This window comes from Watersipora subatra, chromosome 11, assembly GCF_963576615.1.
Source record: "Watersipora subatra chromosome 11, tzWatSuba1.1, whole genome shotgun sequence".
Classification (NCBI taxonomy): domain Eukaryota; kingdom Metazoa; phylum Bryozoa; class Gymnolaemata; order Cheilostomatida; family Watersiporidae; genus Watersipora; species Watersipora subatra.
The window spans coordinates 163,361-434,929 of record NC_088718.1 but is presented as its reverse complement, the minus strand read 5'-3'; the positions used below and the strand labels follow the sequence as shown (position 1 = coordinate 434,929).

General features: G+C 36.0%; 9 protein-coding genes and 1 long non-coding RNA gene across 18 annotated transcripts; 3 read left to right on the top strand and 7 right to left on the bottom strand.

Moving 5' to 3' along the window:
- Window positions 1-8,915: 8,915 nt before the first annotated feature.
- LOC137408388 (cdc42 homolog) lies at window positions 8,916-17,204 on the bottom strand. The gene is made up of 5 exons (XM_068094901.1): window positions 17,053-17,204; window positions 13,890-14,010; window positions 13,413-13,595; window positions 9,768-9,965; window positions 8,916-9,499 (listed from the first exon to the last, which is right to left on the bottom strand). Exons 2-5 carry the CDS (start codon window positions 13,992-13,994, stop codon window positions 9,407-9,409), a joined length of 579 nt encoding a protein of 192 aa, XP_067951002.1. The 5' UTR covers window positions 13,995-14,010; window positions 17,053-17,204; the 3' UTR covers window positions 8,916-9,406.
- Window positions 17,205-17,637: 433 nt separating this feature from the next.
- Window positions 17,638-25,540, bottom strand: LOC137408161 (toll-interacting protein-like). The gene is made up of 7 exons (XM_068094561.1): window positions 25,309-25,540; window positions 24,835-25,023; window positions 22,340-22,473; window positions 20,744-20,792; window positions 19,844-19,996; window positions 19,346-19,489; window positions 17,638-18,192 (listed from the first exon to the last, which is right to left on the bottom strand). Exons 1-7 carry the CDS (start codon window positions 25,342-25,344, stop codon window positions 18,004-18,006), a joined length of 894 nt encoding a protein of 297 aa, XP_067950662.1. The 5' UTR covers window positions 25,345-25,540; the 3' UTR covers window positions 17,638-18,003.
- An 11,036-nt stretch (window positions 25,541-36,576) lies between these two features.
- LOC137408425 (ras-related and estrogen-regulated growth inhibitor-like) lies at window positions 36,577-41,152 on the bottom strand. The gene is made up of 4 exons (XM_068094951.1): window positions 40,920-41,152; window positions 40,235-40,291; window positions 37,629-37,720; window positions 36,577-37,249 (listed from the first exon to the last, which is right to left on the bottom strand). Exons 1-4 carry the CDS (start codon window positions 41,086-41,088, stop codon window positions 36,806-36,808), a joined length of 762 nt encoding a protein of 253 aa, XP_067951052.1. The 5' UTR covers window positions 41,089-41,152; the 3' UTR covers window positions 36,577-36,805.
- Window positions 41,153-52,153: 11,001 nt separating this feature from the next.
- On the bottom strand, window positions 52,154-100,029 carry LOC137408217 (hsp90 co-chaperone Cdc37-like). The gene is made up of 11 exons (XM_068094632.1): window positions 99,894-100,029; window positions 81,236-81,369; window positions 81,079-81,127; window positions 74,400-74,498; window positions 73,628-73,744; window positions 67,949-68,107; window positions 64,895-65,010; window positions 60,053-60,242; window positions 55,503-55,611; window positions 54,018-54,083; window positions 52,154-52,540 (listed from the first exon to the last, which is right to left on the bottom strand). The coding sequence occupies exons 1-11, from the start codon at window positions 99,927-99,929 to the stop codon at window positions 52,488-52,490; spliced, it is 1,128 nt and encodes a 375-aa protein (XP_067950733.1). The 5' UTR covers window positions 99,930-100,029; the 3' UTR covers window positions 52,154-52,487.
- Window positions 100,030-109,443: 9,414 nt separating this feature from the next.
- LOC137408532 (uncharacterized) lies at window positions 109,444-132,258 on the bottom strand. Of its 2 annotated transcripts, none has more exons than XM_068095090.1 (10): window positions 132,111-132,258; window positions 127,089-127,266; window positions 125,815-125,957; window positions 122,642-122,757; window positions 122,270-122,327; window positions 121,518-121,667; window positions 121,120-121,181; window positions 115,254-115,359; window positions 112,723-112,856; window positions 109,444-109,700 (listed from the first exon to the last, which is right to left on the bottom strand). In XM_068095090.1, exons 2-10 carry the CDS (start codon window positions 127,242-127,244, stop codon window positions 109,552-109,554), a joined length of 1,074 nt encoding a protein of 357 aa, XP_067951191.1. In that variant the 5' UTR covers window positions 127,245-127,266; window positions 132,111-132,258; the 3' UTR covers window positions 109,444-109,551. The 2 variants fall into 2 exon arrangements, with proteins under 2 accessions (XP_067951191.1, XP_067951193.1); XM_068095092.1 differs by lacking the exon at window positions 132,111-132,258 and adding an exon at window positions 131,934-132,063.
- A 5,092-nt stretch (window positions 132,259-137,350) lies between these two features.
- On the bottom strand, window positions 137,351-178,770 carry LOC137408211 (transient receptor potential cation channel subfamily A member 1 homolog). 2 transcript variants are annotated; one of them, XM_068094622.1, is made up of 17 exons: window positions 178,685-178,764; window positions 177,205-177,300; window positions 174,388-174,519; window positions 173,971-174,110; window positions 171,656-171,931; window positions 169,480-169,595; window positions 161,707-161,787; window positions 157,453-157,508; window positions 155,382-155,551; window positions 155,096-155,234; window positions 154,607-154,729; window positions 153,935-154,135; window positions 146,261-146,437; window positions 144,148-144,216; window positions 140,013-140,141; window positions 138,399-138,492; window positions 137,351-137,454 (listed from the first exon to the last, which is right to left on the bottom strand). In XM_068094622.1, the coding sequence occupies exons 1-17, from the start codon at window positions 178,754-178,756 to the stop codon at window positions 137,435-137,437; spliced, it is 2,091 nt and encodes a 696-aa protein (XP_067950723.1). In that variant the 5' UTR covers window positions 178,757-178,764; the 3' UTR covers window positions 137,351-137,434. The 2 variants fall into 2 exon arrangements, with proteins under 2 accessions (XP_067950723.1, XP_067950725.1); XM_068094624.1 differs by lacking the exons at window positions 173,971-174,110; window positions 174,388-174,519 and having other exon boundaries at window positions 178,685-178,770.
- LOC137408213 (uncharacterized) lies at window positions 147,207-149,477 on the top strand. Its single transcript, XR_010980053.1, has 2 exons — window positions 147,207-148,675; window positions 149,201-149,477. It is a non-coding gene; the product is annotated as an uncharacterized lncRNA (long non-coding RNA).
- Window positions 178,771-188,362: 9,592 nt separating the features above from the next.
- On the top strand, window positions 188,363-200,226 carry LOC137408382 (coiled-coil domain-containing protein 115-like). Of its 6 annotated transcripts, none has more exons than XM_068094891.1 (5): window positions 188,378-188,432; window positions 189,086-189,158; window positions 191,677-191,785; window positions 198,842-199,801; window positions 199,850-200,226. In XM_068094891.1, exons 3-4 carry the CDS (start codon window positions 191,687-191,689, stop codon window positions 199,310-199,312), a joined length of 570 nt encoding a protein of 189 aa, XP_067950992.1. In that variant the 5' UTR covers window positions 188,378-188,432; window positions 189,086-189,158; window positions 191,677-191,686; the 3' UTR covers window positions 199,313-199,801; window positions 199,850-200,226. The 6 variants fall into 6 exon arrangements, with proteins under 6 accessions (XP_067950991.1, XP_067950992.1, XP_067950994.1 ...); XM_068094893.1 differs by lacking the exon at window positions 188,378-188,432 and adding an exon at window positions 188,463-188,505; XM_068094892.1 differs by lacking the exon at window positions 188,378-188,432 and adding an exon at window positions 188,509-188,649.
- Window positions 200,227-200,679: 453 nt separating this feature from the next.
- On the top strand, window positions 200,680-214,462 carry LOC137408660 (peptidyl-prolyl cis-trans isomerase G-like). The gene is made up of 7 exons (XM_068095242.1): window positions 200,680-200,896; window positions 204,245-204,535; window positions 206,760-206,940; window positions 208,215-208,376; window positions 209,875-210,022; window positions 211,954-212,116; window positions 212,912-214,462. Exons 2-7 carry the CDS (start codon window positions 204,272-204,274, stop codon window positions 214,181-214,183), a joined length of 2,190 nt encoding a protein of 729 aa, XP_067951343.1. The 5' UTR covers window positions 200,680-200,896; window positions 204,245-204,271; the 3' UTR covers window positions 214,184-214,462.
- A 9,048-nt stretch (window positions 214,463-223,510) lies between these two features.
- On the bottom strand, window positions 223,511-233,216 carry LOC137408761 (uncharacterized). 2 transcript variants are annotated; one of them, XR_010980127.1, is made up of 4 exons: window positions 233,107-233,216; window positions 229,985-230,089; window positions 228,361-228,494; window positions 223,511-224,098 (listed from the first exon to the last, which is right to left on the bottom strand). XR_010980127.1 is itself a non-coding variant. In XM_068095345.1 (3 exons), the coding sequence occupies exons 1-3, from the start codon at window positions 233,190-233,192 to the stop codon at window positions 223,950-223,952; spliced, it is 369 nt and encodes a 122-aa protein (XP_067951446.1). In that variant the 5' UTR covers window positions 233,193-233,210; the 3' UTR covers window positions 223,511-223,949. The 2 variants fall into 2 exon arrangements, 1 of the variants encoding a protein (XP_067951446.1); XM_068095345.1 differs by lacking the exon at window positions 229,985-230,089 and having other exon boundaries at window positions 233,107-233,210.
- Between the last annotated feature and the right edge of the window lie 38,353 nt (window positions 233,217-271,569).

The following is a 271,569-nucleotide window of genomic DNA, read 5'->3' as shown; positions in this document are numbered from 1 at the left end:
AAAACTCATCTTATTTGTTATTCACAATTTAAGGTCAACCTGTGCTGAGAAGTTTGAATGAAATCGCATGCAGTTATCATTTTACACTTTTAGTGGAGAAGCAACCTACCATAAAGTGCTCAAAAACGTGATTTATTTTATATTAGGATCGATAATATGCTGAAATAATGTTCTAGACCAGAATGTTATGCTGATTCTGAGTATCTAGTTTCTACACCTCTAAACTAGCCACCAGACTAATTATAATGTATTACGTAATACAATAAACTAATAATATAACTTTTATAATTTACAAGTTCGACCAGTACAGAGCGGGACTGTGATACACCAAACTAGATTAAAATTTGTAGCTGATTTCAAATATCGTATTATGAGATTTCAAAAATGCATAGATTTGAATTTATATTACATAATAATATTATTATGTAAGTTATATGCGTAACTTGAAATATGTATTAAATATGATTGTCAATACCACCCAATTCCATTTGTTTTTGGACCAGACTTTGGAGCTTGTTCTGAGTATGTAATTGACAATTCTCTCAACTGGCCACAACATTTTTATAATGTGTTATGTAATACATGAATTTAATGATATAACTTTAAATTTTGCCAGTTTATCGTTTGGGGCAAACAAAGAGGTTGCAACACATCAATCAAGATCAGAATTTGTAGTATATTTCACATTTCATAATTATATCTTTCCAAGTTGCATAGATTTGAGCTTATACATGATATTATATAATATAATGGATTACATAATTTGTCTTTCGGTCTGATGTAGCACCGTGACTGTGTGTTATCTCCTACACATCTACAAAAAGAAAAAATGAATCAAAAACTGTCACAGCTTTTAGAATCTTTTTTTCTGTCTGGTATCAGGGAAAGGTATCATGAGTGGAAATATTCTGCAAACTTTTAAAGACATAACCTGATACTTGGTGTATAATAATCTACCTTCACCAGCATTCTCCTCAGAATCTGTATTCTCTTCTTCAGCACCAGTTTTGTTTCCACAGTCCTTGCACTGACGCATATCTGCACATTTGAGTCCAGCCTTCTGGCACTGGCATCTATTGGATCAACATCCTGTCTTACATCGACACAACATGTCTTTCATCACATCAGAAGGCGCTGGGTTCTGTGTCATCCATGTGATTTTGAGATTGCCATTCGACAAAGTCCAGCCATGATTAGTGGGTAGGGGAGGATCAATTGTTGGCTGCGCAGCTCTACGCCATATGGCTGCTTGGTAACCAGCTCTCATTACATGCAGCCTCAGTTAATCTTGGGTTGGAGGAAGGTTAGCTTGGGAAATCCTTGAGGGAGAGCAATAAACCAAATATCTTGCTTCATTGACCTTTTCGGTTGTGTCAATATTATAAAGCCTGCATATGAGTTTCTCTATAGAGCGCTGAGTATCATCATCTACCTCAAAATCCAAGCCCAAGGAGCTTAATACGTTGATGAACTCAGGGTTATGCTTGAGCAAATTCAGAAAGGATTTCTTTCCCTCTGAATGAAATGCGCTGATACTATCACAGCCGCTGAGTGCATATAGACCCAGAACTGCCTGGCAGTAGAGCGGTGTTAAAATACCTGATACATTTTCAATGTGTATGTATCGCATTCGTTCTTTCTCCCCACAGAAAGAGTACAATTGATCTGATGGAGGCTCATGTACCAAAGATATACAAATCATAAGCACATCTGTATCTTGACACTTTATCATCACCGTACAGTCTGATCCTTTGTCTTCCATGATGGACATTATATGTGCTATCATTCTTGTGTCAGCTTCCTTATGATCTGATGCTAGACTCACTATATTTTTATTACTAGTTTTCCCATCCATTTGAAAACTGATCTTGTTGCACTTGGAAGAAAATGCTATGTATACATCAATATTCTGTTTGATCTGTGCACTGCTCCACTCCTTACTCAAGAAAACCACCAAAGCTTCTTTGTTAGCACCCTCTGCCAGGAGGTCTGACCATTTTGGTACCATTTGATTTGGTACAAAAATTGTCACCTTTTAACTACCTTTCAATCCACAATGCATTCATTCTGTTGATTTGATGCTCGCCTCAGGATAGCTATCACAGACAAAATCCACCCAAAAAGAACCATATGATGTAGCGATTGATGCTAGCCTTTTCAATAAGACACTAGCAACCATTCTGAATGTTGCTGAGGGTTTCAAAGCTTGAATCTTAGCCATTCCATCAATGACCACAGTATAAAATTTTGGAAGGTTTTCAAATTTTATTTAGCATGTTGGATGTGGCTCTAGACTTTTCTCCAATGCTGTCATAAGGGTAGACTTAGCTGTCTTCATTATCAATCCATCTGCATTTGCTAGGCTCCAGCTTACATTGCCAGGGAATAAGAAAGTACTTTTCTAAGATCGATGTTCCTCTGCTGGCTGATTACAAGAAGACGATCAAAGATTTGTTCTGTACACTGTAGACTTTTCTTACTAGAAGTTTTCTTAGCACTTTGACTCAAAGCAAAACCTTTCAGTTTGTTTGCCTTTATTGGCGCATTAAATTCTACTTCTTGAGTTGTCATCCGTTTGGTGACGAAAGCTTGAAACTGCTTTCTGTAAATCATAGGCAATGTCAATTGAAGCCTCCACTCCAATGACGATAGAGACAAGGTCTTTACCTTTGTGCTTGAATGGGTTGATTCGAGCTGATATGATTTCTTTGATGAGACATATTGTGTCTTCATCAGCTTCCCATGCTGATTTTGACAAGCCGTGCTTGTCTGAGCTAGTGGAGACCAGTTCTAGAAGCTTCTTTATTTTTGTGTGCACAGCTGTCTTTTGTGGATGGGCCATGGTCCATCTCTGTGAGACAGGTTGGGTTTTTGTGAATCCAATGAGACCTCCCTGTGATTTAGAACCACGATTGACGGTCTGTTCTATCGCCATATCACAGGCAACGCTGGATAATGGGCAGTGATGTTCATATTGAAAGGTAGAATAACCATGGTGATCTGCCATTGCTTGGTAAACTAGAAGGTGAGTCTTTGCCAGCTGCGTCATCTCCATATAGTAAAGTGTGCCATACCTTGCATAGTTGGAGTGGTCGTATGCAAAAAACCATGGCAAGAGTCGTTGTAGTACTAGAGGATTCAAGACTTTCAGTGAATTCATACAACAATAGGTCATACAGCGCTTCCATGCAGAGTTTGTGTGCCATGATGGACCTATTGTAACTATGACCATTGATCACCCCTTTCAGGCTTCCTTCAGCGATACATAGCGATTCTGTGATTATTTTGGCCCACCCAGCATCCCCATACCTTTTGCTTATCACACCAAGGAAAGCCATTACTGTGTGAAGATCTCGTAATGTAGTAGCAAGTCTTGACATCAGAATGGGATTGAGGAAGCAAATAGTTTGTGCTTTACAATATATAGCTTGGTCAAACACTACTACTGCAGTTTCTATAGCAAACTTGTCAGCTTCATCGATACTTTACTGAAGAACCCAAAACCAAGGTTTCCCCACAATTTTCCACACAATAAAAACACGCTCCGCATCATTCATGCTTTTATAACTCTAAAATATGAAAACTTGACTCATAGCAGTAATTCCAAGCAGGAAAATGGAGATTTTCCGAAGTTTTAGGAGTTGTTGTCCCTCGAAATAAAATCGTCTTAGAATTTCTAAATGTGACCAGTTATAGGTGTAAAAACTATATCATTAAACTCAGCATAGAATTCTGGCCAAGAATCTGGTCTTACTTTATTTTCCATATTTATATAAATAAGAGTGAAAGATAGCTCTGGGCTGCTTCTCCACTACTTTTAAAGATTATTTCTTAGTCATAACAGATTTCTGTTAGCTCTTTAAAATAAGTATAAAACAAAAATTTCAAAAGCTTGAGCAGCAATAACTTGATGTAATTCATGACTAGGGCATATGTACTACATTTAGAGGTGCCTTTTAATCTGCCTAATATGCAATGTTATGCCTCAATACTGAGAAAAGCACATTTTCACTATCATCCACATAATATTTTACGTGTTAATATGCAACATAATATTTACAATTTGCAATAAAAATATTTGATTCACTATAAAAGCAGCGATGATAGTTTTGGATTGGTTCCTTTTTTGACTGAGTTTACTTGCAAAAGACAAAATTAAAGTTTTAAATTGAGTAATAATAAACTGCCGGTTTCAACATGTTGAAACAGCAATATAATATGATATAATATGAATCAGAGTCAAAAGAAATTAGCAGATTATGTCACTATAGAATTTAGTTTTAATAAAAATAGTCGGCCTGTATACTGACAGTAAGAATTGTTTGTTTGACAGGTATTTCATAAACAAGACTCAACACATTCATAGAAATGATCAATGTGCATTGATTAGGGAAAACTTAGCACTGGCATCACTACTGATCACTACTGTTAATATGAGGTAGGGATTATGTTCGATTTGATTGATTATGATAGCATAATATTTAAATTCTAAGTTCAGTGCACTCTCAGAATACGATTTTGATCCATTTTAGGGCTGGCATCGTATGGTGAGAAAATTGTATGTAGGTATATAGAGACCATGATAATTATATAATGCAAACATCCCCTGATAAAAGTCCTCCAAATTTTATATAAATACTGTACATATTAAAAACTAGTAATAAAATAGTATGTTAACCTTAGTAACTATAGTTACCTACAGTAACTTTGTTATATTTAGTGAATTTATTGGTTATGATCTGCATTAAAATGTAACATTGCAATGTGCTATGAACAGTACTACATACTGTAGAAAGTGCTTACCTTCAAGACAGACGCACATATAACAAAAACTTTGAATTCACTTCAAATAAATTTAGCTTACTAAACACACACACACGCACACACACGCTAAGTATTAGTCTGTGTTTGTAGTTATTTAACTCAATTTTAACTTTTTACCACTAATTTTTTATCGCTTACCAGTTTTGTCTTCGCATTCACTATAACTTATCACTATAACTTATCACTATAACTTATCACTATAACTTACAGCCTGTTTGGAACATTTTCCAACCTAGGATGGCAAGAAAACCTGAACTATGCTGCTTTCGTAATGAAGTGGATTTGTTTTAGCAGCTATGAGAAGTTGTCTGACCACTGGAGCATAAAAATACCACATGTGAGCAAATTTGATAGCAATTGCTCTCCTAATTTATCACAAATTTATTACAAGCCTCTACCAGAAAAATCTCGTACATTTGCAACAAATATGATATGCAATGTATAATAGATACAGTAAATACGTCGCTGCGTTTTTCAGATTGCTTCACTTTTCACAAAGAGGTGCATGATAGCGAAAAGCAGCTCTAGTGTTTTAGGGGTTGTACAATTAGCTGAAGTGGCAATTATAACTATTAATAGTAGACAACTTCATACTGTTTGAACGTTAAAAACAGGTCTTTGCACTTCGCGTTGTAAAGTGTACTACTGCTTTTTTAGTTTGGCAGCTATTGCCTCTCTGAGATTTCTATCTGAGCGTGAGCGATTCCAAAATAACTGGTGAGGCTCGTCAAAAATATTGCATTTTTGCTGGGTTTGACAGGAGGAAGTAACTCCAGGTTGTAAGAACAATGAAAGCCTTTATACTATGAATAGCCTAGCAGTCTGATGGTGCAGCTGGCTAAACTACTGGTGCAAATGACTCGCTGGTACACAATAGAATGGAGTTTTTACTGGGGCAATATGATTTGTTATGAGGCCCAGGCTGTATGTATTTGAATGGTCCTGCTGATGCACTTGCAGTGTAGTTACAGTAGATACTTGTAAGAAAAGAGAGTCGCAGTTCTTAAGCTTGTATTGACATTGCAGAAAATCACAAAGTGTCCTCTCTAGAGCTTGACAATTTCGTTTACGCAAAGCACATATAGGTTAATATATGAGCGAAACATAGACAAATAAAATCATCTACAGCTGCAATAACAATAACTATTGCGACAGCAGTAACAATCGGTACCTCTATGGTGAAATGCTTAGCAGGTTTGTAGATGAGGGTACTCAACAGGTTGTGTAAGAGCTTAACTGGCTTGAGCACGATTGTTTGTTTGGCACGATTGCTTTGTTTGGCATATACGGTAAAACCTCTATTTGAACGCCACCTTTATTTGAATGCCACCTCTATTTGACCGCCATTATAGAAGGGTTGAAAAATAGAGCACCAGTGTGTTCAAATAGATGTTTCACAGTAAATGGTCAAACACTTTCCTTTTACTTTATTTGCATAAATGCCACAAAGACATTTTATCAACATTTGTATTTAGTTTTTAGATAAAGGAGATCTGTAGAAAAGATGTTGCAATGCTGCTGTGTGATCAACTTTTTGTGCTAAGTGTGGACTGGCTGGTCATTTTAGCGTCTCGAACAGTCATTCTAGATTCAGACATCAGCAGATGCCATCACCAACTTCGAGCTTCTCCAACTGTTCTGTTCTCATTTCGTGTGGATCCTTTTAGACACCACTCTTGAACATGATAAGCTTACTATTTGATGCGCTCCCTATGAAGAAACTTGTCTGTGTACGCCTCTCATCACTGTTTACTTCTACAGATGATAATGTCAGAAGCCACAATCATAACCCATTCAGGGCGAACAATAGATTTGCCAGTTTGCACCGATGGTCAGTCCAGAACTGTCCAAGTCTTGGACAGTCCAAGTCTTGGACAATTCTGGACAGCGGTCCATATAGCATGCTAAACCAATTGTACCAAGAGTTCCTCAGAGTGTCATCAGACCATCTATTCAGACATAAAAAGAGCATATTTTGCCCCAGAAAGAGAAAAGACCGTAGTATCATTTAGTTGCTGTAGTACCATATTGAAGGTAGGCATAAAGAGTGTGACTTCGGCAGATTACCTTGTTTTGATTTGCTCAATCATAAATGACTAAAAGACTTATACAGATATCACTTTTATAACACAGATTACGACTACAACATTCAACATTGGATCATCAGGATTTCTTCAGAGATATCTTTATGTAACACTAAATTAAAATCATAATTATCTTGATGCAGTAAGAACCATCATTGCTTATTCCTACTTGTCCCTTGAACTTTCTCTGGATTTTCGCAGAGTGCGTGTACTTTAATATCAATTTGTCAAGTATTAATATATTTAATACTTTAATATCATAAGTCCTCCACAATACTATTAGATTACCAACTTTCAAAACGCGTTTGTTTAAATCACTTGATATTTTTTGATTACTGCCTGTTCATTTTGGCATGTAAATGAAAACATTTTGTTAATGATTATCAATCCCAATAATAAGTAATACATACGTAAACTAAATATAAACTATATAGGTATTGTACAACACAATCTCATCTGTAACATATTAGGTAAGGTTGTCTCCAATGTAAGTCTCAAACATTACAATTGCCCAACTTTTCTTTGTAAGCCAAAATCATTGTATGTTGAAACGAATACTCTTGTAAGAATACACTAAAATTTGTTTTATCAGTTGCTTTGCCTAAAAAACCTACAATTACACTTTAATAAATACTATAGGTAAGTTCACATAAAATATGAAACCAATGAATTACATAGATATATGTTTCAACGTATGTATAAAAGTAAAAATGTATAAAAAATAATAATGAACAAAGATTTTTTTCCTTGATACTTTTCGTCGTTACTTTACCTCAGAGTGGAATAGTAGGCTTGAGAACATGTAAGTTGGAGATAGAGGTAATGGTAAAATTAGATAATGCAACTTACTTCGACTTGGATTAAATGAAATTCCGATTAACATAGTACTTTCACTAACAAAACTAATATTTTAAAAATATTGTGGTGGAAAGTGAAATATTTGATCAAACTTTTACATCGTACACTGGGAACATTGTATGATGATAGTAAGTGAATGTTTAATTTAAGAGAGCCAAATCTATAGGCTGTTGAATTACTTGTTCCAAAAGCACTACAAGTTGACAACTGAAAGGCTGTAGAACAGTGACTGAGATGTTATATTTGAAAAAAAAAACAAAAAAACAAGTCATACTGTTACAAGTCAAATGGGTAGTTTAATATTAGTACAGAATGGTGAAAAAGCTAATTAGATTATTACAATACATACAGATAGTAATCTCATAGCTCAACTCAAATATTAGACTAGCTAAATGTATATTGATTGGAACGGTTCACCTGTGAGTCATTGCGCGTGTCTTATAACCATGAGTCATTGCGTGTGTCTCATAACCATGAGTCATTGTGCGTATTTCATAACCATGAGTCATTGCGCGTATCTCATAACCATGAGTCATTGCGCGTATCTCATAACCATGAGTCATTGCGCGTATTTCATAACCATGAGTCATTGCGCGTATCTTATAACCATGAGTCATTGTGTGCATCTCATAACCATGAGTCATTGCGCGTACTTCATAACCATGAGTCATTGCGCGTATCTTATAACCATGAGTCATTGCGCGTATTTCATAACCATGAGTCATTGCGCGTATCTTATAACCATGAGTCATTGCGCGTATCTTATAACCATGAGTCATTGCGAATATCTCATAGCCATGAGTCATTGCACGTGTCTTATAACCATGAGTCATTGCGCGTATCTCATAACCATGAGTCATTGCGCGTACTTCATAACCATGAGTCATTGCGCGTACTTCATAACCATGAGTCATTGCGCGTATCTTATAACCATGAGTCATTGTGCGTATCTCCACATACATGGAAAGCGTGTAATTTTATGAATGATGAGAAATCTGGAAGCATCTACTCATTTAATTTTGTCCATAATGACCTAAACTATAATTTTGAAAGGAGTTGTTATCCTTCTTATATGCAACAACTACATAGGAAGACAACTCATAGAAATTACGCTCCTGGCTGTTAAAGCCACTAGTAGAATCCTGGGTATCACATAATACAGAAACTTTATTTATGATATACAAGGACGTTACATTAAAAACTGCAGACAAAATTAATAAGAAATTTCTGATAATTCACCATACCTCCTAACTGATTAGTGTTATGAAAATTGTAAAGACACGTTTATCAAAGCTTATCTGACATAATGTGATCACTAGCGGCAAAAATTAAAATACCTCTCAAGTGATAGAAAATACATGTATCTCGAATTAATTTACGAAAGATAGCAAAAAGTCTGGCAAAAGAAAATGCAAATTGATCTATTAGAAAGCACAATATTCCTAAGTTGCAGTCTTGGGAGAGTTTGTCCTATTAGTTGAGTGACTAAAAAGAAAGTAGGAGCAAAGGCTATTGAAAGATGATACTGTCATGCATAGTGGATTTCGAGTAACAAAAAAAGGCTTGAGCCAGATGGCCCGACGACTGCAGAAGTGTACTTGGAGCAACTCAACTTATCATGTTGAACTAAAGTGCTGAATCTAAAGCATGACACAACCCTTCTTCCTCTTTGGAGGCTCTGGTGGTTCCAAGGCTGCAAGTATCGCCTCATCAAACACGTTCTTTAATCCCTTCTGCAAAAATAAAATGCAGTCCACTGTTAGTAAACTATTTCAAATTATGAAAACTAGCTCGACCCGTGAAAATTTCACGGTTGTATATTTTGTTCAGTTCCGACTTACGGCCGGAACCAAATGCGGTCGTAAGTCGACGACTACCTGTATACCAAATGTTTAGATGGTAGCGAGATTTCCTACTTGCAACATTAATATAGAGGAAAAGAGTGCACCACACAGGAGTCGAGGTGCTTGAATAGGGCATGTGTTAGAGGCTTTACAGTACCTGAGTAAGAGCGGAACACTCCACAAATTTAACAGCTCTCAACTCCTTAGCCAGCTTCTCTCCAAGCTCAGAGCTTATTGGTTTCTGGCGGTTTTTTTGGAGTTTTTCAATGACAGCATTATCATCTCGAAGGTCACATTGGGTGCCGACCAATAAAAATGGAGTCTTCTGACAGTGATGTGCAATCTCAGGAACCCACTGAAACCAGAGAAATGTGCTCAAGTTGAATGCATGCTTATGAGAACTTTATTGCTGAATGGCAAACACTTCACTCATAAATTCTCATCTAAAAGGCAAAAATAACCAGAATAACTTCCTTAATACCTTCCAAAATCTGTAAGCGATAAGTCATGCATTTTGAATTATTTTCTTATGGTATAAGTTGCAATTCATACAGTCAACAACCGAGCAGGCGCTAACCACTGCAGCAAACTACAAAAGCTGAATGTAAATTGTGAGAAAATGCAATAACGTAAGGTGTGGATATTATACATCTACATGTATATATATATTTCTCAAAGTTTGTCCGTCATTCCAGCTATAGATACAGTCAAACATGGATAACTCGAACTTCACGGGACCGAGCGAAAGTGTTCGAATTATCAGAGCGTTCAAGTTATCAGAGCACTGTCACAAGTCCATGTATTTACTTATTTATTAGTAGATACATGTACATATACAAACTATAATATAAATCAAAAGCACAAATGGCTTGTTTCAAATTAAATGCTTCTAATGTAAAGTTTAAAACGTTTTTATCAAAAAGTATAGAGATTTTTCTATCACTTGAGATTGGTTTGTTGTTTGAGGTGATGTTATTGCCAGGACGTTTTTTTAGACTGACATTGGAAAAACTTGATCGTTGTTGAAATGCTCAAAAGAAAAGACATCTTTTTCTTTTGAGCGTTTTACCCACGATCAATTTTGCCAATTTTTCTTGAAGTTTATGCAACTTCAAGAAAAAGTTACCAAAGAAAAATCCCTTACTTTACCTGGGATTCGTTAAGAGCAACACTCCGAGGCAGTTCAATTAAAAGTTTTACGAGGTTTAACGGTACATTGTATATCACTCACGCTTTTTGAATGGATACTTATTGAATGTACACACGTATTCTGTGTTTAGGTCAAACGATGAATAGTTTTTTTAGCTAAGACACTGTATACGTTTAATAAAAACAATTTTTAAGACGTTTTAAACATTCAACATTCCGACGTTGATTCAACACGGAATCAACGTCGGAAAACTATTCGTCACGGGCTAGCCGGGTCACGCACTCAAGGATTTTCGCCACGCACATACAAAACAACATTCTGTTTTTGTTTTGTATGTGCGTGGCGAAAATCCTTGTGCGCGTGACCCGGCAAGCCCGTGCTATTAATCGTATAGCAGTATAAATCAAATTTGACCAAACCTTTAGAAAAGTCGTTGACAAAATTATTTTGCCGATGGTGGTAATAACAACGGTTATGAATTACGAAAAGATGAGGTTTACCTCTATGGCTTTGAATAAAGTGATTTTCTAAAGCGATAACAACCATTTCGGTAGCCGTTGGGCAAAAAAACAGTTCGAATTAACAGTGTTGAGTTCGAGTTATCTATAGCAATTTATCATTACGTGGGAACGGACCAAAGAAACTGTTCGAATTAACCATGTGTTCGAGCTATCCGTGGACGAGTTATCCATGTTTGACTGTATATCTATAGCGCACGCTGATTATTTCACTGATGCGGCCATGTGTTACGACGCCCCTGTTATGAAATATTTTTCGTAAGATTCAATTACTATATCTGGGGTCAAGGCCAATTCTTCTCGCACAAACAAATACATTGTCTCCGTGGGAAAAGTCTCCGCAGAGTGAGCGTGTCTCCGCAGAGTGAGAGTGTCTCCGTATTCAAAGTTTTGATGGATAGCTTCTGGTGAACCAGTAACCTTTTATTTACACACACACACACTTCTATGCAATAATTGTTATTATTAATTCTACATAATCAGGATTTTTATTTTGTTTTCTTAATTCGTATTAATTGTATCATTACCGAACTACCAAATCATATTTTATTGTGATTGTAGAAAAACCGATTTAATTTAGCTATTACTTGCTATACTAGCTAATTATTTCACATTTACATCTAAACCTTTTTATAGTCGTTTTATTTTTTTTAATTTATTCGACCTGCAAGAAACATTTTCCTCGTGATATGAGGAAATATGAGTTTAAAAGTTGTTTGACAAAGTTTGAAAACCTTTACAGTTGTTTTTATTTTCTATTAAATTATTTTAACTACACAAAACACTTTTCTCATGATATGTTATTTGAAAGTTAGAATGGCAAATGTTGTTATATGTTGAATACAAATCAATTTTCTGACCAAAGACTTTTTATTACCCGGGCAACGCCGGGTAGCACAGCTAGTATATATATAAATCTCAATTTTCAAAGTTGGTATATGTATTCGTCGGTTTGATTGTCCAGCTACAGCGATTAAAATCTTGGAATTAAAAATTCACATTATGCTGGATTTGAACTCACGTAGAGCACAATCGCAAGTTTGCAATCCAACTCTCACCGGCAACGCCGGGCATTCATATAGTAAGAGAATATAATAACATGAGGTATGGATATTATAAGAGAATATAATAACATGATGTATGGACATTATAAGAGAATATAATAACATGAGGTATGGAGATTATAAGAGAATATAATAACATGATGTATGGATATTATAAGAGAATATAATAACATGAGGTATAGATACTATAAGAGAATATAATAACATGATGTATGGATATTATAAGAGAATATAACAACATGATGTATGGATATTACAAGAGAATATAATAACATGAGGTATGGATATTATAAGAGAATATAATAACATGAGGTATAGATACTATAAGAGAATATAATAACACGATGTATGGATATTATAAGAGCATATAATAACATGATGTATGGATATTATAAGAGAATATAATAACATGAGGTATAGATACTATAAGAGAATATAATAACATGATGTATGGATATTATAAGAGAATATAACAACATGATGTATGGATATTATAAGAGAATATAATGACATGAGGTATGGATATTATAAGAGAATATAATAACATGAGGTATGGATATTATAAGAGAATATAATAACATGAGGTATGGATATTATAAGAGAATATAATAACATGAGGTATGGATATTATAAGAGAATATAATAACATGAGGTATGGATTATAAGATCATATAATAATTTACAGGCTTTTGTTGAAATAAAATAAATAAACAATGACACGCATAGAATGAGATAGAATTAGTTGTTTAACTCCAAAATTGAACTTTTATCAGATTCGCATCTCGCCGATCTTTTCTGAAGCCATGTCAGTTTTTAAAATAAGAAATTCTGACATAGTTGAGTTCAAGTTCATATACATAGTTGAACAACAAAGAAACAGTGGGCTATTAGACATTGTTGAAAACATCAACCAAATCACACTTCTCATTGTTTTTATCAATTATTCTTATTTGCTTGAACGTTCCAATATTTTCTTTAAATTCTGCAGTTCTATATGAAAATGCACAGAAAAAACGAGAAACTTATCCATCTTTTTAGCCATAACATTTCATTTATATAGTTTACCCTACCTTTTCTTTGACATTCTCGAATGATGAAGGAGAAACTACACTGAAGCAAACCAGAAATACATCTGTTTGAGGATACGAAAGTGGGCGGAGTCTATCATAGTCTTCCTGTCCAGCAGTATCAAAAAGTCCCAATGTGTAGGGTTCTCCACCAATCATAACAGTCACCGCATAATTGTCGAACACCTAAAACAAAGTGTAAATACAGACTACAGCCGAAGGCAACATAAACATGCTCCAGACAAATAGCACTGAGGTTTAACGCGTAATCGATTGTTATAAATATTATTCGAACTTGGATCTAATACAATACACAATGCGAGCAAAGCATTGCCAATTTTCAACAATTTGAAATGACTGCATATCCTAAGAATATCATGAGAAGTCAACAAGAGGTTAATCTTCAAACTTGAATATCTAGAAACCTATCTATGAATATATCTACGAATTATGACAATGTACGCATGATTAATTACTTACTGTAGGTACATATTCAGAAGGAAACTTATTGGTCGTGTAAGATATAAGGAGACAAGTCTTCCCCACTGCTCCATCTCCAACAACTACACATTTGATTGTTTGCATTTTGCTTCCTTAATTTCTGTCAATCACACAAGGTAAAGCTAAAAAAGCTGTGAGCAAGTAGCCTGGATTTGTGGCATACCTGGCTACACCTGCCCTCCACATTATTAGCGACACGAGGTGTCACCTGAAGGCATCAACCGAATGATCTGTTTGTAAAGCAGTTGAGTAATATGTTATCGTTGGCAGACTGAAGATCAATCCAAATGGACCACCTGATATAAAACCAATTTTGAAAATCTCAACTTTTACATCTGCCTTTTTTGCGAAATTAAACCTACAGCATTTTACAATCCATCCGTTAAGATAATGCAAAATAGAGAAATGAAAATAATCAAGCTGTACCCAAAAAAGATGACTTTCCCCTGAGATGTCACTGATGATCATGCAGTTACAACAACTTCTGAAAACATTCCACACTTTCCAAAATTGTGCAGTATCAAAACAAGCAATGGGCAATATTGTCAACATACTTGTCAACATACACTTAAAAGAATATTACAACAAGTACAAAGAAACAAGCAACATCTTACGCCGCGTTTATTGTTACCGGGGGTAAACTGGCAGAAATTAGAAATAACTTACTACGTCAGCAAAAGATTTTGCAAAACCACAAAATTTTACTCAACGTCATAACCCAGCTCACTTGCAAGTCCTACATCAGCACAAGAATCTACTTTCACCATGCAGCTGCAGTTTACAGCAGCCCATGCATCTATCCTAGATCTACTGCTAATGGTACAAATGACCCAAATAGATATTTGACAAAATTAGAAATTGTTATTTTAATATCATGCTATCAATTGAATAATACGTGCTCTATTTACAGGAAAAGTATTGGGCAAACTTCAGATATATTTCAAGTTTGTACAGTTTATTACAACACGTGCACAAAAGGCAAAAGCCAAGCCCGCTGGCTCAAGTGTACTAATCATATTGTTTATATATCTGCCCATATTGTAGCCCTTCCAACTGTCTTCATTGATGAAAACGTCACATAAAAGGCATTTTTGTGTAAGGTATTTGTGTGACGTTTAAAACTTATGCATTGAGCTCGATTGTGTTATTTTGAAAATAGCCTCACCAACATATAAACTCTTATTTCAGAAGCTGTGGAATATCTCACTTAAATATTTATAAAAGCTATATACAAGTGCACAGTTTTTTTCACTTTTTGAAAATGCCCCACAGAAAATTTCATTTGAAATTGACGCAATTAAAATGAGCGAACAATTTAGTTTAAAGGTTGACTTGCAACAAAATTCACATTACAGTTATTTAGTATCAAAAGATTCACCATGTCTTACTCTGTTGTGTTGTAGGGGCCAAATATGTGGAAATGTGATTACAAGCCCTTAAAAGCTCAAAAACGAAAAGCCGCCGTAGATTGGAATCTCTTTATTTTGATGACGTAACCACGAAATTTGGTTATCGTCTTGTCACGTGATATTCTCACGTGAATTGAAAGGCCAATAAAAAGCTCAATATCAAACTTATCGTAGCACTAGTTTATGACAAACACTTCGGGTTTTACCAAAGACCCTTTATCAAATATAGATGCTCGCTACTTTACAGTTTTGTTTCGGCATTATTCAATCGTCAAGTTGTAATCTGATCATGTGACCCAATACTTCGCAAATAATTTCTGCAGCATTTTCTGATTATCACAGGTGACCAACAGGCTCGTCATGATTATCAGACAATGATATGTACTCCTTCGAGGTGAGGCTAAAAAATTAAACAAATTTTTACAGTAAGTTATATGATATCACTGCTAAAAGTGACAGCATTACAATGACGATAAAACAGATGCGTAAGAACAATAGACATGGTTTTATTGAATGCGTGAAGTATATTTTTGAAAATATTTCGACGAATAAGGTTGCATGAAAGTGTAAACAGAAACCATCTACCACAGCTACGTCACATTTGAGCCGTTTTGGAAAGAGAATCCAAACTACGGCGGTCTCGTGTGGCTGCGATTAACTATTCGTTTTTGAGCTTTTAAGAGCTTGCAATCACATTCCCACATATTTTGCACCTACAACACAACAGAGTAAGACATGGTGAATCTTTTCATATCAAATAACTGTAATGTGAATTTTGTTGCAAGTCAACCTTAAGACTCCAACATATTTGTGTCTTTTCGGGAAACAGTCCCAACATCGACAGGTATGAACCTAGAGAAGTCCCAATCTCGACAGAGGTTAGTCCGAATTTAGACAAAGGTTGGTCTGAATATCGACAAATTTCGACAATTTATGCTGTACTGTACACTACCAATATCACGGTGATAGAAGAAAGTTCACACCCACAACTAGAAATAGCCTCCAGTGGTTGTCTGATGAAGTATATAGGCCTACGCTAAACAAGCTTTAAATTGATAGAATGCCTTTGCATAATCATAATACCAAAATTGTAAATGAACTGCTCAAGAGAGGAAATTGAGAAAATCAATGAACACAAGAAAATAAAAAGACTATAAACTATAAGACTATAAATTTCCACACATAAAATAACAATGCAAAACTATAATAACTATAAAATTAATAAATTTACTTATTATTATAATAAGATTGGGACCGACTGCTGTTGAGATTGGACCAACGTTGTCGATATACAAACTCGTCGAGGTTCGGACTATAATCGTCTTTTCTAATCTGTGTGTTGTTTTCTTAGTTGAAGACTTCTTTAATGTTTTTCAGAATTTATATTTTCAAACTAAGCAATAAGCCTTGTCATACTGATAAAATGAAAGTATAGTAAGCTATATTTTTATTTTCATAATGTTCTCCACTATACCAAACGTTTCATGAATTACAACGCTTAAAAATCACACAAAAACGCGAGTACCAGAGGCGCTCAGCAAACATCTGAATGTTGAAGGTTGCCTAACACAATCTGCAAACAAGCACTAATGTCATTTAAATGTTGGTCTAAATTGAATCAAACAATCATGGCTTTAGCATCTCACTCCGACCAAGATCGCTAATGATAAAAACGCACAATGCCACAGGGGCAGCTAGTTTCAAGTTTAATTTAAAAAGTTTAAGTGACTCACAATAACTTGAATATGAAATCGAATAGAAAATATATGAAGTTTATACCACAATGTTCGTAACCACCAGCTACACAGTCGCTGTTTTGGCTACATATAAACTAGATTAGTATAGCTTGCCTAAGCAAATTCCGCGTACTAAAATAAATAGGTTCACTTCCTGCGTTACTTTGGAACGGCTTAGCCAATCACTGCGGTATAGTTGCCGATTTAATTGGTTGATATTTATAGCAATGTTCTCTCTATGATTTCTGTGCGCAATCTATTTCGATACGCAATGTTTGAAACCGTCGGTTAAGCCGTCGTTATTATACGTTGAGCAATTATGCCCAGTTATACGTAAACAATTTCATTCCCGGTTGGCTAAACAATTTTAGACAGAGCAAAGACATCTATCTATTGTGTTAGGTTACCACGAAAATGAAAGTTTATACCTTTAACGTTCTAGCGATAATATGTTACAATTAATATTGCACATTTGTGACATTTTGACAAATGTCTTACAAAATCATTTTTGGCCAGTTAGCACAGAATGCTTGACAGCTCTTCCTTGACACAAACTAATGTCTTGCAGTCATTGACAGACACAACGCTAGTACATCACCTTTATCTAAAATACCATATAATATGACACCTTCCCACCAACACAGTGAATGAATAAAAATTGACAGACAAGAGGAGTCTAAACATTTGACAGTTTTTATGACCATCAAAATGCCATGCATTAGTATATAAAAAAATAGGAGCACAAATATTATACGCTATGCCTGATAAATAAGCTACACGATGTTAAATAAATGAGTTACTTCATAATAGACAATCGTATAAAATCATGAATGAAGAGTGTGTTATTAATTGAGAGTGTGTGAATTAATAGTTAATTCTGAGCCTTGAACACATAGCCCACGATCCTATAATAGCTTTGACCTTAGTGAGGCTAGAACAAAACAGGTTTTAGGCATTCATGGTGAGTAAAGCATTAATAGTAGAGTCTTTGTTGCCTCTTTGGGCCTCCGCTACAGACTTGATGACTTCCATCTCTGTGTTAGGGAACATATCTTTTATCTGATTCAGGTCATCTTCTGAAAGCTGTGCTGCTGGCCTTGGTTGACTAGCCTGGGCCTGTGCCGGGAAAGCGGCGGGCTATGTGTAAAACATAAAACCAGATTAGACAAGTTTAGAATCTGAGTCTACAAAAAAGGTTTAGCTTAAGAATATAGAAACGAGAATAGTTGAGAGAAACTGCTGAATTTAGAGCAAAGAAGTAGCAACCAAACAGCCTGAAGAAAATAGAATGACCACTATAGGTGCAGTAAGTACTAAAACAGTAAGGTGTTCAAAGAGGTTGGTGTAATGGTACATTGATGATAAAGCTTATTGAAATGAGCACCATCAACTTTTGACAAGTTACACAACTTCATCCTCCCTGTACTGACCAGTCAAACCTCCTTTATAAAGCTTACGGGCTAATACAGCTATACATATGTATAGCCTATGAGGTCTTTGAAGGTGCCTCACATCAATGTCTTGTAAAACCAATATGCAAAAACTCTCCATGACCACCTTCATGAGCTCATTCTCTAATGACTTCAACAATGTAGCAGTTTTACTTATTCCACATTGTACAACTGAATGTATTATCGCATGCCAATGATAATTTCCAACATGGCTAAGAACAACACAAATCACACACACAACATTCTATGAAACTTTGAATATGGGTAGTAAAAAATAACCTTCAAGTACGGGTCCACATATGATCAGTGTCATGAATCCTAGAAGTTATAAAAGGCATAGCATGGCAGCAGATGTGGGCTCGAACTTACCTTGAGAGGATGACCTGTAGTCAGATTGTGCTTATTATGAGAACTGACCAATGTAAGCTCGGTGTAAGACCGATGTGAGACTGATATAAGGCCGATATAAAACTGATGTAAGACCAATGTAAGACTGATGAAAGGTCAATGTAAGTCCAGTGTAAGACCGATGTAAGTCCAGTGTAAGACCGATGTAAGACCGATATAAGACCGATGTAAGTCCAGTGAAAGACCGATGTAAGTCCGATATAAGTCCAGTGAAAGACCGATATAAGACCGATGTAAGTCCAGTGAAAGACCGATGTAAGTCCAGTGTAAGACCGATATAAGATCAAATAATCAAGCAACGAAAAGCTTGTGACAATGCAGTTGCAACTGGCTGGTCAGATTCCATTACTGATTTTTATACCGCAATATCCTACTTTCATACTGATGTATTCCAATCGGGCATGTACTAGTCATATAGAATGAGAGCTTACCACAACCATTGGTTGCATCATTGGTTGGGTGGCTATAACAGGCTGATAGCCAGGCTGAAACGTTGGGTACATGGCAGGGGCACCCGGAATCATAACAACCTGAGGATTCATCTGCGGCTGGACTGCTGGGGCTGCTTGAATTACCTAAAGCGCAACAACATTGCCTACAGAAAAATTTAAAGAGGTCCGCATTGACGTATTAAAAAGTAGATTCAAATCAAAGGTTACCACCAATAGACATTTGCCAAAATGAGATCCAGTCATAAAAATATGAAAAATGCAAAGATGATCTTTAAAGACTAACCAACTGACATATCTTACAAAAACATTTGGGACTCACTTATGATCTCAACTCAAGTTAGTAGATATACAATGACAGAGAAACTCAGATTTATATGCCAACAATGAAACGACAGGACAGAACAATAGATGAAGAGTAAACATGTAAATAAAACCATCAAATTAGGCTATGGAAGAGAATTCATGTTGCGGACGTACATTGAAGGAAAACACCAAGTTAACCATTCCTTCCTTGCCCTCACCAAGCTTGCCTGAGAGGGGGTACCAGTCATCAACAACCTCTCCATTCAGCGCTATTTCTGGTATAGTAATGTGGGCCCATGCCACCCGGTCATCTCCTTGGAATGTTTTCTATCGAACCAACAATAAGTAACCAGCAGAAAGTGAAAATGCGTTGATTGCAGTTATGGTGATTGCGGTTAAAGTGGACTGGCCATCGAAAAATGTATGATATGAAGAAAGGATAATTGATGATTATATTTGAGTAAAGTGAAGCCTTTCCTTTACAATTAATTAATCTCTGAGCGAGAGGCCATCGAGGAGAGCAAGATTTAGAAACACCTTAAAATTAATTGATGGATGATTGGCTGACAGAAAAGGCACGTAACTAAATGCTAATTGAAGAGTGCCGTGGAAAAAGAAAAGTTCACATAAAAATAATCCTATTTCAAAATCAAAACTAGACACGATTGCAATAATGAAATTTGCCAAAAAATAACAAATAACTGCTTAGTTGAAAGTAAATGGAAACACGCTTTTGCAGTGTGTGTGGAGATACTGCAAATGGTTTAGATGGGGGCTTATTCCAGAGAAATGAATAAACAAAGAACAGGTTAATAAGAAACAAAACGAGGGTTCATAAGAAACAAAGCGCAAGTTCATAAAAAGAGGTAATATCTTAGATTAAGCACACCATTGCTCAGAGAGTTTGCAATTCATAATATATCAGATGTAATGAGAGCATCGTATCAAAAACTGGTTCATGTCAAAATGTAATCTGGTGAAGAGAGGCACTTGATGCCTCCAAAGTTACCAGTAAGTAGAAACAACAAGCTTTACCAAACAATAACAATATTATGTATACAAAAGTGCGCGTACCTCATCAAATATTTCAATGTACGCTGAATCCACACCCTTGGGTAGATAACTACAAACAACCAGAAGAAAAGTTGATGTTAAATAAATATAGAATATACACTTTTTGTTAAGAGAAGACAATAACAGAACATGTTTGAATGATATTCACATAAACAAGCCAACCATAGTGATAGTTCATGACTGTGAGTCAATTTTTACCCTTCTCAGACTTTGCTTGCTGACTAAAAATGGTCTCTGGGTACCATATATGTGCTGACTACACTAGTTTCTAGATACCATATATGTGCTGACTACACTAGTTTCTGGATGCCATATATGTGCTGACTACACTAGTTTCTAGATACCATATATGTGCTGACTACACTAGTTTCTGGATACTATATATGTGCTGACTAAACTAGTTTCTGGATACTATATATGTGCTGACTACACTAGTTTCTGTATACCATATATATGCTGACTACGCTAGTCTCTGGATACCATATATATGCTGACTACTGCTGACTAGCCCGTGATGAATAGTTTTCCGACGTTGATTCCGTGTTGAATCAACGTCGGAATGTAGAATGTTTAAAACGTCTTAAAAATTGTTGTAAGTAATTAAACGTATACGTTGTCTTAGCTAAAAAAACTATTCATCGTTTGACCTAAACACAGAATACGTGTGTACATTCAATAAGTATCCATTCAAAAAGCGTGAGTGATATACAATGTACCGTAAAACCTCGTAAAACTTTTAATTGAACTGCCTCGGAGTGTTGCTCTTAACGAATCCCAGGTAAAGTAAGGTAATCTTTGCATAAAATTCAAGAAAAATCGGCAAAATTGATCGTGGGTAAAACGCTCAAAAGAAAAAGATGTCTTTTCTTTTGAGCATTTCAGCAACGATCAAGTTTTGCCAATGTCAATCTAAAAAAACGTCCTGGCGATAACATCACCTCAAACAACAAACCAATCTCAAGTGATAGAAAAATCTCTATACTTTTTGATAAAAACGTTTTAAGCTTCACATTAGAAGCATTAAATTTGAAACAAGTCATTTGTGCTTTTGATTTATATTATAGTTTGTATATGTACATGTATCTACTAATAAGTAAATACATGGACTTGTGACAGTGCTCTGATAACTTGAACGCTCTGATAATTCGAACACTTTTGCTCGGTCCCTTGAAGTTTGAGTTATCCGAGTTTCACTGTATATGCTGACTACACTAGTTTCTGGATACCATATACGACAAAGAATAAGTAGTAGAGAGTGAACTATACATAACTCAAAACAATGTATGTAATTTATGAGTAAAGTTGCAAGTTGTTAAATGTTATGAAAAGCTAATTTAGAGCCTACTAGTGTATCTTCCATTATCTACAGTTTTAGTGGCAAATAAATAATGTTTTACCTGCGGCGTAGTTGGCAGTAAACTTTCAATGACTCATGGAAATACCTGATACAGAAACCTTGATAGTTTATTTATTATCAGTTCCATAAAAATTTTAAAAAGCCTTTTTTGAGCAAATTTCAGACGTCTGGTTTTCTCAAGAGGTAAAAGAAAATAGACAGGAATACATTGATAACAACAGATGAGAGATGAGTCTCACCATTGAACTGTTTTATTCCAGCGAGGATTCTTTGCGCCATTAGACGCGGTTGGGGTCTCAAAGACAGCATGACCAATCCTTATGCGAAGGTATGGATCCATCTTAGTCAGGCCATAGTTCTTGTTCAGCTTTGCCTGAAGCGACAGGTACATGTAGACAGACAATGGCTCAGTGATGAAAGGTGGAAAGTAAAAGATCTTGTAGGTAAATGGAAATGAGGTTAAATGTGTGTGCATCTATTCAACTAGTTAACTTGGCAAGGAGAACAGGGATGCATCAGATAATGAGCATTGACATGGCTATAACTGATGTACTCACTAAACCTGAAAAACTGGAAACAGCAATACTCCAAGGTCAATGTAAACATTGTGCAGATAGTTACAACAAGCTAGTCTACGATAGGCCATATCATTTATCTTTCTTTGCAGTTTATCATACCCGCAAGACAGTACCACAGTAACTACATAATTTTGCAAGGCAATATCTAAGCAAGGCAGCAGAAATTATAAGGAAGCAGTTAGGAAGTCATCAGTGATATCCAGATAGCTTTTGTCAATGCTTGCCCTGATATATTTTTTTGATCTTTGTTCTAGGATAGCAAATATGATAATACAGCAATCCAACTACCTGTCGGTCTTTCATAGCGTGTAGGGCACTACTGCTACATTCCTGTCAAGCAAATGTCAAGTCTGTGACGTCAAACTTTAAATATTCTATATACTATACGTACATGGGCAGTCCCATGGGAGGTCATCATGCGTAGTAATTATTCCGAGATGTGACAAAGTGGCTGAGTATTGCAGTGGTTAGCGCATTGGTCCACCAAGTCAAATATAAGATGTGAACATAAATTTTGTGTAGGTTATTGTTGCACAAAAAAATACAGCAAAAAAATAAGTGCACTACAGCTGGATGAAAACACAGTCTATGACATTGAATACATTTTAGCTGTTTCAAAAAATGGAGCTATAGTTTTGGATAAGATAACATAGCTGTGCTGATTAGATGTTGACAAATTGTGTACTTGCACAGTGGTACACTGCATGACCAGACATTAGTTTGCCTGGTTTATTTATTTCTAATACTATTTATTGTTTACGCTATGAAATTTAACCCTGACTTGTAACACTCTCAAATACTATTGTACCATTCGTACAGTGACCTTTGGGTATAGTAGAATATAACCACGCTTGAAAACTTGGATAGGCTACAATTGGCACTTTTTACTAATACATTAGAAATGTACATAAATTAAAATCATCTAGACCTGACCAATATTATTCTTAACACTTTGAAGCCTAACCTTGTAGACACAAGCAGGTCTCTAATCCTAAACTGTATTATCAACATTCAATCGACTGTGAAAGCACATAGGATAGCGTGATTCCTTTTGAATACCATCTTGAATTCCAAGCTTGTAAAATGGACAAAAAAAACATTCACACGAATTGAACCTTTTTTCACCTTTTTTTGTCATAAAGATGTGATGCTTTAGAGGTAACCGGAGAAATACCGTCAAATACGATGGTTCCGGAGTCAAATACGATGGTTGACGTAAACCGAGCCTGATAAAATGTGCATATTTTTTGGAATGGAAAAAGAAATAGTTTTAGTGTGAGGCTCTTGTTGCTGAAGAGAAGCTTTCTAGTTTTTTCTAATTTTATCTTCATTACTAAGAATTTCAATCAGTGTGTCATTCGAAACTGCTCTGATGACAGCCACTTTTCCTTTCTCGGTTGGTTAGAAGTTGCCTCGGTATTTCAGCAATATCTCAAGAACTAATCAATGTTCCATGCCCTTGAAACTTCAGAAATATACTGAAAATATATACTGCACTTCACAATTTCATAATCCTATATAAACTGGAAATAAATAAAAAACAAAGTAAAACTATGACGAAGAGTCTCCTTAAGAGTAGGAAGGTAGGAACAGGATTTCTCAAGGTGAAAAAACAATTCCTTAAATTATCTCTGGCTCAGACATTAAAGCGTTAAAATTAGTTTAAGACTGGAATTAATTAGTTTTATTTAGTATAGTTTTATCGAACGACTCAATTCAAACATAATGGAATATATAAACAATCAAATCACAAAACGTTTGATGTTATTTTGTATTCCTTCACATTCACCTTTAATTGATTACCAAGGATAAAGTTTGAACTCAAGTGCATTGTTGAACGCTAGAATATCATGAACACAGTTGTATATTTAATTTTTGTGTAGCCAATAAGTTTTAACATCATTAGAATATGCTATGTTTGATGCACACTTGTGACTATGCCTAATAGTACTATAGCCAATCCAGTATGAACATACAGGACCTGAGAAGTGAACCCTCAACAACCATAATGGATAGAGGCAATATAAAATTAATGTTACTAGAATATTTGACAAATGAATCAAGCTGTTAGTTACAATCAGGCACAGCCTAATTCCACAATTACATTTATCCCGGTCTAACACGGTCACACGGCTTGGTTTAATGGCAGAACCTACTTGAGCGAGGGTAACGCTCAGTCGACCTGTGACATTGGTCGGCATTCCTTGCATACCACCATATGCCATTTGTTGTGACTGCAACATCCTAGCAGTCATTTCATCATTGTTGATCTGTTGTTGCTCGGGAGACTGGGCAGGAGAAGTCACTCTTAGAAAATCCTGGGGGAGATCACCTACTACCACTTGCTAAAAATGAACATGAAATGTTTGATTGGGCTAACAGTGGTTGCAAATTGTGATCTTCGATTAATAGCATTATCAATAGACCTGCATGAAGTATTGGCTGGACAAACGACGAAGTCCGGAGATCGGTTTAAATGTATCAATTGCAAAGACATTGTTATTAAATATAGCTATAACACGCGCTTTACATAAATATAACAACGAAATTATGTATGTGTTCGAATTTAAACAAAATACAGCCACTGATTATCAACTATTTAGAAATGTTTTGCTAAATAAGATACTCACCTGACCAGTAGCAGTTTGCTTAGTGATTAAAGACATATTTTTTAATTTGTACAAATCATATGCCAAGTCGGACGACTTCTACGGAAGAGCAACAAAGGCTAGAAGAACTTGTCTATGAAATATAAGAAAACGAATATCAGTTCACTAGCAGTTTTATGAGCGTATAGTTGCAAACTTATTAATTTAATGATGGCCTGCCAATAAAACTACTTTTTCCTAGACCTTCGCTACCTATACGTTACAAAAAACTAGCAAGCCGTTGGTTGGTAGCCTGATGATAGGTAATTTAGCATAGACTTTGTACCTGCAGCGATAAAATAGTTTTAACATTGATCTCTCAACGTTATTTTCAGTCTATCATATAAACAAAATATTGATGTCAATGGATGACACATGATTATGAGTCACTCAAGCTGAAATTGCTCGGTGGCCAGGAGCAGATGCAGCTGTCCCATATTTGAACCTTATCATCGGCTCGCACACGCGAAGGCGATATAGATGAGTTGATAATCGAATGCTTATTACCAATATTGCGATGTTTTGCTAAATTATAATATGTAACAATTTAGAAATAATGTAGAAATTTTGAATTTAATTACGCAATGGCTTTGTTTTTAATTTATTCTTACTAACCGTAGTCTTAAAGTATTAAGGCACAATTGACTAAGGAGCACCCCTTGCACTTGCTTTAGAGTCTAGTTTGCATGAAAGATAAAAATTCTACATCATTCAATGGTAGCATTTTCTTGTTAAAGTTTTTTTTATAGTGGTCACTATTTACTGACCACTCTCTGCTACATGTATCCCTAAAACTGCCTTGCAATGTCAGTCAAGACCAGAATGATAGAGTTGAACATCAATACAGTCAAGCATACCTAACAAAAGGTTTTAATAGCTATACATATTGAGACTTAGATATTCAGCATTTCATTAGAAAAAAGATCTATTGATTACGTGTAAGTCTACAATATTTTTGTACAATCACTGTTTTACTTACTTTACACCTGAAGAAACAACTAAAAAAACTGGGGACCCTTATGGATCACTAACATACCTGCCAACTCTCACGCATTGGGCGTGAGACTCAAGCAGTTACCCCAAAGAAAAAATGAAAATGCATGAGAAATGCGTGAGATTTTTGCCCCAATTTCCACAATTTTATATATGCTATCATTGATACATCAATTGCCCCAAAACCAAATCTCACGCATTGCCCCACTCTTGGGTTGGCAGGTCTGATCACTAACCTCTCAAAAAGCATTACAGAGACAGAAAAAACTTTACAATGAAATAAAAAGATGTCCATCAGCTTATAAACCAAAGGTATAAAGGTATTAAAGTCTCTGCAAAAAATAAGTAGGCCTATTTAGTTAGAAAAATCAAAAAAATTAACCTCAATCAGAAATTATACAAACCACTTTTAAATGGCACTTCCAAAGCATTTTACAGTTACCTTCACCGATGCAACCGTAATGGCTCATACCTTATTCCAATACCAGTATGAAGCATGCTAATCTAACGCTAAATACACTAAAAGCTAAGGCGAATCACTTGATGCAGTTTTTGAATTGGTTTTCACAGTACATAACGGAACATACTGCCATAATTATGATAGAGCAAAAGTATCAGATGAAACTACACTAAATATTAATTTAATATTAGAGCAGAAGTTCTTCAATTGCTCACTAACCTAGACACTAGCAAGTCTTGCCGACCTGGCAACGTAACTCGTATTATGCTAAAAACATTTGCGTCGGTGGTGTATAAAACTATTGCTTCTATTTTACATACTTTCTATAAATAGCAAAACTTTCCTCAGTGTGAAAGTTTGGCAGAGCCAAGAAGGGAAGTATATAAGAAATAAAATAAACAGCAACAGAGTAATTACAGACCCATTTTTACCAGTATTGTTTGCAAACTGCTGGAGCATATATCTTTACATATACATGTGCATAACATTTTTAAAGAACGTAATATTTAGATAGACGTCCAACATGGTTGTCGACCTCACAGATCCTGCAAAACACAAATGGCGCATGTTATTCGTCACCTTTCACACTGATTTTTACCAGTATTGTTTGCAAACTTCTGGAGCATATATCTTTGCATATACATGTACATAACATTTTTAAAGAAGGTAATATTTGTGTGGACAACCAACATAGTTTTCGACCTCATAGATTTTGCGAAACACAAATAGCGCATGCTATTCGTCACCTTTCACATCGATGTCATAATATTAGATTTTTCTAAAGCGTTTGATGCTTAACTATTTTAAAGTTTTTTTTTAACTTTCAAATACAGTACGAGCTCCTACAACATAAATAATCTGTTCCAGGAACGTTTACATTTTAGGGATTTACGTTATAAAAACAGTAAAATACATGTAAATTGCCTAATTCGCATGTCGTTTTTTGTTTCGCAAGCGCGACGAGATAGATTAACATTCAAATCGAATTTAAGAACTCGCCTGACTTGGCACTTTACATTATATGGAATTTTTTACGTAGTAGGAAGCAAAAACTTCACATAATTTTTTACATTGTTTGGAATTTATGTTATATGAGGTATGCGTTATAGGAGTGTCTACTGTATTGGAATTAGCAGTGTCTTGCTTTCTTGGATATCCAACCTTTTCAGTAATAGGCACCAATTTGTAGAAATGAAAGGTCTCTAGCATGAATCCAGTGAGTTCAAGTGTTTTGCAGAGCTCAGCGCTTAGGCCTATTTTTTTATATTCATAAATAACTTCCAGTTTCCCGTCAATCACCATGTCGCTTGTTCGCAGGTGACGCTATTTTATATATTACTAGTGACAAGGCTATTCTAAAACAAGACCTATCTGCATTGGAAATCTGGTCTAATTGACAAATGAAAATTAATGTTGACAAGTGCACTTGTTTACAAGTTAGTAAACGTACAAAGTGCACTTCCATCCTGACCATCTTGGATATATTTTTTGTGGAAAAGAATTTACTATTGTGTCTTTCCATCCTCATCTAGGTATGCTATTACAGTCAATTCTAAAATGAATTGAACGCTTGAGTAGCTTTTGTTATTTTGTCAAATTTAGCAATTATTAGAAGGGTTTTTAAATCAGCTGACATACCTACTAAAATATTGCTTATCATTTTTTGGTCAAACCCCTGCTTAAGTATGCTTCTCAGATTTGGGATTCTGATCAGAAAAAATACATTGAATAGCTTGAAAAGCTACAAAATAAAGCATTATGCTTTATTTTAAACATCAAAAGACAAATATGCTTTACAAAACTGAAAATATATGCTGGTATTGAGTCCCTGAGAAAGAGAGAAAAAAGCAGGGAAGGCATAGACAAAGGTTAGGTGTGCGGCTGAAGGTATTGATTTGTCGGTCAAGTATGATAGCATAGATTATATGCGATATAATTTATAAGAACCAATCTGTTTTATCAGTCTTTATCTCAAGCACTAAAATAATTAAAATGTTGAGAAGTATTTAACACTTACAGATAAAGCAAGTGACAATGAAAGAACAAACATATCTAAACAAAGTTTTTATTTAAAACCGTTTTCTTAATTACATGTATTAAGATGTTGTGCTCCTACACTCTTTTGCGCACTCGGTAAGTGCAGTTTTAGAGGGAAAATCCAATAATATATAGTGAGGATTAGGCTCTGTGTAATCTTTAAAACCAGGGCATCAAGTAAACATATGGAAAACAAATAAAGACATTATAACAGATTAACATCTAATGTCGCAAGGTTTTGATTAGTCTTAAGTAAAAAACTTTCAACACTTCACTAATTTAAAAAACGTCGTTATGTTGTATAACGTCGTTACTTAATATACAGTGGACCCTGCCATATGGCATTAATTTGTTCTGGCATTGTAAGGCGAAAATGTCGTATAGAGGAGTATAAGCACATATAGTAATTATCTAATGCAAACACTGCCCCTCCCTCTCTCCAGTAAAAAGCCATCAAAATTTTGTATGCGTACTGCACATATTAGAGATTAGTAACAAAATAGTATATTAGTCTTAGTAACTATAGTTACCTATTTGGTGGTTAGAATTTGGAATAAAATGTAACATTATCATGTATATGTCATCTTCTTACTTCTCCCATGAACATCATTATCATTCTTAGGACCTGTGGTTAACAAATTAAAGTTATATATAATGAATTAAAGTGTATAGTAAATATTATAATAAAACTAAAATGCACAACAAGTTCGATATCATTTCATTCATACAAGATCAAACCTTTACAACACACCAAGAATGCTGAACTGAGACAAAACATCATATATTTTTCAGGCGTTGTAGAAAGAATTTTGGCAAATAGCATATCGGCATCTTTGTGACTCCGATGTATGCAGCGCATCGAGCATCAAATGTTAATTTGAAAACCATTTCTGTTCATGTGGTATGATGAGAAAAATGGCATAACAATGGGCTGGAAAAACTTTGTGTTTTACACACCGTAAGGCAAAAAAAGAGACAAGCATGTCGTAACCCAGAGATTCACTGTACAAGACGTCCCACAATTGGAAAACCTTAAATGTGTATTAACTATGCTCATGAAAAGGTATATCCTTTTCCGGACCAGAAAACTAAACTTGACTCACATGTACGATAATAACACTATAACCACAACTTGCAATTTTATAATCTCAACTTATTTGGTATCTGTATCAGCAATTATACACAATTGTCATGGTGCAGATCTATTCCCTGTCTGTTTAATTGATATATACCTAATAAATATGTCCCAGGAGTTTTTGTGTCATCATTACTTGTAATACATTTTTAAGTTCATAAATAGACTATGTATGAAGGCCATTCAATAATTTAGGTGAATTGTTTATGAAAAACAGTTCTATTATAAGTAGACGCTTACATTTCTTTTTTTTGACACATTCTCTATGCCATGACACGCTTTTGCCATTGAGGTACCAGCTGTCAAATGCCTTCAGCATAAAAATCTTTACATTGACTTTTTAAAACCACTGCAATCCTTATTTACTTTCGCCATCACTATAGAAATGAGTTCCTCTCAGAAACTCATTAACAGGCCCAAACGGGTAGAAGTCAGATGTGCAAGATCAGGACTGAAGGGAGAGTACGGTAGCGATTCGCAATGAAATTTGCTGATTGTTTCTGCTGTTTGGACTGCTGTATGGTCTAGCTTTGTCTTGGTGAAAGATCATTATAAACCTCTACATTTATTTTTTAAATATTTAGCCTGCTTTAAAAGTTCACAGTAGGTAATACTGTTGGCAATGGTTCCTTTGTCAATATAAGAAATAATGATAGGGCCTTGCATGCCTTAAAAACAGGAAGCATGACTTTGTGGGTAGACCATTGTGACATTAACTTGTTTTTGAAAGGAAATCCGCTAGGCTTCCACTGCATGGGCTGCCACTGCGATTTTGGTTCATATTGCCAAATCCAGGTCTCCTCACAAGTGACAATCCTTTCAAGGAACTCATCACCTCCTTTGCATCAAAAAGGGATTTTTTGACACAGCCCAACTCTCTTTTCGGTCTGTGCTGTTGGTTCAGCTGTTTTGGACCCAGCGCAGCTAACTTTAGAGTAAACCAGGTCCTAATGAATAATTTTGTGGGCTGTAGAAACTGACACCAAGTTTTTTGCAAAATCTTCCACTGTTTTCCTTCACTCAGACTGAACAAGCTGTTCACCTACTTCAAGCATATAACAGGTTCTCACATCAAGAGGTCGGCCTGATCTCTCTTCATCTACGATACTTGTTCTGCCTTCTCTGAACAATTTTGCCCATTTGTAAACATTTTTTTGTCTAAATCTGTCTTCTGCATTGACTTTGTTTTAAATCACTGCCATCCTTATTCACCAATTTGTGGTAAATCTCACTGGGCTTACACCGTTCAGCTACCAAAAATTTTAAAACTGTTTTCTGTTTAATTCTGGTACATTTGTCTTGGTCAACCATTTTGGAAGACCTCAAAAACAGGATCACATGGCTGCATATTCTTGAACAAAATTACGTAAGTTAGTTATCAGTATAGATCAATAAACTTTAAAAAAATAGATTTCTACTTTTAACAGAACTCTTTTTATAATTAAATTTGCCTTATTTATTGAATGGCCCTCGTAATGAAAAGTCGTTGCAAACAATGAGATTATAGTACTAGTATTACTATAATACTAGTAATACTAGCACTAGTAATACTAACTGAGGACTATTATAAGCTACAAGTCTATAGTCGAGGGCATAATGATTAGTTTACTACCTCCTGCGACCAATCTTCTGCACGGAGCAAGGTCAATCCATTTTGCACCATTACTGAAAAAAGTCTGTGTGGTATTTATATGTCCTGCATTAGTTCTCGCGTAAAAGTTATAGATTACACGTTGTAATAACATATTATAATTATATTATAATGTAATTAAATATTGTAATTACATTATGTATTAGAACTGGCTTGTGTGTCTCATTTTCTAAAGAGTTCTTCTTTACACCAACAAAAAACTTAAAAAATTGTCTAAAAAGTAGCCGTTCTCTTTTTTTCTTAGTTTTTTCTTCTGTTTTCTTTTTCTTTCTAAGTCTTTTTCAAAAAGCCATTAATGTATGTTCTATTTTTATGAGTCAGAGTTTTTATCAGAAAATGTTTAAAAACTGTGGCAAAATCACAAATCTTTTTATTCATTTTGTGATGTGAAATGTTAGTAGTATTTAATCGAAAGCACACAAAATTAGTTACACTCCAATCTACAATCTGTGACTTTTAATACAATAATGTTTCAAGTTGTTCATTAACCTTTAAATGGTGAATTAAATTTGATTCCCTATCATGTAATTGTAAAATGTGTCAATCGACTCTGCTATACAGAAATGGTTTATGAATCGTTTGTTGTATTGACTACCGGTCTATTCTAGAAGTATAAGTGTTTCTGCTATTTGATCACATTTTATGACAGGATTTTTTTTTGTTGGAAAACTGTTTCTGGTATTCTTCGGCTGTTGATTACTTTCGCTTTTTCAAGTTCGTCTGAATAACATGCGTCATATTTTTATCCTGAAAATCATCCACAACTCGTGGACAAATGCTCTCAGTCTGCAAGATTACCTAAATAAATCAGCGCTTAGATTTGATACATTTTTAGAAATCTTTACACATCAAAATTTCCTGAATTTTAAAAAGATTAAAATATTGCATAAAAAGCTAAAATCTAGAGTTTCCACTCGGGAGCATGGTAGTTTGAAGTGTGAGTTTTTATTTTAGTGTTGGTCGAGGTTATACCATCCAATTAGAATGGCATATTTTTCATGTCGTTTTAAAGTATTCACATTCTTTGAAATGCTCAATAAGGTATTGGAAAATTCTGATACCAAAGCTAAAAAAGCAGGAATGGCTACCGAACATTTAGTCAACCAACTCTTGAATGTCAATGTCAGGTTCTGGATGTGCACCAGAAAGTTGACCTAGAAAAGCTTGGCTCAAACAATTATTTATTGCTTAAGCACTAAATCTAGTTTAGAAACCGCTTAATAAAATAATTATTTTGTGATTTTTAGAATGAAAGAAAAGAATGACCATGTAAAAATGAAAGCGGGCCATGTTATCCCTTACGTTGGCAGCATATGATTAAGCATACGAATATGAGCCGGTTGACAAAAAATCTTATTTGTTTCGTTTAACTCACTTAGAAATAAACAATTAAGACAGGAGATGATTACATATAATATTAAAAAAAATCAATTTTATGAAAGTATGTCAAATCTCAAAGTAGACAATAAATCATAAGTAATAAATTATATGAATGAACTAATGAGCTATGACTAGTTAAGCTCTAGATGTGTTTCAGGCTGTAGGATAACAAGTATAGTTTAGGTAGTGGTAAAAAGGCTACTGCATCAAATGTTCAAAAATGTTTAAAAGACTGCTGCATAAAGTTTGTTAACTGGTTGCTTCAACCCCACATATAGCTTAGTAAGAATAGCGGTCCCTTAACATTTATACGCACAATTTTTCAAATTGACTGTTTTTTTGAGTGTGAAACGTTTTTCTGGGTGTGAAACGTTTTTCTACTTTATATGTGCATCACTTTATTTATCACTTGGAGGCTTTGGCTCGAGATCATTTGAGGAGTTGTTTGTCTACTTTATTTTACACCTGAGTAAATGCGGCTGCGTAATTTCACCTTGTTTTTCCGCACTTACCATTTACGCAGCATTGCAGAGTTTTTGTTGCTTTGTTTGGAATGTTTTCTGTATAATTCTAAAATCTCAAGTTGTTTGGATGATTAATTCTTGATGGCATTTCTAACCCACCAAGAAATGAAAAATGGTGACTGACAGAATATTAGTTTCAAATGACACACTGATTGAAATTCTCGGGAATGAATGATTAAAAATGTACAGTGCTTGAAAGCTTTTCCACAGCAACAAGTGCTTAACACTTAAACTTTGTTTTTCCATTCATAACAAATATACACTCTATCAGACTCGGTGTACTGCAATCATTTTTTTATTTTTTATCGCTTCTCAAACATCATTTTTGAGGGAGAGTGTAAAATAAAAACTAATCACTCTATTTGATTTATGTTTGTTTCATTGCATTGTGATACGCAGTTCAGAGGGACTCGGGCTACTGTAAGTCATTCACAGCTGATGGAAAGTTGTTAATACAGTTTAGGATAAGAGAATCTCCTCGTAGTTGACGTTTGTTTGTAGAATAACTCTCGTTCAGTCAAACCTTTGCCTACATATTTAACTCTCCCTATAGCTTGCTTACTGTGTTAAAACTGTCGCGTGTTGGATTAAATCTTCTCATGAAATTGTAACATAATTTGTTTAATTCGTTCCACATCTAAAAATCTACTTTAATTCCTTAATAATTAATAAATAGATATTTTGATTGATAAATAATTACATAATAAATATATGTTTTTCCTTCTACTTTGCTGTAGCTAGAGGTGAATCAAAGCGTAGGTCAAGCCAGCCATGCAGTCAGATAGTGCAGAGGTAGAGGTGATGATACCCTGACTCTAACAATGTATCATTTAATTAAAACTTTTCGAAAAATGATTTTTATTTTGAAACATTTTTAATTTTTTAAATATTTATCTTCAGTCTTTATACAGTTACACTTTTACACTTATACAAAACTGCTAGGTTTCACTTTTGAAACTTTAAGTATAGAATGAAGCATTTGCCCTAATTTTGCATTGCATTTGGGAAATTCATATGTTAATGTAATTATGTTTATAAGTTTTAATGTATTTGTAGAGAGAAATATTTATGTTAATAGGATTCAATGACTTTTGAAATTTTTAGGTAATAAATATTTTAAAATGGAATATATTTTACCATGAAGAACATGGTTATGAAAACAAAAAATAAAATGATGCCTAACACTTATCATGGCATAATTGCATACCAAGTATTTCACAATTTGAAATAAAAGAATATGTATTTGATTTTAGGTAGATAATATTTTGAGTTCTGATAAATTTATCCAAATCCCTCACATAGTATTAGTTCAAAAAAGATATGGTTAGAGTAACTATAAAACCCCGTGGGTTTGTGAACAGACAGAGCCATTTATATTTTATGTTCGATCTGACCAAACCCAGTATAATTCTCTGATTGTCTGTCTATAGCTGTGAGAGAGCAGGAAAGAGCGGCTCCATGCTAGATGTCATAGTTTTGTACCACAATTTTTCTAAAGAAAGAAGTATCTTTCGTATGTAGGTGAAGTCAAAATGTTGATAGTAGCCATAGTTTATACAATGACGATCACATATGACAAAGTGGTCATTGTCCTGTTGATTTCATACCATCTTTATTAGTTACTACTTTTTCAATTTGGCTCGGAGTTGTCATATTCATGAAGAAACTTGTCTTATTAGTATGTACGATAATAACACTATAACCACAATTTGCAATTTTATATTCTCAACTTATTTGGTATCTGTATCAGTAATTATACACAATTGTCATGGTGTAGATCTATTCCCTGTCAAGTATTATTATTCCCTTGGACAGTCATGGTGTAGTCTATTCCCTGATCTATTATTGTCAAGTAGTAATCAAGGGACAACAACTCCAAAATTAAACAGCTGCTCATAGTGTCAAATAATTAGTGTGCAATATAAACTTGGTGGAATCATCAGAATGTTGGCATCAGTAGTTTCAATTTAAATACAAAAGGTGAGAGCATTTAATGATAGCATTCTCCAATCTGCCTAACCATCCATTACATCCCTGCTTCTTCAAAAAACCTCTCTCGCTGTTGCGGTCGGTCGAGGTGACTATGACTGTCTATGGTTGTGACTTACGTATGACAAAACATGTCCAATCAGCTCGATTACAAGCAGTTATTTGCTATGAGTTGGTATTGATCTGCCTCCATTTTAAATTCTTAATTACATTTTAATAGTAGAGTCTAGGCCTTCCTTGATCACCAAGAAAACCACTACATCTGACTCCAGATCCCAACTCCTTGCTAATCCATATTATAGAACAATGTTATGCAAAAATAGCTTTTTTCCAATACACATAATTAACTTTACTAATTTTTTTTAGTTTTCTCACGGTCTAGTTTGCTTTAAATGAAGTAAATTTAGTTAATAATTAGGTGTGTAAATAAAGTGATTATCTATTTATAGAAATAGCAATCAGCTATTAGTAGGGCAAAACGAGTAGCTGTGGACTCTGATTAAAATGTTTTATGAACCTTGGTTAATTTATATATCCTTTGTGATTTTGTGCTTGGTTACGCTGATAGCCTGCAATTCTAAGAGGCACAAGGCACCCCCACATGTATATGAATGCAATTTACACTGAATCACTTGAAACAAGTTGCTACAATTGACCACAATTAACAAGAATGTACTTGCTGCCAGGCTCGGTGAGAATGTTTATTTTAGGTTTTCACTGTTTTTCTTGCCCATTGTTAGCAACTCGTGAATTATTTTTTCATAAAAACCAACATCATCTTTCATATATCTTTGGATTTTGTAGTCAAAAGTGACTTAAGATAGTTAAAAGCATTAAAAAAGTTTATAAAGCTGTTAAACCATAATTGTTGCACAAATGATGCTAAATTAAGTATGATACCATTTTTAGTTTATTTGTATTGTAAAATAGAATTGTATGCTTTTTGCTCCAAATTTTTGCTGCATTTTCAGCATTGGTATGACCGAGTTTATGGCATGTAACAGCAACAAAACTTTGCTTACTTCGCAAATATGTATATTTTATTTTATAGTATTTGCAGCATCCTGTAAAAGATAAAAACATTGTACAAAAATACATGAATATAGTATTGGTTTATAGCTTATTCCATAAGCATACACTTTGTAGAAATATATATATTATGCTCACTCTATTATCAGAGACTTGTGCCCTCTTTGTGAGACAAAGTACTCTGACAGAGCCTCTTGTCAGTAAAATAAGCTCATGCATATTTGCACTATAATATATCAAATATATAGTTTTTAGTGGCTTTGGCTTAGTTCATGAAGCGATCATGAAGCCGCTTTTGTCTCTGAGTGTTTCGTGGAGCCAGACCTAAGTAAAGTGCTGAAGGCCTTGGCCATATCGACAATGGAACGGCGTCTTTTCACTGCTGGCTTTGGCACAACAGTTTTGCAGAGAGTAAACAGTGGTTGAAAAGTAGCCGAAATCTCAGTATGGTCACTTGAAGCAGCACTGATCTCTGCTGAGAGACAGTTTGCGTAGGTGTTGCCCAGATCAGCTGCACTCGAGTTGGTCACTTCTCTCTCATGCGATAAGTCAGTTTTGTTTCCCAGTAAAAGACAAATATGGTTTGGCTTTTCGCGTTTTATGTCCTTGAGCAGGTCAGCTGCATAAGAGAAAGATCTAGAACTTGTAACATCATAGACTATGACTATAGCTGAGCTCCAATACAGATGGTCTATAGCCGGGCTTGAACCATCGTCATCTGAAACCTGTAAAAATATGTGTGATGCTAAGTCCCAGCAAAAATAGATACATTGTACCATGAAAACTCTACGTGAATGTATGGAGTTGTATTTGTCAACTCTTTTGGTATAGTGGCGTTCTATTAGAGGCGGCGTTCAAATAATGGCTTTATGATGTGTTGTTTTTGTCACTTAAAAGATTGATATAGAAATTTTGCATTTTTGCGTGTTCAGTTAATATGTTCGCTCCAGCATCACCCTGACAAAAATCCTCTATGAAAGCCTAGAACCACCAAACTGTCAATCACTAAACCAGCCCCAGCCTATAATGCTATATTTTCGTTACAGAATGGGAGTATCAGTCAACCAGCATGTCACATTACATGCACATAAGCGGATAACTTACATTGGTACTTGTTGTGTCTAAGACCTCCAGTTTCAAAGGTTTATTTGAGTCATCACTGTTAGTGACGATTTGGCTGCTTTCATAAAGCATATCTGCAATAAAGAACAGCAATGCACACGGTGAGGTCCAAAAGGACTAATTAAATTTAATTCCTTGACTCAACATCTACAGAACAACAAAGTAGCCCTGCAGTTCAAATGCGTATCATTAGATGCTAAGTATCCGTACAGTGATAACGTAGCGGTACCCTACATGGAAACAGTTGTGTCGCTCTCATTCTGTCGTGATTCAGTGTCGCTCTCATTCTGTCGTGATTCAGTGTCGCTGTTTGCAAGTGAAACATTCGTGTGATACGCCATCTTTGTGCCATGGAAACAGCCTTTGCGACCAATGGCTTCGCAACTGTGAGTACACATAGATCTTGCTTTCCTGTTGCTCATATGCAAACATATGCTTTGGCATAAGACGTTGCACAACCATCGCTCTACTAGTTAGCATCCTATAAAAACATGATCTACTTGTCAGCGTAGCGCTTCAGCACTGGCGCACTCAGGTATCGCTACACTATCACTGTATGGAAACTTAGTAAAAGGGGTGTTGGGTCCCTGATGAAAAGGCACAACTTTTAGCTACAGGTGCCCTACAGGTGGGCTAATGAACATTTTTCTGGATAGGAGTCATCCTGCCTTGGCTATAAATACACCATTCTATTTATTTGAAACAGCATTCAGTGCTCATTTTTAAAAGTTGCTTGTATTAACAGGAAAAGATAATATGTTGTATATCAGCAGCTGCAGGTGTGTTTGCAGTGTACTCATTGATACGACTAAGTGCTCTCCCGCAGAGAAAGGTGCCAAAATTTCATAACTTGTTTGTAATAGTAATCTAGGAAACTAGTGATACGGAGTGGTGGATGGATGCGCAGGTGGGGGCTGGCAGCATGAGGAACAAAGTGATGAAGGAAATAAGTGCTTTCACATGTACCATAAAAACTGGAGAAAAATAAATAACACTATGATTAGGATACATGCTAAATTTTTTGAACTACACAAGGTTAGTTTGGGCTGTCTCAATTGTAACTGTTCTATAACTGCAGCAAAAGTCTGAGAAACAACAGTTAAACTATTTACTAGGATATGTTAAACAGGTGCACACTTTAACTTGTAGATGAGGTGCAAGTGGACTGCTGACTAAATTCTGTTCTCAATTACACACAGAAACCAATAATGGATTTCTGCATGGTTTTAGAAGGGATCAAAGAAATATGGCAGATTGGAGGTAATAAATTGTGAACATAAAAAGGTTGGTCTAAGAGCTTCAGTTTAAATATCTCTAAAATGTAACTGTAAGCTCTTCGATCTCCCCCTTCCTCCAGTGGTAAAATATCAACCCTCAGTTATTAGAATTTGATGCCCGTCACCCTCTAAAGGTCTCAAGACTTTTTCTTTACGAGTTATTATTAGCAGTTCTTGGTTAGCCCTCTCCTCAAATACCAAACTACGCCTCCATCTGTCTCGCTTGTGAGGCTCTGAATCAATGTTTTTGAATATTAAAGGGCTGTATAGTGTTGACACAAATGCCTTGAATAAATTACCGTCAAAATGAATTACTTCTCTCCAAATGTTGTGCATTGCACTAAGTATGACGTCAATAAAAGAGCCGCATCAAGCTTATTGACAAAAACATGATAGCCAGAGCATACCTAGTCGGCAGAGTTGTCTTGTGATTATTGATTATTTGCGAGTTATTTTTAAAAAACAGAATAATTATTGGAGAGAGCATCTCTAGCCTTGACCTTATAAGCGCTAGCTATATTTCCACTTTCCAGTGATAAATATATCAATCAACCTAATTATTAATACCCTGTTCGTGTTCACACAGCCAACATCTGTTCAGTTTCATGCAATACAACAGATAAGTTGTAGGTCAAAGGTCAAATGAGCAGCGAACTTGCACAGCAGACTCTTATAAACTCTTGTATTAGGAATTTATGCTACAGGCTTTGTCTTGCACCCTGGGTAATCTTCGGGCGGCACCTTTGACGTGTCTTACATTTACTGTGGATATTAATCACTCGGCAAGTAGAAAGATGGAATGCGGCTGATTGCATGCAAAGAAATTAACTTTTTACATTTTTATGTTGGTGATTTATGTTGCAGCCTCGATGGTATCTCGAGGCAAGAATCAAAGGATTAGCATTGCTGCCTGATTTATAGACATCCAGCAAAATGGCTACCATCAGACTTAACCAAGTTTATGGCATTCCATTAAAGGTAATTTACTAGAGATGTAGAATGAATAATGACATTTGATTTATCCTATTAGGGAGTCGGCCACCCTGAATACATTGCGATATAATATTGTGTTTATGTTCTGTAATGACGTGTATGAAAGCCTTGCCGATACTTCTTACACTAAAGGTTAGATGATAACGGGTCTGTGCTGGGGGTTCAGATAAGCTACAGGAAGTTGATGAGGTAAGACAGGGTCGGATTGATGGATGGCGAACAAGGGGAGCCTATTTGATTCTACCCACCTCATGCAGCTTGAAAATACAAAAAAAGTGATAAGTAATAAGACTATAATGCAAGGAATCGATATCTCACCTTTATCATTCTGGTATGTTCCAATAAATCGTCGTGTAAGCAACTTCACCGCAATTGCTATAAAAAGAAAAATGTTGTTGGTACTTCTGATACTAAATTGTATAGTAGAATATATAGAGGGAAAAATTTATTTCATGTTGGTTGGTTGTCTGTATATAGTCAAAGTTCTGGTTCGTTTGGATAGGTCGGAGTTGGCCACTGGATACAATTGTTATTCAGTTTTATACAGAAGGATGTAAGAATCGTTTGGTAAAAAATCTTGTGGTCTTGTAATGGTTTTCCTCGAGCTTTGGCTGTTTCTAAAACTAGCTGAAGACTAGGGCAGTGTTTAATTGATCAAATTAGTACAAAGCGCAGTTCTCGATGTTACCAGTCCTAATAAGTTAACAATACATATTACTATGGTAATCATATACACAAGTCCTTACTAAGTTGCCAGCCCATGTGCTACTCAAGTCAACTACTCGCACGTTTTTACCATAGTCATCATAACTGTTAGTAGATTCCTAATTTGTTAGAAATGTTTAACTATTCGACGTAACTCAATGCTTCAAAAGACATGCTTGTGTATTTTTAGTTTCTGTCGGAGCCTTTGCCCATTTCTTCACATTTAAGCCATTATGAAGAGGTCATTAACAAACAGGCTGTATTATGTGTTCATAGGCTAGAATGTAATTGCGCTTACCAGATTTTCCAACTTGGTGGTCTCCGACAAGGAGAAGCTTTAGACACTCCTTAGTATTTGTCTTCTTGGATGATTTTAAGGAAGTTGGTACAGAAGATGAGCGAGCTCTGCTGTATCGTGGAGATGAGGCTGTGCTGTCTGAACTTGAAGAGCTACTTGTCCTTCGCATCCTTGCAATGGTGTTTGTAGCTAATATTTTTTGTCTCAGCTTTGATTGCAGACGTCTGCTACAGTTGATAGGTCAGGCATGAATAATTACTAGGTGTCGGCCTCGTAGCTTATAGCGATAAAATAATGCTTTACTACTAGAAGAAATGGTCACACGATTTTATAGCAGCCACGGATGTTTTTATAAACATGTTTCTCCCAGAGATTTATCACTGCTGTCATTTTGTAAATAGGCTCTATTGACACTCCTGAGCAGGTGCTACTTTAAAAGGGTTATTTATTTGCAGCCGATAAAATCATGCAATTTGAAGAAAGTATTCCAATATCGCATGTTTCGCCTTACCGCTCATATTTAAATACTAAGTGAATGTCCAGTGTTGCACAGGTAATAAAAAAGTTTTTGTGCAGACAATTTACATTCAGTCAACATTATAACATCAACATTTACCATTCTAACTTTTAAATGAAGATGTTTGTTTATTTCTGTGTAATTCATACCGTAATACTGACTAATAGTCCTGTTGGCTACATGAGTTTAAGCATTTTTTTACTTGCGGGCATGCATTTTTCTTCTGGTGAGGCTTCGCAGATTTTTCTTCTGGTATGGCTTTGCAGATGAAGAAAAAAAACTGTAAAGGTTTTAAACTTTGTCAAACGACTGTAACTTTCAAACTTCATAATATGAGGAAAATGTTTTGTGCAGGTCAAATAGATTTAAAAATAATAAAACAACTATAAAAGGGTTTAAATGCAAATGTGAAATAATTAGCAAGTAATAGCTGAATTAAGTCTGTTTTGCTATGATTACAATGAAAGATGATTTGGTAATGATACAATTAATACGAACTGAGAAAACAAGATAAAATTCCTGAATATGTTGAATTAATAATAACAGGTTACTGTAAAGGTTACAAGTAACCAGTACAGGTTACCTAAGGCTACTGCTCCACCAGTAGCTATCCATCAAAACTTTGAATAAGGCTATTAATACTGGTACCTCTCGATACTGGTACAAATATAAAACTGAGATATCGTGTTGTCTTTTTTGACCGAACGAAGAGAAAACGTCGAGGCTCTTAATGGGAGATAATACAATTGTCCGCGTGAAAAGAATTGGCCTTGATCACGAATATAGCAATTGAACCTTACAAAAAACCGAAAATAGAAGTTCAAGAAAACACAAAAAAGCATCGTGTTTCATAGAGTTAATAGAATTCATCGAGGTTTAAATAAAATGTCATTTAGTGTGTGATTGGTATATGTGGTATATCATACCCTATACGCGTATATGATAATGTTCATGATCAAGAAGCCTTCTATAGCTCAGTGTTAGAGTGTGTGTATTAAAACTAGCGGTCGCAATATCTGCGAGTTAAAAGTCCATCAGAATGCGGAATTTTAAATTCTAAGATTTTAATAGCTATAGCTGGACATACACAGACAGATACGCAAAAAAAGACAAACTTTGAGATATATATACAATGTATATAGATAGATTAATAATGTTGCTGTCGCAAATCTTTCATGATTTGTGTGAAATAATAAATATCCTGGCAATACTCAAATCAATAATCTATCTGTCAACACAATGCATTATTTAGTAGCGTTGGTATGTGTGAAGCCACAAAAAATATCTACAATAAGTCTGTCTGCGATGTATTTCGGTGTTGTTATGCGTAACCAGGCCTTTGCTGTGACAATGCTCATTTGAGCATTTTAAAAGTTTGGAGCGTAAAACTGGAGTGTCTAGGCTAACAAATAATATATCCAATCAGTGCGGTGATTGTGATGAAGACGCTGGCTTCAAGAACATAATTAAGGTGGTCAACTTTTTTACCTGAATGATTCTACCAGTACAATGGCTGTGGTCAACTTTGCTAGAGGGCTAACCTAAGATTTATGCAAATTCAAACAGAGCTTTGCAAATTGAACAGCGATGCAAGTGTTTTAAAATTGCAGCTTTTCCTTTTATTCTGCATATAAAAGGGAGGTCTGTCAGCCATTGATATGTCAATTGTTTTAATTGGTGATGGCGGTTTAAAAAAACTGCTGTTAGCTTCTCCCTGGGCGATAAGGTTACCTGGAGGCAGAAGTTATGCAACAGTCGTTGTTTTCTAAGAACACGTAATCAGGGAGATTAGAGGTCTCAGAAACCAAACATGTATTTATAAAGTGTTGTTTACAGGAGTTATTTCTATCAATTGGCATCCAAACATCAAATAAAGGTTTAGCGATTATGTTGAATTATTGGCAAACTGCCAAAATGATTACAACAGCTTTTTCTAAGCACACATTCACTGTGTTTTCATGTATCAAATGAGTTTGAACTTGCATCCACACCAAATCTTATACATGATTAAATCAAAATGGTTTGGATGCCATTTCGCTTCGATAAATTTGTGTGAAGCCAATCGCTGTCAGAGCACTGTTCGACATCATAAAACGCTTTTTGCTGATGAATTCAAATCAATGATATTCGGCTAAGATCTCTCCAGCTATCAAGCATCCAGACTTAATCCTGGATCTTGGGAGTCGTAATCCTGGATATAAAAGTAACTGTGACCTGAAAGCGAGTCAATTTTAACAAGTTTTGATTTGTGGGAATTCGATACATCGGGAATCTTAGAAAGATCTATATAGTGCAACTTCGAATCGTTGAAACGGTAGGGTGCAAAATCATCGGCAGTGGGCAACTCCCAACCTACTCAACACATGGAAACACAGTGATAGTCGTAGTATCGTAGTAATGGCTTACTATTTTTAATAACAATCTACTTTTTTAAACTCAGTTCATCTCAATGTAGGTCAGCTGGTCACAAAATGGTCACTTTACCATGGGACTCCTTCAAGAACAGTGACTACCACCTCTGATCAGTGTGACGAAATGTTTACGGAAACAAAAATGGTAAGTGTTCAGTAGACAGCTTCTGTGGTAATAGATGTTTGACAACTGTAAATGCGTAGATCAATGTTGGGCCATACAGTGATCTTCAGGAACAGGCCAACACATCGTTTTAAGGGTCGGTCTGGCCTTCAACTTTAGAGTTAACCATACCTTTCCTAGAAGGCTACAACCTTACTCCTAAAGTTCACCCATCCTCTTGTTGTTAATCGTCGGTCAGATGTACTTGTTATATATATAGTACTTTATTGAGACTCGACCACACTCATTCCTAATAGTTGGAAGGATTCTCGATCTCAAAAGTTACCCCCAGACTAATTTTTATTTTTAAAAGTCAGCTATTCATGAATATCTTGTGTCAAGTAATTGTCTCTCCTTCAACAAGGCGATTCCTCATTGGCTAACCTATTAACCTGCTCGTACTATCGTGAACTATAACAATACAGTGATAAAATAAAGTTAGTAAAATGATGTATAACTGATTACCTTAATTTAAAATTTAGTCCAAGTTAAGACTAGCTCCTTACCTTTATCACAACCCTACCATTACTCCGCCTGTCTCCTGTATTTCTAATTCTAAGGCTTCAACTCAATTAGCCTGTCACTAGTGCCAAGGTCATGTGCCAATCAAAAATTGACTTATCGTTATTTTTACTTCAATAATTAAGTTTCCTTTAAATACTGCTTTCATTGCAATGCATTTATTTTAAAAGTTTTTTGGGCTGTAGAACTAAATAAGACAGAAAATATTTGTATAGAATGTTTTCTCCAACTAATGACAGTCTTGACATACTAAGGAAATATCAGAACAGATTGAGTTCATATGGCAGGGTTCAAAGGTTAACTGGTTGAAGATTAAATTTTTATTGCATTTCTAGCAGCGGATAACATTGCATATTGGCGTTTCAATAATAGCTCTGTGTGGTTTTAACCAAATACCAGGTTTTATCAACATTTTCAAGTCATGAAAATATACAAAAAGATTCGCGATCTTTGTAAAATATTGATCGAGAACAGTTGCAACGCTATATAATTGTTTTCAAATTGCTCATTTTTTAAACCAAATTATTTAAAAACTGTTCATTCAAAATCATTATTCATGAAAGTGGAGCATTGATAGGCTTTTAACAGATGACTTCTAAGAATAGCTAATTTTACGAACAGTTTTTTAAATTTCCTAACTGTATGAAGGAAGAACTTCTTCCAAGTGCACTTGACAAAATATATGCGCAAGCTGAAACCACTCTCCAGATTATACCACCCTTGTTAGAACATGTATGTGTTTAGCCAAGACATGACTAACAAGTGATAAGTCGCAAAATAATTCGCTATCTGCTATTGGCTATTGCTATTGTTTCGCTATCTGCTATTGGCTATTGGCTATTGCTATTGTTTCTATATCTGCTATTGGCTGTATCAAATTTTTTTAGCAATGTTTCATGGACAATTCAACGTGAAACCTGTTCACGTATCTACTGCTCTTGAGAATGTATTTTTCCAAATGTAAGGAGTTTTGTGAAACCCAAATAGCAACTATTAGACGATATCAACTTGTACTGGAAAAATGTAATGGAATTAGGATTATGTTCACTGGGAATCATCTCTTGGCCAATCACAGATTGATCTGTTTCATCTCTGCCAATGTAGCGCAACACATTGTTTAGACCTGGCACGCTGTCTAAAACGACTCATTTCATCCTTGAGTAGCCAAGGTTTAAGGCTAACAAATGAAAAATAGCTGATTGCAAGTAACTATTGGCTGTATGAAATCGTTGGAGTGCGGCAAAGGTAGCAGATAAATGGCAGTTAGTGAGGATGACACGCAATCTTCTGTTTATAAAAGCAATTCTTCTTACAATTTATAACTGCAAAATTTATCACAAAATGGTTTACACCAGTTGCACCTTTTGGGTTGGCAAGTGCTAGCAAGTTTTCTATGAGTTAAATGCAAGTGTCGTGACGGAGCAGGCTTTATCGGTAGCTGTTAGATTGTTGACTTAACTTCATGATTAAAAACATGTCACATCAAACTGCAAACACGTTTTGAACTCATTGATTTCTGATGATTTCTTTTGATAATAATTGCTTGTTTGAATAGTTGTTTGGTAGGCTGTTTGATAGCAGTAGATACATCCAAGTTCAATTCTTATGTTGAACTGTTGAACGTACCCTCTACACAGTTGATGGCCAGCAAATGGACTATTATTTAGTTTATGACCACAAATGCTGCCAACGAGGTGAGCAAAAGCAAAACTTGTTATTCAAGTACTTGCCTATGATTTGCCTCAGACTAGCTTTCACCCACACAATCGGGAGATGTTGACACAATTCGCAAATGCAAACGCTGTATTGGTTGCATATTTCATGAGTTTTAGCGATATTTTAGGTGCTTCGTTGCTTAGCAACTTGGTCGACATAAATAACCATCAACCAATTGAGTCAAGTTTTATTGATTATCAAATGTTAAATTTATTACTAACCTAGATAGACACCTCGCAGTTGATCGATCACCCGATCAATCACAGATCAGTAAACTCTTGTTACAGTGTTAGTGACCTATCCATGATGCTATGACACAAGCTATGGCACCTAGTTCACCTAATTCCTTCAACAACTATTGACCCACAATAATAACAGGGATTGGTTCAGCCACCCGTTACACTTCAATGTTTCTTCTATATTGGTCAGAGTGTATTTTCAAGAGCTGGCAACCAAAATGTTCATAGACGTACAGCTATTGCGAAATTCTGCTGTATGAATAAGTGTTTTCAGGCTGAAAATAGTAAACATTTGTTAGCAATTCCCATTTATCTGATTATTTTTCGACCACAATTTGAGCTGGAAAAACCTCAATAACTTTTGCAATGAAACATCTTCATGGACGTAACTGCTTCTACATAACTTTTACGTAACTTGCTACGAAGCAATGATTATCAACACCTAATGCTAGCAACACATCTCTTTTACTTGTGAGGTAATATAGTATCATCCTCATCATTAGATTAAAGGTGAAGGTTATGTACAATACAACTTGCAGACAAGGCATAGGTTTACTTACTTTACTACCAAAAGCACTGAAACAAATGACCAAATGTTTGCAAACTTTCTACTCTCCAAGATAATGTATAGAATCATTTTAAAATGATTAAAAGAATCTGCATCAATTCTAAGGAAAATTTTGGTACTTGTTTTCATGCAGTATTGCTTCTTATTTCTCACACATATGGAAGTAGATGCCAATTCTAGTACTTAAACCAGAATGGGGATAAGTATTATTTGGAGCTATTTTATTTCCAACTACAATGTACTTCTATTTATTTATTTTGCATTCATTACTTTTAGTCACGGTGACTCTGTCGCTGTCGGCAATCAGAGAGACGAAAATGATGTCATGGCTCACAGCGGTGGAGGTTAGAATACCACAGCTCTGATAGTGAAAGATGCCAGTATGCTCAAACCCTCTTAACAAGACCTAGGAAAAGTCCTGGTTTAATCAGCAATAGCCTATGGTAAACGCTCCAACAACTTGATTAATCCCTTCCGAAAAAATTTACATTATAGGGCTATATTATACGAAGTAAGAACAAAATATATGTTAATGGCCTAATCTGTTCCAAGATCTTCCCAAATTACCCCCCTTGGCCTTTCAAAAATGAAAATGCTAAACTGAATTTTTTATTTAATGACTACAGCAACTGTGGTACTATTGGTTTGTATTGACAACTTTCTCTTTCGTACCACTTTTACATGGTTTATGGTCCATGATATGGCAATTTTATATTAGGCTAATAAAGAGAGCGCACGCTTTCATCGTCACTTCAAATAGATTTTTTCCCGTTTGTCTAGGCAGCAAGATTCAAATATATAAAAAAGAGAAAACATTGTTTAACAATGAGGTTCTCACTGTTGAAATTAAATTTGAGAGTTTGCACCATCTTCACACTGCAAGCTATATGAAAATTTTTATGGAATATGAAGCAAAAACTGTACATAAATTCCTTTTGTTAGGTGGAATATACTTTATAGGAGCATCTACCGTATAATTATAGCTCGACTTATCAATTAACAATTATTAGATATCTTATTAATTCCAAGATTTTCTGTGAATATTCTAATAGTAACTAATACACTGTATTTTACTAAATATATTATCGTGGTCAAAACGCCACAATATATACATGTAATTTAGGTAATAACATAAAGCATTAAAGCAAATTCGTTCTATAATACAATTCTGAAAACTCTAAATGTAAAACTTAATTATCTGCTAAGAAAGCGGCTAATAAATGTTTGTATAATATCCTCTATGTTGAAGACAGGCAAATGTAAGGTGTAGGTGATACAGAAGACGGACTGCGTCTAGGTAAAGATACTACTGTAGTATAACTTGGATTATAAAAAGCTTAAGTTAATATAATATGTATTTTCGTATATTTGTTATATTTTGTTTTTGTCATGGCCAGCCTCTGTACTTTCACTCATTCCCGGCTCTTTTTTGGCAAGACTTACTTGCGGTCTCACTACAACTACTGGAAGGTTTTAATAAATTGATCCAAAGGTTTTTTGCGCATGTTTGTTTATAGGAATTTACTTTTAAAGAACACCATTAAGTATTCCTTTTTTCACTACAACTATCACTTGCACCAGTCTTCTTGGGATCCAAGAATTTAAAACTTTCATAGAAAGGTGTGAATTACTGCTTAATATTATTCGAACAGCATAGAAATGAACTTTCTAAAGGAGAACTGCTAAGATATGCACTGATTTACAGAACTGCAATGTTTTGAGACACTTCGGGACGTCATATGTTGGAAATTAGTTTGTATCTAGAACCAAATATTCGATGACATTTTATGTTGCGTTCAGAAATATAAATGTGAAGGTGAATGTAGATCGAGGATTTGTTGTACAGCCAAACATCTTCATATAAATTTAATTCATTCTGCAATCTGTCTCTCGTGTTAGAGCTGTCTATGTAGGAGCAAACATTATAATACACGATCATTTTTTAATGCATTCCACAGTTCAACAATGCACAATTACTCATTAATTAATAAATGCTGTAAATAATTAAACAGATTAAAAAGTATTAAGAGAGATGTAAAAAATAAATTGTAACTTCACCTCAAAGTTACACAGATCATTTGTTAATTTTTTTGTTTCCAATTTCAGCTTTTATTTTATTATTTTCAGCTCCAATTTACAATACTGATGCTTCAAAAAAGTTTTAAAATGTATCCTGAAAACTTGTATGCGAAGGCAATTATAAGTTGAGGCTGGACTTTTACTAAGTTTCTATATGGTGATAGGGTAACAACATCCCCATATGGCGCTGCAATTCTATCATGGAAACACCAGTGTCACTCTCATTCTGTCGTGCTTCAGTGTCGCTGTTTGGAAGCGAGATACCTGTGCAATGCTCCATCTTTGTGCCATGTAAATGGCTTTAGCGACCAATGGCATCACACTGTGCATGCTCATAGGTCTTGCTTTCCTGTTGCTTTATATGCAGATATTTTTGTTGTTGAAACACTCTAAACTATCTGTTCTTACTTGAAACTGAAAATGGCAGAACAAAAGGCTGTATAGACCAACCTATCAGTGAAACCTGAATGAGTCTGAGGCTTACAGAATCTTAGATGGTAAAACGCAAAAAAAATTTAAATTTCTATGTAAAGATGTCGAAATTTCTAGCCAACAATGATTTTACTAAAACTGAAGTGATGCAGGACTCAGTTACAAACGTACAACCTTGACATAGGCATGCCACAACCATCCCTCTACTATAGCAACCTATTAAACATGGTTTGCTTGCCGACCCAGCGTGGCACTTTGGCACCGGCACACTCGAGTGTCGCTACACTATCGCTGCATGGAAACTAATAGCTGGAACAGTGACAATGGCTACACAAGAGGTGGCACTAAGTTGAACCAATGACACTTAGACCTGGCTACACAGTGTGTAGCCAGTTGCTGTTACTCACACAAGGGCTACTAAACAATGCTTCATGTTGACAAATATTATATTGACCGATGAGATTTGGCCTCAGTCATATGAAGGCCATAAGGTCCTTGCTAGATTTTTCAGTACTGTTATTCAAGTATCTCCAGACAATTTATCATTAACAATAGGTGACAACAGCAGACCCTGTCATATGAAATTAATTTGTTCTGGCGTTGGCATCGTAAGGCAAAAATGTCGTATAGAAAAGCCTACAGTAATTATCTAATGCATACAGCCCTTGGTAAAAAACATCAAAATCTTATATGCGTATTGTGCTTGTTAAAAATTAGTAACAAAATAGTATATTAGCCTTAGTAACTTTGGTTAATTTATAGTTAACCTAATAACTCTAGCTTTTTTTGCAATGATAATCATTTTCTCACTTCTTCATTTAGCGTCGTTATCAAACTTAGGACCCATGGCTAACGAATTAAAGTTACATATGTAGTTAAATTTTTCATCAATTTTTGTTTCACTCACTCCATACCAAGCATTTACAAAACGAGAACAATGCTGAGCTGAGAGGAGTGAGCATGATATCTCTTTCATGCATTATGAGTGCATTATGAGAGGGATTTCGATGACTGGCATATTGGTATCATCATTATTCCTACGTGATTAGAACACCGACTGCCAAATTTGAATTTTGAGAGAAATTTTTGTTCATATCGTATGGTGAAAAAAATGTTGTATGGCGGGGGTGAAAAAACATTGTTTCACATCACAAGGTAAAAAATCATATAACAGGGACATCGTAACTTGGAGATGCGCTATAATTGGCTCAAAGAAAAAAACAATACAGGTTAATAATGATGAAACAACTAAGTGAAAATACTTTTAGCATACAGTGTAACTTAAACCATAGAAAACTGCTTTAAAGGTTGACTTGCAACAAAATTCACATTACAGTTGTTTGATATGAAAAGATTCACCATGTCTTACTCTGTTGTGTTGTAGGTGCAAAATATGTGGAAATGTGATCACAAGCTCCTAAAAGCTCAAAAACGAACAGAAAATCGCAGCAACACGAGACCGCCGTAGTTTGGATTCTCTTTCCAAAACAGCTCAAATGTGACGTAGCTGTGTTAGATGGTTTCTGTTTACACTTTCAAGCAACCTTATTCGTCGAAATATTTTCACAAATATACTTCACGCATTCGATAAAACCATGTCTATTGTTCTTACGCATCTGTTTTATCGTCATTTTAATGCTGTCACCTTTAGCAGTGATATCTTATAACTTACCGTAAAAATTCGTTTAATTTTTTAGCCTAGCTTGAAGGAGTACATATCATTGTCTGATAATCATGACTCGTCTGTTGGTCATTTGTGATAATCGAAGAGTTTTGCAGAAATTATTTGCGAAGTATTGGGTCACATGATCAGATTATGACTTGCCGATTAGACCAAACCGAAACAAAACTGTAAAGGAGCAAGTATCTATATTTGATACGGGGTCTTTGGTAAAACCCAAAGTGTTTGTCATAAACCAGTGCTACAATAAGCTTTATATTGAGCTTTTTATTGGCCTTTTAATTCATGGGAGAACATCATGTAACAAGACGATAACCAAATTTCATGACTACGTCAGAGAAATAAAGAGATTCCAATCTACAGCGGCTTTTCGTTTTTGAGCTTTTAAGAGCTTGTAATCGTATTCCCACATATTTTGTACCTACAACACAACAGAGTAAGACATGGTGAATCTTTTGATACCAAATCACTGTAATGTGAATTTTGTTGCAAGTCAACCTTTAACATATTCGATTACGGAGAAAAATCTGAAATGTTTTATGAACGGTTTCAAAATACTAATAACTCTTGTGTATATATGTCATAAGCGAGCATATCTTTGTTCATATACAAATATATATATATAGCTGTTGTCATTGTTATTTGAAAATCAATCTTGAACACAACTACCATAAATTGAAAATAAGATGGAGTTGAGATAGCTATAATAAACTATTTCAGCCAATCATAGATGGATAAGTTCAATCTTTAGCGATGTAGAGCGGTATGCTCGTTTCAAAATAACGCCTAAAGACCCAACCCTAAAGACGCATTTCATCAGCGTGTGTTTGAGCATGCATTGTCAGGGTGTTAAACTCTACCTTGAAGCAAATAGGATGTGCATAGAGCCTCTTTGGTCCATTCATTTACATGTAAATGTATTTTATAAACCCGACATTATTTTTAAAAGCTGAAAAAAAAGTTATAGAAGCTAATAGCAACTTTCAATTGGCATTTAAGACAGCTGAAACCTGCCAAATAACTGTAAAACAAACAGCATTATTATATGAGAGTATTTTAATATATTTGGTATGAAATAATGAGGCACCAATTGCAGCAAGGCTATTTGTAAACACAGTGACAATTTAATGGCTTGAAAAACATAGAATGAGAATATGTACATCACACAATCCACTTGGGTAGCTCAATTGATGAGTCATTAGCGAGTGTGTATACAGCTGTGTCCATTAATCATGCAGGTCTAATCCGTCAATGTAGCGTAAGGATCCTCACCTTCTTCAGCCTCAGCACCACCTGGAACAGAGACACTGCCAACTGACCTGTTGTTACTAGATAACAAATGTGGTTACAAATGAAGTGTATGTACGTGAACAAAAGGAGACTACCAAACCAGACTTGGGCTTAGTTACCCTAGCCACCAGTCCCTATCAAGGCATGCTACCAATATTAAATTTGCTGTTTGACAGTTTGTTCTGGTGCTGGGCACGGGTAATAAAACTCGTTGAACTCGCGGGTTTTATCTTTTCTCGAGTATCGGGTAATAGATATTTTGAGCATTTCGATCTTGCTGGTTCGGGTTTTGATTTGCGAGTTCGGGTTTTGTTACACGGATCTGTCGAGTGTACAAAAACTCGGTGTATTGCGCCCTGCGCTCTAAACAGTGTTTAATAATCCGCCTGTTAACCCTTTGAACCCTGGCCTTTTTTGTCAATGCGTGTCAGTAACCCTGGGGAATGTGTCCAACGATCCCGAAGTTTTTAAACTTTTATTATATATTTCCGAACGTGCTCATAATACAATTATATTTGGTAAAACGCTAGTAAAAAAAGTCGGGCAACCCACAGCAAATGTCATCAAATAAAGAAAAACAGTACATTACCATTATTCAGGCTAAAACTATAAAAGTTTGTACGATTTAAAAAAACTCGTTATAAATTTACAATAGTATCGTATCCATTGAGCACAATTTCATTATTATTTTATGACTCAAAATATACTAAAAAGTTGTAATTAGTATTATAAAGTTCTTCATTTGCATCACAATCATTCATGACTTACCAACAAATTTTTTTCGCGATATCGTTCAAAATTTGTTATCAAAAGGAAGTAGGTTAAAAACTGATGTGAAAAAGTAGATGTTTGAAAACTGTTACAAATGGAAGTGAAATTTCTGGTCTAATATCTTGTGCAAAAATTAATTTGATTGGTTTACGCCATTAGTTAAAAACAGCTTTTGTAAACAAACCCATGTGATTGCTGGAATTCCGGCCGATAGAGATTCTGACACACCCTACGCAATGCCTGAAAACTGACAGTTGCTGTTCAAACTTCAAAGGGTTATGGCTGTGAGCACGAATATTGGTCGTTAGAATATAGTAAAAAACAATAAATAAATTGAATAAAATTATAATTGCATTGTAAAATTTAAAACATGTCTGATGTTTACAAATAAAACCCGTATCAACAAACCCGATACCAAAAACCCGGTGACCAAGAAGTACTCGTGCCAAGCACTAGTTTGTTCCTTGTACATGTTAGCAGAGTACTTTAAGGAAAGTACGCCGCTACAAGGAAATAATGTACTACATGTTTAAGGAAATCTGTTACATGTTTTATACAATTCCTGCGCTAATCCATTGTAGTCAGTTTTTTACATCAATGATTGGTGATGGTTCAATTCTAGGGAATTATGGGAAATTATTCTTTTTGATTTTGTTGCCATCCATATTCTAGAAAAAGAATGGTAATAGCAATAAGCAAGATGTCTCACCAGCTGCCTCTTCAACTTTTCCCTCTTCATCATCATCATCAACTCCACCACCTGGTACCCACATACCTGCATGAAATCAACCATTTGCCTACTTGAAGATTAACTGCTTACAATAACTATTATATAGCCTAATGTCAGTCCAAAGTGTGATTTGATGAATAAAGGTTTACCACCGTTTGCTTAATTTAGTTTTCAGAAAGCTTTGAGAGTTAAAAATTGATCATAAGATTTATTTCTGAAGGCTCCAAATCAGCCGCTAGGTAAACGGAAGAACAGCTGTGCACAATGAACCAGACAAATGGTTTGATAAAGAGCAAACTAGAACTCCAAAGTTCACTATTATCTTGTATAATCTCCAGTACATAAGAATAGATTGGCTTTAATCATGAACACTCCCACATCCAAGCTCACCTATTCATATCCATATCATCGGTAGGAATTTTAGCTATCAATGATAGTAAAATTGGCCTTGTACCAGAAACGCGGCCCTCTGAGGTACTTACAAGAAGTTGCAACTCTGCGTCTACTTGTAGACCAGACTGAGGATGACAGATATAAACACAATAATTCCTTCCAACGATAGCAAAATACAATCCTAATATGTGGTAATTATCCCCAAAATCTATACAGTAATACCTCGACATACGGGCATACGTTCCAGGACCGAGCTTGCATATCGATTCACTCATATCTCAAATCAATTGTTCCTATATAAAAAACTAAATACAAGTTAATCGATTTCATCACCTGAACAAACAATGTAAGACGGTATTATTCTAATTCACTAATCTAGTTGTTATGATCTGCAATAAAATATAACATTATTATGTACCCTACTGTATGGAGCTTTTACCTTTGAGACAGATATTAGCGACTAACGGCGATGTGAGAGAGACTTGACAGCAACGCATTCGGTACACTAGACTTTTTGTGACAGTATTTAACATAGCATAAACATTAAATTTAACTTAAATGAAGTTACCTTACTATACACACTTAAAAATAAGCTATAATCTCATGCTGCACTTAATTTAATTCTAACTTGGGTTTCATTTTTAATTTTCTTTTTCCAGTTTGGCTCTTTTTGACTCACTTTCACCCCTTACAACCTCTTAACACCTTCAAACCTCTTAACACCTTCAAACCTCTTAACACCTTCAAACTGATTCGACAAAAAATACCCATTGATGCTGTTCTCATAAACGACTTCTTGTATCTCAAATTTGTCTCATATCTCGATGCAAAACCTTTCATGGAATTTTCCTTGTATCTCAAATTTCTTGTATGTTGCGACACTCGTATGTCAACATACGACTGTTTTGAATTTACCTATAAATGCAAATTTTTTGCTTGTCGACACCAATACAGCAACAGACACATTTGGTTTGTAAAAAACTATTTAAAACACAATGAATCGCCTGACATAGTAAGAGCACCCGTAAGGCTGCGGTGAGGTCAGAGTTTGCTGTTGGTAATAGTACTTACCCGAGTCTACGCAACGCTTGATATGGTACTCAGCCTCCTTGGGATCCATTTCACTGACTACTTTTTGCAACAAGCCGATGTCCTTGGCTTCAAAGCATTCCTGCATTTCCTGCAAATAAACGGATAACATAGAGTCCAGCGTAGAGTTACAATCACTTCAACATATGACTGAAAATTTGAGCGTTTATATCTCTCAAGACATAGAGCCTCTTCAACAATAGTATGTCTAAAATTTCTCAAAATGCTACAAGAGTCGTTTATAGTAAATTACATAGCTCTATCATTTAGTCTTCCGCCAAATCCTGCAGAGGTTACACATTCGTTTACTTGTCTTCAAGGTAGAGCAACACAACCTCTTTGTGCTGATTATGACTTCATTTAGTTGTAATTTAGGGCTCCAACTTTAGTTTTTATAGTTTTATGCATTTGTTTTATGCTATATGCAAGTACTTGAAGCATTTATAGCCTTTTCTCAAGAACGAATCAAACATATACAATGTTTTTAATGAAAATATTGATTCCAATACATGATGATTTCAACAAACAAAGCAATTATTTGAACGAACTAGTTTTGTATGTCACATATGACTGAATTTTTAGTCTAATTTGATTCAACAAATAGACCTGATTGACAGCCTTCCAGCAGTGGCTACAATTATGCTTGGTTCTAGAGACTCAGTTACCGTATTGCTACAAATCTGTGAAGTGAGCCAGTCTAGAGACATGATGACATAGAATACTAACACTTAATTTGGAAGTTGGTTCAAAAGGCATATGGCTTGGTAGTATAGAAGATAACTGCTAGGCAACTGCTAGACTCATTCCATACTTATATATGAATAGCTACAATCGTAACTAGAAGAACTCGTAGGAACTAAACTGTCAATTCTTTGAGTTTCTGCATTGTTATAAACGACACAAACATCAAATGTTGGCAATCATTTACTGAGCTAATGAGCTGTCCAGACTAAAACAGGCACCTCTAGCGTATATCACAGGACTGACCTACACAAGATAACTGGCAAGAATGGTGTAGCTCAACACAGAAACAATAGAGCAGATTCGTGCACTTGACAACTGGGCGGAGGTAAGAAAGGAGAGGAAGTAGACAGGTAATTGCTGTGCAGTAGATTGATAGAGGGGCAAGCGTATCATATTTCCTGCTGTCTGAACTTGAAGGCTCATTGCACCCTCTAGCTGGCTATCCCCAGACATTACGCAAGAGTAAATATATTCCAGCCAGCCATAGGTAATCAAGAAATTGATGTTCAACAGTATGTACATTTTTTATTCCGAAATGAGAAACAATTATTGGAGCTGGGCAATGGGCTGACGAGGCATCAAGCTGGACCGGAGTCAAAGAACGAGCTTTGGTTAATTAGACAGCTGGTGAACAAATATCAGTAATACTGATTTACTCTCAAATATATACCAGAGTAAAACTAACCAAATTGGTAACTCACGTCAGCCTACTCGAAGCTATAATAAAAACCAAGCAACAAAAAGGAGCATCTACATAAAGCTGAGAGTTGTTCCATTGGAACTTACAACCGTTCCTAGGCTGTATCCCCAGGGAGCTCACTCTCTTCTATTCATCCCCAAAGGCTAGTCTGAGATGTCATAAATTGCACCCTTTCCACTGACTTACACATTAATAAAAAAACTACCCTTTACCACTTCATCACTACAGACTAATGGCCCCAATTTTTGCTCATGAATACCCCTTTCCACTGTGTGGAAGGGGTATTCATGTACCAAGCTACAAAAACAGACCCTTTTATGAAAACAGTCTAGAGTGTCAGGCCACCAAAAAACACCTCTAAAATGTGCTATCTTTTGTCGAGCCTTTGGGGATGAAAGTTGAGAGTAACCCCCTGGGGTTGTATCCTACAGTATTCATCAAGCTGGCAACTAGCAGTAGACAGAGCCGTATAGCTTCACCGAGTCCCGCATCAAAAATGGAAACAAAAACGCTTGTTTCCAAACAAGCCCGATCGACATACTGATCTCTAATGGAATATTCTTACCTCGCTCTCAACCTCTCACTTTTTTGCATTTACGTTACGTTTTTATAAAAGAGTTATTAGTAGCCTTTAGTAGAGAATTTTGTTCTCTTTTAAACGGTGTATGATACAATGATCAATTTTAAAGCGACTGCCAATGGGAGTAATTCTTGTTAGTTATTGTTGTGGCCTCTCCATTATAACTTTTAGTACCTTCCATTAGACTTACAAAAAGCAAAATTTATAGTTTTTGTAGTCCCAAAACAATTAATAATTTGTCACATATGCTGTAAACATGTGGCTAAACATTTTTTTTTAATGAGCCATATAATTGTTAAGTTACATTTGCCATATGTCGTTTCAAGGTATCGAAGTATTTATCTGTTAAGTTGGAATAAAAACCAAATACCACATACAAACATAGCCTACTCATAACAATATAAATTGTAGTGTTTTAATACTTTAGCAACGCTTGGCATAAATTTTTTTATCAAACTTGGTGAAAAACATTAAATATTTCAATCAATTTGAGAGTCAATAGAATCAATATAAAATTGTGCGGACCAATAAAATTAGATAACTCATCCGACTACGACTTAGAGGTTTCTTCTTTGCTGCTACACTAGGCATGAAACACTGAAAACATTTAGCCCCAACGAGGACCAACTTATAAATATAGACTGAAACACTATATGTCAATGCCATTTCATTTCAGTTATTTCAATAATTTAATCTTTTTAGCATGTACTGAAGGCGTTTATGATGAGACAAGCAATCGGTAGTAGTCAATAAATTTGTATAGTACTATAAACTGTACAAACGTGTATTTACATCTACACTGTAGAAGCATGTACTTACATCTACACTGTACGAGCATGTACTTACATCTACGTTGCACGAGCATGTACTTACACTTACACTGTACGAGCATGTACTTACATCTACACTGTATGAGCATGTACTTACATTTACAGTATGAGTATGTACTTTCATCTACACGGTACAAGCCTGTACTTTCATCTACACTGTACGAGCATGTACTTACATTTACACATTACAAGCATGTACTTACATCTACACTGTATGAGCATGTACTTACATTTACAGTATGAGTATGTACTTACAGCTACAGTATGAGCATATACTCACAGCTACGCTGCGTGAACATATACTTACAGTTACAATGTACAAGCATATATTTACATCTACTCTATACAAGCATGTACTCACATCGAATGTAACATTAAACTACCACTAGTGTACAAAATTGAACACAAAAACTATTTCAAAAAGCGAATGAATGATTCAACGGCAGTAATAACTAGAGTAGCTGGACACAGTTAATCTAGATACAAAGCAACCAATTGTGAAGGGTTATCCTCTTTTTACTTTTCATAATGAGACTACAACTAAGACCTTGATTCAATGAGAAACATCGACATGGCTAGATCTACACACCCCGACTTGTAGCGTATCTGCTGTCGCAGCACACAATGATGCTGATAAACGGAGTAGCCTGTAGGAAATATTTCAACCAACAAGGATCGGTCCACACAGAAAGAAAGTCAAGTCGTCCTTGCTGGATCGTTAATTATTATTTACATGTAGTTATGTTCAAGTATCGACAGCATATCAATTATATAGTATGTATCATCGTCCATTATTTGGGATAGCCTTAGAATCGGTACAGTTGTTTGTGGGTCATTTTTGATGATAGGAGAAAAACTGCTGCCCTTTGATGATAAAAATCAGGCACATAAAAACAATTTGGATTAATGAGAAGAGTCGGACTCGAAGAAAAGTTTGCGTTTACAAGGAAACAAAATTAAAAATGTTTTATGGAGAGTTCCAGTAGCCTTTACATTTCTATCACAAGTGGGTATATATTTTGTCATAAATAAATAGTTGTTCCCCTAGAGCACTATCATCGTCATTCAAAATAAAATCGATGTTATGCTTGCTAGGAATCCCAGATGTACAGTTTGGCCTTAAACGATATAGATCGACACGTTGGCTTCAGCGTAACATCTCAGCAACGCGTTTTCGACGTGTTTCTACTAAATCTTTGTAGCAGAGACATGCATGGTTACATGCTTAAATTTTTTTTGCTTCCGCTGGAGAGAGCTTAGCCGAGTTTTATCGATTCGGATCCATCAGCAGTGAGCAATTCCATGAAATCAAAGTACTCTTACATCGAATTCCTTCACATATTCTGTACACAAAGAATGCATTTTGTCAGTTTGTGAAGCTAACCTTTAGAGCTGTTTCATGTGTGAAGTTGTGGGGCTGTTGGTTCATTTCAAAATGTCTAAGAAGCTACAGTAGATGGAAGGTAGGAATCAGATGGGAGTGTCCAATGATATGTTTAGGTACCTACTTCGAGACACCTAATCTATACATACATTGCTGCATGTAAAATTACAACAACATGAATTCATCTGCAAAGTTGCCACCATGTTACATACCATTTCCATATAGACTTGAAGTCATCAATTGTTTAAAACAGACAAACTGTTTCTGGTCAATAAAGAAACGAAGAGAAATCACCTTAGGCAATGACTCCATTACTTCTATGGGGTCGAGACCTCCAGGTCCGAGTCTTGCATTTCTCTCTTCTTCCTCGAGCTCCTTCCGAGCATTTTCCAGCCGAATTTCTGCCCTCTCCTTTACCCTCAGTTTGAAAGAACTCAGTTCATCATTAAAGGCCGTCAGATATTGCTTCTCAGCTTGTCGTATTCTGCAAAGATGAGCAAAATTGAAAAAAAATTATAGCAAAACATTAAAGGAAATTATTGAAGAGGTATCCATGGTATTCCATGCTTCGAATGGGTTCGGAGTTACTCGCAGCATTCTAGCATTTCAAAGATTCGAAGTTGCACTATAGATTTTTCTAAGATTTGTGATATATCCTCAAAACCAAAGTTGTTAAAGTAAACTCGATTCCGGATCACGATCACTTTCCAACTCATGCTAGTTGTAATCATTTATGCTACTTGTCTAGTCATTGTTGACTAGTCAACTAGTTGCGTAAAAAAGTAATAATGTTGTCATCTTCATACAAGCAACCCATCCTGGAAACGTTACTGTAAAGGCAAAAAGTCAAGCAGAAACAGTAGTGAGCAACAGTACAAAATTTTCATAGCAGTGACCCTCGTGGTTGTGTTCTGAACTTTTTTGACGGGAACGAGCTGAGACGAGTTTTACCAATTCAGAGTTTTACTAATACCATCAACGGTGAGCGTTTAGAACTAGGAAGTTGAATAATACTCTCACAGTGAATGTCTTTGCACAAATTAGTGAAGCAAAATGGCGTCGAGTGTTGTCGGATTTTATCATTGCTAAGATTTGGAGTGGAAGCAACTCCAAACTCATTCAAAGCATGGAAACTCGGTGATTGCTTATAAAAACAACTTTTTTAGTGTGAGGTATGTCTGGAAAAAATCAAATGGCTGGAATAAATAAGATATTTACCAACAAGTCTATACAAACTACAAGATACAAACTTGTAACTGCTACAGAAAACTGTGAGTAATACGTCAACAGCACTAGGTCAATCAACTTCAATTTCATCCACTTTAAGAAAGCGACAATTTTTGAATTTATTGAATTTCAATAAAAATCTACTATATCATTTTCAAAGAGATTTTCGGCTACAAACTGTCTGGTCACAAGATAAGAAAAAAGACTTAACCTGAGAATATCAATCTTTTTGCTTTGAAAAAAGACAAGGCCCAGCTGAAATATCATGTATTTGTCTAGAATCAATTTACTTGTTTTTTTTCAACAGCTCCTACTGCCATTACAAACGGTTTCCGTTTATCAAAAGGCATCAAAAATTTATCACAGATGGGTAAGATTTTTATGGAAATGTTTGGTGAAGTCTGGTGTATTTTTCATCTTTTCAAACTTTCTCAAATTTTGGTATGTCATAATATAACATATTAGTTATCTTAAACTCTAAATAATTCTTAAATCAGTCTATTGGTCTATGATATATTGACGATTGTGTGACAATTGTGTGACGTCTCATCGGGAGGCAAGTGCTTGCGATTAAAGGACAGCATGATAGTCATAAGACACCAATGAACTTAGTAGCACAGCATGATGTGACACCCTATGTTTACTGACTTGCAGGAGTATAGTACACTGTTTACTGACTTACAGGAATATAGTACACTGTTTACTGACTTACAGGAATATAGTACTGTTTACTGACTTACAGGAATATAGTACACTGTTTACTGACTTACAGGAATATAGTACACTGTTTACTGACTTACAGGAATATAGTACACTGTTTACTGACTTACAGGAATATAGTACACTGTTTACTGACTTACAGGAATATAGTACACTGTTTACTGACTTACAGGAATATAGTACACTGTTTACTGACTTACAGGAATATAGTATACTGTTTTAGTGCTTTGTATACCTCATCCTAATTACGAAACCTAGGTACAAGCGAGACAACTTCTGAACAAAGTTATTGGTTAATTGATGTATAGAATTTAATAACATATCCCTTATGAAATTAAGAGAGCTTTAATTTAAATGAAATTGTATCAGTAAACAGATGTTGTAGTCAATAAATTATCTTTATTTATTGAATGATTTAAAATTTATTTTCTTATCAATTTCACTAATTGAAATTTAGGAACTTTTCTGGTGACTCGATAATTTCTTAATAACTAACAATTGAAACAATAATAATAAATAATTTATAGCACATAAACAATAAATATTTACTAGTAGCAGTTGTAATCTGAGACTAGGAGGTGATATTTTCAAGTAGTATTGTACTATTTATAATAAAAATAATATACATGTAACTATTATTAATATTATTATATCACATCTATGAACAATATAATGATTATTATTTAGACAATAAATGTAAATGGTGAATTAAAATCAAATAACTAATGAATATAACATAATACATGTAAATGTATTAAAAATAGCTATGAAATACTGGTTAGATATTATATTTAGAAAAATACTAATCAGTTTTATGTAAAATAAAAAAATTATAACTTACAAATGATATAATATTCATAGCCATATATATATTTATTAAAAATGAAATTATTAAGTTTTTTAATGTGTGCTTTGCTATATTATTAATTACCATGAAAATAACAAGTCATAAGAATATATCAAAAGCGTATTAATTTACTTATTAGTGTAAGTATGTAATAAACAGTATATTATATAAAAATTTATTTTAACTGAAAATTTACTACCAGTCTTGGTATTTGTTCACATCACAAATTATTCACAGAAATGCAGTTATACACTGAACACCTGTGTCTGTGACGGCCAACACTGCTCATACATACCTTCAACCAATCTATGTTGCAATAACCAATAGAAGGCTATTTGCAATGACCTCTTCCGCAATGTTCTATATATTTACTTTGCCAATGAACTATATAACTATTGTTCATTGTTGAAGATGGAGACAGGGATAATTTTTAATTAGTGAGGCTAGCGTGATAATCATAGTGGAATGAGAGTGCAATGTTCACAATTTGAAATTTTTGTGCTACTCTGGTGTTTCGCGTCCAATTGTTATTGTAAAAGATTGCAACAAGTGTCAAACTTCCTATTTTACCAAAAGTTTGTCTGGATGCAATAGCGAGGCAATTATAACCATTTTCATAAGTGAGCCATATCTGGCAGTAAATTAAAATGATCAGCATGACACTGTGTAGGTATTAATCGATGTAAAGCTGGTGTTTGTAGATTAAAATACTCGTGAACTGTAATTAAATTGTAATAAAAGCTGATTCACTTTACTTTGAGAACATTTTGGAATTTATATGTTATCTTTATACAGAGAACAACAATGGTAAAAACTGAATGATACTTCCATATACATTGCCATCGCTACCTCAATGTCAATAAAACATTTTAATTTTATTTTTATATTACAACTAGCCAAATGCCCGGCGTTGCATAGGTATTAAAACAGTGGCAGGTAATGTAGTTGCCAATGGCTAGTTTGAGTAAGCTAATATTGCTAAACTTACTAATAAGAGCAGTGAGAGCAAGCTTTAGTGACATTGCCTAAGCGCAAATCACTAAAGCTTGCTCTCACGGCTCTTGTGTCGCTAGAGTCGCTATTCGTAGTTGTAGCCAGATTATGACGCATATCACACAATAAATCAATTTCATCCCTTGTAGATTAATGGGTTAGCTTATTGCCTTGCAAATGAGTGGTTCCGAGATCAAATCTTCTGCGATATGGATTCTTCACAGCTGGACAGGTAAACGACACACTTTGAGATTTATATATACAGATTTATAATATAATACAGTTTATGATAGAATGAAGTGTGAGGATTAGGAAAAAAAAGAAAACTTTTGGTAAAATTGAAGGTTAAAGTATATTTTTTGTCAAATTTTAATAGTACATGAAGGTTCTGAAATCTAAAGGTTGTCATAACAAAAAGTTTTAACCACATTCAAGTCTGAAACATGTTTATAACAAACGCAATTACAGTAAAATCATGCTTAGACAGTTTCAGAGTCATTCGTAATGGAATAACAATGCATTCTTTTGTGTTCAGTATAATAAGTGGGGTTGAAGCCATCTTGATAAATTTCTTAGAATGATGAAATACCCTTTGTAATCCCATTATTAGTGTGTTATTTGAGACCCATGACATTAATGTAGCTATATTTGTTGTATATAAACATGTTGGAATCTTACAGCATCAACTACGTAAACCTTTAAAATGAGTATTTTGTGTCATTAGTCCAACAAAACTGCTGTTAATTGACCTCTTAGCGGACAAATCGGAGAAAATTCCGAAGATGTGTTTTTAAAATATTGGATAGCTCGGCAATTCCTACTGCTAAACTAAACCTACCCTGAGAGATCTGAAACTAAAACAAAACTAATTCCATATTACTCACAAATAGCAGAACGTTTCGTTCACTTGGAATGCTCATCTAGTTTTCCACTACAATTCATTACACGTAAAAACTACTCAATCAAGTAAAACTGAGTAAATTGGATTCCTTTCAAAATGCTTCATGAAAAGAGGGGCTTTGGGCCTTTAAAGGGTTAAGCACTGATATTGTCACAGATTAGCAACACTAAGTAACACTCTAGTGACTCATCCACTAGCATTAGATGGTAAGTTATGAAGAAAGAGTCATTTGTCAAAAGTTATTTGTCTGAGTGTAAATTAATTTCTCTAGCATAAATAATGCAGAACTCTCGAGTAGTTGTGGGGAGAACTCGTGGAGAGAATATACCATGAATTTGAAATGTTTGATGCAAATATCACGCAACAACAAATCTCCCGATAACCAACAGACATCTTTGAGTTGTAATGGCGCAACAGTTGTAAGTACAGTATGAGATACGAGACTCACCTGGTGAAGAAAGCTTTTACACAGGCCCTTGGGTCCACTTTGAGATTTTTGGCTAACTCAAGGATGAACTGCATGACAATAGTCTGATGGGAGACATGAGCCATCAGGTCCTCTTTCTACAAGCGGGTTACAGAACTCGGACTACTTCTCAGTAAATCTTCATAACTGAATAAAACTCTATTTAAGTAAAATCAAATATGTTTATTTACTTGGTGCTAAGGAGCCCAACATAAAAACTAGACCTGGTCAATAAGCTTGTACATACTTCCTTATGAGCGTGTAACATTCACTCGGGCTCATAACCAGCCATGGATGTAAAACATATACCGGGTAAGCCTTTGCAGACAAAGATCATTGTCATTGGTTTTGCTTTACGCTTCGTGAAGACAAAATTTTTGGAGACAAAAGTGGAGACAAAACTCTTATATGAACTATTTCATCTGCTTTGTTTCGCAACTTAAAAACCTACGTAACTCCATAATAGCTACTGAAGTTAATTGTTCCCATTTGGTGTTAAAATAGATGCACTATATAAAGCTTTGTAAAAACTTTAGTAGGCAGTAGACTCCCCTAAACATAATTAATTCGTTCAGAGAATGTTTACATTATAGGGATTTTACGATATACGAACAGTAGAATACAGGTTGTATATCAGCTATATAATTTAGCAGAACTTGAGCACATTGTATTACCTATTTTAAAATTAAGATGTTATGCAACTGTTAAACTGTGATGAGCTGGAGTTGTAAGCACTCTGTTCAAACTTGTGCAGCCTCATTAAGGACTAATAGCAGGCTGAAGGTGAAGTTAGCATGAAAATGACAGATCATTTTCAGTAGTAACATAACTATCTTTAAGCAGCCTCATGGTTTACAGCCTACAGTCATCTTTTAAAAGATAAGACAACTCTAAAAGCTTGACTACACACCCCCAAAAAGCCACTTATATACTCACGAAATGCATCGTCGATGCATAGTGTAAATTTAGCTGTGGCTATACATCGAAACTACCGAGTTGTGCCATGTTGCTGACTAATTGATCACAGAGAATTGGCCATGATGCCAATGCTGGATAGCCAGTACAAGTACTAAAGCACCATCAAGATATTTGTATTGTAACATGTATAAACAACGACATTTGAATGCTATAGCATTTGTTGAGCTATTTTGCATAATGCTATAATTTGCAACCGAGTAAAGAATTACAAAAATAAATTACAAGTGAGAATATCTATGTCCACATATAAATAGTTGTTATGTGTAAAGCCTGAGTGCCATCAGCATTTAAAAGCCAACCTTACACGCTACTAGCATGCATCAAAAATGAATAAAATTGAATTGAGGTTGTCATAATCAACATTTCAGCCAATCATTAATTCGTTGGCTTACATCTACAGACACAAACCAACAAATTGAGATTGAACATGACACGTAAACAATGCATTGCCAATGGGCCACCAAGGTGTTAAAAATGCAAAAGACACATCTAGTCAGGGCGTGAAGCCAGGTTTTTGAGGCTCTACACTTAATGACTTAGAACCATAAACAATTACAGTGCACCCTCAAGATATGATTACCCTTATATAAGGTTTTTTCCCCTTACGAAATGAAACATGATCCTTTTTTCAGCTCACCATACAAATCTTATTTCACCAAACGAATTTAACAAAATTCGCCCGAGTTCTAAATTAGCAGTCAGTGTGCTTATTACGCACATCAGAAGAACAAAGTCACTGAAATGCTGTTTGCTGAAAATACTTTCTCAATGCCTGAAAGAATGATGACCGATTTCTCTTAGTTCAGCAATGCTCGTGTGTAAAATGGTAATATTTCTCCCCCTCCTCCTTCGAAAACAGTAGCATAGTTGGAGTTGCGATCCCTAGCACAGAAGATCCAGTAGTCAGACAACTTCTTTTAACATGCTAGCAAAAATCCACTTCATTACGAAAACAGCATCGTTCGGTTTTCTCGCCAAATTAGGTTGAACAATATTCTGAACAGGTCCGCTAAAAGTTATATTGCAAGCGAAGAAAAACTGATAAGTGATAAAAATTTAGTGATAAAAAGTTGAAACTCAGTAAAATAGTTGAAAATACAGACTAAAACTTAGCTTTTAGTGTGTGTATAGTGAACTAAACTTATTTAAAGCGAATTCAAAGTTTTTGTTATACATACATCTATCTTGAAGGTAAAAACTTTCTACGGTACAACGTTTTGCTCATAGCACATTGCAACGTTACATTTTAATGCAGATTATAACCAAAAAATCACTAAATGCAACAAAGTTACTGTAGGTAACTATAGTTACTAAGATTAGCATACTATTATGTAACTAATTTTTAATATGTACAGCATTTATATAAAATTTTGACAATTTTTACCAGGAGATGTTTGCATTACATAATTACTATGGTTTCTATACCCCTACATACGACTTTCTCACCATACGATGCCAACCCTGGAACGAATCAAAATCGTATTCTGAAGGTGCACTGTATTACGGGTGAAACATCAAAATACACCCTAAAGACTGCAAAGTCACTTTGAAGTCTTTAGGGTACACCGAAATACACCAAATTACTTGCTGCAGTAATAAGAATAAACAGAACATAATAGAAACTTCATAGCCTAAAACTACATAACCATCCGACACTACCCTTTTCTGGCTTACATTACGACTGACGATTATAGACTGCCTTCCTAAACCTCAATGTACCTATTTGTCCAAGGAGTCAATGAAGTACAAAATGAATGAAAAGGTCGGTACCAAAGGTCAGCACCAAATAAGCTTTGGTGTTCAGCAGATCACTTATAGTAAATCACAGCAACAGCGGATGAATGTTGGTGAAACACTGATAGAACTTCCTCGTGCCCAACTACCTAACAATTCTACCACACTCTTGTAAAAATTCCTCTACTTTGTCTATTTGGCAATCGTCTAACGCGCATTTAATCAGAAAATCGCTCAAACAAACTTAGATCATCAGGTGAGTCATAGTAAGCCTCTCTTTCATCAACTAATCACAGACAATCAACAGACGCGAACAATTCCTACCTCTTCCACAGCGAGATCAATACACCAGAGAACGAGAAAGTTTGCTGTCTCCTCACAAGCGAGCTCTGGATTGTCCGACAAGTATCGCTCACTGTCTTCATATTTCCTCAGCATTCCAAACTTCTTCAGTTTTTCTTTGTTTTGTTTGGTAAAATCTTGCTGCAAGTAGGTGACACAAATGATCTACACCAGCCTTACACAAGCGATCTACACCAGCCTTACATAAGCGATCTACACCAGCCTTACACAAGCGATCTACACCAGCCTTACACAAGCGATCTACACCAGCCTTACACAAGCGATCTACACCAGCCTTGCACAAGCGATCTACACTAGTCTTACACAAGTGATCTACACCAGCGTTACACACAGGGTTGGCTCGATTTAAATCATTGGTTTAAACCAGCAGAAAAAAACGGTTTTATCGTCTTTTCATTATTTTTTGTGAAAAACATAATATTTTAAGCTCCCAGCGGTTCCTGTGTGGTAGAAGTGCAATTATATGTAATTATCAGCTGTAGAAATTTATTTAGGACACAGCAGTAAATTGATGGCAGAGTGTTGCTGAAACTAAATGAAATCTTAGCACAACAATGAATTAGTGAATTTCATTTTCAATTGCTGTTATCAAGTGATATAATGATCTTTTGCTGATGAAATATAAAAACCATGCGAAATATAGTAATCCAATCAAAGTCTCTAATAATGAATGAATGAATACTTTCTCAAGTTTAGCCAGTGAGAAAGGACTACTTATAATTAGAAATTAAAACAATAAAATCCTTTTGGGCAAAAGCTTTAAGTTTGCAAACTAATATTTCATTTACAGGGCACAAGCCAAAGTAGTTGGATTGTTAGAATTCAGTTTATCAAGTTGTTTGTGTTTGAAAAGTTAAACTAGTGCCTCAAAATTTCCAACATGCCTCGCAAACAGGATCCCGTTTGGCAGTTTTTAACTCAAACTGCAAAAGGCAAAGGTTTCAAGGCGAAATGTAATAGGTGTGCTGTCATAACGCAAGGTCACGCAGATAGGCTTAAAGCTCACGTAGCAAAATGTCAAGCTGACAACACCAATTCAGACAGTGATGCTAGTATTCAGGTGATAGAAGTTGAGTCCTCTGCCACTGCTCCAAACACTAGCAATGCATTATGCTCTGCTCTTCACCACCACACAACTAATCACTTTGATTAAAATTCCTACTTATACATGAAGCTGTATGTAAAATAATCACTTTATGTAATAAGATTTCTGTTCTGTATTTTATCAATCATGTTTGATTTAAGACTCATTCTGAAATTTTTGTATGTTTTCTCTTTTTTCCCCATAACAACTCCCACAGTACCATCTTTAACTGATGATTCTACATATGTATGTTCAATACTCAATCATGCAGCTATAGTAAGTGTTGTTGATTAGACTTAAATTTTCAAAAGTCTTGGTCAAATTATAAAAACCGGTTTAAACCATAAAAACCGGTATTTAACAAAAAAAACCTGGTTTTTTGATTTTTTCATAAAATCGTGGTTTTTTCCAACCCTGGTTACACAAGTGATCTACCGTGGCAAACCCTGGCGAACAATAGACACGCGATCAGACGAACATCGCTCTTTTACGTATATTAGACTCGATAAATATTTTTTTATTATTTATCTTTTGCACACTAGACCTTGCTTTCTATAAAAAATGAAAATATCTTTGTAAATTGACATTGGAGGTGTGCTTTCCCCTAAAACTATCGTAAAATTACAGTTGTCATAAACAGGGTAAAAGTGAAAAGAAAAGGAGACAAGTTATCGACACAAACCGATAATACTACAGTTATGGTACCATCAACCAATTAAAAAATTAAGTCTAGTTTTTTCCTGTTAGAAGGGACAAGATGTAAATTTTGGAAGATCTTAGAACGAATTAGGCAATTTACATGTATTTTACTGTTCGTACGTCAAATTCCTATGATGTAAATGTTCCCGGAATGGATTATTTATGTTGTAGAAGCATCTACTGTATTCAGAAATATTATAATGCAGCTGGAGAAGAGCTCCAGACAACACATGGGAAGCCTTTAGCCCCAAGTCAGTTGTTCATGACACAATAGTTTTGTTTTATGACCATTAAATGTAACTATAATGAAGAATACCTTTATGTTGCACACACTTGTAATTTATATATCTATTGGGCGAATAACTCACTATTATATCACAAATGTTCACAAGATCTCTCTGTAAATATGTGGAAACAACGACTAATGTGCAGTAATACTGAGCATAATTTTTAATGAAAGGATAAGTGTTATACAGGTATAGCTATAGAGTGTTATATGTTATATAGGTATAGATATAGTGTGTTATAGAGGTATAGCAATAAAGTGTTATGGAGTGTTATATAGGTATAGCTATAGAGTGTTATATAGGTATAGCTATAGAGTGTTATATAGGTATACCTATGAAGTGTTATATAGGTATAGCTATAGAGTGTTATGTAGTTATAGCTATAAAGTGTTATATATGTACAGCTATAGTGTGTTATATGTTATATAGGTATAGCTATAGTGTGTTATAAGGGTATAGCTATAAAGTGTTATGGAGTGTTATATAGGTATAGCTATAGAGTGTTATATAGGTATACCTATGAAGTGTTATATAAGTATAGCTAGAGTGTTATGTAGGTATAGTTATAAAGTGTTATATAGGTACAGCTATGGCGTGTTATAAAGGTATAGCTACAGAGTGTTATACAGTGCACCCTCGGCATACGATTACAATGATACACGATTTTTTCACCTTACGACGTTGAACATTGTGAGATCTTCACCTCACTATATGAATTTTATTTTACGATACGATTTTGAAAAAAGTTTCGCCTGAGTTAAAATTTGACGGTCGGTGTGCTCATAACGCACGTCAAAATAACAAAGACGCCAAAACACAGTTCGCCGAAAACATTTTTAGAACGTTTAAAAAAGACACGATGACCGACTTCTCTCAGGTCAGCATTTCGTGTGGGAATTTCGTGTAAAATACACAAGCGAAAGCAAATATTAATTTTTAGCGTTATACTCTCTTTTACTATAAACTTTTAGTCAGCATACGTATATAACTACAAGTATCCATATTTAATCCGTTAGCTATAGAATCTGAGATCGATACAAACGTTACAAAACGAAAGAAAAATGATTTTCATGTCAAAAAAGTTGAAAGTCATAAAGAAATAAGAAGAAAGCGCCCGTATTGTTAATATTGTCAAGGAATATAGTCGCAACCAATCAATATTTGCAGTTATTATTAAAACAAGAACTCCATTGAAACAAGCACAAGGAAGAGCCTACGACTGACGATTTGAAGGAGTTGGAAGGCCGTGCACGCGATCAGCATTTAAGAGGAGCAACCCTTTAACATGGGCGAGGGCCGAGGAAGTAGAAGATACAGCAAAACCTACATTGGCAATATATTTCAAGTGTTTAATGTACTGATGTGGACTGGTACATAAAAGCAATGCGTGTGTATTGTATATCATTATTTATCTTCTTTGTGTGGCATGTTTTTCATGTTTGATTCATTTCATTTTATGTTTTATTTATTTCATTTTGGTTTTATGTTTTATTTTCTTTTGGAACCATGTCTTTGCAGTCGGGCCTGTTTTCTACTACGTAAATACAATTCATCGTATGTAACACTTATATAACTAGCTACTCAAGATAGTTGGCGCATCCACATTACTTTCTGGAACTCGCTAAAGCCCTGTCCTCTAGGGTATAAATACGTAAAAACTTTGTATGTATGGTTACATTGATTCTTGTGCACATTTCATACAAGACAAACAGGATCCTTTTACAAGCGTTAGCTAGCTAACAATTTTCTGCCTTGCACCAGCAATTTTTTCTTTTAAACCAGTAGAAAAATTGGACAGGAATGGACAACTTCTTTTAGCCTGCTAACAAAAATTCCAATTCATTACATATTAAATTTATTTTCAAGTGTACAGCAACATAATTAGCATTGATATGTTTTGCCTCCTCTCTGCTTTACTCGCTACATGTGCCAGCTAAAGCCACGTTACTCCAAAGGTATGTACGTCCTGTATAGCAAATGAAATTTCATTTTTTTTGTAGTTATTAAATGGTCAAGTGTGCGAGAGGCCGCTTTCGATAACTGCATCACTCGGTCTTTCTTATTGAATTAGGTTGAAAAAGGTTTCAACCGGACACGCTAAATTTTATAGTGAAAGTGAAGATAGGAACTGCTGAAGGATAAGATTTCGTGATAAAAAGTTGAAATTCAGTAAAATAGTTCAAAATACATACTAAAACTTAGTTTTAAGTGTGTGTTTACCAAGCTAAACTGACTTGAAGTGAATTCAAAGTTTATGTTATGCGTACCTTTTGAAGGTAAGCACTCCTTACCGTACGAACTGCATTTGGTGCAAACATTATAATTTTGCATTTTATTGCAGATCATAACCATTAAAATACACAAAATACAATACAGTTACTGTAGGTAACTATAATTACTAAAGTTACCATACTATTTTGTTGCTAATTGTCAATATGTACTCATTTTTATAAAATTTTGACGATTTTTACCAGGGGATGTTTGCATTGTATAATTACAATGGTCTCTATACCCCTACATACAAATTTTTCATTATACGATGCCAACCCTGGAACGGATCAACATCGTATCTCGAGGGTGCACTGTATAGGTAAAGGGATGGAGCATTATATAGGTACAGCTGTACTGTGTTATAAAGGTATAGCTCTAGAGTGGTATATAAAGGCGTGGTCACACGAGCACCGAACCGACGTAGGATCGGTTCGGTTCGGAGGCTGGTTCGGTTCGTGGCACATGTCACACGGCCACCGAAGTAACTTCGCTTCCTAGACACCATACGTATAGAGACAGGACACGGTTTCATTAGTAGTTGTTATGTATTTGAGTTAAATATTTCTATTGTAAACAAAAAAAACTTTGAGGAACAATTATAAATTATAATTACACAGCAGATTTATCAGAAGATCGTTCGGCTGCTCAAAATAAATCACTCGATACAAATATTTTGCTAACCCTTCCCATCAAAATAATTATATTTTTTTTATTAACATATGAATGTTTTTCTATGCTGAGTACATAACAAACAAAAACAGTCTTTATCATAGTACTGTGGTTTTACATAAATAAATCAGTCAACGATAGTTCATCAGGATGAATATGACACATTACTTATATTCTACACGAAAGAAAATCACAACCATTCCCTTACATTTATGCAAAACTTAAGTGCAACATCTTACATTTATGCAACCCAATCACAAGTCCGGGTGAACCTTGTCGTAAATTGCTTCATGTTGTTTATTTAACGAAATAAAAGTATCGTCCCATTTCTTTTTTAACTTTACTCACACGCACGTAAGAAGAAATGTGACGCGTGCTCGCTAGAATTCTAGAATTTTAACCAGCCAATAAGAGCAAGGGTTCGGCACGAAATTTCGAGCAGTACCGAAATAGTTCGTTTCGGCCAGAAATGTCCTCAGCCGAACTTTTTAGAGCTGAAAACGACGTCGTTTTGCGTCATTTAGTTCGGTTCGGTGCCCGTGTGACCACGGCTTTATGTTATATAGCCAAATCCAGCATAGGGTAAAAAGAGGTATATAAACAAAGAGGTAAGGGCATGAAGAAACTCACCTGCTTTGTCATTTTCTCCTCATCGGTCATGGGCTTGCTTTCCACTGGTTTAGCTTTATTGATAATCGTCTTAGATTTGCCCTCGTGACAGATGGTGTCGACATTCCAGGGAGTGAGCTGCAGCGAGAATAAATTGAAAGTGTCTTATACAGACAGACAGCACGCTCAATTACATGGTACAACATATTTGAACTATAGATAATACATTGTTGAGACTAGACTTCCCACCATTCGTTATAAAATACCTGCAACAGACCCTACCATTCCATTGAGTTAGTAAATTGAACAAATGTGTGGAAAAGTGTGCCAAATTGTTCAACTAGGTCACAAATAGAGGAATCTAACCAAAATCAGACCTCTATATCCTAACGTGAGATATGATAGATTTACGTATTACAAGAATTCCCTTGAGTGCTGACTACTGTTCTGATATGCCTCAGTTGAGGTCGTCTTGAACAACCATGGCGGACTCCCAACTAACCTTATATCAAGTCTATATCTTACGGCAAGCAATGATATGCAATTTAATTTCAAAAGGTATTGAAAGAGTTGATTAAAAAACTCTCTATCCTGATATCATTTGAACACAACAGGGTAAATATGGTAGCCAGCGGTGAAAAATATCTGAAAAAATTGATGAGAACAACTTTGGCAAATGTTCACTAAATTAGCAGTATCCAGTCTTCAAATTTTTTCTAATAATTACATTTTTGATGAGAGACTTCTAAATTGAATAAAATAACTTACAGGTCAAGGTCATTTGCTTGCTCACCTTTTCTTTCTTCAACAACTCTTCTTCTTTTTTTTTAAACGCTTCCTCTTGTTTTTCCAGTTCAGAGAGAGTTTGTGAAGCGAGTGCATCCTTGGATATCTGTGAATTTCATTGGGAGTACAGCAACAAGTATCAAGGTACATATATATATATATATATATATATATATGTATATATATACATATCTTGATATATATATGTATATATACATTATACACATAATTATATATACCTACACATACAATATATTTACTAGATGAATGCTCTGCATTACACAGGTAATAAAAACAGCTTATAAACATTACATTACCTACTACACTACCTGCAACTGTTTATAAGCTGTTTCATTACCAGTGCAACGCCGGTCATTCATCTACTGAGGGTGAGACCAGCTGGTAATCGTTCCGTGTGACGCAACACCGTCATTTCCTACAACTTTTATTGCTATAACTGGACAGACAGACACTCACATTCATATAAATAAAACTATTATATATACAGTCAAACATGGATAACTCGAACTTCAAGGGACCGAGCAAAAGTGTTCGAATTATCAGAGCGTTCAAGTTATCAGAGCACTGTCACAAGTCCATATATTTACTTATTTATTAGTAGATACATGTACATATACAAACTATAATATAAATCAAAAGCACAAATGGCTTGTTTCAAATTAAATGCTTCTAATGTAAAGTTTAAAACGTTTTCATGAAAAAGTATAGAGATTTTTCTATCACTTGAGATTGGTTTGTTGTTTGAGGTGATGTTATTGCCAGGACGTTTTTCAGATTGACATTGGCAAAACTTGATCGTTGTTGAAATGCTCAAAAGAAAAGACATTTTTTTCTTTTGGGGTTTTACCCACGATCAATTTGGCCGTTTTTTCTTGAAGTTTATGCAAAGATTACCTCACTTTACCTGGGATTCGTTAAGAGCAACACTCCGAGGCAGTTCAATTAGAAGTTTTACGAGGTTTTACGGTACATTCTATATCACTCACGCTTTTTTAATAGATACTTATTGAATGTACACACGTATTCTGTGTTTAGGTCAAACGATGAATAGTTTTTTGTAGCTCAGACAACGTATACTTTTAATTACAACATTTTTTAAGACGTTTTAAACATTCAACATTCCGACGTTGATTCAACACGGAATCAACGTCGGAAAACTATTCATCACGGGCTAGCCGAGTCACGCACTCAAGGATTTTCGCCACACACATACAAAACAACATGCGATTTTTGTTTTGTATGTGCGTGGCGAAAATTCTTGCGCGCGTGACCCGGCTAGCCCGTGCTATTCATCGTATCGCAGTATAAATCAAATTTCACCAAACTTTTAGAAAAGTCGTTGACAAAAATATTTTGCCGATGGTGGTAATAACGACGCTTATGAATTAGGAAAAGATGAAGTTTACCTCTATGGCTTTGAATAAAGTGATTTTCTAAAGCGAAAACAACCGTTTCGGTAGCTGTTGGGCAAAAAAACAGTTCGAATTAACAGTGTTGAGTTCGAGTTATCTATAGCAATTTATCATTACGTAGGAACGGACCAAAGGAAATGTTCGAATTAACCATGTGTTCGAGCTATCCGTGGACGAGTTATCCATGTTTGACTGTATATAAATATATATATATTTATATACAGTCAATTATATGAATAATTTTATTATATGATAATTTTATATATATGATATAATTATGTACATGTATATAAATATATATATATATTTATATACATGTACATAATTATATCATATATATAAAATTATCATATAATAAAATTATTCATATAAATAAAATATATAATATATACATGTATATATTGGATATATACACAAGTGGATATTAAAATATATGTATGTAAATCTTATATATACAAGTAGATAATATAAATAATAGTGTTTATAGTATTACTAAACTACTTTATACTATTATAGTATTATTGTTTTATATATATTATATATATAAAACAGTCAGCTGTTTATATAAATATATAAACGTTATATATTATATAATATGTTATATATTATATATAACATATTATATATAAATGATATAGTTATATATATATAATATAGTTCCATATTATGTATATATGTTATATATATAATATATAAAACATATTATATATATTATGAATATGTTTATATATATTACATATCATATATAAACATATATATATAATATATATAATATATATTTGTATAAATATTATATATAAATATATACACTCTATATATATATATATATTATATCAGGGGTCTGCAACCTTTTTCAATCAAAGAGCCAATTGGACCCATTTTCCACAAGAAAAACCGGAGTGAGAGCCATAAACCCCCTTTGATATTTTAAATTAAAAATACATAAATACTACATGTAGCGTTTTTGTTTAGCTTTTAATGCTTTTATACCATGTTTACAACATAAAACCAAAAAGTGTGGCATGTATAATGAACTGTATAATGAATGTTACAAAGAACAATAAAATAGCTAATAATAACTTGATCATTATGTGAAAATATTACGTTGTTTATGTTACTTTCAAGAAAAATGGCAACTTCATGTTCAATTCAGTCCTTCTTTTAAGAAAACGCTGAAAATAAATTCTAACTGCAGCAAATGTCATTCATGCAGTGATTTTTGCTCAAATTAGCCTTACGCATCAGTTCCGAAATGGCCTCTTTTCTCTCATCTCCCTCTGGATATTTTTGAGCAAAGGCCGCGTGTTTATTCTGAAAGCGTTTTGCAACATTTGACTTTTTGCTTGCAAATTTCTCATTACATATTAAGCAAACTGGTGAACCAGTCTCATCAGCAGTGAAAGCGAACAAATCAGCCTACGTAGGATAAAATTTTCCATTTTCCTCTCACTTTTCTTTCCTTAGTATTCGCCATAGTTTGCCTTCCTGGGGTAAAACAATCAAGAAGTGTCATGCCGGCCGGTGTGATTTTGGCGCATAAATAATGATGCATAAAAATCGACAATGTTTGATTTATCACCATAATTACAATTTAAATTATGTTACAAAACCTAGTGATAAAAATTCTATATTTTTATGAATTACTCAGCATATGGTAAAAAAAGGAAAGAAATTCAAAGTCAGAGGGAGCCGCAGTGAGAGTCAGAGGGAACCGCAGTGAGAGTCAGAGGGAGCGGCAGTGAGAGTCAAAGTCAGAGGGAGTCGCAGTGAGAGTCAGAGGGAGCCGCAGTGAGAGTCAAAGTCAGAGGGAGCCGCAGTGAGAGTCAGAGGGAGCCGCAGTGAGAGTCAAAGTCAGAGGGAGCCGCAGTGAGAGTCAGAGGGAGCCGCAGTGAGAGGATAAAAAACGCGTATGCAGCTCCATAGCCGCGGGTTGCTGACCCCTGTACTAGATGAATACCTGTCGTTACTCAGGTAATGAAAAAGTTTTTGAACAAAAATTTCCTTTTCATTTAACAGATGCAACATTCCACAATTGATTTTTTTCAATGAAGGTGTTTATTTATTTATATATTTGATTCGTTTTTTTATTCGGTGAGCGTGTTTGAGCTGGCTGACACCTATTTAAGCCGATTGAATCACGAATTTGTGAAATTCGAAGGAAAAATTGTGTAAGCTAATACACAAAGCAAATACTGCAATGAACTTTCCTGATAAACATGTGTAACGAACTCAATATTCATCGGTTGAGAAAAGGAGCACGCTAATATCCTAAATCCATAACAAATTAAAAAAATAATCATACAAATGACAATGTTTAAATGAAATTGATTTAAAATAATTATAAAAAAATTAGATTTAATTAAAATACATAAAGAAACAATGTAGAAACTGTAAAAAAGAGGCAAAGTTTTGTTCGTATTCAATGATTGTGGCAAACAAGCTAGTTGCTATTGTAGCAAGCGCTGCATAAGTATTGACCCAAAACATTCACAGCAAGGCAAGGTCAGCGTAGCGTAGTGATTAACTTTCGTGTCTGCAGTCCTGGAAATTCAGAGATCAAATTTTTTGCGAAGTGGAATTCTTCATTCCTAAAACTTTAGTGTTGTAACTGGACAGACATTTATATATAGAGATATAAGTTGCACAGATATAAAATATATATGCCATATATCCTCGAACACCGGGTGTCTTTTCCAGGGCCGGCTCACATACGATATAGGCTTATATGTATATAAACCTATATATAAGCATACACATACAAGCCATCTATATGTATATATAGGATATACATTATATATAAGTATGTATGGTATATATATTTATATCTATACTCGTATATATAAATCTCAATGTTTATTTTTTGTTTTCTGTCGTCGCTGTGTCCAGCTATAGCAATTAGAATCTAGCAATAAAAATTTGCCACCACACTGGAATGGAATTCCCCACCATACTGGAATGGAATTCCCCACCATACTGGAATGGAATTCCCCACCATACTGGAATGGAATTCCCCACCATACTGGAATGGAACTCATGACGATTGCAACTACAAGTATGCAAGCACACGCACCTATCCACAAAGCTAAGCCAATCTTATCTTCTTGAGCTCATCTATGGGATTCTTATCGCAATTAAAGCTAAATATATGTATGTTTTATTATGAAATAATATTACCTTTTGCATTCGTTCTTTTTTTGAATTTTTTTTTAGAAGCTATGTACTTCAAAATAAATTAATTTTTCTTTGTTTGCAACTTTCAATTGTACCATTTCAATTTCAAATGTTGCGTTACAGTGCAATTGTAACAGCACAATTTCATTCTTCAATTTCTGATTATTGCAAAAAAAAATCGCTAAAAGTTGCGAAACTAAAAAATGTCTACATGGACATTCTTGAGTAGGAATTGCCTCTACATACTCTCTCAGTTCGGTCAGACAAAGTGTCCTTGAGTGCTTCACTGATGAATTTAATATCGTTATCTCATTATCACCAGTATGTGCCAGTATCAACTATCAAGAGGTAAAGTCGCATTCCAAAATTTTGACAGATATCTTCTTCAGCACCAGCAACCACTTTTTATAGACACACTTTAATGTTCTCTTTGTTATTATTAATTCAACGTGTTCATGATTTTGTTTTCTCAGTTGTATTAACTGTATCCGTGTCAATTCACTTTTCATTGTAACAAAACAGACTATTTAGCCATTACTTACTAATTATTTCACATCTAAACACCTTTACAGTGTTTTAGTTTTTCTCGCTATTTATGTGAACTGCACCAAACACTTTTCTCATGATATGAAGTTTAAAGTTATGGCGGTAAATATCGTATATATTAAATAAAAATTAATTTTCCGTACAAAGACTTCTATTAGCCGAGAAACGTCGGGCATTCAACTAGTTATATTTATTTATATTAGTTGACTGTTTTATATATAAAAGTCAACTAATATATATATATATATATATATATATATATATATACAGTCAAACATGGATAACTCGCCCACGGATAGCTCGAAAACATGGTTAACTCGAACGGTTTCTTTGGTCCGTTCCCGCGTAATGATAAATTGCTATAGATAACTTGAACTCAACACTGTTAACTCGAACTGTTTTTTGCCCAACGGCTACCGAAACGATTGTTATCGCTTTAGAAAATCACTTTATTCCAAGCCATGGAGGTAACCTCAACTTTTCATAATTCATAAGCGTCGTTATTACCACCATCGGCAAAATATTTTTGTCAACGACTTTTCTAAAGGTTTGGTGAAATTTGATTTATACCAAACATCCGCTTAGCGATCGCCCTTCAGAAGCAAGGAAAGTGGTATTCGTTAAGAGCAACACTCCGAGGCAGTTCAACTAGAAGTCTTACGAGGTTTTACGGTACATTGTATATCACTCTATCACTCACGCTTTTTGAATGGATACTTATTGAACGTACATGTATTCTGTGTTTAGGTCAAACGATGAATAGTTTTCCGACGTTGATTCTGTGTTGAATCAACGTCGGAATGTTGAACGTTTAAAACGTCTTAAAAATTGTTGTAATTAAACGTATACATTGTCTTAGCTATAAAAAACTATTCATCGTTTGACCTAAACACAGAATACGTGTGTACATTCAATACGTATCCATTCAAAAAGCGTGAGTGATATACAATGTACCGTAAAACCTCGTAAAACTTCTAATTGAACTGCCTCGGAGTGTTGCTCTTAACGAATCCCAGGTAAAGTGAGGTAATCTTTGCATAAACTTCAAGAAATATCGGCAAAATTGATCGTGGGTAAAACGCTCAAAAGAAAAAGATGTCTTTTCTTTTGAGCATTTCAACAACGATCAAGTTTTGCCAATGTCAATCAAAAAAACGTCCTGGCAATAACATCACCTCAAACAACAAACCAATCTCAAGTGATAGAAAAATCTCTATACTTTTTGATAAAAACGTTTTAAACTTTACATTAGAAGCATTTAATTTGAAACAAGCCATTTGTGCTTTTGATTTATATTATAGCTTGTATATGTACATGTATCTACTAATAAATAAGTAAATACATGGAATTGTGACAGTGCTCTGATAACTTGAACGCTCTGATAATTCGAACACTTTCGCTCGGTCCCGTGAAGTTCGAGTTATCCGTGTTTGAATGTATATAGATATATAGATATATATCTACAGTATATATATAAAATAGTCAACTGTATTGAATAGAAATGAATTGTCTAGCACAACATAGAAAGTTACTTACATCCACATCTTTTAATTTCTCTCTGACAGCAGTTAATCTTTGCTGGTTTCTAAAACATGACCATCAAATATCAGGATACTAAAAAATGAAAAGGCCATATAAGAGTATTCCCTTAGGTGAATCACTAAGCCATGTAGGACAACACACAGCGGCTTACTCTGTGTGGGCTTTGGCTAGCTGTTCTTTTTCTGATTTGGCTTCAGCCATCCTCTGCAAGCGAGCCTCGTGGCGCCATTTGTTCAGGCTGGCTGTGTCAATGTTGGGATGCTGGTCATCCTCATCATCTGATATCTGAAAAATAAACAACTTTCATAACTGAAACACACAGCAGAGTGAAAACTGCACTCTCTTAAATTAGCATTACACCAATGAAAGTAATAGGGAGACCGGGGTAAGTTGATCATTGGGGCAGGGTTGATCATTGGATTTCTTGCAGTAGGTATAATGTTTATCTCATGAGTTATCATCTCCATATGTTGGAAAACCTTAAAGGAAAATATAAAAGTTAAATGAGCAAATGAAAACATGAGATGAAAAAATTAAAGCATTTTTTCTATTTTTTCGCTTTTTGATCTCGTATTTGCTGCTGACTGGGCATCAAATACTGGACACAATATTCATTGTTGAGCATTCATATGCTACAATTTTTTTTAGCAAAATGCGTGTTTTAACATGCCAAAATAGTGCATGCCTAGTTTCAATGTAGATTTTATAATTTATAAAAATTCGATAATTGGCAAATTGGGACAGGTTGATCATTTGCATTTTAGGGCAGGTTGAGCAGTGATCAACCGGCCCTAAAGACAGTATCTTCTGACACTAATAAAGAAGGGCATATAGACGAGTTGGACAGTCAGTCTTCTGAAAAAGAAACGAGTGGAGTAATAAGATCCAATCAGCTTGTCCAGGATCAAATCTCTTCACATGAAAATAGATCACACCGAATGGACTAAAACTGCCTACCACATTCTGGGTAAGCCTGAAAATCCACAGATAGTAATATATTGTACTGCTACCAGTTATGAGGTTTTCAAAAACGGTTTCGTGATTTACCTACCATCTAATTATGAAGTGGAATCGATCAAGGAGAATATAGACCATTCTGGTCTCATAGTGCACTCAAGTGCTTCAGCCTTGTATACTGTGAATTTTTACAACACTACGAGTAGAATACTTGTGAATGAGCTTACAAATCTTGACACCTTTTCCCACGATGAACAAATATTAACGACCTTCACAACAGATCAAGAGAAGGATTTTGATGAGCAAATAAAAACAAAGTGGATTGATGAGCTTTCAAAACTGTCTTCATCCAATCCTTCATCATATATTCAATCAGTACCCTTGTGTCTGTCTACAATTAATCATGAAGCCTCAACAAGCGTTCCATACACTACTTTAGAAAGGCTGCAGAAACATGTAAAAACTGCTAACAATTGAGTACTACAGTAAAATTCTTAATGACCAGAGTTGCGGAGTTAGAAACAAAGATTGACAAGTTACTATTAACATCTATTTCTACAGAAAATCTTGAAGCTGAATTCATCAAGTACTCATTGTCATCAAATCAGTTTCATAAAAAACTCCTAGCTATGCAAAAATCGTTATCTGATGAGCTCAAGGAACAACACAGCTCTTATGCTGAGAAAACAAAACATAATCTTCATTTCCATGATCAACCACCGAGGAAACAATAAGCCAATACTACAGTGTGTTCAAACCCGGAAAGCAAATCATGCAACAAACAAAATATCCCTTCAACTTCAAATCTTACCCTAATGGATGTTGACCAGCGTATTTTAGCAACAGCTGTCAAGCGACCAGGTCAATCTAAACAACAAAAAACTGCTTTTGATGGAAACAACAACATTGTGGTTTCACTTCGACCAAACTCTTCTCTTCAAAAATCGTTTAATCAAGGCAAAAGTACGGAAAGCTATAAACAGTCAGTACACGGACCAACCATCATTGAACTCGTTACTCGTTACAACTTCGAATCAAACAATCCTAACGATTCAAAAATCAAACGATTCAGTTCCGATCACGGGAAATTGCTAAAGGAGTTACAGATTGCTGGAAATCTGATCTGTTTGATGGATCATCATGCAGACTGTCCATTGATCCAGATTCTCTTAAAGAAAATGTAGTTATTGTTAAAGATGTTCCACTCGATGTAGATGACACAAAAATCAATCAATATATCTAAGATACTGACGCTGATGCCTCTATAAAAAGATTGTTCGAAGATGGTGAGAGATTGAGGTCCTTGAAGATTAAGTTCTCCTCAACCCTACGCTACCAAAATGCCATCTCACATGGAATAAGTATACCATCAACTCATTGTTTATGTCATGCTGAACCTCTTAAATGATGGATACTCTAAAGGATTTTCCATTGCCCATTTGAATGTAAAAGGTTTATTTTCCAAAATAGGTGAAGTCAAGTATTTGATTTTCAAGTATAAATTTGAAGTTATTTGTTTTTCTGAGACATTTCTTGAAGCTAGACATAGTGACGATTACTTTAAAATTTCCGGTTACATTATGATAAGAAATGATAGGAACTATAACCAGGGTAGTGGCTTGTTATGCTATATTCCCCACTCTATTAATTTCAAGCGTTTGGAATTTGCTATTAACGAAATTGGTGCTGATAGTCTTTCCAATAAAGTCATTCCAGTCATTTCGAGACCTTCCATAGTGTCTTTGTTGATAGACCTCCAAATTCCACAGCAGATCGGATACTAAAATTTTCAGATTTCGAGATTCAGATTTCAGAGTGTTACAGCGACACAGAAGAAATTTTGGTACTGGGTGATTTCCATAGATATATATACCTAGATTGGCCAATAGGGAAAAAGCCTGTCAGACCTAAATAGCACGACGCAACGTCACTATATTGTACCTCACGCTTGACTGCACTGCTGTTTACAATGAATTTAATGGGAAGAAGGTAACAAAATTACATTTATTTTCACATAAAAACCTTCTTGTATACATAACCCAGTAAACTAAAGCAATTCTGTGATAATATCTGATAACCACCATAGATTAAAACTATAAAAGCTATGAATTGTTGCACACAAATCATGAGCCATCATGGCTTTATTTGCAACCCTCTCTTATCCCCCTTCTCTCTTTTCCCCTTCTCCAAAGAATAAGTTAGAAGGGGAAAAGAGAGAAGGGGAATGGAGAGGGGAGGGGAAATAGCCAACCCACTCAAAGAGCCAGACCTTGGCTAGGTAAATAGACTAATATGCTGAACTAAACATGACTAAATATGATGAGTATGCAAGTATGTCTGAAGTCAAAAATGAGACAGAATGATGATTTTACAGCTGGCTAGGTCACCAAAGCTGAAGTGTAATGATTGTATCACTAGCATCGTGGATGTTACCAACGTTGATGTAAACCAAGCAACGAATTCCCTAATTACAGTTAAGAATCAGGGTGGCTTGACTTTGTCTTCGCCTGTGGTGATTGAGGTTTGCAACCACAGCGAGAAAGCGACAAGAGTGTTGCTTAGTAGCGCTGGATTGATGAAAAACTTTGCCAGGCTAGCACTAATTGCCACCACTAAGAAGCCAGTCACGAAAGGACAATACCAAGTTATTTGTACAATATGCATAAGCAAGTTAAAGGTTGACTTGCAACAAAATTCACATTGCAGTTATTTGGTGTCATAAGATTCACCATGCCTTACTCTGTTGTGTTGTAGGTGTGAAATATATGAGAAGGTGATTACAAGCTCTTAAAAGCTAAAAACTTATACAGTCATACTTCAACTTACGAGCTTAATGCGTTCCGAGACTGAGCTCGTATGTTAATATACTCGCATGTTGGTGCAATTTATTTATCGAACAATTAAATATATATTGCTTGGTTTCCATACTCTAAAAATGCAAATAAAACACTCAAAACAAGATATTGCAACAGAAAGAAGATTTTGGTTATTGTCATAATTTACCACATGCTTTCAAAAAGCAACAATCAAAAAATAATACAAGGAAATGTGATTATTTAAAATGTAAAATTAAATACATACAATAGCAGCTAATGCTAGCATTTGCGAAAGAGGGAGATATAAGTTATCCTTCATTACAACAGTTGTCTTTGATAAATTTGAATTTTATCAATGTCTTAAAAGACAAACTCTAATGTTGGTATGGTATTGGCCTTCAATCTAGCTTTTCTCCCAATACCAGGTGATACTTGGTAGCTGTCACTAGTGAAGTGGTCTGAACAAAGTACAGAAGTTTTACTTGGGGTCCACTGTTCTCGTCTCACTGCTTTAATCCAGGCATCCTTGCGATCAGCAGCAGTAGGAAAACTTAACAAGTAATAAAAGATACATACAATTAGTGGTGTTTTTTGCTCATTGGATTATTGACTTTTTGCCTTTGAGAAGTGTAGCATTAACCTTGTCAAATAATGGAAACTTTTAAGCCTGATTATAGCCAAAGATAACCATGCTCCAAGCCATGCTCATCTAGTATGTTCATGAATTCTCCCAACGATTAGCAGGGTGAATGTTTGTTATATTGTCCTACCTGTGGAAGCTTTTCTCTGGGCATTTTCTTGGATAATTGGAACATCCAAAAGCAACGCAGCAATTCTTACTAGTCCTCTCAGATGACTGTGAGCTTGATGAATAATGGTGAGATTGCTGCCAAAATAGCAATGAATATGAATTCCATTCTGAATTAGTGATTTATAGCAAGATGGTATCCAAATTAATGACTCAAGCATCACAAAGTAGCAGTATTACACAAGCAGCTCCTTGGGCAAAGTTAAGGAAACCTTCCAAGAGAGAGTCAATCAGTTAATGAATCAAACAAGTTGAAGTTGATAGTAACTTGACAAACAATGATGTCTGCTGATTTGATTGTCTTCAATAATTTTTTCAAAGTGTCAAATATGGGGAAAATATGTCCACTATTGGTATGAAAACTGTTCTAGTTTTTACTATAAAGCCTTACAGCTGATATTTAGGAGTACCAAGCCTATCTTTGATATTAAAAGTAGTAAAAAACTCACCTTAGTAGCAGCTGACACACTCTTCTCAGCTTCAGCCTTTGTAAACTAATGATGAATCTTGCGGTCAGTCAAGCGTAAGGTACAATACAGTGACGTTGCGTCATGGCATTTAAGTCTGACAAGGCCACCAATGGGACTAGCTATTATTGGCCAATCTAGGTATATATATCTATGGTGATTTCAATGTCGACTTGTTGAACACATAAGAGTTCCAATTGGAAAAGCAAAAGCTGTTTTTAAAACAGCTGATTAGTGAACCCACAAGAGTACCTGAAAACTCCTCGACATTAATTAATCATGTGTATACAAATTTTTCTCATCACTCCAAGTTTTCTGGAGTACTTGAATTGTCTATGAGTGATCATAATTTGGTATTTATTGTAACAAAAATTGGTGTTGTACATAAATCATTTCCTCAGAAAATCCCTTATAGAGATAACTCCAAATTCAATCCTGACAATATTTCAAATGAGTTTTCCTCCATCAGATAAAATGATATTTTGATCAAAAAGAACACTAATGACATGATTAATCTATTTAATAAGAAGTTTTCTTTGACTGTCAATAAGTTAACACCTTTTAAAACTAGAAAAGTCAAGTCGGAATCATTACCTATCTGGCTTGACAAAGAGGTACAGCAAAATCTAAAGTTGAGAGAAAAACTGCAAAGATTGGACCGCTTACAAAAAGCAGGGCAATTTTGTCACAAATCTCATTAAAGATAAAAAATGTATCGACGAACTTGTTAAACAGTCAAAGCTTGGGGACATGTTGCAGCTACTAATAACCTTTGGCAAGCTTCAAATGTGAAAGATAAAAAACCTCAACACTGTGACACTTGTTTAACAGCTTCAGAACTTAACTCAAATTTTGTGTCTATTGCAAGTAAACTTTCCAGTTCAATTTTACCATCATCTAATCCTTCTTCGTCTTGTCAAAACACTGAGTTGAAGAACACACCGAACGAGTTTTTAAAATTTACTCCTCATGATATTGTAAAATACATCAGTAACATACCTAATTCAAAAGCATTAGGCTTAGACAATATTTCTGTAAAAATGATAAAAACAATTCTTCCATTCATTGTACCTGTTATCATTGGTATGCTTATATAGAATATTGATAGATGGCTGTTTTCCTTCGGCATGGAAGCATGCACAGGTTACTCCATTGCTACTCCAAGGAGGAGATAATAGCCACCCATCAAATTTCCGCCCTATTTCAGTACTCCCTATTTTATCTAATGTTTTTGAAAACCATAATCCACATCTACTCTCATTTGTCCAAAAATGATATTTTACATCTTTATCAGTGTGGTTTCAGATAAAGTCACTCATGTGCTGATGTTTCTCATAAACTAATTTCAAACTGTTTAGATTTTAAAACAAGGGGTAAAAAGATTTGCTTATTGTTTTTGGATTTCAGCAAAGCTTTTGACTGCGTTAATCACAAAATATCATTTTGTTAACTAGAATTTGCTGGTTTATGAAGTAAAACGCTGCAAATACCTCAATCTTATTTTCACAAAAGGTGTCAAAAGGTTGTCATGAATGACAAAGAATCATTGACGCAAGAAATTGTTGTTGGTGTTCCACAGGGGTCTCTTATTGCTCCAGTATTGTTTTTAATACATGTATATAAATGATCTTCTTAGACTCATTCCAAGAGGCTTTGCCTACGCCGATGATACTGTCTTTGTAAGTCATGACGACAATGTGCAACCTCTTGAGGCGAAGTGAAATCTCATCATGTCAGTTATCAGCAACTGGTGTACTTCAAATCATATCAAAAAAAATCACATTTTCTTTTTTATAATATTAATGAAAACCTTTGAAACAACTTTACTCTCAAGTTCAACAGCCAATCTATCACTTGTAGACGTGAGACAAAATTGTTAAGATTTGTTTTGACAGATCGACTCCCTTGGAGTAATCATGTCGACACTATTTGGAATAAGGTCACGAAGTCATTGGCTCTGCTCCAGTTTTGCAGGCCATACATATATGCAAAATCGGCAATTGCATTGTATTATCAGTTTATATTTTGCCATATTATTTATGGTATCCACATTTATTATAATCTAGCTCCAAGATAAGTCACAAAGGATTTTTTCGGTTGCAAAGAAGAGCATTTCGACTAAATGCAAATCTACATCATATTCCTGCATTTATTATTCCAACGAATGATCTTTCCAAATCTTTGCACCTTTTTATGCTGCCTATTCTAAATGTTTATTTTACTTCAATCCAAAGTTTCAAGAATTTTCATGGTTTGTGCCATGGTTGTTTAAATGACAGTTACAGGCTTTCAACTCATTTCAACTTACGTGATATGAACAAATTGCATACAATTACTAACAGTTATTTTGAAAATATCGTTGTCAGCTGATTTAACAATTTTGCATCTAATATCCGTTCTTTTAGAAGAGAAAGGCATTTTAAACACTATTTGTCAAACTATTTATTCGATTGTAATGGCTAACTGTCGCCTATTTTTACTATTGTTGTATGGACTAATTTGAGAAACATTTTTATTTTTGAAATGAATTATTGCCAATAAAGTAATATACAGTCAAACATGGATAACTCGAACTTCACGGGACCGAGCGAAAGTGTTCGAATTATCAGAGCGTTCAAGTTATCAGAGCACTGTCGCAAGTCCATGTATTTACTTATTTATTAGTAGATACATGTACATATACAAACTATAATATAAATCAAAAGCACAAATGGCTTGTTTCAAATTAAATGCTTCTAATGTAAAGTTTAAAACGTTTTTATCAAAAAGTATAGAGATTTTTCTATCATTTGAGATTGGTTTGTTGTTTGAGGTGATGTTATTGCCAGGACGTTTTTTAGATTGACATTGGCAAAACTTGATCGTTGTTGAAATGCTCAAAAGAAAAGACATCTTTTTCTTTTGAGCGTTTTACCCACGATCAATTTTGCCGATTTTTCTTGAAGTTTATGCAAAGATTACCTCACTTCCGAAGGGCGTTCGCTAAGCGGATGTTTGGTATAAATCAAATTTCACCAAACCTTTAGAAAAGTCGTTGACAAAAATATTTTGCCGATGGTGGTAATAACGACGCTTATGAACTACGAACAGTTGAGGTTTACCTCTATGGCTTGGAATAAAGTGATTTTCTGAAGCGATAACGACCGTTTCGGTAGCCGTTGGGCAAAAAACAGTTCGAGTTAACAGTGTTGAGTTCGAGTTATCTATAGCAATTTATCATTACGTGGGAACGGACCAAAGAAACCGTTCGAGTTAACCATGTGTTCGAGCTATCCATGGGCGAGTTATCCATGTTTGACTGTATATATATATCAGCCTGCCCAATTAACCTGAACAATTATAATTGTCTCATCAGATAGCCCATGATAAACTGATATGATTATAAAGTTAACTGCTCTACTAGCCATGTATATTTGCATTCAAGAGATGATTGTATCAAGACAATTTAACCACCAGATAGGTAGTAATGGGCTAAAGGCCTTAAAGGTCTTAAAGGCTAAAGATAATGGGGTAGTAATGCTCTCAATACCACCCCATACAAGCCATGGACTCCAACCCCTAAACGTTTCGATATATGGACCATTCAAAGCATAATATAACCAAGCAGCTGATGATTGGATGCGCAATAACCATGGCCAAACCATACGGATCTTCAATGTTAGTGCTTTGATCAAGGACGCCGCCATAAATGCCATGACCCCTCGGAATATTCTGTCAGTGTTTCAAGCCACAAAAATATACCCCTAACATTCTGGCATTTTCAAGGAGTCTGATTTTGTAGCTGCAGAAATCACCGACAAACCTGAGCCGGAGAATGCTATATAACATTAGATATTACAGATATGTCTGACACCTCAACATCTTATATTGTACTACTGACGGAGTCCACTTTAGAAGTCCAGGCTATCCCTCCGGGGAGCAGAGAAATCAACCGGTGAAGACCGGAACAATAAATATGTTCCTCTCTAATATCTGTTTTCAGTGCCCAAGCTGGCCCTCCTAAAAATTAGGGAAGCGTAAAAGAGGTTGAACTTTCTTACTGGCTGACACCCTGACGAAGCTACATCTAAAAACCAAGGCAGTAGAGAGGCCTCGACCAGCCAGTCGTTCAGCTGGGAAAAAGAAAGAAAAGCAAGAAACCAAAAGCTCCTGAGTCATCAGATACAGAACCAGAAATAAAGTCTCTTAATCTATCAGGTGAGGGAGGCTGATGTTATTCCAAATTTCAACGCAAGAGTTGGCGACTATGTGTTGGTCAAGGTATACGGTAAGACATGAAACTGATATAAGAAGTATGTATCGGTATGGCTATGATAAAAAGTGTCAGAGATCTGTTCGCAACCTTCCTGGTGAAAGTAACCCCCAACAAATATTCTAAACTGAAGAACATTTGGATGGCGGCTCTGAAGTTATAAGAATTCTCCCATAACCAATTGTAGGTAGTCGTTTTGTGAAATTCCCTGAGGATGTTGATGGCGACTAAACTATCCTTAAATGACAATCATTGTTTTGTTACACATAGCTATTGCACGGACATGCAGAACTCTTTTAGTTTATCTGTTTACTAACTTGTGAAGAACAAGGGTACTTATTCGTTACCAAACATTACCAGTTTTCAACTGTCTTGCATCTTGACGTTTTATGTTCACTGTTACCAATAATTACATAGATGTTGCATAAGTATTTTTGTTAGTTGGAAATTCTACTTGTTACATGGAAAGAAGAGTTTAGCTTCGCTAATTCCTGAGTTTGCTGAAAACCACAGAGAAGATACTTCTTGGTGACTTTTTAACTTCATTATTTGATATTTAGCTTTTTCGTTACTGAGTGTGTAGTCCTTGCTTACTTGGCTACCAACTTTTGGTGTTACTTTGATATTGTGTATTCCCATGAAAATGTGCAGTTAGATGACTAAGATTCATTAAAATGCACTAAAACATCAATTTGATTGTGAGTGTTTCAGAAACAGCTCAAATTCAAGTTTCGCTCAACATGCCCCATGCATGATCAACCTGTCCCGTACCAATGCTCAACCCACCCCATGTGTGATCAACCTGCCCCATTTTTTCGGGCCATTTTTTCCATCACGGTTTGGTGTCAGTTGATTCTTAGCATTAATGACTTCAGTAGTGGCTAGCCACATATACTCTGCATCTTTTCCCCAATTTTGAAGTCATTTGATTCATTGGGTGAGAACTTATGAGACTTTGTCAAAACAGCGCGCAACCTACCCTATGCATTGTTGTATCTCCAATAGAAGTTTCAGACTAAAAAACTGTATGAAATGTTTAACATAATTTATCTTGTCATCCGATTCATTGCGCAAACACATACAAGCCTTTCAGCTGGTTGCAGAAACGAAAAGGGGTCCTTTATTAAATATTAATGTACAACATGTATTTCATTGTGACTGTTAGACAAAACTTTGTCGTTTCGATACTAACATGCTATCCTATTGGCTCTAAGAGGAGTGTTCTAGCAGCACTCAATGTATTTCAGCAATAATTGTTTGAAATACAGTAAACCAACTGAGTTAGTTTGAAATCCCTTCTTTTGATCACAACAAGTTGTATTGGATAAACAGCAATTACAGCACACATGGCTTGCAATACATGAATCTTTGCTACAGGAAACTATTGGGTCAATTCTAATTAGTCTAGCAAATTTTAAATATGAAATTTCAGGCACATTCTGAAATGTACGGCAAAACACTGCTGGTTTCAGCTGTAGTGTTCTAGTTATTTGATGATGTTGCAGAAGAACATGGTTTATCCATTTGATAAGCTGTTGGTGAACAAAATGGAATAAGGTGGACTACCATAACCCAGCATTTGGTGCAGTTACACTCCACAAACACATTGCTTTTTGGGCTTGTATGCGAAGTATCTTTGCTTGATAAAGCCAAGGTTTAATACCAAGTCATGAGACAGCTGTTAACAAATAAGCCAGTACAGCAATTAAATGAATTTTGAGGATTCTCACTATTAACCAAGAAAAAACAAAATTTAGTCTGAGCTAACAGAAAACGTTTGATAAGTTAGTTTCCTGGTGCCGTTAACCTTTGGTTGTAACTTTTACGCTACTAGAATTTGAACAGTTCTCTCAGATGAATTCACTCATTGTCTTGAGGAACAAACTGAACCAAACTTTACAAAATATGGTTTACTGATTACTTCTTGAATTATACATGATTTACAACAATATTGTTTTGTTATATTAGCGGTTGTGTTGTCTGTTTTTCTGTCCAAGATTACTAAAAATCTAACCAGAAGTATTGAGCAGTATGTACCAATAAGGGAGATAAAACCGAGACACCCATCTACACTAGAATGGTTAAGCAAGCGTGCATTAAAACTTCAATATATACAAAAAATGCATATATAAGGTCTAAGGACACTGGTACAGAATTTGAGACTCAAATACAAACAATCACGAAGAGAAACCAAAAAGGAGCTAGACGCTATTCTAAAGGCATATTATACAAATAGAATATATCAACCACTAAAAAAAGGAAACTAAAAGCCCTTCTTCAAACTCTTTGGTGCAGGCAAGAACCAAAGATCTAGCCAGATAACACTTAGGGATGGTAAGAATATCGTCACAGAAAACCCTGAGCAATGTGCTGAACTACTGAACATTTTCTTCCACAGCCAGTTCCAAGATGGTTATTTAGCAAGGAATTTTAAACAGATAGAGAGTGATGATGACAGTTTAAACATAATAACTGATGGAGTGGCGAAACCCATAGGTGACTTGCCAAATGGAAAATCACCAGGATCTAATGGAATTAGGAAAAACTCCTTGAAAAACTACAAAGCATACCATTGATAAACATACAACTCATTAACTGTATCCACGACTTCCTATCTGACAGGCAACAATCTGTAGTGCTCAACAAAAAGAGTTCTCAGAAATGTGCTGTAACATCTGGAGTCCCACAGGGCTTGGTACTGGGACCTACCCTTTTTCTAAGCTACATTAACGATCTACCCAAGAGTTTATCCTGCAATGTTAGCCTTTACGCTGATGACACCCTAATTTACCAAGTAGTTAATAGTTCAGGGAATGCCAAAATATTCCAAAACAACATTAACGAAGTGTAAAACTGGTCAAAAAAACTGAAAATGCCATTCAATGAGAAAAAGTGCCAAGCAATATGCTTTGGTACAATGAGCCAGCAGTCTACATATAACCTAGGAAACTCGCCTCTTGTCTGGACAGAGGACACAAAATATCTAGGTGTGATCACCCAGTCGAATCTGAAATTCGATCAACACATAAAGAGCAAATGTAGTAAATCAAGGAAGATACTGGGGGGCATTAAAAATCTGATGTATAGCGCCCCAAAGGAGGCTAAACTGCTCGCATTCACAAGTCTATGTAGACCAATTCTAGAATATGCAGATGCAGTCTGGGACCCAATCAATAAAAACACAATCCAATGCATAGAGCTAGTACAAAATGATGCTATACGGTTTATAAGTAACATGAGAGGGCGTGGGGAAAGTGTTTCGGAAGCAAGAAACCAGCTAGGTATAAAATCACTAGAAGACAGGCAAAAAAGCCACCGACTCTGTCTGCTCATCAGAATTCTTCAGAATGAAAAAACACCATTCTCTCTCTGAAGCATACGATGAAATCAACCAAGACAGAGAAAATATGACAATAACAACAAGAAGAGCCTCCAGGGGAGAACTTAACATGTAACAACAAACAAAAATATCTACCACAGTAGCATTTTGCCTCGAACAATTCGAGATATCAGAGGGCACACAACCAAAACTCAATAATCCTAAGCAGCAGTGTGCTGCTCTCCAAATTATACCCTGACTCAAAACAAACCCAATAAATAGAGGCTTCCCTTTAGATTTAAATTAAATCGCTAGGAGGTTCTACATCGTCTGAGGTAAAAGTCTGAGGTAAGACTAGTCTCTTACTGTTTCTCGTTTGCATAATTATTGTAAGGTGTTAATGCGGAAATAAACCATGGCAGTCTGCCGGATACACGCCCTGAAACCTGATCAAGTTTCTGAAACATGGTGGCAGCTTAGGTGATAATCCACTGCAATCACCTTATGCGTCGTCAATATGGCAAGTTCGTTGCCTCCGCCAGCTGAGTTAGACCTCAAAGCACCCGATTTGGCCGCTACTTGGCGCCGGGCATTCAAGAATTACTTGGTTGCTTTAGGGATAGTTGATAGCGCTGAGAAGGACGAGGCTAGGAAAGTTGCTATTTTCTTGCACTGCGGTGGTGAAGACGTACGTGAAGTGTACACGCAGACTACGTTCTCGGAGGAAGAGGAGAGTAAGAGTAAAGTCATAAACGATGTTTTAGCAAAATGTGAAACGTATTGTAACCCTAGAAAGAACAACATATATAAGACGAGACAATTTTTTGAAGCTAAACAAAATGAGGGTGAATCATTTGATATGTTTTGGCTTAGGATTAGGAGATATGCAGATTCTTGTGATTTTGGTAATCAATTAGAACTGAAAACGAGAGATAGAATACTTTTTGGTATGCATGATTCTAGATTAGCTAAACGTTTGATGGCAAAGCCAGATGATGAATTAACATTAGAAAATGTAGTAGTGTGGTGTAGGTCAGCTGAGTTGAGCAAAGCTAGTCGTGTGTTAGAATCCACACATATAGCAGAGGCTACTGCAGCTCACCCCGTTAAACCTGGTCAATCCCAACAGTTCAAACCTAAACGACAAAGTGACAAATGTCAGAAATGTGAATATGCGAAGCATTCACAAGGTAAAACATGTCCAGCAAAAGAAAGTTCCTGTCAAAAATGTGGTAAAGTTGGACACTTCCAAAGGTGCTGCTGGTCTGAGGCAGTTCAGGAAGTGGAAGAACCTGAGTTTGAGGCTGACGAACTCTTCTTTGCTTCTGTCGAAGATGAATCTAAATCTAGCCGGTGGTATGTAAAACTGAGAATTAACAACAGTGACATTAAATTCAAAATCGACTCCGGAGCAGATGTGACGCTCATGACTGATGATACATATCAAAAGCTGCAGCCAGTGCCTGAACTGACACCTACCAAAGCTGTTCTCAACAGTGTGTCTGGCACCATTGAGTGTAGAGAGACGTTCATGGCAAAAACCTTAGTTAAGGACAAACTGTATAAGTTCAAGGTTTATTTAGCAAAATGTACTAACAATTTATTATCTAGAACCTTGTCTGAGATGATGCAGTTAGTAAAGTTGAACACGCATGAGGTGCGCAGGCAAAGGGATCAACTGAAAGAGCTAGGGTGCATGAGAGGGTCGGCTGCGAAAATCCGGCTAAAACCAGGAGTGGAACCGTTCAAAGTGACAACTGCTCGCAGGATACCCATACCGTTAATGGAGGCTGTGCATGAGGAATTGCAAAGAATGCAGCAAATTGGTGTCATTGAACGGGTAACAGAACCCACTGATTGGTGCTCACCTATAGTGGTTGTACCAAAAGAAACCAGACAAGGTCGAAGGTCAGAATATGCGTTGATCTCAGAGAGCTTAACAGAGCCATCAAGCGGGAGCATTATACTCTTCCTACTGTAGATGACATTATAACAAAAATGGAAGGAGGTAAAGTGTTTTCTAGTTTGGATGCAGCCACAGGCTACTATCAGATGAAACTGGATGGTGAAAGTCAGAGGCTTACTAAATTTATTGAACCGAAAGGAAGATGCTGTTTCAAACGAGTCCCTTCTGGAATAAGCTCAGTCAGCGAGATATTCCAGGCCAAAATCAATGAATTCTTAGAGGGCATAGATGGAGTGGTTGCCTATCAGGATGACATTATTGTCACAGGACATGACAGGGATGAACACAATCGGCGTTTGAATATTGTCCTTCGACAGTTGAGAGACAATGGGGTGGAGCTAAATAAGGAGAAATGCATGTTTGGAGTGGAAAAGTTGAAATTTCTGGGACATGTGTTCAGCTCAGAGGGCATGAGCGTGGATAGCAGTAAAGTTGAGGCTATCATGAACATGAAGCCACCAGAAGATATTATGGGGTTGAAATCGATGATTGGTATGATAAATTACTTGGGCAGATTCATCCCTAACCTTGCCAAAACCATGAGACCCATGTCAGAGTTATTGAAGGAGGATGTGGTATGGCAGTGGGGCCTGGAACAGCAAAGTACCCTGAAAGAGGTACGAGAGCAACTCCCGACAGTTCCTACTCTGGCATTTTACAGCCCAGATAAAGAGACTACAGTAGCCGCTGATGCTAGCAGCTATGGACTTGGTGCAGTCATTCTACAGAGAAGCAATGAAGGTAATGACAAACCTATCGCATTTGCATCTAGAGTCCTTACACCAGCAGAGTGCAGATACTCGCAGATAGAAAAGGAATGCTTGGCAAGTGTATGGGCATGTGAGAAGTTCGATCGGTACCTGCGAGACTTGGACAGTTTTCATTTGGTAACAGACCACAAGCCACTGGTGCCTCTCTTCAATGGTTGTGATCTCAATGCTGTCCCTATTAGATGCCAGAGACTGTTAATGTGGCTAATGAGATACAATCCACAGGCACAGCATGTTCCTGGAAAGCGTCTGTTAATAGCTGACTGTTTATCATGACACCCAGTGCAAAGCTGTGAGGATAAGAATGATAGGGATGTAGACCACTATGTCGATGAACTGTTAGAATCATTACCTGTGTCAGCATTGCTCATTGATAGAATCAGAATGGCATCGGCAACTGAAGATACCATTGTACGGGCTATGAAATTTACTGAAGGATGGCCCAGGTATTTAAAGGATGAATCTGAAGCGCTCATTGACTTTCACAGGAATAGAGCTCACCTATCTGTGGCAGACGGACTTTTACTGCATAATGCATGCATTGTAATTCCCACTGATCAGAGAGAGGAGGTATTGAATGTAATTCACCAGGGCCACATGGGCGTAAACAAATGTAAGCTCAGAGCTGGCGTAGCTGTTTGGTGGCCACAAATTAATAAGGATATTGAAGGCAAGATAGCCAGATGTGGATTGTGTCAGAAAACTCGACCGGCTCAGGTAAAAGAGCCTATCAGGCAAACCCCGTTGCCTGAGGGACTATGGAGAGTTGTTGGAACTGACCTGCTGGCACACAATGAAATGACATGTCGTAGTAACAGATTACTTCTCGAGATACATAGAACTGGTGCACCTGACAGAGACCACAAGTGAAGCCCTAATTAACAGGCTTAAAGAATAGAGAAAGCATAATATTATTATGCTTTATTAGTTATCTTGAGGTGTTGACTGATGTTCTAAAAAAGGAATCAAGAAGTTTGACCCACTAGAAGCTGAGATATAGCCAGCCAAACACAGGTCTACCTAATAAAGAATCAGAGGAAAACCATTCGAAAATCCCGAAAACTGTGACGTATAAAATCGACTTAATGTTCATGTGCCGGAGTTGTGCACCCTTACCGCCGTTACGTATAATGATTGTTTTGGCTACGAGGTGTGAAACGCTTCTCGTGATAGTAAATAATTTACAGACTAGCTCTGGTTTCTCAGGAAAATCAAGCAAACATTGTGTGGTAAAGGCATTTGCCCACCACCCCTAGCCGTGATTTTTCAAAACAGAAGAGCAGATTTTGACTATTGTGCTTCAAATTTTAACTCGATCTCCACGGATATGCTCCGAAGATCCTCTGTTCAACGAACGGTGGGTGTATAGTCTATATGCGACATCCGCGATTGCAGTTCGTTTAGAATAAGAAATGAGAATGTGAATTTTTGTTCATTCATCACTTTTCTATTGTGTATCTACTGCAGCATTTAGTTGATTTTCATGATTATCGTCACTATTAACAGACTGTAAGTTCACTACAGCCATAATCTTAAAAAAGAATAACTTGACCGTGCTGCTCTTGTTGTAAGAAAAGAAAACGATAACTTTTGATTTGATTTTTCTATTGATCTATTATCTTATTCATGATTATTTTTATGATTAATATAATAATCATAATGCATATTATACAAAATAATAATATAACTGCGTATAGAATAAATGATGTAACTAATATAATTTGTCGAAAGTGATAGCAGAATGTTGCGAAATAATTATAGATGCGTGTAATTATTTTATTCTAAAACTAATCTACACGTCAGAGGGACTGGTTCGGAATTCTCAGAGCAATGATTGTTAGGCCCAATTTGATTGTTCTATACTTCCAGGGATTAAACCAATTAAAACGCCGTGATTGTTATAGGAGAGCGCATTAGTTGGCTTAATTGACCAATGGCACACAAGTTGATTTCATACGTCATATATTGATGATTACCAAAACACTTATGTTTTTTGGTAGACCTGTGTTTGGCTGGCTATATCTCAGCTTCTGGTTGGTCAATCTCCTTGATTCTTTTTTTAGAACATCAGTCAACACCTCAAGATAAATAATAAAGCATAAAAATATTATGCTTTCTCTATTCTTTAAAGGAGTATTTTCTCGGGGGGGGGGGGGGGGGGGTGTGCCTGAAAAAATAGTCAGTGACAACGGTCCACAGTATAGCAGCAAAGCCTTTCGCGAATTTGCTAACAAGTATGGTTTCGTGCACTTTACTTCGTCACCGAAATACCCTCAATTAAATGGACTAGCAGAGCTTAGTGTAAGGACTGTCAAATGCATAGTAGATCAGGAGGATCCTTTACTAGCTCTCATGGTATATAGAGCCACTCTTATTGAGGCTACAGGTGTCTCGCCAGCTGAGCTCATGATTGGGCGTCCTATCAGAACTACAATGCCGTCGCTACAACAGAACATGATGCCAACCAATATGACAGAGGATATGCGTGAACGAGATGCCCGATATAAGGAAAGGACAGCCAATATATACAATCAAGGCTCTCGTCCGTTGCTTCCGCTAAACCCAGGTGATCAAGTTAGGATGAAAGATGACATTGAAAAAACCTGGTCAGAGCCTTTGACAGTGACAGGAGAGGCTAATGGCCCTCGTTCATACATTGTAGAGCACCAAGAGGGCCAAAAGTATAGGCGGAATAAAAGGCATTTGCAGTGGATACCAAAGGCAGATACTGATGATTTGACACCAGGGATTGATAATGATACAGGCAGCCAGGTGTTAGATTCACCTAGTATGGCAACGCCTGTAGTCGACCCAAAGCCCCCACTAGTCACCCATTATGGCCGCAAGGTCATAGCGCCCACTAGGTTGATAGAGAAAATGTAAAGCAGCTTTTATTGGAAGGTTTTCCAAAATTTGGCACTGATCTTTGTTGCTTTTAGTTTTTAGTTTTATGCTTTTAGTTTGTATTTTGTCATGTGCTTTATTTTCCTAATATGGACACTCCGTCTTAGGAACCTTGTTCCTTTATATCATATAGTTTACTCAGTTTACAGTTATGTTTACAATATCTATATAGGTTATGGTTTTCAAACGGGGAAGATGTTTCCTGTTTGCATAATTATTGTAAGGTGTTAATGCGGAAATAAACCACGGCAGTCTGCCGGATACACGCCCTGAAACCTGATCAAGTTTCTGAAACACTTACCTCAGACGAATCTTAGTGACAGCTAACTGTCGCAAAACGCTACATATTTTTGCAGCCTTAACCGGGAAATGAACAAACAGCAACACATTAGAAAATTCACTTCATTTATTTGACCTAGCTAAATATACATTGAAAATGTTGATTTATGGGAAACAACGTTGAATATGAAGTTCACACAATGTCGACCAAATAGAAAAAAGTAGCTTTTGGTTCATTTTTACTAAAATTTGAAGCTAAACGGCAACCTACCTCAATGTGATTCCATTTGCTATAATCTATCGGCATGTTTTATAGCGTAATAATAAAAAAAGACAAAAATATCGAGGTTTTTATATCAATGAAACTTGCACAACTTCGACATTAAGTTCGCATTTCCAGATTATTCCCGAAGACTGCGTTACAATAAATATCTTTTGAGGGTTGTCACCGAACATGAATTATAGCCGATAGCAAGCAGCTCAGTCTATAGTATTTCGTTAGCGCTGGCGGTATGTGTTGTGTTTTGTGTGCACCGTCGCTTTCTCTGAGACGACTCGTGACAACAAATCGACAATTATCCAGATAAGTCGACCACTTGTGAGCGTGAATGGCTTGGCTGGCTTGACAAGTCTGGCTTCTTGAAAAGCAGATAAATGCAGAACCGTAACTGAGAGCAGATTAAAATCAGTTCACGACGAAGAATTGAAGGAAAACTGCATGTACCATGAACTTAACCTTAATGATACAGACGGACATGTAAAGTGCAAGTAAAACATGTTTATACATACCACACACTCTATACATAGCAGGAGTTCTACCAAGACTTAGAAACTGAACTCACAAAAGCAGGACAGCTTAAGCTTTTGCGATACATGAAAGGCTAACCGGTTGTACATATAAGCTGCAAAAGCCAGCTAAGCAGTAAAAGGATGAAGGTTAAGCATGAAGATTTGTCAAAAAAAGACAGCTAAGTCATGCGGATAGGCTCAGGCTAACTGATACAAAAATCCAACATCCTATGTAAAACTGAGACCTATGAGAACCTCACCACTGTGCGCAAGTCAGCACAGAAATTATCTGCATAATGCCGTTTCCTTTATTTGCCAAGCATTATTATATTTTGCTTTCGTTGCAATCATTTAATTAATAGCACTATAGGGAACATATATGTATATACATGTACATATATATACGCGACTAGCGGTAATAGAACACGGACATATACAGCTAAAATTGTACAGTTATGTTTCTACATCGACAAGTATGCTGCAAGCACTCCATCTCTTCCTTTGACTTTAAGCTAATTTCTAGATATAAAACTCTATATATTTGTTAAAATTAGTTAAAAGTTGCTGTGGCTAAACTCAAACTTCATGAAGTTTCATGAATCAAATCACTAGAATGGTTTTTAAAAACTCTGCATCAGCTGTTTCTTCTCAGGAGGTCTGATAAGATGTGTCATAAATGAGACTTTTGTACTAAGTATTTATATATACATCCAAGTATTCTACCATAAGCTGGGACCTGGTCATGATGGCTCTTCAAATATTTGCACCTTAGGATCTAAAGAATGTTTTTATCAACAAGAAAGCACTTTTAGACCTACAATGGTATTGAACCTCTAACTCATTACTTGTCAGTCCAAAGCACTGACCACTGCACTACCACTGCTCCTATGTTTCCTGCACCAAGATATAACTGATTGTGCAAAAACACTGGCGATGGTAGGTCTATGAGAAGCATAATACCTGAGCTGCCTTGAATGTTAGCTTTACAATAATATGGCTTGCGTAGATAAGATATGAAGAGTGAGGTTGGGTGTTCTAGGCCACACACTCAGGGTAGAGTTGAACATTACTCTTTGGTATTTATTTAGGTGTCTGTTTCGGACATGGACAATCCAAAGAAGGCCGTGGGCATTCCCGTTAATATATATTAGTAATAAGCGCGACTCGCTATACAAAACAGTAATATGCCAAAATAATAATTGTAAAATGCAATCCGCAACAGGGCTTGCGCTACTAAATAACAAAAAGCACTTTGGTTTACAGATAAAATCCCAAATCACTGATATATTGTCCAAGTAATACCAAATGAAAGTGAGCTGCAAATCCAGTCATAGAGTGTGTATAAGTTACCGATGTTTGAGCACAGCTCTGTTACAGTGCCCTAATGCACTTATGCTTACCATTCAACTAAACCAGTTCAGAACTCATGATTAATATTCACATCTCCTAACTGCGTTTTCATTTTTCTTTTCAATGTTTTAGCATTAGTTAAATGCTTCAAAATCTTGTCTTGTTCAAAGCCTGCTTCTTGTGCACCTGTGATATTTGACTGCCATCTCCTTATTGCTGACTTAATTGAGGGCAAAAAACTTTACTTTCAAAGGTTGCAACATTTAGTGCAATCTTAGTTAAATATAAATAATGTTTTGGTACAAATGTTTTATTGCAACCAACTTTTATGTGAGCTCTGTGATTTGTAACAATAAAAATGGAAAGTTGTCAACTTGGGAAGTTTGCATCTGCGATGCAAATATTTTGAAGAAAGTTTGCTAAAGTAAAGAACAGAAAATTCCTGCTCAATTTCATGACGAAACAATGTTATGACCGCACCCTATATGGCATAGGTTGACCTCACAAAAGCTTCTTTCACCTTATCCTGATTTTGTCTAGTTGAGTAACAGCATACTGAAATCTTCATCACAAGCCATGAAAGTATTGATTTTCACTTACGTAGGTGCTTTCCTACAATCGTTGACAAATTATCCCAAACAAAGCGCTGATCAATCATACATTGAGGAAGTACAATGGCCAACTAATTACATTTTACTGGGGGAAAACCCCTTCAAGGGGAATCCCCGTCAATATGTTCCGAACTGCCACTGCAAGCTTGCTACTGATTAAAGGGCTTCAAGGATAGCAAGAGTTTGCAAGCGAGCAGCAGGGCTGACAGCTAATAGATGGCTTCAGGTACCTCCCATAGCAATTACAGCATGGAACTTGATGGAGGTAGGCTTTTGTATCAGAAAGTGAACGAGTTTGTTATATACCAGTAGAGTAATAGATTGATGTATTACTCTGTTAAATACTAATAGTGTAAGTCTGTTGCTCTCAATACCTTTATTTAGATATATCGACATGGCGGACACACTGGTGCACTGTCAACCATGTGCAGTCACAAATCATCTCGTAGCAGGCTATATCAATTTAATCTACATGTATATAAATCTCAAAGTTTGTCATTCAGTCTGTTTAGCAATAGCGATTAAAATCCAGCAAATTAAAATCCATATTGCGGAAGATTTGATCTCAAAATCTCCTGTTGACAAGGAGAGAAGCTAACCCATTAGACTACACAATATTCATTGGTTTACTTGGGCGATATGAGTCACTATCTGGGTTAAAATTCGCATGGTGACTCTGCTTTACAGTGCAACATCATTAAAGCTTGCTCTCATGATTTTATTAGTAAGTATAGCAATATGGATACTAGCTTACTCAAATTAGCCAACGGATAGGATAGTACATTATCTGCCACTGTTTACAAGCTGTTTTTAATACTTGTGCAATGTCGGGAATTCGACTAGTACGTATATGGATTTTGAAAGTAGGCTGCAGCCTTTATGAAAACTTCAGAAAACAACCTTCGTAGGGCTAATTGCGATGCTACTATTTTGCCAATCAACATGGTATAAGTCTAATTATATCTTATATTCCTCCTGTATATATAAAAAATCTGTTTAATTAAAGAACATAAAGGGTTTGTTCAACAACGTGAACCATTTCAAAATGATCAAAATCTTACAATGTAAGAAAGGAAGTTTAACATAAAAAGGAACTTAATAGAACTTATTAGCATTGATAGCAACAGTCCTTTAATCGAACAGCCAAATATAAGCATTCAACTTTGACTGATGCTTTTCCACTATAGGTGTGCCAATGCTATGACCTGATATTCTACCTGGGTGCTGTACCAATGCTATCACTTAATATTCTACCATGAACTGTAGGTGCTGTAAAAATGCTATCACTTAATATTCTACCATGAACTGTAGGTGCTGTACCAATGCTATCACTTCATATTCTACCATGAACTGTAGGTGCTGTAAAAATGCTATCACTTCATATTCTACCATACCTGTAGGTGCTGTACCAAGGCTTTCACCTGATATTCCACCATACAGACTAGTGCCAACAGTTCAAATAGCTGACGGAAATGAACAGATGGTAAGACTGGAAATTGAGAGTCCTGACACTCTCAGATTGGCTAGAGATAGACATGGACATACCGAACTTCACCTTACTGCCGCGCGTTTGCTCGAATCGGTAGCGGATTTAGCCACCGATTTGGCAGTATCAGAGGCAGTTTTGCTGATGAGTGAAAACATAGAAATTCCCGGATGGACATCACTACACATCAGCACTATGAAAAATGACTCGGCCATGGTTGAGTACATTCTGAGCAAACTCCATGATGGAGAGCAGAGGCAAGCATTCATTGATGAAGTCGATCAGCAGTTCGAATGGACTTCTTTGCAATGGGGTGCAGCGCTTGATAATGTAGAAGCAGTAGAAACTATGATGAGCCACATGCCTGTCAGCCATCAACAAAAAGTCATGACCTCTGGCTGGACTCTAATCCATGCCACAGCTCAAACGGATGCAGTAAATACAATGAAGAGCCTGATGAATCGAGTTGAAATGAATGACAATGAAAAGTGGAAAATACTAACATGTCCAACACCCAGTGGTAAAACAGCTTTGCACATAGCGGTTGCAGAAGGAAATGCTCGAGCAGCCATCATGCTTCTAGACCTAGCCGGCCCGAATAAGATAAAACTCGATGCCCGGGAAGATCTCTCCGGAAGACGCGCAGCAGACTACTCCAATAAATTTTCAATGCTTGGGAAATACATGTCTTTAGCTGTAGAGTTTGAGGAGCCAGTTATTCATGTGGCAGCCAAGAGAAATGACCAATTTTTGGTGTCGTGGATACTCGACCAGTATTCTTGCCCAAAACAACAAGTCATAAACCTGAAAAAAGCAGACGAGTCCACAGTGCTACACGCCGCCGTCGAAGGAAATAGCCCAGAAGTTATTAAGGAAATCGCTCGGGTACTTGACCAAGACGAGTTCTTGAACAGCATCGGCGAGCTGAATAAAGATGACGAATCAGTGTTTCATTATTCTGTTATAAAAAACCACCCTTCAACTACTCACGCCATTCTGTCATCAGTCTCTGACAAACAGAAGCGGAAGCAATTGCTGGCACTTGAGAATGATGCTAGGGAAAATGCAGCTGACTTGGCAAAGAAACTGAAGCTCGAGAGAATGAAAGAGATCATCAAATGTAAGTATATTTTGTGCTAGCTAAGTGAACCGAGTTACATGTATAGAATCAACAAAAAAAGTAGTATGCAATTCATTTGCTATTAGAGTGAGGTCTCAAATAAGTTATCACAAAAAAACTGTTATTTTTACATTTTGGCATTTTTGCTATGAGCCAGTCCAGAAAAACACACCCAGCACAAACCAGGCTTTTGTATGAACATTCCAACCTGAATTCAAGCAAAAAAATTCACTATTTCGGCACTTCAATGATGTTTAACTAATTACTATCAATCTAGTACAATCTAAACCAGTTCTATATAGCAATGAAAACAACACTGAAACTGTATTATCTGCATAAACTGCATATCTGAGACTGAAGTTGCTGGAAAGATTGTATGCATTTCCTGCGCTAACTAAAGGCAGTCTTTATTGAGGGAGTACAATTCGTTCTGCGATATTAAAACGCTTTTCAGTAAAAACTTCTTTTTGTCTAATGAGGCCATTTTTTGAGGTTATTCTTAATATTTCAATGAGCAACTTTATTTTATTTCCATTTCAGTCTTTTTTTAAATGATTGATAAAAAATTGGTAAAAATTGATACATCTATATATAAATATCGCATTGTTTGTCTGTATTCTGTCTGTCTGCTTAAAGCTTTATAATTTTGGAAATTGAAAATTTGCTGTGAACTGGTTTAAATGCAGTACACAGAAATAAACAAACACCCTCATTAAAAAGTTACAAAGATAAATGTATATGTTGATTAAAAGTAAATCATCTAGTCATAACAAAGAAATAATGTAATGATTGTAACACCAAAGTCTAGTACAGCTAGAACAATACGTTTTACTTTTGTATTTTGTAGATCATTGGATGGTTCTCAATTCACTCGACGATTTTTTTAAAGGTTTTGAGTACAGTCTTTTTTCTATCGACATTCCAGAAGAACGACTCAATTTGAGATACAGACGCCTTGAACTACGCGAAGAAGAAGATAGAGGCCTTGTCCGGCATGCAAACTTTGATGCAACCACCTGTATCCTTAAATCAGAATTGGAAAGAGCAGAAGAGCTCACAGCCTCAGCTGTAAAAATTGATGGTACCAACATGCACACGTGGTGCAATAGAGGAATAATCAAGTTGAAACAAGAAAACGTAAAAGATGCCGAGTTGGCAGCATTAAAGGTGTTAGAATTGATGGCATCAGACTCTATATATAGCCAGTTACTACCCAAGATAAACTTTGCATACTGGTCAGCTGAGCTGCTACGCACAGAGCAAGCTCGAGATGAATGCTGCCGCCTCATGGAAGAATGCGAAGAACAAGCGAGCAAAGATCCTGCGACCCACGAGTTTCTCAGCTACTGCTTTTTGAAGATTCTTGTTCGCCATTTACGTTCTGATGATAAATTTTCGAAAACTAGTGACTGGTACAACGAAAAATTGTCGAAAGCATTTGATCAACTTATCGTACTAAGCAAATCGCAGAACTGGGAGTACATCGCTGACATGTGGCTTTGGCTGGTCGAAATCCGCATCATTAATATTCCATCCGACTACCTCAACAAACATTTGGAAGCATTTAAAAGAGAGACCGAAATTGATCAGATTGACCCAGAATATTGTCTCTACCAAGTAGACAAGCTTGAACAAGAGGAACGACCAGCTGGAAGACCAAAGTGTGAAAAAAAGATACGTGCAAGAATAGCCAAGAACTATTTGTACATAGCTTACCATTGCGATGATCATGACGAGCAGGGAGACGCGGAGAAAAGGCTTGAGTTCTTTAACAAAGCAGTCGATTTGAGTGAAAATTGGATCAAAGAAAACGAATGGGTGTTCATGTGTTCAAGCACATGTGCTCAAGGGTTGCTCTACATCTGGGCTATACAGTTCTTTAAGCAGCACGAAAGTTTGGTGAAGGAGTATTACCAACGGCTTTTTAGAAAAGAATTGGGTAAGGCCAAAGTTTAGGATCTATAGCTTTACTGTCACGACTATACATTGGACTACTTACACCATTTAATATGTCATATCTATATTAACACCTAAAATGGTAATACGTACTAACATAGGCTATTTTAAAGATGATGAATTTGGTAAACGATTGAAACGTTGGCTATGAAGATAAAATTTATGTTTATACTAAGCATCGAAACGTAAACATCTATTTCCTGATATTTACTATATTGCATTCAAAGAACAGTATAATGTACATGTAAACGTTAGCAACCCTGCGACGACCCCTGCCATCAATATGTGATAGACCGGTAGAAAATACATTTCAAGTCTGTTTTTTTCTGAGTATTCAGTCATTTCTCCCGGGTTGCTTTCACATAAAAATAACTATTACTAAATTTGATTGCAGCATAAAAAATAACATGTTGGCTGCGTGCAATATTCGCTCAATTTACTCATTTATTCTACAAGGCATCTGGAAGACGAAAGCGAATGATAATTCACTTTGTAGTTGAATATAGTATGTCATTGAATCCATTTATGACTCAGAATATAGTATGTTATTGAATCCATTTATGACTCAGAATATAGTATGTTATTGAATCCATTCTTGACTCAGAATATAGTACGTTATTAAATCCATTTATGACTCAGAATATAGTATGTTATTGAATTCATTTATGACTCAGAATATGGTATGTTATTGAATCCATTTATGACTTAGAATATAGTATGTTATTAAATCCATTTGACTCAGAATATAGTATGTTGTTGAATTCATTTATGACTCAGAATATGGTATGTTATTGAATTCATTTATGACTCAGAATATGGTATGTTATTGAATTCATTTATGACTCAGAATATAGTATGTTATTGAATTCATTTATGACTCAGAATATAGTATGTTATTGAATTCATTTATGACTCAGAATATGGTATGTTATTGAATTCATTTATGACTCAGAATATGGTATGTTGTTGAATTCATTTATGACTCAGAATATAGTATGTTATTGAATCTATTCATGACTCAGAATATGGTATGTTATTAAATCCATTTGACTCAGAATATAGTATGTTGTTGAATTCATTCTTGACTCAGAATATAGTATGTTGTTGAATTCATTTATGACTCAGAATATGGTATGTTATTGAATTCATTTATGACTCAGAATATGGTATATTATTGAATTCATTTATGACTCAGAATATGGTACGTTGTTGAATTCATTTATGATTCAGAATATGGTATGTTATTGAATCTATTCATGACTCAGAATATGGTATGTTATTGAATCCGTTCATAACACAGAAGATAGTATGTTATTGAATCCGTTCATAACACAGAATATGGGATGTGAATGAATCCATTCCTGACTTAATACCAAGACTTTGTGATTGAATTTCTCCTCCAACTGTAACAATGGTTAGACTTCGAATGGGTTAACAAAGCGATCAAACAACATTTTTATTCAATTACACATTATTCCACTCTATTCATTGAGCGCTCTCACAGTTGATGCAAAATTAGCTTTGCATATGCAAATAGTTTCTGCATTCAGTTGGTACATTCATAAAACAATGATTTAAAAAGCTGTTCTTCAAATAAAAGTTTGAGCTTGTATAGTTTTTGTAACATCATAAAATGATGTGCATTATTCAGATAATAGTGGTCAATGGTGAGGTGACAGACAGCCCATGAATGAATTTCTACCTACTATTGTAAACTCTATATATATACTAAATAATAATAACACAAAATTAAAAAAATGACTGACAATAACTACAATTTTTTTTATCCTCTTTTGTTAACTCGCGGGTTCAAATATAAAATATATATAATCGTTAAGGTAATAGTTCAGTAATCAGTCAAAATGTCTCGTCTATTTATCTTAAAACAATTCATCTTGGCTTTAGAATCAAAGAAGGAAGCATGGAGTTTCTTAACAACATCCTTCTGCTGCTCTGACATAAGCGCTGACCAGACAACTGTGACATATCTAGGGCGAGTGAAAGAGCATCACGAGCGAATACTACAGCATTCAGATGGTTGGACTTCCCACGGGATAAAATACGCCAGAGTCAAGCATCTTCTTGGTGATTCTCATGAGTCGATAGAAGAGGTATTTGAAAAATCAGAAGCGGCAGCCGAAGGCAGCTTTCGAAAAACAAAGGCAAAGGAGCAGCATGGATGCTATTACCTGTCGATTAGAGAGTATGAAAAGGCTAAACACCAATTTGAAATGGTCCTTAAAGAAAATTCCCAATCCAACATAGCAAAAGGGGCTTTACATTGGATCAAGAACATCACGAGTCAACTACCCACAAGCTTTTGGACCGGCATAGAAGACTACAACCGTTGCTAGCAAGACAAACAAAACTGTTTACAACCCTCGAGACTAAATTTATAAACTTTTTATTTATTTATAGTTATTTATTTAAACTGTGGAGTTGGTAATACTAGGTTACAACCATCATCAACCATTATCTATTGTTATACTAAACACTACAATGGCTTATTAATTCATATTCTTTTATTCCAATGCACTAATAGATATGACTTAACAAAAATGTAAAAACTCTATAGAAGAATAGTATGATTAAAGAGTTATCAGCTCGTGAGACCCGTTTAGTCGTGATTGCCAAGCACCGCCAGCATCGAGTCACATCCGCCTGTGCCAGGTGTCAGTCGGTTTAGTTTAACCATGATGGAGATGCAGAGCTTTGCTTTGGCACTGGCAATTGGGCTTATCAGCTCGATCAAGTGTTGCTTTTCGACTGTAAGAATCAAACCAAAAAACTCATGTCTATTAACCCACACCGGTAATTGGTAACAATACGAAGTCATTAGGACCAAATTATTGAAGGTAGAGGCATGCATATAAATCCACAAAAATAAGTCTTTCATCCGAACAGTACATCGATGGTGGATAGCATTTGGAGAGTGTACATATTACATACAACACTGAGAGAGTGGTGTATGTATACATGCTAAAGCGAACATAACTAGTAGAAAATTTAAGGATTAGTTGATAACAAACAGTACAATGAGACAGCAATTCTTGCTTTACCAGAATTTTCTGGAGGATCACAGACCCTGGCAATTCTAACACAACTGATAAATGAGAAAGATTGCACTAACATTATAGCCAAGGTGCCAACAGTTCTACGTTAAATGCAAATTGTAAGTACATTGCACCCTCAGGATATGATTACCCTGATATACAATTTTATGTGCAGTGCACCCTCAGGATACGATTACCCTGATATACAATTGTATGTACAGTGCACCCTCAGGATACGATTACCCTGATATACTATTTTTTCACTACGAAGTTGAACATGGTGAGGTTTTCACCTCATCATACAAATTTTATTTCACTATATATGAGTTCATGAAAATTTTTGCTCGAGTTCAAATTTGGCAGTCAGTGTGCTTATTACGTGAGTGGAAATGAAAAAGACGCCGAAATGCAGTTGGCTGAAAACATTTTCACAATGATGACCGATTTCTTTCAGGTCGGCATTCCAAGTGGGAAATTTTGTGAAAAGTACATAAGCGAGAACAAATATTCATTTTTAACGTTATACTCACTTTTATTATAAACCTTTATTCAGCATACGTATATAACTACAAGTATCTATATTTAATTCATTAGCTATGGAATTTGAGACCGATACAAACGTTACAGGACGAAAGAAAAACAATTTCCATGACAACAAAGTTGGAGATCATAAATAAATAGGAAGAAGGCGCCCGCATTGTTAATACCGCTAAGGAATATGGTCGCAACCTATCAACAATTGCAACTATTATGAAAAACAAGAAATCCATTAAAGCAAGGAAAAAGTTACAACTGCCGACTTGAAGGAGTTGGAAGCAATGCACGGGATCAGCATTCAAGAGAAGCAACAATTGAGTGGCGAAGAAGTAGAAGAGACAGAAAAACCTATACAGGCAGAAATCAAGAAAGCTATAAGTTGGTATGAAAACCTTACTAAGTTCATTGAAAATAAACATCTAGAGAAGGTTCTCACATGCTGTATTATAAATAATGTTAATGAAAGGTGCAGGATCTCTGTTAGAGAAATTTTCAGGAGTCGTCAGAAACAGACTTCATTGGATAGATTTTTTTTCAAAAGAAAAGTTTTGAAAAGCACAGATGATAACAGTAAATCTAACACAAAAGCTAGAGATGAAAGCACACCTGAAGAAGTGCTATTAGATTAAGTATTTTTAAAGAATTTTTATTTCAAGTGTTTAATTTACTGAAGTGAACTGGTATATAAAAACAATGCCGTGCAAGGCATGTATAATATATATCATTATTTATCCTCTATGTGTGTCATGTTTTTTATGTTTTATTCATTTAATTTTGTTTTACTTTATTTCATGTTTTATTTATTTTATGTTTTATTTCATGATTAATTACGTTTTATTTATTTTATAAATGTTTTATTAGTTGTTTAATCATGTTTTGGCAGGCGGGCCTGTTTTCTACTACGTAAATACAAACCATTGTATGTATGTAACTCATATATAACTAGCTACTCAAGATAGTTGACACATTCACATTACCTTCTAGAACTTGCTAAAGCCCTGCCCTCTAGGGTATAAATACGTACAAGCTACAACCTTCTCTGGATCCTTTTATAAGCGTTAGCTAGCAATTGTCTGCTTTGCCCCAGCATTTACACTGCACCAGCAAGCATCCTCAATAAGTGATCAAGTACGTTATATTCTACATTGCACCAAGTTAGCTTGTTTTCTTTGAGCACTCTCTGCACCAGCAAGAAAACTGTGTCTTCCTGGCCATTTCTGTTTTTCAGGACTTGGATAAGGTAAAAAGTTTTTTAAACCTGTGGAAAAATTGGAGTTGCGATCCCTTTGACATCATTAAACAACTTCTTTTAGCCTGCTAAAAATTCTATTCCGTTATGTATTAACATTATTTTCAAGTTTACAGTAACATAATTAGCATCAATACGTTTTTGCCTCCTCTACTCTACTCGCTACATGTACCAGCCCAAGTCACATTACTCCAAAGGTATGTACAAACCAAAAAAATTTTTTTTCAATGGCCAAGTGTGCGAGGAGCCGCTTTCGAGAACTGCATCGCTTGGCCCTTCTTGTCAAATTACGTTGAAAAAGGTTTTAACAAGACACGCTTGTTCACAATATTATAGTGAACGGGAAGACCGAAACTGATTAGTGATAAAAAGTTAAAATTCAGGGAAATAATTGAAAATACATACTAAAACTTAGTTTTATGTTTGTGTTTAGTAAGCCAAATTTATTTGAAGTGAATTCAAGTTTTATGTTATACGTACATCTAGAAGATAAGAACTTCTTACCATACGTAATGCATTTGATTACATTGGTTTGTACATAGAATTACATAGAATTGTGCTTGAATTGGAACACAACTTCTGATAGCCTTCTTGGAACAAAACTTTCCTTGCTTAAAACACCAACAAAATGCGTTTAGCAACTCATATCACAAATTGGTCATTCTGGGTAACAAATAATTTTGCCTTTTTGTCAAATTCAAAGTTCATATGACACGTAAGAGTTTTTCCAACAAGAACCATTCCCTCGGATGTACATAATTCAGAATTGTTTTGGTTACATAATGAGTTTTAACCTTGAAAAAATACCGTAGCATCGTGCAAAAACTTCAATTTCCTTGACTAATGGCCTCCTTATGACCAGCTATAGTGACTGAGGTAGCCATGACAGATCTGATAGTGTTATCTGTTAATCCTAATGAAATCTGCTGAGTTAGGATTAAATACTAACCAGGCTTCCCTGGGGTCGCGTTGAACATGAGATCAACCTTGTGCACGACCTTGTTAAGCAACTCCAAAGAGATAATCTGCTTTATGTACCCATCAATCTGTGAGTGGTACTCCTCTACATCTATCATTGCTATCCTGCAAATGAGAGAAGTTTAGCACTTCTGCCCAAACTGCATGAATGATAGTTCAAGGAAAATGCTGGCAAACAGCAGCAGATTCGAAATAGTGACATAGACCAGGAAATAACAAAAGTAGAGATAAGAAAAAAGGGCACAGCTTTACACCTTGACAAAACTCTGCCTCGAAATAAGTACGCAATGGGTAATGGTTGCAAATGAGGGATATTAAAATTAAACCATAACTGCCACGAACAACTTTTATCATATATACTAGGTAAATCAGACATGCTGATTCTGATTTTGTAATCAAAATAAAGATTAGGCCACTAACTTTCAGAGTAATGAAGAACTTTTTATAGCGTTTTAATATCGGTCTCGAAAACAACACGATCGGCATAACAAGCTCCGCCCATAAATACTTGACGTAACCTAGCTTTTTAGGAACAGAAGTTACGTAGGGATGTTTAGACCGATTTAGAATAATAGAGATGGGTGTTTTAAAATCCATTAATATCTAAATTCAGCCTTAAAAATAATCTGTCTTTTCTGAAAGGTAGATAAGCTATTTAGCATTGCATATTTATAAAGCGCAATAACAACGCTAGCTCGTGATAAAACCGCGCTTTTTGAGCTCATTTTTCTCGGCGTCCAGCCCATTTAAACGGCATGTAACAAGCTGCGAGCAATTTTAAATAGTTTATATCCCTTTCATAAAAAACTGAAACTATTTTACAGGCTGGATTTAGATAATAATGGGTTTTAAGACACCCATCTCTATTATTCTAAATCGGACTAAACATTCCCAACTTCCGTTTCTGAAAAAGCTAGGTTTCGTCACATATTTATGGGCGGAGCTTGTAATGCCGATTGTGTTGTTTTTGAAACGGATATTGAAACGCTTTAAAAAAGCCTAAATGACTTTGAAGGTTAGTGGACTAATCTTTATTTTGAGTACAAAATCGGAATCAGCGTGTCTGATTTACCTAGAAAATACGATAAAAGTTGTTCGTGACAGTTATGGTTTAAGTACGTTTGTAGACATGGTCATGTATGGTTACACTTTAAGTTCTTAAAGAAAATGTGAATTTACTCAAAAACCTGTTTCCAAATAAGTTTGTGAGCACAAGTCAAGTTTTGAGAGCACAAGGCAAGTTTTGTGTCCACAAACAGAAATGTAAGAATAAGGTCTTGAACTAGTGACCCCTAAGAGAATATGATTAAACCACCAACCACTTGAAGCAGTTTCATACCTATAAGTCGGCTAACATATCAGCTGACTACCTCAGGTTACTAGAGGTTGGATGCAATACTGGGACACAGGCTAAATTTATAGGCATCAAACGTTTTATCCTCAAACATCTGACTTGTTAGCTAATTGTGAAATATTTTTATGGTGCCAATTTATGTTCTTGAATCCATTATAATTTCTGACAGCTGACCTTGATTAAACTCAGTCACGAAGATAACTTCCTAGTAAGTGACACTGATGTTAACACACTGAATCATGTTATAGGTTAAGCCTACTCCTGATCTGTTAATAAATAATACCATAAAAACTATGTTTTAATATAAAGGCTTGCTTCTTCCCAGTCAGTGGTAACATGAGCTGGTGAGAATAGTCAGAGATGTTGCGAGTGGGTAGGAGATGTTGTATAATGTTATACAATATATATACATGTATGTTATACAATATATATACATGTATGTTATACAATATAAATACATGTATGTTATACAATATATATACATGTATGTTATACAATATAAATACATGTATGTTATACAATATATATACATGTATGTTATACAATATAAATACATGTATGTTATACAATATATATACATGTATGTTATACAATATAAATACATGTATGTTATACAATATATATACATGTGTGTTATACAATATATATACATGTATGTTATACAATATATATACATGTATGCAATACAATATATATACATGTATGTTATACAATATATATACATGTATGTTATACAATATATATATACATGTATATTACACAATATATATACATGTATGTTATACTATGATTAACTGCATATGGTGAGGTTTGTTGAGATGGCCATCCTCCCAAACGTTGTAGAAAGTTTGTCACTATGTTTATAAAACCAACATGTTTTAGACACAGTCATTAGGCAAAGATCTAAACAACTTTCAAGATCTTAATAAAACTGAATAAAATTGAAGCACGATGCAAAATATAAAACCATAATGAAAACATGGGTTTAGTACATGATGATGGGTTTAGTACTATGACTGCCAAGTGTACAATGCTGCCTGGTACAAAATACTGTCATGTGCAAGATGCTGACAGTATATGATGCCGTCAGGTACAACAGCCTCTAGCTGCTGCATTGCCTAATCTTTCACCACATATGACATGCCTACCTTCCACTAAAATCTGGCTTTGGAATTTTTTTGAAGTCTGGCTTATGCACTTTGATGAGTTGTGGAGCGACAGGAGTGGGAGGGTTAACAACATCATGTTTTCCACCTAAAATGAAAAAGTAATTTTAGGATTTAAGCCCTTAAAGATGTGGTTGCGTCAAAAAGGTTGATTTAATGAAATTAGGACCAATAAAAGGCTAAAACATCAGCTACAATTTGATGTCATTTTTGTCTTTATAGACTAACCCTGTCCAAAGATATACATGTATGCGTTTGAATGAGGCCATCTTTTAAAAAGCTCAGATTCGGGCCAGTGCTTCATTCGTGACGTAACAAGTAATACATGTGAAAAGAGTCCACGAGCGATAAATATAAGATCTCTTCATTAGCCAATCATGAGCACAAAATTTTTATATAGGTCGTAATAAATGTTATCGCTCGTAAAATGGTTTGTCTGTGATTTCGAAGATTCTCATTGTTAGGGATTTTACTCTATTACTAGTTAGTTACGAGCATCGACTAGTAGTAGATTCTAGCAGCTACGTGCATCGACATCGATATCTAATTTACTGATTTAATTGACATCGTTAATTTACTGAATTACCGCACCGGCACATTTTATTGACGAACAACAGAATTGTAACAACGCTCAGTTCAGCGAAGGTGACTCAAAGTTTTCTGAGCGTCAGGTGATTGAAGATTGGGGCAGACAGGTTATGGTTAGAGCTGACAGGCGTCAACAGCGTTATGCTGTAGAGAAAGATAGGAGAATGGAGATAAATTTTGAGTGTCCTTTACATACAATGTAATGTATATTCTAAACTAACGGTAATAATTTTAGTACTCATGAATACATCTACTAATAAGTAAAATTATAACCTTTTGCTATCACGAATTATCGTTTCATAACTTTTTAATCGTTTCACAATTTTTATCGTTTCACCTAGTTATAACATATGCTTAAAATTTTTTTTGGAACTTTTTGCTAGTAAATTAGATTTATGACTAGAATTTATGTTCATTTTTCACTTGTAGAAAGTGAGGAACATCGAGTGATCAATGCTCATCTTTAAATCTCAGAAACAAATCTTCGAATCGTTGGCTTGGCGTACTTATGATTTTGTTAAACATTTATTCATTTTAAAAATTATACTCGCAATCTATCTAACTCTCAAATTGAAAGCTTTCAGTAGATAAGCGTTAAAACGACATATATATGAATTACATGTATTAAATTTGTTTTATTGTTACAGGATGTTTATGTGGCTCACTGGGGGAGCAGTCGTGTCGGTCTGGAAACTGCCATTAATGGGAAAGACAGACACAAATGTGTGCTGCACAAACCATAATATGTTTTGTTTGAGTTTGCTGCAGTAGATGAATTTGTCCTATTATCTGAGCTGAAACTATGTGAATGGCCACGACTTGGATGGATGTTTTTAATAAAATCTTTATGCTACGATGAAAATTTTTTGGCTGGTAAAAATTATATAATAAAATAATATCGTTGAAGACAATGCAAAACAAGAATTGCAGAACAAATTGAATACATTATAGCCCTGTTGCCATCTGTGCTGAAATCTTCTCCGATAGATGGATTTATGAAGTGTAATCAGAGCTGTATTGGCAGTTACTTCTGCATAGCTCGACTCAATTCCAACGAACCAAATACTCAATTCAAAAAATTTTATGCTCCACCGTACTAAGTGAAAACAGGTAAGTGCACAAACCGCCAACCAGGTGCAAGAATGGCTTTAGTAATCCATTGCCAGAACCGGTGGGTTAATTGATTTCAACGAAATTGACGCTGTTTTGCGTTCACTATTTCGGTCAACTCATAAAACCATTTGTTTTGTACTTGAATTAACTAATCGAATGTGACCAGTAAATTTTTTCTACAAATTGATACTGATAATGTCTAGATAACGTTGACTATACATCACTTTTTGGGATGCAGTTGGTTTCGCCATATATTCGAACATATGTTTTTCAAAGATGGCAGCGTGCTTATTTTGTTTCGTAGCTAGTTTCCAGTGTGTGTAGCAACTGAGAACTTAGCTGATACATAGATCGTGATGAATTAAGTTAACTCGACTACCTAATTACCATAGACCAGCAGAATCGTAGTCGGTACTCAGATGTTCAACAGCATTTAGAGGAAGCTAATATGATAAGCTTTTAAGTTCCTTTATTTGAGGCGTTTATAACATTCATAATAATGTATTTGTAGCTGGATTATAAATTTCATTCCAGCCAACATGAGTAAATACAAAATAAAATATATGCCAATAAAGCCGGGTAGGACTAGACTTTTATAGAAATAGCCGATGTGGATACGAGAGATAGAGACAGGTTGTATCACTCAATACATCCTTTTGGGCAAGTTTGGGCATGTTATTTTTGACCTGAGTGTTTTTACCGCGATCAATTTTCTTTGATTTTAATCTTCAACTATTTTGACAATGAGATCGCCTAACACAACAAACAACATATTAACTGATAGACAAAAAAATGCTTTCTTTTGAAATCAACTAAAATTTGATGCATTCACATCTTTAAGCATAAATACACCCCAGCACATACCTCGGCAACCCATATGGAAAAAGTTAACGCATGTAAAACAAATGGACAAAACGCTCAAACTTGGTCCAGGTCTATGAAAGAAGCCTTGCAGTTTGCCACCGGGTCGATGGGTTAAAAATGACAAAACTACAAATATTAGCAGCAAACTAAGATGATTAATACGAGCTTACACTATGGTACCTGGTGAAGGTATATCCAGGGTACCATAAAACAGTTGCTTTAAGTATGCTACAGAGAAAGCGTTATCACTTCCTTTTGAACTTAGTTATATGTTATGATGCAAACAAGAACATATGAATGAAAGAATAATGTCAGCCTGCACCATACATATACATATAAAGAATAGTAAGTAGTAAACTGTAACAAAGTTCTAAGTAAAACAAATGCTAGTAGATGTACATGTGATCAGGGAGAAACATGTTAGCAGATGTGCATGTAATCAGGGAGAAACATGTTAGCATATGTACATGTGATCAAGGAGAAACATGCTAGCAGATGTACATGTGATCAAGGAGAAACATGCTAGCAGATGTAAATGTAATCAGGGAGAAACATGCTAGCAGATGTACATGTGATCAAGGAGAAACATGCTAGCAGATGTAAATGTAATCAGGGAGAAACATGCTAGCAGATGTACATGTGATCAAGGAGAAACATGTTAGCAGATGTACATGTAATCAGGGAGAAACATGTTAGCATATGTACATGTGATCAAGGAGAAACATGCTAGCATATGTACATGTAATCAGGGAGAAACATGTTAGCATATGTACATGTAATCAGGGAGAAACATGCTAGCATATGTACATGTAATCAGGGAGAAACATGTTAGCATATGTGCATGTAATCAGGGAGAAACATGCTAGCAGATGTACATGTGATCAAGGAGAAACATGCTAGCAGATGTACATGTGATCAAGGAGAAACATGCTAGCAGATGTACATGTGATCAAAGAGAAACATGCAAGCAGATGTACATGTGACCAGGGAGCAAAAAGATAGCTCTATAGAGTTGAAGCAAAAGTTATTTTTGCGCTTTTGTTTGCACCCATAGATATATAAATATATATATATATAGATTTATATAGAGTAATGTCACGCTTCTCTAGCATAGTGCTCTATTACTAGAAGTAAGAGCTAAAATATAAAACAAGTAAGAGATGACTAAAAATGAGTTTTTGTTACTAATAGTTTCATGTACAGAGTACAATCATCAGACAATAACTCATACTAAAATAACTCATACTAAATTGCCAACAAGCTAATGTTTCACTATTATAATGATGAGAGATTCTATCTCACCAACATAGAGTGATGTTGGGTGTATCATGTGTCACTACTGATTAAATGAAAAAGAAAGATGCTTTTATAACTTTGAAAGACCACAAGGAGAACTTCACCAGTGATCCCAGTGCCAGGTTGATCAACCCTATAAAATCTGAAATCGGAAAAATTAGTAAGCAGCTGCTAGAAAAGATCAATAAATGTGTAATGGAAAAATCTGGTGTCAACATGTGGAGAAATACAACATCGGTAATAGACTGGTTCAGGAGCAACAGCAAGAAAGGTATGAACTTTATCTCATTTGATGTCGTTAACTTTTACCCTTCAATCACATTAGACCTAATGAACCAAGCACTAGACTATGCGACAGGTTTTACCCCAATAGATGCTGACACAAGAAACATAATTACACATGCTAAAACATCTGTGCTTTACAATTACTGGATAAAAAAACAGTAGAGACAGCTCTTTCGATGTAACAATGGGGTCATATGATGGTGCCGAGACCTGCGAGCTGATTGGATTATTTATGTTGCATAAGATCAGCAGCAAATATGACAACAACTTTGGCTTATACCGGGATGACGGCTTGGGAATGGTTAGGTGCACCCCCAGACATGCTGAGAAGATAAAGAAAGAACTCTGTGCAATATTTAGCAAGTATGCTTCAAAATAACTATAGAGGCAAACAGAAAAGTTGTGAACTTTTTGGACATCACACTCGACATCAACCAGAACACGTACAAGCCTTACAATAAACCAAACAACGTCCCTCGTTATATACATACCCAATCAAACCACCCGCCTCAGATATTAGAGAACATACCAGACTCCATCAACAAGCGCCTGTCCGCTATATCATCAAGTGAGACTGTATTCAAAGAAACAGTTGGCATATATCAAGAGGCCTTAAACAAAAGCAGATACCACCATAGACTGGTATACACTCCAACTCAACACAGCAACCGTAAAACTAACAGAAAAAGAAATATCATATGGTACAACCCACCGTTCAATGCTGCGACGAGTACACATGTAGGCCGTGTTTTTATAACTATGGTCCGCAAAGTATTTTGTAAAGGCCACCCACTCAGAAAGATATTCAATGAAAATACCTTAAAACTCAGCTACAGCTGCATGGGAAATATCAGCAACATCATAGATAGTCATAATAAACGACTAATTAAGAGTGCAGCAAATAAAGATGCCATCACAAGAACAACCTGTAACTGCAGAAGAGCGGAGGAATGCCCGCTGGAAGGACATTGCCTGTCCAGTAGCATCATCTACCAAACGACTGTTACAGATGCTAACCAACAAAACCAGTCATATATTGGACTTTGTGAGACAACGTTTAAGGCTCGCTACTCTAACCACAGAGCAACATTTAATGACACCAACAAGAGAAATGAAACCAGCCTTAGCAAACATATATGGGAGCTAAAAGATCGCAACATCGCGTATGACATTAAATGGAGCATCGTCAAGCAATCTGCTGCATACAACAACACTTCTAATCTGTGCAACTTGCGCCTGCTTGAAAAATATTACATTATTATGCACCCTGAAAAGAGACGTCTGAATAAATGACAGGAAATAATATAAACCTGCAGACATGATAGAAAATTTCTTTTAGCTGACAGTATTACATAAACACTCTTTGTATTTTTATTTATTTATTTTTTTGGTAAACTTTGTTTTTGGACCATAACTTTTAGAAGCTATCTACCTCATATGTAAGCTACAGGCTTGTACCCTGATTTTAATATTTTAATCTTTTAATGATGCAGTTTTGAATGTGAGCCCTAACGTTGGAAATAGGGTAGTCATTTTAGTATGAGTTATTGTCTGATGATTGTACTCTGTACACGAAACTATTAGTAACAAAAACTCATTTTTAGTCATCTCTTACTTCTTTTATATATAGATTTATATATCTATATAAGGTTATATATCTATGTTTGCACCTTAGAAATGTTTAGCAAGCTGTTCGCCTTACCAGGAGTTGACAGCAAAAGAGACTTCTTTGACTTGACACTTCTCATAGCTGTGGCAGACGCCCTGCACACAAGAATACATATATCACATAGAAACATGAGATTACCGCCATGGCGGAGGCCCCTCGCACAAGAATTGTTTAATACATCAAAATGAGAAGGTGGCTCATTACAACTCTCTCTGACCATTCCTTTTCTTTAGCTACATATAATATTCACAACTCACATAAGTGTACTATAAATCTGTGATATGTTTATGGTAGAGAGGACCCCTAACTTATACCTCCACTACACCATAGACCACCAGGTAGGAAAGCATCACCAGTGGAGAGCTATACAGAGGCACAATGTGACGCATATTCTGTTGGTAGAACAGAGGAATTCAAATTGAGACACTCACCTTGGCAGATTGCTTGGAGTCTTTTTAGTGCTTGATCTTTTAGAAGCCTTGGTGATGAGGAAGTCATTGTCTAGTCTCTCATACATGTATTCAAGAGGCAGATAATCCGCCAACCTAGGTGTTCTAATCTCTCCATCATCTTTGGACGTTCTGAAATAGTGTAACCAAACCTTACTGATAGCGATATACGGTAGAGAGATTCCACCGGCTTCTCTATGGTAAAGATATTTTTCTTACAACTATCAATGATGGTGAAATCTTGAAAGTGAGTTGGTGAACTCACTGAGAACTATCAACTAATCAGTAGGCACGCATGATATACCTAACATCACTCTATGTTAGTGAGATAAAATATCTCATCACTATAACAGTGAAACATTAGCTCGACTTTCTACTTTAACATGAGGCTGGCAGAGACACACAGTTTTACCGTGAGAACGCTAGAGTGACGGTGTAGTTGTGAAATATCTTGTTTTCAAATAAAAATTTCCTATAATCGAGAATCTAGATGAATAACGAATGTTTAGAGTTCAATAATAAAATATTTTTAAAACTATTTCACTCGTGTGAACAGAAGCCTAATTAGCATTAGGTTTATACATCATGTGACAGCGTGAAGTTAATCACACATTTTTGCCTACGGGATTCTTTGAAAACACCAAATGAAGATAAGAGATGAAGAACTCGAATCCCTGAGAGAAACAAGGTCAGACAGGAAATTAGAACCTAGCCTTAAGCCTATATAAACTAACCGTGGAAGTGTCACAGGCGTCTGAGATTCTTTCATTCTGCCCTCTGCTAAAGGCTCATCTGAAATTACAATGTAAGACCGTGCAATTCATTTGATTCTGACATAGCTTATTCTTGCATACACCAACATGTAATATAAGCCTTGCGCATTACAACGGCTACTATCATAATTATACAGGTCATAACATGAGCAGAATAACATAACAGATACAGAAGCGGCAAAGAAGTGGACGCAGCAAGCTAAATATATCTGATATTTAGGAATAAGAATATTCATGAAGTGCATTGAACCAGTAATCAATAAATGTAATCATTGAACCATTAATGCATTGAATCAGTAACCAAAACAATAAAGATACAATAAGTGTTCTTACTCGCTAGGTTCTCAATGCACTTCAGAGGTGTAACAAGCTTTTCCTTACAAGTTTCATCTGTAGGCATTACCTTCTTCCTAGGGGTGTCTACTGTAGAAGCCAATCCAGATTGTTTTCTGTAAGAATAGATGCTGCAATCGCTAGTCAATCTAAACACTGAGAATTTCCAATTCATGCACTAATACTAAATGTTTGCATTAGATCCTTGCTATGAATGTAACAGTGAGCACCAGAATTACCTGTCCCACTCATGTGGGAACTGGTGAAGGCTTATTTAGACTACGCGTAACAGGCTGAATATGAACATGCCTAGTGTATAGCCAGTCAGAGTTAGATTGAGAATTATATAGCCCCGTTTAGAAACTGACCCCCATCATGACCGTAAGACGCTCGCTGTGAATCTTTGCTCACTTGAGTATCACAGGCTAAATTCTGTTGCCAACAAGCACGCATTAAGCAGTCTTTACATTAAAAAAGTACTGGTTACCATTGTACTAATGTTAAAGGTTGACTTGCAATAAAATTCACATTACAGTTATTTGGTATCAAAAGATTCACCATGTCTTACTCTGCTGTGATGTAGGTGCCAAATATGTGGGAATGTGAATACAAGCTCTTAAAAGCTCAAAAACGAACAGTTAATCGCAGCCACCACGAGACAGCCGTAGTTTGGATTCCCTTTCCAAAACAGCTCAAATGGGACGTAGCTGTACAAGATGGCTTCTGTTTACACTTTCAGCAACCTCATTTGTTGAAATATTTTCACAAATATACTTCACGCATTTAATAAAACCCTGTCTATTGTCCTTACGCGTCTATTTTATCGTCATTGCAATGCTGTCATTTTTAGCATTGATATCTCAAAACCTACAGTAAAAATTCATTTAATTTTTTAACCTTAGCTCGAAGGAGTGCATATCATCCTCTGATACACACGACAAGCCTGTTCGTCACTTGTTATAGTCGAAAAATGCTGCAGAAACTATTCGCGCCATTTGGCAAGAAGTATGGGTCACAGGATCAGATTACGACTAGATGATTAGACCAAGTCGAAACAAAACTGCAAAGTAGCGAGCGTCTATATTTGATACGGGCTCTTCGGTAAAACTCGAAGTGTTTGTCATAAACTAGTGCTACAAGAAGTTTTATATTGAGCTTTTTATTGGCCTTTCAATTTACGTGAGAAGATCATGTGACAAAACAATAACCAAATGTAATGACTATGTCAGAGAAATAAACTGATTTTAATCTACGGCGGTTTCGTGATGGCAGCGATTAACTGTTCGTTTTTGAGCTTTCAAGAGCTTGTAATCACATTTCCACATATTTCGCACCTACAACACAGCAGAGTATGACATGGTGAATCTTTTGATATCAAATAACTGTAATGTGAATTATGTTGCAAGCCAACCTTTAAACCATAACTGCCACGAACAACTTTTATCGTCTTTACTAGGTAAATCAGACATGCTGATTCCGATTTTGTAATCAAAATAAAGATTAGGCCACTAACTTTCAGAGTAATAAAGGATTTTTTATAGCGTTTTAATATCGGTCTCGAAAACAACACGATCGGCATAACAAGCTCCGCCCATAAATACTTGACGTAACCTAGCTTTTTAGGAACAGAAGTTACGTAAAGATGTTTAGACCGATTTAGAATAATAGAGATGGGTGTTTTAAAATCTATTAATATCTAAATCCAGCTTTAAAAATAATATCAGTCTTTTCTGAAAGGTAGATAAGCTATTTAGCATTGCATATTTAAAAAGCGCAATAACAACGCTAGCTCGTGATAAAACCGCGCTTTTTGAGCTCAATTTTCTCGGCGTCCAGCCCATTTAAACGTCATGTAACAAGCTATGAGCAATTTTAAATAGTTTATATCCTTTTCATAAAAAACTGAAATTTATTTACAGGCTGGATTTAGATAATAATGGGTTTTAAGACACCCATCTCTATTATTTTAAATCGGACTAAACTTTCCTAACTTCCGTTTCTGAAAAAGCTAGGTTTCGTCACATATTTATGGGCGGAGCTTGTAATGCCGATTGTGTTGTTTTCGAAACGGATATTGAAACGCTTTAAAAAAGCCTAAATGACTTTGAAGGTTAGTGGACTAATCTTTATTTTGAGTACAAAATCGGAATCAGCGTGTCTGATTTACCTAGTAAATACGATAAAAGTTGTTCGTGGCAGTTATGGTTTAAAGGGCAAGAGGGCAACAATCAATGATCTTTAGTGCCCAGCTTTAATGACCAATATAAATCCATCAGTCTTAGTGAAAGCGATTGGTGAGTTGGAAAGGCACTAAGCGAAGGATGTGTGTATACAAGAGAAGTGCTGATTTAGAATTTACACAATCTTCTAACCAATCTGTGTAAAAAAACTAAAACTTAACCTACTGGCTAAGCAAAGAACGAGACAAATCAGATCAATAATGCTTCAATTCACTCGTATTAAATGATACAAAAATGATGAATTCTTGCAAAGTTACATAGATGTGTTAACTAACATAGATGTGTTAACTAACATATATGTGTTAACTAACATAGATGTGTTAACTAACATAAATGTGTTAACTAACATAGATGTGTTAACTAACATAGATGTGTTAACTAACATAGATGTGTTAACTAATGTAGATGTGTTAACTAACGTAGATGTGTTAACTAACGTAGATGTGTTAACTAACGTAGATGTGTTAACTAACGTAGATGTGTTAACTAACGTAGATGTGTTAACTAATGTAGATGTGTTAACTAACGTAGATGTGTTAACTAACATAGATGTGTTAATATGTGTGTCAACGTAGACTATTTTGCAGCTTGCCAAAAGCAAAACTGACCAAGGATCCATATTGGCTCTAAACACTTGATGGAAGTTCGACACATTTCCAAATGTAGCTTCGACAAAACATACACACTGTGATGTCAAGCCTTGGGCGATTACTGGCGCTAGAGCGTTCATACTTAGATGTCTATGACAAAACTTTGCCATAAATTATTTCTAACATATGATATATCAGAATGCTGTTGCATATACCAAAGAATATGCTACATTATATCTACTATATAAATAATGTTTGTGTCTGATGTACAAACATGGTAGGGGGAGACAAGAAGTGGGCGCAGCAAATATTAGAAGAGAAAGCATTATGAGAAACTCCATACGTTATTGTATACTGGTCAATCTTATCTGTAATTTCTGTCAGCAATCTTTGTTTCTGATCAAGCAAAGTATTCATCATAGCAATAGCTTTTTCCATGCGCGTGTTATGCCTCTTTAGTCTTGTGAGTTCTGTCTCCAAAGTAACCTGCCAAAAGCATGGCTTGTACTAAAATGTTATTTTCAATATATATAAAACTTAGAAAAAATTGAAGCTCGAAATCTAACCAGCTTCACCATAAACCAAGTGTTTTCATACTTTTCTTGAAATTATATTTTAAAACGTTTTGCAGAGTAGACTAGATGTACATTATACTAGCATCTGATAAAAACAGAGAATCAAACTTGAACTTGACTAGTTTAGAGGATTGCGTAGGTAAAATCACATGCTTAGTAAACTGACATAAGGGTATGAATGGCCAAATAATGAGAGAAATGAAAATATTTAGATAACAAACTTTCTAAAAGAATAGCTCTAATTTGTGTTATCAACTGTGAATAACAAAGACAGACAATCACTGTTTCCATGACACAGATGATGCAAATTTGGGGTTGTGCGCACGTTGAATTACTGTGCTAAGAGTGTTTCAACGGACATTTACATGTTGTGGATTAAAGGGGCTCTTTGTTAAAAAAGATAAGGATTTTTATGCCAGAGGTCATACCGGAGCATTTGGAACCGCTCAAATCGAAATAAGATTGAAGTGTGGAAAATGCTTAAAATTGAATAGCTTATACGGCATTCTCTTGCACATCCAAAAGTGCCATTTCCATTCTTCGCAAACATGAAACATTCGGTAAAAATTTATGAATAACAAAACTCGCCTGACTTCCAAATTTTTGCTGTTTCCATCTTGTGGATGATGCAAACTTGTGGATTAACTGGGTCATGGGAACACAGTGAATAATAACCGGGTCATGGGAACACAGTGAATATTAACCGGGTCATGGGAACACAGTGAATATTAACCGGGTCATGGGAACACAGTGAATATTAACTGGGTCATGGGAACACAGTGAATAATAACCGGGTAATGGGAACACAGTGAATATTAACCGGGTCATGGGAACAAAGTGAATATTAACCGGGTCATGGGAACACAGTGAATATTAACCGGGTCATGGGAACATAGTGAATATTGTCCTGATTACCAATCAGATGTGGATTAACCGGGTCATGGGAACACAGTGAATATTGTCCTGATTACCAATCAGATAACAAATTTCAAACAAACTCATTCAATACATGCCACAACTATGAGTGTTCCCATCAGTGTACCTGGAGTGATGACGTTTCTTTATTCAGCCTATCTAAAGTACGAGCAGGCTGTCTTGCAGTCGAGTCACTAAGTTTTTCGCCAAGCTCGATGTATTGTTTATCAAACTGCTTTGCGATACTTGAGAGTCGCTCAAACACGTCGTTATTACTAGCCATGCTTCTTAGGCTGAACTGTGATCTAATAAAGTAACAATATATTCATTGTATAGACCACTGTTTTCACTATTATTGAGCAAAAGATACAGTAATACCTCAATATACAAAGAAAATCTATTTTGATATTTGTTTTATATGTTGATGTCATAAAACTTCGGAGCACATATTCATAGAAAATATATCAAAACTCATATAAACCATTCTACAGCTCAAGAACTAAAAGTGATAAATAGTTACACAGCATTAAACAGATGCATTATATATATATATATATAATTATATAAACACTAAATTATATGTAAGATACTAAGATAATAAAGTAGTGGTCTATTTGTTGTAACATCACGTTTACATTAAATGCATACAAACTGAGGCATAGCTTCAAAGATGCAGGAGATAGAGACAGGAGATAGATGGTGTGTAGGTAGAGATAGATGGGTGTGTAGGTAGAGATAGACGGTGTGTAGGTAGAGATAGACGGTGTGTAGGTAGAGATAGACGGTGTGTAGGTAGAGATAGACGGTGTGTAGGTAGAGATAGACGGTGTGTAGGTAGAGATAGACGGTGTGTAGGTAGAGATAGACGGTGTGTAGGTAGAGATAGACGGTGTGTAGGTAGAGATAGATGGTGTGTAAGTAGAGATAGACGGTGTGTAGGTAGAGATAGATGGTGTGTAAGTAGAGATAGATGGTGTGTAGGTAAAGGATGGTGTGTAGGTAGAGATAGACGGTGTGTAGGTAGAGATAGATGGTGTGTAGGTAGAGGTAGATGGTGTGTAGGTAGAGATAGATGGTGTGTAGGTAGAGATAGATGGTGTGTAAGTAGAGATAGACGGTGTGTAGGTAGAGATAGATGGTGTGTAAGTAGAGATAGACGGTGTGTAGGTAGAGATAGACGGTGTGTAGGTAGAGATAGATGGTGTGTAGGTAAAGGATGGTGTGTAGGTAGAGGTTGCGATATAGCCACAGAACTAGTGATATAAAATCAAAACTTTAAATCAGATTTTAAAACTAACAAAAGAAGAAATAAAATTTTGTTGAACACATTTCAAGCAACATAGCGTCCAACTACATAGAGAATCATTTTCATTGATTTACAACCTGCTGATATGGTATGATGGACATTTTTAAGGTCGAGTCAATTAATTGCTTAAAACTTACTATGTAGGCCGTGGCAAAAACTTTGCACACTGAGGGATAACAAGTCGAAGTATCCTTATTTACATCATGCTTAACCCTTTCGCAGGCAAGTTTTTTGGGCTATTTGAGACCTCCTGGGCAGATTAATTTTTCACAAAATGATTTTACAAAAATCACTGATGCTCTTTTATTTATGATATTGTATATGCGTATTATGTTTTTATTATACAGGTAAATACAAATAAACATTTGTAAGTCGAATTCTTACATAATTGTTTCTCTAGCTATAGTAATTTTAGAAGCATTTGCCCTTGCAGAGGCCTACACCACAGTCTTGACATCATGTGCTTATTATTGTTCCTCTATAGCTTTGGCTTTGCATATAGCTTTTGGAGGACGCCATGACAGTAAAAGAAAATTGTTGCACTCTGGGAAAATATTCAGAAAGCAGTAACAGAAGCATAAACAAGCTGCAAACCAAAATCTCCATTTTATTCCAATACGTTTTTATTTCGGATTTTTCGTTCATTTAGTATTTCAAAAACAACCGTTTTTTTCTCCAAACACAGCTAATTTTCTGGTTGCTAATAGAGATCAATATATTTTAGTTTACCATTAATAAAAAAAATTAAATAAAAAAGCGTAATAAGCTAACCAGAAATCAATTCATAAAAAACGTTCGCGTGGCGACATAATAGTCGCTCTGTCCATTGGCGTCAGTATTGCGAAACGACAATAATGTCGCTATGCCTGCAAAAGGGTTAACAATGCAAGAATTATAAAAAGCAACAAAAAGGTTCTAGTAAACTCATAGGCAGATTCACAGCGGCTCAAAGAACTCGTTCACCTAAAGTCACATGAAATTATTTTGGACACAAAAACAATAAAATTCATATACTTTTATTGTGTTTATATGTGTTTACTAGCCAAATGCCAAGCGTTGCACAGGTATAAAAATCAGGTTATAAACAGCGACAGGTAATGTAGTTGCCTGCCACTTGCCATTAGCCTGGTACATTGCCAATGACTAATTTGAGTACATTACTATGCTACTATTCGCATTGCTAAACTCACCAATAATAGCCGTGAGAGCAAGCTTTAGTGCTATGCGTATTTCAACCGACATAACGACTAATGGGTAAGATAATCAAATCCAGCGCCAAGTGGATATTTCATTGTTGAATTTCAATGGCTACATTTGGACACATCGAATGATGGACTTAGAGATTTATATGTATAGACTAGCTGTGCTACCCGGCGTTGCCCGGGTAATAAAAAAGTCTTTGGACAGAAAATTGATTTGTATTTAACATATAACAACATTTGCCATTATAACTTTCAAACTACATATCATGAGAAAAGTATTTAGTGTAATTAAAATAATTTAAGACAGAAAATAATAAAAACTAAAGGTTTTCAAACTTTGTCGAACAATTTTTAAACTTTATATCATGAGGAAAATGTTTTGTGCAGGTCAAATCAATTAAAAAAATAAAACGACTATAAAAGGGTTTAGATATAAATGTGAAATAATTAGCAAGTAATAGCTAAATTAAGTCGGTTTTGCTGCAATTACAATAGAAGATGATTCTGTAATGATACAATTAATATAAACTAAGAAAACAAACTAAAAATCCTGAATTTGTTGAATTAATAATAACAATTCTTGCATAGAAGTGCGTGTGTATAAAAAAGGTCACTGTTCCACTATCCATCAAAACTTTGAAAACGACGATACTGGTACCTCTCGATACCAGTACAAATGTAAAAATGAGATATGGTACTGTCTTTGTCTGACTGAGCGGAGAGATAATATCGAGGCTTTCCCACAGAGACAATATAATTGTCCGCGAGAGAAGAAGTGGTTTTTGACCCCAGATATAGTAATTGAACCTTACGAAAAATATTTCTCAACAGAGGTATAATAACGCTTATCCGCATTGGTAAAATGATCAGTGTGCACTATAGCTATATCTATAGCCATAATGGCAGAAAGATCTACATATTTTGAAATATATATAACGATGGCGCTTCTACTGCGTTGCCAATTTTATTGGTATGGATTAAAGAGAAACTCTCTGAATCTCAAAACAGTTTCTTCGGAAGTGACGGATGCGATATACATTATTACAATTATAAATATAATAGTGTTTGAACCATTAACAAAGCGAATGCCTTAGGAATATCAAGCTAAATTTAGATAATTTTAAATAAATTTAAACCAAATAGCATTCATACCCTATATAAATGTGCACATACCGAATGGTAAAACTAGCAGATTGTTAGATAACTTATTCTTGTTTGTTACTATTGTCTTAGTTTTTATAAGCAGTAGAAAAGACATGTGTTTTAAGCTTGACTTCAAAATGCATTGATAATCCTTAATAAAATAATTTTACCGATATTTATATCATCGCAAACATTGACAATTAGTTTGCAACTGCGAGTAGCTCATACATGTGTATGCATGTGTACACACGATTGCACCTTTATGTACACCTAATAAGTACTCCTACAATTGCATTTTTTTTGCAAGCTGCTGCCTCTTCCACCTATTTAGAACTGTGTTTAACTGATTGCTTATAGTTTAGTTATTATGTTAATCAAACCAAAAAGACTCCAGCATCGTAGACATGCTACTGCGAGCTCTAAAAGGTTCTTTGAGACAGACAGAAGAAACTGAGCTTTTGTGTATTTGATGACCCTTATAAGAATATGTATTCGGGATTTAGAATCAAACTCAAATTTCAGTCTATAAAATTTAGTTCGTTCAACTGGAAATATTTGATATGTGTGTAGAGCTTTAAGGAGAATGAGCAGCCATTTAGTTTTTTGCTAGAAGAGACAGCGCCAGCTCGAGCAAATTTAAGCATTACACCATAAGAGTGAAGAGATGTGCCTTATTTGTGTAGCGGAGTTTTTAGGGTTAAACTAGCCTGAAGATATGATCAGTAAGTTTTTGTACTTTTTGCTAAGCAGGTAAAGTGGGTAGGCCTACCTGTCTGTTTTCATTCAGCGTGACCAATATTAACAGCGAGATTTAGTTAAGAACCTATATTAATCAAAACAAGAAATTTTTAATAAATTATCTCTTCAGGTAGCAAGTGATCTAGACATTTCTTTCTTCAGCAAAAAAAGAAATGCCTGGGTCAATGCAAAGTTTGTTGTGTATGCTGTGTGTATATTTATGACCTCATCAGTACCACAGACTACAGTTGGTAAAAACACTTGTCAGTAACTACAGTTGAACGTGAATCCTCTGATGCCAAGGTTTTCGTGAAGAGTTCAACTCTAGCATGGGTACTATGTAGTGGCAGTGAACTCGAGTGCTTTTTCGATGTAGTTGCAGATGAGCGGTCCTAGCATATTTTGGCACCAATCACACTGTTCATTTTCTTAGTCTGCACTATTGCACAAGCATGAATAGTTGATAACGCGCAATCATTACGTATCACAGAGGCAATAAGCGTAGCATAGTCCGTAAAAAAATTAAAGATGGCCGAGTTTCAGAATTTGTATCCCAATTTTAGCCATATTGACAATCCCATACCTATGAAAAAACAATCGAGTGTTGGTATAACCGCTGGGCACATCAATACATACAATGTGGCCATGCACAAATGGTTAAAAACGCAAAAAAATGATCGATCGTTCACAAGGAGAGTCCCGTTTATTATTCGACTTGAAATGCTAATTCAAAGCTAGTGAGCGAATATTTCTTTCGTACCTTACAATTTCTGCACTTCTTTGTTCACCCTTTACACTGTCGGGTTATCCGTACATTTCACGAGAATTACCTAGTTTACTAAACGTTTGCGACAAAAATTCTAAAATGTTTGTTTGGAGAGGCATCGCGAATCTTGAAAAGACCTTAGTACAGTGGTTCCCAACTGGTGGTCCATGGACCCCTAGGGGTCCACTAGGTAGGGGGTTTCTAGCTAGTTATTTACAGCTATTTCTGTATTATAATGGTTGGATCAACGATATAAAACCCTAAAAGGATAGGCGACGGCTATCATATGGGCGGGGTTTAATGATCGAGCTCTGTTAGGGATGTGCTAGCCTGGGTTTCGGGACTAATGCAATTCCCGCAGGGTAGTCGCGTTGTCTTGTTAGGTTTTTGGATCCAGATTTTTATCACCTATGTGCATCAATTGCTGGATAGTACGTGATTTGTAGTAGTACAAAACAACAAAACCTGCAAACAAGTAATTGTCTCTCTCTTCTTCAATTTCAGTGATATACTAAGGTCCATAGAAAATAAAACAATTCAATTTACAATGCATTGTTATAAACATATATATTAAAATATATATATATATATATATTATGATGTTTATAAAGGGGTCCGTGACTTTTCAATAAGGAGCTCAGGGGGTCCGTGGCTCCAGTGTCGTATAGGGGTCCATATACGACACTGCGTGGCTCCAAGGCGGTTGGAAACCACTGCCTTAGTACAATACCGAATCGTCGAGGCAGGGCGCGAGCTTGTCGGCAGCAGATAACTCCAAACCAACTTAAAGCATGGATGTGCTAAAAAACAACGCTAAGCGTTTTTTTGCTATGACTATTAACTCCCAGGTTGTTCACTCTCTTCTGTTCATCTCCCAAGGCTAGTCTGAGAAGTTATAAAATACACCCTTTCCACTGACTTACACATTAATAAAAAACTACCCCTTACCACTTCATCATCACAGACTAATTGTCCCATTTTTGCTCTTGCATTCTCCTTTCCACTGTGTGGAAAAGAGTATTCATGTACCAAGCTAAAAAAACATACACTTTTTATGAAAACACTCTAAAGTTTCAGCCCACCAAAAAAAACCCGCTAAAACTTGCTTTTTTCGTCGAGCCCTTGGGGATAAATAAAAAAGAGTGAACCCCTCAGTATTGACCATGCTTATTAATGTTTTAATAGCTTTTAAGAAATAATGTGGAAGGGATATCGAACTATATCAGCGTCTATGAATTTCATTTACACGCCGCAGGATATTTTTATTTAGTGAGTAATTCTTTTCTCTTAGCAATGATATACAACTCCCACGGTGGGGGTTGTATCATTGCTCTTAGTTAGGAAACTAGTCATATCATTGCTCTAATAAGTCAATAGTCTCATCACTTATCATTGTTCATTTATTCACTCATTTCATTCATTTATCACATTGTTCATTTCATCCATTCACTGAAGTCGATTTATCGACACTAATGTGTATATCTGCATTGCGCCTAAAGCTTTTACCAACTTTCTATGACTTTAGATCTTTTGTAAACTACCTGTATGTGGGCTGGACTTTTTATTATTTATGCTTTTCTCCCCTTACCAGCGTAGTCACGACTTTATCAATAATCAGAGAGTTCCCAATCATTGTTCACGATGAAGTTCTGTCCACATCCTACGTATTTTGATAGATGTCAGTGTCTAGAAAGGGCGCTTCTTTATACCAGCTGTACGGCAATATTAACTAATAACATTCTATCTATTCTTATCTTTTTACACAGTTTTGCACTAGCAAAAGCAAAACTACACAATAACTCTGAAATCATCAAAAAGGTTAGTACGTTTTATCCAATGTTGTATTGCCCATGAATCGCCACACCTCAACTACTTAATAACGTTGGATTTGCCAGTTTGTGATAGTTGGACAAGTTCATTTCCTTCAGCATCTGAGTTACTAATTTTTTTTCCCGCTACGAGTAGGCTTACTGTAACTTACTACTACTTGCAGGAGTACTCCGAGGGTTGCGATAGGCGATGGTGAAAAGAAAGAGAGCAGCCGGTACCCACTTACTGTCACCCTGCCTTAGCCATGACCAGCTGTACGTTGCCTGTTAAAAAGTAAGCACAAACCGAAAACTGTTTGTTCATACACCCGACAGAAAAACAAAAAATGTTGTATATCCGCAAGTGTTGCGTTGAACTAATATTGTGTTATTGTTATGTCATGCTATGTTCTTCATGTTCTGCTATACCACATGCAGCATTTTCTAACATATTTTTCAGTATATATATATTTTAATGCATTTGTTATCCTTATTGTATCTCATAAAAAGGCTATCATGTTGGTGTTATGTTTTATTATTGTGAGGTGCTAATGCTGTATCTGCCTTGGCATCATTCTGTCTGTGCTGTTATACATATAAATTTTATCGACACAACCTCATTACTGTTTGTATATACCATGTCAAAACACAGGCTATAGAAGAAAAACTGGTGAGCTATGATTAGTGTTTTAAGCATATAGTCTCCATTCAATAAATGCTGGCGATAGCAAAATATTTTGTATAATTTTGTAGAAAATGCAAAACTTTTCAATACTGCCAGTTTGAAGAACTTCAGTTTGCCTAGCAATGTCAATTTCATTATCAGTTCTCTGTATACAAATAGGGCAGTGCCGATTTGAGTGGTTTGAGACTGATGCATTGTAGACTAGCTGTAAAACGTATTGCAGATTTCTATTGTTCTCCCAACATTATTGACATATATGACTGCATATGTGTATGCATAGTGTGATCAAGGCAAAAAATTTCAGTAGACTGCATATTTGGAGTTGTTTTACAGTATGAAAGACAACTCTCAATAAACCTCTTGCTGTACATGAATCTGTTCCCGTGGACGGGAAAAGCAGCTAGCGGTTTGGGGTCGTGGCGTCACTTTAGGATGCCCGGGAGACCTTTTTGCAGCGAGAGTATCCAGGCACAGCTTTCCGGATGAATGAGTTGACGAGTGCGATGTGATTGATTGCGAAGCGATTGAGTGCTAGGCGATTGATTGCTAGGTGACTGATTGCGAGTGCCAGGTGATTGGTTGCGAGTGCGAGGCGATTGGTTGCGAGTGTGAGGCGATCGGTTGCAAGTGGGAGGCGATTGGTTGCGAGTGCGAGGCGATCGATTGCGATCGGTTGCGAGTGCGAGGCGATCGGTTGCGAGTGCGACGCGATCGATTGCAAGGCGAGTGCGAGGCAATTGATTGCGAGGCGATTGATTGTGAGGCGGGTGCGGGCCGATTGACTGCGAGTGCAAAGCGATTGATTGCGAGTGCAAGAGCGCGATTGTCAACAGCTCGGCGAGTAAAGACTGGTCAGCCAAGGCAGGGGCTCGGCGGCAGAAGTGCGCGATCGTCAACTGTAAATATAGACGGGTATGGACGGACGCATGAATCTAGACACATGAATCTAGAATATTTACTAGATTTTACACGCGCCTAGCCGTGAAACACATTGCAGATTTCCATTATTCTCCCCAACATTATTGACATGTAAAATGTGTGTGCATATTCAGGGCAACAATTTCAGTAGACTGCATATTTGGAGTTGTTATACAGTATGAAAGACAACTCTCAATAAACCTTAAGCTGCGCGTGAATCTGTTACAGTAGGCGGGTAATGCAGCTAGTGTATATTATAAATGTATATGTACACATGTATATGTATGATCTATGTATATATATTAACGTATATATACATGTACATATATATACATGTATAGATAGACAGGTATATACATGTATATTGGAGGTCTTGGGTGTATTTAGATGTAGCTACATGAGTTGGAGTTCTTTTGGGTATTTAGATATAGTTACATGAATTGGCCGTCTTTGTTGCCTTTAGATATACGTACAGTAATTGGAGGCCTTGGTAGATATACAATATATATATATACATGTATGTATATGCTCCTTTACTTCAGTTTGGTTGAGCACAATGTGAGAGGTGTGGAACTACTAGCCTTCGTGCAAAGCTCATCAGATTTGTGATTTGAGCACTCTGGTGTCAGCACATTGAATTTCTTAAAGTCCGTGAGGCAACTTAGTTGTTTCATGGCAGGAAGTCAACTCTCATCGGTAATGGGATTTGTGTCCCTTGCCTGCTATGAGCTGATGAGGCTTCAATAGCCAAAACACTACTGTTTGTTGCATGAGTAAACATGTATATATATATATATATATATATCTACCATGACCTTCCATCCGTGTAGATATATCTAAATACACCAAAGACCTGCATGTCATGTAGCGGTATATAAATTTAACAGGGACTCCGCGCCATTTGGCAACAAAATCCTTCCACATAATACAACCTTGTATCTTGTTAAGGAAGTGGACATCCAGGTCTTCAAAGCTATCTACTAATTTTCCTAGATATTGATTAACAAAGGCAGGTAATAATTAACATATATGTGTTTATTATGGTTATTTAAAATTTATTAATATTGCTTAGAATAATAAATGGTCATAATTATCAAAATTATTGCAGTTGCAGGAAGTGTAAAAACTATAAAAACTAAATAGCAGTGAATTAAGACCGGGGGCAAATTTGTAGTTAGAGCGTATAATTATTATATAAGGATAATACACGTACATTAACTACACGTATATGTATGACCCGTGAAAAATTGCAGAAAACATAGGTAAGCAATGATCAGAAGAAATTCGAAATAGTATATTGTTTAGCTGGCACCTAATGTAAGAGGAAAATCTTGCAAAATGCATGAATTAATTGTAGAAATTAATATTTGATTTATCTCTTCCCAACCGCTATGAAAAGAAGTAATGAAATATAAAAGTATGTATTAAACTAGTCAGTAAATGATTATCTATCAATTGTATAACCAACTATATAATAAATACATGTACACGCCACATGGTAAATTAATATATGTGCATAGAGAGCTGCACCATGTAAAGCAAAAGCAAAGATTAAAACAGTAAATCTAATAATAATAATGAAGCCTAAAGCTACCGTAAGTACGCAAAGCATATATGACTACAGTAACTCAAACCAATAAAAATAGTTGGATATGTGAAAGTATTATATGCAGCATCTAACTAGCAATCTCTCAACTAATTAACTGTTCTTTACTACAGGTTTCCACATACAACACATTCAGAGCTCAGAGTGCTTGTTAAAATACGTTGCACGTCCAACAACCGGTACTAAACATTAAGCATAACATAAGGTAATCTATTCGTAACATAAGGTAATCTATTCGTTGACTAAGTTCGTTAGGCTCCAAATGTTAGCGAGGGAAATTCTATCTTTTTGCAGAACTGTTTCATTGCTGCGAGTTGTTAGCTAAAAATAAGAAAAGCATATTGTCCATTAAGACATGATGCTCTATTCTAAACCCTAACAGAAAAAATGTTTGTCAGCTAAAATCTCTTTCCTAGTTGCCTACACAACTAAATGGAATGCACAAACTTGCTTACGGCTTATTTATCATAGCTTTATTTAAAATAAAATTATTAAATTCGTAACTTTACGAAGCTGAAGATTTTGAATGTGTGTGTGCGTGTGTATTTTATTTCAACAATTAGTAAAAATATAACGTTAAACAGAATGAAGATATAGTTAAAATATTGATTTAAAAGTTAAACAAAATAAATGAAAGTTTAGTTCCTACTCGTTAGAGCATGATGAGGCCCACATGCGCAGTAGCACTGCAGCTAGTCGAGGCGTTGGGCCCACAAGAATTGGCAAACTCAAATAGCAGGTTTAAATTAATCTAGGCTTAACAAATGGCTTTTAACATTAACTCTAAAACTAGTAAATGCAAAGGTTTTGGGTATGTCTATTGGAAGACTGTTTCATCATGATGGTACTCTGTATTCTGAGTGATAATTTAAGCAAGTCAAATACAAATCGTGAAGTATTCAAATCTCTGGATGAACCGCACCAACAAAAAAGAGTCATTCAGTAGCTATGGGAAAAGCACCGTTGCACATTTGGTGTCCATCAGATTAAAGGTTGATAAGATTATAAAGTGAATAAATTAAAAAACAAGTCAACTACAAGTTACTAATAAAAAATAGAAGTCACGCCTGAATCGTTAATAAGCTCAGATTTTTTGATGAGATAGAGCAAGTACGAAACACAAGACAAATGAACCACTGGACACAAGAACTCCTTTGAAAAGTGATTAACTGAATATGCTTGAAACATTGTTTTAGAATATTGTTTTCCACATGTGATAAATTTTTGCGGGCATTTGCAACCAGCAGCAAACAGTGAATACTCACCTATCATCGTCTGCAGCTGCATCATCTGATTGGTCAGCATTGTCATCTGTCGTTTCAAATCTTGCTGCTCTTTGACAACCATTTCTATGTCATACTGAAAAAAGATGGCAAAGCAATGAGTACAGTAATGGTCGAGAGTAGAACGATTTGTGAAACAACAAGTCAATATGACTATCATAGCTGGTCTCACTGTGGAGTGTTCAAGAGAGGAGGGAGTGGAGTAACTGTGTAAACTATCTCAATGGATGCAAAAATCTGGCAGAGTTTGAGGGAAATATTTTGCCTAATCTCATAGGCTGATAGATTTAGAGACAGATTTGAATTAGTTCCATGCTATTGCGATCGGTCTCATCATCTTTTCTACTTGACTTGTTGAGAGGCGATCATAGTTTTGGATCCTAAAACTGCTAGAGGGAGAGATCCACGTCTCCCTAGCATCATGTTGTAAGTAAAAGCCTAAAGCAAATGAGTATCGCATCCAATCCGGAGATGTATGAAAGCAGCGTTTTAAATTACCGATTGAAGGGAACAATTCTGACATTCTGGTAGATATTTATCACTGTTGTATTATATTGTATAGCACAGACATTATAAAGCAGATATTTATCACTGTTGTATTATATTGTATAGCACAGACATTATAAAGTAGATATTTATCACTGTTGTATTATATTGTATAGCACAGACATTATAAAGTAGATATTTATCACTGTTGTATTATATTGTATAGCACAGACATTATAAAGTAGATATTTATCACTGTTGTATTATATTGTATAGCACAGACATTATAAAGTAGATGTAAATTCAAATCCCAACTGTACATACAAGCTACAGTAAAAACTTAAGTTTTAGATAAACAAAAATAGCCCTAAACACATTAGAGCTATTATTGTAAGTCATTGTCAATCGAATTATATCATATAACTCCATGTACGAAACCATGACACAAAATTGAGGCTAATATCCAGGAGAAGCAGCTAGTACATTAACAATACATATACATAAACTGGCAACTGAAAAACTGTTACTATCAAATCGCCATCGCTAACAGATACTTCTGTTAGCATTTACAGGGCTCCGTAATGTATGTGAATCAAGCGAAAAAAGCTGACAGATTTTCAACTCATCACCTTGTTTCTGGTTCCCATGTGTTCATAGAAGACGGTTTTGTAAATACCGTCAACTATGAAAATTTTGCTTAAGCGAGCATGATATGGTTCATATGTGAGTTGTATAATTGTTCCTATCCACTTTCTCCCCAACTTACCAAATCCTTGTAATAAACATCACATAAAACATAGGCACAAAACACGTCCTTCATAGATTAAAACACAATTGCTAAATGCATACAAAATAATTTAATCCGATCGAAGCCAAGTAGGTTTTATATTTTAATTTATCACATTTTTGCTTATCTATCATATTCTTTCGAGAAAAAAAGGATTTTAAAAAAGTATTTTGAGATACTGACTGAAATGCTATACAACTAGCAGTTGGCTGATCATAGCAAATGATTGCTGAAAATTTTTACAACTGTGAATGGTTGTAATTGAAAGCTTTTTAAAAGTAAAAAAATTTGTATCAATTAACTAATGTTTTAGGAAATCTTACCTGAGGGGGAGCAACTATTGGTGTCTCCTCTTGTGAAAAGCTTAGGCAGCACGAATTGGTAAATTTTTGAAGACAATTCCACCGAAGCCACGAGGGATGGTTAAACTCTACTCTCAGCGACAACTCTACCTAATCCAAAGGCATGTATATATGGAAACCATAGACATATGATAACCATAAATATACAATATACCATATATATAATACGAATGTGCTTAAAAATTGTAAATATATGATAAACCACAAATATATGATATACTGCATATATAAAATAAATATGCTTGAAAATCATAGATATATTATAATCATAAATATATCATATACTGCATATACAACTAAATGAATGCCTGGCATAGCCAGAATAATAAAATAGTCTTCGTACTAAAAACCTATTTTTATTTAACATGGGTTATGATCTCAGATGGTGTGAGATTTGGAGTTATCTACACTAGCAGAAGGAGATAATTCTCAGTTATTTGCAAAAAAAATTTTGAATTTATTTTAATTACAGCAGATTTTATGGTCAATAAACCAATAAACTGAATGTTCACCATCAGTGCAAAAAGATAGTTCTGAGAAAACTGGTGTTAAAGTTTGAGAAACGAAAACCAATGCACAATTTTGTTTACATTTCAAATGTCATAACAGCCAATATCAAGAAGATGCGATATCCATCTAGATTCCTGTATTTATATACAAAAATTTATGCTGAATTTAAAAATCTACACAGATTTTAACTGGCTGTCATAAAAATAACTGTATACCTGTCAGAAATGTATTACTTATTCTTAATTTTGCAAATATTAAAAACGGCTTGGCAGTATCTCGATTTTGGACACAGCCGTAGAATCACCAACAAAACCTTAAAAAAAAATTAACAGTAACATATGGAACACCATTGGACACTATATACCCCAATCTTGTAAACTCGAATAGCTGTTCTTGTAATAAAATCTTATAACATTCATATCAAATCGAATAACTATTCTTATAAATAAATATTATAATAATCTTATAAGAATCGTTAAGAAATTATCATCATCATTCCCTTCATGTTCACTGCTTTTGGCATCAGTTGGAATACCAAAGTACTCATTAAAATTCTCCAAAATGTCAGAATTATCTTTAAAATCGGCAAAAATGAGTCGATTACTTTCATTGGACGCCATTTTTTAGTACTTCCTGTTTAGCATAGCAATGGCTTTAAAGGGGTTTTCCAATGGTTGGAGACTTTTATTGGCTAAACCGACTTCAGATTCAGAAAGATCACTCTTTGATTGGTCCGAATTCACGTGTCGCAAAAATCGTTACCAATATTATTAATTCAGTTAGTGCAGCTTCAAAGTCGGATACCTCAACATCGTGATTTGCCACTTAACCATGGTTTCTGATATCACGACCCATATACAACATTTACCATGATGATTTTAAAACTTCCTACCATCAGAAAAGTGTTTTGTGCAGTTCAAAGAAATTAAGAGAAAAACTAGAACAACTGTAAAGATGTTTAGATGTGAAATAATTAGTAAGTAATGGCTAAATAGTCTGTTTTGTTACAACGATTACAATGAAAAATGATTTGACATTGATACAATTAAAACGAACTGATAAAACAAAATGAAAATAAGGAATATGTTGAATTAATAATAACAAAGAGTAGATAAAAGTGAGATTTTTAAAATCTCTAATTGAATGCTACCTCCATTTGACCGCCACTATCAAAGAAGAGTTGAAAAATATGGCACCACTCTCTAGTTGACGCCACAATCTTTGATCTTTATGACCCCATAATATCAAGGGATCAGTAGAAAAGTGTCCAAAAAATTCTATTAGCAATGAATCGTTCACATAAATAACCAATTCTCTCGCTGTCCAACTCCAAAGCTTTTTGCTTTTTCCGTTAAAACTTTGCAAGCACACCATAAAAATAATTACGGTAATAACCGTCTCAAGCTAATAATAGTTCCTTGTTTAACCCGGTCTTGGTACCTCTAAGTACATGTATATAAAAGACGGTTTACATTTACGACTATATATGATCGCCTAGTTTTAGGCCAAAAGTTACGTTTAGCGAACAAAATCTTCAAGCGTTGCATTTGTGCTAAATACAACGCGTAAAAGTATTGCTCTGCCAAAACAATTTTTTTGTGGCTAATATCGACTAGTTCAGCAGTACAGAAGAAGAGTTGAAGTCAGAAGACATTGTGGAAAATATTAGACAACCAGGAGGTGTTCGATCTATTGAAAGCAACTATTAGAACGCAGCTATCCGAGAAAACGATGCATATATTGTTGAATTAAAAATGTTAATTTTTGTTACTGCGTGTTACATATTATAAATATGGTTCATTTTTGTCACTTGTTAATGAATACATATATATTAGAAACATTTGGTAGATTATCATTATATAACTTATAGATTTGCTGATCTATATCATGTTATTAAGATAAATAGCATCATTGTGGTAATCTAATCTTATACCGTAATTGATCGACGCTCGTAACTCCTCTTCTATTGCACATAAAAAGCTATTTTTGGCTGCAAACAATAGCAAACATATCAGTGAGTGCAGTGAGCTTTATGCAACATTGACAAAAATAGATGAAAATATGTTTTTAAATTAGAAATGAAATAAAAATTGAAAGCTCCAATGAATTGCAAAGGAGGACACAGGCTATAATACCATCAATGGTTAATTGCAAGCAATAGATATCAACTGGTAGAGATACTTCTCAGTTACTCAATGCCTATTTATTAAGAGATCTTTGATAAGTTGGAGGTAAGTTGAAGATTTATTGCATCCAAAAGGTTTAATATCACTCCTCTGGAAAAAGAGGGCAAAATATGGGCGACATTCGCTTCACCCATAAAAGGGCTAAAATTATCTTCCCAAAATTCTGACAATCCATTTGAAAAATAGAACGCCACCATATTGACCGCCACCATATTGACCGCCACCATATTGACCGCCACCATATTGACCGCCACCATATTGACCGCCACCATATTGACCGCCACCATATTGACCGCCACCATAGATAAATAGTGCGCCACAGCGCTCAATAAGAGGTTTTACAGTATGTTATGCATTAGTGTTGGAAATGCTCGGAATTAAATTAAGAAGAGTCACACAAAGACTCCATCATTCAAAGGCCAATGACATAAGATTGCCATTGCTTGGGTACGAATTTCCAGTCATGTTCTTGTCAGCCTTTACAAGCACATACAAATGACAGAGATATGTAAAAAAAACTTGAAAAAAAAAGTTTAAAAAATTGGTCTTGTTTGAGCTTTTGTATAACAATTTTTACTTTTTACAGCTGTTGAAAATGGTCTTGGTACTTTTTTATTATTTTTCCGCTAAGATGGTAATATATTAGAATTGCAGTATTGTTTAACAAAAGTTGGGTGTAACGCCAGCTCTTACATTCAAGATGCGGTGCAAGTAGACATTTAGAAGATCCACCAATATTTTCATGCCACACGACGGGAAGCAATCGTAAAAGTGACAAAGCTTTCGATGTTAACCTTGAACAATATGACCATTGGCAGCCATTTAAAATGTGCAAAATGAACTAATGAAAAAAAACAAATGCATTCTTTAAGATAATCAAACAACAAATTAGAGATTTAAAATATTTTTGACAAACAACACTTAGTATTGCTAAGAATATGATGCTGTTGGCTCAAAATGGCAAGACGTGACCAACAGAGTATGACGTGACCAACAGAGTACGTCGTGACCAACAGAGTATGACACAATCAACAGAGTACGACACGATCAACAGAGTACGACACGATCAACAGAGTATGACATGATCAACAGACCATGATACGATCAACAGAGTATGACACGATCAACAGAGTATGACACGATCAACAGAGTATGACACCATCACCAGAGTATGACATGATCAGCAGAGTATGACATGATCAACAAGGTATTACATGATCAACAGAGTATGAAACGATCAACAGAGTATGACGACACGATCAACAAAGCATGACATGACCTGCAGAGTGTGAAATGTGAAATTCAGAGTTTTTGAGAAGTTACATAACAGCTGCTCAAATTTTACTCTATGTATTTTGTTGCTAGGAGGGCTAGTTGTGACGGGCAATCTATTAACTAACCTGCAAGGCTTTTTTAGTAAGGTTTGCTTTCTCTAGTTCCTCACGAATGTCTCCTATTGCTAGAGCCACCTAAAATATAAAATATTTACGATGAAGCAGCGAATATCTAAAGTAATAAATCTATCAGCTCAGCACTGCTCAACAAAGATTGTACAAGTTATTGTCTGAGTTATTGTAATGTGAGAAAGTAAGAAAGTATAGTTGAAAACGAGAACAGCTTTGTCTAATATAAAAATAATTAGTTTATGTTTGTTAGATTTAAGTACAAGTATTACGGTACACGTGACTGAAGTTTTGTGCCTAAAACCATACAAGTAAACAGCTTTAGTTTGGCAATTTGAAAAGTTTTCATGATGAGTTTGAAAAGATTAGATTTACATGGTATGGTGATAGTTTGAAAGGATTAGGTTTACATGGTGATAGTTTGAAAGGATTAGGTTTACATGGTGATAGTTTGAAAGGATTAGGTTTACATGGTGATAGTTTGAAAGGATTAGGTTTACATGGTGATAGTTTGAAAGGATTAGGTTTACAAGGTGATAGTTTGAAAGGATTAGGTTTACATGGTGATAGTTTGAAAGGATTAGGTTTACATGGTGATAGTTTGAAAGGATTAGGTTTACATGGTGATAGTTTGAAAGGATTAGGTTTACAAGGTGATAGTTTGAAAGTATTAGGTTTGCATGGTGATAGTTTGAAAGGATTAGGTTTGCATGGTGATAGTTTGAAAGGATTAGGTTTACAAGGTGATAGTTTGAAAGGATTAGGTTTGCATGGTGATAGTTTGAAAGGATTAGGTTTACATGGTGATAGTTTGAAAAGATTAGGTCTGCATGGTGATAGTTTGAAAAGATTAGGTTTACATGGTGATAGTTTGAAAGGATTAGGTTTGCATGGTGATAGTTTGAAAGGATTAGGTTTACATGGTGATAGTTTGAAAGGATTAGGTTTACAAGGTGATAGTTTGATAGTATTAGGTTTGCATGGTGATAGTTTGAAAGGATTAGGTTTACATGGTGATAGTTTGAAAGGATTAGGTTTACATGGTGATAGTTTGAAAGGATTAGGTTTACATGGTGATAGTTTGAAAGGATTAGGTTTACATGGTGATAGTTTGAAAGGATTAGGTTTACATGGTGATAGTTTAAAGTATTAGGTGCTCACCTATTAATAGTATAAATCATAAATAAGGTATAACATAGTTATGGTAAACAAAGCTAGTAAGAACACACGCCATGCCACGACTTTTTAGTCTCCGGTCAACGTGATCATAAATTCACTAAAGTCTTTTGACCTGTGGCTATTTCAGTGACTGATTTCTTTTAAACATGGGCGTGCCTAGGCATAACAATGATGGTAGCATGATGTCGACAATCGATAAAAATATGATTAAGCTATTCTGTAGGGTTAGAAACCTGAGAGTTAGTAACCATTTAAAATAAAATTATTTCTATAATGAAGTTATTATAACCCATCGGCATGTATTATTATCAGTACTATGAATGTGAAATGATCAACTAAAACAAATATGTAAAACAAACAGCTTATCCCATTGGTGGACCATGTGGAATTCACAACCGAGTTCTCCCAAACATACTAACATCAGCCAATATGCCTACCGCACACAGTAGACCAGTCAACACAAAAGACATTTGGAAGGTGATTCAAGAAAGTGATAAGATTCAAATTTGGTGGCTCGTTACTCTATACTATTAAGAGCTTCATACAGACAATATGTATAATAATATGATTTATATAATTTAAAATAACATGGTTATTTGCAATTGATGAATACTTGCAGGAATCAAAATATAAAATTAAAAAATGAACAAAGAAAATACAACTATATTGAATGGAAAACCCAATAGAGTGTGATATCGGCACATTTCATTGCATGAAGATATACTTATAAAACCATTAAATATAATATTATGGCTACATCCTTTTTCATATTTCTTCTGTAAACTAAAAACTCTAATATTCTGACAGACTATTCGCAGTGCAAGTAATCTTAAACTTAGCCATTCAAAAGTGTTGATAAAAAGTAAAATGCGCGCTACAGGCCTCCCGGTTAGTGAGAACATGAAACATAAAATAGATGATTAGGACTTACAAGTAAATTCATGAATATGATGAAAACAAGGATGAGAAACAGTATGAAGAGGATATAAGATGCTGGTTTGTAATATAGTTCGGCCTCATCTGTTAGAAAAATGTCACTGTAATTAAACTCCCCGGTCATCATCACAAGGGTTGTCGCCAGAGAATACCAAAATGAACCAAAAGTATCCTACAAAGAAAAACACTGCTATAAGTCAAGGAGAGAATTAAACTAGTGTTTATAAACAATAATATAGATCTGCTGCTGGAAATCAGACAAGCACTTACACAAACTTTGCTATTGAATAGTGGATAAACAATTACCTCTGCTCTAGAGAGACTAGGGCTATGTTTCTAAAGGACTCTGAAGAGCTATATTTTTCGAATATTAAAGGGTCGAATAAACAAACTGGGTTTACTTCAAATGAAAGTCTTGCCTATAATTTGTTGGTCTGGATAGTTTAAATCAAAACAAGCTATCGAAAAATATTTGATGTGAAAAACGCATTATTTCAAGGTTTTATCATATGTAAAACGGAAACTTAAATATAGAAATTTGTCTGTGCCAATCTATAATGATAAAACGGCGGTATAATGGTAATGTTGGTATAGATGCTCCTATAACGTAAGCCTCCTTTTAAATAAATTCCATCTAAAGTAAAAGATTTATGTAAGTTTTTGCATGATATTACATAAAAAAATGCCACATAACGTGAATCGTCAAGCCGATGCAAGTTCTCAAAATCGATTTGAGTAATGAGAATCCCATAGCCTTGAAAATATCCCTATTTCTCTCTTGTCTCACTTTGGAGAAAAAACAGCAGGTGTATCTCTATTATATATACTAGTACCCTGGCAGTCTAGTGTGCTGAGAGAGATTGTCATCTGTGCTGATAAAGCACAGATAATAAGTAGCAGTATAACGTATAGGGGTATCTCTATTATATATACTAGTACCCTGGCAGTCTAGTGTGCTGAGAGAGATTGTCATCTGTGCTGATAAAGCAAAGAGAATATGTAGCTGGACAACTATTCAGAAATACATGGAGGCGGTCAGATTGGTGCAAGTGTGTGGAGTGATCAAGCTGGATGTCACGAGACAGAAACTCGTTGAAAGCTATCTGTTATGTTGAAAGTTGTGATCCCTTCGAACAGAAGGTCAGGGATGAAACAACTTCCCTTAGTCTGCTAACAAAAAGATGGTTGAGAAATGTTTAAAGTGAAAGTGAACACATAATTTTAACATTGTTTTATATGATTGGTAATGCATGATACTATGTTAATTGAACGAGAAAGCAAAATTTTAGCAGATATTTCTACTAGTTTAACAAGTTCAAAGTTGAAAATATATTTTTGTGCATGTATGTCGGACCATCATTGAATCCTAATAAAGCCGTTTCCGGTAAAGATTTTTTTACTTATTCGTTAGTAATTCAACGCAATTTATTTTCTTTTAACCACAGTCAGTTAATTACGATGGGTAGATGTCTCTTTGCTAGTTGTGAATCTGACACTAGAAGTCGTAGCATAACCTTTTTTAGAGTTCCTGTCTCTCAGTCGCCAAATTTAGCAAAACTATGGCTGTCTAAGGCAAAGCGTGCCGACTTAACTTTTCGCTAGTGCAGTCGTGTGCATTAGGCCCTTCCATAAGAGCCAGCTTGATTCGGAGAAATTTGGGACAACTATAAGATTAAGAGTGGGAGAGGTTCCATTCCCAAATAGTGTTGTACCATGCAGCAAGAGAGCATCATACACCAGGAAAACCTCGAGCGTAAGTAATTTATGAAGAATTTTAAATAAATATTAATAACAAATATAGTAGTTTTATAATATAAATTAATAAATATAATAAGCCAAAATATGTAGTAATGTACATTAGTATAAAGAAATGATTTGATATGACTGGGTGCCAATGAGACTCAGGCTGAGTTGCATAGGCTATGTTTGATATTAACCTGATTCACTTGAATTAACTTGGTTAACTGAGTAAAAGTTAGTAAGGGAATTTAAATTTTCTGTTTGGTCTGAATTGTCAGAAATGCTCTAATTGTTCATAAAATATATGACAAATATAATATTAGCATAAAATTTGGATTCCATTATTATTTATGATTCATGCTACCATTACTAATATAGGCTTTACAGATCACTTGAAGCGATTAGCCCGCATGATTATATTTGTAGTATTTGAGTTGTTTTGTAACGTTGTTTCATCAAAAGAAAACCTAATTTTTACAATCTAATTATACAATAATAAATTGCAGATTTAAATTAGGCCTCAGTTTGTTATTGTTTGTGTTGGCATTTATTTTTCCTCTATACTTTTAGCAATCATCCCATGCAAGTATACAAACCATGTCGCTAATATTCACAGGAGCTTTCCAGGACACAACAAGTTCATCCAGTGCTCTCATGAACCAATTGATCCGTAAGTGATGAAAACATATATTATTTATACCCAATGTTGGCATGGAAGCTGTATGTTGAATCTAATAATATATTCAGAAATATCAAAGCACAGGGCGGTGTGTAATATAATATTTTATATATCACTTAGAATGCCTTTGGTTTGTGATATAAGAATATGTAGTCATTTGTTGCATAATAGTAAACAGAAATTGTACAAATGGTTAAATATTCTGCAGCTAGTTGACATTTGAATAAACAAAAACTTTGCAGATTTATAATATCTTAAAAAATAACAACGAATAATTTGATGTTTACAAAGAAATGGAAAGAAAGGTGAAATGGTTAATTCCAGGAAGTGCAGGGCACAAAGTCCTTTGTGATGCGTTAGGACAAGCGAGACTGCTAAACACATTGCGTCTGTTGAACCATGGTCAAAACACGGGTGCTTTAGAAAACCTCCACAGCCTCATTAAAAAACCTCCACAGCCTGTGCAACATTTTGAAATTACTATGATGGTGTAATATACAAATATTTGAATTGCAGGACAGAGCAGCTCCACTTTCAAAAAATCTTATAAAACCAGATGGTAACACAGCAAAAAAAATGCATAGGTCAAGATTTACATAAAAGTTAAACTCAATCCCTAGTTTTATGTGAGATATTTTTTGATAAAATTAATATAACAGGCTATTCAAATTATAAATATTATGCAGTTCTTTGTATAACACGATTTAGATTTAGGTAACGTAAGCTGTTAAATGTGGTGTTTTTATGTCATGGGGCAAGTCAAATGATTTAAATATAATTATTTCTCAAACCATACATTATTCACTTATTCACTGTACAAGTCACGAAGAGCAGCTTTTGCTCAACTCACAACTGAACTTACATTAACTTCCTTCATCCATAATAAAAAACCCAACTTCATCTGTGTCATTCTGATCTTCATCTTCTGATTCCACATTTTTGAAGCCTACATAACTCCCATTTGGATCAGGCCACTTTGTGCGTATGTAGGCAACAACGCATGAAGGAATAACTTTCCGGTTTCTTCTTCCAAAGTACCCGTAAACGAAATCTATATAGTTTCTATAAGCATGGTGTCTGTAGTTTAAATTAGTCATGTTAGTAAACAGAAAAGCATCAGCTCTGAAACCAAGATACCTTTGATGCTTGAACCATGAGAGTTGTATGGCAACTTTCCCCAATATCTGATGTATTAGTAAATTAGACTGCATGATGCAGCTATTTATACCGGGAATAATCATTCTGAAAGTTTGTATTAGCCAAATTTTCAGTGTAGCAACATAGTTTTTCAATAGCTTTCGGCAAGTCAGAACAATTGCCACACATGCAAAATTCATCTGGAGTTGGTAAGACGTCAGTGGAGGTAGTTGTAGGCGAAGCAATTGTAGTTGAAGCAGTGGTAGTAATAGTAGTGCTCGTGGTCGTTGCTATACTAATCGTTGTTGAACATGACGATGATGAATCTGACTGTCTGTTTCTTTTGTGCTCATTGAATAGTTCACCACTGATATATTTATATCTTTGCCCATCTTCAACATCGTCATCAATTGGGTAGCTTCTATAAGGAGTGGTTGTTTTAGCTGTGAGTCTTTTAGCCATTGTATTGTGAACGTAATAGAACAGCGACAGAAACAAATTTAAGCTGAAATATTTTAGCGATACGTGTATTAGCAACGACGGTCAAAAACGTGTTCTAATGTGCACTTGTTTCCGGATTGTCACAATTGCGAGAGACGTGCGATGTCCCTCACATTAGATCACGATTCAAGTCAAAGGCTACGTGTCTCGTGATTGGATGAATGATTAGGATTCAGTGTTCTCAGTGGCGAGTCCGTTTCACATTCATTTTCGCAATGGCTTTATTTATCCGATTTTTGCAAAATATGCGATTGAAAAAAGATTCTGTACTCAGTTATATGTGAATGCACGAGAATTTTTTGTTTTTAATATATTATTCTGGGTATTTATCTGCTGTAAGAAATAATTTATATTTTGCTAAACGTAGTAAATTACACAAAACAAACAGGGTAAATGTTGGCCTTCATCAGTAAATTGTGTTTACTTTCCCTTTAAAGGTTTACTTGCAAAAAAATTAACATAACAGTTACTTGGTATCAAAAGATTCACAATGTCTTACTCTGCTGCGTTGTAGGTGCAAAATATGTGGAAATGTGATCACAAGCTCTTGAAAGCTCAAAAAACAACAGTTAATCGCCTCCATTACGAAACCGCCGTAGATCGGAATCAGTTGATTTCTCTGACGTAATCAATCCATTTGGCTATTGTTTTGACACGTGATGTTCTCACGTAAATTGAAAAGCCAATAAAAGGCTCAATATAAAACTTCTCGTAGCACTAGTTTATGACAAACAATTAGGGTTTTACCGAATACCCCGTATCAAATATAGATGCTCGCTACTTTACAGTTTTGTTTCAGCATTATTCAATCATCAAGTCGTAATCTGATCACGTGACGCAACACTTCGAAAATAATTTTGCTGCACTTTTCGATTATCACAGGTGACCAACAGGCTCGTCATGTTTATCAGAGGATGATATGCATTTCTTCAAGCTAAGGTTAAAAAATTAAACGAATGTTTACGGTAGGTTTTGAGATATCAGTGCTCAAAATGACAGCATTATAATGATGATAAAACAGACGGGTAAGAACAATAGATATGGTTTTATTGAATGCGTGAAGTATATTTGTGAAAATATTTCGTTGAATAAGGTTGCATGAAAGTGTAAATAGAAACCATCTCCCACCACTACGTCACATTTGAGTTGTTTTGGAAAGAGAATCCAAACTACGGCGGTCTCGTGTGGCTGCGATTAACTGTTCGTTTTTGAGCTTTCAAGAGTTTGTAATCACATTTCAACATATTTTGCACCTATCACACAGCGGAGTAAAACATGGAGAACCTTTTGATACCAAATAACTGTAATGTAAATTTTATTGCAAGTCAACCTTTAAATGAAGTTGGCTGAAGATTTAAAAAGCCGGAAAGCAATAAGTGATACAATTTTAGCGATGAAAAACTTGAAGTTTAGTAAAATAGTTAAAAATACTAAAAGTTACTAAGGTTAACATATTATTTTGTTACTAATCCCACGAGCAAACGAGCGGAGCGATGTGTGCGAGTTTTTATGATAAATGCATGTGCACACAACTTACGAAAATTATTCATCAACAATGAGACGAACCCTTGGCTAGAAATTTCATCAATAAATTTAAGCATCGGAATGTAAAGTCGTTAAAGTATCATAACAATACAGAACACATTTAAACCTATTTAAATATGTTACCAAGTCTTTGTAAATTCTCGGTATTATCTTTAAACCTACCCATCTTATCGGATTATACACAAATAGACAGATTTATTTGAACGAAAATTGCCACAAAAAGCTTGAAAAGCTCGGTTTAATAAAAGTTAAGACCGAAAATTGAAACGCCAATAAAGCCGTGCGACCGATTGTAGAATTATTTAGTAGTGCGTATTTCACGAGAAAACCGTGTTCATTTTACCAGTCTATGGTGCTGTTTACTTGTAATCGAATTTATTCGAAGGTTTTTGTAATAAACGTAGACCGTTTGAGGCGTAGACCGATTTACAGGTACGAAATTGTGGTACACCGTTTATCAGCCTATGTTTTTTGTCCAATCACCAAAGGTTTCATTATTTAAAACGTTAGCCGAAATTCTTTACAACTTACGTACAAGCTAAGGCCAAACTACAACGCCCCTTCATGACGAGAACATTTTTTATTTTGCTACATTTTTATACGAGTGAATGCTCCTACCCGCTTTCTGTGAAAGATCGCTTATCAAAACCGTTCTACATTCAACGCAACCAACTTTCAAACTGGGGATAGTACACAGTAGCTTGCCATTTTACTTCTAATTTTGCATTTCAGAGTTATAATAAACATATTTCTTTATTGTTGTTGAATTACATACATTACAGTAAATTGGGCCTACAGCTTTATAACACTTTTATAACAGCTTTTATTTTGCTGCAGTTTGCAGAAATCTTCGAGACGCATTAACGCTCATAGGTTTTCTATTATTGCTGTATTACTATATTAACAATATTGGTTATTTTAATAATATCAGTGCATTTTACTTATAATATTGGCCAACATTGCATTTCTCCTATTGCAAGGGAGATATATAAACGTGTAATATTTTCCTTTCATTGTTGTTGTTTGTCATGACCAAACACTTTTTAAATAAATTTTCTAAAACCCTATATAAGTACCACAACTTCTCGATATTGCTACCTATGACGTTTTGAAATGTAAACAAAATTGTGTACTGGTTTTCTATTATTACTATATTAATAAAATTGATTATTCTAAGAATATCAGTGCATTTTACTTCTAATATTGGCCAATATTGCATTTCTCCTGTTGCAGGGGGAAAATATAAATATATTTTCCATTCATTATTGCTTATTGTTGTATATAATAACACCCACACCCAGTACATTACAGCTACCATTGCAGTTATCCTATTGCACTGCAGAGCCATTTGATTGCTAATATTGCATTTCTCAACCATTAGTACCCTTTATTTTTTTGCCAATATCTCTGGCCATCTCTTTGGTCGTGGGCTGTATGACAGTAGAATTTCTAGTTTTTAATATGTAGTACAGTACTTATATAAAATTTTGATGATTTTACCAGGGAATGCTTGCACTATACAACTACTACGAGGTTTCTATACCCTTTCTATATGACATTTTCGCTATATGATGCACGCCCTGGAACGGATTAAAGTCAAATGGCGAGCGCGCTCTGCAATTCTAATATCTCTCTCAGACTATTTTAAGCTATTGAAACAGACAAGTGCTAGAAACAAGAAAACATACAAACCAAGGAGAATGTAAAGACAACATATACACTAACCTAGAAACAAGAAAACATACAAACCAAGGAGAATGTAAAGACAACATATACACTAACCTAGAAACAAGAAAACATACAAACCAAGGAGAATGTAAAGACAACATATACACTAACCTAGAAACAAGAAAAGATACAAACCAATGAGAATGTAAAGACAACATATACACTAACCTAGCAACAAGAAAAGACACAAACCAAGGAAAATGTAAAGACAACATATACACTAACCTAGAAAAAAGAAAAGACACAAACCAAGGAGAATGTAAAGACTACATATACACTAACCTAGAAACAAGAAAAGATACAAACCAATGAGAATGTAAAGACTACACATACACTAACCTGATTGGCGAGTAGCATGTAAAAAGCAAAAGCAAATCCGATCAGGACGCACAAGAACGTCAAAAACACAGAGATGAAGGTTTTGAAGATGCGCAAAAACATGACGACGTAGAGGCCAAAATGCTTGTTCATCCTTATTACCATCAACATTTGTAGCCAAGCAAACACAACCGCACATGATCCGAACTCCCACATCCATGGCTTCAACATAAAAGAGTGTCAATGCTTAACATATATGCTGAAATATGAAGTAGAATGTTGGAGGAAACATTGGTTTATAACCTTGGAGTTTGTAAAAAGCGCAGAACATTCTAGAATAGAACTAACACATTTTGCATGGTATTTAAAATTTGCTTTAAGAAATCAGAAGTAAGAAAAAAAATTCTAGAATGCCAAATAGCGTACAGCAGTTTGTATTATGAATTACGTTATACCATTTACTACCTTACACTGTGTACTGTCTTGTACCGTTGTCTACCATGTGCATAATACCTTTCACCAGACCATACCTTGTGCCTTATACAACCTTGTACCAATACAAACATGCACTAATATGTACAATGTACTATATTGTACTGTGTACTCCATCGCATCCTGTACTAGCGTATATCATATTCTACCTTGTACGATGGAGCGATGCATACTGTGTACGATCTTGTTTCATGTACATACCTTGGGGCGACCTGAACAAAATAATGCTGGCACCAAGAACATAAGTGATGTCAGGTAAAATATCCAGCTGAAGAGTTTGTCCCAGTCAAAATATTCTAACCGCAGGCACCAAAACTGAACGACCTAAAATTGAAAATCATTGAAAATGTTCATCATGTTCATGTTCAGAAATCTTTGATAAAAGCACATTGAGATAACTCATAACAGCTCAGTGAGTTCTCTACTAGATAATATCCCATAATAGCTCAGTGAATTCTCTACTAAATAATATCTCATAATAACTCTGTGAATTCTCTATGTTGAAATTCTTGAAATATGTTGACAATTTTCTAATTGAAAGTTAGAATGGCAAATGTTGTTAAATGTTAAATACAAATCAATTTTCTGTCCAGACTTTTATTACCCGGGCAACGGTGGGTAGTACAGCTAGTATCATATAATAAATTAGTAAAATATGGGATTACATACTCATCGAGATTACAGACTAACCTCAATGAGAACATGGTAACAAAGTATGAGTAGCATAAAGACTATCAAAGTTATAGCTATCGCTTGAGGTTGATTGGATGAAGCCGCATCCTGCCCGTGTTCATATGCACTCTGATTATAGTTAGGCAAGGAACTGTTTCTAAAATGAATGTGAGCAACAGTTACAAACAGTCAAAATGTTTATCTATAATTCCTGATCAATTTCTCTAGTAAAAATGGAATATAACAGATGCTTCAATCATGTCAAAGCGCATACTATTACAACTGAAATGATTTCTCGTCTCACCCATTAACCGGGGCGGGTGTCTTCACAATGAATATCGTGATGAAAACAAGAAATAATATCTGAAGAACAACATTAGTGATGAGGAATGGAAGTCCATACTCCTTCCACTTTTTTTGCACAAGAGTGTTTACCAACTTGTGGCCAAGAAGGTGTTCTCTTTTGTTCTTCACCTGAAAAAGTCAGGCAACAAGCAAACATCATTCGCCTATAGTGATATATAGAAAATAGCATATTTACGCAATATCTAGACATAACATTGAAAAACGTGCACATGGCATGGTGCGGGTTCCTTATATGATCTGACACAAATGAGTCAGGGTCGAGCAACTACGGAACTAGCAACAGTCAAAAACATACATACGTAATGACTACAAGTTATAAAAGATGAAAAGCTCTGATATGGTAGAGATATATCGAAGATGAAATAACCATACACGAGATGAGTCAAGTAAATAATCGGATCTGACAAATTATCAATAAAAGAAGTTATTTTGAATACTGGTGAAATTAGCTGTCTTTTACTTTTTAACACCTTTTTTGGCATAACTTATGTGATGCCATTGGCGAAAACATTACTGATATGTATGCACTATCACGAGAGTTTAGTTTGAGTTTTAGTTTAGTTTTGTTCCTGCCCAGACATGTGCAGCTAGTAGTCTATGAATAGCTTAGGATGAGTCATCAACCTATCTTTTGTCTTACTTACCAGCTGGTCAGCTGGCCTTGTTCAGTGTTGAGTTGGCTAGTATTAACTGTGATTCAGTTGCTAATAAAGCTGTCTATACTAATTGAAATATTACATTTGCTTATTGCTCCTTACTACAAAATGTAACAATCAGAAAAAAAGATAAAGTGTAAGTTTTAATACTATTATTATACTATTGAGAGATGAAATTATATTTGATATAACTGAATCTCAGGAAAAAATTCCCTACAGCTGTTTTACAGCTACCACCAAAATTTATGTTGGAATCTTTCAAACAAACAGCAAACAACTACAAGGCGCCACAGATTCATTAAGTTTTAAAAATTTAAACACACAACAAAGTGTGTGTGGCCATTGTGATAATTAGTATAATACGAGGGTTAGTCATAAGTAGTGGGAATTTTGTCATCACTTTTGCTCTATTTTATTTAGCAATTTAATATTTTTAGACTTTTATAAATAGGAGTTGTCATCACTTACCTAAAAATTCAGCATTTTAGTGATTCAAATTTTTAATATTATTTATATTCAAAATGGCCACCAAGCTGAAAACATGCGCACTCATAGAGCAAAGAGTTGTTATAAGATTTTTGAGAGCTGAAGGTGTGAAAACAAGAGTCATACACACAGAAGAATGAAACAACAATATGGGTAAAGCGGTATGTCAAAAACAAGCTGCTATAAGTGGGCTGATGAATTCAAGAATGGGCGAGAAGACATAAATGACGAACCAAAAAGTGGTGAACCAGTGGATTTTTCAACACCAGACACAGAAGCTGAGGTGGAAAAGCTGATTAATTCTGATAGAAGACTCACTATAGATGATGTTGCGGAGACCATGAACATTTCACTTGGAACTGCACACAATATTGACCATAAAAAGATAGCTCCTGTCTGTGGTGAAGCAAGACATAAGGAACAAGAGAAGTGGCCTCCAGAATAGAGATGTCATGTTCCACCAAGACAATGCCCACCCACATACTGCTGCCCGTACATTGGCCAAAATTGAGGAACTGGACTGAGAGGTGTTAGCACACCCTCCTTATAGTCAAGATCTAGCACTAAGCAGTTTTAATTTTTTTGAACCATTTAAGAACCACATGAGAGGCCAGCACTTCACTACTGGTGCAGCCGTCATGGAAGCTGTGCGTGAATGGTTTAGAACCCAGCAACCAGAATTTTATTCTGCTGGAATTGAGAAACTTTCAGGAAGGTGGAGCAAGTGCATAGAAAAATAAGGGGATTATGTTAAAAAGTGAAAAAAAATGTAGCTATATCTTATTGTAAGAAAATGAAAGGAAAAAATTCCCACTACTTATTGACTTACCCTCGTAGCACGGCAATAGCTTGCTAAATATCTCTTACCATTATAAGCAGAGGATGGTTGAACATAGTTCGACGGATGCAGTTGGTCGATGGTCCTATTAAGCAAAGGAAGATCAATATTGGACAATAATGAAAGTGCTATCATTCTTACAAACAAAAATTTTTGAAACTTATGCTAAGCGATTTCACATGTCCATTTTTCAGTTTGAGAACGTTAGGAAAAATAATGCGTCGCATAGGAATCAAACTTGGATCAAAATGCACCACTCCACCATCTTGCTGCATAGCAGAATAATTGTGCGCGTAGCTATTACACATGACAATCTCTCATATGATATAGGACTGTCAGCAAACTAGTATCTATAACCTGACATGTTAGAAAGAAGCTGCCATGTTAAGATAACTGTGCTGTTTGCAATACTGTGGCATTGAATATTTATTGGGGCAAATGAAAAGATGGGAAGAGGAATGTTGTGCTTTACAAGATATACAATAGATCATGTTCAATGGGCTATAAATAAATGCTTACAATATCTTATACTAGTGAATGCCTGGCATTGCTCAAGTAATGAAAAGTCTTTGCACAAAAAAATTATTTATATTTAATGTATACAACAGTTACTATCATAATTTTCCAACTTCATATCAAGAGAATATTGTTTTGTGCAGTTCAAATAAATTAAGGGAAAAACTAAAACAACTGTATAAAAGTGTTTAATTGTGAAATAATTAGCAAGTAATGGCCAAAAATCACCAATATGTTGAACTAGTAATAACAAAGAGTAGATAGAAGTGTACGTATAAAAAGGCTACTGTTGCAGCAGAAGCTATCCATCAAAACTTTGAATCTGTCGAACTTCGAATACAAATGAAAAAATCAGATATCGGAATTAGATACATCTGTGAAGCGCACGAGGGTACTTTGTTTGAGCGAACAGAGAGAAAGCGAGTAAAAGAAAGAATGTAGAAGGAACTCCTGCGCAAGAAGATCTCTTGAAAACTTTTTTGTTTTAAAATTTCTAGTGATTGCACAAATATTGCAGATAACCGGAAATTTAAGATTTCAATTTACATTACAGTTTACTGTAGCAGAACATTTGACATTGACACTACACACTGACACGACACTGACGACACACTGATGACACAACACCACACATTCGAAATTACAAATCAGCAAAAACGAATAATGGATTTTAAAATGAAGTTCAAAAGAACAAATGCAAAAGGTACTATTAATTAATCTATATAAATATTTCTGAAGATTTGTCGTATGTCTGTTTGTCCAGCTATAGCTACATATATTAAAATCTTGAAATTTAAAATTCCGCATTATGATGGATTTGAATTCGCTTTACCACTAAGCTATACAAGGCGTAATGATCAAAGGCACTATCGCATAGCGTATGCGCACGCTAAATGCGCACCTATTGTTTAAAACTCGATGAAGTTCAGTAACTCTATGAAACACGATGCTTTTTCGTGTTTTCTTGAACTTCTATTTTCGGTTTTTCGTAAGGTACAATTGCTATATCTGCGGTCAAGGTCATTTTTTTCACGCGGACAATGGTATTATCTCCGTAGGAAGAGTCTCGACATTCTCTCTTCGTTCGGTCAAACAAAGAGAGTACGATATCTCATTCTGACATTTTTACCAGTATCGAGAGGCACCGGTATCGTCTTATTCAATGTATTGATGGATAGCTTATGGTGGAACATTTAGCTTTTTTATACACACACACACGCGTGCACACACGCTTCTATGCAAAAACTGTCAACATTAATTCAACCCATTCATTAATTGCACATCATTAATTCAATTCAAGATTTTTATTTTGTATTCTCAGTTCGTATTAATTGTACCATTACCGAATCATCTTTTATTAATCGTATCAAAACAGACTTAATTTAGCTATTACTTGCTGATTATTTCACATTTACATTTAAACCCTTTTATAGTTGTTTTATTTTTTTCAACTTATTTGACCTGCACAAAACAATTTCCTCATGATGACGTTTGAAAGTTACAGTTGTTTGACAAAGTTTAAAAACCTTTACATCTGTTTTTATTTTCTTTTGATATGTTTCGATTACATAAAACACTTTTTTCATGATATGCAGTTTGAAAGTTGAAATGGCAAATCTTGTTATATGTTAAAAACAAATCAATTTTCTGTCCAAAGACTTTTTATCAGCCGGGCAACGCCGGGTAGTACAGCTGGTTCATAATAAAATGTGCATACAGTCAAACATGGATAACTCGAACTTCAAGGGACCGAGCAAAAGTGTTCGAATTATCAGAGCATTCAAGTTATCAGAGCACTGTCACAAGTCCATATATTTACTTATTTATTAGTAGATACATGTACATATACAAACTATAATATAAATCAAAAGCACAAATGGCTTGTTTCAAATTAAATGCTTCTAATGTAAAGTTTAAAACGTTTTCATGAAAAAGTATAGAGATTTTTCTATCACTTGAGATTGGTTTGTTGTTTGAGGTGATGTTATTGCCAGGACGTTTTTCAGATTGACATTGGCAAAACTTGATCGTCGTTGAAATGCTCAAAAGAAAAGACATTTTTTTCTTTTGGGGTTTTACCCACGATCAATTTTGCCGTTTTTTCTTGAAGTTTATGCAGATTACCTTACTTTACCTGGGATTCGTTAAGAGCACCATTCCGAGACAGTTCAATTAGAAGTTTTACGAGGTTTTACGGTACATTCTATATCACTCACGCTTTTTTAATAGATACTTATTGAATGTACACACGTATTCTGTGTTTAGGTCAAACGATGAATAGTTTTTAGTAGCTCAGACAACGTATACGTTTAATTACAACATTTTTTAAGACGTTTTAAACATTCAACATTCTGACGTTGATTCAACACGGAATCAACGTCGGAAAACTATTCATCACGGGCTAGCCGAGTCACGCACTCAAGAATTTTCGCCACGCACATACAAAACAACATGCGATTTTTGTTTTGTATGTGCGTGGCGAAAATTCTTGCGCGCGTGACCCGGCTAGCCCGTGCTATTCATCGTATCGCAGTATAAATCAAATTTCACCAAACTTTTAGAAAAGTCGTTGACAAAAATATTTTGCCAATGGTGGTAATAACGACGCTTATGAATTAGGAAAAGATGAAGTTTACCTCTATGGCTTTGAAAAAAGTGATTTTCTAAAGCGAAAACAACCGTTTCGGTAGCTGTTGGGCAAAAAAACAGTTCGAATTAACAGTGTTGAGTTCGAGTTATCTATAGCAATTTATCATTACGCGGGAACGGACCAAATGAAATGTTCGAATTAACCATGTGTTCGAGCTATCCGTGGACGAGTTATCCATGTTTGACTGTATTTAGGTTTAATCTCAATAAACCCGCCGTAGATAAACTACCTAAATAAGATAAAAATGACTTAGCCTTAGACTTGTGGTTAAGGGCTAAGTCGTTAAGGGTGGTTAAGGGCGTGTGTCTACATAATTGCAATCGCTGCGAGTTCAATTCTAGCTTTCAATTTGAATTTTCTATGCCTAAAGTTTAATCGAAATAACTGCAACACAGCGATGACAGAAAACGAGAGGCTGAGAAAAGACAAACATGGAGATTAATATAGATAGACTAACGACTGGTTCACATTAAATGGCCGTATCTCGGCGTTGATGCCACAATACTTTGGTGATCAATGATAACACTGTTCACACTATCACATACCCATCCGCGTTTGCATCAGCAAATACTCCGTGATATAGTGTTCTAAGTTTTATTTCATTTTTTGTTAAGAAACCTCTTTGCTTTTGCGTGCTTGAATAAAATGTTAGGGCGGCTGCAAGTATCATAAACGAAAATAAATCATGCAATCAGTTACCGTGAATTACTATCGCCAAAATGGTTCACATTATACAGACTGCCGTCAATGCTCGGTGAAATATTGGGAGAGTTTAACAGCTGCGAACCTTCCCGACGTATCCGCGAAGCTTTGTTGATGCTGTCAGCCCTCTGTTCACAAGGTTGACAAAAAATGCCTTAAAACACGTAATTACAATAATTAAAAATCATTGCTTAAGAAGGTTATGCTTCGATACACAATGCCACAAATCTTTTGTATCCCTGAAAACACACAGCTTTTTGCTACTGCATGCAGCATAGACACTGCTATATATGGTTGTGTTTATTGTATATACATGTATCAACTGCCTTAATACAAAATTGCTCAAATAATTTGGATTATTGGGACAATGCTAAATAATAAATGCATTGAGCTAATGAATAGAAACAAGCTTTACCTGGCATCCAGTCCCCAATAAGCTTGAAGTCATCCAGCAACTTTCCACTTCCATCGTTGTCAAAGACTTTTGAAGCCAAGTCTATATATAAGCAAACCGATAATGAATATTGAAGACAGGCAAAGAGAGCGAGCGGAGATGTCAATGCTCATGGTAAAGATAAGGACAAATTATGGTTAGAAGGAAAGTCAAACCTTGACAATAAATGTTTAACTCTAACAGACCGAAACCTAAAACTGCTCATAAATTCTGCATATGCTTCAGAACTAAGCTAATAAAAACCAAAATGCTAACCAAGTCAAGGAGCTGTTACAGTGTTATTCTGGCTATTTCAGATACAGCAGTCTTAAGAACAACAATTGCCTCACAGAGTCAATGGTTGTTATTCTAGCTATTTCAGATATTGCAGTCTTAAGAACAACAATTGCCTCACAGAGTCAATGGTTGGTATTCTAGCTATTTCAGATATTGCAGTCTTAAGAACAACAATCACCTCACAGAGTCAATGGTTGTTATTCTAGCGATTTCAGGTATTGCAGTCTTAAGAACAACAATTGTTTCACAGAGTCAATGGTTGTTATTCTAGCGATTTCAGGTATTGCAGTCTTAAGAACAACAATCACCTCACAGAGTCAATGGTTGTTATTCTAGCGATTTCAGGTATTGCAGTCTTAAGAACAACAATTGCCTCACAGCGCCAATGGTTGTTATTCTAGCGATTTCAGATATTGCAGTCTTAAGAACAACAATTGTTTCACAGAGTCAATGGTTGTTATTCTAGCGATTTCAGGTATTGCAGTCTTAAGAACAACAATTGCCTCACAGAGTCAATGGTTGTTATTCTAGGTATTTCAGATATTGCAGTCTTAAGAACAACAATCACCTCACAGAGTCAATGGTTGTTATTCTAGCGATTTCAGGTATTGCAGTCTTAAGAACAACAATTGTTTCACAGAGTCAATGGTTGGTATTCTAGCGATTTCAGGTATTGCAGTCTTAAGAACAACAATCACCTCACAGAGTCAATGGTTGTTATTCTAGCGATTTCAGGTATTGCAGTCTTAAGAACAACAATCACCTCACAGAGTCAATGGTTGTTATTCTAGCGATTTCAGGTATTGCAGTCTTAAGAACAACAATTGCCTCACAGCGCCAATGGTTGTTATTCTAGCGATTTCAGATATTGCAGTCTTAAGAACAACAATTGTTTCACAGAGTCAATGGTTGTTATTCTAGCGATTTCAGATATTGCAGTCTTAAGAACAACAATTGCCTCACAGAGTCAATGGTTGATATTCTAGGAATTTCAGATAGTGCAGTCTTAAGAACAACAATTGCCTCACAGAGACAATGGTTGTTATTCTAGCTATATCAGATATTGCAGTCCTAGGAACAACAATTGCCTCACAGAGTCAATGGATGTTATTCTAGCTATATCAGATATTGCAGTCTTAGGAACAACAATTGCCTCACAGAGTCAATGGATGTTATTCTAGCTATATCAGATATTGCAGTCCTAGGAACAACAATTGCCTCACAGAGTCAATGGATGTTATTCTAGCTATATCAGATATTGCAGTCTTAGGAACAACAATTGCCTCACAGAGTCAATGGATGTTATTCTAGCTATATCAGATATTGCAGTCCTAGGAACAACAATTGCCTCACAGAGTCAATGGATGTTATTCTAGCTATATCAGATATTGCAGTCCTAGGAACAACAATTGCCTCACAGAGTCAATGGATGTTATTCTAGCTATTTCAGATATTGCAGTCTTAAGAACAACAATTGCCTCACAGAGTCAATGGTTGATATTCTAGGAATTTCAGATAGTGCAGTCTTAAGAACAACAATTGCCTCACAGAGTCAATGGTTGATATTCTAGGAATTTCAGATAGTGCAGTCTTAGGAACAACAATTGCCTCACAGAGTCAATGGATGTTATTCTAGCTATATCAGATATTGCAGTCCTAGGAACAACAATTGCCTCACAGAGTCAATGGATGTTATTCTAGCTATATCAGATATTGCAGTCCTAGGAACAACAATTGCCTCACAGAGTCAATGGATGTTATTCTAGCTATTTCAGATATTGCAGTCTTAAGAACAACAATTGCCTCACAGAGTCAATGGTTGATATTCTAGGAATTTCAGATATTGCAGTCCTAGGAACAACAATTGCCTCACAGAGTCAATGGTTGTTATTCTAGCGATTTCAGATATTGCAGTCTTAAGAACAACAATTGCCTCACAGAGTCAATGGTTGATATTCTAGGAATTTCAGATAGTGCAGTCTTAAGAACAACAATTGCCTCACAGAGACAATGGTTGGTATTCTAGCTATTTCAGATATTGCAGTCTTAAGAACAACAATTGCCTCACAGAGTCAATGGATGTTATTCTAGCTATATCAGATATTGCAGTCCTAGGAACAACAATTGCCTCACAGAGTCAATGGATGTTATTCTAGCTATATCAGATATTGCAGTCCTAGGAACAACAATTGCCTCACAGAGTCAATGGATGTTATTCTAGCTATATCAGATATCGCAGTGTTAAGAACAACAATTGCCTCACAGAGTCAATGGATGTTATTCTAGCTATATCAGATATCGCAGTGTTAAGAACAACAATTGCCTCACAGAGTCAATGGTTGTTATTCTAGCGATTTCAGATATTGCAGTCTTAAGAACAACAATTGCCTCACAGAGTCAATGGTTGTTATTCTAGCAATTTCAGATATTGCAGTCTTAAGAACAACAATTGCCTCACAGAGTCAATGGTTGATATTCTAGGTATTTCAGATAGTGCAGTCTTAAGAACAACAATTGCCTCACAGAGTCAATGGATGTTATTCTAGCTATATCAGATATTGCAGAGTTAAGAACAAAAATTGCCTCACAAAGTCAATGGTTCGTATTCTAGCTATTTCAGATATTGCAGTCTTGAGAACAACAATTGCCTCACAGAGACAATGGTTGGTATTCTAGGTATTTCAGATAGTGCAGTCTTAAGAACAACAATTGCCTCACAGAGTCAATGGTTGTTATTCTAGCGATTTCAGGTATTGCAGTCTTAAGAACAACAATCACCTCACAGAGACAATGGTTGTTATTCTAGCTATTTCAGATATTGCAGTCTTAAGAACAACAATTGCCTCACAGAGACAATGGTTGTTATTCTAGCTATTTCAGATATTGCAGTCTTGAGAACAACAATTGCCTCACAGAGACAATGGTTGGTATTCTAGCTATTTCAGATATTGCAGTCTTAAGAACAACAATCGCCTCACAGAGACAATGGTTGTTATTCTAGCTATTTCAGATATTGCAGTCCTAGGAACAACAATTGCCTCACAGAGTCAATGGATGTTATTCTAGCTATATCAGATATTGCAGTGTTAAGAACAACAATTGCCTCACAAAGTCAATGGTTCGTATTCTAGCTATTTCAGATATTGCAGTCTTAAGAACAACAATTGTTTCACAGAGTCAATGGTTGGTATTCTAGCGATTTCAGGTATTGCAGTCTTAAGAACAACAATCACCTCACAGAGTCAATGGTTGGTATTCTAGCAATTTCAGATATTGCAGTCTTAAGAACAACAATTGCCTCACAGAAACAATGGTTGTTATTCTAGCGATTTCAGATAATGCAGTCTTAAGAACAACAATTGCCTCACAGAGACAATGGTTGGTATTCTAGCTATTTCAGATATTGCAGTCTTAGGAACAACAATTGCCTCACAGAGACAACGGTTGTTATTCTAGCTATTTCAGATATTGCAGTCTTAAGAACAACAATTGCCTCACAGAGTCAATGGTTGGTATTCTAGCTATTTCAGATATTGCAGTCCTAGGAACAACAATTGCCTCACAGAGTCAATGGTTGTTATTCTAGCGATTTCAGATATTGCAGTCTTAAGAACAACAATTGCCTCACAGAGACAATGGTTGGTATTCTAGGTATTTCAGATAATGCAGTCTTAAGAACAACAATTGCCTCACAGAGACAATGGTTGTTATTCAAGCTATTTCATATACTGCAGTCTTAGGAACAACAATTGCCTCACAGAGACAATGGTTGGTATTCTAGCAATTTCAGATATTGCAGTCTTAAGAACAACAATTGCCTCACAGAGACAATGGTTGGTATTCTAGCAATTTCAGGTATTGCAGTCTTAAGAACAACAATCACCTCACAGAGTCAATGGTTGTTATTCTAGCGATTTCAGATATTGCAGTCTTAAGAACAACAATTGCCTCACAGAGTCAATGGTTGTTATTCTAGCTATTTCAGATATTGCAGTCTTAAGAACAACAATCACCTCACAGAGTCAATGGTTGTTATTCTAGCGATTTCAGATATTGCAGTCTTAAGAACAACAATTGCCTCACAGAGACAATGGTTGTTATTCTAGCTATTTCAGATATTGCAGTCTTAAAAACAACAATTGCCTCACAGAGTCAATGGTTGGTATTCTAGCTATTTCAGATATTGCAGTCCTAGGAACAACAATTGCCTCACAGAGTCAATGGTTGTTATTCTAGCGATTTCAGATATTGCAGTCTTAAGAACAACAATTGCCTCACAGAGTCAATGGTTGTTATTCTAATGATTTCAGATATTGCAGTCTTAAGAACAACAATTGCCTCACAGAGTCAATGGTTGTTATTCTAGCTATATCAGATATTGCAGTCTTAGGAACAACAATTGCCTCACAGAGTCAATGGTTGGTATTCTAGCAATTTCAGATATTGCAGTCTTAAGAACAACAATTGCCTCACAGAAACGATGGTTGTTATTCTAGCGATTTCAGATATTGCAGTCTTAAGAACAACAATTGCCTCACAGAGACAATGGTTGTTATTCTAGCTATTTCAGATATTGCAGTCTTAAAAACAACAATCGCCTCACAGAGTCAATGGTTGGTATTCTAGCAATTTCAGATATTGCAGTCTTAAGAACAACAATTGCCTCACAGAGACAATGGTTGTTATTCTAGCTATTTCAGATATTGCAGTCTTAGAGACAACAATTGCCTCACAGAGACAATGGTTGTTATTCTAGGTATTTCAGATATTGCAGTCTTAGGAACAACAATTGCCTCACAGAGACAATGGTTGTTATTCTAGCTATTTCAGATATTGCAGTCTTAGGAACAACAATGGCCTCACAGAGTCAATAGTGCAGGATAAACATAAACCTCATCATGCCCATAAAAACACTTGACAAAGATAATGAAGGGCAACTGTCACGCCTTGCTTGATCTTGTGCCAGCAAAAACGTTCTGTAAACTTTTCAAACATTTATTTTACTTTTCAAAGTCTGTTTGAGAATAGATGTAAAGATGTGAGAATTATACCACAGAAATATTAAAATAAAACTTTCATTAAAACAGTCTTTATTCAATTTTTATGATGCTCCTCGAAACAACCTAAGAACCTAATTAAAATAAGTGTTAACAACCTAAGAACCTAATTAGAAAGAGTGTTAACAACTTAAGAACCTAATTAGAAAGAGTGTTAACAACTTAACAACTTAATTAGAAAGAGTGTTAACAACCTAAGAACCTAATTAGAAAGTGTTAAGTGATGTCCAGAACAGTAACAGAATTTGCTATTTGATGTGTGCCGAAATTAAAGCACATCAATTACATAAGTACTGTTTCAGCTTATTCAGGTTTTTCAATATCTTGGCTTTTATATGAGCCATTGTTTGACATGGTGAGACAGACATTGGTTGGTGTTTATAGGATTTCCCCAGAGCTCCACCACAGAAATGTTCAATAGTATAGGCTCGCGAATTGTGACGTCACAATTTTCATATTAGGTGTTGTGTGCTCTTACCGCTTATTTATCAACTACGATAACGACGCTAGTGGCAGGCGAAGGTAGGAAAAATCCAGAGAACCAATGAAGACAACAAAGGAATCAGTGTCATTAGCTCTCCATGTACAGATTATTTCTACGCTCAGATAGCTCAGATTCCAAGCACCATACTATATTGAACTTAGCAAGCACCATACTCCAAGCACCATACTATACTAGAACCAATGAAGACAACAAAGGAATCAGTGTCATTAGCTCTCCATGTACAGATTATTTCTACGCTCAAATAGCTCAGATTCCAAGCACCATACTATATTTTCCCAATAATATTATGCACTAGCCCTCTCTTTATATTGTGATATTGAGGGGCACGACTGAAGCTAATCAATTTCAAGCATTGCATGATCTCATGAGAGTGCAATTTACATATAGTCCTAGGGCCACGCCACTGCAGGTCACACTTTAATCGATGTGATTTCATTACCTTTATTAACAACAGTATATTTATTGAAGCATAATAATATTTAGAAAGCGATATGAATTCTTCAGATATTAATACTACTACAACAGCAACTATTTATGGTTAACAATGCCATCATATAAAACGATGAGATAATAATTACTATGTTTAAAATGAACGAAAGGATGAAAAAAAGCAAACTCTAACAATCACCCAAAATCTATTAACCCAGAACATGTGTTTGTATTGGTCGGGCATTCGCATGATCCCCAGGAATTGTTGATTATCTAGAATCCTAGTTTATTTATAGCGCTCTCTGGGTTTAAGAGCACTGACTGTCACAAAAAAGCGCAGCCTCAATGGTAGTGAAAGGGATTGATGACCTAAGGCTAAATGCTAATTGTGGCATCATATAATGGGAACCACAACCAAGTGTTTTTTTTATTGCAGGACATACTTTTGACACCCTGTTTTTCATAGTTCTATTATTCTTTGTGTATTGAATATAGGCTCATTGGAAAGCCAAGACTCTGAACTACTGAAATACATACATGATAAAAGTACAGATATAATTGATGCGCTTTAACAACCTCAGCATCTACTAAGAATGAACGTTAACAACCTCAGAACCTAACTCCAGTGTTAATAACTGAATATCATAATTAGAAAGAGTGTTAACACCCTCACAACCTAATTAGAACGAGTGTTAACACCCTCAAAACCTAATTAGAGAGTGTTAACACCCTCACAACCTAATTAGAACGAGTGTTAACACCCTCACAACCTAATTAGAGAGAGTGTTAACACTTTCACAACCTAATTAGAATGAGTGTTAATACCTTCACAACAAAATTAGAATGAGTCTTAACAACCTAAACACATAATTAGAATCCATGTGATCAGCTAACATTATTTTCATGAGGTAAAAGTGGTTTTAATGTTATATTTTTATATAGTGTAAAATCCTGCCAATTCAATCAGTCAATATCCATAGTTACATGTACCTCAACATAAATATCACTATATATGTTGATGAGATATTGCGAAATCAATAGGTCTGTAAATCAAACTCCCTCATAATAATCGCAATGGCAATGCAGTTGCATTTAAACAGTTTCTAAAACATTTATGTAGGTTTTTTATGCATTCCAAAATCTTTTTGAAAATAAAAAACATTTTTGGGTTGAAAAAACTTCGAAAAACTTTTCAGTGGTGAAAGGCATTTTGCAATCTGAATGTTGGCGTACTAATTGACTTTCAAAAGGATATCTATTTTTGCTGTTAGGTTGATAAAACATAAAACTTTAGGCATTTAATGTGATAATTGAACTTAACAAAATAAAGCTTTATTAATCCACAAACAATAACGTTATGGTAACAGACTAGCAAATAGTACAACTCACATACACTACTGGTTTCTGCATAAGGTTAGATGTGATACATTGCATCAGCATTTTAGTTTGTGTAGAAAATACATGTACCTGGCATATTCTGAATGAGCTCTCGCATCGGCGTGGTTGGTTTGTTATTTTCTACCCGAGCATGCTCCATCATCTCCATTAGCTTATTGGAGCTAATCAGAACTTCCACCACTAACCTGGTAAGACAAAATGCTATATATATAGAAAAATGTGACTAGGTCTATAAATACGTACACTTCTCACTATCATAGTTCTGTATAATACTTTTAGTTATACTTATGGTTATATATCACAATATAAAAAAGACATATGGTTACGCAATACTCTGTAACACAAACACTAATCAGTCAGTGGCCCTCGAAGTCTTCTAAATAATTGCACTTGTGGTGTAAAAAGATCTTGATACCATATCTAAATACCACATTTTGATACACTCTACTGTAACAGTCAAGTGTACCACGAAAAGGGTTAGTAAATACACCTAAGGACTTAACACGCTAGATGGAAGAACGGGGTGAACAGCGCGGAATTGGCAAGGTTAGTATCAAATGCTGCTAAAAATTTTCGCTTGTTCCTTATTTTACAATAATCGCAAACAGAACACTAAATATTTGTTAGGTGGGCTTGAACACGGTATACATCTCTGCTAGATTTGCTAGTGTTTTCATTTCACGCGCAAAGGTTAAATACGAGTTCAACTGTTGAAATGTGCTCACATTTCAATGTGCATTGTTACATGAACTATGGTGATAAAACATAAATATAACATTAAAATGGCAAATTCTTTGAATTTGTTATTACTGTCTAATTAGTTGGTGAACTTCTTTAACCAATCAATCTTTAAAGTTGACTTGCAACAAAACTTACATTACAGTTATTTGGTATCAAAAGATTCACCATGTCTTGTTCTGCTGTGATGTAGGTGCCAAATATGTGAGAATGTGATTACAAGCTCTTAAAAGCTCAAAAACGAACAGTTAATCGCAGCCATCGCGAGACCGCCGTAGTTTAGATTCTTTTTTCAAAACAGCTCAAATAGGACGCAATTGAACAACATGGCTTGTTCACACTTTCAGCAACCTCATTTTTCGAAATATTTTCACAAATATACTTCACGCATTCAATAAAACCATGTCTATTGTCCTTACGCGTCTATTTTATCGTCAAGGTAATGCTGTCCCCTTGAGCACTGATATCTCAAAACCTACTGTAAAAATTGGTTTCATTTTTTAACCTTAGCTCGAAGGAGTGCATATCATCATCTGATAAACATGACGAGCCTTTTCGTCCCTTGTTATAGTCGAAAAATACTACAGAAACTATTCGCGCTGTTTAGCAGAAAGTATGGGTCACATGATCAGATTACAACTAGACGATTAGACCAAGCCGAAACAAAACTGTAAAGTAGCGAGCATCTACATGTGTATTTGATACGGGCCTTCCAGTAAAGCCCGAAGTGTTTATCATAAACTAGTGCTACGAGACATTTTATATTGAGCCTTTTATTGGCCTTTCAATTCACGTGAGAACATCATGTATCAAAACAATAACCAAATAGTTTGACTACGTCCGAGCAATAAATTGATTCCAATCTACGGCGGTTTCGTGATGGCGGCGATTAACTGTTCGTATTTCAGCTTTTAGGAGCTTGTAACCACATTCACACATATTTTGCACCTACAACACAGCAGAGTAAAACATGGTGAATCCTTTGATACTAAATACCTGTGATGTGAAATTGTTGCAAATCAATATTTAAACAAAGAAAGTGTGGCAATCGACTGTAATAGATTAGTACTTGAACAGTTAAATATCTTCTATGATTAATTGAATGAACCTAATCTCATCTCGATCGTGATTGGTTGTAATCAATTTTAGGTATTCAATCCTTACTATAATACGAGTGGTGCAGGTCCATACGGTCTAAAGCCACACCAAGTGTTAGGAAAAATGATTGAACCAACCAAAATTGAAACCCGATATTTAGCTCAGTGAACCACTGCATTGAGCGGTGCTCCACTCACCCACTATCTAAATTTCTAACAACAATGCACATAGTTATTACGCATATTGATCTCTCATGGCACACGACCAGCGTATTAGCATACTAGCGTAAGGTCATTTATTTAGCCAATATGAGATTAATTTGTGATCCATGAATACAGGTGACATACAAAACAGATAAGGAATTACAATAAAAATTCTACATTTAATAAATTGGTGAACAAAATACCACCTGTGACCATAGTTGATGGCCAAATCGATTGGAGTGATATTGTCCTGAATAGTATCGAAGTTTTTATTGATGTTTTCAGCTTCATCCAAGTTTGCGGTATAATTGACACCAACACCTCGATCAATCAGAAGCCTGACACACTCTGACGAGCCGTGGAGACAAGCAAGGTGGAGCAGAAGAGGATCCTTTTCCATGGGTTGGCCAATGAGAAACTCCATCATTTCTGCCTGGCCATGCCTGACCGCTGCACGAAGAGCAGTGTCATCCCATATTGTGCTGAAATTCATTAAAGGTTGACTAGCAACAAAATTCATATTACAGTTGTTTGGTATAAAAAGATTCACCATGCCTGACTCTGCTGTTATAGGTGCAAAATATGTGGAAATGTTATTACAAGCTCTTAAAAGCTTAAAAATGAAAAGCCGCCGTAGATTGGAATCTGTTTATTTCTCTGACGGAGTCATTACATTTGATTATTGTCTTGTCACGTGATGTTCTCACATAAATTGAAAGGCCAATAAAAAGCTCAATATAAAACTTATCGTAACACTAGTTTATGACAAACACTTCGGTTTTTACCGAAGACCCCGAATCAAATATAAATGCTCGCTACTTTACAGTTTTGTTTCGGCTTGAACTAATCGTCAAGTCGTAATCTGATCATGTGACCCAATACTTCGCAAATAATTTCTGCAGCACTTTTCGATTATCACAGGTGACCAACAGGCTCGTCATGATTATGAGACAATGATATGTACTCCTTTGAGCTAAGGTTAAAAAATTAAACAAATTTTTACAGTAAGTTATAAGATATCAGTGCTAAAAGTGACAGCATTACAATGATGATAAAACAGACGCGTAAGAACAATAGACATGGTTTTATTGAATGCGTGAAGTATATTTGTGAAAATATTTCGACGAATGTGGTTGCTTGAAAGTATAAACAGAAGCCATCTCCTACAACTACGTCACATTTGAGCAGTTTTGGAAAAGAATCCAAACTACGGCGGTCTCGTGTGGCTGCGATTAACTGTTTGTTTTTTAGCTTTTAAGAGCTTGTAATCATATTTCCATATATTTTGCATTTACAACACAACAGAGTAAGACATGGTGAATCTTCTGGTACTAAATAACTGTAATGTGAATTTTTTTGCAAGTCAACCTTTAAGCATTTCAAGTTTATAGCAATGCAAAGACTGACAAGACAAGCCAAACATCAGAAACGACCTTGAGACTCTCTTTCATAAGATTATATTTAAAAGTAGGTCACAGTTGAGCAGAGTAAAAAATATACAATTTACTATGACCATTGTAACAATAATTAAATACTAGTTAAATATCTGGCGTTACATGGGTAACAACAACAGCTTATAAACAGTGGCAGGTGATGTGGCAGGTGATTAATTAATTAACCAATGGCAGAATAACAGATTGGATAATTTGAGCGACTTAAGCTTGTCTAATTGCTCAATTGGCCATTTGTCTATCCGCCTAATTGGCTTTAGATCTGAAATGGATACCCGTGTGACGCGACATGTCACAGTGGTGTCATGCATATTATTACCGAACATGTACATGTAGTTCGTGTCGCTTGATGGTTAACACGGCTTACAATAGATCGACGCTCACAACGCCTCTTTTACTGCACATGAAGAGCAAGTTTTAGCTGTAAACTGTAGCAAACATACTAACGAGTGCAATGAGCCTTTATTCAACATTGTTAAATGTAGTTGTAAAATAAAAATGTCTTCAAATTTAGAATGAAATAAAAATTGAAAGCTCCAATGAATTGCCAGGTAGTATACAGGCTACGATATCATCACGAGCCTAATTGCGAGCAACAGATATCAACTGGTAAAGAGATTTTTCAGTTTTTCAATGAGTATTCATTATCTTTGACAGGTTGGATGTAAGTTAGCAAATTACTGCATCCCAAATGTTTAATATCGCTTCACCGGAAAAAGAGGGCAATACATAAGCAACAATTGTTTTGCCCGTAAAAGGGCTAAACTAATCTTCCCGAAGCTCTGATGAGCTATTTGCATAAATACAACGTCAGACTCTATTTGAATGCCGCCTCAAAATGATCGCCAATAGAAAGGAAGGGTTGGAAAATAGAACGTCGTGGCATTCAATTAGATGTTTTAAAGTATACTCACTTTGGGCTGAGAAAAAAACGAATCATGAAATCTTTAGGAAAGCAAAAACAGACGAGTTGTTTCTAGAAGTGACAAATGCAAAAGAATTTTAATTTTTCAACAAGATGAAAATATTAGCAAGTAGGAATCCTTAACCATATATTGCACTCCGCTTACCGGAGATTCACATCAGCTTTATTGGCAGCATTTTTATTTTCTATTAGCAATCTTGCGACTTCAACATTGCCTTCCATAGCCGCGATGTGCAAAGCAGTCTGGCCCCATTTGTCTGCATAGTTCACATGAGATCCTGATCGCTTACAAAAGAAACAGATGAGCTGTAGCCAAGGGTCACTGACAGTGAAGAGCAAATCACTTTAGATATTCAGCCACAGTCTGTGACACGTTGATAAATCTCCCACTACAGAAATCAAGAAGTATAAATAACTCCTAGTAGTAATAATAATTAGAGGTACATACAACTACTAGTAGTATACATAGATGTATATATATACATATATATACTATTACTAGATATATGCATGTAAGTAACTAGCACTATTAGCTGTTTTAGATCTTATCCATATGCTTTACCTCTGATGAAACGATTCTTCCTATAATACACTTCACAATTGGCAGATACCCGTTTTCGCAGGCAAAATGTAGTCCAGTCCACCCTTGCGCGTTCTGCTTTTGCAAACTATTAGTACCTTTTTTCATGATTTCCTGTAATATAAAAAAGTATTCTGAAAGATATTATTGTGCAACCGTGACAGAAGGAAATCGGGTTTGTTTTTAGGTTTCATAACTTTTAGGATTATCGTAAATGATGTATAGCTCAGCCATAACGTTTGTTGTCAAGCAACCACACTATGAGTGATCATGTGACCACACTATGAGTGATCATGTGACCACACTATGAGTGATCATGTGACCACAGAATGAGTTGCCATATACCCACACCAGATTTATTATGTGCCCACAAGTACTGGTGCATCAAAAGGTATTAGCAGAAAACTGATCGAACAATTGAGTTGGCTACATTCAATTTTCTGTTGCCATACCGTTATATTTTCCTATAGCATAGGGGTTCATGATTTTGATGAGACAAAAAACCTTTAGATTGTAGAGCCCATTCAAAGAACGACATTTTCAGTTTTAGAACAGGTAGCTTAAAAAAGCAAGGCCTCAGATTTTCTAATAGAAACTCTTACAGCCTATCAAGAGTGCCGTTGCAAAACATGAATAAAACATCAATACAATAGCAACATCACGCAGTAGAAGTCTCATTGTATAAACGCCTCAAGCTCCCAATGACAATAGATAATTTAATCATTTACATTAAAAACATGCTTTCCGTCAAACGAATGTTTTCTATCTCACTCCATGCTAATAGAAAAGTGCCCAACTCTTATATTTAATTTTTTACTATTTACCTTAAAAATTGTTCAAATTAATCCACCAAATAATTTTGTAAATGTCCCCTTTATACTTGTCACAGGTATAGGTGTCACAGGTATAATTGTTCCAGTAATACTGTTATACCTAACAGCTATACCAATCCTATGAAAATGTCATCATCAAAGAGAAAAAAAGAAATAAAGTCTACTAGAAATGATTTCAGTAAACATTTCTCTAAAGAAATCCAGAGAAAGACTATCTTAATTATCTGCTTTGCTTCTTAGATATTTTTGTACTTGCTGACTTGTCATACATTTGTACTCGCTGACTTGTGATACTTTTGTCATCGGTGACTTGACATAATTTTGTACTCGCTGACTGATCATAATTTTGTACTCGCTGACTTGTATTTTTGTACTTGCTGACTTGTAAAAAAATTTTCAAATCGTTATTGAACAATTATTGAGTGGTCATTTCATAGATCTTTCACATTCAAAGGTAATTTGATTCTAGTTAAATCAGTTTCTAAGTGATTCAATGTCAAGTAAAGGCTGATTTGGACACAGCTCTGCTAGTAACTAAACAGATGTCAATCGCAAGTTTGCCATATTACCCATATGTACTGTATACGTAGCCTTGAAACAGAGTGAACAAAATTTGATGCAAAACAACATAAATTATTTATGGAACGTACATTGTACACAGTAGGAATAAAAGAAAAAAGTGACTAAAAATGGCATGACTAAAATATAATGTTTTTGAAATGGAATTACTATAACTTCTTAGTTAAAATGACCCTGTAGAACTTAGCGAGAAACATGCCAACTACCTTATCTCGCACCCAACAGGCACCTACTAAAAACTTGGTTAAATCAATTGTGGTTTAGATACAGTTCAATCAATGATAATATTGCTTTCAATTGAACTTTGTTTAAGCTTGGCTATGATTAAGCTTTTTTAGCAAAACCTTGGCCTTAGCAATTGAAACAATTTAAACTTTGCAATTGTATTACCAAGTTATTTAGACACGTGTGCCAGCAAGGAGCAGAAGTGTAAAACTGGTTTTTTATTGGTTAAACAGAAGCTTTGACAGGGCAATTGGGAATTCAATATACATGTATAGTACATGTCTGCATATAATAAAAGTAAAATTGGATTTGTAGCTATGTCAGCGATGAACTACAAAAAAGCAAATAATAATAAACTCTGGGCCCTCTTCCTCAGCCCTGGTACTGAAGTTTACCAAATATATAGTGATATTGTGGTATGAAATACATGTAGTATGTATGGTAGCTATGTAAAGTGTACCATATATACAGTAATATTGTGGTATGAAATACATTTAGTATGTATGGTAGCTATGTAAAGTGTACCATTTATATAGTAATATTGTGGTATGAAATACATGTAGTATGTATGGTAGCAATTTGAAGTGTACCACATATACAGTAATATTGTGGTATGAAATACATGTAGTATGTATGGTAACTATGTAAATTGTACCACATATATAGTAATATCGTGGTATGAAATACATGTATTATGTATGGTAGCTATGTAAAGTGTACCATATATATAGTAATATTGTGGTATGAAATATATCTAGTATGTATGGTAACTAGGTAAAGTCTACCATATATATGGTACCTATGTAAAGTGTACCATATATATGGTAGTATGTAAAGTGTACTATATATATGGTAACTATGTAAAGTGTACCATATATATGTTAGTATGTAAAGTGTACCATATATATGGTACACTTTACATACTACCATATATATGGTAGTATGTAAAGTGTACCATATATATGGTACACTTTAAATACTACCATATATATGGTACACTTTACATAGTTACCATATATATGGTAACTATGTAAAGTGTACCATATATATGGTACACTTTACATACTACCATATATATGGTAGTATGTAAAGTGTACCATATATATGGTACAATTTACATACTACCATTTATATGGTAGTATGTAAAGTACCATGTTCTGACCTCCACTTTGTTAAGATTCCCATTTTTCGCCGCTATGTGGATTTCGTCATTACCTTCTGGCATACAAACATCAACCTTGGGAAACGACTTGAAGTACTACAAAATGTAATGTAATATTGAATTAACAAAAAAACAGTCCCACATATTGTAATGCAATATACTAAACTATTAAGGGAACCGCTGAGATTAATGTTATATGTAATACTGAGTCACCATGGTAACCGTTTCAGTTAACCTTATATCTAATATCGAAAGACCAAAGAAATCATTTCAGTTAGTGTCGTATGCAATACCAAACTGTCAAGGTTACCATCTCACTTAATTGTACAGACGGTTCCCAACCTACGAACGAGTTACGTTCCGAACGATTGTTCGTAAGGTGAATTTGTTCGTAAGTTACTTCAGTGCTATATTTTGTATTATAATTTATGTTCAAGGCCTATATAAGTATATTGAAGGTTTATATAAGTATGTTTAAGGCTTGTATAAGTAACCTGTATTGGTTTGTACTGAAATTCTTTTTTAACAAAATGGAGATAATACTTTGGTGGATGCCGTGCCGGACTGCATTTCTTATTTATTGTATGTCTTGTCGTTTGTATTATATTGTTGTTTTAATCGTTATGCTATCACTTATCGTTGTTGTCTTATTTTTTGTATGTGTTGTACGTTTATTATATCGTTGTTTCACTCGTTATGCTATTGTTATATCTGATATACTGTCATAACACAATCACTTATCGTCACTTATATTGTTGTCATACCAACGCACTAGCGGTCCTATTTATTCACCTTGTTAGCCGATGTTCTTACCGTTTGCCGTTAGCCGGAACAGTTGATATCATTGAATATAAATGAGTGGGTTCATTTAGTTGAGCAGAGCAGATAGCCGTACGCTCCTCGGCTAGTGAAATTTCCTTCGCTAATTAAAAGCTGAATGAAACTACACGCACTCTCTTCTCTTTATTTATTAGTATAGGTCGTGCCAAGTAAAGGCCGGCAAATTCCTTTACAATATGAATGTAAAGTTCAAACAAAGTTCAAACAAATAACTCGAAAGTTATTCGAGTTACGAACAACGGTACATACATTCGTATGTACCATTGTTCGTAACTCGAATGTCCGTAAGTAAGGAACCGTCTGTATATTCCAAAATTGGTAATTCACTGAATTACCAATTTTGTAATACTGAATGTAATTCAGTATTACAAAATTGGTAATTCAGTGAATTACTGAGGTAACTGTCTGATTCAGCTTTAAGACAATATAATAAAGTTTTTCCAAGAAGTTTCAACCAGTTGTTTCTTGCAAATAACTATCTCGTAATGTATAGTTACATGTAATATAATACTAAAGTATATATATATAATGACACTACTACCTATCCACAACTATTATTTTCCAAGGCTTGCAATTGACATATGTATGCTTCAGTATATACAATTCTTTGTTTCTGAGCCAATGTATTTTGGATTCATACCTTTACGGATTTTTGATAATCTTTTTTCGTCTTTTCATGCATTTTAACTTTCTCTGGATCTTTGGTAGCCATGAGAAGAATCAAACTGTAACACATATGTAATATTAAAGTATTAAAACTATATCTACATACCCCTAATAAAACTACTTAAGAGCAGATAGGGACATTTACTACACGGGGGGGGGGGGGGGGGTGGAAAATATTGCACAAAATAGACTTAAGATCAAATAGATTGCTAACAAATGGGCCAAAATACAAAAGGCCTTGCTGTGTGGTATTTATAAACAGTTTTCGTATGTCGAACAATATTTCCATGGAAAGGAGTTTCGCGAGTTTGAAATTTTGTATGTAGAACCGGTCGTAAGTAAAGTTCTACTGTATATGTAGAACTTGTGGTTTTGCCTTACATTGACTAAAATCACTACAGGCTGCATCCGAAAAAATTTCAAAATCAGTAGTAGTATTTATTATTGATCTATATTCCTATCTTCACATTTCATATGCAACCTTTAAAAGTGAATGCCAGAATAGGTGAATTTTGGCTAGTATGACAAAGGGCATACATATATGTAGGTCTGATAAAAACAAGCTGGGACCAGAAGTTGAGATAAAATAGAGCTTCTATTAATAATTGTAGCAAGCAAAAATACTTAAAACATCATCAACACGTGCCGCTACAGTTTGACATTCACAGTTTGCTTCACATCCATGCTCAATACCCGCCAGGTCAGTTCCTAGGCGGTACTACAACTTTTGCAGCAACTTCACTTTTTAACTCAGAGAGATGGGTGTGTCAAATGCAATGTTTCTGTTGATTCTGATGTCAAAAAGTAGTAGAACTTATGTGTTTAGTTTCTCCTCATTCGATGTTGCATACATAACGATAAACAAGGAAGGCAGTTTATCAATACTTTAACCTTCCATGCTATCACTGGTGTTGCATATGCAGGCGTCTCTCACGCGTCTATGTTTAGGAACTTGGGCTAAGGATACCAGATTGGCAATGGGAGGCAAAGCCTCTTGAACAAGCTTATAGGATTATGCAGCTTTCTTATGAACGCTTAAACATATACACCAGAGCGCATGGAAAAACTGTGTTCTTCCATCTAGTGACGAAATGGTGAGTAATTATATAACAAGCGGTACATATGACTATTAAAAAAAACTAACAAAAGAAAAAATTCAGAACAACATACATCAGAGCTTTACCCAAAATTTTGAATCTAGGGACAAAATTAAGAGTTGCCCTTCCATATATTAACCACACACTTTCGCTAAGGCAATGTTCGATCTATAAAAACACTAGCTTCATGACCGGCATTGCCCGAGTAACAAAAACGTCCTTGCGAATTTTTTTTTATTTCTATTTAACATATACAACATTTACCATTCTAACTATTAACCTTCATATCATGAGAAAAGTGTTTTGTGCAGTTCAAATAAATGAGAAGAAAAATAAAACAACTCCAAAGGTGTTTAAATGTGAAATAATTGACAAGTAGTGGCTAGATAAAATCTGCTTTGCTACAATGAAAAATGATATACTACGGATACAATTAATACAAACTGAAAAAACAAAATAAAAATCATGAATATGTTGAATTAATAATAACAATAAGTGCATAGAAGTGTCTGTATAAAAAGGTCACTATACAGTAACTTTAGTGTTTTTTCTAGTTACGATTTGCAAGAAAATGTAACATTACAATTTACTATGTGCGGTATGCGCCGTAGGGAGCTCTAACCTTTGAGACAGACGTTTAACATGAAAGGTAGATTTCACTGAAATGGACTTAGCTTAGATTTTAGCATGTGTTTTGTAAGCTCAAGTTAGTTTTGTAAGCATATTTTACGTAACTATGTTTTAAATTTGTCATCGGCTAAAATTTTATCAACTACATGTATTGTACACGTTTTCGAATTCATTTTCACTATAACTTACACCGCTTACCGCTGAACATCTTTTTCAAGCATTGTGGGAGAGATTTTGGCAAGTAGAACATCAGCAATTTCGTCAATAATCAGTACAGCGACTGTCTAATGGCACCTTTGTGATAAACTTTTGTTGATATCATATGGTGGAAAACAAATTCGCTCTTATGAAAAAATCATAGTGTTTCATAGAGTTGGGCGCAAAATTTTTTATAACTGGGGCATCATAACCCGTGAGCGCAATGTACTTATTAATACATGATTTAGCGTGCGCAATCGGGAGAAAGGTATACAGCATATGGTAACAGCGATTGACTTCTAAGAGCTCCGTATCAATGTGGTTAGATGCGAGTTTAGAAACTTGTGGTAGCAATCTTCGTGAGTTCAATTCCAGTAAGAACTGAGCTTCTCATTTTAAGATTTCAGTAGCTACAGCTGGACAAACCAAATCACAGACGACAAACTTTGAGATTTATTCATACAGCAAAACCTCTAATTGAACGCCACCTCTATTTGAACATCACCTCTATCTGAACGCCACTATGAGAGAAAGGTTGAAAATTACAGGTTTTACGGTATATAGATTAAACACTTGTGTAATGCGCAACACTTTTGATACATGATCAGAGCTTGACAAAAGCTCAGAGGCTGAGCTTTTGAACACTACAGTTTCTATTAAATGATGGTTAGGTTGAACAACCTGTAAACAACAGCTGATTCTGTTTAGGATGGTGAACAGGAGACAAAGACCACTGGTCTCCAATCCTGCAGCAACACTGCTACAAGCACAGCTTAGCACCACAACCAGCCATTCTCTATCAGAGTATACAAGTATGGTATCAGTTGCAACCAGATGTTTAATGGTATCCTCAGTTTTGCGTTCTTCCCTACCAAACAACAAAACTGTATTATCATTAGTAAGACGAAATTTTTTGATATTCTGTAGTAGAAGCAACTGCCTTATCCAAATCAATCTTATATTCACCAGAAATCACACACAAGCCATCTAACACCTTACGTATTCCTCACCAAAAGAGTCTACTGATATTTGAAAGACGATAACATTAACCTGATTATCTCTGACGTCGATCGAACCCAAGTTCATACAGCTCTCCAGACCAATGAATGAGCATTGAGTCTTGCAGCTCTTAACCACTTCAAATACAATGGGTTGGCCAGTCACTGAATCTTACGTTTATTTTTCCTAGTGACGGTAATTCTTCTCCAAAGTATGTAGACATCACCACAGAGCGTGCTTCTATTGGCAGTTCACCTCTGAGTGCCTTTCTCTAATCAGCCACATATGGAACAATTTAAGCCACAGACGGTAACAAGCTGGCATTCCAGCATAGACCCATCAACTATATTCAACTCAATGACTCTTAATCGATTGCAGCATAAGAAAATAATCATCGACATGTAAAACCTTGACTTGCTGTGTTCATTTGTCAACATTCTTGATTTTGCCCCCCTAAGTGAAAAATCTTCTACTTCCACAGCTCATACACTTCTTCCTAAAGGCGAGACATCTGCCCTTGCAGTGATTTCCCCCACAAACGCCACAATCTTTTAGATAACCAAAGCTACCATTCATCTTCAAATAGCTGACACATTCATTGACACATTTTCTAGTTTTTTAATAGAGTTACCTGTTTACCCCTATACCTCCTTCAAAGGTACCCTGGCTATTTCTAAGTATTTTGCTAAGCTTACTGCAGTATCCATTTTTGGCTATCCTCTACAAGCTTTCATAAGCAACTTGTCTATCAGCAACTTGCTATCTTCTCCTTTTAAAAATTCATGGCATTTCTGTGAGCTCTTTACAATCGCTTTTACCCTATGCGCGCACAATCGTATGTGCAACTGGTTTCACACAGTTCAGGTGACATATCATCCTGCTTCATTTCAGTAGCTTAAGATGCTCAATAATCAGAAAATTCTTTGGTTTTGCAAATACTCAACAAACCTTTCTACCACCTTATTAAAGTCCAGTCCATGATCTTCTGCAACAGATCTAAAGTTTTTATAGATGGTTGTACTCCAAAGTCCTAGTCTTCAAAAATGGTTGCTTTTGTTGTATATTGTTAGTTAAAAACTAACATGAAATCAAGTGGTTAGAAAACCAAAGTTACTTGTCAATTATAATCCAAGACAATTGGAACATGCGCAATAATGATCATGCAAGAAAAAGTGCGTGAAAATGACTGTTAAAGAACGTTTGTGTAGACCTTATAGTTCATTTAAGGCAAGCCAGCCATTTTAAGTAGATCTCGCATGCTCACAAACTATAAAACTAACTGGTATTTAACAAAATACAAGTCTTCACTTTAGAATCAGCTTCGGTCTGCTAAGACAGCAAGAAACAGGAAACTCTTTTTTAACTTTCTTCCAGTCCTCAGATAAGCTACCAAGTTCTTGTAGTTGCTTAGACATCAAAAACATCCATTGTGTTAACACAGGCATCCCAGCCGTTTCATGTGAAAGTATGAAACAGGGCACAACTCTCAAACTAAAGTCTTGATGGTTGATAGACTCAAACTACAACCTCAGCAGATCACTTTTTACACCAGGTTATGCGTAAAATTGTAACTGTTTACCGGTAGACATGCTATTCAGCTGAAATCTTGGCAATATCCTGGTGGGCCACCCTTGATATGGTATGCTTTTATCATTACCAATAGCAGTGAAGTTCCGATGTTATCTGTTGTAGTCTTGTTGAACAGTCAATTCTCAAAAGATTATAAATCACCTACAGAGTATTTTTGCAAGGCATGGAATACCCGCGATGTCTATCTTAGACAATAGAGGACAATATTCTTCCAAGCACTTTCTGGAATTGGTGTGGCCATATCAATTTAAGGAAGTTAGGTTCTTTCTTATGTACCCCAGAGCAAATGGAGTCACAGAACATATGGTGCAAACAGTGAAGAACATATTGGATAAGTCTACAGACCCTCATTTAGGTTTGTTAGTGTACACAACAAACATAAATATAGAACTTCTAGAAACTCGAAGCAACAACATCCATCAAAAAAGGCAAGCAACTAAGATGCAATATAACAGCTTGTATCCACATCGCTGTTCCGAAAAGTGGACCACCAGAAGCTAGTGACCAGTACCCCTGTCGCGACCACCACTCCAAAGCCTAAACCTTTTATTGCCCTCAAAAAGGGCTACACCTGAGAACCTAGAATTCTAGGTAAACCGAGAACCTAGTGGTATCCAAAAGCCGCCTAATCAGGAAGAAGGACCACAGCCTGGCAACAGTTTTGTTTTTATTGTTTCATCTATGCTGCATTTTTTGCAGGGTTGGTTTGACATATATCGCTTGATATATATCACCAATAGATATATTTTTGGGTCAAAAAATTGATATTTTTGGTCTTTTTGAAAAATATCCATTTATCATTCCGTTATCACCTTACAACTATTGCTAATAGTCTAAAAATGCTAAATACCACCTAAAATCATCAAATACATGTACTTGCATAGGGAAATATCAGGCTTACCCAACACAGAAGAACAAAGACAGCCAGACCAAGGAGGTGGCATTGGCTAGACCAATCAATTAGTGTTTGAGTTGAGAAGAGTTTTTCAGATCTAAATTGTATTCCTTCATCCCAGTACTATCTCCCTAACCTGATTATCTCATATCATGTTAAACTGTCATAATTTATTGCCTTATTGAAAGAACATCCCGCTGAAAACCCTTTGAACTTCATCATCCACGATTTTGAATTGAACAATCTGACACTCAGAGACAGAATTGTAAGCACATGACACTGAGATGATGGAGTAACTCATCTCATCATTTTCTGTAAAAATCTTTCAATTAATAGCTTCAAAGGATTCTGGCTCAGTATAAATTTTATATGACGATATAACTCTGACTGTTAGTGTTAAGTGTGTGTTTTCATCATGTGGACTGGTTCACAGCAAGTTGAAAAATCGTCTCAGTGTGGTGAAGGCTGGCAATCTGGTGTTTGTTTACAGATACCTAAACTAGACAAGAGTAGGTCATTAGAACATGCTTGGACTATAATTATAGTGCGTATTTATTATTTATTTGCACTATTTTGTTTAAACTTTGCATTCAAGTCATGATTTCCAATCCAATGTTTGACGAACATTTTCATATTTACAAATATTATTATACTAGGCCTTCAATAAATCAAGTTTTTGGTATTAAACCTGGCTGACTGGTCCCATACAACCTATAAAATACATCAATTACAATGTAAACACCATACAAGTTCAACCTAGCTTCAAATTTTTTCAAAAATATCATTTGTTTCAAAAATCATAAATATCAAAGATATCAATAAATATCATGATACATACCAGTGATATGATATTTTTGCCAACCCTGGCTTTTTGTATTGAAAATAGTGTATTGACTGAATTGCCACGATATTGAAACTAAATTGACACTATTTCCTGCAATATCGTGCATAAAACTATATTGACTAGAATTTTTTTATACTGTATTAACAATAGTATTGTTGTTTACCCGAAACATGGTCGGCACAGCCTCTTGTTAGTTTTATCCATGTTTTATTTTCATTGTCCATCATTATATCATCAGTTTATGTGTAGAATGTATATATAAGGAGCCCAAATTTAATAGAGGGCAGTGGTGTTTGGACCTTCAATACGATACGTACACACCTTTTAGTCGAAACAATTGGTCTCCTTTCTTTATTCAGATTGTCTGGAGGTCACCCAACCAGTATTTGTACAGAGCCGAGCTTACATGAGCTTAGCAAGGTCATTGTCCGAACGACATACAATGCAATTGTTTTTTTAAGGAACCTAAGGACAATTGCCTTAGACGAAAGACCATCTCATTATCTTAATAGTGTTTCAGAAGGGAGATGTTGCATAAATAGATTAGAATTTAAAGCTATCATATTTTTATAGAGATAACGACAACTCTAGTGTTAGCGTTTCCAGTTATGTGTTTTTGCTTCATGATTACTAGCACGTTTCGAGTTTGAACTAAATATATTAAAAACCATTCATCTTTCTTGAAAACATTTACTGGAATAGTCCAATAATATCGAAGTGGATTTCGGTTAGCATTCTGAGAGAAGTTGTTTGATCCCTGAACCTCCATTTGCAGGGAATGCAACTTCAAACTTGCTGCTGCTTTTTGACGGAAAAATACCACCTCTTCATGGTCCTGACAAGTGAAAATGGCCAGGAAGATACGACTTTTCTGCTGGAGCACTGTGACGCTGGTGCAACCTACAAAATTGCCAGCCTACTTGCTTATTGACGATGATGTTTGCTGGTGCGTTGCAATGCTAAGATTGAGCAATGCTGGCGATTTCCAGCAAGTTGACGCTTGTAGAAAGACCCAGCGAAGATTGTAGTATGTCTTGTACTGTACACAAGAATGAATATACCATACATGCAAAGGTATTTATATCCTAGAGGGCCGGCCGTACCAAGTTCACCAAGAGGGTAAAGAAGATGGCTAGATACATAATGAAAGCAGGACCCACCCTCAACACACTATTATATATCGGCTACTCCTATTTGTGATGGATTTACTGAGCTGAGCTTTTTCTAATTATCATGAGTGTTGAACTATTCTCGGATTAGCCCAATGGCCAGTTTCTGCAGAAAGCCCATGGATTAACACCCAGCCTATGCTATATAAGCAAAGGTTCTCCAATGTTAAGCAGGAGGGGTAAGGATATGCAACAAAAAAGATACCCTAGTGATAGAGAAGAAATAGCACAGAGCAAGTGGTACAGACTACGAATGACAAAACTAAGGACTGAGAATTACGTTCTTAATCTTTATTAAGAACAATGTGATAACATTAACCTACCTTTGTGCAGCTTTGTGTATACATATAGTCTTACACTTACAAGTGTAACCAGACCTGCCAACCCAAGAGTGGGGCAAGTTGAGTGAGATTTGGTTTTGGGGCAGTTGATGTTTCAATGATAGTATATATAAAGTTGTGGAAACTGGGGCAAAAATCTAACGCATTTTCATTTTTTCTCTGGGGGGATTGCGCGAGTCTCACGCCCAATGCGTGAGAGTTGGCAGGTATGAGTGTAACTGTTTGAGTGTTTATTATTTGTAACTCATTTCAGCATTACGGCATCTAATTGTTCTATCTTTTCATGCTTATAGAGTTTATGTAAATAAAGAGCCATTATTCACCAGGCACCGTACTTGCAACAATTACAGTTGTGTATGAGAACTATTACTCATTCGGTATAAGACAACTTGTACGCAGAACCCACTTGCAAGTGGTTAGTCAGCGCTGACTTCCACAACATATTATACACATAATGACTACACACACAAAAAGGAATCATTGAGGATATGTATAGGTAATTGTTGATGAGATGATGATTTATGTCTGCTATGCTGTCAAAAGGTAAATATTAAATCGCCCCGTTGTTGTGGTTAACTTTTAAGGTGTTGGTTTTTATTTTCCCAAAAGTAGAGCGTGGATAAATTAAACATCTGTTGTTCTCTGTATTTCTGCCGTACATAGTATCCTAAGAACCATTCCCCTCTCTCTGCTACATTATAGGGTACTACTTCACTACACCACATCACATCTGCACCAACCCCGTTCCTTCGCCACTATTCTGCTCTTCGGAACCTCTCTACTATTAATTTTCCATGCGTTCCCGGCCGATTTACTGCCGTATGTAAACCTGTTTGGGAAAAAGATTTCGCAGCCGGGAAGCGGTTTTTTTTTTCCCAAACAGGTTTACATACGGCAGTAAAATATTGGCTCCTGATTGGTTTTAGTAATTGAGTTTTAGTAACCAAAACCTACATCATTACATTAGAAATCAATAGTTATAATTAGAAAGAAACACAAATTTCTAAATAACGTAGTAAAACTGATGTTATCGTTCAAAAAGTGCTGTTAAAACGTAAGAGGCGCTCACTTAAAACTCATTAATTTAAGCCATTTTGAATGAAATTTTGTAATTTTGTGTTCCTCTCTAATTATAACTATTGACTTTTAATGTAATGATGTAGGTTTTGGTTACTAAAACTTAATTACTAAAGCCAATCATGAGCCAAAATTTTACTGCCGTATGCAAACATGTTTGGGAAAAAACTTCGCTTCACGGCCGCTCCGACTATTGAACGCATCCTGTACGGTACGACCCCGCACAGCAATGTGCCTAAATTGTGGCTCCATAACCAAGATTTTGAATTATCGTAGCGCTTATTACCTACCTATATACACAAGAGGTGAAAATTATAAACAATAGACTTACTATTGTTTATAAATACTGTTACTACTGTTACTAAGTAGTAACAGTGATGTCAGACTTTTTGCCCTACAGCCCATGAGATATATGTTTACTGATTAATCCACATATTATAATTATATACATGTATTATGCTATTATACTATTGATTATCAGTAGTAACAGCGATGTCAGACTTTTGGCCTTACAGCCCATAAGATCGGGTCGTTTGTTGTTCGGATGACAAATGACATTGAAATTGACAACGCCCTGCGATTGGATGCCGAAATATATTGTTTATAAATTTCACCTACACAAGATAAGATACGTGTACGCACGTGTATATTACTCTGTAGGCTAAGTTTATCTAAACGCGATGTTTAGCTTGTCTTGACATTTTCATTTGCGGCTCGCCAGTATAGTGGCAGTTTTACGAAAGTTGGAGACGCTGTATCGTATTACCTATATCCGTAATAGGTAACTGGGTTGCACACAATTCGATCTCTGTCCTTGAAATTAACTCGTGATAAGTCATCGTATCGTTTAATTGAAAACATTTATCTGTCCAACCAATAAAGGTAATCATGTAGTGAATTTTTGCGCTTGCCTCTCGCTAATATAGCGAATTACGACACTTGCAATCACTACTAAGTGGGTTCTGGTTACAAATTGTCTTATACTGAATAAGTATTAGCTCTCATGCACAACTGTAATTGTTGCAAGCAAGACGTCTGGTGAATGATGAGTATGGCTCTTTATTACACAAGCTAAAGCTGCACAGAGATGAATTGTCTTGTACGTCCACAAGGCGTCACTGTCAAAAGAGGATGAACTACTATAAGTGTTCACTTTTATAGGCATTTCATTAGCCTGAGAGTGGATGAATAAGTGTTCAGGGTTGTGTCTTTAGGTTACTGTGGTTGGTCATTGAGGGAGCACTGTCTTCTAGTACGTCAATGAAAATTCACCAGATTAATGAGATGGTATATTCAAATTATTTTATCAATGTCCGGTATTAGCTGGCAGGAGAATGGATTTCAGCTTCTCTTGGTGTTTGATTCTTCTCAGTTTAGAGTTCTTAATTAGCTTGTCGCTACATTTGAATTATTGGACTTTTGATGCCTTCAGGGGTCTTGTTGCCATTTTGCTTGGAGGACCACTACTGCATATAGTTAATGCCCTTTTCTACAATATTAGTGGTTTTATGTGGCTAAGTGGCTGTCTTTCTTAGAAGCTATCTTCTCCTAGCTCACCACTAGCTATCTCACTCTCCACTCCTTAATACTTCCCTTTATATAACTAGGGTAAGTGCTAATATTAGATTAGTATACAATAGAATTACATGTTCCTAGTTGTCGTTAACAGTAAGTAGATGTATAATGTTATCTGAGGTGTAGTCTGCTCAGAATTTCGGTTCAGACTGACAAAGAAAAAGAAATGCATTTGCTGTTATACTGCCTTGTCAAGTGTGAGTTGTCTGTCACTAAGCTAACTATATAATCATGGAGCAGCAACTCCGAATCTCAATAATGTGACAAGCAACCCGGCACCGCTGGAAATAGTAATGGCTAAATGAATATGAATTATTCTACTCATATCACCTATATTCAATCCTTTTGCAACTGCATGCCATATATTTCATGTTCCTATAGACCATGGGCTTTGACACGGGAAGGTAAACGTCAATTAAGTTTAATAACACTCGTTTTTTAAGTTATGAGATTTTGGTTTGGTTTTCGATGTGTATTTTATCCCATACAATTGTATTGTTTGCATCAAAGAGGTTAGTGAGGCAATTCTTGTTAAATATAAATTTTGCTATTTTACCGTTATGTCATACTTTAATGGTGGAACTTCTAATATTTTCGTGATTCCCTATATCCCATAGGTAGACTTTCTTTTCACAAAATTTTTTTCATCACTTAAAAGCATTGCAGAAAATTACAATTTATTATCTTGACCTGAACTCTTGAACAGGACTTTATGAGTTAAGCCTAACAAAAGCATTTGTGAGAGCAACCAAATGATTTGATAAGTTGAGCAACCAAATTATTTGATGAGTTGAACATAACAGAAGGATTTGATGAATTAAACATAACAAAAGTACTTGATGAGTTGAATATAACAAAATGATTTGATAAGTTAACCAACAAAAAGATTGGATGGGCTAAACATAACAAAAATATTTTATGGGTTAAACAACAAAAGGATTTGATGAGTTGAACATAACAATAAAATGTGATTTGGACAATGACCTTGCTAAGCTCATGTAAGCTCAGCTCTGTGTCCTTAAAGCAAATACTGGTTCGTTTTTGAGTGACCTCCAGACAATCTGGATAAAGAAAAAAAACTACTTGTTGCGACTTAAAGGTGATTAAACAACAAAAGGATTCGATGGGTTATAATTACACATAAGGAAAGGATTTGACGAGTTAAACATAACAAAAAGATTTGCTGGGTAAATAAGCATTTGATGAGTTGACCATAATAAAAGCATGTGACGAGTTAAACATAACAATCGGATTTGATGTTTTAAACTACAAAAGTATTTGAAGAGTTAAATATAACAAAGGATTTGATCAATTGAGCATAACAAAATAATTTGATGAATCAAACATAACAAAAGGAAACCGGGTTTGTAAGTAATAATCTCATTCTAGTATTCGGGGCATGAAGATGAATAAGGAGGCACCATTTTACGCTAACAATATCAACAATCAACAGAAGCATTTTTGGCAGCTTTATGCGCATCTGTTCTTTATAGCTGTCATGGATTTCATAGATTTCTATGGCATAACCTCTAATCCAGGTAATGGTAGCTCAGCCTGCGATTTGGTGTTTTTATTATCTAGATGTCTGTTGAACTGCATGTGCATTTTCGCTGACTAGATTCACAGAAATTCAAACAAAAAATCAACTGTTATTTTTTTATTGTTTCTAAAAAGAACTATTTGTAACACTGATTAAACAATTAACTTTAACAAACAGATGTAATTCTACATATTTTAAAGACTAGTTGCCCGTTTTAATGGCAGATGAAGATTCTTTAAATTTTATAACCTTTTTCCAACAATATAAAATAGTTCAAGGCCAAGAGAGAGAAAAATGCTATTTAATATCTGTTTTGAATTGTTCACACCACAAATACAACAGAAGTACCGCAAAACCTCTATTTGAATGCCATACCGCTCTATTTTTCAACCCTTTCCCTATAGTGGGACTTTAATAGAGGTGACATTCGAATAGAGGGAAGTGTTGTAATTTTCGAGTAGGTTATTGAAGTTTTGGAAAGATAAATTTAACCCTTTTGCGGGCGAAGCGAATGTCGCCAATATTTTGCACTTTTCTTGAAGCAAAGCAATATCAACTCCTTTGCATGCTAGAGATCTGCTAAAGTTTACCTCTAACTTATAATAGTCTCTAAATAATATATGCATTGGGAAGCTGAGAAATATTTTTACCAGTAGATATATACACCGTATATTCTTGCAATTAACCTACGATGATGCGGTAGCCTGCGTTGCAATTTGTTAACGATTTGCTTACAACACACGTGGCTAAAAGTTAGTCATTATTTGCGGTAAAGTATTCTAAATAGCAACGCGTAACAGTTTTGCTCTGCTAAAAATTGTTCGGATGCTAATACTCAAGGTCGCTATGTCCATACTCAAGGTCGCTATGTCTATACTCAAGGTCGCAATGTCTATACTCAAGGTCGCTGCCTGTACTCAAGGTCGCTGTCTATAATCAAGGTCACTATGTTTGTACTTGAGGTCACTATGTCTAAACTGAGTCGCTATGAAGTATGAATATCATTTTTAGATTTATTCAAATGGCTCCAGAGGTTTGCAAAAAAAAGCTTGATTCTATCATTGATGAGATATTTGCTCACCTGAGTGATCTTTCCTCTCTCCGTCGGCAGCTTGACAAGGTTTGTGCTAACTATTTATGCCAACAGTTTTTTGACCAAGGTCACGAGACAAAGCAGAATCATTACAATTTCTCACAGGCTCTTTATAATACTAACCGAATGTCTCGTGTGTCTCATATATATATATATATATATATATATAGTAATAATAGCTGTGCTACCCGGCGTTGCCTGGAGAGTAGAAAAGTCTTTAAACAGAAAATTGATTTGTATTCAACATATAACAACACTTGCCATTCTAACTTTCAAACTACATATCACGGTAAAAGTTTTTTGTCTTATAAACAATGAGAAGTAGTGAGAGTTGCTCGCTATCAGCCTACGCGCTATCAGCCAGTACGTTTAATAATGTGAGTGAGCAGCTTCTCGTGATGTTATGCTCTGACTCGCATCGTACACAAATCTGTTGAGTATTTGCTCTCATATACATGTACTGACTTAGAGATTGGCAAGGTAGCAATTCGATTTCTGTGGTCTAGTGGATAGCGCGTCGGTCTGGCGAATGGCAGCGTTCAAGATCGAATTTTCTTCGGTATGGAATCTTTATCCCAAGATTTTAAGATTTACAGCCGGAATGCGTTCGCATATACTTTGAGAAATATATATACAGACTAGCTGTGCTTCCCGGCGTTGTCCGGGTAATAAAAAAGTCTTTGGACAGAAAATTGATTTGTATTTAACATATATATAACAACATGTCCCATTCTAACTTTTAAATTACTACGCATGAGAGAAGTGTTTTGTGTAGTTGAAATAAACTAAGGGAAAAATAAAAACAACTGTAAAGGTTTTAAAACTTTGTCAAACAACTGTAACTTTCAAGCTGTTAGCCAGGCACGTTGTCAATGAAAAATTCTAGTAAGCTGCTTAATAAGATAGGATTCTAATGGCGGTAAGCCATGACTTTGTGTCTGCATTGTTGTCCAGCTACAACTATTCTGATAATTGCTATAGGCCTATCAATCCTACAAACGGACAAACGTTGAAAAATATAGATAGAAGATAGATGTGTAGACTGATGCAATTATAAAAATTTACGAAATAATAATAAAATTGGGACTAACTCTGAATAGACTATACTTACTGCATGATCTATTTAAGCCATGCATATTGCACATTATTAAAAAGCTGAGAATCAAATCATTCTGATGAGATTAAAACGTCTGAAAATAAAATCATTTTCAATGAGCAGTTGGCCTCAAAGGTCAACTTCAAATTTTGCTCCATAAAGACCCCGGTTTAATATGACCCCAGAAAATGCTGGGATAGTTATTGTATTAGGTAAATGTTATTAAACGATAGTAAATCTCCTGAAGAATTATATGATATGTATACTGTCTGGTCTGGGTAGCGCAAAGTGGTGGTAAAAGAGCAAAAACCTAATTAATTACAAAATGATGAGGGATGTTAATACATGTACTTTTGGCCACGACTGTATATATATATACAGTCAAACATAGATAACTCGTCCACGGATAGCTCGAATACATGGTTAATTCGAACATTTCCTTTGGTCCGTTCCCACGTAATGATAAATTGCTATAGATAACTCGAACTCAACACTGTTAATTCGAACTGTTTTTTGCCCAACGGCTACCGAAACGGTTGTTATCGCTTTAGAAAATCACTTTATTCAAAGCCATAGAGGTAAACTTCATCTTTTCCTAATTCATAAGCGTCGTTATTACCACCATCGGCAAAATATTTTTGTCAACGACTTTTCTAAAAGTTTGGTGAAATTTGATTTATACTGCGATACGATGAATAGCACGGGCTAGCCGGGTCACGCACGCAAGGATTTTCGCCATGCACATACAAAACAAAAATCGCATGTTGTTTTGTATGTGCGTGGCGAAAATCCTTGAGTGCGTGACCCGGCTAGCCCGTGATGAATAGTTTTCCGACGTTGATTCCGTGTTGAATCAACGTCGGAATGTTGAATGTTTAAAACGTTTTAAAAAATGTTGTAATTAAACGTATACGTTGTCTGAGCTACAAAAAACTATTCATCGTTTGACCTAAACACAGAATACGTGTGTACATTCAATAAGTATCTATTAAAAAAGCGTGAGTGATATAGAATGTACCGTAAAACCTCGTAAAACTTCTAATTGAACTGCCTCGGAGTGTTGCTCTTAACGAACCCCAGGTAAAGTAAGGTAATCTGCATAAACTTCAAGAAAAAACGGCAAAATTGATCGTGGGTAAAACCCCAAAAGAAAAAGATGTCTTTTCTTTTGAGCATTTCAACAACGATCAAGTTTTGCCAAAGTCAATCTGAAAAACGTCCTGGCAATAACATCACCTCAAACAACAAACCAATCTCAAGTGATAGAAAAATCTCTATACTTTTTCGTGAAAACGTTTTAAACTTTACATTAGAAGCATTTAATTTGAAACAAGCCATTTGTGCTTTTGATTTATATTATAGTTTGTATATGTACATGTATCTACTAATAAATAAGTAAATATATGGACTTGTGACAGTGCTCTGATAACTTGAACGCTCTGATAATTCGAACACTTTTGCTCGGTCCCTTGAAGTTCGAGTTATCCATGTTTGACTGTATATATATACATATATGTATAACCTTTGGCACCAAATTGGCAGCATTATAGCAAGGAACAAGCCAACTACTAAAGTAAAACTGATTGAAGAGGTAATCAACGCTTGGCATTGAGTAATCACTCACGACCGCTTGGCGCGATTGGTGGAGAGCATGCCAAAAAAGTGTAAGGAAGTTATCAAAGCTAAAGGCATGCCTACCAAGTACTAACATCATCCCAAACCAACCCCAATGGCCCTTTTCAGGGCCACCAACTTATGCAGAGTTTGTTCACAGCAATTTATATCAAAATGAATAAGTTAAAACTGTAGCAATGTTAGTACGCTAGTTGACAAAACTATTCTGATTTTCAGTATTTGTGCTACTAAGCTGCCCAAGCCTGAATTTTAAGTGTTAAACTACCTCAAATAAGTTTTTTATAGCATATCCGAATAGAGGAGACTCTTAGCTTCATTTTGATATATAAAAAGTTAAATTTGAACACATTGGCTGGCAGCTACTACAACATATTTTTTGAAAGTGCTCAAAATTCTAGGGCGGTCCGTTTATTTTTCACACCACTGTATATATATATATATACTAGCTGCATTACCCGTCTACAGGAATAGATTCACGCGCAGCATAAGGTTTATTGAGAGTTGTCTTTCATACTGTAAAACAACTCCAAATATGCAGTTACATCTCCCTCTTTCCCCTCTCTCCCTCTCTCTCCCTCCCTCTTTCTCTCCCTCTCTCTCCCCCCCCCCCCCCTCTCCTCCTCGCTCTCCCTCTTTCCCCTCTCTCCGTCTCTCCCCTCTCCCTCCCTCTTCCCCCTCTCCCTCTCGCCGTCTCTCCCCTCTCTCTCCCTCTCTCTTTCTCCCCTCTCTCTCCCCCCTCTCCTCCTCGCTCTCCCTCTCTCTCTTCTTCTCTCCCTCTCTCCGTCTCTCTCCCTCTCTTCCCTCTCTCCCTCCCTCTTTCTCTCCCTCCCTCTCTCTCCCTCTCTCTCTCCCCCCTCTCCTCCTTGCTCCCTCTCCGTCTCTCTCCCTCCCTCTTCCCCCTCTCTCTCTCCCTCTTTCTCTCTCTTTCTCTCCCCCTCTCCTCCTTGCTCTCTCTCTCCTTCTCTCCCCTCTCCCTCCCTCTTCCCCCTCTCCCTCTCTCTCCCTCTTTCTCTCCCTCTCTCTCTCCCCCCTTTCCTCCTCGCTCTCCCTCTCTCTCCCCCCCTCTCCTCCTCGCTCTCTCTCTATCCCTTTCTCTCTCTCTCCCTCTCTCTCTCCCTTAGTTCAACGCAACACATGCGGATAGACAACATTTTTGGTTTTTCTGTCGGGCGTATGAAGAAACAGTTTTTGGCGTGTGCCTACTTTTGAGCAGGCGACGTATAGCTGGTCATGGCTGATGCAGGGTGACAGTAAGTCGATAGCAGCTGCTCTCTTTCTTTTCACAATAGCGTATCGCAACCCTCGGAGTACTCGTGAAAGTTCTGTAATAGTAAGTTACAGTAGGCCTACTCGTAGCTGGAAAAAAATTAGTAACTCGGCTGCTGAAGGAAATGAACATGACCCACTATCACGAACAGCGGCAAATCCAACGTTATTTAGTAGTGGAGATGTGGCAATTCATAGACAATACAACGTCGTATAAGAAACACTTACCTTTTTGATGTGGAAATTTAGTAGGTGAGAAATGCGTTTTTCCAGTGGCTCCAAAAAACAAACGTTTACGTGACCTTCTCGGTACACGTTGGCAGTAAATATTAATTGCATGTAAATAACTACTCGTTAATTTATTTTATTTAATGAATAGTACATTTGTATAGCTGTATAGACACCTTTGTATAGGCCGCAGAACTCAGGAAAGATGTTTTTAACACGACAGAAAATTTGCCGTTTAAAAAGCGTGCTAACCGGATATTTCGGTTAATGCGCTCGAGCGGTGAAAGAAAAACAACAGAATCGCCACACCTTTATATAAGCCGCTTGGCTCAAATCGTCAGAGAAAAGTAGCGGTTAATAGTCCATATTACGATAATTAGTACTCATATATTTTTCGGTTGGCTTCGTTCGACCGAATGGAAAAAGAAAGACCGCTCTATAATTTATTTACCGTTACTACACATATTAATTCAGTTCGCTTCGTACGACCGAAATTCGTACGACGATAAAAGAAAAGACCGCTCTATAAGGCGGACAGACAGATACACAGATAGATAGACAACGATTGCCGTTTATATAGTAGATAGAGAACAGCGTTTTTCTAGTGGTTGCAAGAAACAACCTTCACATGACCTTCCCGGTACACGTTGGCAGTAAATATTAATTAGATGTAATTTACTACTCATTAATTTATTTAAAGAGTAGTAAATTTTATTTAATTCACTACTAATATTTACTACTAATTTAATTTTACTACTTACACATATTAATTAAGTTTGCTTCGTACAATCGAATCGAAAAAAAGACCGCCATATAATTTATTTATACTGCTCATATTTGGGAGTCATCGGTGACTCAATATATCGAGAAGACAACTCGTACTATTAGCATATCAGTATTTATCGTCCATCCCTACGATGAATAGCGGGTTACGTATTATAATAGAGGCGTGTACTAACCGGAGATTCTCGTTAATGCGCCCTAGCGGTGAAAAAAACCACAGAATAGACACGCCCTTATATAACAGTAGCGGCTAATAGTCCGAAAAGTACGGTACTCTATAAAGCGGACAGACAGATAGATAGACAGATAGACAACGATTGCCGTTTATATAGTAGATATATACATATATATATATATATATATATATATATATATATATATATATATATATATGATGTTTGGTGTTATCCTTTCTATATGTCATGGGAAGATAATTCATAAAATATCTTCATGCAGCTTTACTGCTTTACATGCCTAAATATTTAAATAACTATCTGTTAGCTCACGACTGTTAAAGGTTGACTTGCAACAAAATTCACATTACAGTTATTTGGTATCAAAAGATTTACCATGTCTTACTCCGCTGTGTTGTAAGTGCCAAATATGTGGAAATGTGATTACAAGCTCTTAAAAGCTCAAAAACGAAAAGCCACCGTAGATTAGAATCTCTTTATTTCGATGAAGTAACCACGAAATTTGGTTATCGTCTTGTCACGTATGTTCTCAAGTGAATTCAAAGGCCAATACAAAGCTCAATATAAAACTTATCGTAGCACTAGTTTATGACAAACACTTCGGGTTTTACTGAAGACCCCGTATCAAATATAGATGTTTACAGTTTTGTATCGGCATTATTCAATCGTCAAGTCGTAATCTGATCATGTGACCCAATCCTTTGCAAATAATTTTTGCAGCACTTTTCGATTATCACAGGTGACCAACAGGCTCGTCATGATTATCAGACAATGATATGTACGCCTTCGAGGTAAGGTTAAAATGTTTAATGAATTTTTACGGTAAGTTACAAGATATCATTGCTATAAGTGACAGCATTACAATGACGATAAAACTGACGCATAAGAATAATAGACATAGTTTTATTGAATGCGTGAAGTATATTTGTGAAAATATTTCGACGAATAAGTTTGCATGAAAGTGTAAACAGAAACCATCTCTCACAACTACATCACATTTGAGCCGTTTTGGAAAGGGAATCCAAACTACGGCGGTCTCGTGGGGCTGCGATTTTCTGTTCGTTTTTTAGCTTTTAAGAGCTTGTAATCACCTTTTCACATATTTTGCACCTGCAACACAACAGAGTAAGACATGGTGAATCTTTTGATATCAAATAACTGTAATGTGAATTTTGTTGCAAGTCAACCTTTAAAGTAATTTTAGTCTACTTTATACTGCCTACTGTTTGCTGCTAACTCTAAGGTGAACTAGCACGTTGGATGTTTGCCCTTGACTTGCTAATCGAATGATGTCGGCTGCGAAGAACAATTTAAAGTTTGCGTTTAAATATATCTTTATCATTATTTTACTCCCTGAGCAGTTAGTTGAAAAATAATGTTCTGTAAGTGCATTTTTCTGCCATTGAATGGCATTCTTACAGTGCGTTTTTCACCCTTCACTTATCAACTGCTACCAATCTTTCCACAAGTTGTTTGCTACCAGCTAATCGAATGTAACCACATAAAGCGGCGTGCATAGCTGTAATTTCTGCTAGATAAACTACGCACACTGCGTGAATTACAGATTTTTTGTCCCATAAAAATAAATGACAATACACAAGTATGCTGCCTGGTAATTAGCTGTCACTAGCTATTTGTTTATTCATATCAATTTTTTGAGCATTTTTGATTGTTTTGGGGTTTTATGACATATGTTAATGTAACATGTAACATATCATCTCTGCTTGCGCACTGTTGTATGATAATTCATAATGCCATTTCATTCCTATGAAGAATTTTGTTATAGCATTTGAAGAATAGCTATTGTGTTGTTAGTTGTGCAAGTTCAAGGTCATGGGTGAGTGAAATATCGGATTTGACTACATTTTTCTCATTACACAGGAGTTGAGGGACGGTTATCTCCAGATGGCTAAAGCCCGCAGTAACATGGGTCAAAAAAGTATCAGTTCCCTACAATATGATGAAAGGCAGATCGAGCCTTCCATTTTTGTTGAAGTTAATAAAGAAGGTGCTGGCCCACATTCTTTTAATATCTCAAAGGATGCTCTGCAGGCTGACCTTGACTCCACCCTAGATGGAACCAGTTTAAGGAAGCGTTCAACCAAATGTTCTGAAGTTATAGAAACTGTTGGTCCTGACTTTGTTGAATCTGAGCCTGCTGACGGTAAATCAATTGCAGAAAAGAAGGCTAAAGACCCCTTGCTAATGTTTGGTGTTTTGGTGCCACAGGCTTTGCGAATGAGCAAGTCTTGTTTTGAGCGCTCAATACCAGTTATCACAAAAATATGTTCAACACAAGCTGTTATTGTTTGCTTGAAGAATGAGTATCTCGCTCTCCGTTCACAACTATGACCGTTCTTTGTGTCTGTAAGCCGGCTACGCATCTCATGTTATGTCTATATGCTTTATCATTCTGTTCTGTTTTAAATAAGATTGATTCATGCTATTTACAATAAATACGTTTTCAAGTTTTCTAAACGAAACTGTAATTAATACGTAATGTCGTATACAATAATCTAATGGCTGTTACCTTATAACAGGTGTCAGGAACTTTTTTGACTGAGAGAGCCAAAAAACCGCATGTTTCGAAATTTAATTCTAAGAGAGGCCTATATATATTTTCAATCTTGAAAACATAAACCGGAAAAGGAAGACCAACAAACTTAGTATTTTTGAGCAATTTTAGAGTATAAGAACACTGAATTTATTTTGAACAACAGCGTTATAACTAAGATATTATGAAAAGTACTTCTTACTATTTTGTGACTTATTTTATTACATCGTGACTTTTATTCTTACTATTAGTGACTTCTGATGCTGCATGCTATTGCTGATAGCTCTGTAGTCGGGTTGATACAGGGTGAGGTTCAGCTTCATGCAGGCATTTAGGCTTCCATCTGTTAAACCTGACCGCAGGTTTTCCTCATGAGTGAGAATGTGTGCTCGCATGCATATGTAAAGCCAAACATGGTCAAAAGAGCAAGACTCACATGCTTCTGTGTTTTGTATGCGACAGGTAGTGCCTTTCATGTTTTCACAATCAGCTGGTCTGTGCGTGAAGGTTTTTCATGTTGGTCCATTTGTGTTTACTTGCCAGCTCTGTTTGCTCTGGTGGAAGTCTTTCTAAATCTGTTTCAAATCCATATTGTGTTTAATTATTTAATTCATAATTGAGATTTCAACAACAAATAGGACATTTGGCTGTATACATTTCCAAATTGATGTTTTTAACAATAAAACGCTAGGGAGGCGTCTAACACCCTTTATTACATACCAAGTTAGCATGTATCGCAACTCTATAGATAACGATAAGTTTACAACATGCAATAGATTTCCAGAGTTGGTCAAGTTCTATATTGGGCTGTGAGAGCTTTCAAAGCCATTGTTCAAAGTTATACGGTCGGTTAACATCAAATAACAGAAGCTCACACACAAGGTTACCGCAAAGATGTGCATTATGTTATTGCCTGCGTCTAGAGACAAGAACCATGTATACCTTTTCCTGTGAAAACCGGAGGTCTAAAACCTGATATATAGCCGACAAATAACTTTCCTCATAGTTATGTGGCTATAAATAATATATACATAGTTACATATATACATATATTACATATATACATTACATATTCATAAATAATCAGCAAAAGATTCCATGAACTAGGAAAAAGGCGAATGAGGTGTTACAATGCAGGAGCCATTGGAAAGACTGTTCAGTGGTTTGTATATAATATAATAGAACGTATTGTATCAAGAAGAAGAACACTGTTATATCGATCTCTCCTAGGTCACTCAGGCTGTTATTGATTTTTAGTCAGCAGTCAATTCTCTTCACCCCATCAATGCTTTATCCTTACTCGCCGCTTCATTGTCATATTGGAAATCAATCGCTTGACAAAGAGATGCAGACGACTCTCTCTGAGTGACTAACGCAGACAGGTATTCTCAGCTGACTAAACTCCCCAAGTTTGATTCACTCTTACATACTTTCCAGAGCATTGAGGTAACATTCGATATATACACTACACTGCTTCGTATAAAGTATGACAGACTGTATATAATAGCTGGTAGTGTCTCTCTTTTTTAAACACCCTTCTACAATGCGATTATTATGTAGTATTACATTGTATTATTGCTTGAAGTAAGCATAGATTGATATCTTTTATGTTTTATTTGAACTATTAATTTTCAAAAGGCTGACAAAGGTGCGATCTTACAACCATACAATTTGACATTTAATGGAGCCATTGTAGCAATGACTATGTTCTTTAATTGTTTAATGTACTTGAGTAGGAATGGTAACCAAACTAATACTAAGAAATGCTATTAGACAACACTCTCGAATTCACGCAACTGTTTGGTTACAAAAGGATGCACAGTATAGAGTTTACAGTACAGCTAAAGTAGAGTTTAAAGTATTTATTGACAAGAAAGAGAGCCAGTTTTTTCCTGTAAGCTATCTATGTTCATACCATTGCAAGGCAATATGAAAAATTGCCATAGGTTGGGAACATTTCTTCAAATTTTTCTGTAAACAATTTGATAATTTGAAGCCATCAGTTCACAAGTAAGACTAGTTGGGTGTGATATTTCAATGAGTGGCAGTCTGTATGCATAATGCGATCTCGTATTGATTACTTTTCTAACTATAGCTAAATTTTCTTCACAACCAAATGATGGAACCACATTCTCGTCAGGCAGTTTGTCGGAAATTACTACTCTCTTTCAATTACGCAAGTCAAACCTGCTTTTTGTCTGTTTAAAAACGTGGAAGCATAGATGGAGTTAGCGCAAACATCCGTAGAGGCTACAATGACTATGCAATTGATCATTGCTGCGCTCTTTTCATTCGCTCAATAATTAACAAGCTGCTGTTTAACAGTAACAAGTCCGAGTTCTATTGTGGCCATACATATAATATCTGGCCTCGACGAAAGCTTGCTTATTCAACGTTATTTATTGCCATGTCTAGTACGAAAAGGAAAATATCTAGACATAATTTAGTAAGTTGCCTATTTTACGTTTGGAAATGTGTTCAGCCTAGCCTACTTTTTAAGTTATAATAGCCTTCAATAATAATAACCATAATAATAGTATTATACTATTATTATGGCTATTATAATAGTATATCAGGTAATCTGCGAAAGTATACATGGTAGTCTATAATTTATATCATATAGCATTAATATATATAGTAATAATATATATATAGCATTAATATATATATTAATAATATATATATATATTATTACTATATATTGATACTATATGATATAAATGATAGTAATAATAATGGTTATAATAGCTTTAAAAAGGAAGTAGCCAATCACTAAAAAAATAATTCTATGATTCTCATAGTTTATGCACACTGTTAGGCACCATATTAGAATGTATAGCATAGCTGTGTGTGATAATCTTTGTGACACTTTATAATGTAAATTGTATAAATCTATGGTGCTCTCTAAGAGTCTAGCAAATTCTACACGAGTCTATGATGCTCTTTGCAACTTTATAATGCTTTGTTCAACTCAATAGCATGTTTTATATTTTTACTAGCTGCATTACCCGTCAACGGGATCAGAATCTTGTACAGCAAGAGGTTTATTGAGAGTTGTCTTTCATACTGTAAAACAACGCCAACTATGCAGTTACATCTCCCTCTCTCCGTCTCTCCCCTCTCCCTCTCTCCCCTCTCTCTCCCTCCCTCTTTCTCTCCCTCTCTCTCTCTCCCCCCCCCCCCCCTCTCCTCCTCGCTCTCCCTCTCTCTCTCCTTCTCTCCCTCTTTCCCCTCTCTCCCTCTCTCCGTCTCTCCCCTCTCTCTCTCCCTCCCTCTTCCCCCTCTCTCTCTCCCCCCTCTCCTCCTCGCTCTCCCTCTCTTTCCCCTTCTCTCCCTCTCTCCCCCCCTCTCTTCCTCGCTCTCCCTCTCTCCCTTTCTCTCTCTCTCTCCCTTAGTTCAACGCAACACATGCGGATAGACAACATTTTTGGTTTTTCTGTCGGGCGTATGAAGAAACAGTTTTCGGCGTGTGCCTACTTTTGAGCAGGCGACGTATAGCTGGTCATGGCTGATGCAGGGTGACAGTAAGTCGATAGCAGCTGCTCTCTTTCTTTTCACAATAGCGTATCGCAACCCTCGGAGTACTCGTGAAAGTTCTGTAATAGTAAGTTACAGTAGGCCTACTCAGAGCTGGAAAAAATTTAGTAACTCGGCTGCTGAAGGAAATGAACATGACCCACTATCACGAACAGCGGCAAATCCAACGTTATTAAGTAGTGGAGATGTGGCCATTCATAGACAATACAACGTCGTATAAGAAACACTTACCTTTTTGATGTGGAAATTTAGTAGGTGAGAAATGCGTTTTTCCAGTGGCTCCAAAAAACAAACGTTTACGTGACCTTTTCGGTACACGTTGGCAGTAAATATTAATTGCATGTAAATAACTACTCATTAATTTATTTTATTTAATGAATAGTACATTTGTATAGCTGTATAGACACCTTTGTATAGGCCGCAGAACTCAGGAAAGGTGCTTTTTAACACGGCAGAAAATTTGCCGTTTAAAAAGCGTGCTAACAGGGGATTTCGGTTAATGCGCTCGAGCGGTGAAAGAAAAACAACAGAATCACCACACCTTTATATAAGCCGCTTGGCTCAAATCGTCAGAGAAAAGTAGCGGCTAATAGTCCATATTACGAAATTACGATATTACGAAATTACGATAATTAGTACTCATATTAATTCGGTTGGCTTCGTTCGACCGAATGGAAAAAGAAAGACCGCTCTATAATTTATTTACTGTTACTACACATATTAATTCAGTTCGCTTCGTACGACCGAAATTCGTACGACGATAAAAGAAAAGACCGCTCTATAAGGCGGACAGACAGATAGATAGACAGATAGACAGACAGACAACGATTGCCGTTTATATAGTAGATGCTACTTGTATAAACCTGTGCCACTCTGTACCAAACTACAAAATACTTCGTATAAAATCTTGTCTTGCTACAAACATGTGAATAGTTTGTATTCTATGTACTACTTAGGACAAATGTAGTCCACTTCAAGTGACCTGATGTGAATATTAGTGACTGTTCTGTTAGTATAAAGCAATTTAATTACAGTAGTTGATTTATATCACTAATAGATTGATATAACTATTAGATGGTTTATATTCAGAGGCCACAGCACTCACATTTTTTACAACCTTTGCTATCACCAAAGGAGAGAAAGGATTGCTGTTGACTATTCAGTAAAATCATCAGTTTTCTTGTATATTTTAGGGTTAGCCAGCTGAGGGAGCTCACAGAATGCCACGAAGGAAACGAAGCAGCAGCAGTAGTAGCAGCAGTAGTAGTAGCAGTAGTAGCAGCAGTAGTAGCAGCAGTAGTAGCAGCGGTCACAGGTCTTCATCTAGTTCCAGTAGCGCTGAAAAGAGAAAACAGAGAAAAAAACGAAAGAAGGCACCTGCTCGTACTGTCACTCCGGTGTCACCATCTGTCAGCCATCCTAAAAACAGAAAAGCCCAAAAAAAGAATGCATCAACTGTGAAGAAGAAAAAATCTGTCAAAAATGTAAGATAGTTTTGTTACCATAAGCTACAGTAAGTTTTAATCGATAGTCTCATAACTTGAGGGGCATCTCAAGGAGGTCCCATTTTAGGGTTTTCAGATGTAGCTTTGGCTATAAACTAAGGTATACAAACTCAGTCATACGCTTTCCTCATGTAAGATAACTGTGAATAACTTGAGAAAAAACAATTGAAAAAGCTTGCACTTAGTGCAGTCTGTTTTGATAAAGACAGTTCGTTATTCTTGACCGTCGCCACATTTGACATTCGTCGCTCTTGATGATCGTCGCTTTTTGACATTTGTCATTCTTGACGTTTGTCGTTTTTGCCTTTGGTCATCTTTGAGATTTGTCACCCATTATTTGGTCTACGTCAATAACTACACAGTATTTGCAAATGACTTTTGTCTTTTTTCTGGTGGCACAAACTGCTTGTTTTGGCATCATTTATAGATTCATATTACCATCAAGAAAAATTGTTTTACGCATGTAGACTTCTTCAGGTTTAGTCTGTTAGGACAAAAACGCAGCCACTCAGCTCAGCAGTATCGAATTCAAGCACATACTCAAAATGCTTGACCTTTTTTATGACTTTATAAAGTCAATAACTTGTTGTTTTTTAGGATTTCATAGAGGCTTCTAGTTTGATTTGTAAAGCTTATTAGCTATAGTTTTTATGAGCCGAAAGTTAGGAACTCGTAGATAGAAAAGTTAGGGGCTATTAGGTAGGATATTGGAAAAGCTAGGGGCTAGTAGGTAAGAAAAGCTAGGGGCTAGTAGGTAGGAAAAGCTAGGGGCTAGTAGGTAGGAAATGGAAGAGCTAGGGGCTAGTAGGTAGGAAATGGAAAAGTTAGGGGCTAGTAGGTAGGAAAAATAAAATCTTGGGGCTAGTAGGTAGGAAAAGCTAGAGGCTAGTGGGTAGGAAGTGGAAAAGCTAGGGACTAGTAGGTAGAATATGGAAAAGCTAGGGGCTAGTAGGTGAGAAAAGCTAAGGGCTAGTAGGTAGGAAATTGAAAAGCTAGGGGCTAGTAGGTAGGAAATTGAAAAGCTTGGGGCTAGTAGGTAGGAAATTGAAAATCTTGGGGCTAGTAGGTAGGAAATTGAAAAGCTTGGGGCTAGTAGGTAGGAAATGGAAAAGTTAGTGGCTAGTAGGTAGGAAAAGGAATAGAATGATCAACTATTGATAAAACATGAGTAAGAATAATTACAAGCGTAATTGTGTTATCAAAGATAGTATATGAAAATATCATTGGTGCACATAGACCCTGTATCTTTGCTCTTGTTTCATTTGAACAGCATCTGCATAATATGGGGTCAGAGTTTTCAATATCAGCAACCGTTTCTAAGGTTCTATTATCTTGTTAAGAGCATGCATTCCCTGCGCTATCCAAGAAACTATGTGTGTGATCTCTAAAATCTGAGGGTTATATGGTGGTCTTGCTAATTAATAAATTGAACTAAAGATTTATTAACGTTATTGAGTTAATGACTTGTTTTATTACTAATTTATTGCCTTAGTTTCATAATAAAATACTTGGATGTCTCACACTGATATCAGGAGAGTTTCATATAAAATATTATACATGTAATCGGACAACACAAGTTTTTCATGGATTTTTTTTACAAGAAACGATCTCTATTGTTTAGCTAATCCTAGATGTTGGCGGCACCATGAATGACCAGATCAATACTTCAGATAACAATTTGAACCAATATCAACCAACCTCCCTACTAGTTTCAGGTCTATTCTGCTGAAATATCGACTGAAATATTTATATGAAAAATCTGTGTAGTGGTCATTACATATGGAAGGTGTGTAATGGGTCTATAAATAGCATAGGCAGCACCGACAGCAACATTCTCGAGATAGGGAATTCTCCAAAGATGAATCGATTAAAAAAGTAAGTTATGGTGAAGAAACCAGGTAGCACTTCAGCAACCCTATCTATATTAACATAAAAATGTTTTGTATAATTACGAATAAAGTGCCTTAATAGATTGTAGATTGAACAGCAGATTACGCAAAGTTCTGAAGCTAATATGTAAGCCAAAGTTAACCGTACAACCGGCCAAAGAAAGACACTAAATTGATCTTTTTGTGTCACCAGTGCTTGATTTGCAAATTTGCTATTGGTAGCAACCCCTTGGTTTGTGAGTGACATGATTAATCTCTACACACTGATCTTGCCTATATTAGCTAAAGTCAGCACAGCAGTGGATTCATTTTAGGTGCTTCCATTGCTCCTAGAAAATGTAGTCAATCACACAGAGACAGAGAGTCACGCTGTCGATAAAGAGGACACAGTTGAAACCTTTCTCCACACGATTGGAGCTGTAGACGCCCAGTACTCTTTAGCGGATATCCCTGAAATTGTGGCCATTCCTACACCTCTTCCTGAAGAGGTCATTGGTATGCATCTGTATTTAAAGCTACCTTCTCATTGATGACTTAACAGAGGTCACAGGTGCATCGCTTTGCTCTATCTCTTTTTTTATTAAAATTCCTGTATTGGAAACATAATTAATCTTATGCGGCTAAACATCATTATTGTACTTTAGCACAAAAGTTGACTGTTGCATATATTCATATCTAATTAGGCCAGACTTTAATATAACTATGTAATTTATTGCTTAGTTTATGGTATGAATTAGTTTAACAGATTTATTAATGGCTGAAATCACCTAGTGGGAGTTTAACAATGAAAATTAATGATTACACATTGTGTTTCAGATGTTTGTGTAGGAAACATTTATTCACTATTTTGTCAGTCAGAGATATACAGTATATACAAGTGATCAGATCGTATTACATATTTTAACACTTTTTTAATACTTTTAATTCATATCATTACCATACTCAGGTTATATGCCTTTGAACAAGGTAAATGTGTAATTGTATTTTGACTGTATTTTTTGGAGTGAAAATAAATTGAAAGACTATTGATTTGAAGAGGTATTTGCTTGCCTCATCAGCAGTGAGTATTAAATAACAATAACAAAAAAACATAAATGTCATACATGTATACAACATACATTTGCTTTTTTTTAACCTAATAAGATAAATATGATTTGTGTTTGTCATTCAAATCAGTTTGTAATACTAGTATGTGGTAACTTTTTTTGATTGGAATACTGGTGGCAATTAGGTTAGAAAATATATTCTGTTGTGGTTGAATTTTATTAAAATTGTTATTGAAAATCAGTTGAAATTAATTGAAAATTATGCAATGTCATCTTTAGAGCTATAGCAAGAAATTCACCATTCAATTTTGTAATAAAAGCCCATTTTTGGAGTTGTCAGGCAAAAAAATTGCATTTTCAATTGTGATACGAAAGAGTTCAACTATCATTGAATTAAGAGAACTTTTATTTTTGACTAAACTGGCATTTATTCGCTATTGCACCATTTCTACAGAAATCATTCAATTTGAACTGAGCTTATATAATGCTGACAATGCCTTGGATCCACAAGGACTATCTTTGTTTTGCTGTTTGTACTAGATGTAGCTATACCGTCTTACTAATTAAAGTCTTGGAGAAGATTCAACAGATGACTTATTGCCTGCAAGCTGAAATACTCATATCCCAGCAGATATACCTAACTTGAAGTTACTTGCCCCTACAATGCGGACTATTCCAATACAGTTTTTTTAGTTTGTTTAACAAGAATGACTCTTAAAGCAGATAAAGAAAAAAGGAAAAAGCATCATAGTGATGAGAAGAAAAAGAAAAAAAGCAAGAAAAGAGGGGAGTTTGCTGACACAGACATGTATACTGAAACAATTTCCGAACATGGTCAGGAAATAAAGCTCCTTCGGAACAAAATGCGAAATGAAGAGCAATGCGGTGAGTGTTTAGAAACGATTGAGAACTGGTTGTTACATGTACCATAATTTGAGTATTTGTATATTCGGGAAAGTGAAATACTTGTGATCAAAAAGTTTATAGAAGCATACTTACACACTATTTTACATGAAAATACAATCTTCTAAAATACTTGAAAAATAATCTCAAATAAATGGTAGGTTACTAAAAACCAATTTGTTCTTCAAAATAATAAATAAGTGGTAAATACTAGTATTTGTATATTATTTATGTTATCCCACGACCAAACGAGCGGATGCGAAGTGTGGGAGTTTTTATGATGAATGCATGTGCACACGACTTACGAAAATTATTCATCAACAATGAGACGAACTCTTGTTTTGAAATCTCACCAACAAATTTAACCATCGTTTTGTAAAGTCGTTAAAGTATAATAACGATACAAAACACATTTAAACCTATTTAAATATGTTATCAAGTCTTTGTAAACCGTCGGCATTATCTTAAAACTTACCCATCTGATCGGATTATACACAAATAGACAGATTAATTTGGACGACAGAAAAATTGCCACAAAAGGCTTGAAAAGCTTGGTTTAATAAAAGTTAAGACCGGCCTATGATACGCCAATAAAGCCGTGCCACAGATAGTAGAACTATTTATCAGTGCGCATTTCACGAGAAACCCGTGCTCATTTCACCAGTCTATGGCATTGTTTACTTGTAATTGAATTTATTCGAAGGTTTCTGTAATAAACGTAGACCGTTTGAGGCATAGGCCGAATTACAGGTACGAAATTGTGGTACACAGTTTATCAGCCTATGTTTTTTGTCCAATCACCGAAGGTTTCATTATTTAAAACGTTAGCCAAAAATATTTACAACTATGTACAAGCTAGGGCCGAACTACAACGCCCCTTCATGCCGAGAAGATTTTTTATTTTAGTTGCTGCAGTTTTCAGAAAACTTTCAGACGCGTGAATGCTCATACTTGCTTTCTGTTAAAGATCGCTATCAAAACCATTCTACATTCAACGCAACCAACTTTCAAACTGTGTATAGTACACAGTAGCTTGCCATTTTACTTCTAATTTTGCATTTCAGAGTTATAATAATTGTAATAAACATATTTCCTTATCGTTGTTGGTAAAATACATACATTTCAGTAGGTTAGGCCTACAGTTTAAATTAATATTTTTTTATCGTTGTAAAACAAGTTTGAGATAGTAGTAGATTAGGTGTGATTGTTTGTGTGATTAGGTGTGATTTATTATTGTATTAAACCAAGCCTTTCAAGCTATTTCTAGAACATTTCTATTTCAAACAAGTCTCATTTACACTATACTCTGTCAATTCCTGCTGAGAACTACTTTTTCAACAACCAACAGTACCCTTTCTTTTTTCCATTCTCACTTTGGTCGTGGGCTGTATGACAGCGGAATTTCTAGTGTAGTATTATTATTGTTAGCATGTGTATATCTTTATTAAAGTATACTCTCATAACCTAATTTTATATCTAGCCCGGAAAGACATAAAATATCCGCCTTTAAAGTCTGATGATCTTCAGAAAAAGTTTGAAGCTCTTGCAGTGATTGGTGCTAAGAAAGTGAGAGAAGAGAATTCTAAAGAATATGATGAACAATTTTCCAAGTGGCGCAAAAATAATGGGTGAGTTTTGTAACAACATCCCTAATCATCAAAAGGGATTCGTGATTTGCATATGCATTTAGAAGTGCCTTGAAAAGACCTCATAGTATAATGATATAGGTAGTTTTTTTATTTAGTATGGGGTTTTATTTGGTTTCCGCTTAGAATTTACGCAAGCGTAGTGTGTATTGAGAACCTTATTTTGCCATAGCTTTTCCTATGAATTACGCCAATGTTATGCAGAAATTAATTTTGCTGAGGTGGTGGAGGTCAGCTACCTGCATAACATAAATATCGTTGATTAATATGCGTTAGCCATGTGGGAACTTAGTTACTCTTTGCCTTCCAATCCCGAACGGGACCCTTACGTATAGGGTAAAACTGGTCATATAGAACATGAAATAATTCTTCTTTCGATTAGAACAGACTCAAAAATCAGTTGGAAAGTTGCTGAAAATTTCTAGTCCTCAAGGTAAAGCTGAAGCTTCAATTCTGTGAAAAATTCAAAAAATATTAACTGCCATGTTTAGCTGAGTTTTGGTCTCCTCATTACTTACAAACTTTCCTTACTAGATTGTTCACATTCTATTTAATCTAACATTAAACTAATATTTGCAGCTATTGGGAAATAAGAGAAAGGTAACAGGATTCTTGAATGTTCGATAGTTGCACCCTAACCTAGAAGTTTTTGCCTCAAGTGCAATAGACTTGACACTATTTTATTGTTGATCACACATTTGGTGTTTGCTTGTTCTATAGCTGTTTGAAACGTGCTCGATGTGATAGAACAAAAACCGTGGATGTGTGTTTTCCTTAGAAACCTCAGAAACCAATTAATTGTCGTTGGGCCTTTTGTGTTATGTTTAAATGGCACAATAGGAGCACAACTCCAAATTTAAATAAAAATTGTTTTTGGTTTGAGTAGTGTATTTCAAGAGGTAAAGGATCATGACTCCACGTGTTTTGTTGTGTATTTTTCTTCTAATGTAGTCCTTTTGTGAATGGTACTTCAGCTATTACTTATGATTATGTAGAGGTGAAGTAATAGAACTTGCAATGAAATAGCATTTAGCTCTTTTAAAATCTCCCATCACTTTGCTACTCAGTTATTAGTAAAGACAGTTTACTACTAGTTGCTTCTGCTTTATGTGTTAAGGCAATCTATTGGTGGGTGTCAATTGCATGCATTCTAGTTACTGACACAATTTAGAGCATTTGAAATTTTTTTAGGGTTTTGTGGATTCAGTTAAGAATTGTGAGAAGAAATGTTTAATGTTTGTATAATGCATGTATTCTCAAAACAACAATACTTTCAAAAATGTAAAAGAAGTTATTATTTGTGAGCAGCAAATAAATTTGCATGAAATATTGATATTCAATAGTGTCAATCTGGTTGTTGGTAAATGATTACATTGCCAGACACTAGCTGCAAGGTTGGTGTCTAATGATATCATCAAAGACTAACCGGAATGTTGATGAGTGATGACATCATCAGACGCTAATCTGGGTATTGGTATGTGATGACATCATCAGACACTAGTTTGGGTATTGGTATGTGATGGCGTCATCACATGCTAATCTGGGTATTGGTCGGTGATGATATCATCCCACAATAATCTGGGTATTGGTAAGTGATGGCATCATCAGATGCTAATCTGGGTGTTGGTAAGTGATGACATCATCAAAAACCAACTGGAATGTTGATAAGGGATGACATCATCAGACAATAATCTGGGTGTTGATAAGAAATACGATTATCAGACGTCTAATTTTCAACTTTGTGTTTAAACCAAGTAGTGCACCCATAAGGATGTTTATTGATAATCTCAAAGTGGCCATTATGTGGCTCACATGTGGCTATGGAATATAAGCCATACTGTATTTTCATCAGTGGTCACGTACACTGACCATTCTTACTCCAAAAAAAGCTTACCTTACTTAATTTTTTAAAGAGAAGCTGGTGTGACCAAGCCTGACATTGAAGAGCATGACCAATCAAAAGCAAGTACAAATCACAAAGAGTTGATCAGCTCTGATCAGAAACCCAAACATAAAGACTCTGGATTTAACACGGCTACTACAAGCCAAAACTCATCAAGGCTTCCTACAAATCTGGTGAGTAACTAATGACTGCAACTCTTTAGAATGTTCCCAATGCTCTTCACGGTTGTCATGAGAACAACTGTAAAGTTTGAGTAAATGTGATGAGTAGAAGTCAAAACTTGTTCATACTTGAATTTGTGCAAAAAAAATTGAATTGTCCCTGTTTATTAGCTTTTTGCTTGTTGTTTTTATTCAATTGCCTAATGGCCCAGAATGCTGTAAACAACAGCATTTTACAGATGGGTTATGCAATAGTTCATTTCAACGGTGAAAAAGCTAAATAAACTGGACTTTTTCATATTTCAGCTGAAACTTCAAAAAAAAAATTTAGCGATCCTTTTGTCCAAATAAGTAAATAAATTAGAGTAATCAGACATCTTCACTGAACAGTGACAACTTTTTAAACATTGCTATAAATGTATAATAATGATAAATGCTAGTAAGAACAGACGTTAAAAAATGGATTGGTTTAATAATTAAGCACTCACAATATATTAGTGGTAAAAGGTGCGTTTTTGGTCAACGTTTAGCCAACTTAAATGTATATCGATTACCATTGCAAAATTATTCTTTATCTGTAGGATAGGACGCTAATGTTTTATGTGAAGAATTATGTCAAATTACAACAAACTTCTCGATTCTATAAAACTTGTTCAAATGTGTTAGCTGCTCTAAAACCTTGAAGATAATTTATTAAAAATTAATACACCGAGTCTATATCTGCTTCTTTAATTATAGGAGAATCATGAATAGTCTCACTGCTACTAAACAACGCTATATTTATCATAACATATTCTTATGTTCTAGCCTGGTAAAGAGCCTGTTAAAATTAAGCAAACTTTGATGGTTAGCAAGAGCACTTCTGGAATGCAGACAGAAGAGCATCAAGCCTACACCTCAAAGCCACAGTTTACTCTTCCAGATGTTCTAATGCTAGACAGTTATACGCAGACTAATGAAGAAGATAGGCTAAAGACTAAGCTCATAACTCATATGAGGCCCACAGCATATGTCCAAACCGACTCTGCAGAATTAAGTCTACCAAAAACCGATGAAAAGCCCTCATTATCCAAAAAGGTTTCCTTTAGCTTAAAATCTCAGCAAGAAGGTTTAACCGCAACCCAAAATGAAAATTTGAGAACGAATGCAAAAACTGAACCTGACCCTAAGCATCTTCCAATTTCTTTTAACCTAGAACAGATGTGTCGCCATGGTAGTGAGAGAAGCACATGTATTGACTGCAACAAACATATAGTTCACAAACGGCATCCTTCTCAAACACGAGTTAGTTCTATTCCAATTATAGAGACACCTCAAGCTCGAGCCATAAACTCTTCACTTCCTGCCTGGAAAGAAGAAGAAAAAGACTCTGGACAAGAATCAGATACTTGCCAGTCTCCTCGCCTTACCAACATGGACCTAGCAAAGATAAAAGACTTGGCAAAAGCTAAATTGAAACAAATAAAAAGGAGTGAACCTCAGCGAGTTAGTAGAACATTGGACAAATCATCCTTCTTACCAAGCATTTCCCCTGCAGATGCTCAAACCGATACTCGACAAAATGACACTACCTTAAAAAAACAGAGGCGCCCAAAGCCTAAAAACTATGGCGGCATTGAGTCCCTAACACTTCAAGATCTCCCAACACTAGCGGAACGGAAAGGCTTCAGCGAAGAAAGTAGCGATGAAAATGAAGTAGATCGAGTGCGACGGTTTCTGAGGAATTCTGAAGAACTTCATGAAAAAAAGCGAGAAGGAGAAGTGAAGAAGGCTAAAAAGTTTATTAAACAATGTATTAATAGTCCCCTAGACGCAGATCACAGCTGCAAACACAACTATCGAAAACGAGAGAGCCTTCCTCAAATAAATGACAAACGACGATGCGACAGTGAAGCGACTAACCGTAGAAATCGTGGGATTGCTGATGATGTAGAATCAAGAAAGTGTGTATCAGAAGTGCCATCAGGAAAGATGAGACCATTTGATGTAAATTTCAAAGCTTACATAAATGCACTGACACGTATAGTAGGTTCTTCACCAGCTACCCTAACACAAGCAGATGGATATACAAAAAAATGAAGACCTTCATCTTACATATTATGGTTTATGCTAAATGTGTATCAAGGAACATCATTTTGAAATTTGTATGCACCATTCTAGTGGAACTGCCAAAGCAATACATGGTCATAACCAAACTTTTGCAAGGTTAGAAACTTCGACTAATAATTAACAGAAAAATAAACTATATTAACTTTTATAATGCCTTGTTTAAAAGAATTATTATAATCTTCCAAAAGTACATTGTATCGGTTTATTGTTAAATGCACTAGTAATTTTACAATATAAAAACAGTTTCAATTTTATCACATATTGTACATAAATTAATTGAATAGTTTTGTCTTGCTAATTTTATATTATGGAATTCAAATACACTCTACATATAGATAATATTTATGAAGCTGCCAAAAGATGATCTTTATGTATGTATGTATCAGTTCAACTCTGAATTGCGACTGTTGCCTGTGTTAGTTATTGACAAACCGTTTGCTAGCATTTCTACTTTTTACATTGTATTTTGGATTAGAACTGCCTCTTTAAAGGTTGACTTGCAACAAAATTCACATTACAGTTATTTGATATGAAAAGATTCACCATGTTTTACTCAGTTGTGTTGTAAGTGCAAAATATGTGGAAAGGTGATTACAAGCTCTTAAAAGCTCAAAAACGAACAGAAAATTGCAGCCACACGAGAACGCCGTAGTTTGGATTCTCTTTCCAAAACGGCTCAAATGTGAAGTAGTTGTGAGGGATGGTTTCTGTTTACACTTTCATGCAACCTTACTCGTCGAAATATTTTCACAAATATACTTCACGCATTCAATAAAACTATGTCTCTTGTTCTCACGCGTCTGTGTTATTGTCATTGTAATGCTGTCACTTTTAGCAGTGATATCTTATAACTTACGGTAAAAATTTGTTTAATTTTTTAGCCTTAGCTTGAAGGAGTACACATCATTGTCTGATAATCATGACGAGCCTGTTGGTCACTTGTGATAATCGAAATGTGCTGCAGAAATTATTTGCGAATTATTGGGTTACATGATCAGATTACGACTTGCCGATTAGACCAAACCGAAAAAAAACTGTAAAGTAGTGAGCATCTATATTTGATACCGGGGTCTTCGGTAAAACCCAAGTGTTTGTCATAAACTAGTGTTACGATAAGTTTTATATTGAGCTTTTTATTGGCCTTTCAGTTCACGTGAGAACATCACGTGACAATAAAATAACCAAATTTCATGGCTACGTCATCGACATAAAGAGATTCCAATCTTCGGCAGCGTTTTGTTTTTGAGCTTTTAAGAGCTTGTAATCACATTTCCACATATTTGGCACCTACAACACAACAGAGTAAGACATGGTGACTCTTTTGATACCAAATAACTGTAATGTGAATTTTATTGCAAGCCAGCCTTTAAGGATATGCTGTGTAGCCTGCCTACCGCTAACCTGTTTTCAGAATTTGTGAAAGAGGTTTTTAGTCACCCCTTTCCAATAATTTATGTGTGCTAAGGTTAATTATAGAACAGCTTATAAATATTAAATTAAGGTTTTTCAGAGCGTTGCATGTAATCGTGTACAACGTAAAGTAGGTGATACTTGTAACAGTTGATAGTAGATCTACAACACAGAATATGTTATACCTGTTCACAAGTGGTATGCATGTACAACATAGAGTAAGTCATCACCATTTACAGTAGACATGAAACACAATGGATACTTATTATTAGTGGGTATATAAGAATGATATTATGAATATGTTAGTGATAAAAATATAGATTAGAAATAACGATAAAACCAAGTGAAATGAAAACATCTACTTCAAGCAGCTGTCCTTGTCAATATGAGGTTACAGAAATAATCATCAGTTAATTTGTTAGTGAAAAGGTGAATTAAACATCTCCAGCGGTACCACTTCTCGCAAGTACTGCACTGAGCCATAGATATGCATGCTATTCTATAATATTCATTCTCAAGCTGATGCTTGTTGTATGGCCAATAACACACAGTAAACCTACAACAAACCAGGCATCAAATCTTTGAACCACAACAAATAGTCTCTTCATCCAGGTGTTTCCAAATGGATGTCATGAGGCATGCTGAGCAAAGGCAAACTTGTTAACAGAAATCTAGCTTCTTACACTGAAGAAGTAGTAAGGAAAAATTTTGCAAAATAAATAGTCCTTTCAGTCTCCAGATGTGTTTTAGGAAATGTGCCATCTTGACCGAGGGCTGTGCTCATGTCAGCAAAAGCATGTTATGATTATATACTATTATTTATACAATGCCGTCTTACCTTGTCACTGATAGTGTGGGCTCTAGTCTGCCAGACTTTTGGCCTATGAACCCCTGAAAGCAAATTCTAAACGGATGACTATAAATTATATCCTTAAGAGAAGGCTGCATTATCTTATACCTCACAACGAAATTCTCTCTCAAACTGTTTGAGAATGTCTCTGAACATTTACAAATGTGCTCAACTAGTATAGGAGAAATCTGTAGGATAAAACTGGTTGTCTGCAAGTTTGCTGCACACTTTCTTTAGGAGATATGATAATAAATGTAGTTCCGCAGAAAGTCAAATATTTCTTTAAACAATAACGCTAACAGATGATTGATTATTATATTAAGCACACCATATCAAGCTGTAGGGCCTCTCAGCTGATTGGCTGTCTTGCGTGCAGCAGCAAGTATTATGCATGCGACCATGTTAACTGGTCACTTCTGTGATGCAGCAATTCCAACACGACCAATCCACTTGGGTATCATTGGCAGCTGGCTAAGAGATTTACACTTTATCATCCTTGTTGGATGACTTCCATTAAATAAAATATGAAAAAAATAATACTAAACCAACAGATCTTGGCCAGAGAAGCAATGCTTTCCCTAAACTTACAGATCTTGGTCTATCCTGGTCACTGAAGCAATACTTTCCCTAAACTTTCATGAATTTTCAAGCTTTCAATGGAAAAATGGCAACATACTGGATATGCAGATAAGATCAGAATGGTATGAAGTTATTAGTTTTTTAAAGCTAGCTTTCTTGGTGGTGATTGGGTTTTGAGATTCGCCGTTTTCAAGTTGTAAAGACCCAAAGTTGGGTCTACATTTTCTCTGTAGACATTTATTCCTACCATTCCAAGACTTGTAGTCGCACTCTCTCACCTCTAGAGTTACGCTATCCTTTCCCTTTTCCACAGAGTCATCAAGCTTTCTCAAGTCTACCTTCAGTCCTGGAGCAAGATCTTTTAGGGCAGCAATATCACTGGGGAGAGAGGTTCTTGATGACAACATTAACAACGGCTCCCTGCATTCACTTGCGATCGTAAACTGTGATTTCACATTTCTTGGTAGTGATGGTAGCGGTTCAATAGCTTAAAAAAGATACAATTTAAGAATTTGAAAAACAACTTGCTAATCCATCGGTTAATGATTACTATCCACATAATATACATAGCATATAGCATACAATTAGTACTATCCGCATAATATACATAGCATATAGCATATAATTAGTACTATCCGCATAATATACATAGCATATAGCATATAATTAGTACTATCCACATAATATACATAGCATATAGCATATAATTAGTACTATCCACATAATATACATAGCATATAGCATATAATTAGTACTATCCACATAATATACATAGCATATAGCATATAATTAGTACTATCCACATAATATACATAGCATATAGCATATAATTAGTACTATCCACATAATATACATAGCATATAGCATATAATTAGTACTATCCACATAATATACATAGCATATAGCATATAATTAGTACTATCCACATAATAAACATAGCATATAGCATATAATTAGTACTATCCACATAATATTCATAGCATATAGAATACTAGAAATTCCACTGTCATACAGCCCACGACCAAAGAGATGGCCAGAGATATTGGCAAAAAAATAAAGGGTACTGATGGTTGAGAAATGCAATATTAGCAATCAAATGGCTCTGCAGTGCAATAGGATAACTGCAATGGTAGCTGTAATGTACTGGGTGTGGGTGTTATTATATACAACAAACAGCAATAATGAATGGAAAAGATGTTTATATTTCCCCCTGCAATAGGAGAAATGCAATATTGGCCAATATTAGAAGTAAAATGCACTGATATTCTTAGAATAATCAATTTTATTAATATAGTAATAATAGAAAAACAATACACAATTTTGTTTACATTTCAAAACGTCATAGGAAGCAATATCGAGAAGTTGTGGTATCTATATAGGTTTTTAGAAAATTTATTTAAAAAGTGTTTGGTCATGACAAACAACAACAATGAAAGGAAAATATTACACGTTTATATCTCTCCCTTGCAATAGGAGAAATGCAATGTTGGCCAATATTATAAGTAAAATGCACTGATATTATTAAAATAACCAATATTGTTAATATAGTAATACAGCAATAATAGAAAACCTATGAGCGTTCATGCATCTCAAAGATTTCTGCAAACTGCAGCAAAATAAAAGCTGTTATAAAAGTGTTATAAAGCTGTAGGCCTAATTTACTGTAATGTATGTAATTCAACAACAATAAAGAAATATGTTTATTATAACTCTGAAATGCAAAATTAGAAGTAAAATGGCAAGCTACTGTGTACTTGGTTTGGTTGTACTACTGTCTACTTTGAAAGTTGGTTGCGTTGAATGTACTCGTTGCCTGATCGTATATGCCTGATCTCTCGTTGGTGCACGAGAGATCAGGCATATAGACAAGCCCAGCAGGTGCACGAGAGATCAGGCATATAGACAAGCCCAGCAGGTGCATGAGAGATCAGGCATATAGACAAGCCCAGCAGGTGCACGAGAGATCAGGCATAAAGACTACAAAAAACTAAAATATACAAATAAGTAATAAAGGCTTGAGCTAGTAATTGCAAAGACAAGGACAGCTCTAAGCATGAAATGGTGTTCCATGAATACCCACCAGGAGAAGGCACAGAAATAAGACTTCTGACAAACTATTACTAAAATTTGCTATAATTTTCGCCAACAAGTGATAAGATTACTATTTACTACACATTATTTTTCATTTCATTATTGCTTTTTCTAGGTTCATTATAATAGAGTGTGCATATTGTAATACACAAAAAATATATGTTGCATAATGCAACATATTATCATAAAAATCATAGTATATGTTGTTATAGGTACCGTATTTATTATTATTAATTTAATGCCTGTAACAGTTGATACATACAAATTACTGCTTAGTATTGTGAGCAGTAATTAGCTACTATAACCTTGTTAGTTATTGTCTGATTACAATGCTGCATTAAAACAAATGCGTTATATAAAAACAAACGTAAAAACTAAATAAATTGTGCAACAAAACTTTAACTATGCCGCAAGTTCCAGAGAAGAGGACTCAGAGTTTTCTGAACATCATTACATGGTTAAAAATTGGGGCTGCAGAGGAAGATAGAATGGATGAAAATCTATCATTAACCTTGAGTCTCCTATATTTACAAAGTGGACCCTCAGGATACAATTATACAGTTATACGATCTTTTCACCTTACAAAGTGGAACATGATGATATTTTCACCTCACCATACGAATCTTTTTTTGCACCACACGAATCTCTTTTCACCGTACGAATTTAATTAAATTTTCACAAGAAATTTGGCAGCCAGTTTACTTATTACATACGCTACAATAACAGAGACGCCAAAATGCTGTTAGCCAAAATTATTTTCACAGCCTAAAAGAGACACGATGACTGATTTCTTTGACTTCAGCATATTTCATGTGTAAAACCATAGAATGTTCCCTTAAAAATTAGAAGCAATGTTGGAATTGCAATCCCTTTATACCGAAGGTCTAGTGGTCAGACAACTTCCATTAATCTGTTAACGGAAATCCACTTCATTACAAAAACAGCAACATTCGGGTCTCCTTTTGGGTCGAATTAGGTTGAAAAATGCTCTAAACATGTCCGCTAAAAGTAACAGTAAAAGCGAAGATGGAAATAAACTGGCAAGTGATAAAGTTTTAGCGATAAAAAATCTAAAATCAGTAAAAAAGTTCACAATACATACTAAAAAATAGAGCGTCTTGGAGTTCAAATAAAGGTTTTATGGTAAGTTGAGTACTGTTTTATTTGTAGGCATGGAAATCTGGTATGACGCAAAATAAACGTGAAAAAATTTATGTTTTGTTTGTAACTGCATGGCTACTTATTAAAGTCATGTTGAGATACAAGTTGCTGAGAAACATATCACATATCTAAGTGATTACATAAACAATCTGCTTAAAGATGTGGTTGCGTCAAAAATGTTGATTTAATGAAATTAAGACCAATAAAAGGCCAGAACATCAGCTATAAGTTGACATCATTTTTGTCTTTGTAGACTAACCCTGTCCAGAAATATATTCGTTTGAATGAGGCCATCTTTTAGAAAGCTCACATTCCAGAGGGTGCTTCATTCGTGACGTAACGAGTGATACATCTAAAAAGAGTCCACGAGCGATAAATATAAGATCGCTTTATTAGCCAATCATCAGCACAGAACTTTTACATAAGTCATAATAAATGTTACCACTCGTAAAACACGTTGTCTGTGATCTCAAATTTAGGGATTTTACTCTATTATTAGATCACATCGACATTGATATTTACTAAATAAGCTAACATCGTTACTTTAATAAATTACTCGATCAACACACTTTATGGACAACAACAGAATTTTGAAAATGCTTCCAGTTACTGCGAAGGTGACTCAAAGTTTTCTGAGCATCAGAAAAGCATCAGAGAAACTGACTGCCAAATTTCTTGTGAAAATTTAATTAAATTCGTGTGGTGAAAAGAGATTCGTGTGGTGCAAAAAAAGATTCGTATGGTGAGGTGAAAATATCATCATGTTCCACTTTGTAAGGTGAAAAAATCGTATAACTGTATAATTGTATCCTGAGGATCCATTTTGTAGATATAGGAGACTCAAGGTTAATGATAGATTTTCATCCATTCTATCTTCCTCTGCAACCCCAATTTTTAACCATGTAATGATGTTCAGAAAACTCTGAGTCACGTTCTCTGGAGCTTGCGGCATAGTTAAAGTGGTCAATGTTTGTGGCAGACAGCTTATAGTTAGAGCTGACAGACGTCAGCAGCTTTATGCTACAGAGGAATGGAGGTATGCTAAGAGAATGGAGGTAAATTTATCTTTTACTATGAGTCTCCTATAGATATACTGTTGTTTACATTCAAGTAATATTTTCCTGTTTGAGGCTATAATGTAATTTCCTGTGTGCGCATGCGAGATGTGGATGCACAGTGAGTTTTTGACGGCTTCCTTTTAGCATCCATAGCATCTAGCAATACAATGGCTTAGATTGATAAATGTACTAAAGATAATAAATTTAGTACTCATGGACACATTTACTAATTAATAGAACTATAACTTTTTGCTATCAACAATCGTCGTTTTATAACTTTTTTTATAGTTTCACCTAGCAACATTTGCTTCAAATTTTCTATGGCAGTTATAGCTAGTAAATTAGATTTATGATTATACTTAAGATGTACACGTCTCACTTGTAAAAAGTGAAGAAAATCGATTGATCAATGCACATCTTTAACTTCCAGAATCAACGCTGCAAACCGTTGGCTTGGCGTACTTGTGCTTTTGTTAAACATTTATTCATTTTTAAAATTACACTCGCAATTTAGCTAACTCCCGATTTGAAAGCTTTCAGTTGATACACGTTAGAATGACATATCTATGAATGACATTTATTTATTGCCATTGTTTTATTGATTACAGTTTACAAGATGTTTATGTGGCCCTTCCAGCCAAAGCAGCTTTGTCAGTGTGGTAACTGCCATAAATGGGAAAGAGAGACTTGAATGTGCGCTACATAAACTATAAGATGTTTTGTGTGAGTTTGCTGCAGTAGATTAACTTGTCCTATTATATGAGCTGAAACTATGTGAGTAGCCGCGACTTGCATGAATCTTTTTAATAAAAGCTTTATGCAGAGCTTTACGTATTACATGTATGTAATACAATATATATATACATGTAATACAATATATATACATGTAATACTATATATATATATATATACATGTAAGTTATACAATATAAAAGAAGTAAGAGATGACTAAAAATGAGATGACTAACATACATGTCTATATGTTATACAGTATATATACATGTATGTTATACAATATATATACATGTATGTAATACAATATAAATACATAAACCTAAAAATACCATTGTTTAAAACAAAAGCTGGTCAATGTTGTTTGGATTATCAGGAGTCATTGCTATGGAATCGACTACCGGTTACACTGCGTAAAATTGTAAATGCTAATTCTTTCAAAAATGAACTGAAGCGCTACCTCAGACAACCAGACGACTAAACCAACTAGACATACTTCTGCTGACTCTACTTTCAGGTTCCGCGCCTTGATTAGCCTTGCTATTGCGCACAGGGACCTCATCATCACCTTCCCTGGAGTGACATTTTTTTCTATTTCTCTTGTCTTTTATACTGTTAGAAACACTCTTCATGTTATTTTTTGTGGTTATATTATAGATGAAAATAAACAAACAAACAAACAAACATGTATGTTATACAATATATATACATGTATGTAATACAATATATATACATGTATGTTATACAATATATATACATGTATGTAATACAATATATATACATGTATGTAATACAATATATGTACATGTATGTAATACAATATATACACATGTATGTAATACAATATATATACATGTATGTTATACAATTAATATACATGTATGTAATACAATATACGTATATACATGTATGCTATACAATATATATACATGTATGCAATACAATATATATACATGTATGTAATACAATATATATACATATATGTTATATAATATTTATACATGTATGTAATACAATATATATACATGTATGTTATACAATATATATACATGTATGTTATACAATATATATACATGTATGTTATACAATACATATACATGTATGTTACACAATATATATACATGTATGTAATACAATATATATACATGTATGTAATACAATATATACACATGTATGTAATACAATATATATACATTATGTTACACAATATATATACATGTATGTAATACAATATATATACATGTATGTAATACAATATATATACATATATGTTACACAATATATATACTTGTATGTAATACAATATATATATACATCTATGTAATGCAATATATATACATGTATGTTATACAATATAAGCAGAAGCGGCAGCCGAAGGCAGCTATCGAAAAACAAAGGCAAAGGAGCAACATGGATGCTATTACCTGTCGATTAGAGAGTATGAAAAGGCCAAACACCACTTTGAAATGGTCCTTGAAGAAAATTCCCAATCCAACATAGCAAAAGGGGCTTTACATTGGATCAAGAACATCACGAGTCAACTACCCACAAGCTTTTGGACTGGCATAGAAAACTACAACCGTTACTAGCAAGACAAACAAAACTGTTTACAACCCTCGAGACTAAATTTATAAACTTTTTATTTAGTTATAGTTATTTATTTAAACTGTGGAGTTGGTAATACAAGATGGTTACAACCATCATCAACCATTATCTATTGTTATACTAAACACTACAATGGCTTATTAATTCATATTGTTTTAATCCAATGCACTAATAGATATGACTTAACAAAAATGTAAAAACTCTATAGAAGAATAGTATGATTAAACAGTTATCAGCTCGTGAGACCGGTTTAGTCGTGATTGCCAAGCACGGCCAGCATCGAGTCACATCCGCCGTTGCCAGGTGTCAGTCGGTTTAGTTTAACCATGATGGAGATGCAGAGCTTTGCTTTGGCACTGGCAATTGGGCTTATCAGCTCGATCAAGTGTTGCTTTTTGACTGTAAGAATCAAACCAAATAACTCATGACTATTAACCCACACTGGCAATTGGTAACAATACAAAGTCATTAGGACCAAATTATTGAAGGTAGATGCATGCATATAAATCCACAAAAATAAGTCTTTCATCCGAACTGTACATCGATGGTGAATAGCATTTGGAGAGTGTACATATTACATACAACACTGAGAGAGTGGCGTATGTATACATGCTAAAGCGAACATAACTAGTAGAAAATTTAAGGATTAGTTGATAACAAACAGTACAATGAGACAGCAATTCTTGCGATACCAGAATTTTCTGGAGGATCACAGACCCTGGCAATTCTAACACAACTGATAAATGAGAAAGATTGCACTAACATTATAGCCAAGGTGACAACAGTTCTATGTTAAATGCAAATTGTATGTACAGTGCACCCTCAGGATACGATTACCCTGATATACTATTTTTTCACTACGAAGTTGAACATGGTGAGGTTTTCACCTCATCATACAAATTTTATTTCACTATATATGAGTTCATGAAAACTTTCGCTCGAGTTCAAATTTGGCAGTCAGTGTGCTTATTACGTGAGTCGAAATGAAAAAGACGCCGAAATGCAGTTGGCTGAAAACATTTTCACAATGATGACCGATTTCTTTCAGGTCGGCATTCCAAGTGGGAAATTTTGTGAAAAGTACATAAGCGAGAACAAATATTCATTTTTAACGTTATACTCACTTTTATTATAAACCTTTATTCAGCATACGTATATAACTACAAGTATCTATATTTAATTCGTTAGCTATGGAATTTGAGACCGATACAAACGTTACAGGACGAAAGAAAAACAATTTCCATGACAACAAAGTTGGAGATCATAAATAAATAGGAAGAAGGCGCCCGCATTGTTAATACCGCTAAGGAATATGGTCGCAACCTATCAACAATTGCAACTATTATGAAAAACAAGAAATCCATTAAAGCAAGGAAAAAGTTACAACTGCCGACTTGAAGGAATTGGAGGCAATGCACAGGATCAGCATTCAAGAGAAGCAACAATTGAGTGGCGAAGATGTAGAAGAGACAGAAAAACCTATACAGGCAGAAATCAAAGAAGCTATAAGTTGGTATAAAAGCCTTACTAAGTTCATTGAAAATAAACATCCGGAAAAGGTTCTCACATGCTGTATTATAAATAATGTTAATGAAAGGTGCAGGATCTCTGTTAGAGAAATTTTCAGGAGTCGTCAGAAACAGACTTCATTGGATAGATTCTTTTTCAAAAGAAAAGTTTTGAAAAGCACAGATGATAACAGCAAATCTAACACAAAAGCTAAAGATGAAAGCACACCTGAAGAAGTGCTATTAGATTAAGTATTTTTGAAGAATTTTTATTTCAAGTGTTTAATTTACTGAAGTGAACTGGTATATAAAAACAATGCTGTGCAAGGCATGTATAATATATATCATTATTTATCCTCTATGTGTGTCATGTTTTTTATGTTTTATTCATTTAATTTTGTTTTACTTTATTTCATGTTTAATCACGTTTTATTTATTTTATGTTTTATTTCATGTTTAATCACGTTTTATTTATCTTATATGTTTTATTAGTTGTTTAATCATGTTTTGGCAGGCGGGCCTGTTTTCTACTACGTAAATACAAACCATTGATGTATGTAACTCATTTATAACTAGCTACTCAAGATAGTTGACACATTCACATTACCTTCTAGAACTTGCTAAAGCCCTGCCCTCTAGGGTATAAATATGTACAAACTACAACCTTCTCTGGATCCTTTTATAAGCGTTAGCTAGCAATTGTCTGCTTTGCACCAGCATTTACAGTGCACCAGCAAGCCTCCTCAATAAGTGATCAAATACGCTATATTCTACATTGCACCAAGTTAGCTTGTTTTCTTTGAGCACTCTCTGCACCAGCAAGAAAACTGTGTCTTCCTGGCCATTTCTGTTTTTCAGGACTTGGAAATGGTAAAAATCTTTTTTAAACCTATAAAAAAATTGGAGTTGCGATCCCTTCGACATCATTAAACAACTTCTTTTAGCCTGCTAAACATTCCATTTCGTTATGTATTAAATTTATTTGCAAGTTTACAGTAACATAATTAGCATCAATACGTTTTTGCCTCCTCTACTCTACTCGCTACATGTACCAGCCCAAGTCACGTTACTCCAAAGGTATGTACGTACCGTAAAATTATTTTTTCAATGGCCAAGTGTGCGAGGAGCCGCTTTCGAGAACTGCATCGCTTGGCCCTTCTTGTCAAATTAAGTTGAAAAAGGTTTTAACAAGACAAGCTTGTTCACAATATTATAGTGAACGGGAAGACCGAAACTGATTAGTGATAAAAAGTTAAAATTCAGGGAAATAATTGAAAATACATACTAAAACTTAGTTTTATGTGTGTTTAGTAAGCCAAATTTATTTGAAGTGAATTCAAATTTTATGTTATACGTACATCTAGAAGATAAGAACTTTTTACCATACATGATGCATTTGATTACATTATAATGTTGCATCTTATTGCTGATCATAACCACTAAATACAATAAATACAGTTACTGTTGGTAACTATAGTTACTAAAGTTAACATATTATAATGCTATTTATTTTCAATATGCAAAAATCTTTTTATAAAATTTTGACGATTTTTACTAGTGGATGTTTGCATTGTATAATTACAATTGTTTCTATACTCCTACATACAAATTTTTCACCATACGACGCCAACCCTGGAACGGATCAACATCGTATCCAGAGGGTGGACTGTACATGTAAAAGCAAGAATTGTGGTTGAATTGGAACACAACTTCTGATAGCCTTCTTGGAACAAAACTTTCCTTGCTTAAATCACCAACAAAATGCGTTTAGCAACTCATATCACAAATTGGTCATTCTGGGTAACAAATAATTTTGCCTTTTTGTCAAACTCAAAGTTCATATGACACGTAAGAGTTTTTCCAACAAGAACCATTCCCTCCAATGTACATAATTCAGAATTGTTTTGGTTACATAATGAGTTTTAACTTTGAAAAAAAAGTGAAGCACCGTGCAAAAACTTTAATTTCCTTGACTAATGGCCTTCTTATAACCAGCTATAGTGACTAAGGTAGCCATGACAGATCTGATAGCCTTCTTATAACCAGCTATAGTGACTGAGGAAGCCATGACAGATCTGATAGCCTTCTTATAACCAGCTATAGTGACTGAGGAAGCCATGACAGATCTGATAGCCTTCTTATAACCAGCTATAGTGACTGAGGAAGCCATGACAGATCTGATAGCCTTCTTATAACCAGCTTTAGTGACTGAGGAAGCCATGACAGATCTGATAGCCTTCTTATAACCAGCTATAGTGACTGAGGAAGCCATGACAGATCTGATAGCCTTCTTATAACCAGCTATAGTGACTGAGGAAGCCATGACAGATCTGATAGCCTTCTTATAACCAGCTATAGTGACTGAGGAAGCCATGACAGATCTGATAGCCTTCTTATAACCAGCTATAGTGACTGAGGAAGCCATGACAGATCTGATAGCCTTCTTATAACCAGCTATAGTTACTGAGGAAGCCATGGCAGATCTGATAGCCTTCTTATAACCAGCTATAGTGACTGAGGAAGCCATGACAGATCTGATAGCCTTCTTATAACCAGCTATAGTGACTGAGGAAGCCATGACAGATCTGATAGCCTTCTTATAACCAGCTATAGTGACTGAGGAAGCCATGACAGATCTGATAGCCTTCTTATAACCAGCTATAGTGACTGAGGAAGCCATGACAGATCTGATAGCCTTCTTATAACCAGCTATAGTGACTGAGGAAGCCATGACAGATCTGATAGCCTTCTTATAACCAGCTATAGTTACTGAGGAAGCCATGGCAGATCTGATAGCCTTCTTATAACCAGCTATAGTGACTGAGGAAGCCATGACAGATCTGATAGCCTTCTTATAACCAGCTATAGTGACTGAGGAAGCCATGACAGATCTGATAGCCTTCTTATAACCAGCTATAGTGACTGAGGAAGCCATGACAGATCTGATAGCCTTCTTATAACCGGCTATAGTGACTGAGGAAGCCATGACAGATCTGATAGCCTTCTTATAACCGGCTATAGTGACTGAGGAAGCCATGACAGATCTGATAGCCTTCTTATAACCAGCTATAGTGACTGAGGAAGCCATGACAGATCTGATAGTGTTATCTGTTAATCCTAATGAAATCTGCTGAGCTAGCATTAAATACTAACCAGGCTTCCCTGGGGTCGCGTTGAACATGAGATCAACCTTGTGCACGACCTTGTTGAGCAACTCCAAAGAGATAATCTGCTTTATGTACCCATCAATCTGTGAGTGGTACTCCTCTACATCTATCATTGCTATCCTGCAAATGAGAGAAGTTTAGCACTTCTGCCCAAACTGCATGAATGATAGTTCAAGGAAACTGCAGCATAGCCAAGGCATAGGTGGCATAAATCAAGAAATAGCACCATAGATCTGGTAATAGCGACAGACCAGGAAATAACAAAAGTAGAGATAAGAAAAAAGGGCACAGCTTGACACCATGACAAAACTCTGCCTCGAAATAAGTACGCAATGGGTAGTGGTTGCAAACAAGGGACATTAAACATGTAGACATGGTCATGTATGGTTACACTTTAATTTATGGAAAACGTTAATTTACTTGTAAACTTGTTTTCAAATAAGTTTGTGAGCACAAGGCAAGTTTTGTGAGCACAAGGCAAGTTTTGTGAGCACAAGGCAAGTTTTGTGAACACAAGGCAGGTTTTATGCCCACAAACAGAAATGTTTATACCTACAATACCTATAAGAAATATCTATAAGAGAATATGACTAAACAACCAACCACTTGGAGCAGTTTCATACCTATAAGTCGGCTAACATATCAGCTGACTACCTCAGGTTATTAGAGGTTAGATGCAATACTAGGACACAGGCTAAATTTATAGGCATCAAACGTTTTGTCCTCAAACATCTGACTTGTAAGCTAATTGTGAAATATTTCTATGTTGCCAATTTATGTTCTTGAATCCATTATAACTTCTGACAGCTGACCTTGATTAAACTCAGTCTCGAGGATAACTTCCTAGTAAGTGACACTGATGTTAACACACTGAATCATGTTATAGGTTAAGCCTACTCCTGATTTGTTAATAAATAATACCATAAAAACTATGTTTTAATATAAAGGCTTGCTTCTTCCCAATCAGTGGTAACATGAGCTGGTGAGAATAGTCAGAGATGTTGCGAGTGGGTAGGAGATGTTGTATAATGTTATACAATATATATACATGTATGTTATACAATATATATATATATACACATGTACACGTATGTTATACAATATATATACATGTATGTTACACAATATATATATACATGTATGTTATACAATATATATACATGTATGTTACACAATATATATATACATGTATGTTATACAATATATATATACATGTATGTTACACAATATATATATACATGTATGTTATACTATGATTAACTGCATATGGTGAGGTTTGTTGAGATCTTGCCATCCTCCCAAACGTTGTAGAATGTTTCTCACTATGTTTATAAAACCAACATGTTTTAGACACACTCATTAGGCAAAGATCTAAACAACTTTCAAGATCTTAATAAAACTGAATAAAATTGAAGCACGATGCAAAATGCAAAACCATAATGAAAACATGGGTTTAGTACATTTGTTAATGCTATGACTGCCAAGTGTACATGGCTGCCTGGTACAAAATACTGTCATGTGCAAGATGCTGCCAGATGTATGATGCCGCCAGGTACAACAGCCTCTAGCTGCTGCGTTGCCTAATCTTTCACCACATATGACATGTTTACCTTCAACTAAAATCTGGCTTTGGAATTTTTTGAAGTCTGGCTTATGCACTTGGCTGAGTTCAGGAGCGACAGGAGTGGGAGGGTTAACAATATCATGTTTCCCAGCTAAAATGAAAACAAAGTAATTTTAGGAATTTAGCCCTTAAAGATGTGGTTGTGTCAAAAAGGTCGATTTAATGAAATTAGGACCAATAAAAGGCTAAAACATCAGCTACGATTTGATGTCATTTTTGTCTTTATAGACTAACCCTTTCCAAGTCGTTTGAATGAGGCCATCTTTTAAAAAGCTCAGATTCGAGCCGGTGCTTTATTCGTGCCGTAACAAGAGATACATGTGAAAAGAGTCCACAAGCGATAAATATAAGATCTCTTCATTAGCCAATCATAAGCACAAAATTTTTATATAGGTCATATTAAATTAGGTCATATTTCGAAAATTCTCATTGTTAGGGATTTCACTCTATTACTAGTTAGTTACGCACATGCAGTAGATTAGATTCGAGTAGCTACGTGCATCCATCGACACTGATATTTACTTTACTGACTTAATTGACATCATTAATTTACTGAATTACCACACCGACACGTTTTATTGACAAACAACAGAATTGTAACAGCGCCCAGTTCAGCAAAAGTGACTCAAAGTTTTCTGAGCGTCAGGTGATTAAAGATTGGGGCAGACAGGTTATGGTTAGAGCTGAGAGGCATCAACAGCGTTATGCTGCAGAGAAAGATAGGAAAATGGAGGTAAATTTAAGAAAGGAACATCGATTGATCAATGCTAATCTTTAACTATCAGAAACAGAGCTTTGAATTGTTGGCTTTGCGTATTCATGCTTTTCTTAAACATTTATTCATTTTGAAAATTACACTCGCAATTTATCTAACTCTCAAACTGAAAACTTCAGTAGATACGTGTTAGAATGACATATCTATGAATGACATGTATTTATTGCATTCGTTTTATTGATTACAGGATGTTTATGTGGTCCTACAGCCGAAGCAGCTTTGTCAGTGTAGAAACTGCCATAAATGCGAAAAAGAGACTTGAATGTGTGCTACATAAACTATAATGTTTTGTGTGAGTTTGCTGCAGTGGATTAACTTGTCCTATTATAGGAGCTGAAATGATGTGATTGGCCACGACTTGTATGAGTATTTTTAATAAAAGCTTTATGCTGAGATGAAATTCTTTTTGCTTGTAAAAATTATAGGCCCCTATAAAAAAAAATTATTGAAGATAATGCAAAATATGATTTGCAGAACATATTGAATACGTTATAGCCCTGTTATCATCTGTGCTGAAATCTTCTCTGATAGATGGATTTATGAAGTGTACTCAGAGCTGTATTGACAAATGGTTTTGAATAGCTCGACTCAATTCCAACGGATCATATATTAAGTTAAAAAGTTTTATGCTCCACCCTACTAAGTGAGAACAGCTGAGCCCACAAATCGCCAACCAGGTGCAAGAATAGTTTTATTAATCCTTTACCAGAATCGGTGGGTTAATTGATTTCAACGAACTTGACGGTGTTTTGCGTTCACTAATTTGGTCAACTCCTAAAACCATTTGTTTTGTATTTGAATTAACTAATGGAATGGACCAGTAAACTTTTTTACAAATCGATACTAATAATGACTAGATAACGTAGACTATACATGACTTTTTGGGATGCAGTTTGTTTCGCCATATATTCGTACATATTATTTCCAACGAGGCCGGCATGTCTAGTTTTTTAGTAGCTAGTTTCCGGTGTGTGTGTGTAGCAACTGAGAACTTAGCTGATACAAAGGCCGTGATAATATAAGCTAACTCGACGACCTAGTTACCGTAGATTAGTAGAATTGGTAGTCGGTACTGAAATATTTACTCAGCATTTAGAGGAAGTTAGTATGACAAGTTTTCAATTTCCCTTATTTGAGGCGTTTGAAACATTAATAATTATGTATCTGCAGCTGGATTTAAAATTTTATTCCAGCCAACATGAGCAAATACAAAATAAAATATATGCCAATAGAGCCGCGTAGGACTGGACTTTTATCGAATTAGCCGATGTGAATACGAGAGATAGAGACAGGTTGTATCACGCGTTACATCATTTTGGACAAGTCTGGGCATGTTTTTTTGGCCTGAGCGTTGTTACCGCAATCAATTTTTTCCGATTTCAATCTTCAAATATCTTGACAATGAGATCGCCTGGCACAACAAACAACATATCAACTGATAGACAAAAAAATTACTTATGATACTTGATTTTAATCAAGTATGCCTTTTGCATACTTGATTAAAATCAAGTATGCGAAAGGCCGCTTTTGAGAAGCACATTGCTCAGTCTTTCTTGTTGGATCAATTTGAAAAACCTTTAAAAAGGCCGACTAAAAATGATAGTAAAAGCAAAGCGAAAAGCGCAGACCCGAAGATAATAGAAAACGGAAATAAAATTAGAATTGAGTTTAGTGTAAGAATGAAACTTATCTTTATGTGCGTGCATGCGTGTTTAGTAAGCTAAATTCATTAAGGTTAAATTTAAAGTTCATGTTAGTTCAATGCCAGACATTCACCTACTACTGTAGGTGAATGTCTGGCATTCATTTAGCTTTAGCTTACTAAATACATACTTAAAGCTGAGGTTTAGAATGTATTTTACTAAACTTCAACTAAACCTTTACTAATTTGTATTTAGTATCTAACATAGGAAATATTGCTTTGAGACACGAGAAAATGGACAAATGTGCTCAGTCTCGCAATACATTAAGCTTGTATGTCGAGTTACGACTGTTTGTATCTTTAGCTCCTCCGGTTCACAGCATATCTATCTGTAGCATGTATGTATACATCTCCGAGTTCACTGTATATCTATTTGTAGCATGTATGTATATCTATCTCCAAGTTCATTACATATCTATCTGTAGCATGCAAGTATATACCTACGAGTTCACTGTATATCTATCTGTAGCATGCATGTATATACCTTCGAGTTCACTATATATCTATTTGTAGCATGTATGTATATCTATCTCCAAGTTCTGTGTACACTGAATATGTATCTGTGACATGCATGTATATCTATCTCCAAGTTCATTACATATCTATCTGTAGCATGCTAGTATATACCTACGAGTTCACTGTAGATCTATCTGTAGCATGTATGTATATACCTCCGAGTTCACTGTATATATATCTGTAGCATGTATGCCCATCCATGTCAAGGTCCACTATACATCTATCTGTAATGTATATGTATATTTATGTCATGGTCCACTGTATATTTATCGGTAGCATGTATGTATATCTATCAAGGTTCACTGTATATCAATCTGTAGTGGGGATACAAATCTATCTTAAGGTTCACTGTAAAGTGCACCCTCAAAATATGATAACCCGGATATATGATTATTTTCACCTTACGAAGTGGAACATGATGATTTTTTCACCTCACCATACGAATTCAAAAAACTGTTCGCCCGAGTTCAAATTTGGCAGTCAGTGTGCTTATTACGTATGTCGAAATAACAAAGACATAGAAATGCGATTCGCCGAAAACATTTTCGCAACGTTTGGAAGAGACACGATGACCAATTTATCTCAGGTCAACATTGCATGTAGAAAATTTTGTATAAAGTACCTAAGCAAAATATTCATTTTTAGCAATGTAGTCATATTTACCATAAACCTTTATTCAGTATACATATGTAACTACAAGTATCTATACTTAAACCATAACTGTCACGAACAACTTTTATCGTATTTACTATGTAAATCAGAAATGCTGATTCCGATTTTGTAATCAAAATAAAGATTAGGCCACTAACTTTCAGAGTAATGAAGGATTTTTTATAGCATTTTAATATCGGTCTCGAAAACAACACAATCGGCATAACAAGCTCCGCCCATAAATACGTGACGTAACCTAGCTTTTTAGGAACAGAAGTTACGTAGGTATGTTTAGACCGATTTAGAATAATAGAGATGGGTGTTTTAAAATCCATTAATATCTAAATTCAGCGTTAAAAATAATATCAGTCTTTTCAAAAAGGTAGATAAGCTATTTAGCATTGCATATTTAAAAAGCGCGACAACAACGCTAGCTTGTGATAAAACCGCGCTTTTTGAGCTAATTTTTCTCGGCGTCCAGCCCATTTAAACGTCATGTAGCAAGCTTCGACCAATTTTAAATAGTTTATATCCCTTTCATAAAAAACTGAAATTATTTTACAGGCTGGATTTAGATAATAATGGGTTTTAAGACACCCATCTCTATAATTTTAAATCGGACTAAACATTCCGAACTTCCGTTTCTGAAAAAGCTAGGTTTCGTCACATATTTATGGGCGGAGCTTGTAATGCCGATTGTGTTGTTTTCGAAACGGACATTGAAACGCTTTAAAAAAGCCTAAATGACTTTGAAGGTTAGTAGACTAATCTTTATTTTGAGTACAAAATCGGAATCAGCGTGTCTAATTTACCTAGTAAATACGATAAAAGTTGTTCGTGACAGTTATGGTCATTAGCTAAGGAATCTGATTTCCATGACGGATGAAGGAAATGATTTCCATGACAACAGAGTCGGAGATCATAAATAGTGTTAATATTGCTCAGAACCTATTAACAATTGCGACTATTTTTAAACAATAAATCCATTAAAGCAAGCACAGGGAAGGACTTGAAGGAATTGGAGGCCATGCACAGGATCAGCATTCAAGAGAAGCAACAATTGAGTGGCGAAGATGTAGAAGAGACAGAAAAACCTATACAGGCAGAAACCAAAGAAGTTATAAGTTGGTATGAAAACCGTACTAAGTTCATTGAAAATAAACATCCGGAAAAGGTTCTTACAGGTCATGTTATGGACAATGTTAATGGAAGTTGCATGAGCTACTATAGAGAAAATTTGAGAAGGCGTCAGAAACAGACCTCATTTGATAAATTATTTTTTAAAAAAGAGTGTCAAAGAGCACAGATGATAAAAGTGAATCTAACAGAAAAAGCTAAAGATGAAAGCGCACCTGCAAAAGCGCTATTAAATTAAGATTTTTAAAACAAATTTTTAATTTAAAGTGTTTCATTTACTGATACATAAAAAAATACCGTAAAATGCATGTATAATATATATCATTATTTATCCTCTTTATGCGCCATGTTTTTCATGATTTATTTCATGTTTTATTTCATGTTTAATAATGTTTTATTTAGTTTACGTTTCATTTTATTTCATGTTTAATGTTTTATCTATTTTATCTCATGTTTTATTTTATTTCTTGTTAAATCATGTTTTTGAAGGCAGGCCTGTTTTTTACTACATATAAACAAATCATTGTATGTATGTAACTCATATAATTATACATGTTACTATATACATATAACTAGCTACTCAAGATAGTTGACACATCCACATTACTTTCCAGAACTTGCTAAAGCCCTGGCCGCTAGGGTATAGATATGTATAAACTTCTGTATGTATGGTTACATTGATTCTTGTGCACATTTCATACAAAACAAACTACAACCTTCTCTGGACCCTTTTATAAGCGTTAGCTAACTAGCAATTGTCTGTATTGCACCAACATTTACAGTGCACCAGCAAGCATCATCCTCAATAAGTGATCAAGTAGGTTATCTTCTACATAGCACCAAGTTAGCTTTTTTTATTCGAGCACTCTTTGCATTAGCAGGGAAGCCGTGTCTTCCTAGCCAATTCTGTTTTTCCGGACACAAAGCGGTAGTTAGCAGTGAAGCTGTGTCTTTCTGGCCATTCCTGTTTTTCAGGAAGCAACTGTGGTAAATCTTTTCTTTTGAAACCACTAAAAATTGGAGTTGCAATCCCTTTGACAGAAATAGACAACTTCTCTTAGCCTACTAAAAAATTCCATTTCATTACATATTAAATTTATTTTCAAGTGGCAGTAACACAATTAGCATTGATACGATTGTGTCTCCTCTCTGCTCTACTCGCTACATGTACCATCTCAAGACCCATTATTCTAATGGTATGTTCCTACTTTTTAAAGTAAATAAAATTTCATTTTTCTTTTCGATAGTTAAATGGTCAAGTGTGCGAGAGGAGATTTTCGAGAACTGCATCGCTCGGCCTTTCTTATAAAAATAGTTGAAAGACATACTAAAACTTAGTTTCAAGTGTGAGTTTAGAAAGCTAAACTTATTTGAAGTGAACGTAACGTTTATGTTATACGTACGTCTTGAAGGTAAAAACTTTATACCATACGTACTGCATTTGGTACACACGTTTTAATGTTGAATTTCATTGAAGATCATAGCCATTAAAATACACTGAAAACAATACAGTTAATTTAAGTAACTATAGTAGCTAAAGTAAACATAATACTTTATTACTAAATTTCAATATGTACATATTTGTAAAAAATTTGGACGATTTTCACCAGGGGATGTTTGCAATGTATAATAACAACGGTCTCTATACCCCTACATACGAATTTTTCACTATACGATGTCAACTTTGGAACGTTTCAACATCGTATCCTGCAGGTGCGCTGTAGTTATTAGAGTTACCATACTAGTTTGTTACTAATTTTTAATTATTACAACATTTTTACAAAATTTTGACGATTTTTACCAGAGGATGTTTGCATTGAATAATTACAATGGTTTCTATCTCTTTACATACGAATATACTCCTGCAAGTCAGTAAACATAGGGTGTCACATCATGCTGTGCTATCGAGTTGATTAGTGTCTTATGACTATCATGTTGTCCTTTTATTGCATGCATTTGCATCCTGAGACGCCACAATACTGTCAACATATCACATATCAAAAATCACCAAATTTTGTGCAAGATTCCGATAGTAAAAAATCTTACTCTTAATATCTGTCCATAAAATGTGGAAAACATCAAAAAGGATGCAACACCTTTAAAGATACAGACCTATGCAACACCTTTAAAGATACAGACCTATGCAACACCTTTAAAGATACAGACCTATGCAACACCTTTAAAGATACAGACCTATGCAATACCTTTAAAGATACAGACCTATGCAACACCTTTAAAGATACAGACCTATGCAACACCTTTAAAGGTACAGACCTATGCAACACCTTTAAAGGTACAGGCCTATGCAATACCTTTAAAGATACAGACCTATGCAACACCTTTAAAGGTACAGACCTATGCAACACCTTTAAAGGTACAGGCCTATGCAACACCTTTAAAGATACAGACCTATGCAATACCTTTAAAGATACAGACCTATGCAATACCTTTAAAGATACAGACCTATGCAACACCTTTAAAGATACAGACCTATGCAATACCTTTAAAGATACAGACCTATGCAACACCTTTAAAGATACAGACCTATGCAACACCTTTAAAGGTACAGACCTATGCAACACCTTTAAAGGTACAGGCCTATGCAATACCTTTAAAGGTACAGACCTATGCAATACCTTTAAAGATACAGACCTATGCAACACCTTTAAAGGTACAGACCTATGCAACACCTTTAAAGGTACAGGCCTATGCAATACCTTTAAAGATACAGACCTATGCAATACCTTTAAAGATACAGACCTTGCAATAACGATCGAAATTGACAAATGGTGTAAACTTTCTACATAAAGTGCACCCTCAGAATATGATAACCTGGATATATGATTATTTTCACTTTACGAAGTGGAACATGATGATTTTTTCAGCTCACCATGCGATCTTATTTCACCATATGTAATCAACAAAATTTTCGCCAGAGTTCAAATTTGGCCGTAGGTATGCTTATTACGTTAGTCAAAATAACAAAGACACCAAAATTCTGTTCGCCGAAAATATTTTCACAACGTCTGCAAGAGACACGATGACCGATTTCTCTGAGTTTAGCAATTCTCTTGTGTAAAACGGTAATATTTTCCCTATAAATACAGTAGCAAAGTTGGAGTTCCAATCCATTGATATCGAACGTCTACTGGTCAAAAATCTTCCATTAACCTGCTCACAAAAACCCACTTCATTACGAAAACAGCATCGTTTGGGTTTTCTTGCAAAATTAGGTTGAAAGTTTTTAAACAAGCTCCCAGCAAGTTACAATGCAAGAGCAAACAAACTAATAGGTGATTAAATCTTAACGATAAAACATTAAAATTGAGAATAGTGAAAAATACATAATAAATTTTAGCTTCAAGTGTGCGTGTTTAGTAAGCTAAACTAATTTGAGGTGAATTCGAGGTTTATGTTATACATACGTCTGTCTTGAAGGTAAGAACTGCCTACAATACATTATAATGTTACATTTTATTGCAGATCGCCAGCACTGAATATACTAAAGTTACTGTAAGTAACTATAGTTACTAAGGTTAACATAGTCTCTTGTTACAAATTTTTAATATGTACGTCACGTATATAACATTTTGACAATTTTTACTAGAGGATGTCTGCATTAGATAACTACTATAGCTTCTATACACCCCTATTTCGCATTTTCGCTATGCGATGGCAACCCTCAAACGACTTTAACTTGTATAGTGATTGTGCAATGTATTAGCAAAAACTCTTCAACTGATTTATTGCTACTATGAACAAACCAGAGATTTCTAACTACAGCGTTTTCGTGATGGCTGCGATTAACCATTCGCTTTTAGCTTTTACGAGCTTGTAATCACATTTTTGCATATTTGGCACCTACAACACAGCAGAGTAAGACATGGTGAACCTTTTGATACCAAATAACTGTAATGTGAATTTTGTTGCAAGTCAACCTTTAACATAACAAGGAATTTTAAGAGACTAGTGACTGAACAGGAGTAGAACATAAATAAATAAAGTAGGACTATCTTGGAAAAATACTACATACACAACTGTATTAACTTTCTTTTCAGCACTCGACACAACTTGAACAACTTTGTTTTGGACCTCATTACAGAGAACAAATAGATTTGATGCAGTTTTAAATCCTCTGCTATTATCACTCATCCTACAAATGACTTATACTACTTTAAACAAAAAGAAACAACATAAATGTATGGAAAATAATGTTCTATATTCTATCATGCATGCTATCTTAAAATTTGCCCAATTGGAAAATTTCTTATCAAACAAACATGCCTATTACAATATTGTTCTTCCATATTGTATTGTTGCTCAACCTCTTCCAAAAACGCACAATTATGTGTTAACTACTGAATTCCCGGTGTTGCCCAAGTAATAAAAAGTCTTAGTACACAAAATTTATTTTCATTTAACATATAACACAAGCCACCATTCTAACTTTCAAACTTTATAATATGAAAGTAGAATTCAAATAAATTAGGCAAAAGAATACAACTGTAAAGGTGTTTAAATGTGAAATAATTATTGAGTAATGGCTACATGAAGTCTGTCAAGCTATGATTACAATGAAAAATGATTTAGTGTTGATACAGTTGATAAGAATTTGGAAAACAAAATAGAAATCATGAGTATGTAACATAAAAAATACGAAAAACCAAATAATTTTATTATCAGTTTATATTTTGCCATATTATTTATAGTATCCACATTTATTATAATCTAGTTCCAAAATATGTCACAAAGGAATTATTTTTGTTGCAAAAAAAAGCATCTCGACTAATTGCAACTCTACATCATATTCCTGCATATATTATTTCAATGAATGATCTTTCCAAATCTTTGCATCTTCTTACTCTGCTAATGCTAAATGTTTATTTTACTTCAATTCAAGGTTTAGCGATTTCTCATGGTTTGTGTCCTCGTTTTTCACATGACAGTTACAATTTCTCGCCTCATTTCAACTTACGTGATATGAACAAATTGCATACAATCACTAAAAATTATTTTGAAAACATTATTGCCAGCTGCTTTAAAAATCTTCCACCTAATATCTGTTCTCCTAGCAGAGAAAGGCATTGTAAACACTGTTTGTCAAACTATTTATTTGAATTTAATGGCTAACTGTTGCCCTCTTATTGTTTTACTATTGTTGTATGGCCTAATTTGAAAAAAAACACATTTCTATTTGTGAACTGAAATTGTTGCCAATAAAGTACTATATCTATATACATATTTCTCAAAATATGTATGTGCCCCTCCAGCTATACCTATTATTAGAATCGTGTACCTGAACAATGCTGACGCGCAACGTAATAGCGTAACCGTCATTAGAAGCCTATTGCTTATTAACCCTTTCGCGGGCGAATTTTCCGGATTATATTAGACCCCCTGAGCGAATTAATTTTCCGAAAAATCAATTTCTTTTAAAAGGTTCGTACACTCTTCTGTGTGTTATTATGTGGATATATCTATGTTTAAAGGTGCATATGTATACATGTATATGTCCATATGTATATATATATATATATATACATATATGTATTAACTAAAAGCAAGTGCAAAAGCATATAAAAAGAGAACTCTACACTAAAAACCTAAAAGATAATTAGTGGAGTATGAAATATTTGAAAAATTATTACGAAGAAAGTAAACTTTTAGTATTTGCGCTACAAATTTGTTTCGTGCGAAGCACTCATCAGACGCGATTGTACTAAAATGAAAAGATTTACCGAATGTGCCGAAATATCAGAAATGGGCTCGCTGTGTTAGTCATGTAATTTAGTGCTAAGTGTAACCGAGAAGATAACTCCTAGCATGTCTGCAATTAGAAGTCAATTCATTTCTTTTATTTAATGTGCCTAAGTGTGGTTTGCATATTATGAAGTATTTTTCTAGTAAACATAGTTTGCATTGTTTTGTTTGTATATGGTTGTGCTTGAGCTACATATATATATATATATATATATATATATATATTATAAACGAATAAAAATGTATAACATAAAAATATTCATATATGTAGATCTATCAAGATAAATGTATATTATATATCGTTTTATGATACAAATGTACGTACAGTGCAACCTCGGTTCTCGAACACAATCCGTTCCGGAAGGTTGGTCGAAAACCGAGTTGTTCGAGATCCGAGGTTCCACTGTACATTCAAATAAGCACAGTCATATTTGTATAATTCAGCTAAGCGCATGTAAAAATTGCACAAACTAATGCTTTTTATAATAATTGTCTGTTTACGAATGATATTTTCGAAAGCATTCTCCTTTACAAAAGTCCACATCAGTCTTTGCACCCTGTACTTATTGGTGTCTTTTTGAAGCCATCACCGTGGTGTCTTGGCTTTGCGCACACAGCACACTTTCGTCTCTTCCCATTGGGAATTGTGTGAATAAAGTGTCTCTGTGTTTTCTTTGCTAGAGGAGATGAGACGCTAGGACGTCCTACTCAATTCCTTGGTTCACGGTAATCACCAATCAGTCCTTCCACTAAATGAATAGTAAATTTGTAGTGGTCCAGTTTTTTACTTTGATGTTATGGATTGTTTTTATAGCTAATGAATTTGTTTGTAACAGTTCTATCGATCAAGTAAAAAACCACTTCTTTCCACAATTTTACGGTCTTGAAATTTTCAGAATATTGATCGGTCATTTGAACACTAATGTAAACTCCTCCCATTCCATTGTTGTAGTCATCTACTATCGCTGGTATCTTTCTCAATGACCCATCATACAAAACTTTTTCTAGCAGTTTGACCGTTGAATAGCTTGAGAGGAGTCTGACTTGTTTTCTGTCATGCCAGTTGACAATGAGCAGATTTTGTTTCCTGTTTGCAATTAGATCACCTTTTTTTTTGTCATATCGAGAGGGAGTTGAACCCTGTTTGGCCTGACAGTACCTGTAACATATGTGCTTTGCAGTAAAAAGTTTTCACAAAGTAGTACACTTGTATAGTAGTTGTCAAAGACTAGGTGATGGTGTTTACCCGGCTGCGGTGACATTAGCGTAGCACAAACTTCATACGGTTGGCTGTGTGCACTTTTCGGCATTCCCCTGACGTGGTATACAGTCTAAGAACACTTTGGGCCCTATTGATGATGTTTTTTGTTCTAATGTAATTCACCAAATCATGCCTGCCTTTAAAGTGAACCCTAGATTGTATTCTTTTTCCCATGCTTTGTTGAGGTGCTCGAGCACACTGTGTATATATCAGTGCAACCTAACCAATTGTCGATATTTTAGGCTCTCTACATCACAGCCAATTACGGACTGTGTATATAGCACCGCGCCGCAGGAAAACCCCGCTACTTCAAGCTCTACATCACAGCTGATCACAAAGTGTCTATTTACCAACGCAACACAAGCAAGAGCCAATATTTCAGACTCTCTACATCACAGCCGACCACATGCTGTGTATACCAGCGCAACCCAAGCAGGAGCCGATATTTCAGACTACCTACATCACAGCTGATCACCGCCTGTGTATATACCCGCGTAAACCCAGCAAGAGACAGGATTTTAGAATATCTACATGACAGCCGACCACGTACTGTGTATAAACAAGCGCAACCAAAGCACGAGCCAATATTTCAGACTCTCTACATCACAGCTGATCACCGCCTGTATATATACCAGCGCAAACCAAGCAAGAGCCATGATTACAGACTCTCTACACCACAGCAGGCCAAGTACTGTGTATGTACATGCGCAATCGAAGCAAGAGCCGATATTTCAGACTCTCTACATCACTGCTGATCACATACTGTGTATATTCTGGCGCAACCCAAGCAAGAGCAATGATTTCAGACTTGCTAAATCACAGCCTACCAGATACTGTGTATATACTAGCGCAACCCAAGCAGTAGCTGACATGTCAGACTTTTTACATCGAAGCAGATCACAAACAGTGTGAATACGAGTGGAACCCGGGCATTAACCGATATTTTAAATTCTGCATCGCAGCCGTTAACCGACTGTGTATACACAAGCGCATCTCAAGCAAAAGCTGATATTCTATTGTCTACATCACAGCTGATTATCGACTGAGAATATACCAGCTCACCCAAGCAAGTCGCGACCATTCACCCTCTTAACATCATAGCCGATCAAAAACTTTGTATATACCAGCGCAACCCAAGCAGGAGCCGATATTTCAGACTCTACATCACAGCTGATCACCGCCTGGGTATATACAGGTGCAACCTAAGCAAGAGCCAATGTTTCTAACGCTTTACATCACAGCCGATCACGGACTGTGTATATACATGCGCAACCTAAGCAAGAGCCAATTGTTCAGGGTCTTTACATCACAGCGACACTATACTGTGTATATATCAGTACGGTCCAAGGAAGAGCCGCTATTTCAGACTCTTTACATCACAGCCAATCACAGACTGTGTATATACGAGCGCAACCCAAGCAGTAGCCGACATGTAAGACTCTTTACATCGAATCAGATTACAAACAGTGTGAATACGAGTGGAACCCAGGCATTAACCGATATTTTAAATTCTGCATTGCTGCCGTTAACTGACTCTGTATACACCAGCACATATTAAGCAAGAGCTGATATTCCATTGTCTACATCACAGTTGATTATCGACTGTGTATATGCTAGCTCACCCAAGCAATTTACGACATTGCACCCTCTTAACATCATAGCGGATCAAAAACTTTGTATATACCAGCGCAACCCAAGCCAGAGCTGTCATTTAAAACTCTCCACTTCACAGCCGATCAAGCACTGGGTATGTATTAGCCTAATTCCAGCAACAGCCAATATAATTCATACCTTATACATCACAGTGAATTGTGGACTTCCTACATCACAACTAATGCATTGTGAGAATGTTTTTGAGATATGCATTGCATCCTAGTAGAAAATTATATGAGGCTTAAATTGAAGAGATAAAACAAGTCCACCTCATATATTAGTTAAAGATGGCACGTCGATACTGATTCTGTACAGTTAACATTTCTGTAAAAAAAGCAATGTGATTGAAATAGTGGATTCATAAATATTTCCTGAGACGGTATACATGATAACTCGATGTGCTACCCGGCGTTGCCCGGGTATTAAGAATCAGGTTATAAACAAGGATAAGAATTGAAAGTTGCCTGCCATTTGTTATTAGCCTGGCACAATGCCAATGGATTAATTGAGTTAGCTTACTAATAACAGCTACCTCATGATGCTACGCCATGCAATGACTTTGCGTGGTGACCAAAAGTGTAGCATATCTGCTGCTCTATAGTGACATATATCACCTAGCGAAGCTAGCCATCTTGTGTGGTTTAGTAAATAAGACGTTTGGGCAGACGAACGGGAGGTTCCGAGATCGAATCTTGTGTGTATATACCAACGCAACCCAAAAATGAGCCTATAAGTCAGACTCTATGTGACAGCCAGTGACAGACTGTATATATACCAGCGCAACCCATGCAAGAGCCAATAATTCAGACCCTCTACATCACAGCCAATCACATGCTGCGAAAAGAGTATACCAGCGCAACCCAAGCGGGAGCCGACATTTCAGACTCCCTACATCACAGCTGATCACATACCGTGTATATACTAGCACAACCCAAGCAGGAGCAATGATTTCAGACTTGCTACATCACAGCCTACCAGATACTGCGTATATATCAGCGCGACCCAAGCAAGAGCCAATATTTCAGACTATTTACATCACAGCCTACCACATGCTGTGTGTATACGAGCGAAACCCAAGCAGGAGCCAATACTTTATACTCCCTGCATCACAGCTGATAACCGATTGTGTATACACCAGAGCAACCCAGGCAAGCGCCAATATTTCAGACTCTTTACATCACAGCCGATCACGGACTGTGTATACACCAGCGGAACCCGAGGAAGAGATATTTCAGATTCTCTATATCACAGCCGACCATGCACTGTGTGTAAATCAGCATAACCAAAGCACGAGCCAATATTTCAGACTCTCAACATCACAGCCAATTAGGGACTGTGTATATAGCACCGCAGGCAAACGCCGCTACTTCAAACTCTACATTACAGCTGATCACAAAGTGTGTATTTACTAGCGCAACGCAAATAAGAGCCAATATTTCAGACTCGCTACATCACAGCCGACCACGTGCTGTGTGTATACCAGCTCAACCCAAGCAAGCGCCTATATTTCAGACTCTTTACATCACAGCTGATCACGGACTGTGTATAAACCAGCGCAACTAAAGCACGAGCCAATATTTCAGACTCTCAACATCACAGCCGACCACACACTGTGTATATATCAGCGCAACCTAAGATATAGTCAAAATTTCAGGCTCTATACATTACAGCCAATTACGGACTGTGTATATAGCACCACAGGCAAACGCCGCTACTTCAAACTCTACATTACAGCTGATCACAAAGTGTGTATTTACTAGCGCAACGCAAATAAGAGCCAATATTTCAGACTCTCAACATCACAGCTGATTACATACTGTGTATACATCAGCGCAACCTAAGCAATAGTCAATATTTCAGGCATTCTATATCACAGCCAATTACGGACTGTGTATATAACACCGCGCCGCTTGCAAGCGCCGCTATTTCAGACTCTTTACACCCCAGCCGACTACATGCTGTGGGTATACCAGCGCAACGAAAGTAGGAGCTGATATTTAAGACTCTCTACAGCACAGCTGATCACCGCCTGTGTATATCCCAGTGCAACCTAAGCAAGATCCAATATTTCTGATGCTTTACATCACAGTCGATCACGGACTGTGTATATACCAACGCAACCTAAGCAAGAGCCAATATTTCAGACTATTTACATCACAGCACACCACATGCTGTGTGTATACCAGCGCGACCCAAGCAAGAGCCGATACTTGATAATCTCTGCATCACAGCTGATAACCGACTGTGTATATACCAGCACAACCCAAGCAAGCGCCAATAGTTCAGAATCTTTACATCACAGCCAATCACGGACTGTGTATATACCAGCACAACCCAAACAAGCGCCAATATTTCACTCTTTACACCCCACGCGATCACGGACTGCGTATATACCAGTGCACCCCAAACAAGGGACATGATTTCAATCTCTCTACGTCACGGCCAACTGCATACTGTGTATAAACCAGCGCAGCGAAAACCAATATTTCAGATTCTAAACATCACAGCTGATTACATACTGTGTATGCATCAGCGCAACCTAAGCAATAGTCGATATTTCAGGCATTCTATATCAAAGCCAATTACAGACTGTGTATATAGCACCGCGCCGCAGGCAAACCCCGCTACTTCAAGCTCCACATCACAGCTGATCACAAAGTGTCTATTTACCAACGCAACCCAAGCAAGAGCCAATATTTCAGACTCTCTACATCACAGCTGACCACATGCTGTGTGTACCAGCGCAACCCAAGCAGGAGCCGATATTTCAGACTACCTACATCACAGCTGATCAACGCCTGTGTATATACCAGCGCAAACCCAGCAAGAGACATGATTTTAGAATATCTACATGACAGCCGACCACGTACTGTGTATAAACCCGTGCAACCAAAGCACGAGCCAATATTTCAGACTCTCTACATCATAGCCGATCGCCGCCTGTGTATATACCAGCGCAACCTAAGCAAGAGCCATGATTACAGGCTCTCTACACCACAGCAGGCCAAATACTGTGTATGTACATGCGCAATCGAAGCAAGAGCCGATATTTCAGACTCTCTACATCACTGCTGATCACATACTGTGTATATTCTGGCGCAACCCAAGCAAGAGCAATGATTTCAGACTTGCTAAATCACAGCCTACCAGATACTGTGTATATACTAGCGCAACCCAAGCAGTAGCTGACATGTCAGACTTTTTACATCGAAGTAGATCACAAACAGTGTGAATACGAGTGGAACCCGGGCATTAACCGATATTTTAAATTCTGCATCGCAGCCGTTAACCGACTGTGTATACACAAGCGCATCTCAAGCAAAAGCTGATATTCTATTGTCTACATCACAGCTGATTATCGACTGAGAATATACCAGCTCACCCAAGCAAGTCGCGACCATTCACCCTCTTAACATCATAGCCGATCAAAAACTTTGTATATACCAGCGCAACCCAAGCAGGAGCCGATATTTCAGACTCTACATCACAGCTGATCACCGCCTGGGTATATACAGGTGCAACCTAAGCAAGAGCCAATGTTTCTAACGCTTTACATCACAGCCGATCACGGACTGTGTATATACATGCGCAACCTAAGCAAGAGCCAATTGTTCAGGGTCTTTACATCACAGCGACACTATACTGTGTATATATCAGTACGGTCCAAGGAAGAGCCGCTAAATCAGACTCTTTACATCACAGCCAATCACAGACTGTGTATATACGAGCGCAACCCAAGCAGTAGCCGACATGTAAGACTCTTTACATCGAATCAGATTACAAACAGTGTGAATACGAGTGGAACCCAGGCATTAACCGATATTTTAAATTTTGCATTGCTGCCGTTAACCAACTCTGTATACACCAGCGCATATCAAGCAAGAGCTGATATTCCATTGTCTACATCACAGTTGATTATCGACTGTGTATATGCTAGCTCACCCAAGCAATTCCCGACATTGCACCCTCTTAACATCATAGCGGATCAAAAACTTTGTATTTACCAGCGCAACCCAAGCCAGAGCTGTCATTTAAAACTCTCCACTTCACAGCCGATCAAGCACTGAGTATGTATTAGCTTAATTCCAGCAACAGCCAATATAATTCATACCTTATACATCACAGTGAATTGTGGACTTCCTACATCACAACTAATGCATTGTGAGAATGTTTTTGAGATATGCAGTGCATCCTAGTAGAAAACTATATGAGGCTTGAATTGAAGAGATAAAACAAGTCCACCTCATATATTAGTTAAAGATGGCACGTCGAAACTGATTCTGTACAGTTAACATTTCTGTAAAAAAAACAATGTGATTGAAATAGTGGATTCATAAACATTTCCTGAGACGGTGTACATGATAACTCGATGTGCTACTCGGCGTTGCCCGGGTATTAAGAAACAGGTTATAAACAAGGATAAGAATTGAAAGTTGCCTGCCATTTGTTATTAGCCTGGCACAATGCCAATGGATTAATTGAGTTAGCTTACTAATAACAGTTACCTCATAATGCTACGCCATGCAATGACTTTGCGTGGTGACCGAAAGTGTAGCATATCTGCTGTTCTATAGTGACATATATCACCTAGCGAAGCTAGCCATCTTGTGTGGTTTAGTTAATAAGACGTTTGGGCAGACGAACGGGAGGTTCTGAGATCGAATCTTGTGTGTATATACCAGCGCAACCCAAAAATGAGCCTACAATTCAGACTCTATGTGACAGCCAGTGACAGACTGTATATATACCAGCGCAACCCATGCAAGAGCCAATAATTCAGACCCTCTACATCACAGCCAATCACATACTGCGAAAAGAGTATACCAGCGCAACCCAAGCGGGAGCCGACATTTCAGACTCCCTACATCACAGCTGATCACATACCGTGTATATACTGGCACAACCCAAGCAACAGCAATGATTTCAGACTTGCTACATCACAGCCTACCAAATACTGCGTATATATCAGCGCGGCCCAAGCAAGAGCCAATATTTCAGACTATTTACATCACAGCCAACCACATGCTGTGTGTATACCAGCGAGAATTAAGCAGGAGCCGATACTTCATACTCTCTGCATCACAGCTGATAACCGATTGCGTATGTACCAGCGCAACCTAAGCAAGAGCCAATTTTTCAAGCTCTCTACATCACAGGCGACACTATACTATGTATATATCAGTACGGCCCAAGCAAGAGCCAATATTTCAGACTATTTACATCACAGCCAACCACATGCTGTGTGTATACCAGCGCGACCCAAGCAGGAGCCGATACTTCATACTCTCTGCATCACAGCTGATAACCTATTGTGTATATACCAGCGCAACCTAAGCAAGCGCCAATAGTTCAGACTCTTTACGTCACAGCCAATCACGGACTGTGTATATACCAGCGCAACCCAAACAAGCGCCAATATTTCAGACTCTTTACACCCCAGCCGATCACGGACTGAGTATATACCAGTGCAACCCAAGCAAGGGACATGATTTCAATCTCTCTACGTCACAGCCAACCGCATACTGTGTATAAACCAGCGCAGCAAAAGCCAATATTTCAGACTCTCAACATCACAGCTGATTACATACTGTGTATACATCAGCGCAACCTAAGCAATAGTCGATATTTCAGGCATTCTATATCACAGCCAATTACGGACTGTGTATATAACACCGCGCCGCTCGCAAACGCCGCTATTTCAGACTCTTTACATCCCAGCCAATCACATACTGCGTGTATACCAGCGCAACCCAAGCCAGAGCCGACATTTCAGACTCCCTACATCACAGCTGATCACATACCGTGTATATACTAGCACAACCCAAGCAAGAGCAATGATTTCAGACTTGCTACATCACAGCCTACCAGATACTGCATATATATCAGCGTGACCCAAGCAAGAGCCAATATTTCAGACTCTCAACATCACAGCCGATCACATACTGTGTATATATCAGCGCAACCAAAGCAATAGTCGATATTTCAGGCTTTCTACATCACTGCTGATCACAACTGTGTATATTCTGGCGCAACCCAAGCAAGAGCAATGATTTCAGACTCGCTACGTAATAGCCTACCAGATACTGCGTATATATCAGTGTGACCCAAGCAAGAGCCAATATTTCAGACTCTCAACATCACAGCCGATCACATACTGTGTATATATCAGCGCAACCTAAGCAATAGTCGATATTTCAGGCTCTCTACATCACAGCCGAATTACGGACTGTGTATATAGCACCGCACCGCAGGCAAACGCCGCTACTTTAAACTCTACATTACAGCTGAACACAAAGTGTCTATTTATCAACGCAACCCAAGCAAGAGCCAATATTTAAGACTCTCTACATCACAGCCGACCACATGCTGTGTATACCAGCGCAACCCAAGCAGGAGCCGATATTTCAGACTCTTTACATTGTAGCTGATCACGGACTGTGTATAAACCAGCGCAACCAAATCACGAGCTAACATTTCAGACTCTCAACATCGCAGCCGACCACATACTGTGTATATATCAGCGCAACCTAAGCAATAGTCGATACTTCAGGCTCTCTACATCACAGCCAATTACGGACTGTGTATATAGCACCGCGCCGCAGGCAAACCTCGCTACTTCAAGCTCTACATCACAGCTGATCACAAAGTATCTATTTACCAACGCAACCCAAGCAAGAGCCAATATTTCAGACTCTCAACATCACAGCCGACCACATACTGTGTATATATAAGTGCAACCTGAGCAATAGTCGATACTTCAGGCTCTCTACATCACAGCCAATTACGGACTGTGTATATAGCACCGCAGGCAAACCCCGCTACTTCAAGCTCTACATCACAGCTGATCACAAAGTATCTATTTACCAACGCAACCCAAGCAAGAGCCAATATTTCAGACTCTCTACATCACAGCCGACCACATGCTGTGTATACCAGCGGAACCCAAGCAGGAGCCGATATTTCAGACTACCTACATCACAGCTGATCACAGCCTGTGTATATACCAGCGCAAACCCAGCAAGAGACATGATTTGAGAATATCTACATGACAGCCGACCACGTGCTGTGTATAAACCAGTGCAACCAAAGCACGAGCCAATATTTCAGACTCTCTACATCACAGCTGATCATTGCCTGTGTATATACCAGCGTAACCCAAGCAAGAGCTATGCTTACAGACTCTCTACACCACAGCAGGCCAAATACTGTGTATGTACATGCGCAATCGAAGCAAGAGCCGATATTTCAGACTCTCTACATCACTGCTGATCACATACTGTGTATATTCCTGCGCAACCCAAGCAAGAGCAATGATTTTAGACTTGCTACATCACAGCCTACCAGATACTGCGTATATATCAGCGCGACCCAAGCAAGAGTCAATATTTTAGACTATTTACATCACAGCTCACCACATGCTGTGTGTATACCAGCGCGACCCAATCAAGAGCCGATACTTCTTACTCTCTGCATCACAGCTGATAACCGATTGTGTATATACTAACGCAACCCAGGCAAGTGCCAATATTTCAGACTCTACATCACAGCCTACCACATGCTGTGTATACACCAGCGGAACCCGAGGAAGAGATATGATTTCAGATTCTCTCCATCACAGCCGACCATGCACTGTGTGTAAACCAGCATAACCAAAGCACGAGCTAATATTTCTGACTCAACATCACAGCCAATCACATACTGTGTATATATCAGCGCAACTTAAGCAATAGTCGATATTTCAGGCTTTCTGCATCGCAGCCAATTACGGACTGTGTATACAGCACCGCAGGCAAATGCCGCTATTTCAAACTCTACATTACAGCTGATCACAAAGTGTGTATTTACTAGCGCAACCCACATTAGAGCCAATATTTCAGACTCTCTACATCACAGCCGACCCCATGCTGTGTGTATACCAGCGCAACCTGAGCAGGAGCCGATATTTCAGACTCTCTACATCACAGCTGATCACCACCTGTGTTTATACCAGCGCAACCCAAGCAAGCACCAATATTTCAGACTCTTTACTTCACAGCTGATCACGGACTGTGTATAAACTAGCGCAACCAAAGCACGAGCCAATATTTCAGACTCTCTACATCACAGCCGATCACCGCCTGTGTATATACCAGCGCAACCCAAGCAAGAGCGAATAGTTCAGATTCTCTACATCACAGCCCAACATGGACTGTGTATATACCAGCGCAGCTGCAGCAAAAGCCGATATTTCAGACTATCTACATCACAGCCGACCACATGCTGTGTATACCAGCACAATCCAAGCAGGAGCCGATATTTCAGACTATCTACATCACAGCTGATCACCGCATGTGTATATACCAGCGCAAACCCAGCAAGAGACATGATTTCAGAATCTCTACATGACAGCCAACCACGTACTGTGTATAAACCAGCGCAACCAAAGCACGAGCCAATATTTCAGACTCTCTGCATCACAGCTGATCACCGCCTGTGTATATACCAGCACAACCCAAGCAAGCGCCAATAGTTCAGACTTTATACATCACAGCCGATCACCGACTGTGTATATACCAGCGCAACCCAAGCAAGAGCGAATAGTTCAGATTCTCTACATCACAGCCCAACACGGACTGTGTATATACCAGCGCAGCTGCAGCAAAAGCCGATATTTCAGACTATCTACATCACAGCTGACCACATGCTGTGTATACCAGCACAATCCAAGCAGGAGCCGATATTTCAGACTATCTACATCACAGCTGATCACCGCATGTGTATATACCAGCGCAAACCCAGCAAGAGACATGGTTTCAGAATCTCTACATGACAGCCAACCACGCACTGTGTATAAACCAGCGCAACCAAAGCATGAGCCAATATTTCAGACTCTCTACATCACAGCTGATCACCGACTGTGTATATACCAGCGCAACCCAAGCAAGAGCGAATAGTTCAGATTCTCTACATCACAGCCCAACACGGACTGTGATGTAGAGAACCTGTGATGTCGCAACCAGTGCAACTCCAGCAAGAGCCGAGTACAAATTAATTATCACACCTGACAGCAGACTTTACCCGTGTACCACAAGTAAAGCCAATAGTGCAGACTATAACAATTATCACAACTGATAGCACTATGTATACCAGTCCATTGATCAAGCCATCCAAGTTAATAAAAAAGATGTCTTATTTTGGAATAAAACAATTATACAGTGCACCCTCACGATAAGATCACTCTAATATACCATTTTTTCACCTTACAGAGTGGAACATGATGACTTTTTTCCTCACCAAACGATCTTATTTCATCATACGAATTCAACAGTTTTTGTCTTAGTTCAAATGTGGGAGTCGGAATGCTTATTATGTTCGCCAAAGTAATAAAGAGACCAAAATGCTGTTTACCGAAAATATTTTCACAACCCATGAAAGTAACACGATAATCAATTTTTCTCAGGTCAGCAACTTTCCTGTGTAAAACAATAAGATTGTCACTTTAATAAGAGTAGCAAAGTTGGAATCGTGGTATCTTCAAAAAGGTGGCCAAACATCCTCTCTTAACACACTAAAAAATCCACTTCATTACAAAAACAGCATCGCTCGGGCTTTCTTGCTGAATTAGTGTGAAAAAGGTTTCAAACAGGTCTGCTATAAGTTATAGTAAAAGCAAAGACCGAAACTGATAAGTGATAAAACTGTAGAGATAAAAAGTTGACATAAAACTTTGCTTCAAGTGTGTGTTTCGCAGGCTAAACTTATTTTAGGTGAATTCAAAGTTTGGGTATAATGGAAAGGTTGTTACACATACGTCTGTCTTGAAGGTAAGAACTCCCTATAGTACGTTTGGACATAGTACATTGTAATGTTACATTTTACATGTTTACATGTTACATAAACCACCAAATACAATAAAGTTACTGTAGGTAACTATAGTTGATAAGGTTAACCTATAATCTTGCTACTAATTTTTAATATGAGCAGCACTTATATATAAAATTTTGATAATTTTCTCCAGGGGATGTTTGTATTATATAATTACTATACTCTTACATAGTTTGTTCAGTGTACAATGCCAACCCTAGAACAGATCAAAATCGTATCCTAAGGGTGCACTGTAGTTTGGTAGTGTTTCACCACGAATACTAAATTCCGACTGATTTTCAAATGCAAAAGGATCTGTTCCTATGAGTGAGGATAGAGTGATTAAAGATAATTTAAGTGAGCATAGAACAATTTAAAGAGTGATAAATAAAAATATTAACATAAAGCACAAAAAAAGGTAATTGAAATTTGTAATATGCCTTGAAACCTCCTAAAAGGTTATCTATAATTGTAAATTCATTTGAAAATCATTTTTCATAAGAACTGAGCTTTGGTTACCTTTTCGTCATCTATATCAATGTGTCTTGTCTTCTAGTGTGGCCGTTTGATAGACAACTAGACTGACTGACTCATCCACTCTTTCAGTCTCTCACTCATTCACTTATTCACTCGCTCATTCACTTATTCACTCGCTCATTCACTTACTCATTCACTCACTCGTTCACTCACTCTTTTACTTACTCAATATCACACCCACTCATTCAATCACTCATTCAGTCACACATTGACTCACTCATTCATTAACTCATTTACTCTCTCAATCCAGCACTCATTCATCCACTCATTCACCCACTGACAAATTACATTTATTGATGTCAGTTTCTATAGATTGTACCAATATTTGGCTTTACTTGACCCTCAACACTTGTAAACACGTTGCCAACTTTGCTGTTTGTTGTTGTTTACCAACATTGGTTTATGTTCTTGCATTGTGTCTCCTCATTAAGATAAAAATTTTCATTGATTGGCTAAATCGCTCCTTTCGATGTACATGTGTATATAACAACTTCATTGTACACTGTGCTAAAGCCTGTGATTTATAAGTTAAAACTATTAATGAAGATCAAAAATTAGTCAAACTTTATGTGAAATTTAGTACAACTGCCCAATACGAGGCTTCTACAAGTTTTAAAACATTTATTTACCAGTTCATAAAAGCCTACTTATCAACATGCTCTATAACATTATTTATAAAATTTGCATGCTATATGTCTAGGATTTGATTAACTTGATAGAATCCCTCACCAAGTGATGCAGTTGGACCAAAGTGAAACCAACCCTCACCACAAGAGGATTATCATCCAGCCTTGCGATAACTCTGCTGTCATATCCTTCCAGTATGTCCTTCAGCAATGTTGTATCTATATTACTTTTGTGTGCACCTGTTGGGTAGACAAGAACAGAAGGAACTTCTCTATGGCCAACTGATCTAAAGACTGGTAGCGCAAAGAAGGCCTTTAAAGTCTCTTCTTTAGCGCTATAAAGCCTAGACTTGTACATACAAGCAGGTCCACTGAGCCCTGACCTAATTAATAACTTTCCATCGACTATAAAATGCATAGAATAGCCCAAATTTTTTTTTAACCAAGTATCATTTGGAAGCTCCAAGCTTGTGTGACTATGAAATAAAACAAAAACCAAACAAAGTAAATAGTTCTTTTTCACGCTCAATTAAAGAAAGGATGTTTTAGGCTTAACTAAAGGACAATGATTGCATTAAAAAGTTCGAGTGTATATTTGTTATGAATACAAGAGCAAATAGTTTTATTGTAAAGCTTTTGTTTTTGAGGAGAAGCTTTCTAGCTTTGTTTATTTTTGATTCTTTATTACCAAAACCTTGAATCAGTTTTTCATTAGAAACTAATGCTCTGTCAGTTGTTTTTACTTCTCAATTAGGAGTGCTCTTAGTTTTTCGGTCATATCTCAATAACTAATAATTCATTGAACTTCAAACTTCGAAATTATACTAAAAACGTATTACGCTCAAAGGGATACAAATCTCGCATTCCTGCCTAAATCGAAAATGCAAAAAAAGCAAAGCAAACCTACGCAACCAAGTTTACTCTGGCGTAGGAACAGATAAGTAAACGATTCCTCAGAATTATATCAGGCCCAGGCATGAAAGTATTGAAACCTGCGATGTTAAACAACCAACAAGTGCATAGAGCTAGCACATAACACATAGAGTGACTTTATAGTTGTATTTATTTAGAGTGTCTTCTCTTGGTGGTCTCTGAACAATCTATGAAAAAAATAATGCCTACACCACTTCTCAAACCACAACTCCAATCAGAGAGTTGTCAGCCTTTGTACTACATTAATAATCAACGCTTTGTAAGAAAGTTCTCAGAGCTTGCAAACTAATTATTCATAAGGAATATAATATACCAGTAGGCTAATCAACGTCCTTAGCAATGCTCGACATATAGTTGGTGGTAACGAGTACTTAAAACTTTAAAGTCAAAATGAGTTATGTTTTAAAGAACAAATAAAAAAAAGCTAATAACAGACAAATGAATATTCCTTGTCTACTTTCAATGATTTTTCTGAAACAGCGCAGTGGGTGCCTTATGAGTCTCCTACCGACACAAGCTGAACTATATTTATTCCAGAGAGTATTTTAGCTTGCGGGAGCCTTTAGCATGCTATAATTTAAATTAGCTGAATGTGCACATAAGACTAGACTTCATTCTCTAGTAGTTTAAGCTCCACTCGACCTTTTCAGGTCAATCAACATGTAATAAAACGATGTCTTTTGCCCTAATGTTGAAAAGTGTCCTTCATAATTTTTTATTCAATTTTACTACACAACATCTTTTCTCACTTTAATTATCGATATATACATTAATGTGGATATGCATATCTGCATCAACAATAAAAACACTTATAATGACAAAGTTTTTAAATATCGGCATTCATTAAACAATCATTTGGACTTTTCCTTTTTCACATTAACTCGATACGTAAATAAAGCGAAGATAATAAGTACCGGGCAGGCACTTATACAGAGCAAACTTATACAGAGATACTTGAAGATGGTGGATTGGGGCAAGTTTTAGAGTGTCAACCTATAAATCTGAATGTTACAAATTGAACTCTTCTTGAAATCAAGCTTTGTATCCTAACTTTTAGCAGTCGCTTGAGAAAACGGACTAACATCGCTTTTATGGTAGTATATATGGTTGTGGAGGTATATTAGCCTATCCAGTTAATTATTGCTGACAAGCCATTTGCAAATGGGTTATGTGTACACGTTATACTATACTGATTAGGTAATTGCTCTTGCGCAGAAATGTAGGGGAGAAGTGGGTAATGTGGACAGTTTTTCTTTTCGTTACAGTTACTTCTATTCTATTCACTTTAGAATACTCTAAATGATATTTTTAGCTTGCAAAGTTTGTTGGCTCTCTTGTCTAAATTGCATGCTTTGTAATACAAGCAATAGTTTTTCAAGAATCCACCATATTGTAAACCACAAGATTGTCCACATTACCCACCATCAGTGGGTAATGTGGACAGGTGCACTGGGTAGTGTGAACATGTCATTTTTTGTCATTAAAAGTAAAAATTTCTCAGACATTTAAATAACTACAAGTAATATGTGCATTTGGTTATATTTAATTTAGCGTAAACTGTCCAGGAATAATTCAAATCTGACAATATAAGATAATAATTTTACTAAGTCATGGCAATAACTCAGATTGTCTTTTAGTGTCATTGGTATAATAAATTATATCTATCTTAAACTGAATGCTGATGGCTTAAAACCAAATATGAGTCCACTTGTGGTTCTTTCTGTATTTCCCAGTGACAGCGGCTTAGGTAAAACTAATTTAAGCTGGCTGCGGCTCACATATTTACAATCTGGTAGGTCTGGCTCAAATAACTTCCCACTCCTGTGCCGGTAAAAGTCTACTGCCAACTCTTCAGAGGCAATAGTTTTAATTAAATCAAGGCAATTACTTTAACATTTATTTTCTGATTACAACATTTTAAAAAACTCGCCTCCACTAATCACAATCAATAGATGGTGCAAAACAACATTCACATTTGCATTCATAGTTATTAGCAAATAATTGTTGGACTGAGAAATTTACATGTACATTTAACAATTAGTAAATTTACTAGTAAGCCTAGTAGTAGTAGCACCAATTAAGACTTAACATTGAAACTAGCAAATTAAGCAGTTTATATCATATGCCTTGCAGCACAGGGTAATTTTGACATGACAGAAAGGTAATGTGAACATGTCCCCATTACCCCATCTTATATATTATTACAAATTTTGATAAACCTCAGCCATAGTCAGTTGACTTCTGACAATCAATAGAGATAAACAGCACAATATGTTTTGTTTGTGTACATATTGCCCCAAAAGTTCAAACAACATTCACACTACGTAACCCAGGTGGCAAAATTAAATTAAAAATTACTATTTGTATGATAAATATTAAGATGCTTACAGATTGACATATTATGGATAGAGACTACTAAATTAGCATGTGGCTTCTTCTAGCAGGAAAAGGGAAGGTTTTATAATATGAGACAAGTAAAATTGGTTGCAAACTTTAGCTAATAATTTACCTGTCTACATTACCCAGCTGTCCACATTACCCACTTCTCTCCTAATTGTTGCAAGCAATTAATATGACCCATTATTATTCAAGTTCTATGAACATGAAAATCAGAGAACGTTTAGGCGCGATTCAATACAGTTAAGCTTAATGCTGAAATAAGCTAGCAAATAAAAAATACTCAAATGGTCACCCAACAAACAGCGTTTAATAATTTATAAAAAAATATCCCATTGCAAATAGACGATTTGCGATATATCAGGATACGCTATACTATTGATCTTTTTTTCTGGTTCTCCATCAATATTTTCTAAACTTTTGAACAAACTCTCAAACAATAGGAAACTCCGTTTCAACATTCCAAACAACTTTGCTGTTGACCACTGTCATGGAAAATAAACTGCACCAAAGGTAGTACCGGCCCCGTACCGGCACGCCCTGTACTAATTTTCTTCTGCATTCGGATGACGCAAAATGTCTGGTCATGTGATTCATAGCCTCAAAAGTCAATGCAAGAGATACATTAATTTTACATCTGTCTTAAAACCGGTTCGACAAAGTTTGTCAACTGTTTTTAATAATTTAATTTTTTTTCAATAAAAAACAGTTTTGAGTTGATTATGATATTTCATAAAAATGAAACATACATGTATTTTTATATTATGAGAAGGTAAACACCGGTGATACCAATTATATAAACTCCCGAGAGAAGCGTCGGCAATGATATGGGCGGGGTTTAATGATGGAGCTCTGTTAGTACGTATGGTGCTAGCTTGGGTTTTGGGGCTAACACAATTCTCGCGGGGCGGTCGCGTTGTCTTATTAGGTTTTTCGGTTTAGATCTTTGTCTCATATAGGCGTTAGTGTCGTATAGAGACACTAGTCCAGTGCATGTGATGCTGAATTGTAAAATGTCAGAAAACGGCCAGCAGAAGATTTTTTGATCATTTTAAAATGGTTAATGTAACATAAATTAACTAAAATAAAGTTCTTGGAATTTGAAAACTTGCCATTTCTAGTAAAAATGTTACAAAATATAACCCTACACTGACATCGCTGATATGCGTCGGTCAGGTATAATGGCAGTGGCTCAAAGCCTGGTCAGTTTCTGGGTCGTTTTGTAGGGGTGGAGCTTAATCAAGAAGTTAGTAATCTTTTATTTTGCTGATAACAAAATAACAAAAAGCCTCTATTTGCAGGCATATTATCCAATAAAACGGAAACTGTAGAAGAATCCTGAATGCAAGATAGTAGTGAACCATTCATCAGGAAATCTTTCCCTCATCAATGTTAGCAATATACTAACTAATTATTCATAAGGAATATAATATACCAGTAGGCTAATCAACGTCCTTAGTAATGCTCGACATATAGTTGGTGGTAACGAGTACTTAAAACTTTAAAGTCAACTTTGAGATTTTTAAGAGTGTAGCATATGCTTGAAGTTAAGTATAGTTTACCCAAAATCACCCGAACGACGGCATTTTTTTTCTAGTTTTTTAAATAATATTTGCCACCTGTTGTAAACTTAAAAATAAAGCGAGATATTCTAAATAATAAACTCGATGAAAGGAGTGGTGACCGTGAAAACGGCCGGTGGGAATAACTCCGAAGAAGTGTCTTATTTGGATGCTATCGGTCCCATGGGCGTCAGGCTCATCAAGGCCCTTCGGACACCCGGCGCAGAAAAGCGTACGTAATAATAGACCGATAAAAAGAAAAGGTGACTTGGTCGATATTATACATACATGTATATAGAGAAGGGACTTCTGGGACAGTGGTTGACCTGAAAAAAAATAACAGACGCCATGTTATTACGATTTTTTCGCGGTGAACAATCTTTTATAATTTATTTCTTACTCTTCACTATTTTGCAGAACTTTCTTATGTTCATGGTTACGTGTCAGAATAATGTAGTTTTTGTTCCAATTAAGTATTAGTTGTTTAAGTTACATTTCCGTTATTTTTCATACGTTTTCTCGAGATAAGATTTGGTAATTAGCCCTTTTCATTATCAAAATATGTCCTACTGTTTTATTACAATTACTGTTCCTTAACTAGTATATGTATAATTTTGTGGTCTTTTTGTTAGTGTAATATGTTGGTTATAAGTTGCTCAAGTAAGGAATATTGCTTGGGGAATTGAAACGCAGTTTATGGTTCGCAGGTTTAGACCAGAAAGAAAGTTTCAGTACTAGACACGTAGTTATAAACAAAGCTGATAAAGCTAACACATAATATTATACAAAGCTGATAAAGCTAACACATAATAGTATTGTTGTATGGAAATACTTCGAAAACAAGATACCAGCAGGGAATGTAAAGAGACATTAAAAGATTCTCTAATTTTAAAATGTCAGAATTAGAAAACATCAATCTTGGAAACTGCTGCGTCAACACCGCCAAAGGAATTTGGAATACAATCACATCTACCAACCATGACCAAGCACAACCAAAGATAACTGAGCTTACCCTGAGACAGCACTTTTCCATTACATAACACAGCGCCAATCAATGTTATGCAATCCCAGTTTCAAGACACAGATATAGCGCTAATCAGATGACGGCTCAGAGACAGCGTTCCCTCCAGTAGACTTACTCCTACAACACAAAGATATAATACGAATATTATACGTACCGTCCTCAGGCTATCCTGAATGCCTATAAAAGCTAACAATTTTTAGTAGCTCATCCTCTTTTGACAGTGACAACTTGTAGACGTACAAGCCGAGCTTAAGGGCAGATACAGCTGTTGGCGTAAGAGATTATTTTACTTAGTTTTTACTGCTTGTTATCAATCTTATATTCTAGAATTTTGCTACTTGTGTATTAGGCTTTGGTTCATAATAAAGATATTTTGATTGCTATACCAAACATCTGAGAGTTAGCATAGTTGAGGCTTGCACAAAGATCTGGGTCAAGTTCCACACTCATACTATTAGCAACCATTGAATAAACAATTAGGCTTACCTAGCCTAATTAACCACAACAAGCATAGTTTAGATTGAAGTAGAACTCGTGGTTATTAATCATTGATGTTAGTGTGGTATTCAAGTAAGTCAAATTACCTAAAAAACCATATAACAGTATAATGAGAGCCACGTGATTAGTAGTTAGGAGACGCCGATGCGTAGAATATACATAGAATGTTACATCCTTCCCCTAGTCGCGATATCGAACTGGTTTAACAACTACACGCTCTGATCTAGTCACTGTCACAGGAGTGTCAGTTGCGGCGGAAAAGTCGGCGGGTGTCGAGCGAGCTGGCGGGTCACCTGGCTTGTCATCTGAGGTGGTAGACATAGTAGGTGATGGCGGAACCACAGTATCAGCGAAACCAGGAGTCAGTGCGTGTAGGAGGTGGTGACGGTTACATCTGTATGTTTTGCCGTTCTGCTGCACAACATACGGTCGGGGGTTGGCTGTTTCGACGATAGTGGCGGTGGGGTCACAAGCCTTTGTCGGTCTGCATACGCACGGTATAACCTGGTGTAAGTGTCGGGAGTGTAACAGCAGAGTGATCAGCATATGATTTCTGGTGAGCACGCTCTTGTGACAGCTTATGTTGCACTGCCTCAGAGTCCATGATTGTGGGTCGTAGGAGCGTCTCGGCGATCGGTATCGGTGTGCGAGTTCGTCGGGATATGTTTCGTTGAGCTGGCGAGCCCATATCCTTTCTCGGCGTGTTGCGTTGGTCAAGTAGAGCCATGTAGATGTCCCCACCTTCCTTGAAAGTCTTCTCAAGCAGGCGTTTAGCTGTCTGAACAGATTTCTCTGCAAGTCCGTTACTGGATGCGTGGTAAGGGCTAGATCTTACATGTTCGATATTCCACACTCGCATGAACTTTCTGAACTCCTCTGAGCTGTACAGCTGACCATAATCTGATATTAGAGTCACTGGTCTACCAAATCTTGCGAAATGCTCTTTCAGTTTCTTAATCACAGTCGCTGCAGAGGTGTCGCGAAGTGTGTCAATTTCATACCAGCCTGAGAATGAGTCTACAGTCACAAATTTGTAATCGATCTCCAGTAGAACATGTTAGTGGCTGCGATGCTCCACGATTGCGACGGTACAGGATACAATAGTAACAGTTCTTTCGGCTGGTGATTTCTGGATGTCTGGCATATACTGCAGAGAGCTAGTGCTTTATCGATGTCACTACTCAGGCTTGGCCACAATACTATGTCGTTGGCTCGTCGCTTTGTTGCTTCGATGCCAATATGTCCTCGATGGAGCTGCTGAATATGGTCGTCTTCAAGCGATTGAGGTATGACCTGTAGATGCGACCTACGACCTGTAGGTACCTGTACCTACGATCTGTAAACTACACTATTCTCAACAGCGAGTTTATCCTGAAATGCAAAATAGGGCTTGATATCTTCGGCTACACTAGCCTCCTTTCTGGGCCATCCAGTCTGTAGGAGTTCACTTATCTTACTGAGTTTGTGATCACTGGTTGTGGCTTGCTGTAGCTCAAGATACTTCTGGTCGGTTATCAGCGTTACGGCGAGTACGTCAAAGTCTATGTGTTCATTATTGTCATTGTCCGGTAGATAGGCGCGAGACATTTTATCAGCAAGGTATAGTGTCTTGCCCTTCTTGTATATGATGTTTAGACGATACGGTTTTAGCTGTAGTAAAATACTCTGAAGTCTCCTAGGTGCTGCGGATAACGTCATAATCGATACAAGCGGCTGATGATCGGTTTCTATGGTAAAGTCTTTGAACACATAATCTCTACATCGGTTGCAGGCGAATTTTACAGCCAGCAGTTCTTTTTCCATTTGAGAGTAGCGTTTCTCGGTATCCGTCATAGCTTGAGAGGCGAAACTGACAACTCTGTTGTCCTGAAGGCAAACTGCTTCCAGCCCAGATTGCGAGGCATCGCAGGTAAGTGTTACTGGCTTATTGACGTCGTAGTAGGTAACAGTCGTTGCGTTAGCGATCTCGTCTTTTATGGCTTTCAGCGCTTGTGCCTGCTGTGACTCCCAGGCCCACGTTGTAACTTTACAGAGTAGGTCATTTAGCACGGCGGTCTTCTCGCTCAGGTGCGGTATAAACTTGGCGAGATACTTGACCATGCCCATGAATCTCTATAGTTCTTCTACATTAGTTGGGTTTGGCATGTCGGTGATTGCCTTGGCCTTAGCAGGGTTCTCCTTAGCATCTTCTTGGTTTCAGTCTCTGATCAGTTAGTACGTGCCCTACATATCGGACTTCTGTCGTCTTATACTTGCATTTACATGGCGACAGTTTAAGGTTAATCTCCTGCAGTTGTGTCATAAGTTGGAGTCGTGTTCATCCTCAGTCTTACCAGCTATAAGAATGTCATCCATTATTATTTGGCATGGATAGTCGGTCAGCAGCTGTTCTATAGCGCGCTGATATGCGTCTGAGGACGAGCAGAGTCCCATCGGCATTTGCAGATATCGGTATCTGCCAAACGGTTTACCAAACATGATAAAGTATGATGAGCTCTCTTCTAGTGGTATATGGTAGAAAGCTTCTTTCGCCTCAACTACCGTAAAGTGCTTAGCTCCGGGTATGTTTGTTGCTACCTGTTCGATCATCTTAAGCGGGTGATGAGGTCGTTTGACAGCCTTATTCAGGTCACCCGGGTCGATACAGATACGCACGTTGTTACTGTCCTTCTTGGCAGTTACTACGAGTGCGGATACCCAGGCAGTAGGTTTGGTTACCTTGGTGATAATACTGCTATCCTCTAGTCGGTTTAGAGCTGCTGCTACTTTTCCACGTAGAGGCGCTGGTACAGAGCGGACAGGTCAAATGACTGGTGCTACTTCTGGATCTATCGTTGTCTTGTAGTTACATGGTAGTGTTCCTAGTTTGCCATCAGACAACTCTGTATAGGTTTTTAGTAGCTTGGCTGGAACCTGCGGCTTCTGCCCTACTTCGAATACTTCCTGACTAAGTGTTACAAGTCCTAATCGTATACTATCACTAAGTCCTATTAGGCATCTGGCGTCACTATCGGCTACGTCGAATCGCAATTTCGACTGAGGGTGTGGTATAACTACGGATTCTACTGTTACTGTCTGAACACCTCCAAAGCCTAGTAATGTTCTAGTACGTGATTGGTCGATTTTGTTGTGTAGTCCTATAAGGCGTACTTGATCGAGCGAGATTACATTTACTTTCGCACCAGTGTCAATCTTGACTTCTAATGTGGTGTGATTGACAGTAAGATGAGTTTGTATGTCTCCACGAATGTTACACGGCAGTGATACTGTTATGATACAGAACTTTTTGTGATACGATTCTGTAAGTTCATCTACAGTTCCTGGCTGCTTTGCTCCTAACCTGCACAGTTTTGCATAGTGATTGAGTTTACCACAATTGTTACATTTACGACCATACGCTGGACACTGTTTCGGTGGATGCCATTTGCCACAGTTACGGCATGACGAAGTGCTATGACTACTTGCAGTTCTGGGTCGTATTGACGATTTAGTGTGATTACTACTACAGTTAGTGTTACTGTTACTCGGGTGTTGCGTATACGATTTGCGTTTTACTACATCTACAATCGGTTTACTGAACTCGGCTGCGTTCTGCTCTAAAGACTCATATATCGGACAAGTTTGTATAGCTTTGGCTAGTGTTAGGGGACTGCTTCAGAGTAGTTGCTTACGTACATTATCATTACGGTTACCGGATACAATTCTGTCATGTAACAACTCATCTTGCACGTCTCCAAAATCACCTTGCGCAACTTTAGTTCTAATATCTGCTAAGAAAGTTTGGAATGGCTCACTTTCCTTTTGGCTGCGTGCATTAAATCGATGGGGTTCTAGAATGACATTGGTGATCGGCCTGCAGAGCTCTCTGAACGTCCGCTTTAAAGTTGCTACCTGCTCCCTGGTTTCTTGAGGTACAGCTACAATGCCATGTTCTGCATCTTTTGCTATAGCTTCAATGTACGTGGACGACCGTTCTCTCTCTATCGCTTCTGGCCCTGCTAGGTTAAGCAGCGTATACACCCTGGCAGCCTCTGGTTTGTCACTATATATGGCATTGACATAAATGTCATATTCTTGCTCAAATATTCTCCAGTTTTCGGACACATTTCTCTTGAACGATAGCGGCTGTAGCCTCCTCAGTCCATGATTGACTAGTAGGCAGACTCCTGACACCATGTCATATATTGGCTACAAGTTGCTCAAGTAAAGAATATTGCTTGGAGAATTGAAACGCAGTTTATTGTTCGCAGGTCTAGACCAGAAAGAAAGTTTTAGTACACGACACGTAGTTATGAATAAAACTGATAAAGCACAGCTGATAAAGCTAACACATAATATTATACAAAGCTGATGAAGCTAATACATAATAGTATAATGAGAGCCACGTGATTAGTAGAGTTGGGAGGCGCTGATGCGTAGAATATACATAGAATGTTACAGTTAATGTTTAGAACGTTACACTGCAATAGCTCAATGTCTAGCAATAATTTTTTATTGTTCTAGATGTGAAAATTCTTAGAAACTCAGCAGTCAGCAAGACTATATGATTAATCGGTTTGAAAGATAACCGTCAATCTCCAGGGCATTCGCTAATGTAATATAAATGCTGCCACTAATTTTTAGGCAGTTCAGCTTGGGTTTGACTCTTGAATTAGACGCATGATTATTATTACTATAATAAAGTCGTTATTGTTGGAGAAATATCGTTTATAATCGTCACTAACAGCAAGCTCACACAAAATTAATACAACTAAATTGGATAATTAAAGAACTATCTTTACAAAAGTTGTGTTTTCTCCTGTTGGTTTCAGCAGGTTATAGCGTTGGTTTTGTAGTGTTTAGATATACCTTAAATTTATTCAGTGATGACTCAGTCAAAAAGTAACCTTTCTCTCATGTTGTCTATGTTGTAATGATATTAGTACAAGTGCGAGTTATCCTCTCATGTTTATGTTTTCATCAAGAGTAGACAACTCTTGCATTTAACGAGCACATTATATTCATGTCTGGGGATGACCATGCGTTTTTGGTTAAATACAAAATTAAAGAAAAACGATCTTATATCGCTCTTGTTATAATCCAAGCCATCCTCTCCATCTGTGTAATACAACATGGTGGCAGCGGTCTAAACTTGTTCCTGGGTGTCATGCAAGGTGTTTCGCCTCCACACGGCTTAGATCTGAGGGCTGATGATCTCTCTGGAGAGTGGAGAAAATGGTCCAGATCATTTGAAGATTATTTGCTGGCCATAGATTTGGTGGCAACAAGCAAGGCTGCAGAAAAAAGGAAGCTTGCCTTGTTCAGACATGTGGGAGGTGAAGATGTAAGGGAAGTATATTCACAGCTGGAGTTTACAACTGACCCTGATGAAAATGGTCTGATTCATGAGATAGAAGAAGGAACGGAGGGGAGGAAGTTAAATGACGTGTTAAAGAAATTTCAAGATTATTGCAACTCAAGGTCCGGAACTATAGTGAATAGATTTCAATTCCACGGCTGCACTCAGTCAGGTGAGTCATGTGATGTATATCTTATGAGGCTGAAAAGGCTAGCTGAAGGGTGTCAGTTTGAAACACAGAGGGATTTACTCATAAGTGATAAACTACTCTTTGGAATGGATGATGTGAAGCTTCGTGATAAGCTAATGAGAGAGCCTGATGAGAAGCTCACTTTAGAGTACGTTGTCAAGGCAATTCGAGTGCAAGAAATGGCAGTCATGTTCAAAAATGTGACTGCCACCCCACAGCAAGAAAAGCAAGAAATCAAGGATGGAGATATTGAGGTAGTAAGGAGTGAAAGGAAAAGCTAGAAAACCAAACCAGCAATAAAAACAGTTGGTGGAGGCTTTTGTGGCAGATGTGGAAGGAATCATAGCAAGTAAGGTGCCCCGCTATGGGTCCAAAATGCAGAAACTGTGATAAATTTAACCACTTTGCCAGACAGTGAAGAGGAAGAGCAGAAATAAATGCTCTAAAAGAAGATGAAACTGAGGTTCAGGAGGAGGTTTATTTAGGGGAAATAAACCTAGTGGAATCCATCAACACAAGAGCATGGCATTCTACAGTCAAAGTAGACGCAAGCTTGATAAAGGGGCAAACAGCCAGCTTTAAATTGGACACTGGGGCTGCACTAAGTGTTTGTGGACCAAATCACTTCAAAGGGAGATTGGAGCCTTCAATTAAAAGATTATACGGGGTAGGTAAAACACAGTTAAATTGCTTAGGGGTTATAAGATGCCGCATCCAAGCTGGTAAATTTGCCACAAAAGAAGATATATATGTAGTTGAGAATCAACAGACACCATTGCTGAGCAGAAAAGCCTGTGAAACACTACAGTTAATATCAGTGGATGTTGACAGATGTGAAGTGAATGATGTGAATGTGGACCAGCAGCTGTTTAAGGGTCTAGGAAAAGTGAAGAGTGAACATTCCATCACACTAAAGGAGGATGCCATACCTTTTGCCATACACGTTCCTAGACCAATAGCATTCCCGCTAAAGAAACAAGCAGAGCAAGCATTAGATGAGATGGTGAAGGATGGAGTCATCATGCCAATTACTAAAGCAATACCCTGGGTTGCACCAATGGTCGTTGTACCAAAAAATGGCCAAGACAAAGTTAGAATTTGTACAGACTTCACCCAACTCAACAAATATGTGATGAGGGACATTCATCCAATGGCCACTGTAGAGAGCAGTCTTGCTAGTCTGGGAAACGGTGTGAAGTTTTCAAAAATTGATGCTAACAGTGGATTTTTTCAGATACCACTCAGTCAAAAGTCAAAAAAGTTGACTACTTTTTTGACTCATAAAGGAAGATACATGTATGAAAGACTTCCCCAAGGCCTTTGTAGTGCCCCGGAAATATTTTCAGCAGAAATGAATAGAATGCTGAATGGGATTGAAGGAGTGATAGTTCATATGGACGATGTGTGTGTACTTGGAGAAACGGAAGAGAAACATGACAAAAGTTTGGAGCTGGTCCTGGCCGCAATCAAGACGGCGGGTATGACACTGAACAAGTCAAAATGTAAGTTTGGTCAAAAATGTGTGGAGTTGCTTGGGTATATCATCTCCAAGGAGGGTATAAGCGCTGGACCGCGAATACAAGGAATACAAGACTTTCCCACACCCACTTCCATGACAGCTGTAAGAAGTTTCCTTGGTCTTGCAAATCAATATGCACGCTTCTCAGAGAAGCTGGCTGAGAAGAGTGCCCCTCTGAGGGCTTTGCTGAAGACAGGTATTGAATGGCACTGAGGTTATGCGCAGGAGAGTGCATTTCAAGAAGTCAAAGAGCTGTTCAGCAAACCAAGCATCCTTGCTCCATACAGTACAGAAAAGCCCACATTTGTGACCACAGACGCCAGCAATCAAGGACTAGGAGCTACTCTGAGTCAATTTCAAGGTGACGGCACTCGTAAGCTAGTGGCGGCTGCTAGGAGATCCCTTAGTGAAACTGAGCAACGTTATGCAGCAATAGAAAAGGAGGCGCTAGGAGTGTGCTGGGCAATGGAGAAATTTTCTCATTATGTCTTAGGAATGAAAGATGTAACGATTGAAACAGACCACAAAGCCCTCATTCCCTTGTTCGGTAATCAGTTTCTAGATACCCTAGGACACTTATGTATTTGCGGCATCTAACTTTCGCGTTTTCGCGGCAACAGCTTTTCGCGAAAATTTCATGAGCGAAACTAAACTATCACAACGAACGAGCGAAAACGCGAAAATAAATGGCTTTCTTCATTGATAGTCACAATAAAATCGTCATATTAGAAATGCAGGCAATTTTCGTATGTGATTGGCTCATTGGGCAAGTTTTGCTAAACTCATTATAGCTAATACACCGACTGAGCAGCTTGGCAAAACAAATTAAGATAATAAGTTTTTTTGGAAAAGCCTAGACAAATGAAGAAGATAATGATATTAGTTTTGCCATTGAATTTGTAACTGATGAGGATGACAGTCTGGTAGGGAAAGTCATAAAATTGAATAATAATTATTGTGGTGATGAATTTTATTAAAAAACCAAAAGCAATAACAACCCGGGGCCATGGCCACCGCGTGCTATAAGTACTTGAATTTTAATATTGGTACAACATCAGTCACTGCGGCAGTGACCTTGACGTCATTGATAGTCCAGGAGACAAACTGCAGCAAGCGATCAAATTGCATTATTGATCTCGCCTACACATTTCTACTTGCGGTTCACAAATACAAACTACCGTACTTTTCGGACGATTAGCCGCTACATTTTTTTCTGATGATTTGAGCCATGCGGCTTATAGGTAGGCCTACAAGGGTGCGGCTAATCACTGTGGCTTATTCTGTGGCTTTTTCTTTCACCGCTAGGGTGCACTAACGGGAATCTCCAATTAGTGCACTTCTAGCTGTGAAAGAAAATACGAAACAATGCCTCACGGTACTGTCCCGTTAGGCACTAAGTTAAAAAGCGTCGGATAATACGAAACTGTGCCGTTCTGCACTGTTCCGTTTTAAATGGCTTAGTTGCTGCCACGTTAAAAAGCAGTTCTTAGTTCTGCAGCCTATAGTAAGGTGCGGCTTATGTATTGTTTTATTATCGTTTTTGGAAAATGAAGCACATGCAGCTTATATAGAGGTGCGGTTTATAGTCCAAACAGTACGGTAGTCCCAAATTGAAAAATATTTCGTACCAGTGAACTGGACCTGAGGAATCTAATGTTTGTTCCACTGCATTTATTTTTACATCACTATATTTTCGCACTCATCAGAGCTGCGAAATTATGTTCCAGCGAAATTTTACTCTGTATGCTACTCACGAAACTAAATACTAGCGAAATATAAGTGTCCTAGGGTAAGCTGCCTCCCAGAATTCAAGGCTTCAAATTGCGACTACAGAGATTCTACTATGACATCAAATATGTGAGTGGAACTGACAACAAGGCAGCGGATGCACTATCACGATATAACACTAGGGAACCAGAACAGAGTGATATAGTACAAGTAGAAGTGATTGAGAGCTACGTACGAGAGAGTGCATTCGAATGGAAGCTGCGACAGATTGGAGAAATTCCAAATGGAACAAAGGGAAGATGAAACTTTGAGACAGGTTATTCATTATGTTGAACAGGGTTGGCCAGTTTACCTTTCATCCATGGACACAATCCTGAGGCCGTACTTTGAAAGGCGAGGACTACTTACTATGAACAATGGGATGCTGATGCTAGGCATGAGATTGGTGGTTCCCCTATCCCAGAGAAGTCAGGTTCTTGAAAATATACACAAGGGACATTTAGACATTACTAAATGCCAAGCAAGGGCTAGAAACAGTTTGTGGTGGCCGTCTATGGCAAAGGCAATAGAGGTACAGATAGCTAATTGTGAAGTGTGTAAGAGAGAATTGAAAATAACATATGAACCCCTGAGACCTTCCGCTACCCCTGGTCGCCCTTGGCAAATGTTAGGCACTGACTTGTTTCAACTAGAGAGAAACAACTACCTGATAGTGACAGATTATTATTCAAAATACCCTGAGATAGCTTTACTAGGTAGAGATACTACATCAAAGAATGTCATATCCCACATGAAAAGTATGTTTTCCCGGCACGGTATTCCAGATTGTTTAGTGTCTGACAACGGACCGCAGTATTCATCTGACGACTTTCAAATATTTGCAAAAGCATATGGATTCATCCATGTCACAAGTAGCCCGAAGTATGCTCGCGGCAATGGTGCAGCTGAGAGAGCGGTTGCAACAGTAAAATCCTTGCTCAGCAAGGAGAAAGATCCATACATAGCTCTCCTTGCCTACAGAGCATCACCACAGTTAGGAGTATACTCTCCCGCTGAATTGCTTATGGGACGGATACTGAAGACAACTTTGGCAGTACATCCTGATAGTCTAATGCCAAAGCTACCCGATCATGAGAAGTTTAAAGCCAAGAATGAGCTTTACAAAGAGAGAATGAAGATGAACCACGATATCAATCCTAAGGTAAAAGATCTTCTAGCAGTGTGTGGTGGAGATCGTGTTGTGGTGAAAGATAGTAGCCAGGAGGGCACAGTAGTCAGAGCTAACCAAGATGGCGATCGAAAGGTTATCATAGAGGAAGATAATGGTCAGCACTTGGTACGGAACAGGTCAGCAGTAATCTCAGTTAATGACTCTAATGTAAATGCGGATAGACGCAGAGCTAATGTCAGATCAGCTATGACGGCAACCCCGAGGATGAGTATGCGGCTCAGGCAACAGCCAGATAAATATGAGGCATAAGCTTAAGAGTAGGGTAACTACCATACTGCGACATGCTACTACATCATATCGCTGAGCAATGAACTATGGTGACTACCATACTGCGACATGCTGCTACATCATATCGCTGAGCAACAAACTATGAACTCTAGACAATCACTATTGCATATTATTACGTACCTTATCTTGACAAATATTCTTGTTGTTTACTTGCGTTGCATTTACTGATACAAATTTACGATAGCTTATGGGGTTGTCACAGGTTTTATGTGCCGATTTGTCTTAGTAGATCATTATATAGATATGCCAGCTTTTGAGCTTGTAAAGGGATGTTGCAATGATATTAGTACAAGTGCGAGTTATCCTCTCATGTTTATGTTTTCATTAAGAGTAGACAACTCTTGCATTTAACGAGCACATTATATTCATGTCTGGGGATAACCATGCGTTTTCGGTTAAATA

Excerpts from the sequence above, each read along its gene's own strand:
- LOC137408388 (XM_068094901.1), bottom strand. The coding sequence starts at position 13,994 with ATGCAAACAATCAAATGTGTAGTTGTTGGAGATGGAGCAGTGGGGAAG. Across the intron at positions 13,596-13,889 it reads CTTCTGAATATGTACCTACA|GTGTTCGACAATTATGCGGT; the intron begins GTAAGTAATTAA and ends ACTTTGTTTTAG. Across the intron at positions 9,966-13,412 it reads TCGAGAATGTCAAAGAAAAG|TGGGTTCCTGAGATTGCACA; the intron begins GTAGGGTAAACT and ends CTCTGGTTTCAG.
- LOC137408161 (XM_068094561.1), bottom strand. The coding sequence starts at position 25,344 with ATGTCTTTAATCACTAAGCAAACTGCTACTGGTCAG. Across the intron at positions 25,024-25,308 it reads AGCAAACTGCTACTGGTCAG|CAAGTGGTAGTAGGTGATCT; the intron begins GTGAGTATCTTA and ends GTTCATTTTTAG. Across the intron at positions 19,490-19,843 it reads ACTTGGTGTTTTCCTTCAAT|GTAATTCAAGCAGCCCCAGC; the intron begins GTACGTCCGCAA and ends GTTGCGCTTTAG.
- LOC137408425 (XM_068094951.1), bottom strand. The coding sequence starts at position 41,088 with ATGCGAAGGACAAGTAGCTCTTCAAGTTCAGACAGCACAGCCTCATCT. Across the intron at positions 40,292-40,919 it reads CCACCAAGTTGGAAAATCTG|CAATTGCGGTGAAGTTGCTT; the intron begins GTAAGCGCAATT and ends TTCTTTTTATAG. Across the intron at positions 37,250-37,628 it reads TAGACACAACAAGTACCAAT|GTTTCAGATGACGATGGTTC; the intron begins GTAAGTTATCCG and ends ATATTTTTACAG.
- LOC137408217 (XM_068094632.1), bottom strand. The coding sequence starts at position 99,929 with ATGCCGATAGATTATAGCAAATGGAATCACATTGAG. Across the intron at positions 74,499-81,078 it reads AGAAATTAAAAGATGTGGAT|ATATCCAAGGATGCACTCGC; the intron begins GTAAGTAACTTT and ends TGAAATTCACAG. Across the intron at positions 73,745-74,399 it reads AGTTGTTGAAGAAAGAAAAG|CTCACTCCCTGGAATGTCGA; the intron begins GTGAGCAAGCAA and ends TTCTCGCTGCAG.
- LOC137408532 (XM_068095090.1), bottom strand. The coding sequence starts at position 127,244 with ATGGCTAGTAATAACGACGTGTTTGAGCGACTCTCAAGTATCGCAAAG. Across the intron at positions 121,182-121,517 it reads ACTCCAAGCAATCTGCCAAG|GGCGTCTGCCACAGCTATGA; the intron begins GTGAGTGTCTCA and ends TCTTGTGTGCAG. Across the intron at positions 112,857-115,253 it reads AAGCCAGATTTTAGTGGAAG|GATAGCAATGATAGATGTAG; the intron begins GTAGGCATGTCA and ends TCTCATTTGCAG.
- LOC137408211 (XM_068094622.1), bottom strand. The coding sequence starts at position 178,756 with ATGGCTACCAAAGATCCAGAGAAAGTTAAAATGCATGAAAAGACGAAA. Across the intron at positions 154,136-154,606 it reads TTTGTTCAGGTCGCCCCAAG|CCATGGATGTGGGAGTTCGG; the intron begins GTATGTACATGA and ends TTTATGTTGAAG. Across the intron at positions 146,438-153,934 it reads ACATGCTACTCGCCAATCAG|GATACTTTTGGTTCATTTTG; the intron begins GTTAGTGTATGT and ends TTTTCTTTGTAG.
- LOC137408382 (XM_068094890.1), top strand. The coding sequence starts at position 191,687 with ATGGCTCCAGAGGTTTGCAAAAAAAAGCTTGATTCTATCATTGATGAG. Across the intron at positions 191,786-198,841 it reads TCCGTCGGCAGCTTGACAAG|GAGTTGAGGGACGGTTATCT; the intron begins GTTTGTGCTAAC and ends CTCATTACACAG.
- LOC137408660 (XM_068095242.1), top strand. The coding sequence starts at position 204,272 with ATGCCACGAAGGAAACGAAGCAGCAGCAGTAGTAGCAGCAGTAGTAGT. Across the intron at positions 204,536-206,759 it reads AGAAAAAATCTGTCAAAAAT|GTGCTTCCATTGCTCCTAGA; the intron begins GTAAGATAGTTT and ends GATTCATTTTAG. Across the intron at positions 212,117-212,911 it reads CAAGGCTTCCTACAAATCTG|CCTGGTAAAGAGCCTGTTAA; the intron begins GTGAGTAACTAA and ends CTTATGTTCTAG.
- LOC137408761 (XM_068095345.1), bottom strand. The coding sequence starts at position 233,192 with ATGGATGGGCATACATGCTACAGATATATATACAGTGAACTCGGAGGT. Across the intron at positions 228,495-233,106 it reads GATAGATCTACAGTGAACTC|GATAGCAATGATAGATGTAG; the intron begins GTAGGTATATAC and ends TCTCATTTGCAG. Across the intron at positions 224,099-228,360 it reads CGCGACCCCAGGGAAGCCTG|TCAAAAAGCAACACTTGATC; the intron begins GTTAGTATTTAA and ends TGATTCTTACAG.